Here is a 288,358-nt window from a genome sequence, read left to right on the forward strand (position 1 = left end):
TATAAAGAAATGGGTATGGGAAGTTTGGGGATATAGATATATGAGGTTGTCTGGATGACAGTCAGTGGTGACAGAGGAAGCTGAAGAGAGGGGGAATTGGACTGGAGCCAACCTTTGAAATCCCTTGCATGTCAAATTAAGGAGTTAATCCTTTGTCTGTAGGCTAAGGACTTTAAGCGGAGAAATGACAATTAGCTTTAGGAAGTTCCCAAGTTAGACTTCTTAAGAAGTAGTCTCTGAAACTCTAAGATTTGCATGCAGCAATTTATGTGGGGAGTACTTTGGGGCATAACACCTGTAAGGGAGTGAAGGAAAGCAAGAATGGGAAGAGGGGAAGTTGGGCTGTGATGCATTTGCTTCAGTCTGCAGCTGATCTTATGGGGAGCTCTGGAGCTGGAGTGGACATTCAGAGTTGTCCCACCTTGAGGCCAGGGGCCAGGCCTTTGTACTCACCATGAGAAGTCACTGGACGTGGGCTGTTCCTAGAGAGGAAGAGTCACCTTGGTCAAGGCAGATTCCTCCAGGTGAGGGCAATTCCAGGAAAGGGACACAGCTGTGAGCCATCAGCCAACACTTGCAGGAGCTAGAATGAGGGTCTCCATCCTGAAAAGAGATCTGAGCAGTGCACCACAGAACCCACCACAGGGGTTTCATATTTTTTATTTTGTTGATTTTTTTTTAGCCTAAACCTGACCATAGTAGGAATGATGGTCGTGAGTGAGAAAAGATTGGTGAGAAGGGGATCAGATGGGATTTTGTGAAAATGGGCAAAGTCAGAGACGGTAAAATAAAATAAAGGTATGAACTATACAAATATAAATATAAAGGCACAGACTTTTAAATAATTTGTCTTTACTTTTGATTGTGCAACTAAGTGATTTTGTAATTGTGGGGTATTTAAATCAAGAACTATGTGGAATTAATCCTAAACTTAATTACAAAATCTACATAGGCCATAGGAATAACTGCCTATATTCCTCAGAAGATGTCAGAATCTAGAGTCACTACAACTTGTTATCTTTAATGTCTATTTGTCTATTCAAAATCACTAGATATGCAAAGAAACAGGATTTCATTTTCAAGAAAAAGAGGCAATCAATAGAAACTGTCTCTGATTGGGCTCAGCTGTTGGAATTAGCAGACAAAGAATTCAAAGAAGCTGTGAGAAATATATTCAAAGAATTAAAGGAAAGTATGTTTTAAAAAACCGAAGGAAATATGGTATAAATGAATGAAAACACAGGCAATCTCAACAGAGAAATGGAAATTATTTTAACATAGCAGTTACATAGCCAAAAAATACAATTACTCAAGAAAATATTTCACTATATTTGCTCCACAGCAGGTTGAAGATGGCAAAAAAATCAATGAACTTCAAGATAGATAAAGAAATTACCCAATCTGAAGAAAAAAAAACAATACTGATGAAAAATGAGCAGAAACTCAGAAACCTATGGAAAATTACTATGAACTGGTCAAACATATATGTAATCAGTACTACAGAAGGAGAGGAAAGAAAGCAAGAGAAAGGAAATAGTTGAAGAAATAATGGCTGAAAATCCCCCAATTTGGTGGGAAACAGTAATTTACAGATCTAAGAAACCTAATCCACCCCAAGCAAGAAAAACCCAAAGAAAGCCACTCCTGTACTCACCAGAGTTGTGCTTAAAGCCAAAGATAAAGAGAAAATCTTGAAAACAGCAGAGGGAAAACAACACATTACATTTAGGGGAATGATGATGATATGATTAACAGCCATCTTCTCACCAGAATTCATGGAAGTCAGGAGACCTTGGAACAAAATTGTAAGAGTATCAAAGGAAAAAAACTGTCTACCAAGAATTCTAAGTTCAGCAATATATCCTTTGAAAATGAAATGCAAATAAAGGCATTATCAGACAACCAAAAAACTGAGAGAATTCTCATTATCATCATCAGCAGATGTATATTAAAACAAATGCTAAAGGAAGTTTCTTAGCATGGAACCTTATACTGATGATAGCTCAGAACTATAGGAAGGAAGGAAGACACAAGAAATGGTAGTTATACGTGTACATATATACACACACACTTACATACATATACATTCTCTTAATTTTATCTAAATACTTGTGACTAACTAGAGAAAAATTATAACACAGTATTGAACTGGATTGAACTATAATGTATATCAGTAATTGCATTAAGTGGAAGTAGACTAAATATCTCATAATTAGTTATTGTGACACTGGATAAAAAAAATCAAGAACCAAGTATATGCTGTCTACCAAGACACTTTAAATATAAAGACAAACATAATCTGAAAGTAAAGGCTAGAAAAAATTTACCATGCAAAGAGTAATCTAAAGAAAATGTTAGTGATGATATAAATGTCAGAAATATCAGACTTCAAAACAAACAGTATTTCTAAAGACACAAAAAGACACTTCATAATGATAAAAACTTCAACACATCAGGAAAGAAAACAATTTATAATTATATATGTACCTTATAGCAGAGTATCAGATACATGAAGTATAATCTGACAGAACTAAAGGAGAAACTGACAAATCCACAGTCATAGTGGGATGATCACAACCAAGTCATATGTATCACATGATTGGTTTTATACATTTTTAAAATTCAATTTTATTGAGATATATTCACATACCATACTATCATCTACAGTGTACAATCAATTGTTCACAGCACCATTATATAGTTGTGCATTCATCACCATGATCAATTTTTTAACATTTTCATTACCACACACACAAAAGAATAAGAATAAAAGTTAAAGTGAAAAAGAACACCCAAAAAATCCCATCTCCCCATTGTTCCCTATCATTCATTTACTTTTTGTCCTCATTTTTCTATTCATCTGTCCATACACTGCATAAAGGGAGTGGGAGCCACAAGGTTTTCACAAGCACACACAGTCAGGCAGTGTAAGCTACATAGTTATACAGTCATCTTCAAGAATTAAGCCTACTAGGTTGCAGTTCAACAGTTTCAGGTATTTCCTTCTAGTTATTCCAATACACTAAAAACTAAAAAGGGATATTGTTGGGGACAATCAAGGTAGCATGTATAAAATCCACCCTCAGCGATGCCGGAGATATGCAACATGGCCTCCAGGGCTGATGCAAGAACAGCCTAAGCTATAATTAGCCTTCTTCTAGGAAGTAACAGTAGTTCCCGCCTAAGCAGTAGCTAGTTCGCGCCTAAACGGTAGCCGCCTATTGGCCATCCACCCCAGCAACAGCAACCGCCAATCCCCTGCATCTGCCTTCCACCCTAGCAACAGCAGCAGCCAATCCTAGATCGCCACCCGTTTTTACTAGCCACTCCCTCTACCTTAGAGCATATATACCCTGCCTCTTCAATAAAGTTTTGCAGCTTGATCAGAAACCTGTCTTGCTGTCATTCTTCGTGTCTCTTGTCCCATACCATTCCTCCCTCACAGGACTCAGAGCCTCCGTTGAACGTCCCGCGGGCCGGGGCAGGATATCTATATAATGCATAAGAATAACCTCCAGAATGATGTCTTGACTCTACTTGAGATCTCAGCCACTGAAACTTTATCTTGTTTCATTTCGCTTCCCCTTTTGGTCAAAGAAGGCTTTCTCAATCACACAATGCCAGGGCCAAGCTCATTCCTGCAAGTCATGTCCCTCATTGCAAGGAAGATCCACGCCCCTGGGAGTCACGTCCCACATAGGGGGGAGGGCAGTGAGTTTACCTGCAGAGTTGGCTTAGAGAGAGATGCCATATCTGAGCAACAAAAGAGGTTCTCTGGGGGGTGACTCTTAGGCACAATGTTAAGTAGGCTTAGCCCCTCCCTTGCAGTAATGAACTTCATAAGAGCAAGCCCCAAGATTGAGGACTCTGCCTTCTAAATTGGTAGCTCCCAATGCTTGTGAGAATATCATTAATTCCCCAGGTGGGGAAATTTAATATTTCCACAATTTCCCCAGTCCCTCAAGAGGGTTTTGCAAATGTATTCTTATTCTCTGTCAAAATTACTCTGGGATGTGTTGGGGCTTCACACTAACCTGCACAAACTAAATAGACCTCACTCCCTTCTCATTATGTTATTTGAATAAATTGACCATAAAAGTCAAATTATATAATGTGTGATGAAAAAAAATATAGATTTTGCACCTAATAAACATCTCTCCCTTTGGTCCCATACAGAAGTGAAGCTTCAAAATCACCATCAAAATCATCCTTTACTCTTTAGTCTGATTTACCTTAGTCTTAATCAAATTCATTTCATTCTTATCTCTAATTGAAGTCTCATCTCTTTTTTCAGACTCTTTAACATTTGCTGTGTGGGGTAATGCTGACATTCATAGCTGCCAGACTCTGGCTCTGAGTCTCAGGTGTCACACAGATACCCAAAGTTCCAGGGACTGACCAGGTCATACACAAATAATTCAGCATCTCAGAATTTAAAAATAACCATTACAACTCAGGAATAGATGTAACTGCTGTAAGAGCTTACAGTCTAGGATCCTTTACAATAAGTCTTACCCTGATAACCTATGCTCTCAGACTCAATTCTCAGAGTGTGCTCATTATAGTTAGCCCATATTAGTGAGGCATTATACTGTTTTTCTTTTCATTTCTGGTTTATTTCACTCAACATAGTGTCCTCAATGTCAATTAACCTCACAACTTCATTTCTTCTTACAGCAGCTCAATATTCCATTCACAGTTTGCCATTCCGTTCATCAGTTGATGTACCCTTAGATCACCACCATCCACTGAAAATCATGAATACTGACACCAGAAACCCCACTGTGCAAATGTCCCTTCGTGTCCTTCTTTTCTGTTCTTCCAAGTATATACCCAATAAACAAGTTGTAGGACCATATGACAACCCCATTCTTAGCTTTGTGTGGAAGCACCACACTGCTCTCCAGATAAGCAGCACCATTCTACTTCGCCACCAATGGTGATTAGGTACATCCCTTTCTCCACATGTTGTCCAGCACTTGTTTTCCTCTGTTTATTTTTTAGACAGTTTTATTCACACACCATACATTCCATCCTAAGTAAACAAACAATGGTTCCCTACATAATCACATAGTTGTGCATTCACCACCATTATCTATATAAAGACATTTTCATTTCTTCCACATTGAAAGAAGAAGAGGACGAGGCAAAAAAAAAAAAAAGTCAAAAGAAAAAAGAAAAAGAAAGAAAAAAGTGACAACTAAAAAGCAACAAAAGAAAAAATAAAATACAATAAAAAAGTCAGAGAACAACACAAATGCCAAGAATCCCATACTCCTCCCTTATATCCCCCTCTCATAAACATTTAGCTTTGGTATATTGCCTTCGTTACAGTTAGTGGAAGCATATTACAATGTTACTGTTAACTATAAACTCTAGTTTGCATTGATTGTATATTTTCCCCAATACCACCCCATTTTTAAACACCTTGCAAAGCTGACATTCATTCGTTCTCCCTCATGTAAAAACATATTTGTACATTTAATCACAATCATTGACCACTCTAGATTTCACTAAGGTATACAGTCCCAGTCTCTATCTTCTATCTTTCCTTCTGGTGTCCTACATGCTCCTAACCTTCCTCTTTCAGCCATACTCACAGTTGTCTTTGTTCAGTGTACTTACTGTATTGTACTACCATCACCGAATATTGTGCTCCAAACCTCTCTCTCCTGTGTTTTCCTATCTGTCTGTGGTGCTCCCTTTAGTATTTCCTGTAGAGCGGGTATATTGTTCACAAATTCTCTCAGTATCTGTTTGAGAATATTTGAAACTCTCCTTCATTTTTTTTAATTTTTATTTTATTTTATTTTTTTTAATTTTGAAATAAATTCAAAGTTATAGGAACAGTTACAAAAACAATACTAACCCCATACAAAGAATTCCATCATACCCTGACCCCCCTCCCCCGATAGCTCAATCCACCAACTTTAGCATGCTGTCACATTGCTATTTCTTTCCCTCCCTATCATCCATCATCTATTGCTCTGTCTCCTGAACATATGAGAGCTAGCTGCACACATCCTTGAACATACACTATAATTTACGTATACACTTCCCATGAACAAGAACATTCTTTTATGCAATCCCAGTAAGTGCAGCTAAGAAGTACAACAGGTTCAACGATACAAAGCTTACATTCTATATTTCCTTTTCCTTATGTCTCAACTGTGTCCCTTTCAGCCACCTGTCCTCTATCCTCTAATTCCATCCAAGTTCATCCTTGGCATTCAATCATCTATTTAGACTGTCTTATTTTGTTGTTGTGGGAACATATATACAGCCTAAATCTTCCCATTCCACCCCCTCCCTAGCCTTCCATTAATGGGATTAATTACCTTTAGAATGTTGTAATGCTCTTTCCCACCATCCATTACTAGAAATTTCCCTTCACCTCAAACAGCAACTCCACCCTCATTTCTTAACTCCCCATTGCACCTTCCCCCATTTCTCTTAACCTGAACTCTACAATTCATCTCTATGGTTACATTCTCTGATAGTTTCTTTGTGTTTGCTGTGGGAGTTAAAATTAACCTCTTAAATCCATAACAATCTTGTTTTTCTTTGATAACCACCTTCACTTCAATAGGACACATAAACTATGTTCCTATACTCCTCCATTCCCCTACCTTTATATAGTTGTCTAAAATTACATATTTTACATTGAGTTCAAAACCACTGATTTGTCATTAGGGTTTGTGTAATTTATATCATGTAGGAAGTAAATAGTGGCGTTACAGTTCAAAAATTATTGACTTCTATTTGTATTCCACTGTGGCCAGAGAACGTGCCGAGTATATTCAATTTTTTTTTTTTTTTTAATTTCTTGAGGCTTGTTTTATGTCCCAGCTTATGGTCCCTTCTGGAGAAAGATCCGTGATCACTAGAGAAAAATGAGTGTCCTGGTGCTTTGGGATGTAAGGTACTATATATTTGTTAAAATTCTCTATATCTCTTTCTTCTTTCTGTTGTTTCTCTGTTGGTAGGGTTCCCTTTAGAATCTGAAGTAGGGCAGGTCTTTTGCTGGCAAAGTCTTTCAGCATTTGTTTGTCTGTGAAAAATTTAAGCTCTCCCTCAAATTTGAAGGAGAGTTTTGCTGGATAAAGTATTCTTGGTTGGAAATTTTTCTCTCTCAGTATTTTAAATATGTCATGCCACTGCCTCCTTGCCTCCATAGTGGCCACTGAGTAGTCACAACTTAGTCTTATGTTGTTTCCTTTGTACGTGGTGAATTGCTTTTCTCTTGCTGCTTTCAGAACTTGCTCCTTCTCTTCAGTATTTGAGAGTCTGATCAGAATATGTCTCGGAGTGGGTTTATTTGGATTTATTCTATTTGGAGTTCGCTGGGCATTTATGCTTTGTGTATTTATATTGTGTAGAAGGTTGGGGAAGTTTTCCCCAACAATTTCTTTGAATACTCTTTCTAGACCTTTACCCTTCTCTTCCCCTTCTGGAACACCAATGAGTCTTAAGTTTGGACGTTTTATTTTATCTATCGTTTCCCTGAGATCCATTTTGATTTTTTAAATTTTTTTCTCCATTCTTTCTTTTGTTCTTTCATTTTCTGTTCTGTGGACTTCTAGGACACTGAGATGTTGTTCAGCTTCCTCTAGTCTCGTATTGTGATTATCCAGAGTCTTTTTAATTTGGCCAACAGTTTCTTTTATTTCCATAAGATTTTCTATTTTTTTATTTAGCCTTGCAATGTCTTCTTCATGCTCTTCTAGGGTCTTCTTTATGTAGCTTATATCTGGGCCATGGTCTTCCTGATTTCCTTTAAATCCTTTGCCATGCTTTTCTTCCTCGATTGTGTTCCTTTGATTAATTCTGCGAGGAATTTCGTTTCTTCTGATAACTTGATTTGTGTGTTTGGGGTTGGATTCTCCATATTGTCTGGTTTTACCATATGCATTGAGATTTTCTGTTGTTTTTGGCCTCTTGGCATTTGCTCTGCTTGACAGGGTTCTTTTAATTTGTCAAAAAAAAAAAAGAAAAACCTATCTAATTTTTCAGAAACACTGTTTGGTGACATACACTTTCTCTAACTAACCAGCAGATGGCGTCTGTGAGTCACCTATACCTCTCAAGTCAGTTCTCCACCTTGTCCCCACGTTATATGGCGAAATGATTCTTGTGGGGTCCAGCCGGAGAACTCAGCCTGGGAGTGTTGCTGGAGCTGTCCGCCCTGAATGTGGGGCGCTTGTACGGGTGGTCAGGGAGGAAGGACAGCCTCAATATTCAAATCCCCCCGGTTCCCGGAGATTCAAGGCTGCCACAAGAGTCCAAGCCTTCATTTCATTTCAGCCCCAGCCCCTCTCTCTCGATGACCCACAAACCACTGGACTTGGCGTAGTGTCTCTGGGATCTCCGAGCAGGTCCCCCCGCCCAGCCGGGATCCTCCAGGACCTCTGGTGAGGTAATGCTGTGCTACGTCATCAGTGCGTGCCGTCCCTCAAGGGAAGCCCTGGGCCGCTGGGCCGAGCCGGCTCGCTTTCAGCCTTATGCAAAAATGGCCGAATGGGGCATCTCCACACCCCCCACCTCGCACAGTTCCTCCTTCCCAGCTCCGGGACAGCTGGTGGGGCTCTGGGCTGTGGGCACAGCCCCAGGCAGGAGTTTATCCAGCCCTCCCAGGAGCGAGCTGCTAGCTGCGGGCATTCTTTCAGCTTCTGGCTCTCCGCTCCATTTCCCCGGCCCCAGGGATATCTGCAGCAGGCTATCTTCCAGGCCAGACACCGAGAGGCCGGCCCAGCCCCCTCTTGCTGTGTTTTACTGCGTGTTTCCCACAATCGCACCTGCAGCCGATCGCACCTGCTGCCACTCCTGGCTTTTCCCCTTTTTTCTCTCCTTTTTTTTTTTTAATTAAAAGAGCCCGTTGGTCTCCAGACGCCAAACCCTGGTTTCCCTGGATCGCCGTGCGGCTGCAGGACTTCCAGCCAGCTTACTCACTCATTTCAGAATGCAGACTCTCAGTTTCACCAAGTATACAGCCCCTGGGAACTAGCAGATCTCGTCCAGCTGGCACATCGCTGTAACCAGTATTCTGGGTCACTCTCTGGTCCTTATCTAGTGTTTTCCACGGAGGTGTTCCTTAGCCCTGTCTCACCTAGCCGCCATCTTCTAGGTTCTCCTCTCCCTCATTTTTGAAGGACAGTTTTGCTGTATATAGAATTCTTGGTTGGCAGTTTTTCACTTTCAGTATCATAAATATATCATACCACTGCCTTCTTGCCTATGTGGTTTCTAGTGAGAAATCCACACACAGTCTTATTGAGCTTCCCTTGTATGTGATGGATCACTTTTCTCTTGCTGTTTTCAGAATTCTGTCTTTGACATTTGATAATATGATTATTAAGTATCTTGGCATAGGTCTATTTGGATCTATTCCATTTAGGGTGCACTGTGATTCTTGCATCTTCAATTTTATGTCTTTCACAAGAGATGGGAAATTTTCAGCGATTATTTCCTCCATTATTGTTTCTGCCCCTTTTCCCTTCTCTTCTTCTGGAACACCCAAGACATGTACATTCATGTGCTTCATGTTGTCATTTAATTCCCTAAGACTTGCGCATATCTCTCCATTCATTTCCTCACCTGTTCTTTTGCATGTAGGGTTTCAGATGTCCTGTCCTCCTGTTCATGAATCTTTTCTTCTGCCTCTTCAAATCTGCTACTGTATATCTCCACAGTCTTTTTCATCTCTTGTATTGTGAATTTCATTCCCATAAGTTCTGCCAATTGTTTTTATTCACACTTTTGAGTTCTTCCTTATGTTTGCTGGATGTGTTCTTTATACCCTTCATCTCTTTTGCTGTTTCTTCCCTTAACTCATTGATTTGATTTTTGGATTGATTTAGGAGATTTGTTTGATTAATAATTAGTTGTTTCAATTCCTGTGTCTCAGCTGAAGTTTGTTCCTTTGGGCCATTTTTTTTTCCTAAGATGACTCAAAATTTTTTGTTGTCTAGGCATCTAGTTTCCTTGATTATCTCAGATTTTCCCAGACCTGACGGGCCCAGGTCTCAGGAGGAAGGTGTAATCTCAATCACATTTCCCTGAGGATGAAACCCAGCAGCTTGTCCAACTTTCCTGTGAGGCCTCTCGAGTATGTGCTTTTCCTATCCTGCCCAGCAGGTGGTGCTTGTCAGCCCACAGCTGTATAAAGAAGAGTTTTAATTCTCAGTGGACCCTGTCCTGGACAGGGGCTGAGGGTGTCAGAAGCCAAGCTTAAGTTTTTTCTGTTTTATTTTTTCCCTCCAGGCCCTTGGGTCTGAATTCTCCGAGAGGTGGTAGCCTCTTGAGCTGGGCCTTGCCCGCCTTTTCGTAGGGAAGATACAACCTTTAGGGAGTTATCGCCTCCATTTAAATTCCTCCTTTGTCTCTCTGACTTTGTTAACTACACCCTTGCCTGTGTCAGTGCTGACAATTGAAAATGTCTGAGGCTTCCTCTAAGGAGCTACCTGGAATGAGAAAAAAAAAGGGGTGGAAAGAGCAAAAGCCCCTTTTCAGAGCCAGTCCTTAACCCTCCATATTCACCATTTGACCGGTGTTGGTACCTGGATCACTGCACCCGTTTACTTGGGACACAGCCATTTTCCAGTGTTCTGAGCTCAGCTGTCTCCAAAAGCTTTTGTTTAATTTAGTTATGTACTTTTCTTCCTTCATCCCTACCTCCTCTCTGCTGGGAGGAACCTCAGATTCCTTCTTGCTCCAGGTTTATCTGTGCTTGTAGCTTGTATTCAGTAGTCCAAATTTGTTGATTAAATCCGCAATTGGAGTTTTGTTGAGCTACGTTTCCTTGCTCCCAGCATGGACTGCTTCTTTCTCCCGCAGCAAAGTTTTGCAAATCAGCCTGCTGTGCCCATGGGGGAGGGGCACTGGCTCTGCAGTTTGGGGAGATTTACTTACAATTTTTATGCTGTAATCTCAGCTGTTCCACCCATTCCAGGCTGGTGTACGATGTGAGAACAGTCACAGATGTCCCCCAGCAGTTGTTCCAGGTCATTTACTAGTTATTCCTGGCTATTTACTAGTTGCTCTAGAGGACGAACTAAATTCCACACCTCTATAGGGTGCCATCTTTGGTTTAACATAAGTTTTGCCTAAACATTTGAAACAACACTGGTTTAACACATGAAAATCAATTAATGAAATATACCATATTAATAGAATAAAGGAAAAAAAACACAAATGCATCTCAATAGACCCAGAAAAAAAGCATTTGACAATGTCCAATACCTATTCATGATAAACTTTCAACCAATTTGGAATGGAAGGGAACTTCCTCAAATGACATAGGGCATCTAAGAAAAACCTACAGTGAACATCATATTTAATGGTGAATAATTGAACAGTTTCTCCTAATTCAGGGAAAATCCAAATATATCTTTTCACACTACTTCTATTTGACATTATCCTGGAGATTATAGCCAGTTCAATGGCAAGAAAAAGCCATTAAAGACATACAGATTGGAAAGGAAGAAGCAAATTGTTTTTATTTCAGATGACATGAGCCTCGAAATCTTCATGAGTCTATAAAAAGTTCCTTGAACTAATAAATAAGTTTAGAAAGGTTTCAAGAAATAAGATCAATAGGTAAGATTTAATTGTTTTTCTATATACTAGGAACAAGAAATATAAAAAATGAAATTAAGAAATAAATTCCATTCACAATAGCATCCAAAAGAACAAAATTTGTAGGAAAAAATTTAGCAAAAAAGTGTAAGATGTGTATTGAAAATTATACAACATTTTCAGAGAATAAAAGAAGATCTAAAGAAATAGAGATATAGTTCATGTTCATGTTCATGAATTGTAAAACTCAAAATTATTAAGATGGTAATTCTTCCCAAATTGACCTTTGAATTCAATACAATCTCTATCAAAATCCCAACAAGCTTTACAAGAAATTGAAAAGATGATTCTAAATTTATATGGAAATGCAAAGAACCTGTAATATCCAAAACATTTTGAAAAAAAGAACAAAGAAGGAAGACATACATTACTTGTTTTAATTTCATAGATGCTAAAATAAATACCATGCATTGAGTTGGCTTAACAGCAGGGATTTCTTGGCTCATGGTTCCATGGCTCATGGTTTCAGAGGCTAGAAGCCTTGCTCTCTTCCAGGGTTGATGTCTTTTGGCTGGCTGGCAATATTTGGGATTCCTCAGTTTTTCTGTCACATGGCAATGCACATGGAGGTGTCATCTCCTTTTCTTTTCTATTGACTTCCTAGCTTTTGGCTGCTCCCTGTAGCTTTTCTTTCTCTCTGTCCGAATTCCATTCTGCTTGTAAAGGACTCCAGCAATCCAGATTAAAGCCCAGCCTGATTCAATTAGGCCACACCTTAACTGAAGTAACTTAATTCGTCTTCAAGAGATCCAATTTCAATGGGTCCACACCCACCCATGACTGGGGATTGGGACCCGAACATACCTTTTGTGGGACATGATTCAAATCTCAACACTACCTAATTACAAACCTTACTATAAAGCTACAGTAAGCAAGATGGTGCTATATTGGCTTAAGGATAGACAGGTAAATGAATGGAACAGAATTTCAAAATGCAGAAATAAATACTTCCATTTATTTCTCCTGTGAATTTTTATAAAGGTGCCAAGGCAATTCATAGGGAAAAGATAGTTTTTTAAGTAAATAGTGCTGGAATAACTGGATGCCAATATGTTTTTAAAAAATTGAAATTATACCCTTTCCTCACATCTTTGCAAAAATGAACTTAAAATTAATCATAGAATTAAATATAAGACCTAAAACTACAAAACTTCTAGAAGAAAACATAGGAAAATTTTTCCTGACCTGGTGCTAAGCAAATGTGATGGTTAGGTTTATGTGTCAACTTGGCCAGATGATGGTACCCAGGTGTCTGGTCAAGCAAGCACTGGCCTAACTGTTATTGCAAGGACATTTGTGGCTGGTTAATAAACCAGAAGACTGGTTTATTAAATCATCAGTCAATTGGCTGTAGCTGCGACTGCTTACATCAATGAAGGGTGTGTCTTCCACAATGGGAGAATGCAATCAGCTAGATTTAATCTAATCAGTTGAAGACTTTTAAGCGAGACAGATAGAGGACCTTCACTTCTTCTTCGGCTGACCAATAAAGCGTTTCCTGAGGAGTTCATCAAAGTTGCCAGTTCATTGCCTGAGGAGTTCATCGAACATCTTCATTGGAGTTGCCAGTCTGCTGCCTGCCCTATGGAATTTGGACTCACGTATACCCACAGTTGTGTGAGACACTTTTATAAATCTTATATTTATAGATATCCTTTGTTGATTCTGTTTCCCTAGAGAACCCTAATATGTCTTTTTTTTAGTTATGACACCACAAGAATAATCTACAAAAGAAAAAAAGTGACAAATCAGACTACCAAAATTAAAATATCTGCTCTTCAGAAGATAGCATTAAAAACAAAACAAGTCACAGAATGGAGTCCAGAAATAGACAAACCCATAGGTTTCAATTATAGATATGAACAACACTAGGGATGAATCTCAAAGGTATTTTGCTAAATACAAGAGGCCAGACACAAAAGACTATATGATTCTATTTCTATGAATCTATTTCTATGAAGGCAAAAGAATCTGTGGTACCAAACGCCCGGGTAGGGGCAAGAGGGGACTTTCTGAGTGATGGATATATTTTACAATCAATGTCATAAGTGTGTGGTGGGTATATGGCTTATGTGTTTGTTAAAACTCATTGAATTGTACCTTCATAATTTTTTTATTTTATCATATGTAAATTGTACCTTAAAAATTATAAAAATAAATGAGCATCCCTTAGATGGCCTTTGGGCCTTGCCTTAAGTTCTTTCATCTCAGAAAATAATCTTATCTATAACCTGCAGTTTGCATTCATTGAATGAGTACTGCCAGTGCACCAGACTCAAAGTTCTTTTTTTTTTTTTTTTTTTTTTTTAGTAAATGGATCAGTTTTATTTAACTAGAGGGAGATCTAGGAATTAGAAAAATGAGTTTGAGGTGCTTTAGCTACTAGTGAATTGATCACAAAGCCCTTACTAAGAAATCTGGTCTACTTGGTGTGATAAGGATAAGATTCTAAATTCAAAAGAAAAAAAAAAAAAAAAAAAGGAAGAGAGTCCGAGCCTTTAAAAATTAAATATGACGAAAAGTTCAAACAATTTAGAATAAAATGGACCTCTCTTTACCTGGATTTCTTTGGGTAAGTGAAAATTTAAGTGCCCATTTAATTGGATAGATTTGGCAGGAATGAGAAATTTAAAGTGTAAAAACTATTTTTGCTTCTACAAATAAGAAAATGCTGATAGCAAGGAAAATGTCTAGCTAGGCAAATGTCTGATGTTTTACTCAAACTCTAAGTCTGGTAGCAACCCCCTACCCTATTCCTCCTTACCTCTCTCCCCCAGCACCACAAATAGTCAGGAGCCAAACCATCTCTTTGGCTAAAAGTTTCACCATCTATGCCTGGGGTCATTAGGTATCATCCTAAATTTGCACTAACCTTACCATTCCTCTCTGCCTTCCATTTGTCCTAAAGGCTAGCTCTGTGGTTAAATTCAGATAATAGATGTAGCATGAGATCTTATACATGAAATAAAGCGTTATGCAAATATGGGATATTTTCACTGCTTTTGTCACATCTATAATGTTCGGTAACACCTGAGTCACAAGCACAATCACATTTTTAAAATTTTTCTTAATTAAATACAGTCTGACTTAGCTCCCAATCACTAGGGAGACAGACAATGCAATCGTAGTGGGCTGTTTTTTTTTCCTGGTCCCGGTTCCCTCCCTTGGGGAGGTGTGCAGACCCAGAACAACGGGGAAGAGTCCCTGGTCTGTGGTCGCTGTGGTCATTCACAGATAGAAGGCTCCATGCCTTCTGGGTTAAGTTTGGGCTCGCGGATTCTGCCTAGAGTCCTTGGCGGGGCTTACTGAGACCCCTCCCCGTGCACACAGGTGGATGCCCCCATCGCAGGGCCGGCCACCCCTTAGGGCTTCAGGTGTGGTGAGTCTGTGGACGCCCCTCCCCACCCCCACCTCACCCCCAACCCCAGTCGGGACCTCTTTCACCTTTGTGCTGATTCTCAAGGTATGGGTCTGGAATCAGCAGCATCAGCAGCACCCGAGAATTTGGATTGCTTTTTAAAATCTGTCAGGAACTCCAACGTGCAGGCCCAGTTGAGGATCACTGCTCTAGCTGCGAAAGCAATGACGACATAGAGGTGTTAAAACTAAGCATAAACTAACTGATCTTAAGGATATATGTACTATAGAGACATTTTTTGTGCATTTAGGCCTTTGAAACCATGTAAAAGGAAGTTTTAAGTGACTTTAGAAATGATCATCCAGTCTCTGATTTGGCAGAGAAAAGCTCCTCGAGACGGTGGGACTTACCGAGTCCAAGCTGCAGAATCTGCGGGCGGCCACCTGGGACCGAGAGTTGACTCTGGAAACGTGGCTGCGTAAGGCGGCGCTGCAGGAGTGGAGGCGCCCGGGTTCCTGGCAACGCCGGGCACCAACTGGCCCTCCAGACATCTTACATATGAAATAAATCGACGCCCATCCTGTGTGAGCTGTTACCTTAAGGTTTCAAGGCCACCAGAGGTCAAACGTTATCCTGACGAGTATCAATAGTAGTACCCGTTTGACTAGACAAAAGAGAGTGACTGTCTCACCAAAATTACAGGTCAATGTATCCACATTCTACGTAGCCTCATAGCTTATCTTTTAAATGTAACTTGAAAGTGACTGCCATTACCATTTGTGATATGGAGTAAAACTTGAATATGAGAGTTAAACATGCACCTCTCCTCTTCCCTGGGCTACATGTTCCATGATAAGAGAAGGGAAAGACCCCAGAAAAGGAACTCTGGTGATTCTCTGCTGAGTAAGAGTGTTCCGTCAGAGCAATCAATATAACATTTAACTATGCCAGACCATACTTAGAACAGTCTTCTATTTTGCACTTCAATTTTTTAAAAGTATTTTTCTCTTTCATTTAAATGCCAAAGAGCCACAGCTTAATGCACAAAAAAGTTTCTTTTCCAGAAGACAGGCATAAAAATTGGGAAAAATCTATTTGGAGGTGAAAACATAGCTATTGAAATTCATGAATTCACATGGACCATTCACAAATTTCTGGGCAAAACTGTTATTCTTTGGATGTAATGATCCTTTCTAAGCTAGAGGCTTAACGGTGAAGCCCTTTATTTCAAGAGCCATCATAAATTCAGGTGCTTTCAGGGGCCAGGCAGGAAGGTTAAATACCCCCCAAGTGATGGTTATGGGAAAACGGGGAACATGTACCCTCCGAAGCTGCAACATCTCAAGAATCTGTGCCTTGGGGAAGTGGGGGCCCATGTCATCAGAGCTTCTGATTTTTCAAAAGAAGCCCCAAAAAGCATTCTTCTAAAATGCATTTCCTAATATTCAATTCAAAATCTTAAAAAACCACATGGTTCACAAACCAAACACCTGTCTGTGAGCTGAATCCAGCCCGCTGGGTGTGATCTTCAATTTAAAGTCTAAATGCAATTGGATTCTAGTTTGCAAAATCAGATTTTAAAAATTTACTTTAATTTGGCCTTTGAAAGCAGGAACTATGATAAATGACAATTTGTTAAGTAGGGAAGAAACATGTTGAATTAATGGGAGAAGGATCACAGACTTTCAGAGCCACACAGAACTTAAGAGAGAACACAAAGAGGGGCTGTGACTTAGTTTCCCCGGGCCACCAGCACTTGGGGACAAGGGTATTGGTGACAACTGTGATAACTGTTGGCTCCTAGAGTCCACCGCCAGGGTCAGGTGGCAACATTCCGTCTTCTACTGAATTTGAGAAGACTGTCAGATGCCTTCTACATGCCAGGAACTGTTAGGTGTTAAGGACACAAAGGTGAGTAAGTCACAGTCTCTGTCTTCAAAGAATTCATAGCATAAAGGAGAGAAGGAATAAGTATAAAATAATATACCATGTGTTCTTAAATCTAAGATGCCATCAACTGTAGGACACAATGATTCTCTGTATCTCTACAGAAAAAAGAATGCTTCAATTAGACTACAACAGGCCTTCAATTTTAAGATGCATTCTAATTTCAGAGATACTGAAATGTTAAAAAATAATCTGTGCTCTATAGGAGGAGTTTGTGTTCAGCAGAGAGAAGAGATGGCCTCACCATCTGGGGGAAGTAGGGAGATACAGTGATGTGTAAAATGACAAAATTCAGAGTTAGATTAATTTAAACTATGTCTAAACTTTTTTCCTCATCTGTAAAATAAGGAAATCCCATAAGGTTATTGTGAATAGTAAAGAAAAGATTTCACATAGAGTGTGCAGCAGTGCCTTGGACTGACTTAGTGCTTGATAAAGGCTGGCTGGTATTAGCAGAGGTAATTAATGGTAGAACTTGACCTTGAAGAATGAGTAGGTCTTCTCCCAGTAGTAAAGGGAGGAAGAACAAGACTCCAGGGAGGAAGAACAGAACACACGAAGGCCTGGGCCTGTTTCTGGAACATTCTGCCTGTTGTGTTGCAGCAGGTGAGGGTTTTTCCTTGAGGAATTGTAAATCTTTTTGAAACCCTCCACTTCCTCCCGTACCTTCCTCTCCTGCCCCCCAGCCCCCATCCCAACAAAGCCAAAAAGGCAGCCTGGTGATTTCATTTTTACACTTAAGAGCATGCACTGGCTCCACATTCAATCCTGAACTGGACTCCTTAGAGCAAGGCCACACGTTACTTGTCTTCCCTATTTCCCTCCTCACTGTCTCCCTTTGTTGTTGGGGGCAGCCTTTGTTCAGCATCCTTTGTTTAAGAGAATTAATGACTATCCCCCAGTGTCTGTCAGTTCTTTCAGGGGACTTCATGCAAATAAGGCTCCAGGTGGCCTGCCTTGACTTCCCAGAGATCCCAGAGGGGGTACCTCCCTATTAGGACGTTCATTACAAATAGTATTTAGTGAGTCGAAGGCCCTTTGAGGTTTGCAGATGCTATTGGACTTGCACAAAGTACCCAGTAAATGGCAGAGTTTAGCCATGTTCAGTTTTTTTTTGCTGTGATATGCCATGTGTTGTTGTCATTCAAAATGTTTTCTCCACCGAAAAAGATTTTCTTCCCAGTATTATTTGTATTGATGCAGAGGCCCCTCTTTAGAAGCCAACTAGCATCCTGCGTAAGAAACCTACCCAGTCTTTGAATTTGAGTTTATTCAGGCACCCACACTTATTGAGTACCTGCCTAGAGCAGGGTACTTTAACTGACATGGAAAGGATCTGAGGTTGAACATAACCGGCTTTGTCCCTGCTTTCAGAGAGCTTGCAGTCTAGCAGGGGAGGCAATGAAAATGATTTTCAAAATTAGCTAAGTACGGTGACAGGGAATTGCAGGATGCTGTGAATGCAAAAATCAAGGCCCGCTTAGGGAAGCAGGAAGCTCCTGCTAAGTAGGATGGGGAGAAGTTTGCTAAGTAAAGGGATGTGGAAAGAGAAGTGAATAAATGAGATGAGAAGAACTGTGGAAACTGTGAAACAGTAGATGTGTAAAATCGTGTGGTTATTAAAAATACATCCCTCTAGAACTTGCCAATCTCTGTCTCAGGTCTTCTCCCAAGCTCTCTATCACAGCACCTGTGTCAGAACAAATGCCTGTTCCTCTATCTGTGTAACACTGGTTATACGCGTGCTCCTTACATTAAGAGATTGGTATGCTTTTGGATTTGTGCTGGAGACCAGAGACTTTCTGGATGTGAGGGTGACCCAGTTATTGTGGCAATTACCTGGGAAGACATCTCTCAGGCCAGACACTGGATCTGAGAGGGGGTGCACAGGGTTGCAGGGTGAGATTTTGTCTCTCTTGGTCTTGGTCTTGAAGGGATGAAAGATGCATAGGAGTCAGGCAAGGGGCAGTTATAATGGTGTTTTCCAAAATTTTTTGATTGAAATCCACAGTAAGAAATACATTTAACAATGCAACCCAAAATACATATATATTACTGAAACACCAGTTTCCCCAAATTTGAGTTTTGGGAAAAATTACCCTTAATGCATGTGATACAATCTCATATTTTCGATACTGATTAGTGCTTTTTCAGGGTAGCAATCCATTAATGGGTCACAAAATCAACTTAGAGGGTCACAAGGAGCACTTTAAAAAATGAAATAGAAGCACCCATGCAGACACAGCCTGGGAAAGCATAAAGATTCCCATAAATTTTGTAGAGTCTTTTAGAGCTGAAATGCACGTATTTTGGACTTCCTGAGTCCCCTAGTTTCTTGAATTATTTGTACTTTGCTATATGAAACTCATAGAGATCAGTGGTATGGCTGTGGGTTCTGGAGTATGGGTTCAAATCTTGGCTCTGTTAACTCAGCAGCTGTGTGACATCGGGGAACTGATCTTGTCTCTGTGATTTAAGGTTGCCGTGTGTAAAATGGGGAGAGTAAGTGTTCCTGTCTCAGCCAGTTCAAGGATAAATGAAATAAAGCAGCTCCTGACACATAGTAAACACAAAATAAGCATTAGCCATTATATTTCTTTCTTTCTTTCTTTCACTATATATTTTTAATAGCTTTTCTCAGGGGTGCTAAGTAGGACTGAGGGAGGAGATACGGGGATTGAGGTAGCGGGCTCTGGAGGCCAGGATACCACATGGAAGCAGATGTCAAAGGGAAAGAACCCCAAGAGGACATTGAAACCCCGAGAGCCAGAATAAATGTCCTGAGTCCTTCCAGTGTTAAATTTTGAGGGTTTGGGTTTTATTTTCTTAAAGAAAGCAGTTTCTCTTACAGTTACTCTCTCTAATATGAATACAATTTTGTCACTTGCTTCTAACCATCCATCTAGATCGAATTCCAGTTTTTTTTACAGGAACTTGGCTAAATGTAGGAAAATGTGTTTTTTCCTACAAATTTCTACTTGACATTTCCTGAGCCCCCTTTCCTCCCACCTTTGGATATCCTCTCTGCTTGTCAGTCTTTGTTCACCATATTACTTCTTACTGCATCTAGCAATATAGATTTCTTTTTTAATATTTGGAATATCAAGAGGAAAAAACTGAACAATAGATGAGACAAAAAAATGTATTCTGTAAAACCATCTTTGAGAAGTAAAATTATTCTCTATCAAATACATTTAATACATTTGGGGTATACTCCTTAGCCAATTTCCAATCCAAAAAAATGACAGATGACACTTAACCATGGGACCCTCTATAATTTGACTTTAAAAAACCTCCCCATTTTGGGGCACTATATGCATAAAACATTTTATAAACATGTGAAAAATGAAACTAATGATTTAAAGGTTTCTTAAAACTGTTGTTTTGCAAGGAAAAATACAAATATGGCTAATTTAAAATACATTGAACTTTTCTTAAAAAGTGCTAAATTTGTTATACTTCCACTCCACAGAACCAGAACCTTACTACTATTAAAATTATCATGCAGACTTTACAAATTTGTCTTACATCATTTGATTAGATAATTAAAACTTACATGCTATTAAAATAAAATGTACAAATGTTATCCAAATCAGCAACTCTCCAAGACTTAAGTAGATGTTGCCTAAGTAATATTTACCTGTTCATTTTTAGCCAGCTCAGATTCCAAGAGTAAAAGTCTATCTGACATTTTCCATCATCACTCTTTTCTACGAAAATACTACGATATTTGCAATGACAGTATAAACGAACCATTGTTTCAAGTTTTCATTTACACCGGAACTGTATGGCAAAACCCATAACCTGGCCATTTGTGCTGGTTCCAAGTGTTAAAAATGATCCTTGCTATTTTCAATACTGTCTCCTATTTTTTTTCAAGGCCTGTTTTTCTCATTCTTTAATTTCTTTTTCCAAGAAAGATTTGTTTAAGTCACACTTTTTACTACGTCATTTATATATATTTTTCTGCTTATACGAATGATCTGTCTATATTTTCTTGTCAGTTCTTCCAGCTTTCGTTTTTTTCTTCCAACAAGCCATCTCTTGAACCAGAACTCGTCCTTTTTAAAGGCGTGAAGGCTCAGTCACGTGGCGGGGGAGGGCTGGAAGGTTCATACTAGCGAACAACTGTACATATTAATACAGATCACTGTTAAATTTAAGAGGTGAACTGTAGTCCGTAAGCTCAGCTTCACCGAGACGGAAAGGGAAATACAGCAGGGAAAGCGGCTTCACCCTCCAAGGAAAAGGCTGGAAGCGGTACAGGGACTGGGAGGGGCAGCAGGGTTCCCGCGGGAACCACGGGCCGGAGCCGGAAGGACGGACCCCGGGGGGCGGAGCCTGGTGGGGCGGACCGGAGCAAGGGGCGGGGCCCGGAACAGAGCAGGGCCTGGGCGGGGCCGGCCTGGGCGGGGTACGAGGTTTCCCGCGGGAACCTAGGGCCGGAGCCGGAAGGGCGGACCCTGGGGGGCGGGGCGCGGGAGGGCCTGGATCAGAGCACGGCTGGGGCCGGGTCTGGGCGACTAGAAGAACCGACGCTAACTGAGGCCTCGCAGGTAGCTGGCGGAGAGCAAATGGTTGTTTTCACACATGGAGAACTTTCAAAAAACACATGAAGGTACGAAGACAATGTGGAAAAACTACCTCAGAAACCTGGCTTTCTACCCCAGTCCCCGGGGCGACAGCGTGTTTGCTATACTCCCCGAGGGGGTAGTCGTCGTTCCTTGCCGCTGGCCCCACCCCACGCCTCGGTCACACGGTTCTACTTAGGCTCTGGCAAAGCGGTCCCCACCCTAGGCGTCCCAGCTTGCGAAGCACTGGAGGCGGAGACAGAGGCCGTCTGCGCCTGCGCCTCGGGACGCCACTGGGGTGGGGCCAGTCATGCAAGGGGGCGGGACTCTCGCCCGGCCTGCAGGGGCGGAGCGACCGTCCGAGTGCCCCGCGCCCTGACCTCCCGAGCGCGGGGTCCCGTGACGTCACCCCGCCGTGGCGCGCACGCAGTAGGAACGCTGTAAGTTTCCGCGTGTCCTTGCAGCTTCCCGGGTCTGCAGGGCTCGCTGGGCTGCGTGCGGTCCTGGTGCCGGCGGCGGCTGCGGGGGGCCGTTCAGTGGACGCCAGGTGCCCGCCTGGAGCAGGAGCGCGCCCTTGGGGTGGGAGGGAGCAGGGGTGCGGGGAGGCGATGCCGCGCCCCTTGGGGCTGGGGCTGCGCCTTCTCCCGGGAAGGTAACGGGTTCTAGGAGTGAGTGCAGGTGGGATAGGCTCTTTTTCTTTTTTCCTGAAAGAGGGACATTAGATTCTTCTCCTTCGCCCCCTCAGCCCTGGAGTATGACATGTTAAGTCTGGGATGGACGGTTCCTTCAGAGACTAGGAATTCTATATCTAGGGCTCCTTGGGGGCCCCGCAAGGGACTTGTCCTCGCTGAGGACGTGTTCACAATAACTACCTGCCGCCTCAGTTTCCTTTTTGTATAAAGTGCAGGTAAAGCTGTCTCTGGCCTCCCTAATTGTACTTCACACAGGCTCAGGAACATTATGAGATAACACAAGTTTATAAACTTGCTAGGAGAAAGTTTATAAAGACAGTCAGTTATTCTGGGGAATGTAGTAGCCACTGGTTATTTGCCAGGTCTTGTAGGTAGGGATCTTTCACGATATTGCCCCCTCCTGTCAAATCTGATCATGAACAACACTAGAGCCTGATGGACAATCTGAATTATTGCCACTGAACTCTGTGGAATGGGAATCAAGAAATAATTGGTATCAGTATCACAGGGTTCTTGGCAATTATGCCCCCTTGTCTGGGTTTTGCAGAGGAAGCTTTTAGCCTGCTGAAGCTAGAATATTATACCAAACACAGATGCACTGTGAGATTTAGGAAATTAGATTGTATTCACTTGGAATATCTAATCACATCTGAGGGATTGAGTTTTTTGGCAAACTCGGGTTGGTACATGATTCATGAGTTAGTAGTATACCATAATACTTCTCAAACTCTGGGACAAGTATCTGCCAGGAACTTTGAAGGGAAGAATATTGTGCATACTTCAGGGTGTATTTATACAGGAGATTGAGAGATCACTTTCGTGCAAAGCCAAACGCCATAACAGCCTTTCATCCTGGTGGAAGAAACCTTGGAATGAGAAAGCAGGGGTTATAATGTTAGTTCTGTTAGTTACTAGTTTTATGTCTAAAAACAGGTGCCCCAAATTTGGAACTTTTTTTTTCATATCTAAAATGGGAGATGATGGTCAGGTCTGCTGGTGATTTCGCAAGGGTAACTGAGACAATGAGTGTGAAGATGAAAGGCTAAATGTGGTATTGTTATTAGAAAATTGGCATCGATTTCCTGGCCTGGACAAGCATTGTAGAAATAGGGTGGCAAAGAAGACATGATCTCCAACCTAATGGAGCTCATATTCCAGGGGGAAATAAACAAGAAGGAAATAAGTATGTAATATGATTTCTGAAGTGGTGAATGCGGTGAAGTAAAGGAAGGGAAGAGAATGACAGTGGGGAATGAGACAGAGAGTGTCTGTCAGAGAAGGCCACACTCTGAGGAGGTGATAGCTGAATGAGTTGAAATGAGGGAAAAAGCCATGCAGGTATCTAGAGTGAGAACATTTCAGGTGGGAGAAATAATAGTAAGCAGTCAATGCTAATGTAGATCTTACTGTATGCGAGGCATTGTTGTAAACACTAAATTAAATTTTTAAAAAACCTTATGAGGTGAGTGCTGATCTCTCTTTTTTTATAGGTGAGGAAACTGATGTACAGAAAGGTTAAAAATCTGCTGAAGGTTACATGGCTGAAATGTGGTAGAGACAGTATTTGAATTTGGGCAATCTGACTTCACCAAATAACTTGACTGTACTGCGGTGCAGCAGGAGCAGCAAGGGACAGTGGCCTGCGGTAGCAAGCCTGAGGGTGTCCTGGCAAGGAAAGGTGGGAGATGATGCTGGAGGGCCAGGCAGGGCCTAGGCCACGAGGGACCCTTGTAGACTGTGGTGAGGTTCACATTTCGTTCTAAGTGATGGCAAATCACTGAAAGGTTTGAATTAAGGTGGTGGTATCTGAATGGAGGATTTACTGTAGGATCATGGAGGGGTGGTTGTGGAAATGGGGAGATAAGAGGCTGTTACTGTCCCTGGGTGAGAGAAGAGGGTGCTCTGGCCTAGGGAAGGTGGCTGTGGAGGTGATAAGTGGTTGAGGCCGTCGTAGAAGTTGAAGGTAGAGCCGACAGGCCTTGCTGATGTGAACTGTGAAGAGAAGGGAGAAACGATGACTCCTTAGGTTCCAACTGGAACACAGCTTGGTGGTGCTGTTTACTGAGAAGGAAGGACAGGGCTTGGGAGGAACACCACAAGTTCTGTTTCGGGCATGTTAAGTTTGGGATGCCTGGTAGACATAGTCATAATAGTACCAGTACTGAAAGAAGTGTGAACTGTATCCAGGCACGGTTCTTAGCACTTTTACAAACATTACTTCATTTAATCAGTTTAATTCAGATGTATGTGTGTATTAGTTTCCCAGGGCTACTGTAACGAAGTACTACAAAGTAGGTGGCTTAAAACAACAGAAAGTTACCTCTCATTGTTCTGGAGGGGGGAAGTGTGAATTGAAAGGTTCAGCAGGGTTGGTTCTTTATGAAAGTTCTGAGGGCAGATGTGATCCCTGCCTCTCTCCTAACTTCCAGTGTGGACCGGCAGTCCTTGGCATTCTTTGGTTTGTCGATACATCACTCTAGTCTCTGCCTCTGTGGTCATGTGGTCTCTTTGTGTGTGTCTGCCTGTGTCTACATTTCTCTCTTAGAAGGCCACTTTAGTTGGATTTAGGGCCCACCCTAATCCAGTACGACCTCATCTTAACTTGATTCCATCTGCAGAGACTCTATAAGAGCTCAGTCTGCAGTGTGCTAGGAACCATTACTGTTCCCATTTTACAGATGAGTAAATGGAGGCACAAGAGGTTAAAAATAACTTGCCCAAAGTCACCCAGCTTGTGAGTGATGGAGTTGGTGTTCAGCCTCCATGGAGCTAATCCCTGTAAGGGCCTCCAGGTGGACATGTTGAGTAGGCTGTTGGATGTATGAATATGGAACTCAGGGGGATGATCAGGGTTGGAAAGACACACTTAGTTTCTGAAGAGAAAGCCCGCTTTTGTTCCTCATGTGCCGTGGTTGGCAGTAGAAGGAAAGAACACAGGCTGTGGGGCTGTGCCAACTGGCCTTTGGTTACTTGACGCCAGTATCTTCCACCAGCCTAGACTATAGGTTCCACAAGGGCGTGGTCTGTGCCTGTCTCTTCCACTTTCTAGTCTCTGGTCCCTAACTCTGTGGTAGACATTAGGGTTGACTTAATATGCAGGACATTTGTTTTGGCTCTGAGAGTTTAGCAATGAATAAAACATTGCCACCCCCCACTCCCGCCTCCCCAGAAGAAGCGTAGGAGGAAAACCTGCAAGAATAAAACTGGAGTAGACTCAATGCAGAAATGCATGCTGATTAGTTCATTGGGATCTTTCCCCTCCCACCCTCATGGCTGGAGGGGTGGGGCACGAAGGGGTCAGAGGAACAACAGAATGATTAAGCCAGTGTAGGATGAATTTGAGGCGCCCCAAGGGTCCTTTTCAACAAAAGAATTACTCAAAATCTTGAGTATTTTACTGTATTTGCATGAGTTTTATTTGGCCATGATGTAATTTTTACAAAATGAAATAAATTCTGATACTGGAATATCGTTGTGGAGTGATGAGTTTTTCCAGTTCTGTTACCTCAGTGTTGATGGTCCTCACTATTGAAATAAGGGAGTTGGCTGGAAATGTTGCAGCTTGCATAATAGAGGGTAATGGAGGGGCTGTGGAAAATATTTGGGCAGGTTCCCACTTGGCTTAAATGTATCATGCCAAAGTTCTACACATGAGTTTCCATGCAGATCATCTCTTAAATACATATATATATATATTTGCCATAGAAAGGGGATCTGGTGTTATACGTCCAAAGTAGTATCACAGTTTGCATCTCTTATAGCTGAAACATTTTAGAAGGTAGCGACTAGAATAGTATATGCAAAATGTTGTCTTGTTTTTATAAATCTCTAATATGAGTATTTCAAATTTGAATCACTGGAAGATTGCATGTAATTGCACTATGATATTTTTTGTGGTTAATCACAGGGTGTTTTTTTCCCAATATATACAATTATATTTTCAGCTTTTTAAGCTTTCAGTGGAAGAGTTGAGTTGGATAACCAAGTCCATCATCACTGGAAACAGGAAACTTCCACAAATATAAATGTAGAGATGTCCATCTCATTTTGCAATTTACAAACATTTTAAATCTGTTATGGTAATTTCGCTATGTTTAATGGAGTTGAAACGATTAATGTTTCTTCATTCCACAATTGCAGTTAGCTTCTCTAAGAACATCAGACACCCCTATATGGCATAAAATAGAATTGCATATTAAATAGCCTGATGATTGCTTAGGTATTTTAAATTTTTGGTTCAGGCGCAGCAAGGGCAAGTTGATGATTATTTAACTGGGTTGGACAGTTTTTAACGGAGCAGCAGTGAGGTTAAATCCTCCTGTTGGAGACTAAAGAAGTCACTCTGTCTAACTTTGGCCATGTGATATACAATGTCCTAGGTAACTTATAAACTTAAAATTCCTTTTAATACTTTATTTGCACAAGGAAATTTTAAAAGTGTTTTTGTTAATGTTTTTATTAGAGAAGTTCTGGGTTCAAACACTATTTTTAAAAGTACTAATATAAATATATGGAAATTATTCTTATAGAAAACAATGTGCCTAGCCCAGTGGTAATACATATTGGGCATTTAAATATATTTCTTAAAATTCCAGTTCTTGAAAGTTACTCTTATTTTTGTGTATTTTTCAACTCATATATCTGATGTGTTTGCAGTAATAATTGATTGCTAGTTTGTGTGCTTATACTTAGCGTTGGGAATGTTGACATATTTTAAAATTTGATTTATTTCACATTTGATTGATTCGAAATTAAAATCTTGAGGCTTGATTTTTTTTTCACGTAAACACTAAAGACTGAAAATTAATAAGGGTGGTTGGAGACTGAGCAGTAGTGAGCCAGGTTAAACAAGTTGTCGCCCCAGAAGAATACACAAGAGGAAAATTCTTAGAGAAGATTAAGCAAAAACAGCATGTTGGTAGAAGGCATAATTTAGCCATAATTACTTACTACCCTAGCTATAATTCCCAGTGAGATTTTACCTTCCTATGGGCAGCAGTCTTTTGCTTGGTTCTTACATTGCAAAACACTTTTATAGTTTTAAACTGCACTGCCAGTCAACAGACAGGAGAGAAATAACGTGACATAAATATTGGAGTATTTAGCCCAGTGATTCTCAACTGTGACAGTTTTGTCTCTGCCCCTATTCCCCTGGAGACATTTGGCAATGTCGGGAGACTTTTGGTTGTCACAACTGGGGACGTGCTACTGGCATCTAGTGGGTAGAGGCCAGGAACACTGTTGACATCCCACAATGCACAAGACGGCCCCCACAGCAAAGAATTTCTGGTTTAAAATATCACTAGTTCTGAGGTTGAGAAACTCCATGATACTTGGGCTGAGACTTTAGAAATCAAGGTGGTAGTTGCAAGTGAGAAAACCTAGCTTGAACAGAAAATTGTGTTGAACTGCTTTTAGTTTGTTGGGGAACTGAGCTAATTTTAATTTGGTTCATTTATTGCATGGAAATTGTTCTCGTAGCTAATATCCTTGAATTTTTTTGTTGTTGTTGCCAGAATGTCTAATGATTTTATTTTTTTAAGCTATCAAAGTTTTTTCTAAGTAAAATTAATTTAATTTGGGCATTATATAGTCCTGGGTTGTAACAGAGTTGTTAGTATGATGCGTCTTCAGTTTTGTACTCTCATGTTTATATGGTGGTTTATATTTTTCAAAAATCCTTTTCATATTAATTTTCATGTGATTGTCACACATAGCCCACAAAATGTGTAGGGCATGCATTACATTCACTGCTTGACAGATAAGGAAACAGACTTGGGTCAAATGAGCTGCTCTATGTGTCAGAGTAAGTTAGTGACAAAAGCAAATCTGCTAAGACTTAAGGTCTTGATGCTTTGTGCAGTTTCAAAATATTTTTTATTTCATATTCATGAAGAGGATATTTCTGGAGCAAAAGTAGTTATTCATTGTGATAAAAGAAACAATATTATGAACAACAATAAATTATGCAGACAATATTTAAACAGTTTAATATGAAAATATAAGAAAGGAGATGTTCAAGAGAAACTGATTTTACTAAATTGGCCTAAGGAATTGAAAGAATATCTAGAATTTGACGAATTAAAGTAATTTGTTTTCTTCTTTGTTTTACTAGAAGTCACCATAGTTAGGATTTCTCACCTATTAGGATTTCTCTAAAATTTGTAGTTAGACACAAGTGGTAGAATAGTTGACATGAACATTTATTCCTAATCTATCTGAAATCCACATGAAAGAGAAGAAAGCGTAATACAACTCTCATTTAAACTGTTCCCTTTAAGATCTAGTGTACCTTTAAAGTTAACCATTTATTTGTATACCATTTAGTCTCCCTACAATCTTGTGAAGTAAAATTATTAATTTCTGTTTTACAGATGAGGAAAACTACTCAGAGATATTTAGTAACTTGCCCTAGGTTACCCAGCTTATAACGTGGATTTGACTGTTTGCATTCACCCACTCTGCCTCTCCAGGTAATCTTCGCCAATAAACAAAGTTGGCAATTTCTGGATAAATTCACCAAGTTTCTGTCTAACCCAACTAATGTTTAGTGTAATATATCAGTTGGCTGGATTTGAAGCACTGATCTTGAAGCACTGAAATTGTTGGTCTGGAATTATAGAGGAAGAGAAAGATACTTCTACTGGTGCAATTGTGCATTAGGTAAGAAGGATTATAATTCTATTTACAAGGGGGAAGATTCCCGATTTTCCACAAAATGGAATTATTGTAGCAAAAACATTTTTCTTACCACAGTGAAGAAAACTGCTAGTATCTGAAGTAAAATGATATTTGTTGTATTGAGGGAAAAGCCCACCCCTCAAATAAAGCTGAAACAAAGCTGAATTGAATACTTGGTAGACAGAAGAGCTGTGCCTGCAGAACACAGTCCCTCAGAGCAAGGCAAAGATAATCTTAAGAGGGGTTTTGAGAAGGCATGGAATTTAAGGACTGGCTGGTTTTCAAAAGACAGTTTAGGGATTGACTTTAAACTTGATGTTTAGGGACTGGCCGAGTCGAGGAGCTGGGCAGTTGCCAATTGGTGGCCTTTCTTGGCTGGGTACTTAAGTGGAAATGTTGAGGAGGGTTTAGGATTGATTGATTGGGGCAGATTGAAAACCAGTTCTGTGGTTACTTGTTCACAGTTTGGGACAAGAGCCAAAGAACAGTCTTCTCCTTTCCTGAAGTTGGAGAATAGGTACTTTTTTTATTCTCCACGTTTATGTCAAACATATTAATATTGGCAGTTGTGCTAATATAATAAACTTTTGATTTTGAAACTTAATAAATATGAGTACAGTGAATATCATTTGTTTTGTACCAACTGGTCTCGGGATTATATGGTATTTGGGACCCAGGCTGCATGGAGGATTATTTATATATATAGTTAAGAAGGTAATATTTATGGAAATTTGAAGCTCTAAACATTAAGGCGAAAGCTGTGTTATTTTTATGTCTATTTTTCTCTTTTGTGGGAGTGTGTTGTATTATATGCATGTCAAAATTAGTCTTGATGGATGCTGAATTATAGATTTGTTTGTTGTTTTTGCTGTTATTAGAGATCCATCTAGTAGCAATAACTTTTTGCAAGTTAAACTAACTGTTCCTGTCAGTATTTTAGAAGGTTTAATGGTTATATCACATCTTTTATATGACAGGGTAGGTTGAATTATTTTAGTATCTGTGAATCATTTTAAACCAATTATTATAGGGCCATTTATATAAAGTATTTCAGTAATTTAATATTTAGAATATTTTTATTCTTCAGAATGAAATAAAGAGCTACTATTTATGACTACTGGAACGGTGACAAAAAAGTAGATATTTTTCTAATTTGATCTCTAAAAGTTTAAAAACTTTTTTCCAATGGAAATGTTAAAAGTAAACTCAATGGGCATTATTTATCTTAGAAGTTAGAGAAGGCAAAATGAATTTTTGATGTAATTCCTTTTGTGTACTGAAATTTTATTTTTAAATAGTATCTACATGCTATATTTACTTGTGAAATAAGCTCATAACGTTAAAAAAAACAATGGATGCTTTTATATGCATACCCTATTTCCTTCCTTAACCTGCAGCTTTTGTGGCATGTCTTCTGCTCTCCAGATAGGTGTTATCTAGTGGTAAAGCTGTATGTATAATTTATATAGAACATTTTCATATGAAAGCTCTGAAAATGTAAAGCCTGATTCTTGTTTCTGTTTGTACTCCAAATTTCTCACCTGCTGTGATAGTTAAACTTAAGAGGTTAATCTTAACCCAGTATTAAAATTCGTCTTATGGTATTGTTTATGAAAAACTTACTGTTTAACTACTAAATGATACTCAATTGTTTGTATCCTCAACATCCTCAAATATTCAAATTTTCTAGGAAAAAGTTGTCTTTGATGCCTAAGTATGGTTACTGGGATTATTTCTGTGCTGTCTGGAAGTAAGAAATAATGCATTTAAATGTGTTTCTTTTCTGTGAATACGTAGTGATTAGTTGGACCTCTGTTGCCTGGTGATGTGATGAAAAAAGAATTCCAGGTTAGTTGAGCTTTTGTAGCAAAATGGAAAATACAAGGGTCATGTACTCTTCAAGAAGAAAAAGCCTTATTTTCTGTGCTAACATAACAGATATAAAATGCCATCTCATAGTTTTTAATTTGCATTTTTTTGATTCCTTGTGAGGCAGAGCTTCTTTTCATTCACCTGTCAGCAGTATCATCAGTCAGGGTTCTCCAGAGAAACAGAACTGACAAGATACATCTGCATATATAATAAGAGATTTATTTATAAGGAATTGGCTCACACAATTTTGGGGGCTGGCAAGTCTGGGAGATTTGTAGACAGGTTGGCAGACTGGAAATTCCTGTTAAGAGGGATGTTGTTCTCTGAGTCTGAAATCTGCAGAGGCCAGCAGGCTAGAAATTTCTAGGGGAGTTGATGTTGTAGTCTTGAGGCAGCATTTCTTTTCTTTTTGGAGCCCTCGGTTCTTTGCTATTAAAGCCTTCCACTGTTTGGATGAGGCCCATCCACATTATGAAGAATAGGTCTCCTTTACTTAAAAGTCAACTGATTGTCCATGCTAATCCCATCTGCAGAATGTCTCCATAGCAGTATGTAGACCAGCGCTTGAGCAAATAACTGGGAACCATAGCCTAGTCAAATTGACAAAATTAGCCATTGCATTAGTTTATGGATTTCACCTACAGTTGCCAGACATAGCAAATAACAATACAGCACACTCCATTAAATTTGAATTTCAGATAAACCATGTATAGTTTTTTAGTGTATATGTACCATGCAATATTTGGGGCATACTTTATTAAAAAATTGGTCATTGTTTATCTGAAAGTCAAATTTAAGCATCCTGTATTTTATTTGACAACCCTAATTTCCCCTTCTGTGAATTGTCTACATCTATCTCTTAATGAATTTTCAGTTGCGTTTTCTGTTTTTTTATTTTAAGTGTTCTGTTTTATACACCAGATATTAATCCCTTGTCTTTTTAAGATGTTGCAAAGCTGTTCTTCCACCCTGTTGCCTGTCTGTTAGCTTTGTCTGCAGTGTCCTCTGTTGACTTATTCCATTGACATTTCCCCATGTCGTTTATACTTTTGGAATCTTGTTTCAGATGTCTTTCCCCTCCACAGGGTCACAAATACATTATACTACTTTTTCTGTCATTAGCTTCATTTTCCCTTTTGTATTTAGATTGTTAATCCGTCTGGTGTTTATTTTATGGAATAAGGAGATGAGGTCAGGGGGATAAAGGAGGAGCAGATTGTGTGGGATCTTGTAGACCATTTCAGGATTTTGGCTTTTTTTAAATGCAGTTTTATTGAGATATATTCACATACCGTACAATCCATCCCAGGTATACAATCAGTGGCTTTTAATATAATCACAGAATTGTGAATTCATCATCACAATTAATTTTAGAACATTTTTCGTTACTCCAAAAAGGAAAACCTTATACCCCTTAGCATCACCTCTCAATCCCTCTATCCTTCCCCAGCCCTAAATAATCAGTAATCGAACTGTCTCTATAGAGTTATAAGAGTACTAAAATATTACTGTTAACTGTAGTCCACAGTTTGCGTTAGCTGTATTTATTTTTCTCATATACCATCCTATTATTAACACCTGGTACTAGTGATATACATTTGTTACAGTTCATGAAAGAACATTTTTATATTTGTACTGTTCACCACAGACATCATCCACAACAGGTTTCACTATATCATACCGTCTCACGTATAGCTTTCCTTCTAGTAACCTATACAACCTAAAACTACCCCTTTTTTCTACATTCACGTGCATAATTCAGCACTGTTAATTTTACTTGCAGTAATGTACTACCATCACCTCTATCCATTTCCAAACATTTACAATAAACCTAAGTAGAAATTCTGCACAAACTAAGCATCATCTTCCCATTCTCTACCCCTGTTATATCTCCTGGTAACCTATATTCTAGATTATAACTTTATGAGTTTGCTTATTATACTTGGTTTTTATTAGTGAGGTCATGGAATATTTGTCCTTTTGTGTCTGGCTTATTTCACTCAAAATAATGTTCTCTAGGTTCATCTGTGTAGTTGCGTACATCAGGACTTCATTCCTTCTTACTGCTGAATAATATTCCATCGTATGTATATACCACAATTTGCTTATTCATTCATCAGTTGATGAACACTTGTATTGCTTCCATCTTATGGCAGTTATGAATAATACTGTTATGAACATCAGTGTGAACTGCTTTCAGTTCTTGTAGGTATATCCCTAGTAGCAGGATTGCCAGATCACGTGGCCATCCTATACTTAGCTTTCTGAGGAACCGCAAAACTGTCTTCAGTAGCCTCTGCACCATTTTACATTCCCACCAGCAGTGAATGAATGAATGAGTGTTCCTCTTTCTCCACTCCTCTCCATCACTTGTAATTTTCTGTTTTTCTGTTGTTGTTGTTTGTTTTTTTTTTTTAGTAGTAACCATTCTAGCAGGTGTGTAATAGTATCTTGTTTTGATTTGCATTTCCCTAATAGCTAGTGATGTTGAGCATCTTTTTATGTGCTTTTCTGGCCATTTGTATTTCCTTTTTGGAAAAAGGTCTGTTCAAGTCTTTAACCAATTTTTAAATTGGGTTCTTTGTCTTTTTATTGTTGAGTTGTAGGATTTCTTTATATATCCTAGATATTAAGCCCTTATAGGATATGTAGTTTCCAAACATTTTTGTTTTTGTGTAGGCTGCCTTTTCACTTTCTTGACAAAGTCCTTTGAAGCACAGAAGCTTTGAATTTTTAGGAGGTCACATTTATCTATTTTTTCTATTGTTGCTTGTGCTTTGGGTGTAAGTTTAAGAAACCGTTGCCTACCAGAAGATCTTGAAGGTGCTTCCCTACATTTTCTTCTAGGAATTTTATGGTCCTGGTTTTTATATTTAGGTCTTTGATCCATTTTGAGTTAATTTTTGTGTAAGGTGTGAGGTAGGGGTACTCTTTCATCCTTTTGGATATGAATATTCAGGTCTCCTAGCACCATTTGTTGAAGAGGCTATTCCGTCCCAATTGGGTGGACTTGGCAGCCTTGTCAAATATCATTTGGCCATAGATATGAGAGTCTATTTATGAACTCTCCTTTTGATTCCGTTTGTCAGTATATGTGTTTTCATGCCAGTACCATGCTGTTTTGATCACTAGCTTGGTACTGTGCTTTAAGGTAAGGAAAGGTGAGTCCTCCAACCTTGATCTGTTTTTTCAAGATGTTTTTGGCTATTTGGGGCTCTTTACCAACTTCTGAATAAGTTTGATAATTGGCTTTTCTAATTTTGCAAAGTAAGCTGTTGGAATTTTGGTTGGGATTGCTACCCAAAAATCAATTTGGGTAGAACTGACATCTTAATATTTAGTCTTTCAATCCATGAACTGGGAATGTCCTATTTATTTAAGTCTCCTTTGATTTCTTTTAGCAATGCTTTATAGTTTTCTATATACAGGTCCTTTACATCCTTGGTTAAATATATTCCTAGATATTTGATTCTTATAGTTGCTACTGTAAATGGAATTTTTTTCTTGATTTCAAGATTATCCAGAAAGGATGCTGGATTTTGTCAAATACCTTTTCTGCATCAGTTGAGATAATCATGTGTGTTTTTTTCCCCTTCAATTTGTTAATGTGGTGTATTACATTAATTTATTTTCTTGTGTTGAACAACCCTTACATGTTTGGGATAAAGCCCACTTGATCACGGTGTATAATTCTTTTGATGTATTATTGGATTTGATATGCAAGTATTTGTCTCTCTCTGTCTGAGGCTGCTAGTCTTGAGGGTGGGGGATGGGTGCTGGCCACTGCCATGGTGCGATTCCCTTGGTTTCTCTGCTGCATCTTCTCAGTTTCTCTGTCCTGCTCTTTCCTGGATGTTGTATAGTGCTCTCCTGGTCTCTGGAGTCCCAGAACTGTTGTTTCAGCAACAGTTTGCCTGTCCATAGCTGCTTTTGGAAGAGGAGTGTGTCCTGCAACTCCCTACTCTGCCATCTTCCCTGGATGTTCTCGGGGACTTTGGCTTTTATGCTAAGTGAATGAGAAGCCAGTGGAAGATGTTGAACAGAGAGTGTCATAGATGGAAATATGCCTTGAAAGGAACTTTTTGATGACTGTTGAGAATACATTATATGAGGGTATGGCATATAATTGTTCTCTAGTATTGAGTTCTTCTTTCTGCCTTTTAGTATCAAGAGTCCCTCTGGTTTAGCTGGGTACATGGTGGCTACTCTAGTGATTACATTTTCCAACTTCCCTTGTAGATAGGTATGTCCATGTGATTAGGTTTGAGCCAATGAGATGTGAGCAAAAGTGACAGAAGCAGCCTCTGGGTTATTTTCTTCATCTCACTTCCTTCCACCACTCCCATTCTTCAAAGCAGCAACAGTTAGAAAGACAACAACTTCCTTGAACCCAGTGACAAAAAGCAGAGCCATCTTCATTAGTTTAAGTCTCTGGATGACCCGGGGAACAGAACCAACTACTGCTTGCCCTGGCTCCAGCCACCATTTTATCTCTGTCCTGTTTCAAGGAAAAGAAGTAAACTTCTTTTTTGTTTGAACCACTGTATTTGGCTTCACTTTATTACAACAGCTTAGCACGTATCCTATCTGTACTGGTTTGCTAATGCTGCCGGAATGCAAAACACCAGAAATGGGTTGGCTTTTATAAAAGGGGTTTATTTGGTTACACAGTTACAGTCTTAAGGCTGTAAATTGTCCAAGGTAACGCATCAACAATCGGGTACCTTCACTGGAGGATGGCCAATGGCGTCCGGAAAACCTCTGTTAGCTGGGAAGTCACATGGCTGGTGTCTCCTTCAAGTTCTGGTTTCCAAATGGCTTTCTCCCAGGACATTCCTCTCTAGGCTGCAGCTCCTCTTCAAAATGTCACTCTTGGTTGCTCTTGGAGCATCCTCTCTTAGCTTTTCTGGAGCAAGAGTCTGCTTTCAACAGCCGTCTTCAAACTGTCTCTCATCTGCAGTTCCTGTCTCAGCTTCCATGCGTCTTCAAAGTGTTCCTCTTGGCTGTGGCAAACTGCTCCTTCTGTCTGAGCTCTTATATATGCTCCAGTAATCAAGACCCGTGCTGAATGGGCGGGACCACACCTCCATGGAAATTGTCTCATTAGAGTTATCACCTAAAGTTGGGTGGGTCACATCTCCATGGAACACTCAAATTACAATTTAATCAACACTGATATGTCTGCCCACACAAGATTACATCAAAGAATATGGCCTTTTCTGGGGGACATAATACATTCAAACCAGCACACTATCTAATACCAAAATTGGTACCTGAAGTGGGATGCTGCCAGAAAAAAAGCCAAAATCTATGACATTGGCTGAGCAGTTGGTCGAAAGACAGTAGGAAATACGTTATAGGCTAGAAAACTGGTGAACTTTATTGTGCTATGTTGAAAAATGTGTTAAAACCTTTGGTGAAACTGTCACCTCTGATAACTTGCAAAACAGTCAATACATCTATCCAGTTTGTACTCTAGGAAAGTGCGTAGAATTAGGTTGCTAATTTGAGTTGTCTGCTTCTTGCATGTTTGGGAAGGACACAAAGGGCATCAAATAAGAATGCAACTGGCCAGTTTGCAGTTAGAGTTGTAAGGGAGCATAGTTTTGCTTAAAAAAGGTTCTCTCTGCCTGTGGCCTGTGATCTGAATTGACTGAGAAGATAGTAATATGGGGCATTGCAGAGTTGGAAAGATTTGTTTCTGTGTCTCAGTCACCAAGAGTAAAGATTGTCATTCTCAGGAATCTCTTATTAGATGTTCTTGGCCAGAGAGTGGCAGCCAATCTAGGCTGAGACCAAACTAAGGATTCGCCTTCCCACAGTCAGTTTAAGCTTCAGAAAGCTCCAATAAGAAACATGAACTCTTAGTCCTTACACAAACAAGGGTTTATTTCTTACTCATGACATGTTGATCATGGCTGTGTCCTTGTCCTCCAGTCACTCCAAGATTTAAGCCAAAGGACGAGCATGTTTTGGGGACATTGCCATTCTGTGGCAGAGGGGAGAGATCTTGTGGAACTGGGTTCATGGGGATGGCACATACGACTTTTGTTCGTATTTTGTTGGCCAAAGCAAGCAAATGGCCGAGTTTAAAATCAGCCAGCCAGTGTTAAGCAGTATATCATTAGTGGTAAGAATACGTATTTCCTGTTCTTTTCTTTTCGAATGGAGGATTTAATTGCATTCCTCTCATTTGTGTTCCACCATTGTATATTGGGTGTGGTGGTTGGTGGTTGTGAAGAGCAAAGGTCTGTTAACTTGAGGATCACTAATCTGGGAAGGAGCCACATCTCTGCCGTGAAAGAGGATTTTGCATCAGCCAGAGATCCTAGATTTTGAGCTGAATCGAGTAACTGGATGGGACTTTAGGTTGTCTCTGAAGGAAGGAAAGAGATGATTGTGTTCCATGAGTGGGAACAAGGATGCCCTCCCACCCTCTGATATTTAGCTAGGCACATAGACCCTACCTAGGAATCGTATCCACTAGGCTCTGTGTGGCCAGCTGAGACCACATGGCTAAGTTACCTGCCAGTGGGATGGGTGTGGAAGTGGGGTGTGCAATTTCTGAACCACATTTTAATTAAAAAACTGCGTGTCCATCATGGCGTTTTTCCCCATTCCCATGGATGTGGCCCCCTTTGATCATGCAGTCAAGGGCAGTGCCCCAGTGGATAAGAGAGAAGGAGCCTCAGTCCCTGGATGGTCTCCTAGAGCAGAGCTCCCAGCTTCCGCCTCTCTGCCTCTGGACTGTTAGCTGAGAGAGAAGGAGACTCCTGTTTTATTGGAGCCACTGTGCTCGATCTTGTTGTGGCAGTCTAGCCTGTGCCCTAATTAATAGAGTTGGCAATGACGTAAGCAGGAAACAAACATAGACCTTTAGATTTGGAGTCATTCTGAATAATTTTTTTCAGTTGAAGCTTTTCATTTATATGTTTTTTCTATAAAATTTATTTATCAAATTGTCTAGTTATACAAAAGTCTCGGAAATAGAGAAAGAACTCTTACTTGAACACCATCCTTTTTATAATTATATTACATTCCTTTTTATATTCTCATGTGCATGTGCTTTGCATATTTATGCTAAAACTTTGTATCCTGATATTTTCCCTTGATAGCCACTTTCTTTGTTGCTTTCAGGTTCTCCTAGTTACATGGTTATGGTTAGATAATATTCAATTGTACCATATTTTACTTAACATTCCATTATTGTTGGCATTTAGATTGCTTTCAAATTTTGTTTCTATAAATGATGCTGCACTTCTGTAAGAATTATTCTTCAAGGGAAATTATCTTAGATAGGGCTCTGGAGTCTGAAATGCCTTCATTATAATACTACTAACTAATGACAGAAACAGTATTATAATGACAGTAAGGACAACAGTGGCAAGCTGCAATGATAATTACAGCAGTGAAGACAACTATCATGAGAATGACAAGATCAGCAGTAAAAGTAAACAACAGTACTGGTTCATGTTGATTGCGTGCTTACTGTGCTCCCCGTGCTGTCTCCAGGGTTTTCGCTGTATTGTGTTATTTTAGTCCTTACAGCAGCCTTACAGGATAGTACTGGTATTGTTCCAGTTTACGCGAGGCCAGTGAGACACCAGCTGTCAGACGCCTTGTCTGTAGTCACGCGGCTGGTTAATGGCAGAATCTAGACTAACCAGGCTGTACTAGCTGCTGAGCCCATGCTTGTAACTGCTACACTCAGTTCACTCAGGAAGAAGCAAGGCAGACCGAAAAGGGGATGAAAAAAGTAGAACCCCAGGAAAGAAGGATGTTACTGAAGCCAAGAGAGGAGCACTGTAAGATTAAGGGTGTCAGTGTTAAATCAGTGGGGTCTAATAAATTTTGAATGAATTTTCAAGTAAGAGATCATCTGTATTTGAGGGAGAGCAATTTTGTGTTTTGTAGGCAAAATCCAAATTTTTTGAGGGGTAGGTAGTAAATGGGTGGGGAGAGGGGTTAGGGTTGGTAAAAGTAGTCGATTTTAACTCTCTTTTCAACTTTTCAAGAAACTTGACTATGTAGAGGAAGAAGCAAATAGGATAGCAGCTAGAGTGAGACAGAGTCTGGGGGAGTGTGTTAGTTTTGTTTGTTCTTTTTTTTTTTTTTTTTTTTTTTTTATGATGGGAGAGAGTTAAGCATTTTTGGGCAGTGGGGAAAAGTCAGAAAAGAAGAAGTTGAAGATGTGGAGGGGAAAGTGGATAAATGGCAGTCTTGGATCCCTGCAGACAGTGTGGCTGGAGTTCCTGACCCTGGTGGAGGTTGGCTTTGCACGGGAAGGGACACCCTTCCTCCCCCCACCGCCTGGAAGGAGGAAAAAACATGCCGGTTGTGGGTCAGTGGGGGCAGAGGAAACTGAGGGAGTCTGACCTGATAACCTGTCGTTTGTTCCTGTGGAGGTGATGTCATCTGCTGAGTAGAGGGGAAATTGGAAGCTTGACAGAAGTGGTGGAAGTTTGGTATTGATTCTGTGAGACAAGAGAGAGGGACCCAATTGGGAACCCCCCAAAAAGTATTGGTGGGCAGCAAGGAGCAGGGGCCTAGATGAGACTGCATCTGTGAAGCCCCTGATCCACACAGTCGTGTAGCTTTTTATAGTGGTGATCTCTAGTCTGAGTGTGGGAGTGAAGGAGACCCTTAGATTGGCATCGGGGCTGGGTGGAGCAGAAGGACTAGCCAGCAAGAAGGTTGAGAGCCCAAGCCAGGAAGTGGGCAAAGCTAGGGGATTGGACTGTAATGAGAAGTGAACCTTGGAGCACAGTTCATGGCTTAGGAGTAAAACAAGAGGGAATGGGGAAAAACTGGAAGCTGAAACAGGTTGAAGAGCAGGCATAGTTTGTTCATTCATTTTATGGATATTAACTGAGCATGTCTCTTCCAGACACTGCTGCCCTAGGTGTTCCAGCGACAGTAGTGGTCAAAGCAAAGTCCCTGCCCTGGAAGGGCTTCTGCTGGGAAGACTGATAACAAAGAGAGGTATATATATAATTTCAGATGGTGAGAAAATGCTAAGAAGAAAAACAAAGAAGGGTAAGGAGACAGAGAGTGATGCAGTTGCTGTGTTAGATAATGTGGTCACAAAAGAGGCTCTTGGAGGAGGTGACCTCTGAACAGAGACGAATGAAGTCAGGGACAGACCAGTGCAGATGTCTGGGGAAGAGCAGACCAAGTTAAGGAAGCAGCATGTGCGAAGGCCCTGGGGTGTCTTGCTTCAGGAAGAACCATAGCACTGGCATCATGTGCCTGAGCAGGAGAGAGAGGAAGGTGAGCTGGGTGAGGTCCCTGGGGGCAAGATGGCTTTGGGCCCTTGTAAGGGTTTAGGATTTTATGCAGGTGTCATGGGAAAGCCACTGGAAGGTTTAGATAGTAATCTTAACTTTTCTGAAGGATCCGCTCAGGCTGCTTGGTGGAGGATGGATTGGTAGTGGCAGTTAAGGAATCAGAGGGCTGGAAGGATAAGAGATTGTGGCGGGCAAGTGACCTATTGAAGTGTAAGTTGTCAGTGGTTGAGGGCCTGTGGGTGAGAGTCCCCTTGCTGCTCCTTGAAGCAGAGGCCCGTCTCCGCAGTAACAGGCATTCTCTTTAGTGGACAAAGGCCCGACCCCGACCCTTGGCTTACACCGCACCCTTTCCTGTTTTTGACGCTGCCCCTCACCAGCTTCATTATTCATTTTCCCCTTTTGTCCTCACCTTATCCTTCAGATCTGATGCACATTGTTGTCTTCCTGGCCATGACTTCCTCCAGATCTGGGTTGCAGGCCTTTTTTCCACAGTCTGACCCTTTCTTCAGGAGACTCACATGGAAGCCCAGTGGGAAGCAGGACGACGTGGCCACCTGACAGCTGCCAGGCGCCACACGAGGGCCTTTGGGACACGGAGGGGAACTGTGGCGTCTTCTGGGGTGTCTTCCTGAGCGTCCCTTGACGTCTCCTGTCTCGCCTGCTGTCCTTTAATGTAGTTCTTACTGCAGGCCCTGTGGGCTGGCTTTCCTTCTCAACAAATTATTTTGTTGTCTCTAATTAAGGATTCTACCTGTTCCTTAGATCAGCCTAAAATTGATGTATTATGGTTTAGATTCTAACATTTGTGTGAAATTTTTAAGGAAAAAGTGGAAGACCAAGAAATTTAAAGTTTGCTGTGGTCCTCTCAGGCCTGCACCTTAAGTCTTCTGGGGAGTCTTCTTCTCTGCCTTAGGAATACTTTGATAGACCACATCAGAATGACTATTTTAAGTTGTCGATTTTGTAATTATGTATTTTTGATGCTGTGCTTATTGGACCTGTGATAGCACTTTTATTTGTCACGAAATAGGAACTGGTCATGATAGAGCCCCTGTCCATCAGGCTTTTCTAGTGAAAGGTAAAAATGAGTATTTTCTTCTTTTAGTGAACTCTAATTTTGACAAATGCCATTCAAATAGCATTATGAAAAGTCTTTATAAAGGCCAGGTGATGGCTCTTGTTAGAGCAGTACTCAAACAAGCTCATACGCAGCAAAACATATTGGATTCTTTGAATTTTTTTTAGAATGGTTATCACTTGCATTTTTTTTTATTAAATTCAGTTTTATTGAAATACATTCACACACCATACAATCATCCATGATATACAATCCACTGTCCACAGTATGATAACATAGTTATGCATTCATCACCATAATCTATCTCTGAACATTTTCCTTACATCAGAAAGAACCAGAACAAGAATAAAAAATAAAAGTGAAAAAAACACCCAAATCATCCCCCCATCCCACCCCATTTGTCCTTTAGTTTTTATCCCCATTCCTCCACTCATCCATACACTAGATAAAGGGGGTGTGATCCACAAGGTCTTCACAATCACACTGTCACCCCTTGTTAATCTACATTATTATATAATTGTCTTCAGGAGTCCAGACTGCTGGGTTGGAGTTTGGTAGTTTCAGGGATTTACTTCTAGCTATTCCAATACATTAAAGCCTAAGAGGTGTTATCTATATAGTGCATAAGAATGTCCACCAGAGTGACCTCTCGACTCTATTTGGAATCTCTCAGCCACTGAAACTATTTCGTCTCATTTTGCATCCCCCTTTTGGTCAAGAAGATACTCTCAGTCCCACGATGCCGGGTCCACATTCATCCCCGGGAGTCATACTCTGCGTTGCCAGGGAGATTTACACCCCTGGGAATCGGGTCCCACATAGCGGGGAGGGCAGCGAGTTCACCTGTCGAGATGGCTCAGTTAGAGAGAGAGAGGGCCACATCTGAGCAACAAAGAGGTACTCAGGGGGAGACTCTTAGGCACCATTACATACAAGTTTAGACTCTCCTTTGTGGTAATGAGCTTCATAAGGGCAAGTCCCATGCTCGAGGGCTCAGCACATCAAACCGCCAGTCCCAATGTTTATATCACTTGCATTTTAATAGGCTACCACTTTTAAGGTTTCTGCTGAGTTGAGGATGGACTTAAAGCCCTAAGATAAAAAATCAATTTGTCAGGACTGTTTGCCATTAAGCATTGGGCTTTGGGCTAGGGGTATGGTGCAGTTCTGCCGAATGAGGACAGGGACTCTGTGCTGGTTTGGATGTATTATGTCCCCCAAGACTCCTTGTTCTTTGATGCAGTCTTTGTGGGGGCAGATGTATTGGCGTTGATTAGATTGGAATTCTTTGATTGAGTGTTTCCATGGAGATGTGACTCAGTCAACTGAGTGAAATGTTTGATTGGATAATTTCCATGGAGGTGTTACCCCGCGCATTCAGAGTAGGTGTTAATTGGATCTCTGGAGTCGTATAAAGGAGTTCATGGACAGAAGGACCTCAGAGCAACTGAGAGTGATATTCTGAAGAGGAGCTGCAGCTAAGAGAGGACAGAATGCTCCAATAGCAACAGTTTGGAGAACGCCATTTTGAAACTCCACCTGGGAGCAAGCAGACGCCAGCCACGTGCCTTCCCAGCTAACACAGGTTTTCTGGATGCCAATGGCCTTTCTCCAGTGAAGGTACCTGATTGATGGTGCCTTACCTTGGACACTTTATGGCCTTAAGACTGTAACTTTGTAACCAGTTACCTTTATAAAAGCCAATCCATTTCTGGTACTTTGCAAAAAGGCAGCATTAGCAATCCAGAACAGACTCCTCCACGGACGCCTCCTGAGCTATGAGCTGCACAGCACCTGTCCCTTAATAGTTAATCCCTATTTTTTCAGCACATGAATGAGCCATCTCTGATGTAACTGTGGAAATTGTACTGTCTGGTTATAGGTGTAGGACAGCTTCGGGGTCAAGCCAGGGGTCCTTCCAGGAGTGCAGTCACAATGTTGCCTTGGTTACTGGCCTCTTTGCATTCATAGGGACAGGAAGCCAGCGGTACATTTTTTTGGAGTCTGCCAGGTGTCAAGTCTGTTTATTCACCTGACAAGCCAATTTCTGTAAAAATGGGGAGAGCAGTACAGAATCTGTTTACCCAGTGCAAGGAGGTACACTAAGATTAAGTGAGGTATACAGAATGGGAGGGAATATTTGCAATCATACACCTGAAAAGAGTCTTGTATCCAGAGTATATCGAGAATTCTTACGAGTCAATAATAAAAAGATAACCCAGTTAAAAATGGGCAAAGGATGTGTATGGACATTTCTCCAAAGAAGTTTCACAGGTGGTTAATAAGCACATAAAAAAGATGCTCAACTTCATTAACCATTGGGGAAATGTGAGTAAAAACTATGATAAGATGCTACTTCACGCCCACTAGTATGGCTGTAATCAAAGATGGATAATAACAAATTTTGGTGAGGATGTGGAGAAATTGGAACCTTCATACACTTCTGGTGGGAATGCAAAATGAGCAGCCAGCCCCTTTGGAAAACAGTTTGGCAGTTCCTCTAAATGTTAAGACATTGAGTTATGATATGACCCAGCAATTCCACTCCTAGATATGTATATACCTAAGATAAATGAAAACATAAGTCTATGTAAAAACTTGTATTTGAATGTTCATCGCATCATTATTCATAGTAATCAAAAACTGAAAATAACCTAAATGTCTATCAATTGATGAATGAACAGACACAATGTGGTACATCCATGCAGTGGAATATTATTCAGCAATACAAAGGAATGATGTTCTGATACATGCTACAATGCGGAGGAATCTTGAAAATACAATGCTAAGTGAAAGAAGCCAGTCACAAAAGACCACATATTATATGATTCCATTTTTAGGAAAAGTCCAAAATAAGCATGTTTATAGAGACTGAAAGATGAGTGATTGCCTGAGGCTGGGAGGATTAGGGAGGGGGAACGGGGAGTGACTGTTAATGTGTTGGGGATTTCTTTTTGGGATGATGATGTGGTGATGGCTTCACAACTCTGTCAACATACAAAAAACATTGAACTGTGCATTTAAATGGGTCAGTTGTATAGTATGTGAATTATACCTCACAGCTGTTAAAAAAATAGAATAAGTGAGGTAATTGTGGGAATATACTTTGAGCTATTTGAGAGGATACTATTATTATTGAAATTTGACTGTAAGGCCTTTAAATAATAGCAGGATGACTTAGATACTTTTCTTTGCAGGCCTGTGATTTTTATGCCATTATCAACTTTATCAGCTTATATTTCAGCAATGTAATATTGAGACATAAAATGAAAACTGTTCACCTTACTACTTTTATTTCATAGGATTTTCTGAATCAGCAAGAAGTAAAATGTACTATTAAGGAATTAGGCTTTAAAGTCATAAAGTTTTAGAGTTGGAGGGACGCTTAGAAGCCATCTATTTAAGGCCCCTCCTTTTGTTTTGTGAGAGCTGAGTCCTAGGGAGGAGAACCACGCAGAGTAAGTTACAGAACTGAATTGAGTCTTCTCTCCTGACTACTGTTGGTTTGGGTGGCATGAATAGAAGTAGCACTAATAATACCAGTAGCTGATATTTCAGTGCTTTCTATGTTCTGACTTCTCTTTTAGGTACTTTATATATGTTATCTTGGCTAATCTACACAACAGTTTGTCAAGAAGGCTTATTATACCTGTGTATTTGTTTCCTATTGCTGCTGTAACAACTTACCAAAAACTTAGTGGTTTAAAATTTATTATCTTACAGTCCTAGAGATGAGAAGTCTAAAACAGATCTCAGAGCATTGAAATCAAGGTGTCGGTAGGGCTGCATTCCTTTCTGGAGGCTTTAGGGGACAGCTGCTTTCTTGTCTTTTCTAGCTGCTCGCAGCTGCCAGCATTCCTTGGCTCATGACCTCCTTCCGTTCTCAAAGCCAGCAGTAGCTGGTGGAGTCTTTCTTATGATGCTATTTCTCTGGTTCCAACTTTTCTTATCCTTTTAAAGACCCTGGGGTTGCATTCAGCCTACCTGGATATTCCGGAATAACCTCCTTATTTTAATGTCCATTCATTAGCAGCCTTAATTTCATCTGCAGACTTAATCCCCCCTTGCTATTTAACAGTTACATTTCCAGGGATTGGGTCATGGACATGGTGGTGGTGGTGGGGCATTATTTGTGCCTACCACAATCTGCTCATTAGATTAAAAAGATGTAGGTTCAGAGAGATTAAAGTGTTCAAAGCCACAACCTTAGTAAATGAAGGAGCTGAGACTTTAACCCAGGTCTGTTATTTATGATATCTTTCACTATGGCATGGCTTTTTCCAAAAATGCCATTTAGTCCTGGTCTGAAATAGTAAATGGAATGGTGAGTGGTGTTCAAATAGTAAATAGCTCTTTCTTATTAAAGTAAATATAACTTTTTAATTATTTATTTATGTAAGTTACATATTTAATAATATCAAGAAATAGGGTTTATTATTATGGAGCCATTAAAAACATGGTAGAGACGTATGTCTGTTGTTGTGAGAAAATGTTCATGACTCATAATACTTCCAGTTCATCACCCCTACTCCCCCATTTCTCTCTGTTCATAGTTAGCTTCTCATTTTCTCTTTCCTTATGCAGCCTAGATGCCAGATGCAAATTACTTTCCCACAGAGTTCCTCAGCTCCTTTGCACGTCTCCAGTCTCTCCTATCTGGCAAAGCCTCAGGACTAGATGAGCCCAATGACCTGCCTGTTGGTTTCATTTAATTCTACACTCCAGCAGCTTCAAAATTGCCCAACAATCTTCCATCGAGTCTCTGTTACCTCACTCTCACTTCCTGTAGCAGCTCTTCCTTACCTATTCCGTTCTTAAACTTCTTACCCCATCAGTGTTACTTGACATCTGAGCAGTTCTCCAGGCTGTTGACCAGTCAGTCGTTGCTTCCTTTTGGAAACATTCTTCCTTTGTCAGGACACCCTCCCCTGGGCTGCCTCTTCCCATTCTGGCTGACCCTTTTTTAGCCTTCCTTGTTGGATCTTCTGTTTTTACCTGACTTCTAACTTGCTACTGCAAAGGAGAGATTAAGCCTACTTACAATGGTGCCTAAGGTTTAGTCTTGAGCCCTCTTTTTTTTTTTTTCCCCTGACTTTACATTTTTGGTTTTAAATATAATCCATTTGGGTATGTCTTCTATTTATGTCTCTAGCCCAGGGTTTCTCAACCTTGGCACTATTGACCTTTTGGGCTGGATAATTCTTTGTCATAGGGAGTGGTCTTGTGCAACATAGGGTGTTTAGCAGCGTTTTGGCCTTTACCCACTAGATGCAGGTAGGACTCTCCTCCACCAGTTGTGACAACCAAAAATGTCTTTGCCAAATGTCCCCTATGGGGCAAAACGACCGCCAGCTGGGAACCACTTATCCAGCCTAATGCTCTCTTCTGAGGATGCATGGTTAAACCGTCTTGGCTATCTCCACTTGAAGGTCTCATAGGAAGCTGTTTTTTTTTTTTTTAAAAGCAGTTTTATTGAGATAAATTCACAGACCATACAGTCATTCAAAGTATACAATCAGTTGTTCACAGTTTCATCATATAGTTGTGCATTCATCACCACAATCAATTTTTTCAACATTTTCATTACTCTGAAAAATAAAATTAAAAGTAAGAATAAAAATAAAAGCAGAAAAGAACACCCTAAACATTTCATACTCCTTTCCCCCCTATTATTCATTTACTTTTCGTCCCATTTTCTACTTATCTATCCAGAAACTAGATAAAGGGAGCCACAAGGTTTTCAGTCCCTCAGTCACACCATATAAGCTATATAATTATACAGTTGTCTTCAGGAATCAAGGATACTGGATTGCAGTTCAACAGTTTCAGGTATTTCCTTCTAGCTATTCTGGTACACTAAAAACTAAAAAGGGATCTCTATATAATGCATAAGAATAACCTCCAGAATGATCTCTTGGCTCCATTTGAGATCTCTCATCCTCTGAAACTTTATTTTGTTTGATTTCTCTTCTCCTTTTTGGGTAGGAAGGTTTTCTCAATCCCACAATGCCGGGTCCAGGCTCATCCCTGGGAGTCATGTCCCATGTTGCCAGGGAGATTTACACCCCTGGGAGTTATGTCGCATGTAGGGGGGAAGGCAGTGAGTTTACCTGCTGAGTGGGCTTAGAGAGAGACACGTCACATCTGAGCAACAAAAGAAGTTCTCTGGGGGTGACTCTCAGGCTCCCTTATAAGTGGGCTTAACCTCTCCTTTGCAGTAATAAGCTTCATAAGGGCAAACCCCAAGGTTGAGGACTTGGCGTGCTGCAATGGTAATCCCCAGTACTTACAAGAATATCAGGAGTTCCCCAGGTGGGGAAGTTTAATGTTCCCACATTTTTCCCCAGGCCTTCAAGGGGGCTTTGCAAATACATTTTATTTTCTGCTCAGATTACTCTGGGATGTATCAGGGTTTCATGCTAACCTGTACAAACCAACCAGATCTCATCCCCTATTCAAGGTTCCATGTAATTACAGTCTTTGAATAAACTGACCATACAAGTTAAATTATATAGCGTGCTGCAGAAAGTATAGATTCTGCATCAGAGAAGCATCTCTTCCTTTGGTCTCACACAGAAGTTAAAACGTAGTCAATATCATCCTTTTCCCTTTAGTCTGGTTTACCTTAGTTCTAATCAAGTCCTTTTCAATGGTATCTCTATGTGAAATCTGATTCCTTTTTCCGCTTTTTGAACATTTGCTGTATAGGGTAATGCTACATTTATAGCTGCTGAACTCTGGCTCTGAGTCTCAGGTGTCATGTAGATACCCGAAGTTACAGGGACTGACCAGCTCAGCATCTCAGAATTTAGAGATAACTATTGCAACTCATGAATAGATGTGACTGCTCTAATAGCTTACAATCTAGGAACCTTTACCATAAACCTTCCCCTGATAACCTATGCTCTCAGATTCAATTCTCAGACTTTGCACATTATAGTCAGTCTGTATTAGTGAGGTGTTATAATGTTTGTCTTTTCGATTTTGGCTTATTTCACTCAAGTACCATTCACATAGGTGCAGATCTCACAACTTCGTTTCTTCTTGCTCCCGCTCAGTATTCTATTGGTATGTATATACCACAGTTCACCATTCTGTTTTTTCTCTCATTTTTGAAGGACAGTTTTGCCAGATATAGAATTCTTGGTTGGCAGTTTTTCTCTTTCAGTATCTTAGATACATCATACCTTTAATGGCCTTCTTGCCTCCATGGTTTCTATTGAGAATTCCCACATAGTCTTATCAAGCTTTCTCTGTATGTGATGGATCAGCTTTCTCTTGCTGCTTTCGGAATTCTTTCTTTGTCTCTGACATTTGATAATCTGATTTTTAAGTGTCTTGGAGTCAGTCTACTTGGATCTGTTCTCTGTTCCGGTTTGCTAATGCTGCCAGAATGTAAAACACTAGAAATGGATTGGCTTTTATAAAAGGGGTTTATTTGGTTACACAGTTACGGTCTTAAGGCCATAAAGTGTCCAAGGTAACTCATCAACAATCAGGTACCTTCACTAGGGGATGGCCAATGGCATCCAGAAAACCTCTGTTAGCTGGGAAGGCACCTGGCTGGTGTCTGCTCCGGAGTTCTGCTTTCAAAATGGCTTTCTCCCAGGATGTTCCTCTCTAGGCTTCAGCTCCTCAAAAATGTCACTCTTAGTTGCTCTTGGATCGTTTGTCCTCTCTTTTTGCTTCTATGGAGCAAAAGTCTGCTTTCAAAGGCCGTCTCCAAAATGTCTCTGTAGGCTGAAGCTGCTCTCTCAGTTCCTGTGCATTCTTCAAAGTGTCTCTCTTGGCTGTAGCAAGCTCGCTCCTTCTGTCTGAGCTTATATAGTGCTCCAGTAATTTAATTCAGACCTACGCTCAATGGGTGGGGCAACACCTCCATAGAAATTATCCAACCAAAGATCTTGTCCACAGTTGATTGAATCACATCTCCATGGAAACACCCAAAGGATTCCAAAATCTAATCAACACTAATAAGTCTGTCCACACAAGATTGCATCCAAGATAATGGCATTTTGGGGAACATAATACATTGAACTGGCACATACCCCTTTTCCCTTCTCTTCTTTTCTGGGACACCCATGACATGTATTCATGCACTTCATGTTGTTATTCAGTTCCCTGAGACCTTGCTCATATTTTTCCATTCTTTTCCCTATCTTTTCTTTAGTGTGTAGGATTTCAGATGCCTTGTCCTCTAGTTCCTGAATCCTTTGTTCTGCTTCTTCAAATTTGCTGTTGTATGTCTCTGTTGTGTTTTCCATCTCTTCTATTGTGCCTTTCATTCCCATAAGTTCAATTGTTTTTTCAAACTTTTTGAGTTCTTCCTTATGGTTGCCCAATGTCTTCTTTATATCCTTCATCTCTTTTGCCATTTCTTCCCTCAACTCGTTGATTTTGTTTTTGAATTGATTTAGCATATTTGTTTGAAGATCTTTAATTAGTTGTTTCAACTCCTGTATCTCATTTGAAATGTAAGTTTGTTCCTTTGACTGGGCCATATCTTCATTTTTCCTAGTGTGATTTAGAATTTTTTGTTGTCTTGCCATCTGGTTTCCTTGATTACTCCAATCAGATATTCCAAGACCACATGGGCCCACATCTCAGGAGGAGGCTGTATTCAGTATCAAGTTTCCCTGAGGCTGAGACCCAGAAGATTGTCAGACTATACTGTGAGGCCTCTAGACTCTGTGCTTTTCCTATCCTGTCCAGCCAGTAGCTCTTGTCAGCCCACAGCTCCCCACTGGCATAAAGAAGTGGGGTCCCTTTAATTCTCAGTGGACCCTGTCCTGGCCAGGGTCTCAGGGTGTCAGAAGCCAAGCTTAAGCTGTTTCTGATTTTTTCTCCCCCAGGCCTTGAGGTCTGAATTCTCTGAGTGAGGGCTGCAAGTTGAGCTTGGCCCCAACCCCCATTTTCTTGGGGAAGATAAACCCTTTAGGGAATTATCTTCTACACTTGAGTTTTTCCTTTGACACTTTGATTCTGTTAACTCCACCTTTGCCTGGGTTAGTGCTAACAATTAAAAATGCCTAAGGCTTTCTCTAATGAGCTACTTAGAATGAGAGGAAGAAAAAAGGAAAAAAGAAGCCTCCTTTTCAGAGACAGTCCCCAGCCCTCCAGTTCACCAGGCAAGAACCGGAGTTGGTACCCAGTTCTGTGTACCCCTTTTCTTGGGACACAGCCCTTTTCCAGTATTCTGAGCTCAGCAACTCCAAAACCCTCTGTTATTTGTGTATTATTTTTCTCTCAGCCCCACCTCCTCTTTGCCAGGAGAAATTTCCATGTTCCTTACCTGCTTGCTCTGGGTTTATCTGTGCTTGTAGCATATATTCATTAGTTCAGATTTGTTAATTAAAACTGTGATTGGAGCTTGGTTGAGCTACATTCTCTTGCTCCCTGCAGGGACTGCTGCTTTTTCCCACAGTGAAGTTTTCCAGCTCAGCCTGTGGTGCTGGTAGGGGAGGGGCACCAGTTCCACAAGTTGGGGAGCTTTACTTACAGTTCTATGCTGCGATCTCAGCCATTCCACCCATTCCAGACTGGTGTGTGCTGTGTGTTCAGTCGTGGATGTGCTCCCGTAAGTTGTTACAGATTATTTTTTTTTCTAGTTATTCCTGGTTATTTACTAGTTGCTCTAGGGGACTAACTAAGTTCCACACCTCCTTATGCTGCCATCTTGCCCTAATGATAGCTCAGTTTTAACATTATCAAAGTTAACTCTGGATCTTTCTCCCTGATATGATCTTCTCTCTACCTTTCCTCATTTCAGATCATTTAGGACCTTGCAGGCCATTGGGGATTCTTCACCTTCTAGGGAGCCATTGGACAGTTCTGGGCAAAGTAGTGACATGATTTGACTTTGGTCAGCTATTTGTTGAGAATAGTGTGTGTGTTGGAAGGCTGAAGCTTGAAGAGCAGTGAGGAGGCTACTGTGTTAATTCAGGTAAAAGGTGAGAGTAGCTTGGACCAGGTTGATACTAGAGGAATGGTGAGGAGGGTGTCTTGGGTTTATGGCTAAATACAAATATCCCTGAGAACAGGAATGCATTGCATCTTCATCAGGTCAATGACTTAGTCTGACTTGTTTTTCTGGTATTTTCTAAGAACTTGTAGGACACAGGATTTGACGGGTCAGAGAGAGAAGAGAGTAGCTAAATCCTAGGAACTTGACTTGTGGATGAAAAAGAAGTAGCATGCTTGGTTGGAATTTTATCTGAGGGATTTAGACCAGAATGGGGAGAAAATGAGGAGCCCTACAAGGGGAGTAAGTCAGTCCCCAAATACAGCCAGGTGTACCTCACAGTTCTACCTAGGACTGGCCCTCCTGTTGTACAACATGTATTTATGCCAGGGTGTAGAACAAATGGAGTCAGAAGACTTGGATTCTGGTTTCCTTCGCTGGAAGATATTTGAAGCAAGTTACTTGGGGCTCTAGGGTCCTTAGCTGAGGCTATTGGCATTTGGGATATGACAGTTTTTGTTGTGCAAAATCGGCCTGCACTGCCCTTGTGGGTCCGTGAGTCTGCCCTGCCACTGGGCTGCGTGGTTCTGGAGGTTAGGGGTAGTCAGGACTTGTTGAATCAAATTATTGGACTTTGGTGAATGAGTTAATGAACTACAATATGTCAGGATGATGGAATAACATGGTCCCTAAAAGCATATGATTTGAGTGTAATTTATGGCAAAATTTTGTAACTGAATACAAAATGGTATTTGACTGATCACAACTGCATTTGAAAGGTAATAAGCAAAACATGAAAATTTTTAGATGGCAGTATTGTGGGTAATAATTAAACTTTTTTTGTCTTTATTCCAGTCTCAGTGATAAAATGTGTAATTGTGAGAAACCTGCTGGCAGTCTTGACTTCTCCCTCCCAACCTCAAAGTCTAACTCCCCTGTGCTCCATCCAACTATTTGGTCTAACTCTTTGGAGACAGGGTTGGCCTCCTCAAAATGTGTAGCTTAAGAGATATTTTCAAACTTTGTTTTCTTTTCTAAATGATTCCATCTTATAGGTATATGGTACTTAGTATTTTGTTGTTTATAAATGCATTCTCATTGTCTGTGATAAGTTGTACAGCTTTTTATGATATTAGTATAAATGGTAATTGATTTCTTTAACATTTTTCAAGTACCTACCATCTGCCAGGGATTGAAAGCCAGACCACATTTAAGGAAGTTCTAGTCGGGCAGGGAACACAGTCAGCCGTGAACTCTTCACGCAGTGTGATGAGCACAGTCATCACAGGATGAACAAACTGCAGCGGGGGGCAGGGGGAGGGAGAAGCAGTTCCTTAGTAAAGAAAGCCAGTGAAATGAAGTGACTCTTCTCCATCAGATGACTCCCAAGCAGGACTTCAGAAGATGAGCAGGACTTTTGCCAGGAAGAGAAAGCACGGGGAAAAGTATGAGCAGAAGGGTGGAGGTTTGGAAGTATGGGATGTGTTCAGAGGCCTCTGAAAGATTTTAGGAGAGGGATATGACATGATCAATTTGTATTTTGGAAAGAAAACTGAGGTCATTGTGGGGAAGGTGGAGAAGGAATTAGATAGAAGGGTTTCTCGGATTTTAATGCACACATGAATCATCTGGGGATTTAGCAGGTGTGGGATGGGGCCTCAGATTCTGCATTTCTAACAAGCTCCTAGGTGATGTGATGCTGCTTGTCCGGGAACCCAATCTTTAAGTAGCCAGAGTGAAATGACGGGTGGAAGACTTCAGTGACTAGATGGAGAAAAAACAGGTTGGGGAGGGCCTGGGGTGTGGGGAGTGTCCTTGTGGGACTTTCAGGTGTAAAGATACAGAGAACTGGAAATTTGGGTCTTGAGCTTAAGAGAGAATTCAGGCCTAGACATACAAATTCACAAACAGTAGTGGGTTGTAGTAAAAGCCATGAGAATTAATGAGATTATCTGCCAGAAAGAGATAAAGGTAATGTTAGAATATTATTTATTTCTGTTAGCCAAAATTTTAATGTTCTGTTTAAGTGACTTTTTACACTGGCAACAGGGAAGAAATTGGTATACGTAGCTGCTTCCCTATGAACAATCTCTAGATATAAATTTCAGGACTGGGGAAATTGTCTTTGGAAAACCTCTTCCTCCTTGGTAATGACTGCCTCTTGTTCTAGAGATCAGTTTTAAAATGCACTGACATACCTTCCTTTGTGAAAATCCATTCATACAAATAAACATTTTAAGTATCTCTGATGTTAAAATAATAGCAAATACAAATGAATCTCGTTCGCTACTTGATGGAGCTGGTGGGGGAGATGGGCAACAGTTTTATAGCAGTGTGATAAATGCTGTGTTGGGGCCTGCCTTCCTGAGGAAGGAGCATGTTAGCTGAGACCAGGAGGCTGAGAGGTGGTGACTTAGGAGAAAAGGGAGGGAGGAGCATAACAGCAAAGGCTTGTGGGGTGCGGTAGAAGTATGATGTAAGGCAAGCTGGTTTGAAGCTGTTATGTACCCCAGAAAAGGCCACGTTCTTTTAATCCCTGCCTGTGGGTGTGGACCTCTTGTAGGTAGAATCTTTTGGTTAGGTTATTTTGATTGAGATGTGATCCACCTCATTCAGGGTGGGTCTTGATCCTTTTACTGGAGTCCTCTATGAAGAGAATAAGAGAGAGAAACACCTGGAGAGAACTCAGAAAGAAACACCCAGAGAGCTTGGAAAGAAAGTCCCTGGGAGAAACAAGCAAGGACCTCCAGAAACTGAAAGAGCCAGAACCTGAAAGTGATGAAACCTGGGAACAAAGGACCAGCAGATGCTGGCCCTATGCCTTCCCATGTTACAAAGGAGCCTCAGATGCCATCTTCCTTTCTTCAGAGAAAGTATCGTCCTGTTGATGTCTTAATTGGGACATTTTCATGGCCTTAGAACTACAAATTTGTTAACTAATAAATCCCCATTGTAAAAGCCAACTCATTTATGGTATATTGCATTCTGGAAGCTTTAGCAAACCGAAATAGATTTTGGTACCGAGAAGTGAGGTGCTGTGATTTGCAAATACCAAAAATGCTGGAACAGCTTTACAAATAGATAAGGGGAGAATTCTGGAAGAATTGTTAGGTGCTTGATAGAAAAGGCCTAGGTTGCTTTGAAGAGACTATTTGTAGAAATATGGACCCTAAAGGTACTTCTTTTCTGATGGTGCTGTAGATAGAAATGATATACATGTCGTTGCACACTGGAGGAAAGGTGATCCTTGTTTTAAAGTGGCAGAGAACTTGGCAAAACCGAGTCCTGATGTCAGATGGAAGGCAGATTTTGAAAGAGATGAGGGAATACTTAACTGAAGAGATTTCCAAATTAAATGTGGGAAGTGTGGCCTGGCTTCTCCTTGCAGCTGATACTAAAATGCAAGAGGAAAGCTATAAGCTGAGAACTGAGCTCCTGGGTACTAAGAAACCAGAAATTGATGGTTTGGAAAATTCTGAGTTTCCAGAAAGCGAGTTCCCAGAGAATAGAGCCCCATGTGAGGATTTAACCAGCCAGCTATCTCAGTGCAAGTTAGAATTGGAGATAGAGTTATCCAGAAAGGATTTGTGGAAAGTCTTGTTGTCTGATGATTGGGACCCCAGTGTGCTGCATGCAAAACCGATGAGTTTTTTGTGAGATCTGTTTGAAAGGAATCACTGCCAGCCGGGATAAAAGGGACAGATTGAAGGAAAAATGACTTTAAAGGCAGAACCATGGAAACTGAGATTTGAAGCAAAGAAACCCCGGGCCAGGAGAGTGGACCCACACATGCATATGGAAAGGGTGAGTTTGCCCTGGAGTTTGCCACGGGTGAGCCAGCCTTCCCATTGTTCAGGAAGAGTGTTACCACCCCAGGGCTCTCAGATGCTTGGGGAATTGAGGGGAGCTTGGCTGTCATTTTCAGGAAGAATGCTGCTGCCCAGGTTTCAGAGAGGGTGGAACACATTTCCTGGGGATTGGGGAGAGCCTGGCCACCATCCCACGGTTTTAAAGGGATAGGGCCTGTGCCCCTGAGATGGTAAAGAGTCAAGCTTCCCCCCAGTTGCTTGAGGAGGATGGGGTGAGAACATGACGGTATCTCTAATGCTTGGAGGTGTTGGACCCCTCACCACAGTGTATGGAGAGAAGAGGGCTGCTGCACAAGCCTTTGGAAACGGTGGGACCACCCGTTCTCTCAAGCCCTGAGAAGAATACATTCTATGGATGACTTTCAGACTGAAATCTAACGGAGTTTGCCCTGCAGGTTTTCGAAACTGTTTGGGAAATTTGACCGATTTTCCTTCCAGTTTCTCCCTATGGAAATAGGAGTGTTTATCCTATGACTTTGTATATTGGAAGCAGATAACTTGTTCTAAGTTGCACAGGTCCACAGCCAGAGGGAAATTTTGCCTTAGGATAGACCAAACTGGTAATTGATTTTGGTGAGACTTTGTACTTAATATTGTTACAGAAATGATTTAAACCTTTGTGATATTCTGATGGAATGAATATATTTTGCATGTGGAAAGAACATGTCTTTCTGGGGTCCAGAGGGTGGAGTGTGCTGGTTTGAAGCTGTCATGTACCCCAGAAAAGGCCATGTTCTTCTAATCCGTTCCTGTGGATGTGGACCTATTGTGGGTGAGACCTTTTGAATAGGTTGTTTCAATTGTGATGTGACCCTCCAAATTCGAGGTGGGTCTTAATCCTTTACTGGAGACCTATATGAAGAGAATAAGAGAGAGAAACACCCACAGAGCTTGGAGAGAAAAGCCCTGGGAGAAGCAAGCAAGGACTCAAAGAAACTGAAAGAGCCAGAGCCTGAAATCAGTGAAACCTGGGAGCAAAGGAACATTGTAAAGCCTGTTTATGGTGTATTGCATTCTGGCAGCTTTAGCAAACCGAATGTGAGGGATGAGAGAGGAGGTCGGAGAGGTGAACTCAGTCCAACACTGGCACCCTCCTCTGGGATTTGGTAGAAGGTCTCTTATGTATTTTCCAAAGGGAAAGGTCTTTTTCTGCATGGGTAAAGTTCACATGATAGTCTTCTGCATTACGGTTTTAAGAGAATCCTCTGAACCAGCCTAGGAATACCACAACTCACAGTAGCATTGTTTCTATACGAAAAATGTTTGAGGACTCAAAACTGATTTGCAAATTAACTTTCAGAAAGGTCTTTCATCATTTAGGACTGCCTGGACAGGCGCACAGTTCTAGTGCTTTTCCTTATTTGTGTTAAAACGGTGCTTTCGCTAGTGTTTGTCTGCGTGGCTCAGTGTTGACTTTCCACCCTGTGATGGGTATCAAATGCATCATCCCACATGTGCCTTTGAAATGCTTTCTTTTCCTCAAGAGATTTAGAGAATGTATGGAAATAAAAATAGAAATCTTTTTGTAAATTGTTTGGTTTTAAAAGTGTTCTTTCAAGTTAAGGATTCCCTCTCTAAACTGTATTGTGATATGTTATATGTCATGAACGCATGAAAAATGAAACTGACATGGACATTGTTGTAAACAAAAAGTTAGAGATTGGTATGATTTCACTATTGAAGTCAAATGGAATGCAGAAGGTAAACAGAGAAAGAATAAACTGCTTTAAAAAAGCTTTTAAAAATACTTCAGTAACCAGGAGCTTATAATCATCATCATCATCACCACCACCATCACCATCATCACCTTCACCATCATCATCATCATCTCATTAGAAATCACTGTTACCATTAGAAATACTACCTTTCTTAACATCTCAAAAGAACTGCTGAGGGCACTTCTTTTATTTTATCAATAGATCTATCTGAACATCATTTTAATAAATGAACCTTGAGGCTGCAAGTCCCTGAAATTCCCATGACTCCAACATGCAAAGTTACTTTCACCCACACTCATCTCAGTGAAAAATATCTTTTTTTTGTATTAGAATGCTTTCAGCTGGCAAGTAACAGAAGATCCAACTAAAAATGGCTTAAATAAGTAAGTTTTATTATCTCAAATAACTAGAAATCTGGAAGAAAGATGATTTCAGAGTTGGCTCATGCAGCAGCTGACTGCTGTCATTACGCTCTCTGGTTTGTTCTGGATTTCCATTTTATCATCCTGGATGTGTTTGCCTTTGTCCTAATGCTTGTCCTCTACTGGTTTCAGGATGGTAGCTTTGGCTCATAATAAAAGATCCAAAACTGAAGAAAAGAGGGTGTTTCATGTCCTTTTTATGTGTGTGTGCATATATATTTGTTAAACATTTTAAAAATTAAGCTGTTAAAAACTGTTGTAAAATATTCCAGATTATTATTTTAACTATTATAATGTGTACAATTCTACCTTAAGTATATTGATAATGTTGTGTAGCCTTCGCCACTATTTCCAGAACATTTTTGTCATCCCTAACAGAAAATGGTACTCATTAAGAAATAACCTCCATTCCCCCTCCCTCCCAGCCCCTAACCATTTCTCTGCTTTCTGTGTCTATAAATTTGCTTATTCTAACTGTTTCATTTAAGAGAAATTGTACAATATTTGTGCATGATTTATTCCATTGAATTTCAGGGTTCCTCCCTATTGTACCATGTTTCAGTTTCTTTTTAGGGTTGAATAATATTCCATTGTATATATGCCACATTTTATTTATCCTTTCATCTGTTGATTGACAAGTGAGTTGCTTCCGTCTTTTGGCTATTGTGAAAAATGTGCTATGATCCCTAGTGTGCAAATATCTGAGTCCCCGCTTTCAATTCTTTTGGGTATATATCTAGAAGTGGAATTGTTGGGTTGTATGGTAATTCTGTGTTTAACTTTCTGAGGAGCTGCCAAACTGTTTTCTACAGCAGCTGTACCATTTTACATTCCCATGTACCAGGAGGGTCCCTATTTCTCTGCATCCTCGCCAACACTTGTTATATTCCATTTGTTTTAAAATCACCATCCTATTGGGTGCAAAGTCATATCTTGTAATATTGATTTGCATTTCTCTAATGGCTAATGATGTTGAGCATCCTTTAATATGCTTATTGGCCATTTGTATATCTTTAGGGAACTGTCTATTCAAATCCTTTGCCTGTTTTCTTTTTTTTAATTCAGTTTTATTGAGATATAGTCACATATCATACAGTCACCCATGGTGTACAATCAACTGTTCACAGTACCATCATATAGCTGTGCATTCATCACCCCAATCCGTTCTTGAACATTTTCCTTATACCAGAAAGAATCAGAATCAGAATAAAAAATAAAAATAAAAAAGAACACCCAAATCACCCTCCCATCCCACCCTATTTTTCATTTAGGTTTTGTCCCCATTTTTCTACTCATCCATTCATACACTGAGTCAAGGGAGTTTTAGCCACAAGGTTTTCACAATCGTACTGTCACCCCTTGTAAGCTCCATTGTTTTTACATCATCTTCAAGAGTGAAGGCTACTGGGTTGGAATTTGGTAGTTTCAGGTATTTACTTCTAGCTATTCCAATGTGTTAAAACCTGAAAAGTGTTATCTGTAGAGTGCATAAGAATGTCCACCAGAGTGACTTCTCGACTCCATTTGAAATCTCTCAGCCACTGAAGCTTTATTTCGTTTCATTTCGCGTCCCTCCTTTGGTCAGGATGTTCTCAGTCCCACCATGCTGGGTCCATATTCATCCCCAGGAGTCACATCCTGCGTTGCCAGGGAGATTTACACATAGTGGGGAGCCTTTGCCCATTTTTAAATTTGGTTGTTTGTCTTTTTGCTATTGAGTTGTAGGGGTCCTTGGTGGCATCCTCTCCTTTGTCTTCCAAGTTATGTTGACTTCTGGCTTCATCTTCTCCATGTGGTTTTCCTTTTATAAAGCCTCCATTAAAAAGATTAAGGCCCAGCTTCAATCAGTGGGTCACCCTTAACTAAAAATAATATCTTCAAAAGGTCCTGTTTCTAATGAGTTTACACTCTTGGGAATGGATTAACATTAATAACATGTTTTTTTCTGTGATAATGTAATTCAGACTACCACAGTTGTTTATTCATTTTGGATTAAGTTTTGTATATAGTGAGAGGTAAGTGTCCACTTGCATTCTTTTTATTCTTTTGCATGTGGATTTCTAGTTGTCTCAGCACCATTTGTTGAAGAATATATTCTTTTCCTATTGAATGGACTTGATACCCTTGCCAAAAGTCATCTGGCTGTAGTTGTGTGGGTTTATTTCTGGACTCTCAATTCCGTTCCATTGGTCGGTCTATCCTTATGCCAGTACTACACTGTTGTAATTATTCTCACTTTGTAGTAAGTTTTAAAATCAGGAAGTATGAGTTCTTCAATTTTGTTCTTCTTTTACAACATTGTTTTGGCTATTCAGGGCCTCTTTCAATATCATATGAATTTGAGGGTTGGCTTTTCCATTTTTGCAGAAAAGGCTTCTAGGATTCTGATGGGGTAGCATTGAATTTGTAGATCACTTTAGGTAGTTTTGATATCTTGCAATATCAAATCTTCTAATCCATGAACGCAAGACATCTTTCCATTTACTTAGGTCTTCTTTAATTTCTTTTGGTAATGTTTGATAATTTTCAGTATACAAGTCTTTCACCTCCTTGGTTAAATTTATTCCTAAGTACTATATTCTTGTAGATGCTATTGAATTTCAGCCAGAAGGACTCCCTTTAAAATTTCTTGTAGGACAGGTCTTCTGGTAATGAACTCCTTCAGCTTTTGTTTATTTGCAAATGTCTTAATTTTTCCTTCATTCTTGAAGGATAGTTTTGCTAGGTATAGAATTCTTGGTTTACATTTTTTTTTCCTTTAAGGACTTTAAATATATCATCCCAGTACTTTTGGGCTTTCATGATTTCTGATGAAAAATTTGTTATTAATTTTAATTGAAGATTCCTTGTGCATGTTAAGTCATTTCTTTTTTGCTGCTTCCAACATTTGTTCTTTATTTTGGATTTTGACAGTTTTACTATAAATGTGTCTTGGTATTGGTCTTCTTGAGTTTATCTTGCTTGGAGTTTGTTGAGCTTCATTGATGAGCATATTAATGTCTTTCATCAGATTTGGGAAGTTCTTGACTATTATTACTTCAAATACTTTTTCTTTTTTTTTATTATTAAATGCAGTTTTATTGAGATATATTCACACACTATACAAACCAACTGAAATATACAATCACTGGCTCACAGTATCATTACATAGATTTGCATACAACCCCATGATCAGTTTTTAGAACATTTTCATTCCTCCAGAAAAGAAATACAAATAAAAAAGAAAACTTAAATCCTCCTGTACCCTTTTCCCCATATTAATAACCCATAGTATTGGTGTAGTACATTGTTACTATTGATGACAGAGTATTAAAATATTACTGTTAACTAAATGTATGACACTATTAAAAGAAGCTAATAATAGAGAGGTATATCGGAAATAATATACCTGTTGCAAACTATGGACTATAGTTACCAGCAAATAGAGGTTTTAACTTTTTATGTAGTTTACTCTGAATTTTTAATTTACTCCTTACTAGCTATATGTTGTTGGGTGGGCTATTTAACTTTTGTGTGTCCCACTTTTCTCATCTTTAACATGGCGATATAATAGTATCCATCTCATAGAGTTATTTTGAGGCCTATAAAGGAGTTAATGCTTGTAAATTGCTTAGAAGTGTCTGGCACCTAGAAATTACCCAGTAAATGTGAGTATTGGTAGGTATTTATTGACTTTTTCCTGAAGACTTTTGCCTTGTGTCCTTTTTAAAAAAAGTCATTTTGTACTCCTACATTAGTATTTATTTACAGGTATTTTCTACTAGTATTTACATGGACTTTGAATTTTTAGAAAGTAATGTGACTTGTTTATTGACAGTAGTAGCTCTGATTTCCAAGTGGTGACTTTAAAAACACTACCTAGGCTTTGTTTTAAAACATTTATTTTACTCCTTCATATAAATTGACCTTTACCCCCCATTTTTTAAACATAATGGAAACTTGCATATACATATATAATAGTGTAATAAACCCATCTATTAACATGTCCATTTTTTATGAGAAATTTTATTTTGAGATAAATTCAAACCTACAGGAACAGTTGGAAAAACAGTACAAAACCCATACATAGAACTCCAGCATACCCCAACCCCCCTCTCCTGATACCCGATCCACCACCTTTAACATCCTGTCACACCACCATTTCTTTCTTTCTTTCCCTCCCTCCCTCCCTCCCTATCATCCACCATCTATTGCTCTGTCTTCCGAACATGAGAGCAAGCTGCACACATCCTTGAAGAAACAATATAATTCACATATACATTTCCCATGAACAAGAACATTCTTTTATGCAATCCCATTAAATGCAGCTAAGAAGTTCAAGAAATTCAACCTTGATACAAAGCTTACATTCTATATTTCCTTTTTTTTTTTTTTCCTGATGTCCCATCTGTGTCCCTTTGAGCCTCCTCTCCTCCATCCTCAGATCCCATCCAGAATCATCTTTGGCATTTGTCATCTATTTAGTCTTTTTTTTTTTTTTTCCAATTGTGGAAACATTTATACAGCCTAAATCTTCCCATTCCACTCCATCCCTAGCATTCCATTAGTGAGATTAATCACATTTAGAATGTTGTAATGCTATCACCTTCCCACCATCCCTTTCTAGAAGTTTCCCTTCACCCTAAACAGAAACCCTACACTCATTTCGTAACTCCCCATTGCCCCTTACCCCAGTTCTCGTAATCCCTGCTCTACTTTTCATCTCTATGGTCATATTCTCTGATACTTTCTTTGTGTTTACTGTTGGGCTTAAATTTAACCTTTTAAATCTATAACAATCTTGTTTTTCTTTTATACCAACTTAACTCAATAGGACACGTAAACTATGTTCCTATACTCCTCCATTCCTCCACCTTTATGTAGTTCTTGTCAAAAATTACATGTTTTACCTTGAGTCCAAAACCACTGATTTATCATTACAGTTTATGTATTTTAGATCCTGTAGGAAGTAAATAGTGGAGTTACAAATCAAAAATACTGTAGTATTGGTATTTATATTTACCATGTGATCTTTAGTGGTACCCTTTATTTCTTCATGTGGTTTCAGTCAATTGTTTAGTGTCCCTTCCTTTCAGCCTGCTCAACTCCCTTTAGCATTTCTTATAGGACTGATCTACTGGTGGTGAAGTCCCTCAGCTTGTTTCTCTGTCGGTAGGGCTCCCTTTAGTATCCGAAGTAGGGTAGGTCTTTTATTAGCAAAATCTCTCAGCAGTTGTTTGTCTGTGAAAAATTTAAGCTCTCCCTCAAATCTGAAGGAGAGTTTTGCTGGATAAAGTATTCTTGGTTGGAAATTTTTCTCTCTCAGAGTTTTAAATATGTCATGCCACTGCCTTCTCGCCTCCATGGTGGCTGCTGAGTAGTCACTACTTAGTTTCCTTTGTATGAGGTGAATTGCTTTTCTCTTGCTGCTTTCAGAACTTGCTCCTTCTCTTCAGTATTTGAGAGTCTGATCAGAATATGTCTTGGAGTGGGTTTATTTGGATCTATTCTATTTGGATTTCACTGGGCATTTATGCTTTGTGTATTTACATTGTGTAGAAGGTTTGGGAAGTTTTCCCCAACAATTTCTTTGAATACTCTTTCTAGACCTTTACCCTTCTCTTCCCCTTCTGGGACACCAATGAGTCTTAAATTTGGACGTTTTATTTTATCTATCATATCCCTGAGATCCATTTTGATTTTTTCAATTTTTTTCCCCATTCTTTCTTTTGTTCTTTCATTTTCTGTTCTGTGCTTCTTGAGGAGGCTGAGTTGTTGTTCAACTTCCTCTAATCTTGTATTATGAGTATCCAGAGTCTTTTTAATTTGGCCTACAGTTTCTTTAATTTCCATAAGATCTTCTATTTTTTTATTTACTCTTGCATTGTTTTCTTTATGCTCTTCTAGGGTCTTCTTTTTGTCCTTTATATCCTGTGCCATGGTTTTCTTCATGTCCTTTATATCCTGAGCCATGCTCTTGTTGCCTGTCTGTAATTGTTTGATTAGTTGTGCGAAGTACTGTGTGTCTTCTGATCTTTTGATTTGAGTGTTTTGGTTTGGGTTCCCCATATCGTCTGGTTTTATCATATGCTTTAAGATTTTCTGTTGTTTTTTGACCTCTTGGCATTTGCATTACTTGATCCCTAATTTGACAGAATTGCAGCTTGGTGGTGTACACTTTCTCTAACTAACCAGCAGATGGCATCTGTGAGTCACCTATTCCCCTCAAGTCAGTTCTCCCCCACTTTGTCTTTGTGGTGTGTGGGGGTCTGATTCTTGTAGGGTCCAGTTGGTGCACCAAGTTTGGGTGTGTTGCTGGTGCTGTCCTCCCTGAATGTGGTGTGTGTGTCTGGGTGGTTAGGCAGGCAGAGCAGCTTTAATAATCAAACCTCCATGTGTTCCTGGAGATTTAAGGCTGTTGCCGGAGCGTAAGCCTTCGTTTCAGTCTTTCCACCGATTGTCTCTGCTGCTGACCCACAAGCCCTTGATATTTGCATAGGGTCCCTGGGATTTCCAAGCGGTTCCCCCTTCCCAGCTGTGCTCTTCCAGGACCTCTGCTGAGGGAGGGCCGCACCATGTCACTTAGGGAAGCCCTGGGTCACTGGGCCGTGCAGGGGCACTTCCAGCCCGCTTCTAAGATGGTTGAATGGGATGCATTAACTTCCTCATTTTTGCACAGCTCCGCCTTCCCAGCTCTGGGACAGTCAGCCGTGAGTGTATTAAAGGCCACTGTCCACAGCCGATATTTTGACTTGTGTGTAGTGCTGCGGTAAAGATTCCCCATCACACTGGGTTTCTTGGCATGACTCTGGGCTGTGTGTCTGGCCCTGAGCGGGAGCGTCCCCTGCCCGCTGGGGAGATGGCTGCAAGGAATGCGGTTTCTTTTCTCTTTTTGGCTCTCCTCTGCTCCTCTGGTCTCAAGACAATCAGCAGCGGGTGTGGGAAGGGGTATCCTCCATGCCAGACACCGAGGCGTTAGCCCAGCCCTCTCCCGCTGTGCTTTACTGCATGGCTCTCCCTGTCATATCTGCAGCTGCTCCCGGGCTTTTTTTTTTTTCTTTTAAAGAACTAGTCCGTCTCCAAATGCCAGCCCATCGTTTCCCCACACCACAGCGCGGCCATGGAGCTTTCAGCTGACTCACTCACTCGTTTCAGAATGTAGGCTCCTGGTTTCACCAAATGCACATTCCCTGTGGATTTGGCAGACCATGTCCGGCTCGTGCATCACTGGCAGTGGGGTTCTGGGTCACTTTCTGGTTTTTATCTAGTATTTTTCACGGAGGTGTTTTTTTGCCCTATCTCACCTAGCCGCCATCTTAGGTTCTCCTCCATTTTGTTTTGAAGTAAATGTCATCTATTTTAGCATCATACCTTTTTAGTATCTAAATGATAAGAAGCCCTTCCCCTTTAATGTTTAAGCATAACTATGCATATTACTGTTACCATGTCTAAACATTAACAATAATCCTTAATAGAATCATATTGACTACAGTATTCAGTTGTCCTCTGTTGTAATTGGTGTGTGTGTGTGTGTGTTTATTTGTGTGTATGCATTTATTTTTTTAATAATTCAATTTTATTGAGATATATTCATATACCATGCAGTCATACAAAGCATACATTCAGTTGTTCACAATACCACCATATAGTTATGCATCCATCACTAAAATGAATTTTTGAACATTTTCATTACCCCACCCATAAAAGTCATAAGAATAAAAATTAAAGTGAAAAAGAACAATTAAAGTGAAAAAGAACAATTAAAGTAAAAAAGAACACTGGGTGCTTTTTTTTCCCCCATTTTTCTACTCATCCATCCATATACTAGACAAAGGGGAGTGTGATCCACATGGCTTTCCCACTCACATTGTCATCCCTCATAAGCTACATTGTTATACAAACGTTTTCAAGATTCAAGGGTTCTGGGTCATAGTTTGATAGTTTCAGGTATTTACTGCTAGCTATTCCAATTCATTAGAACCTAAAAAGGGTTATCTATATTGTACATAAGAGTGCCCACCAGAGTGACCTCTCAGCTCCTTTTGGAATCTCTCAGCCACTGAAACTTATTTCATTTCCTTTCACATCCCCCTTTTGATCAAGAAGATGATCTCCATCCCACGATGCCAGGTCTAGATTCCTCCCTGGGAGTCATATTCCATGTTGCCATGGGTATTTACACCCCTAGGTGTCAGATTCCACGTAAGGGGGAGGGCAGTGAACTTCAAATACTTTTTCTGCCCCTTTGTCTCTTGTCCTTCTGTGATCCTTTATTATGTATGTTGATGCACTTGATGTTATCCCAATGTCCCTCAGCCTCTGTTCATTTTTCTTCATTCTTTTTTCTTTTTTCTCCTAACACTGGATGTATCAGTCGTCTTGTCTTCAAATTTCCTGATCCTTTTTTCTTCCTGCTCAAATATTCTGAGGTATTATGCTGATAGAAACTGGTCGGAAAACCACATGTGGAGAACTTGGAACGGGGGAAAATTTGGAGAGTAACGGAAATACCTTAGGCTTTGTATCTGGTTGGATATTCATGATTTTCATGGAATTAGTGATCTTAGAGCCTATGATAGAATGGAGGTAGAGGTTGGTGATCCATGGAAGAAAACACTTGAGTGATGTTCAATATAGGTTGTCATTTTCATTTCCTGGAGAGTTTGAATGAAATCTGGAAATTAAGAGCTCTTTAGCTTGTTAAGAAGTTTGTTCAATAAAACCAAAACAATTCCAAACTTTTCTAGAATAAACAGGGCCTAATATGTATGTATATGTTTATACATGTTTATACATATATTCTAAGCCCTGTTCATTGCTCTTTGAGATGTTTATGCCAACTTAAGAACAAATGGTGGTCACACAGAGCTGCCATCTCTGTGATATATAAATTTTATTTTTGATACTCTAAAGGTTAACTTATTCTTTTCATCAAGACTTCTTGCAAAATATATAGTTGTCAAAAAATTAATGTGCTCCAAGCATGCATTGTCCATATGATATACACTGAATTAAAAATTTAGTTTCTCGTCTTATTAGCCCCATTTCAAGTGCTCAATAACCATATTGGACAGCACACATATGATACATTGCCATTGTTCCTTAACCGTAAGTTAGTTATACTATTAGCATATAATCTCAAATGCCTATTTTTAAAAAATCCAAAAATAACCTTTAAGAAATGTTTTATTAAAAAATAAAACACACATACAAAAAACCACCCAAATCAGATGTATGGCTTAATGAATTATTACATTAATTCATGAATACCACATGAATGAATACAACATGCAGGTCAAGAAGTAGAACTTCCCTGTTATTGGTAATTTGAGTCTTTTTTGTATTTTTTCCCCCTTCGTCAATCTAGCCAAAAGCTTTGTCAATTTTGTTGATCTTCTCAAAGAACCATTTTTTTGTTTCATTTATTTCCCCCATTTCTCTATTGTTTTTATTCTCTTTTTCATTTATTTGTGCTCTTAATTTTATTATTTCCCTCCTTTTGCTTGCTTTGGTTTGGTTTGCTTTTCTTTTTTTAGGTTCTTAAGGTAGAAGTTTGGGTTACTGATTTGAACTCTTCTTTTTTAAATATGGGCATTTGCAGCTATACATTTTCCTCTAAGCATTGCTTTCTTAAGCTGCATCCATAAGTTTTGGTATGCTATGTTTTAGTTTTCATTCCTCTCAATGTTTTTCCATATTTTCTGTTTTATTTCTTCTTTGACCCAATGCTTATTTAGGAGTATGTTCTTTAATTTCCACATTTTTGGGAATTTTCCAAATTTCTTCTGTTACTGATTTCTAATTGCATTCCATTGTGGTTGGAGAACATAATTTGTGTGCTTTTTATCTCTTTAAATGATTGAATTGTTGAATGGCCTAGCTAGTGGCCTATCCCAGAGAATGTGTGTATTCTACAAATGTTGAGTATTCTATATAAGTATGTTAGGTCTACTGTTGCTCAAGTTCTCTATTCCCTTGTTGCTCTTCTGCCGTGTTGAAAAGGGGTATTGAAGTCTCCAACTATTGTTGAATTGTTTATTTCTCCACTCAGTTCTGCCATTTTTTACTTCATGTATTTTTGAACTCTGTTGTTAGGTGCGTATATGCTTATAATTATTATATCTTCCTGATGGATTGATTCTTTTATTATTAAATGTCCTTCTCTATCTCTAGTAACATTTTTTTTTCTTTTAAAGTATATTTTCTCTGATATTCATCTAGCCACTCCAGCCCCCTTAGGATTGCTGTTTGCCTGGTATATCTTTTTCCATTCTTTTACTTTCAACCCATTTGTATCTCTGAATCTAAATTGGGTCTCCTGTAGGCAGTATATATTTGGGTTTTAGTGGGTTTTTAAAAAATCCTGTCTGATAATCTCTGCCTTTTGACTGTATCATTTAATCAACTCACTTTTAATATTACTGAGATAACTGGATATACATCTGCTATTTTGCTCTTTGTTTTCTATATGTGTTGTGTGTTTATTTTATTCCTCTTCTCTTATTGCCTTCTTTTGAATCAAGTGGATATTTTTGGTGTGGCATTTTAATTCCTTGAATAATTTTTGTTATTTTTTTAATTATTTTCTTGATGGTTGCTTTAGAGCTTACAATATACATCCTAATTTATCAAAACCTATTTCTGATTTGGACTTAATCTCAATTTATCCCTTTATAGCTCCATTTCCTTCCTCATTTTTATGCTGTTTTTGTTATACATGTTATGTCTATAAGTGTTAGAAAACCAACTATACATAGTTTTTACTTTACGTAATCTTATGGCTTTTAAAGAAGCTGAGACAAGAAAGAGAGCAAGTACATATTTATAAAGTTAGTTATAATAACCTTTTCTATATCATTTTTGATTCTCTTAATTTCTTCCTGTGGATTTGAATTACCATTTAGTGTCATTTCCGTACTCAATACAGCTTTACTGTCACCTGCCTCCTCTCTGCTCTTCTTGTAAAATATATTAATATCTATATTTTATAAGCCCACAGTGCAATTATATATGTATTTATATATATAAACATATATAAGAAAAATGAAGAAATATGCAATTACAGTGTCTTTTATAATTATGTACGTAACTATCTTTTACTGGTGCCCTTTGTTTTTTTCATGTAGATTGGAATTACTATCTGGGATCACTTGCTTTCAGCCTTTCCATTTCTGAAATTTCCATTTAGTTCTTTTTTATTTTTTTATAATTTATGTCTTTTTATTGATATTCTCTATTTGCTAAGACATTCTGTTTTTGTTTAATTTATTACATATGGTTTCCTTTAATTCTTAGACCATACTCAAAACAGCTACTTTGAAGTCTGTATCTGTTAAGTCTGGTATCTAGGCTCCTTCAAAAGTAGTTCTGTTGCTTGCTTTTTTCTTTTCCTGTGTGTGGGTCAAAATTTACTGTTTCTTTGCATGTCTTGTAATTTTTTGTTGAAAACCATACATTTTAGGGAATTTATTATAGCAATTCCTAGTGTTGATGTTGTTTGCTTTGCCATTTATTTGTTATTTTTAGTGATTCAGTTGAACTGACTGTGTGAAGTCTATTTTCTCTCAATGTACAACCTCTGATGTCCCTGCTCAGATGTTTTTCTTGTTTTTATCTTTTAGCCTGGCTACCTAGAAGTCTCCCTGGCTCAGTATAAGTCACTTATTGGCCAAAGGTTGTGCTTATGCCTCCATAGCCAGTTAGATCTTTACCCTTTACTGTTGGATATGTGTGTGTCTTAGAGAATTCTATCATAGTACCAGGAGTTACATTTTTGACCAGTGTTCAGCCAGGGACTAATAACTTGGATTTTATTTTCTTTGATGACCCCTAAAAGGGTGCATTCTTGGGCATGCCCAGTCTTCCAAACTGCAAGGGATGTGTGTAATTTTATTTTTAAGCCTGGCTTCCTGGGAGCTGTCCTTGGATCCAAGTACCTTATTGTTCCACTAGTATTTGATCAGAGGTTGTGCTTCGTCCTGTAGTTCCAATGAGGTTTCCTTCCTCTGTTGGTTGATCTGTGTGTGGCTTGGGAGTGTCTTGTCCTACACTGATTTCTGCTGTGTGGGTGCAGGCTACTGCTTGCACACAACCCTCCTGACTCCATGACTGTGATGCCAGGAGGTCCCTTCTTGGCTGTTTCTTTCCCCAGGTCTCTCTGTTACATTGCTTGTCGCTGCTTGTATCATGGTGATGTAGGTGTTCTCTTAATTGCTCTCCACCAAGATCCTCATTGTTTTTGACCTTACACATACACTTCTTAAAGCCCTCTAATAAATACAGTCAGTTTCGTCAGACAGGGGAATTCTTTGTCCTTGAGGTCTGCTTCTCACCCCGGAACATCCTGGTGCCACTGTGCAAGACCCAAAGTCTGGGATTCATTCTCTCAGAGAGACACTCCTTCTTTACACGGAGTGTTGGGGATGGGGGTCTTAGCCCTTTGTTTTCTGACTTGCACCTCTGAGTGTGGAACCTCTGCCCTGACAGCAAGTTGGGGCAGGAGCAAATGGGGCCCAGAATTCTCAGCCTGCAGTATCTGGAGTAGAACTTCTGCCCTGCTAGTGGGGGCTGATAGAGGAATGGGGCCCCAGTCCTCTCGGCTTTATCTACCTTGAATAGACATTCTATCGTTCAGGTCTGAGGAAAATGAGAAGTGCCAGCAGCCTGCCCTCCCCGAATGAAACAGTGGCCCCAGACTGGGAACCAAGGGAAGAGAGAGCCTCTGTAGTCTTGACCACACCTGCCTGGAGTAGAGCTACTGGAGGAATTTCCATAAGACAGTGGAAGAGGGAGGGAGGGAGCAGGTCCTGGCTCAGATGCCAATGACTTGCTGTTCTTAAAGATTTAATAGATTTTCTTGAATGGACGTTTCTCCATTTGTTATGTGCTTTTGGGACAATTACTAGTGACTTAAATAATTGGCTTTTAGAATTTTTTCTAGTTAATTTGATTTTTTTTGTTGAGGAGAAAATTTGTCACACTCCTCGCTCCTCCATTCTTGTCTCCTGGTTTTGTCCAATAAAGAAAATTAATTTCTCTTAAATCTCTTCTAATCTATAGATTAATCTATAGATTCCTAATCTTTACATTCTTCTTCCATCCCATTAACTTCTGTATAATTTATCCATTGATGAACCTGGAGGTTTGACCTATAGAATTTCCCACATTCTGGGTTTTGCTGTTTGCATGCTCATGATACAGCTCAACATGTTCCTCTTATCTTCATATTTCTTGCATATTGACAGCTGGATGCAGAGACAGGCTCAGACTCAGATTTGATCCTTTTGGCAATACTATATGTAGAGTTTAGCAAAGCAAAATTTAGCTACTTCAGAATAACCTGGAGGGCTTTTTAAAACACAGGTTTCTGCTTCCAACACCCAGAGTTTCTTATTCAGTAAGTCTGGTTTAGGGCCTAAGACTTTTCATTTTTAACAAATACCCAAATTATTCTGATGCTGCAAGTCCGAAAACTGCATTCTCAGTCCTCGTTCTCTCTCTGTGCTCTTAGCAGACATTATGCTTAATGCCTATGTCTGTCCACTCTTTGGGATTCTGCAAAATATTAATAGTTTAGTTCTTTCATTCTTTTTTCATTTTATTAGTTAGAACTTTTTAATGGAGACACTTTCCCTTATCTGCTGTTTAGTTACCAAGTGTTACAGTTCATAAAGGAATGACACAATAAATTCTTTTTTTTTTTCCCTTTTATTTAGTGTTTTTTTCAAAAAAAATGAATTGGGTCTTTATCATCTCTTGAAGATGACCAATTTTAAAAAAAGATATTGTGAACTCTTGGATATGAACATATTTGGTGGGTTTTAATCCATTTCATTTATTGTCAAGCTCAAATTCTTTCATTTGTGACCAGTGAGAACCTCTTGAAGTAGGCTTGTGAGTCCTGGAATCAGCCATTTCTCTAGGAAGCCCTGGTGTCTAAGGGAGGTCCATTAAGGCTGGGTTGGTCATTGTTTCTAGGCTTTTTGGGTAGATAGAGCTAATATATATGATAAAATACAGTTACCTCACAAGTTCATGTTGATATTTCCAATTCAGACTCAAGACTACAGTGCATTTAATTCTTCCATCAGTCTATCTTTGCTCAATACTAAGGAGAATCCTGGTTCTCAAGGACTCAGTGATCATAGAATTAGAAAATTCTATAATTATTCATTTATCTCATTCCATATTATACATACAGCAGTCTCAGAATGTCAGTACTAATATTATCAACAACCTGATTACTGGAAACATTAAAAGAAATGCTTTTGCTTTATTCTCCCCATCTGTCGCAGCCCAAGAGGGCCATGCCAGTTCAAAGGCCAAAGTAGACAATGAGCTTCTTCTGATACATTAACTTTTATTCAGGGCTTACTTAAAGGGTGAGAAGTCATGGAGAGATCGTGACGGCTCTCTCAGGCTGGGCAGGCATCGCGTTCACAGGGAAGACGACAGAGCAATGCAAAAAGGACAGAAAGCCTTTTATAAGGGTTTAAGACAAAGGCCTTCCTAAGGGTGGGGGGAGCATAGATGCAGGAACAGGTTACTCTGACCTGGGGGGTGGTGCAGGAAGGACTAGAATAACACTTGAACAATTACATTTTGTTCTTTTTGTGATACTAAGAACCTCTCATTTCCTGCCTGCTTCCTATAAAGTTACATTTTAAGGTTAATTTACCCTTTTTTTCTTTACTGGCTTGGAAAGACAATAGGTTAAACATTTAGCTGTCTAGGTCATGCAGACTGCTGTGCACCAAAGATCTGCAGGCCTGTTTTGCTCAGGCCACGGGTTGCCACACCATCACAATAGCATTTGGAGGCAGTGATATTTCTGAGATTTTAGTTTGTTTAGCAACATTTTAGAGCATCTTTTCTTTCTCAGATTCACTGCCAAGAAAGGGGGCACCAGGTCTGGGCTGTTGGGCTATATGCTATAATTCTAGTACAGGAAGGTGGGGCCCTGGAATCTGGGGTTCTATTCCTATTTAGAAGGCATGTTTATAATTTTAATTGCTTGCTTCCCAAAATAAAACTCTACCACCTTCTACTCTTATCAGTGAGTGCCTTCCGCTGGGTGGTGCTCCTTTAGATTAGAGTCTTCCGACTGTCCTTTACTTTGTTTAACCATATTTATGGCCCAAATTGGGATTTTTTTTGAGAATGAGTACTTAAAAAATAATAAAATTTATATAATTTTAAACGTATTTGTTTGTTAACTAACAAATTGTTTTTATCATATTGGTGAACCAGTACCAATAGTCCTATTAAGAAACTATCCTAAAAATAAATTTATTTTAAAAAAACATTAACATATATCCTTATGTATTAAAGGAAAACAAAATGTACTCTGTATTTCCTCAACATTAGAAAGGACAGGAATGGAATTCTTGGTAAAACTTTACATACATGATTCTGTTTCTTAGTAATAATTTGTACCTAATAGTGAGTCCCTGTATTTCTCTGAAAAAAAAAAAAAAAAGGTATTTTAAAAAATGGTTGAATTATGGTATTATTTTTAATTGCTTGATAAAATTGTAGTCTTCAAAGTTGCATTTCAGTTACTGAATTTGAAATTGTTGATTCTTTCAACAGTTACTATTCTCGGTAAACCATAATTTTTTAATTGAGAATATTTATACTGGAGAAACTTGTAAGTTCAAAACAAATTCTAAGTTGAGGTTATTCTAAATTTTGACTTTTAAAATAGTTTCACGTGTAAATAGTCCAACTCATATATTTTCACAGGTACTGGCTTTTTAACTTGTTTCAGAGTTCCTTTATTCCATAAGTTTTCTAAGACAAATCTTGTCAAATAAATTGTGTCTATTTCAAAGTCTTTTGAACATTTTGCTAAATTTAGATGCTGGTAAATTGTTGGTGTTCTTAAGTTCATTTCATTCTGATACATAATATAAATTTATCTAAATAGAAAACTAGGAGCTCTGTCAAGAAGTCTTACTACGAATCAAAACATTCTGAGGTGTGGTATAGAGCTCTCATCTTTTAGTTCGTTCACCTTCCGCACTGCCTTTTAAAAGGAAATATTTCAGCCCCTTCTTGTTGGCAAGCTTTGTTATTACTAATTGTAATTTGTTAAAAAGTTTCACAGATTGAAGTTTTTGGTGCTCCATTTAGTAAATACTTAAATGAAAAATATCCAACTGACTTAGAACAAGATGCATCCAAGATTTAGAGAGTTTGATTACAAAAAAGTTCAGTGCTCTTGATAATTTTACAAAGTGATTCTTAAAAGGCTCAATGATATCTAAAATCCATTTAATGACAGGCAGCATAAAGTGAAAATGTACTGCCAAGCTGAAGTATTTTTTAAAATTCAACATCAGCTTTGTCACAAAAATATTTTAGTTCCATTTCTTTAACTTTATGTATGTGTGTATAAATCTTTGGAAGTTTTGATTGGTATATCACAGCTTTTGTGGATGCAGTGTTAAATTACGTTCACTTCTATTTTGATTGGTATTGTATGGGCAGAATTGTAGATTACATGTGAACAACGAAGTCCAAGTTGACTTCTCTGTAGTATTTTCTGATTTTATAAGAGCATTGTTTTTACTACAGTGTTGTGTTCTCTGTATTGTCACTGTTAAAACAAATAATTTTAGCATTGTTGTTGAAATTTTCGAGTAAATTTAAACAGTAATTGTATCAATGTCAGGTGTTTCACACTCTTCACACTCTACAGAATTAACTTTCAAAAGCTTTATTTTAATTCCCTGAATTGGATGAAAAAAATGAAACCATTATTGGAAACAGCTAGTTTTTCTATTGGAAGCACCTCCTGACACTGATAGAAAGCTAGCATTAACTGTGACTCTCTTTAGTGTACTTTACTTTTTCTCTGTGAACAGGAGCATTTGGTATCAAAACTGAGCAAGATAAATTTGAAAGAAAGCCGTTTGATCTAAATGCAAAGTCATACTTTGTCACGTAATAGGTAAAACATTTTCTCTTCTTGCTTTTAAATTGTTGTCTTAAGGCAAGTGGTAAGCAGGGGCAGGGGCGGAGTGTTTCTTCTATCTCCACCCAGAGACTGAGGAGTCAAGTTGGGTTCCTTTATCTGCAGGTGTCTTGGGTGCTGTATTTGAAAGTGAGGTGTCAGTTACAACACACCTAGAAAGGATTGAGAGAAGAGAGGGGGTTTACTGCTGGGTGTCTTCACAGTTACTCCCATGTGAGATTGACAGCTGGGCTCACTATACATGTATGAGATTGACAGCTGGGCTCGCTGCACATGTGTGAGATTGACAGCTGGGCTCACTGCACATGTACCTCAACACGCTACTCAACCAGATCATGGCAGAGCCAGGAAGTAAAAGAACAAATAAGTCCCAGCTTAATTTAATGCCACCAAAAAAGAAGTTACTAAAAAATAAGTCAAGGACGTTTGGTAAATTGAATGCGACGCTGAAACAACAGGTGTAAATGGGGACCATCTCAAGCAAACTGGCATACATGGCCAGTTCACCAGATGTGTGTCCTTCTAGAATCTCCTAACCCCAAACTCTAGATGATTATTTTCTTGTCAAAAGCCTGTGCCCCTCTATATGATTCACTTCTTTGTGACTATTTAGTAATTTCCGTAGCGCTTTGCATATGGAAAAGAATATGAAACATTCTTCTTAGTCAGTTCTATTCATTGTGGCATTTCTTTTTTTTTTTCTGGAACTTTTTCTGTTCTTAAGACTTTTGTTAAATTTTGCATGACTTGATTTTTTGGTACTAATGATATGTAATGAACTTATGGAATTAGTCTCCCTTAGCTTAATTCTTTTATATTAATAAAAAATCATACAGTAATTAAAAAATGGAAGTTTAAAATGAAAGGAAAGCAGTTTTTAATAAATATTTGATAATAATGGATTAGCTGAATATGATTGTAATATTACTTTATACTCTATTCCAGAATTAATTAAAAAGATTTACCATGTATCTTATGACTCTTTAAGGGCTGTGGAAGGCAGGCTAGTGACAAACATTTTCTTGAATAGATATTTCTGAAACATTAAGTAATTTAATCTCAGAGGATCCCGGCAACATAAACAATAGGGCCTCTCTGACTTCAGTGATTTACTTGTTTCTTCAACAAAACATGGTATAAATGTTATATTTAATGACTGTTCATATCACTTTGCTTAGTATCCAATAAGTCATATTTCCCACATTCCCTAGGAAACTTTAGATTTATTTTCTATAATAATAATAATGAGAACATTGTTAATAAGACACAGGAGTATGGCATATACCAAAAGTTAAAACATTAAAAAAATAAAAATGATTAAATGCAACATAATACCCTGGATTGGTTCCTGGAACTGAAACAGGACATTAGTGTAAAAACTGGTAAAATCCTAATAAAGTTTGTAGTTTTGTTAATGTTAATTAACCAATGTTAATTTCTTGGTTTTGACAGATGTACTTTGTTTAAGTAAGACATTCACATTCTGGGAAACTGGGTGAAGGGGGTAGAGGGGAACTCAGTAATATCTTTGCCACTTTTCTATAAATCTAAAATTATTCCAAAATTAAAAGTTCATTTAAAGGGAAAAAAATGTAGAGGTCGGCAGTTTTTCTGTGCAATAAATTTTAAAAAATCAAGATTATTACTTATCATAAAATAATATCCTGCTTCCCTAAATACTGATACTGGGAAATATGTGGTTATAGTAAGGTCTTATTTTCCATTCATTGGAAGTATGGGGTTTCATTTTTGGATCTGGTGTGGTCTGTGAACATCTCCTTGAACTTGGTTACAGGCTTTCTCTCTGATTCCTTTAAAATATCATGTGTTCTTTGGTAGTTTTGTACAGCAGTTTCGGTACAAAACAGTTCTATAAATGTTCCCAGTGCATTGTTTTTTCCTTTTATTTTCTATAGTACACTGTTTAGCATCAAAAAGCCCAGCGATGTGCCTCAGTGATTTAGAATTGAGACCCCCTTAGTGTAGCTCTGTTCAGTCACCCTAACTGGAGCTTCTAGGTTGATCTGTTGTTAAAAAGTATGAATAAAGATGAATCACAGTTCTTAAATAGCCTTTTCTGTATATGAGCTAAAATAGTACAGAATTGGTTGCCATCAGGTGATAGTATGATACTCTCAAGTTCCAAAGTGAACTCTATCAGCATAACTCCTCTAAATTTTTATAAATGGTTTAAAACAATACATGAAGGAAACTCTGTTGTTTGTTGAAACTATTTTATAACTTTTCACTAATGAAAGTAAAATGGCCAGGCTGGTTTTGTAAATGGTTCTTGCTTCTATTGCAGACTTTAATGATTTTAGTTAAACTTAAATTTCATAAAGAGGAAATAGAAATATATTATGCCTAAAGGATGTAGACATTTAAAACAACAGCCCCACATCTGAGTGACTCTTAAAGAATAATTACTAGGCATGGAGATTATTGTTTTTCTTGATGATCTTTATTCAGACTTGTTATCTATCTAATGCCAAAAAAATTTATGTCTCTGCTTCTTAGTTGTGTAATATAAGCATACCAACCTTGATAGGAAAGTTTTGAAAAAGGGATGAGAATTTTTTTTTTTTACAAACGAAGTTTAAATTCACTGATTATTTAATAGCTCACAAAAAGCAATAACTTCTAGGAAAGTATTAAAAATGTTATTTCTAGGAATATGCTCACCCTTCAGCTGGCTGTCATTTTTTGGTCATCTACAGTATGAATGATAATAGCTAATGTGTACTGAGCACTTCCTGTGTTAGCACAATTAATCTTCACCAACATCTAGGACATTGGTTGGAATGCCCTTGTGCAGATGAGGCTGGGCGAGTAACAGATGTCTGTAGGCTCGCCTGGAGGGTCAGGGAGAGAGGGAACCATTGGGTGCAGCACCTCCAGTATGGTTCACAGAGTTAGCAGATTCCAGGAAATGGTGAACACGTGCACACACGGCACACTTTTCTGGGTAAAGGATTGTCTGACCACACTGGCATGACTCAGAGCAGAATCCCCTGGGGCGAGCATCCTGGAGTAGAGGCTCCTGTTCTTTGTTCCAGCCTTGATCAGGCTCATTTTGGAGGTCTTTGAGGTTGAGTCAGACATGTCAGTTGTTCTCTGTCACCTTGATTAAGTGCTGAACACTCACCCATTGTGTACTTCATTGATCATATGCCAAGAACTTTTAGTAGTTCTGGGGAACATGCTCAGAGTTTTTAGTCCGGGTGAGAACTTGGATCCAGAAACTAGGACACATGCCAGAGACCAGGGATGGGGTAGTTGAGCAGCTGACGGGCGGAATGCAGCCCTCCAGACTCATTCAGTAGGTCAGGAGGCAGAAGTAAAAGCACGTGACTCTGCATGGTGGTTTTTGAAGAGGCGTACGGTGGCTGGCTGTAGACTTCTTAGTTTGTAGACTTAAAATAATTCCAGCGCTTTTCGAACAAGAGTCATAAAAATGTAAAATCTCCTTTGCTACCTCCTCCTCTTTATGGTCTCCACAAGTTGGCATTCTTCAGGGCTTAGTCCTCAGTACATTCATTTTCTATGTGGTCTCATGTGATTCCTTGCTATAAATGCCATCTGTCCTCCCAAATTTGTTTCTTCTCCTTGACCTCTCCCATGAGCTTCAGGCTCATATGTATGTCTGCTTATCCTGCATGTCCATTTGAAAGCCTAATAGGCAATTCAGAGTTAACAAACTTAACAGAATTCTTGAACTCACCTCTGAAAACCTGTTTCTGTCTCCTTCCTCATCTCAATAAATGGTCCACCCAGTTGAGGCCAAAAACTATTGAGTCATCTTTGACTTCTGTCTATACTTCATACCTCACATCCAACCAATCTATCAGTAAGGCTTATATGCCCTCCTTTCAAAAATATGTCCCAAGCACAGCCTCCTCCCATTACCCTAATACCTGCTACCATCATGAGTCACCTACATAATAGTAGTCTCCTAACTGGCCTTCCTTATCTCATTCTGCAGCTCTACTGCCAGTTTACTATTTAAGCCAAAGTGATTTTTCTGAGTGTTAAGTAGTTCCTGTCATCCGTGTCCAGAACCCATCAGTGGCTCCCCATCACTCCCAGGATGGAAACCCAGCCCCTGCATGTTCTACCTGATGACTTTATCTCCTACCACCTCCTGTCTTGCATACTCTGCTCTAGCCACATTTGCCTTCCTGCTGTTCCTTGAATACTTCAAATCCATTCTGGTCTTTGTTTCTCTGCCTGAAACACTCATAGGATCTTCGCAGGTCTTTCTCCTTCACCTGGTTCAGGTCTCTAATTTAATGTCAGCTCCTCTGGGAGGCCTTTCTTAACATACTATCTCAAAGCGCTCACCCCTTCATAACTCTCCATCCCCCTTACCCTGATTTATTTTTCTTCACAGGACTTGACCTGGAAGTATATATTTATTTTATATTTCTACTGTCTGTCTCTCTAGAATATAAACTCCTTCAGGGCAGAGGCTTTGTGCTATTCACTGCAATAACCTCAGCACAAAGAGCAGGGTCTGGCACATAGTAGATCCTCAATAAATAGCTGTTGGATGGATGAATGAGTGTATCTATGGTTTATCCCAAGATTCCATGCCCCTCAAGAACTCAAAAGAGTAACAGCCCTATGGAGAAGGGGAGTGGCATAGTCCTTGTACTAAGTAAGGATGTTCTAAGATGGCAAATCGACCTTTTAAAAGTTTGATATTGACATTTATAGTTCCATGGACTGTTGGATCAAGTTAAGATCTCTCACAGAGAGAGAGAGAGAGGGGATTTTCTCTCTCTGTCTCTGTCCTCTTTCTCTCTTTCTTTTTAACATAAGGAAACAGTCTCAGCTACATGCCCAGTCCCCTGGTCCTTTATACCCAGTAACCAACACAAGAGACTGCTTCAAGCAGGTCAGACTTAACAATGGGCAACATTTGTTACTTCGGCTGTTTGCTTCAGGCAGGCGTCCTGCCTATTCCCTTTTATTTGCATAGTGTCAGCTGACTGCTCTAACCTGTGGTTCTCTAAGTGCGGTCTTGGGACCAGCAGTGTCAGTATCACCTGGGAACTTGTTAGAAAAGCAGATTCTCAGGCCCATCCCAGACCTCCTGAATCAGGAATTCTGGTTGTGGAGCTCAGCAATCTGTTTTTTAATAAGGCTTCCAGGTGACTCTGAGATGCACACTAAAGTGTGACAACCACTGGCATAAACAAACAGTTCTAAAATCTTGGTGTCTCAGTGAAAAAAAAAATACATTTCTTGCGTACGCATGGGTTCCTGAGCCTGGATCTCTAGCTTGCTCCCCTCTAAACAGTGACTAGAGATCCAGGCTCCTTCCGTCTTGAAGATCCGGTATATTCTAGGGCCTTGTCCTTCTCTTCTTTTAGCCCAACAATTAGATAATCAGAGAAAGAAGACGATTGCATGAGAAGATGTTGTGAGTCAGGCCTGGTGGTAGCTAGATTGCTTCTGTTTGCATTCCAGTGACCAGGTGCACCCAGCTGCAAAGGAGGCTGGAAAATGTTATCTAAGTGTCTGCCAGAACAAAGGAAATGGGTTCGGTGTAATCCTTCCAATTTCTGCCACAATATGCCCCTCTTTCACCAAATATCTTGAACCCCTTTCCTACCACACCCTCTCTGAGTGAGGCACACGTAAGTCCCATCTACTCACAGCATCCAGCTCAAACTCCAGGAGCTATGATGGTAAGCAGACCTCACCATCAGGTCCAGGAAGGTCTCCTTGTGGTGTGGTGACCTGTGGACTTTGCCAGGTTATCTGCACACCCCCAATTTATAATACTGCACATGCCCAATTTATAATTGTAGAGCTAAGACAGAATAACCACTGTTTGAGACTGAACAAATGGGAGACACATACAGTTCCTGGTCTGTAGAATTTCTAAAATTCTGCTAGGCAGGCATTTTGAAGATCTTCCATGCAGGTGGGGAAAGTTCCTTGATTAAACTCTCATTTCGTTCTCTGGGAGAAATCCATTACTTCATTGTTCTCCATAACCCCTGGTGTTCTTTCCTTATCCGTGATGTACCATGGTGGTGTCTGAAGTGGGCCTTGGGGAGAGTGCAGGAATGAGTTAACCTAGCAGGCCTGACTGCTCTCCTTAGAAAGGACTGCTTACAAAGTTCACCCTTGGCAGGTGTCTGGGAACTTGAATTTGGGGAGGATTCCCACTATTCCCTGATAAGAGTGGCTCACTGTACCTAAACCTAAAAACACTATGGTGTATGCTGACCACCTGCTTTCCTTCTGGGAGTCTGGGATTGGGTACATGCCGGGCAGAGGCTGCCCAGTGATGGCCTCCATACAGACCCCTACCACTGAGTCTCACACGTGCTTAGCTGGTTGACAACATTTCACACGTGTTGTCACAAGTTGTTCTGGGGGAATTTATGTCCCCTGTGAGAATACTTCACTGGGAAAGGACTTTTGGATGCTTTTATCTGATCTCCAGAAGTTTGCCCCTGTGCCTTTTCTTTTTGCTGATTTTGCTTCAGATCCTTTCACTGTAGTAAATCATCACTGTTAGTATAACCATATGCTGAGACCTGTGGTCCTCCTAACAAAACATTACACCTGAACTTGGTCTTGGAACCCTCCTGACAGAGTATACCCTTCTTGAGGCCTAGATACAGCTTTCTTAGCTTATTTCTTGCCTGATAATGGGTTTGAAATGTCAAGAATAGTCAAAGGCTCTTAAAATGTGTGTTGATGAATTCTTTGGCAATATTATTCCTTTAAAAACTTGATGACCTTCTTATCTATTTGGGTTGAATCAGTTTCAAGTGCTAATAACCACAACCAAAGTTCTTTCCTAGACCTAATTCTCAGTTATTCCTTATGTCTGTGCTTCCTCACCCCATGTTTTTCTCCCTCAACTTAATTATGGCTGTGTTGAGGACATTTGAAATAATGGTTGGGAAGATCACAACCTTAATCTAATCTTTGTTGCAGGGCTGAGTGATTTAGTACAAGTGAGAAGTTTTAGTGGGCCTCTGTCTCTCAAAGCATATTCCCTCTTACCTCTTGCTATTAAGGCACTTAAAGCAGTTTTTTTTTTTTTCTATGATATTCCAAATTCTGGACTCTGCTTACTTACATTTCTGCAGCCAAACTGCTCATTCTTTCCTGCCCTTTGTTCTTTCCTGTAAGTCCTTCCTAAAGGCACCAGTGGTGGTCATGCATGCTGACATCTTGATGCCCACCACTTTCCCCAGAACTGCAGATTCAGTAGTTATGTGGTCTGAAGGCCACGGTTCTGCAAATGTTCTGCCCTGGCATCACATGCGTTGCTATATTCGCAGCCTTCAAAATCAATTTCTTTGTGTCTGCTACCTACCATTAAGCCAGTGCTATATATTTGGGGGTTTTGTTATAGCAAAGTCCCTCATCTGAAACAAGTATTCATAGGGTGTGCACACGGCCCCAAAATCTTAGTGTCTTAAAAAAATAGGTTTATTTCTCCCTCAAGAGACAGTCCAGCACAGATGTTCATGATCAGTGACTCTGCTGGGTGGATGGTTCTCCTGGGAAGCTCTCCTCCCAGCAGTGACTCAGGCACCCAGTCTCTTCCCATCTTGTGGCTCGGCCACTTTGTACAGCCTTGTCTCCTACATTCAGTTGTTGGATAGGTTGAGAGTAGAGGATTGCAGAAGAAGTGTTTGGGAACTTCTGCCTATATTCCATAGTCCAGATCTTAGTTCCAGTGTTGCATCTAACTACAAAGTAGGCTGGGAAATGTAGTCAAACTGTGAATCCAGGAAGAAGAGGAAACAGAGCTTAGTGATTATCTTCCATGTACTTCTGTCACTTCTTGTGCTCATCTCCTGTGCCCACTGATCTCTGGCTTCTTGGATCTGCATCTGGTTTCCCTCTCATATGACTTCCCATTCTCCCTTTAATACCCTTAATTTTGAAGGTGTTAAATCCCCTTTCCTCTCCTGCTCACAACCCTTACTTCAGCCAGTTAGCCTCCAGCCGGGTACTAGCAGAGATAGATTTAAAGAGAAGAAAAGTAGATATCCAAAACTCTTTTGCACACTTAATGGTAGAGGTCACACTAGAAATTTTGCACCTTTAACATTCAAAGTTTCTGTCATTTGAATTGCTTTCAAGTGTAAAAGAGACTAGAGACTCAGAGCTACAGAAAGCTACAGAGACAGAGCTACAACTGACAAGTAAAAGTTACTGGGAGATAGATTTCTGCTCAGTTTAGTGAGCACTCTAATTAGAGTAAACTGGTAGCAGTTAATATCTGCATGTAAACAGAATGGGCTGCTTCATAAGATATTAAGTTCTCAGTCACTGACAGTGTTCAAGTTGAGGCTGATAGATGAGGCTGATTAATCTCATTCAGGGATGTTGTAGAAGAAAAAGTGTGATAAGTAGAGAGAAAAGAATTGATTTCTGAGGTCTTTCCAACTTTGAGATTATTTCAGTATTTGGAATCTTTTTTTCTTTTTTTTTTTAGATCTTTTCAGAGTCCTCTGACTCTTCTTCCTATATTTGTATTGGAACTTTTTTCCAATCAAATATTAAGCCTTTTTCAGTTAAAAGTTCCAATATTTTAGGGAAAGAAGAGCTGCTGTCAATGTTGGTTTCCAGTCAGATTGGCCAAGTCCTCATCCAAGGAATTTACTCTGAGGCATTTTTTCCCTCTCATTTTTTATTTTTAAATTTATTTTGATTCATTTCTTTGTCTAAAATAAATAGCAACACATCCACACACAAACTTCTATTAGGTTTTAGTTACTCAGCAAATGTTCACTGAGCTTCAAAAGTAAAGAGCACAATATTTAGAAATAGTCTTTGGTTAGTGAAATGGAAGTGGAAAATTCACCTCATCCTTACCCTTATACCAGAAGCTGTTTGAGAAACAGTGACCATATTTTGAATGTTTCATTAAGGTGATGTGGCCATTCTCTTTTCTTCTCTTAAGAAAAGGGATATATATATATATAAAGAGAAGTGCTTTTAGTTAGATCTGAATAAGTAATGGATTACCATGCAAACCTATGCTTGTTATAAACACTGAACTGCGGAACTTGGAACTGGTGATTAGGAAAGGATCATTTTCAAGGTCTCTATGATATGCAGAACTTGTAATTGGTGATTAGGAGAGTGATTTTCAGGCTCTCTATTCTATAGAAGTGCTTCGTATTTGATCATATCTGGTAACTAGTACCTAAATAATAGGATGACACTTAAACATTTTTATGAGCCTCCAGCCTGATTTGGCTTTCTTCAGCAGTGGCCTGCCCCACTCGGCATGTGCCTGGCATCCTCCATGTAATCAGCATTCTAATGAGTACACTGTTCTGACTCTCTAAGGAAGACCTGAACCCCTTAACCTGTCCTTACCTTGACTCCCTACCTGTTCTTCTGTCTTTTCTAGGTTCCTGACTTTGCTGTCCCCTTTCCTATTGCCCTATCTCTGTCCTTTAGATTTAACTCCTCCTTCTTCCTGTTTATTGTCTTAACTTTTCCCAAACAAAACTCTGCCTCTCAGACCCAGCAGCTGCCCTTGAGATTGTCTCCTGTCTTGATAGTCCTGTCTCAACTTAAGCCAAGGATCCTCCTTTTTGGAGGAGAGATGGACTGTACTACTTCATTGGTTGTAAAGGTGAAATAAACATTGTGTGTGGGTGATGATTTTTTGATCTCTTGCTCCAGGGCAATTGAGATTCATTTTTTCACATGGTCTTAGCAAAAGACATATATATCCATACCTTATTTAAAGGCAATAATGAATTAACAAGTCAAAATGAGGAGGAAAAAGTAATTCTCAAATGTAGTCACACTTCTTTCCATCAAAGTCTGATACTTAGAACAGATTTGAGAGTGATGAATGAAGTAAAAGAGACTTTTAAGGCCTAAAGCTGATGTTTGAAAATTCAGGCCCTAAAATGGTATATTTAATTTAAACCTCTTTATTTTCTTGATTTTGCTCTTAATAATGATAGCAAGCACATAAATAGCAGTGTATTTGAATGCTTTATGTATTTTAGCTCAGTTAATCCTGAGTGCAGTTCTGTGTGGAATATAAAATTGTCCCCATCTAACATATGAGAAAACTAAGACTTGGACAGATTAAGTCTGAGGAAGGAAAACTTAGGAGGTAGCAGTAAGATTGGGACAAACTTAGCCTTAGAATAAATATTCTTCTGCACAAGCCCTAAAAAAAGCCTAAACCCAAGCCTCAAAAGTATCAGACTAATTCATAAGTAATGTAACTACCTTCCAGGAAAAGTCCAAAACTATTTAAAGGAATACAAAATGAGCACTCAGCACCATAAAATTCATAGTGAATGGCATCCAATCAAATATTACTACATCAATGAAGAATCAGGAGAAAAATCCTTTAACCAGCAGAAAAATCATTCAATATAAACAGAGCTTGAGATGATATAGATGATGGAATTAGCAGACAAGTACATTAAAACAACTCTTATAACTGTGCTCCATATGCTTAAGTACTGAATGGAAGACATGAACATAATTAGGAATGGCATAGAAGATACAAAAAAAGAAAAGAAATGGAACATTTAGAAATGAAAAATACAATAACTGAAATAAAACTTTTACTAAATGGGTGTGCTGGTTTGACTCAATTATGTCCCCCACAAAAGCCATGTTCTTTAATACAATCTTGTGGGGGCAGACTTATCAGTCCTTTGATTAGGATGGGACCTTTTGATTAGGTTGTTTCCATGGAGATGTGACCCACCCAACTGTAGGTGAGACCTTTTGATTATATCATTTACATGTAGGTGTGACCTCATCCTTCCAGTGATTAGGTCACTAGAGTCATTTTAAGAGAGCTCACAGAGAGAAGGAGCTCAGAGAAGATGAGAGAGACATTTTAGAGAGAAGCTAAGATATGTAATCCAGAGTTTGCCCCCGGGAGAAGCAAGGAGGACCCACAAGAGCCAACACAGAGACACTTAGAGAGAGAAAACACCCAGAGAAATTTTGGAGGCATACATTGAAAACAGACATTTGGAGTTACAAAGCTAAGAGATGAAGCCCAGAGTTTGCCCTGGAGAAGCTAAGAGAGGATGGCCAGACACTTAGAGGGAAACACCCTGGGAGAGCAAGCAAGGATACACAGGAGCTGAGAGAGAGAAGCACAGAGACATTTTGGAGAAAGCCATTTTGAAACCAGAACTTGGGAGCAAAGGACCAACAGACGCCAGCCACATGCCTTCCCAGCTGACAGAGGTGTTCCAGACACCATTGGCCTTTCTCTGGTGAAGGTATCCTCTTGTTGATGCCTTAGTTTGGACACTTTTATGTCCTTAGAACTGTAAATTTATAACCTAATAAATCCTTTTTATAAAAGCCAGTCCATTTCTGGTATTTTGCATAATGGCAGCTTTAGCAAACCGGAACAATGGGATTAACTGCAGATGAGATCTTGCAGAAGAAAAAAAAAAATCGGTGAACTTGAAACATAGCAACAGGATTTAACCAAAGTGAAGCAAAGAGGGAGACTAAAAAGAGTGAAAAAAGATGAACAGAGATTCAGTGATTAATAGGATAATAACCAAGGGTCTAACATAAGTGTAGTTAGAGTCTCAGATTTGGGGGAAGAGTGGAAAAGAAAAAAATATTTGAATAAATACTGGCTGAATTTTTTCCAAATTTAATGAAAACTATAATTCCACAGATCAAAGAAACTTAACAGACCCCAAGCAAGATAAGCACGCACACATACATACACCAAGGCGCATTAACAGGAAAATTGCTGAAAAAACAGTGATAAAGAGGAAGACTTAAAAGCAGACAGAGGGGAAAAGAACATTATTACAAATGAATGAAGTTAAAAATGATGGCAGGCTTCTCGTTGGAAGCTATGCAAACCAGAAATATTTTTTAAAGAATTTAATTAATTTTTAATTATTAAAAAATGTATATTGTGGGAACATATAGATATAACACAATATTTCCCATTTTAGCCACTTTCATCTATATAACTCGGTGATATTAATTACATTCACGATATTGTGCTACCATCTCACCATTGACCACCAAAACTTTTTCATCACCCTAAATAGAGATGCTGTACCCATTAAGCAATAACTCCTCATTTCCCCACTACCACCCCAGCCCCTGGAAACCTGTAGTCTATTCTCTGTCTCTAAGTATTTGTTTATTTTAGGTATTTCATAACAGTGAAATAATACAGTATTTGTCATTTTTGTGTCTTGCTTGTTTCACTCAACATGATGTCTTCAGGATCCATCCATGTTTTAGCATGTACCAGAACTTTATTCCTTTGTATTATTGAATAATATTCCATTGTGTGCATATACCATGTATTATTTATCCATTCATCTGTTGATGGACACTTTGGTTGCTTCCGTCTTTTGGCAATTGTGAATAATGCTGCCACAAACATTGGCATTTTTTAAAGAGCTGAAAAAATTTTCAATCTAGTATTCCATATCCAGTAAAAATATGTTTAAAAAATGAAGGAGAAATAAGAATTCTTTTAGATGAAGAAAACTGAGGGGACTCATCACCAGCAGAGCTATATTACAAAAAATGTTAAAAGTTCTTTAGGCAAAAGGAAAATGATACCCCGTGGAAATTTGGACCATACAGAGAAACAGAGAATGCTGGAAATGGTAAAAATTTGGATAAACATAAAGTTTTTTCTCATATTTTAGTTTCTTTCAAAGATAACATTTTTTTAATCATCATTTTATTGAGATATATTCACATACCATGCAGTCATACAAAACAAATTGTACTTTCGATTGTTTACAGTACCATTACATAGTTGTACATTCATCACCTAAATCAATCCCTGACACCTTCATTAGCACACACACAAAAATAACAAGAATAATAATTAGAGTGAAAAAGAGCAATTGAAGTAAAAAAGAACACTGGGTACCTTTGTCTGTTTGTTTGCTTCCCCTACTTTTCTACACATCCATCCATAAACTAGACAAAGTGGAGTTTGGTCCTTATGGCATTCCCAATCCCACTGTCACCCCTCATAAGCTACATTCTTATACAACTGTCTTCGAGATTCATGGGTTCTGGGTTGTAGTTTAATAGTTTCAGATATCCACCACCAGCTACCCCAATTCTTTAGAACCTAAAAAGGGTTGTCTAAAGTGTGCGTAAGAGTGCCCACCAGAGTGATCTCTCGGCTCGTTTTGGAGTCTCTCTGCCACTGAAGCTTATTTCATTTCCTTTCACATCCCCCTTTTGGTCAAGAAGATGTTCTCCATCCCACGATGCCGGGTCTACATTCCTCCCCGGGAGTCATATTCCACGTTGCCAGGGAGATTCACTTCCCTGGGTGTCTGATCCCACGTAGGGGGGAGGGCACTGATATCACCTTTCAAGTTGGCTTAGCCAGAGAGAGAGGGCCACATCTGGGCAACAAAGAGGCATTCAGGAGGAGATTCTTAGGCACAAATACAGGGAGGCCTAGCCTCTCCTTTGCAGCAACCGTCTTCCCAAGGGTAAAACTTATGGTAGAGGGCTCAACCCATCAAACCACCAGTCCCCTATGTCTGTGGTCATGTTAGCAACCATGGAGGTGGGGTAGGCGAATACCCCTGCATTCTCCACAGGCTCCTCAAGGGGGCACTACATCTTTTTTTTTTTTTTCCTTGTTTGTCTTTTTTCTTTTCTTTTTTTTTTTTTTAACTTTCCCTTCTTTTTTAAATCAACTGTATGAAAAAAAAAGTTAAAAAGAAAACAAACATACAATAAAAGAACATTTCAAAGAGACCATAACAAGGGAGTAAGAAAAAGACAACTAACCTAAGATAACTGCTTAACTTCCAACATGTTCCTACTTTACCCCAAGAAAGTTACATAATATAGCAACATTTCAGTGAACTTGTTCCTACTACATCCATCAGAAATTAACAGACCATAGTCATTTCTGGGCATCCCCAGAACGTTAAATAGCTTATCTGTTCTTCTTGGATTATTGTTCCCCCTTCCTTAATTGCTCTCTACTGCTAGTTCCCCTACATTCTACATTATAAACCATTTGTTTTACATTTTTCAAAGTTCACATTAGTGGTAGCATATAATATTTCTCTTTTTGTGCCTGGCTTATTTCGCTCAGCATTATGTCTTCAAGGTTCATCCATGTTGTCATATGTTTCACCAGATCGTTCCTTCTTACTGCCGCGTAGTATTCCATCGTGTGTATATACCACATTTTATTTATCCACTCATCTGTTGAAGGACATTTGGGTTGTTTCCATCTCTTGGCAATTGTGAATAATGCTGCTATGAACATTGGCGTGCAGATATCTGTTCGTGTCACTGCTTTCCGATCTTCCGGGTATATACCGAGAAGTGCAATCGCTGGATCGAATGGTAGCTCTATATCTAGTTTTCTAAGGAACTGCCAGACTGACTTCAAGAGTGGCTGAACCATTATACAGTCCCACCAACAATGAATAAGAGTTCCAATTTCTCCACATCCCCTCCAGCATTTGTAGTTTCCTGTTTGTTTAATGGCAGCCATTCTAACCGGTGTTAGATGGTATCTCATTGTGGTCTTAATTTGCATCTCTCTAATAGCTAGTGAAGCTGAACATTTTTTCATGTGTTTCTTGGCCATTTGTATTTCCTCTTCAGAGAACTGTCTTTTCATATCTTTTGCCCATTTTATAATTGGGCTGTCTGTACTATTGTCATTGAGTTGTAGGATTTCTTTGTATATGCAAGATATCAGTCTTTTGTCAGATACATGGTTTCCAAAAATTTTCTCCCATTGAGTTGGCTGCCTCTTTACCTTTTTGAGAAATTCCTTTGAGGTGCAGAAACTTCTAAGCTTGAGGAGTTCCCATTTATCTATTTTCTCTTTTGTTGCTTGTGCTTTGGGTGTAAAGTCTAGGAAGTGGCCTCCTAATACAAGGTCTTGAAGATGTTTTCCTACATTATCTTCTAGGAGTTTTATGGTACTTTCTTTTATATTGAGATCTTTGGTCCATTTTGAGTTAATTTTTGTGTAGGGGGTGAGGTAGGGGTCCTCTTTCATTCTTTTGGATATGGATATCCAACTCTCCCAGCCCCATTTGTTGAAAAGACCATTATGGCTCAGTTCGGTGACTTTGGGGGCCTTATCAAAGATCAGTCGGCCATAGATCTGAGGGTCTATCTCTGAATTCTCAATTCGATTCCATTGATCTATATGTCTATCTTTGTGCCAGTACCATGCTGTTTTGGCAACTGTGGCTTTATAATAAGCTTCAAAGTCAGGGAGTGTAAGTCCTCCCACTTCGTTTTTCTTTTTTAGAGTGTCTTTAGCAATTCGAGGCATCTTCCCTGTCCAAATAAATTTGATAACTAGCTTTTCCAAGTCTGCAAAGTAGGTTGTTGGAATTTTGATTGGGATTGCATTGAATCTGTAGATGAGTTTGGGTAGAATTGACATCTTAATGACATTTAGCCTTCCTATCCATAAACATGGAATATTTTTCCATCTTTTAAGGTCCCCTTCTATTTCTTTTAGTAGAGTTATGTAGTTTTCTTTGTATAGGTCTTTTACATCTTTGGTTAAGTTTATTCCTAGGTACTTGATTTTTTTAGTTGCTATTGAAAATGGTATCTTTTTCTTGAGTGTCTCTTCAGTTTGTTCATTTCTAGCATATAGAAACATTACTGACTTATGTGCATTAATCTTGTATCCCGCTACTTTGCTAAATTTGTTTATTAGCTCTAGTAGGTGTATCGTTGATTTCTCAGGGTTTTCTAGATATAAGATCATATCATCTGCAAACAATGACAGTTTTACTTCTTCTTTTCCAATTTGGATGCCTTTTATTTCTTTGTCTTGCCGGATTGCCCTGGCTAGCACTTCCAGCACAATGTTGAATAACAGTGGTGACAGCGGGCATCCTTGTCTTGTTCCTGATCTTAGAGGGAAGGCTTTCAGTCTCTCACCATTGAGTACTATGCTGGCTGTGGGTTTTTCATATATGCTCTTTATCATGTTGAGGAAGTTTCCTTCAATTCCTACCTTTTGAAGTGTTTTTATCAAAAAGGGATGTTGGATTTTGTCAAATGCTTTTTCAGCATCTATTGAGATGATCAATTGATTTTTCCCTTTCGAGTTTTTAATGTGTTGTAATACATTGATTGTTTTTCTTATGTTGAACCATCCTTGCATGCCTGGAATGAACCCCACTTGGTCATGGTGTATGATTTTTTTAATGTGTCTTTGGATTCGATTTGCAAGTATTTTGTTGAGGATTTTTGCATCTATATTCATTAGGGAGATTGGCCGGTAGTTTTCCTTTTTTGTAGCATCTTTGCCTGGTTTTGGTATTAGATTGATGTTAGCTTCATAAAATGAGTTAGGTAGTGTTCCATTTTTTTCAATGTTTTGAAAGAGTTTGAGTAAGATTGGTGTCAGTTCTTTCTGGAAAGTTTGGTAGAATTCCCCTGTGAAGCCATCTGGCCCTGGGCATTTATTTGTGGGAAGATTTTTGATGACTGATTGGATCTCTTTGCTTGTGATGGGTTGGTTGAGGTCTTCTATTTCTTCTCTGGTCAGTCTAGGTTGTTCATATGTTTCCAGGAACTTGTCCATTTCTTCTACATTATCCAGTTTGTTGCCATACAGTTGTTCATAATATCCTCTTATAATTTTTTTAATTTCTTCAGGATCTGCAGTTATGTCACCTTTTTCATTCATTATTTTGTTTATATGGGTTTTCTCTCTTTTTGATTTTGTCAGTCTAGCTAGGGGCTTGTCAATCTTGTTGATCTTCTCAAAGAACCAACTTTTGGTGATATTTATCCTTTCTATTGTTTTTTTGTTTTCTATGTCATTTATTTCTGCTTTAATCCTTGTTATTTCTTTTCTTGTACTTGGTTTAGGATTGATTTGCTGTTCATTTTCTAGCTTCTTCAGTTGATCCATTAGTTCTTTGATTTTGGCTCTTTCTTCCTTTTTAATATATGCGTTTAGTGCTATAAATTTCCCCCTTAGCACTGCTTTTGCTGCATCCCATAGGTTTTGGTATGTTGTGTTCTCATTTTCATTCGTCTCTATATATTTAGCAATTTCTCTTGCTATTTCTTCTTTAACCCACTGATTGTTTAGGAGTGTGTTGTTTAACCTCCAGGTATTTGTGAATTTTCTAAGTCTCTGATGGTTATTGACTTCTAATTGTATTCCATTGTGGTCAGAGAATGTGCTTTGAATAATTTCAATCTTTTTAAATTTATTGAGGCTTGTTTTATGTCCCAGCATATGATCTATTCTGGAGAAAGTTCCGTGAGCACTAGAAAAGTATGTGTATCCTGGTGATTTGGGATGTAATGTCCTGTAGATGTCTGTTAAATCTAATTCATTTATCAGATTGTTTAGGTTTTCAATTTCCTTATTGGTCTTCTGTCTGGTTGATCTATCTATAGGAGAGAGTGATGTGTTGAAGTCTCCCACAATTATTGTGGAAACATCAATTGCTTCCTTTAGTTTTGCCAATGTTTCTCTCATGTATTTTGTGGCACCTTGATTGGGTGCATAGACATTTATGATTGTTATTTCTTCTTGCTGAATTGCCCCTTTTATTAGTATGTAGTGGCCTTCTTTGTCTCTCAAAACATCCCTGCATTTGAAGTCTATTTTATCTGAGATTAATATTGCTACACCTGCTTTCTTTTGGCTGTAGCTTGCATGAAATATTTTTTTCCATCCTTTCACTTTCAGTTTCTTTGTGTCCCTGTGTCTAAGATGAGTCTCTTGTATGCAGCATATTGATGGTTCATTTTTTTTTATCCATTCTGCGAATCTATATCTTTTAATTGGGGAGTTTAATCCATTTACATTCAACGTTAAAACCGTGAAGGCATTTCTTGAATCGGCCATCTTATCCTTTGGATTATGTTTGCCATATTTTTCCCTCTCTCTATTAATATCCTTTATTGTACCCATACCGAATCTCTTTAGTACTGAACCTTTCTCCAAGTCTCTCTGTCCTGTCTTTGTTTCTCTGTCTGTAGGGCTCCCTTTAGTATCTCCAGTAGGGCAGGTCTCTTGTTAGCAAATTCTCTCAGCATTTCTTTGTCTGTGAAAAATTTAAGCTCTCCCTCAAATTTGAAGGAGAGCTTTGCTGGATAAAGTATTCTTGGCTGGAAATTCCTCTCACTCAGAATTTTAAATATATCGTGCCACTGCCTTCTTGCCTCCATGGTGGCTGCTGAGTAGTCACTACTTAGTCTTATGCTGTTTCCTTTGTATGTGGTGAATTGCTTTTCTCTTGCTGCTTTCAGAACTTGCTCCTTCTCTTCTATGTTTGACAGTGTGATCAGTATATGTCTCGGAGTGGGTTTTTTTGGATTTATTCTATTTGGAGTTCGCTGAGCATTTATGATTTGTGTATTTATGTTGTTTAGAAGATTTGGGAAGTTTTCCCCAACAATTTCTTTGAATACCCTTCCTAGACCTTTACCCTTTTCTTCCCCTTCTGGGACACCAATGAGTCTTATATTCGGACATTTCATATTATCTATCATATCCCTGAGGTCCATTTCGTGTTTTTCAATTTTTTTCCCCATTCTTTCTTTTATGCTTTCATTTTCCATTCTGTCATCTTCCAGGTCACTGATTCGTTGTTCAACTTCCTCTAGTCTTGTACTATGAGTGTCCAGAATCTTTTTAATTTGGTCAACAGTTTCTTTAATTTCCATAAGATCATCCATTTTTTTATTTAGTCTTGCCATGTCTTCTTTATGCTCTTCTAGGGTCTTCTTGATTTCCTTCATATCCCGTACTATGGTCTCATTGTTCATCTTTAGTTCTTTGAGTAGCTGCTCTAGGTGCTGTGTCTCTTCTGGTCTTTTGATTTGGGTGCTTGGGCTTGGGTTATCCATATCGTCTGGTTTTTTCATATGCTTTATAATTTTCTGTTGTTTTTGGCCTCGTGGCATTTGCTGAACTTGATAGGGTTCTTTTAGGGTTTGTAGACCAGTTGAAGTCCTTATCTCTAATTTATCAGATCTACAGCTTCGTGGAGTACACTTTCTGTAACTAACCAGCAGGTGGCGTCCACGAGCCACCTGTTCTCCACAAGCCAGATCTCCCCTGCTTAGCCTTTTTGGTGAGTGGGGGAGTGAGTCTTGCGGGGCCCAATTGGTGTACCAAGCTTGCGTGTGTAGTTGGTGTTGCCTGCCCTGTATGTGGGGCGTGTTTCTGGGCAGTCGGGGAGGGGGGGTGGCCCTAACAATCAAATCTCCCTGATGATCCTAGAGTTTTAAAGCTGCTGCAATAGTCTAATCCTTCAGTTCAGTCCTGCCACAGTTTGTCTCTGCCACTGACCCACAAGTCTTTGGTATTGGCGTATGGCTCCTGAGACTTGCAAGTGGGCCCCTCTTCCAGGCTGTGCACCCCGGGTCCTCTGTTTAGGGATGACTGTGCTATGTCACAGGTGAGTGCCGTCCCCCCAGGGCAGTTCTGGGCTGCTGGGCTGTGTTGGGAGGCTCCCAGTCTGCTCAAATGATGGCTGAATGAGGCTCTGTTAATTCACACTGCTCCCCCTTCCCAGCTCTGGGACATTCAGCTGAGGTTGCAGGGAAGGCTAATGTCCACGCCCAGTTTTGTGGTGTGTGCCTGTTATTTGAAGCACTTCCGTCACACTGGGTTGTCTGGGGCAGCTCTGGGCTATGGGGCTGGCGATGGGCAGGAGTGTTTCCTGTCCACCAGGATGGTGGCTGTGAGCGGACACCCCCCTTTTCTTGGGAAGTTGTGTTGTTTAGTGAATTTTCTCAGCCACTGGATTATTGCCTTTTGTCTCAGAGCTCTCTTAGTTCTGCTCTTGACTTGACGTACCCAAATTGCAATTCTTTGAAGCTTTCTGTATTGAGCTTCTTAGAGTAATTGTTTTAGAAAAAGCAAAAAGGATTTAAAAAAAAAAAAAAAAAAAACGGCCCTCCTCAGAGATCTAATGGGTTATTGAAATGCTAATAGACAAAGCAACCAGGGCCATTAAGGAAAGGTGCACAGGGCAGAGAGATCAGCTTTGCTTCGGGATTTGCATATGCGCCTCAAGGCCTGATCTCCGCCCTTCCCCTTTCTGTGTTCACCAGAACTCCAAAAATCCTCTGCTTTTATTTTGGAGTTTTTCGTGTTGTTTTTTTTCTATGCCTGTCTCCTCTCTGCTGGGCTGGCTGCTCTCAGAGTCTCTGGTGTCTGGTCTCAGTCTATCTATGGTTGGAGTTTGAATCAGTAGAATGAGTTTCCGATAAGAGCAGCCACTGCAATTCTCCCTTCTCCTTCCCGGAGCTGACAGCCCCTCCTCCCCCGGGACTGAGCCTGGCAGGGAGGGGCGCGGGTCCCCTGGCCGCAAAAACTTACAGATTTCGCTGATCTCAGCAGTTCCACGTTTTCATGAGTGTTGTATGAAGTATGCCCAAAGACAGATTGCTCTGTGGTGTCCAGTCCACGCAGTTCCTGGCTTTTTACCTACTTTCCTGGAGGAGTAACTAAAACATACAGCTCACCAGTCTGCCATCTTGCCCCGCCTCTCAAAGATAACATTTTAAAGGAAAAATAGTAACAGTATCTAGTGGGTTTTATAAGATATGAAAAGCTAGAATGTATGACAACAGTAGCTCAAAGGATGGGGTCAAAGTAAAGGAAGACTGTTACTGCATGGGTCTTATACATGAAGTGGTACATTACCTGAAGGTAGATTGTGATAAGTTAAAGATATATATTTTAGTCCTGAGAGCATCTGTTTGAAAGTTTAAAAAACAAAAAGTTACAGCTAATATGCCAATAGTGCATATAAGATGGAATCCTAAGAAATACTTAGTTAATCCAAAAGAAAGCAGGAAAAAATTAAAAAAAAAAAAAAAGGAATACAAAACAGATGGGACAAATAGAACATAAGCATTAAGATGGTAGAATTATGCCTAACCATATTGACAGTTGCATTAAATGTAAACGATTTGCTCCTATTAAAAGGGAAAGATCATTAGATTGGATAGAAAAGCAAGATCCACCTCTGTATTGTCCTCAGGAAGCCCTCTTTAAATGTAAAAATATAGGTAGGTTAAAAGTATAGAAAAATATGTATCTTGCAAGCACTAAGCATAAGAAAGCTGTTAATGGCTTTGTGGATATCAGAAAAAGTAGGCCTCAGAACAAGTAATAATATCAGGATTAAAGAGGGAAATTTTATAACGATAAATTGGTCAGTTCATCAAGAAGAAATAATCTTAAGTGATGCCAGAACTGACAGAACTGAAAGAAGAAATTGGCAAATCTCCAATGATAGTTGGAGGTTTCACAGCCCTCTAAGTAATAAGTAGAATAAGTAAAAGGAATAGCAGGAAGGATTTAGAAGTGTTTAACAACACTGTCAACCACTTGCACTTAATTACCTTTTATAGAACACTGTACCCAACAGCAGAATACACTTCTTTCACAGGCACATGGAACAGTCACCAAGATAGACCATAAGCTAGACATAAAACAAGTCTCAATAAATTTAAAAGGGTAGAAATTATAATTATTTCTGGTAAAGGGTTTTACCTCAGTGTTGATAGTGGCGGACCCATCAGGGTGGTGGTTGCTGAAGGTTGAGGTGGCTGTTGCACTGATGGACTCTTCCCTCCACGAAAGATTTCTCTCCAGCATGCTTTGCTGCTTGACAGTATTTTACCCACAGTGGAACTTCTTTCAAAATTGGAGTCAGTTCTTTCAAACCCTGCTGCTGCTTTAGCAACTAAGTTTTATGTAATATTCTAAATCCTGTGTAGTCATTTCAACAATGTTCATAGCATCTTCACCAGGAGTAATTTCCATCTCAAGAAACCACTTTCTTTGCTTGTTCATAAGAAGCAATTCCTCATCTGTTAAGGTTTTATCATGAGATTGCAGCAATTCAGTCACATCTTCAGGCTCCACTTCTAATTCTAGTTCTCTTGTTATTTCTACCATCTCTGCAATTACTTCCTCCACTGGAGTCTTGAACCCCTCAAAGTCATCCATGAGGGTTGGAATCAACTTCTTCAAAACTCCTATTAATGTGCATTTTTTTAAAATGAAAGTTTATTGAGATATATTCACACACCATACAAATATCCAAAGTATACAGTCAGTGGCTCACAATGTCTTCATATAGTTGTGTGTTAATCACCACAATCAATTTTAGAACATTTTCATCACTCTCTTTTCTAGTTTGCTAGTGCTGCCATTATGCAAAATACCAGAAATGGATTGGCTTTTATAAAGGGGGTTTATTTGGTTACAAAGTTATAGTCCTGAGGCCATGAAAGTGTCCAAACAAAGGCCTCAACAATAGGGTACTTTCACTGAAGAACACTGATGGCATCCGCAAAACCTGTCAGCTGGGAAGGCACAGACACATGGCTGGCATCTGCTCTGGGGTTCTGCTTTCAAAATGGCTTTCTCCCAGGATGTTTCTCTCTAGGCGTCTGGGGGTGTTCTCTTAGTTCCTCCAGGCAAACTACAGACTAGCAAAAGTCTACTTTCAATGACCATTTCCAAAATGTCTCTCTTGGCTGAAGCAGTTAGCACCTTCTGTCTGAGCTCTTACAGGGCTCCAATAAAGTAATCAAGACCCACGCTGAATGGGTGGGGCCACACCTCCATGGAAATAATCTAATCAGAAGTATTACCCACAGTTGGGTTGGTCACATCTCCATGGAAACAACCTGATTGAAAGATTCCAACCTAGTCAACACTAATACGTCTTCCCCCATAAGACTGCATTAAAGAACATGGTGTTTTGGGGGGCATAATACATCCAAACCAGCACACTCTCCAAAAATATAATAAAAATTAAAAAATAAAAATAAAAACACCCAAGACAGTCCATATCCCTTATGCACCCCTTATTATTTGTATATATTTTTTGTCTTTATTTTATTACTCATCTGCCCATAGAGTGGATCCTGGGAGTGTCAGTCACAAGGTTTTCACAATTATACAATCATCATTGGGAACCAAGGCTACTGCATTACAATTCAACAGTTTCATGTATTTCCCTCTAGCTATTCTAATACACTAGAAACTAAAAATGAATACCTATATAATGCATAAGAATAACCTCCAAAATGACCCCTCAGCTCCATTTGAAATCTCTTAGCCACTGAAACTTTATTGTTACATTTCTTTTCCCCCTTTTGGTCAGGAGGGCATTCTCAGTCCCATGATGCCAAGGCCAGGCTCATGTCCCACATTGCCGGGGAGTCATGTCCCACGTAGGGGAGAGGGTAGTGAGTTAATTTGCAGAGTTGGCTTAGAGACACAGGCCACATCTGAGCAACAAAAGAGGTTTTCTGGGGGTGACTCTTAGGCATAGTTGTAAGTAGGCTTCATTTCACCATTGGAGAGAGAAATTTCATAAGGGCAAGCCTCTAGATTCAGGTCTTGGCTTATTAAATTGGGAGCCCCTATTGCTTAAGAGAATAGCAGGAATTCCCCACATGGGGAAGTTTAATGGTTCCACGTTTTTTCCCCCATCCTTCAAGGGGACTTTGCAAAGACTTTTTTATTTTCTGCCCAATAGATTCTGGGATGTATTGGGGTATTACATTAGGCTGTACAGAATAACAAGAACTCATTCCCTATTCTAGCCTCCATGAAATTATGATGTTTAAACAAACTGACCAGACAGGTTAAATTAGATAGTGTGCTACAGAAAATATAAATTTTTTTGCCAAATCTCTTTTCCTTTGGTCTCACACAGAAGTTGAAAATATAGTCAATATCCTCCTTTACTCTGTATTCTAATTTACCTTAATCCTAACCAAGTCTGTTTCATTAATATCTCTAATTTTAGTCTGATCTCTTTTTCAGCCTCTTTAACAGTTGCTATATGGAGTAATACTGACTTACAGAGCTGCTGAACACTAACTCTGAATCTCAGGTATCACACAGATACTGACATTTCCAAGGAAATACCAGATTATACACAAAGAGCACAGCATATCAGAATTTAGAAGTAACAGTTAAGACTCTGAAATAGATGTGACTGCTGTAGGAGCTTACAATCTAGGAACTTTTATAATAAGACTTATTGAACATTCTGTATTCCTTAATCATTGATTGCCCAGTCTCTGCCCACATTCTATCCTCAGGTAACCTGTGCTCTCAAATTCAATTCTCAGCCTTTGCTCATTATAGTTAGTTTATATTAGTGAGGGCTTACAATATTGGTCCCTTTGTTTTTTGGCTTATTTCACTCAACATAATGTCCTCAGGATTCAGTCACCTAGTTGCATGCCTCACAACTTCAGTCCTTGCATCCGCTCAATATTCTGTTGTATGTGTATACCACATTTTGCCCCTCCATTCACCAATTGATATAGCCGTCATATGTGTTCAAATGTCTATTTGTATCCCTGCTTTCAGTTCTTCCAAGTAAATACCACATAATGGGGTTGCAGGGCCATATGGCAGCTCTCCACCCAGCCTCCTGTGGAACTGTCACACTGCCCTACAGTGGGGCTGAACCTTTCTACTTCCCTACCAGCAGTGAATAGCTCTATCTCTCTCTCCACATCTTCTCCAACACTCGTTATCTTTCTGTTTATTTTTTAAACAGCTTTGTTCACACACCATACAGTCCATCCTAGGTGAACCATCAGTGGCTCCCAGTATAATGACATAGTTTAACATTCACCATCCCAGACTATATGAGAACATTTCCATTTCTTCCACAAGAAAAGAAGAGGAAAACGATAAAAAAAAATAAAGGATAATAAAAAATAAAAGGAGAGGCAACAACATTAACAACAAGAATCCCATCCCCCTTCCTTATATCCCCTTCTTACTAACATTTAGCTTTGGTATATTGCCTTTGTTACACTTGATGGAAGACTAGTACTCTGTTACTGTTAACTAAAGACCCTAGTTTGCATGGATTGTGTTTTTTCCATATACCATCTGTCTTAGTTTGCTAATGCTGCAGAATGCAAAACACCAGAGATGGACAGGCCTTTATAAAACAGGGGTTTACTTCACTACGCAGTTACAGTCTTAAGGCCACAAAGCATCCAAGGTAACACCTCAGCAATCGGGTACCTTCACCGGAGGACGGCCAGTGGTGTCCGGAAAACCTCTGTTAGCTAGGAAGGCAGCTGGCGTCTGCTCCAAAGCTCCGGCCTCAAAACGGCTTTCTCCCAGGACGTTCCTTTCTAGCAAGCTTGCTTCTCTTCAAAACATCACTCCCAGCTGCACTCTCTTTCCTCTTTGAGTCAGCTCATTTATATAGCTCCACCGATCAAGGCCCACCCCGAATGGGTGGGGCCAAGCCTCCATGGAAACATCTCATCAAAATTATCTCCCACAGCTGGGTGGGGCACACTCCAAGCAAATCTAATCAGCACCAAAACTTCTGCCCCACACAAGACCACAAAGATAAAGGCATTTGGGGGACACAATACACTCAAACCGGCACACCATCCCATCTCAACACGGAGATGCCACGACCCTTCAAATTTTAAAAATATGCAATATCTTTGAAGCACTGCATGTAAAGTGAGGTATGCCTGTATCTAGTAAATAAATTATATTCCTAGTTAACTACTCCCCAAAAAAGAAAACTTCAGTCCATCCATGTTTTGATTGGTGAATTCTATCAAACATTTAAGGAAGAAATAATTCAGAAAATAGAGGAAAAGAGAACACTCCTTAACCCATCTTAGGAGACCAGCACTACTCTAAAACCAATACTCTAAAACTGGATAAAGACATTACAAGAAAACTATGAACAAATATCCCTCATGAACTTAGATGAAAAAATTAACAGAATATTAGCATATAAAATGCAGCAGTATGTTAAAAGTGGGTTTATTCCTGGAATCCAAAATTTAAAAACCCATGACTGTAACTTTAACAGAGTAAAGGAAAAGTCACATCACCCTGTGAGAGGGTGCAGAAAAAGAATGAAATTCAGTAGAGCCATTATGAAATTAGAAGTATAAGGATACTTTCTCAACCTGATGAAGTCTCTGCAAAACCTCCATCTAAAGTCTCATGTAACGGCAAAGGATAAAATGCCCCTAAGATGAGGAACGAAGCCTGTTCTCCCTCCGTCTCTCCAACATTGGAGTGGAGGCCCCAGCCAGTGGAGGAAGGCAATAAAAAGAAACAAAAAACATACAGATTGGCAAGGTAGAAGTAAAAGATTATTTGTAGATAATAAGATGATGTGCAAAGCAAATGATAAGGAATCTCAAAAAAAAAAAAAAAGCCACTAGTATTTAAAATTGCATGTAGCAGTATTGCAGGATGCAAGACATATACAAAATCAATGAACAATTGGAAATTGAAATTTAAAATAAGAATACCATTTACAATTGCAAAAAATATATGAAATACTTAAAGATAAATTGATCAAACCATGTGCAAGATCTGTGCAATAAAAAACTAGCAAACATTACTAAGAGACATTAAAGAAAGACTAAATAAATAGACAGATATACTAAGTTCATGGATTGGAACATTTGCTATTTGTTTAGATGTTGCGTCTCTCCCAAGTGATCTTTAAATTTAATGTAGTCTCTGTGAAAATCCAGCAGGTGTGTGTGTGTGTGTGTGTGTGTGTGTGTGCACGCACGTATGTATAGAAATTGACTGGCTGAATCTAAAACTTATATATGGAAATAAAAAGGTTCTAGAAGACTCAAAGCAGTTTTGATACAGTAACGTTGGATCATTTTCACTACCTGATGTCAAGACTTTCTCTAAAGCTATAGTGATCAAGGCAGTATTTGTTGGCTTAAGGATAGATACATAGATCAGTAGAATAGAAGAGACATTTCAGAAGTAGACACACACATTTTGGTCAATTTTTGACAAAGTTTCCAAGGTAATTGAATGGTGGAAGGAGAGTCTTTATAACAGATGGTGTTGGAACAACTGGGTATCCATAGGCAAGAATAATAACCTCAACTCTTACCACTCTCTGTATACAAAATAACTTTGAAAGAAATACAGATCTAAATATAAAAGACTGAAACTATAAACCCTTAAGAAGAAATCACAGGAGAAAATGTTCACAGTTTCGGGCAGGCCAGGGTTTCTTAGGACGCAAAGAGCATGAGCCATAAAAGAAAAAAATTGATAAATGGGACTCCATTAAATTTTTAAATTTCTGCTTTTCAAAAGAAGTTGTTAGGAAAATGAAAAGACTGTCTTTTAAAAACAACATATTCACAACTTTCCTATAATTGTCTTCTGTCTGATCTGTCTTTAAAGATATAAATCAATTATTTCTTCCATGAATTTTTCTTCATATTTCTATCACCTTTTGTTTTGTGTATGTATTAATATTTTAAGTGTCAATATCTTCATAGAGGATATCTTTTATCAGAATAGAATGACTTTTTTCTTCCTAGTTTATACTTTGTGCTTTGCATTTTGTTTGAGCTAAAATTAATATTGCTATCTCAGTTTACATTTCCTTATAATTCTTTGTACTTCCTGCAATCTTTGTCATTTTCTTTTAGGTACATTTCCTAAAAGTGGAGCAAAGTTGGATTTTATTTTTTATCCTAATGAGAACCTTTGTCTTTAACAGTTAATTTAATTCATTTATATTTACTGTCAAAATTGATCAACCTCATTGATTTTGTTTTAAGCTTTCTGTTTTAATCTGTTTTAAATTCTGTTTGCATTTTATTCAGCTTTGGTTTTTTTCTATTTGGTATAAAGTTTTGTCTGTTTTAATTTTTGTTTTGACTTTTTAAATTTGTGCTTTATCTAAGAGACATGTATCTTGCTTTGATGTCTGCTAGGGGTTATTTGAAAGTTTTCTTAAACTTTAGATCTGTATAATACCCATAAGTAGTAGTCAAGAAGGAGATGATATCTTTTTTATTTCAGTAGGAAATGACAGATTTAATAGGGTTTTATTTATCATCTCAGTTTTTACTAATATAATCTGAGATTTTCATGGCTGGTTATTATTAAATTGTAATTTTAAATTTATAAAATATTTATTTTGTTATGTGGGCATAATTATGAAAAATCCTAAGATTGTCTCAACTTTAAATGTATTGCCTCTGTTTTCTAGGTATATATTAGAATAAACATTAAGAAAGTCATGAAAAATATTCTTTGTGTTTTACTACATTGCTCTTTACTCTTTATTTATTTATTTATTTATTTATTCCCATTTATGTCTTAGGAACACATTCTTTTCATTTTCCTTGCTGCCTACCATCAGGCCATTCCCCTGCTCATTAGACCGAGGAACAAAGATGTAGTAGAAAAAGTCGTATTTGAAATTAATATATTAAATTCTGTATTTGGTTATGCTGTAGCAAAGTGTAAAATCCAGAATATGTTTGGGATTATTGGATGAATGGATCTTGTGGTGGTGGGTGGAGAAGGGTTACTAGTTATTTACTAGTAAGCTTTTTTTCTAAAATGTGCTGTCACTTACTTTATCAGGTCACACAAGACTTGGCATTTAGATTCTCATTATTAATGTTTGTTTGAAGATAGCAGCTGTCCTTGCTGCTTAGAGTTCTGAGAGTCTGTTATCTGTACCTTGAAGCTGACAGTTCCATTCCCTCTATAATAAGGGTGGTTGCATGGGGCTCTCCCAGTTTTTTCCAGAACATGCTTGAAGACCGTTTAGGGAATCAGGGTCTTAGAGAATGCTCAGACTTGTCTTGGAAAGATGGAAGAAGCCCGTAGCAGTTGCTAGGGGTAATATTTTTAAGAAAACAAACAGTGCTGTCGCCAGGTTAGTTTCAGAGATGGAAGTCTTGTCCTCATATTTTTTTAGCAGATAATTATGTAGCTGGATTACCAAAATGTAGGGAGGTGAGGTCAAGCTGAGAACGGCCTCTTCAGGATTGCCGGGTCAGTATGAAGTTCTTGGCAGGAGACTGGATCTAGCGTGGTATTTTGGAAAGGCCACGGACTGCAGTGTAGAAAGGCCTTTATTCCAGCTTTGGTTCTGCTGTTTATCTTTGCGACCATAGCAAATCACTCAACGTTTCTGGACCTCGCACTAGATCTATTATTAAATGAGAAAGATGGCTCTCTCAAAGATCCTTTCTAACTTTCAAATTCCATGACTGACCAAGGCACCAGGGATAGCAAAGAGCTTTCATTTGACAGCATTTTTATTTTTAATTTCATCAAGCAAAGAAGCTGGCTTAATTTCATCTTGTAAAGTCAAGAGAAATAAATCATTTATCTTCCTACTCTGAGTAAGTAGGATTAGAAGGCAGGATCACATGGGGTTTGTGTATTTATGCCCTGATCTAATATTAGGTCAGTGACAGATGTTGAGGTTGATTGTCCCAATTATGACACCTGGAAGTAATCTGGGAATATAATGATGCAGTAGAATGTTAAATCACCATTTTTTTCCTGAGGAAACCAAGAAACTTTTTAATCTAGATTCTCTGAAGTTTTCCACCTTTCTTGTTGGGACTTGTGCGAGATTTGAGATCAAAGATGCTGGCAAGTGGCAGGCCATGTGATAATAGTTTGACTTCAGGCTCAGGTCACACTGAAGGCCTTTCATTGATGAGCTCCCAAGTGGTGAAAAGGCTGAAGTTATGGTTCACGAGATCAGTGGTGGGGTGCTGGCGAGCTGGCTCTTTGTCCTAGCTGAGCTGACCACAGTCGCAAAAAGGATGGGCAAAAAGAGCTCTCAAATGATGGACATGTCACAATTGTGAGGGAGCCGGGAAACAATGCTGACTGAATAAAATCTATACAGCAGCCACCATGACTCATGTTGAAGAAAGTCTTTGCCCTGGCCAGCTTTTGGAGGAAGGGCGCTGATAAAGGGTCTCTTCTTCCTAGCAGCTTAGGAAAGAGCGGGAATCGGGCATTGGTTGCATCTCTTCTCTGTGGTCCTCACTTTTGAGGACTAAAATAGCATTGAGAGGTGTTATTTCCTTACAACAAGAGCTTCTGGGGGATGGGGGGTGGAAATAATTGTTTCATTTCAGAAGTGCATTTTATTTTAGTAGATGATGCCATGTCATGAATTAATTCAAATATAGTTCAAAATGAATTTGATCTTTGGATTTAAAAAATGTGTATGATTGACTTATTAAGCTCCTACTGTATGGTAGGCACAGCTAGGCATGCAGAGATCTGTCTTCAGGAACTTAACTTGAATGAGGCAGAAAAGGTAAATGGCTGATATTCATGAACTTATATTTCTTTCAGTTTTTCTAGAGCCTCTCTATGCCAGGCACTGTGCTCGATGTCAGGACCACAAGGGAAGATGGCGTCCTTGTTCTCAAGGTGCTCTTAGTCCACAGGGAGATGGATAAACAGGTAAGTGGAGCACTGGGTATGTGGGGGAATGTGGGAAGGAATATACGATTAGAATGCATGGGCGAGAACGATGCTGGTGATTCTGAATGTGTCCCAAGAAGGTCACTAAGCAGCCTCGGAGGTGACTGTTCCTTCACTGGTTGCGATATGCTGTTCTTAAAGTTCTCTTCCAGAAGCTGCACCCTTCTGACATAAAGGATCTTAACCAATGGTGTTACAGTCTTTTCTCAGTGCCAGGCACCGTTCTGGTGCTTTGTGTGTAACAAGTTATGTGATCCTTGCAGCAGTCCTGTAAGTTTGATATTGATATTAAGCCCAGTTTTACAAATGAGGAAACTGAGGCACAGAGTGGTCAAGTAACTGAGCCAGTGACAATTAGTATGTGGTGGGTCTGGACTTGGCGCCGAAGTCCATGTTCTTAACCATTTGCTAGTTTAAGACTTAGAGAGCTAAGGGAGTCCATTTTTCTACATTTTTCTTGTTAGCTGGGCATCTGGGACAAAGAAAAAAAAAAACTTGTTGATTTATTTGCTTTCTATTTTCTAAAAATACAGTTGCTGCTGCTGCTTTTTCTTCTTATTATTATTATTATGGATTTTCCCTGTATTCAATCTAGAATTTTAAATTTTAAATTTTGTTTGAAATTATAAGAAGATACCTTTTGACCAAATACTCTATTACTTTACTTTACAGGGAAGGGCTTCCTTGATTTTTTTTTGAGGTGTGTTAGGGCCCCATGAGCCTATTTCTTTTCTTTCTCTCTTTCTTTTTTTTTCCTTTTTTTTGTATTGTGGTAACATACATTTATAACATAAAATTTGCCATTTTAACCAGTTTCTTCCTTGAATTTTAAATATATCTTAAAGATATGATATAGCTTCCCACAGTTCAAGTAAAAGGCTGCTTTCCCTCTCACAAAACAAGAGGCCTTTAATTTATAAAGTGGATTTGTAAATTGAAGGGGCCCAGGTTGGATTAGACCTGGGAGCCTGTGGCTGCCCTTCCTGGTGGAGCCACAGGAGACCCTCTATTTGCTGCTCTGGGGAGTTAATGAGGGCTTTTGTGACCTGGTTTGCCCATCCTTTATTGGCTCAAGTCTAGATGACTGGAAGGAAAAAAAGAATGGTATGAAAAAGTCAGGGTCAGGATTGTGAACTGGAAGGGAAGTTAGAATTTTAAAAACCAGAACCAATATGGTACAGTCAAGAATTAGAAGTTAGGAAGAACTCAGGAGGAGAGGTTTTCAATTACAGTAACCCTCAAGACACTTGAAATTGTTATGGTGAGTTTAAATAGATGACCCTTTGGCCTTAAAAAAAAAAAAAGAATCAAGGGCTTGACTTTCTGGGGTTTATTAAAATTTAAAGGAAAAATGTAATCTTTTTATGTAAAACATTTTTGGTTTATGACTTTCTGGACTTTGAAAGCCTCCTTATGCCATGATTACGTATATTTAGTGGTTTTAAAACTTAACTAAATTATGGGGAGGGAGGCTTTTCTTTGGCACAAGCAAGTATTTTTAGTATAGTAATTAGGAATATCATTAGGAAGATTATTAAAAGCAGTTGGTAACGTAAGTTGAATGATAATTACTAAGTAAAGAAGAATAAGTTTTAGGAATTTGGAAAATTTAACAGCATAATAAAATAAAACTGTTTCATGTAATAGTATTAATCAACTTTGAAATTGAAGAAACTTACTAAGAGTGACTGTATTTTCTTTTTTGCTTTTTAAAATATTAAATAATAAACTAAATTTAAATTAATTACATAAGGAATACATGAGTCCATTCTAATTTTTTTAAAACAGCATTACTTTCCTTCTGACCACCATCCTCCTGTCTTCCCAGAGGTCATCATTTTGCCATTTATTCTCCTAAATCTTCTGAATATTTACGTGCAATATTTGTATGCAGAGAACACTTATGTTTTGTGTAGACATTTAAAAAAATCACAGAATATATTGTCTGCTTGTTCATTTTAAATATGAAACCATTGTATGTTTTGTATTTAATACTTCAATAATGTTACTAACAGCAGCTGACATTTATTGGCTAGTTACTCTGTGCTAGGCAAAATACTTAGCATTTTTCATATAATTTAGACTCATCTTCATAATAACCGTCAGAGGTGAATAAAAGACTTGATTTTATGTGCATAAAATGCCACCTCCCATTTACATTAGCTTACTATTGCTAGTAGTTTATCACTTTTTAATAAGACTTCAAAAATTAAACTCTTAAGATGTTATTTTTAAAAATTGTTAAGAACATAACTTTTAGTTTTGTTATTCTTGTGCAGTCAGCTTTTCTCTACCAAGACCCTGGAGTCAGAGTCTGATGGATAGACCAGAAGGCTGGGGATATGACAGTGACTCTTATTCAACTTTTAGGAATGAAGAGGTAGTATGTGTCATATTTGATTCACTCTGCCTGATGAACAGACACCCAGACATTTGTTCAGTAGTTAAAGATTTTAAAAACCTATGTCTGCAATGATGTCCTTGTTTTTTGGGATAGTTGTAGGATACAAGACCTAGACTGAAGGCAGTTAGTTTTTGAAAGATGCCTTTCATTGTGCCCTTGGTCTTACTGATTTGAGGAAATAAAGGCTGCTCTTGCAGTGAGAACTGGAAGAATTTTTATGGGAATTGGTAAAAAGGGAGTGAAGTTGGATGGGTTGAGAGAAAAAAGGGCTGGGCTTATTATGTAAACCCTGATTTGGGAGTTTGTGTAAGGATATTTTCAACATTTCATGACAAAGTAAAGACCTACTGGTAAATGGAATAGAGGTTAGAAGGGTTTAAGTCTCACCTCTACAGCTTAGCTAGCTGAGAGACCTTGAAACAGCTGCTTTACCCTGTTTTAACCAGTTTCTGTATTTCAGACAATCATAATGATAACATCTGCTTTATACAGTTGTGGAGCTGGCAGTTCATGAAATATTTTGTACATTGCTAAGTGCTGTACAGATGTACAAACATTACATAATATTCTCGCTGTTTTCCTTATCATAACTGTTATCAAAGCCTTTGCAGTTTGCCTCATTTACTAATGCCTCTTAGTAAATGAAGACCTAACCTGCTTACTTGTATCCTTTATTACTTCAAAGAGGTTACTACATTAGGCTTCTGTTATTTTCAGAATAAAAAAGAGGCCCTGAGGCTAAGTCATTGAACAAATATTGAATACCTAATATGTATCAGTTAGCATTTCTTCCAGCTAATATAAGGACTGAAAAGACCAATAGTATCTCAATGAGGGGAGAAGATAAATGCTGAAAGTCTTCAAGTATTATTTAATTGTAATGAATGCATTAATGTTTACAGGCATTTTTTACTTTTTTTGTCTAAATATTGACTAATATGTCCACTTTAAAAGTTATGTTAAGTTCTCTTGTAGTGGGACATTGAAAAAAACAGTCAGAAATTATCTTGCTTTGGTTTCTTTTTAGTTACAATAATTTGTTTTGAAATCTCAAATAACATTCAGTGAGGGCTTGAGGTTTTTCTGTTTATCAGAAGGGGACATGGTTTAAAAATGGTTCAGAAGCATTGATAGTAAACTGTCATTTCCCAGATGAGGGGCTGAGCTCCACTAAACTTCCATTTGGTGTTCTTTGGGGTCCCACACTCTAAGGGGGAGCTGGTCCTTGCTTAGAAGCTCCATTGAAAATAAGATTTACTATTTAGTCTCTTTATCGTCTTTCTTCTTCCAGTTCTATTTATGTTTTTCCTAATATTTAGAATCTATGGAAAAAGCAAGCACCTTTAAACTTGTTGTAGACTCACAGGAATACACATCTGTGCACTGTTGCTAGAGAAGTTAGACATCAGTTGTTTAACTTTAAGGCAATTAAGAAGACTACAGTTTTAAAAGATGTCATTTGCCATTTGAGAAGTGTGCCGTTTATTGTACAAAAATGCTACTAATATAACTAATATAAGCCATTCCTTAAAGAAGTCTGTGTGTTTTAAAAGAGGTAATTTGCTGGGAAAAAAAAAATCCTTTGGTTTTATTGTTCCTTTTTCTAGATAGTCTTTTGGCTTTTATTGGTGGTTTGCTTTGTCAGCTATGTATTCACTTCCACTTATTTCTTGACATACTCTTTGTGGCAAACCACCTCTAACCTGAAAGATATACCAGTGGAAAAAGTTAACTCTTGTTTCAAAGTGACCTGTGAAATTTTATTCCATATTTTAAACTTAGCCCATCGGAAATAACACTTTTTTCTTCATTTTGTTTTGCAACCCTACCTATCCCCTCACCATCCGAGGACTGTGTTGTTGATTTTTAAATTTTGCTTTTGTTTTTCATTATTCTCTCTCAAACTCACCTGTTCATAGAAACTGAGCATTTTCCCTTTTCCCAGAGTCAAATGTACCAAGAGTAGATTGTTTTCTTGAGATCCAACCAGAGATCTCTAAAAAAGGCTAACATCTGCATAGTCACATCTGGTTTTCCAAGTTTTATCTTGCCTAGATGATAGCTAAACTACTTTTGAAAAATAAAAAAATCAGTTGAATTCTCTAAGCTTCTGGCTTAGAATATTGAAGAAACTTTTACATAGAGTAGATAAATGATGGCGTAAGAATTTCCAATTTGGTTGCATGTTATTTATTGTGGAAAGAATGTTTTCCCTGCAGACTGACTAGGAACACGATGTTTAAACATAAGCCAGGGTGGAGACCTGTTTGTTTGGTCAGCTTAGGATGAGCCACGTTTCCCTCCTTACGATGAGTCCTCCAATTATTCCATCCCCCCAACCCTGCCCGATTCTTCACATTGCTTTGGAATTCTTAGTTAGGGCTCCAGTGGGTAAGGCATATTATCCTCATAGTGTATACGTGGCAACTAGAAAAACCAAAGGCCGTTTTCTGGAGCAACGTGATTTTATCAGTTCGTTATGAATTTATGCTATGTGTGTGTGTCCAATGTCTTGTTCCCTTTTTCCCTGGTCCCTCTCTGCTGTTGGCTGACGTGTTCATGTAATTGGGCGGCAGCGGGATTCCATTTATCACAGGCGGTGCTGGGGGACGATATGAAAGGGTTACTGTTCACATTTCCTGTGTAATTCTCTCTGATCTTACTGAGCTGTAATTCCTCTCTTGATGTTAAACATTCCCAGGCCCCTGTAACCTTCTAGCCTGCCTGCAGCAGCCAAGTTTGTCCCAGGTGATCCTGTAGGCGAACCTCCTGTTTTTAAGAATAGAAATCGCTCCTTCTTCTACAAGATAGGCTAAACGCTCTTTCCTTTACCATGCAGTCCCAGGAGAAATCCCTTTGATTTAAAGTAGCAACAACAGAGCAGTAATACATTAGTTATAAAATTCCGATTGAGCAGCCAAGTTTGTCAGTTGAATTAATTGTGTAGATTTTAGAATCTACTGATTCCTGTAGTGAATTTCTTGAGAGAATGAAACTTCATGGATCTATGAAAGATTATGTTCTTCCTTCTAAAAATACACTTGAAAAATAGGTTATGATTGGAAAAGGGCAAATTGACCATCTCACTTTTAGCCTTCTTAGCTGGTTGAACATTTTAAGCTGCGCAGATGTGAAGCTGTTTAACTAAAGCTGTATAATTTCTGCTTCTCTTAAGTCAACTCATAAGATTGGGGGGGGGGGCACTTGTTACTTCTACTTTTTCTCTGCTTTAAATAAAGTATATAGCAGCTCATTATTATTCCACAATTTTAAGATCTGTAAGTTTTTGTGAGTGGCAAAAGGTTTTCAAGTTTTGCCTTTTTCCCTTAAGTTTTAGAAAAAAATGTTATGCTCCTATGAAGCGTGAGCATGTCAGCACCTGTTTCTGCTTTGACAGAGACCAGGAGCCCGTCTGCCAGCACTCCCTAATGGCCAGTAACGAGCATTCTTTTAGACACAACTCTGGGGATGAATTTACTCGTCTTGCTGATTGCACATCTCTGTGTCCTGAATCAACAACTTGGAAAACCTGAAGGACTGGGCACATAATCTAAACAATGTCTTTTTGAGGGAGTTTTGGGCTAATTTATTTGCTGATATTTAGACCCAAGTAAACTGTTTATACTGCCTAAAGGAATAGTGCTGCTGAAGGTGGGTAAATGAACTTTCAGATTGGTTCTGTTGGAATCTGCTTTAGCAAGCTCATATGTACGGTTGCAATTTCTCATTCACCTTTTGTTCCCCAACGCCTAATCTAAAACCTGTCACATAGTAGGCTTTCAGGAATGGTTTGTTCAATGAATGCCTGAGACTGTTGAGTTACTTTTGTAGGTTCCTGATTGTTCTATAAGTGCATGTCTAATATGTAACTCTTCCCTAATGATAGAACCTGTTCAAAGTCCCTTTGTCATAAAGCTGTTAATGACAAAGTAGCCTCACCATAGTCTGTGCCTGAATCTTTAGGTGATCTGCAGCTGGCTTGCCTTGCCATGACACTGCTCTGTCTTTGAAAAAAAATGACATTCAGTCATCAGATCCTTAAATTAGAGGCAATCTATTAACATTTTGTAAAACCAGTAAGCAAATCCATTATTCTCAAAATGGAAAAACACATATTTTCTATTCCTAGGACCACAATAAAGCACTAAATAGTACTGTCAGTCAGTCAACAAATCCTTAGAGATGCAAATTCAGCAGCCTTGTGCGTGGCCTTGAAAGCTCTCCCAAGATATGTACAGCCCTCTTCCTGTCATCCAGAGGCTCCAAGACTTCCCAGCGAACAGGATGCACACAGTAGCCAAGTTAAACAGGAACTTAAGGTACTTTAAATACGATTACGTACAAAGCAAGAGGCCTGAACAAGAATCAGTAGCTTAGTGGAGGGAGAAATCATTTTGACATGAATTGGAGAGTGGAGAGAGATTGAACGGAGGACGGCTTTAGTTGGGGATTGCACAAGAAGTGGGAGCTTGTGTATGACGGAGCATGGGGCCTATCTGACATTTATCAATTTTCTCGATAGTGATCACACTTCTGTTCCCAGCAGCCATGAAGAAACAACAGAAAAAGGCTCAAGTAATATGGTGGAGACTTTCTTCCATTGGTGACTTATTTATTCCTGACATGGAATTTCAGAAAATTCCACCTGGGACATATACCAGCTCTTTTAGCTACTATGAGGACCTCTCCAGTAGGAAATTCTCCCGAGTTTCTCACCCAAATTAATATTTCAGCAGGAAGACAGGAATAAAATATATTGAAGAGGTTATCACTCACAAGCACAGTGTGGTCATAAAGCCTCATCCAATCTCAGAGGCAGGTTTTATCAACACTCACTGCTGAGTTACATCCACATTCACTATTTTTTTGGCACATATAGTTACTATATATAAATATCATAATTTCACAGCAATTTTTATTAATCTCTCCAAGATTCTTTTACGGTAAAGTAAGTACTATATTGCTATCCCAAAATATTTTAATCCAATTTTTTGGTTTTGTAAAGCAAATAAAGAAATGGGTAGAATTTATTTTGAGACCCTTTGATCATATTATTTTAATTTTTATGTATACCCAAAGGAAAAATAATAAAGCACAGAGATGAAACCAGATTTCCAAACATAATAAAGATAGAATCTTAAGACAGTGTGTTAACTTTATTTATTTGGTCTTTTGGCCAGTGGCAAATTTATGTGGCCCTCTGTGTGCTTCTGAATCTCCACATTTGTTCAAGTGTCGGAATTGCTGCCAGTGTAATAATGAAGGGGGAAGTATAACCAATGCTTGTTTCCCACACTATATTCTTATGAAGATTTAGAGTCCAGATATTACTGGGCGATCCATAATTAAAGTGTTTGGTAGTCAGTTAATTTTAGGAAAGATGGGAAAATCACAGTGCATATTAGTATTTTATTTAACATAGTATTTCCCACATTTATTTGACCTTGGAAATGTCCGCTTCTGTGTTTCTTCCTTCTTCTGTTCCTTCCTTCCTGACTTTCTTTTTGAAAACAAAAACAAAAACAAAAAGCACTGATTAAAACTGTAGAACAAGTTTCAGAAATTGTCACTGTGAAGTTCTTATACATACATGCACAGTTATTTAGGTCTACTGTTTATGGCCATTTTTCTTTTAATCTCTTTTCTAGAGCATAGCGTGGGATACAGAAGGAAAAGGAGTAATTTTTAGGTCTTGCTAGCTATTCTGATATCAAGCTTAATGGGAAAAGAGGCTGAAGCTCCTATCTAGCCTAAGGTTTGAGATCTAGCTGAGCATTTCAAGAGCGCATTGTGTCTGCATCTTTGTCTCCCCGAACAAGCAAGAGTTGACAGAGTGTGACGGGTCACCTCTGAGGAAGAAGTATTGGTTGGAAGTGAAGGGGGGACTTTTCACTTTTCACTATAAATACCTCTGTTTTGTTTGAATTTTTCCATTAGTGTAAATCTCTTTTGTAATCGTAACAACAAAGAGCAAATTAAGAGACATAAACTAGTTGAGAGAACCTCTACTTTACAAAAGGATTGCCTCCTGCAAGCTTTGGTAAACACTAGCCTCTCTGGTGTTTTTAAACTCACCGAGAAAATACCAAAATTTGTAAACCATTTTTTTTTTTTTAAGGAATGTGCTTATCATATGAAGCAAGGTTAATCTGATTAGTTAGAAATAATGTCCCTTGCCCTTGCTACCGCTGTATCTGTTACATATTTCTACTGTTGCTCTTAACACACCCTGCCATCATCCACTATATGAGAATGTCTTATTTGTCTCTGTACCTTCAGCACCTAATTTTGCACATAGCAGCATTATTCATAGTAGACAAAAACTAGAAACCAAGCGTCCCTCATCTGGTGAATGGATAAACGAGATGTGGTCTGTCCGTACACTGGAATACCATTCAGGAATACAAAAGGAACAAAATACATGCTGCAACATAGATGGACCTCAAAATATTATGATAGGTGAAAGAAGCCAGATGCAGAAGCCTGCTTGTATGAAATGTCCAAGAAATGCAAATTTATAGAGCTAAAAAACAGATGGGTATGGGGCTGCCAGTGGACATGGGGATTGATGCCATGTGGGCTCGCCTATGAGGGGATGACGAAAATGTTCTAAGACTGAATGATGGTGGTGGTTACACACCTCTATAAATTGACTAAAAAGCATTCAGTTGTTTACTTACTACGGGTAAATTTTATGGTATGCAAACTGTACCTCAATAAAACTAAAAAAAAAAAAAATGGGTGAGAAAATTGAACAAATGGAGTAAGGGTAAGACCAATGCATTTCATAATAGCTTGTATATTTGCTTGCAGTGGATCACAAATTTTGCTTTAAGCTCTCTAAGGAAACCTCTCTCAGGACAAGATATGTGTTCACAAGGTCAAAACTTTTCAGATTTTATTGGAGAATTTATCAGAGAAGTCTAACTTTTCTAATTATTATTATTTTTTTTCCTAAAGACGCTCTTCCCTTTTGGAGCTGTTCCTAGAGCCCTGGGTCTTCAGCACAGTCTGGTGTCTTCATATCAAAAGCACTTCAGTCAACACTGCCTTGCTGGGAACTAGAGAGGAGAGCTGTAAAAGACAAAGCCAGGGATGCTACTTTTTGCTGGTTTAACTCAGCCCAGAGATCAACCGTTAGAATGAGGAATGGCTGGACTGTAACCATCAGGCAGTCCTTAAGTTTTCCAGTAAAAACTGAGTAGCAGTAAATTTAAAGTTTTACTCCATGGGTAATCTGCACCTGAAGTGCAGATATTCTCAGTTACAGGTTAGATATGGAGCCATTTGCTTTAGTTGGCAGTCAGGCTAAGGACATCTTCTTAGGAAAATTGTGGAGTCTGAGAGGGAAATGTGTTTGAATAGAGTGTCCCATCTTTGCAGGGAGGCAGCCTGAAGAAAAATAAGCTGAAAGGGTTTAGAATCGCCCTGAGGAATGATTTTGGCTGTTCGCCAATTCACAGCCACTGGTTTACTCAGGCTCTAAAGACAGAGGAACATGGCTGTATGGATTAGCTTGGAGTGGTGTGCTTTTCACTGCTTTAAAATTTTCACACATGCTACATGCTTATCATAAACCATTTCTAAACTCAACTCATATGTTGAGTGTAAAACATGTAAAGTAAAAAGTCAGTCACCATAGCCTTTTCTAGACCCTTCTTAGCTATATTCCTATTAATGTGTATTTGTTTCCAGTTTTTAAGCTGTTATAATGCTGCAGTAAATATCCTGACACCAGCACTCCTCCATTTAAAAGAGGATATGAGTGCATGTGAGTGCAGGCAACACTATTATGGGGATAATGTCTCTGTCTCAGCATCTCTCATTCTCCTTCTCCTCCTCTCTTTCTCCCTGTTCCTCCCTCCCATCCTCCCTCTCCATATATGCACATACACATGCCTGCATACATATACATAAACATATACAAACATTTATATACACATATATATTGCTCATCCGTTTGTACCTGTTCAGTGTGTACTTCATAATTTATCTCAATAAACCAATATTTATATTATGTTTAGAAATCGTTGCTTTAGACTACTTCAATTGGTCTTAATTTTATCTTTGTAATTCTGGTCTTGCTTCAGTCATGAGAAAGTATCTAAATAACCACTTATTAAATGAACTAAAGGATAGCCTGAACATGAATCACTTGGCTTCATTATGTATGAACGATGGTTTATTTGGTAAGAAGAAAATGGTTAGCTTTAATTGCAATAATGTAGTTGAAGTTTATTTTGTTCAGGAAATAATTTGTTCAGTAATATCTCAGAGAAAGTTGACATTTTTTTTTTTTTTATCTCTAAAGAATAATCTTACCCTATAGTGTACTTTGCAAATTACATCTGCAAAAATGTCTGGGTTTAGGCTTCTGCTTCCAGTTAGGTAGTAAAAAGTGTTGGCAGCACAATGCAGCTGCTGCAGCAACTAAAAACACAACTAAGTTGCGAAAATCGTGATTCCCTTTATCTATTACTATGTGGTGAATTGTCCCCAAACTTGATGTCTTAAAACAACAGCCATTTTGCTGTATACTTCATGATTCTCTAGGTTGGGAATCCAGGCAGGTCTCTGCTGGGCAGTTCTCTTCCACGTTGCACTGACTGAGATCATTGGCTGGTGTTCAGCTGGTGTCTCACTCCTCTGGAGGAGTGAGACCCCTGCACATTTATCTGGTGCTTTGGTAGAGATGGCTGGAAGACTGCATTTATGTGGCCTACCTAGCTTGATAGTCTCAGGGTAGTTGTACTTCTTGCATAGTGCCTTGGGGCTCCAGAGTTGCCAAGAGCTAGTATGTGGAAGCTACTAGTGCCTTAGGGCCTAAACCTGAAAGCTGACACCACATCACTCCTACTATGTTCTGTTGGTCAGAGCAGTCACAGAGCCCTCCCAGTTTCAAGAAAAGGAGATAGATGTGGCCTCTCAGTGGAAAGAGTGTCAAAGAGTTTGGGGTCATCTTTAATCCATCCTCTTTTCACAAATTATTTACATTCCTCCTATGTTCAAAATACATCCACTCCCAAGAAGCCCCAAATTCTCATCCTATCATGGCTTTAGCCTCAGGCTAAAAGCCCAGGATTTTGTCATTTAAATCAGGTCCAAATGTGGAGGAAGCTCCATGGGTGTGGTTCCTTTCTAGAGACAAGTCATCTGCCCCCGACATACCCAACCTGTAATGGAGAAGCCAGTATACAGTAACTGTACTCAAAAATGGAGACGTAGGAAGCATGTAGGTTTCACTGGTCCATAGTAATTTTGCAATCCTAATGTTGTCAGTTCCTTGATTAGGGCTAGTCCAGCTTCCTGGAAATTATTTTCCAAGGCTCTTAGCTTCATCATCTGGATTCTGAATCATCCTTATATTTTTATGCAGTTGGTTCTTGTTTACAAGACTTTGGAGAATCCAAAAGCCACTTTTTGTTTCCTACTCTCTCTGCCTCTTTCAGTCCAACCTGATATAATTCCTTTCAAAACTTTGTGGGCTTCCTGCATATCAAATTATAATCCATTCCATAAACAAAGTCCAAACCCACATTTATTTCTGACATAGGCCCTTTTGTATTTCTGACTGAGAGGCATGGTATTGGGGTGAAATTGGAGTTAAGATTCTCAGAAGCCTTTCTGTCTATCTGAAAGAGTCCAAAAAACACACCTTAATATTGTTATTAACTCAACTACACATGACTTTGGATCAGCACGTGGTTTTTTGCCACACTTTCAGAGACTTTCACCCTGAAACCATACTTTACGGTCAAGCTCTGGATTTCAAATTTTTCCTGAGACTGTTTCTTATTTTGAGAGTCTTTTGTTTTCTGTAGAGAATGGAGTTTAGAAAGATTTTTATTTTCAAATAAAGCACCCCCTCGCTCCTTTATATTTCCTCTAAATTCTGCTAAAACATGCAGCAGTTCTTTTGTTATCTCCTCTTTCTGTATACATACCTTATCATATATGGTTAAAAGGAATCAATACTTTCACCTTTCTGCCTGAAAGTAGCTTTAGTCAAATCTACCACTTCCTTGGATATATTTTTTCCTTGCTCATGCTACTGCATATACCAGTGTTACAAACCGTCCACCACTGAGTAAGAGAGGTTGCCATTTCTCCATCCTCCAGTGGCATTTACATTACGGACCTTCAATCCTACACTAGCAGTCTTTTCAAGGCCCTTCCAGCTTTTTCCCACTGCCCAGTCCCAAAGCCAAAACCACATTTTACAATTTTTATTACAGAATCCCACTTCCATGTGTCAAATTCTGTTACATTTATCTAACACTGTGTAACAAATTACCTAAAAGCTTTTCACTAAAAACAGCAACCACTTTATTACATCTCACAGTTCTGTGGGTTATGTAAGGGGCAGAGTTCAGCTGGTGGTTATCCCTTATCATGTAGCATCAGCTGTAGTCACTTGGTGACATTCAGCTGTATAGGATGGTTTGGAGGGTCCAAGACAGCTTCACTCATATTTTTGGCACCTTGACAGAGGTCACTGGAAAACTGGGTTTAGCTGGGATTGTCAACCAGAGTTCTACTTATAGCTTCTCTAGCATGGCAGTCTTATGGTAGTCAGACCATGATGACAGTGGCAGAAAAGACAGGAAAGAGAGAGGAAAATTAAAGTACTCTGTTGTAAAAATCTTCCATTATATGTGAAGGGGTGCAATATTATTTGAAGGTGGATTGTGTGAAACTAAAGGTGCATATTGTAAACACCAGAGCAACCACTGAAAATACAAAACAATCTGGTTTATCTATTAAGCCAATATTGGAGACAATTTAGTAAGGAAATACTAAAAAAATTTTAATCCCAAATAAGACAAGTGTGATGTATTGAAGCTATATGTACCTCAGAAAAACATATTCTTAAAGCTAATCCATTCCTGTGGATGTGAACCCATTTTAAGTAGGACCTATTGATTAGGCTACTTCAGTTAAGGTGTGGCCCACTTCAATCGGGATGAGTCATAATCCTATTACCGGAGTCCTATAAGCCGAATGAAATTTAGACAGAGAAAAAGCCGCAGAGGGACAGCCAGAATCTGAACATCAGTGAACTGGAAGAGAAGGGAGAGACCAGGAGACACCGCCATGTGCCTTGCCGTGTGACGAGCTAAGGACCAAGGATCACCTGCGGCTGCTATCTCCAGAATGCCAGTCTTTGAGAAGAAAGCATTGCCTCAGTGATGCCTTGATTTGGACTTTCTCTTAGCCTCAACCATAGCAAATAAATTCCCATTGTTTAACTTGAACTGTTTCGTGGTATTTGCTTCACCATCCCAGGAAACTAAAACAGCAGGGAAAATGGAAAAAGGGAACAAAACAGATTGGTACAAATAGAAAATAATAAAATTGTTGATTTAAACCAAATTGTATAAATAATTGCATTACCTGTAAATGGTCTAAATACTCTCAAAGCAGATCTTGGTGGTCTAAAAGCAGGGACAATAGGTTGGATAAAAAAGAAAACCTAATTACGTGCTGTCTGTACCGTGTAGAAGGAAATCCACTTCTAATATAAAAGCAGAGTTTAAAAGTAACAGGATTGAAAAAGATATACCTTGCACACACTGATCATTTAAAAAGGCTGAGTAGCTATCCTGATATCAGACAAAATAGGCTTCAGAACAAGGAATATTACCAGGGAAGTTGAGCCATATTTCATAATGATAAAGTATTCAATTCATCAAGAAGATAAATACTCCTAAATATCTATGAGCCCAATAACACAGTTTCAAAAGACCTGAAGCCAAAACTGACAAGAGAGAAAGGAAAAACATACACGTCTACACTTATAGTTAGATATCTCAACTCTTACCTGCAATTGATGGACCAAGTAAAAAATTATATGACATGAAAAGTTGGGAAAAATACATCCAAAGACAACAGGCAATAGAAGCAAATCTACCGATGATACAAATTTAGGAGTTAACAAACAAGGATTTTTTATAATTGTTACGAATATGTTAAAGAAAATAAATTAACAAAGTTGATAAAAAGATACAGATTTCATCAGAAAATTGCAACCTATAAAAACTAATCAGATGGATATTCTGTATCTGAAAAATATACTATCTGAAATTAATCTATGGGTTTAATAGCAAACTGGATACAGCAAGATAATGAAAAAGGATTAGTGAACTCAATGACAGTTTGTTAGAAATTGTGCAAACAGAAACAGAAAAAAATAATAGAACAGAATAGCATAAGAGACACATGAGCCTGAACCACTTCATCTAATATACATGTAATTGAGTTCCAGGAAAAGAGGGAGAATGAGGTAAAAGCAATATTTGGAATGATAATGACCAAAGATTTTCCAGAACTGTTGAAAGGTATCAGCCAACAGAGTCAAGAATTATAAGAAACTAAGTGAACAAGAAACTAAGACATAACACTGTCAAACTTGTGAAAAACAAATATAAAGAGAAAATCTTAAACCAACCAAAGAAAATAAGCCAGGCTACCTTCAAAGGAGTAACAATAAGATTGATTGCTGACTATTCAGTAGAAATGATGGCAATCAGAGCACAGTGGAATGACATCCTTAAAGTGTTGTAAGGAAAAATACTGCCAGACTAAATTTCTAAACCCAGGGGCATAAAAAATGTTTTAACAAAGACGAAGTGAAAGATTTTTTATAGAAATAAAAGGTGTAAGATGAAGGAGACCTTCATAAACACTAAATGAAGTTATTCAGGCTGAAGAAAAATGATCCCAGGTAGAACTGTAGAACCTCAGCAAAGAATGAAGAGCATATTGAATAAATATAAAAGATTACTGACTATTTAAATCATAAGCATATTAGTTAGGGTTCTTTAGGGAAACAGAATCAACAGCAGATATCTATAAATATAAGATTTTATAAAAGTATCTCATGCAACTGTGGGTATGCACAAGTGCAAATCCCGTAGGGCAGGCAGCAAACTAGCAACTCCAGTGAAGATGTTCGATGAACTCCTCAGGCAGCAAACTGGCAACTCTGATGGAAGTGTTTGATGAACTCTTCAGGAAACACTTCACTGGTTAGCCAAAGAAGTGAAGGTCCTCCAACTTTCTTGCTTAAAAATCTTCAACTTATCGGATTAAATCTATGTGATTGGACTCCCTCATTACGGAACACACATCCTTTGTTGATGTAATCAGTCTCTGTTGCAGCCAATTGGCTGATGATTTAATAAACCAGCCTTCTGGTTTATTAACCAGCCACAAATGTCTTTGCAGTAATGGTTAGGCCAGTGCTTGCTTGACCAGACACCTGGACACCATCACCTGGCCAAATTGACACATGAACCTAACCATCACAATCAGTAATAACAGTGTCTTGTGGGCTTAAAACATATGTAGAAATAAAATTTGTGAAAACAATAAAAACAAAGGTAGGTGGGTATAAATGGAGTTATACTGGGTATGATATTTTTGTATTGTTCAGGAAGTGGCAAAAAAATCAAAATCAAGGAAGTATAGGTTAATCCCTAAAAGAAGCTAATGGAGGAGATAAAATTGAATAATAAAATAATAAAAAATTGATTAAAAAAACAAAGGGGATAAATGAAAAAAGAATACATGCGATGAATAGAAAACTAATAACAAAAAGATATTCTCAAATATCAATAATTACTTCTAAATGGACTAAATGCTCCAATTAAAAGCCAAAAAATGTCAGACTGGATTAAAACTAAGACCCACAAGACACATTTTACATAAAAGCATATATAAAGGAAAGGAAAATGTATCCTGTACAACTACTAACCAAAGAAATATGATATAGTTATTTAATATCAAAGTAAACTTTAAAGCCAGAAAATAACATGAGAGATAAGTAGAACATTGCTATTGCTAGTTCAGTAGGAAGAAAGAAAAGTCCTAAATTTATATGTTCCTTGTAATATAACTTAGAAAATATATAAAGCTAAAATTGACAGAACAAAATGGGTAAATAGACTAATCCAGAATTATAAGTGGAAATTTTTACAGCCTTTTGTCAACCACTGATAGAATAATCAGATTTAAAGAAATCAGTAAAGTTATAGAATATTCAAACAATACTATTAACCAACTTGACCTAATTGCTATTTTCAGAACACTGTTTCCAACAACTATAGAAAGTCTGTTCTTTTGAGATGAAAATGAACTTTTACCAAATTAGTACATCTGTTGGGCCAAAAAGCAAGTCAATACATTTTAGAGGTTGAAATCATACAGTATATGCTCTAACTGGAATCAAACTGAAATAAACAACAGAAGAATAACTAGAAGACCTTCAATTTGCCTGGAAAATAAAGAACATACTTCAAAACAGTACATGGATCAAAGAATGACTCACAACAAAAATTAGAAAACATTTTCAACTGAGTGAGATTAGAAATGTAGCATATCAAAACTTGTGAGATATAGTTAAGGTAGAGCTTAGGAGAAATGTATAGTTTTTAAATGCATGTATTTAAAAGATAAGGTTGAAAATCAGTGAGCTTGCCTTCCATCTCAATATGCTAGAAAAAGAAGAGCAAATTAAATTCAAGTAAACTGGAAAAAAGGTAATAATAAAAAGCAGATATGTGGTAGAGGAAATCAAGAAAGCCAAGAGTTGTTTCTCTGAAAGGATTAATAAAATTGACAAGCCTGTAGAAAGAAATAAATGAGGGAAAATACAAATTACCAATATAGGACATAAAAGGAAATATTACTAGAGATCCAGGAAATATTTAAAAGATATTATGAACAAGAAAATATATGACAGCTTACGTGAAATGGACAGATTTCTTGAAAAACATTAAAATGACATAAAAAGAAATAAAAAATCTGAGTAGTCTTATATTTATTAGAGGCATAATTGGAAATTTCCCCACATCTAATAGTATTCTTCAACTGAATTAGGTATCAGTCTTAGGTCCTTGAATGTTTCTAAGAAATTCAGAACTTCACTGTGGCTGACAAGTTCTACATTCAACCCATTTCCCATGAAGTTTCCTTCAGATTTCTTTCCATTTATTTACTTTACATCCCAGTTGTTGGAGTTTGAGGGGGGCAATTAATTATACTACATTACCCTTCTTCCAGCTTCTGAAGTCTTTGAGAAATAGACATAATTCAGACTGGAATAAAAAGGACAGCTTCATCAATGGGGAAACTAGGTTAAAGAGTGTAGCTTAGATATGCATTGTCTTCCTACCACTTCAAATTGGACTGACTGAACTTGCTCCATTGAGTTCATTATGTGGATGAGAGAAGAATGCAAGTGGGTTTAGGCAAGTACTTTCTAAGAGCGAGTCAGAGACTGGTTGAGCAGTCTTCTATCCTGTCCCACAACAGATGAGTTGGGGGTGGGGGGTGGGGGGAACTGCCACCCCACACCCCTACTTGTATTATGCTTTCTTTATCCAGGTATTCACATCTACCCAATTCTGATGGAATCCACAGGTCATCTACCTCTTTTGTTCCTTGTGTCATCTGGACCTTCTGCTCTATTGTGAACAAGGTCTTATAACTCTGATTTTTTTTTTTCTGGAATTCTTCTTTCCTCTCCTCTGCAGAAATTAAACCTGGCTTTCTTAGATAGTGCCATTTCCCCCCCACAACCATCTCAAGAAAAGGCATTGATTTTTTTCAACTCTAGATTCTAAATGAGGGTTGAGATGGCTCTTTGTTCTCCACTGCCAGTTCAGGGATCAGTGTGCCACTTTTTTTCATCAGTTCCTTCTCTTGTAAATCGTAAACTACGATCACCAGTTTCTCCTGGCTATTATTGGTTGAATTCCAGGACATTGCTATAAATTTCTCAGTGATGTCAGCATCAGGCTTGAAATATCATCTCCACTCCACACCATGTGATTGTAATCATTTTTTTCTAAATCCATATTTTTGAGTTTCAGATATTTAGAATTAATTGTTTTTAACTTCCTTAGTTCTATCAAACAGAATAATTGCAAGATCTCAAGTACTGAAAGCCCCTTCTCTTTTTCTTTCTCCTATTCTCCGGCATTTTCTTTTTCCCCTGACTCAAACTTTTTAATTCAGAAATTTCTCCATTCATATATTGTCTCTCCACCTCACTTTCTCTCTCTCTTCTTGTCTTCTTGTTTGTCTCTCTCTCTAAGTCCCTTCCTATCTCAATAGATGGTCTTGCCATTGGCTCTTACCTCCTTCAACATCTCTTACATATAGATGTTATCTATGCCCACTGTCCACTGTTTCCTCCATTTGTGATCATAGGGAAAGAGCTGTCTCTCCTCTGCCAGAGTTCATGTTCCCATCTTTCCTGGACTTTGCTCCATTGTTTTTCATTCTCCCTCTCCAATTCTGCCATTTTTCCTAGCATTAAACATGAAAACAATAACTTAAAAACACTTTGTTAAGGATTCAGCTTCACTTTCAGAGCATGTCAGACTACTTAGAAGAGTAAAGTTTGCTAGTTAATTCCACCTTTTCTCTTCTTTAAAAAAAAGTTCCTCAATTACTGAAAGTTTTTGTTTTCTTTTATTGCCCTGCTGAAATTTCTATGAAGTCACCGACGACTGGTATCTTCTTCTTGGTCTCATTCTGACCTGAAAAGGCAGGACAGAGCACTTTTTCCTTTTGCTTTTCTTCCTTGACTTCACTGATGGAGACCAATCTTTTGTGGCAAGCCCCCTCCTCTAGTAAATAAACCGCTTAGTGTATAAGCAAACTGTGTTCTTATTGACTTAACTGCAACAAGGGAGACCACACAGTTGAATCTGAAGAGGTGCCCTGTTAAAGGAAATTAGTGTAGGGTTTTTCTTGATGATAGCCTGGGCTCTGAAGTTCTAGAACAGACCATCAGAAGTGAAGTGAGTCTTTGGATCGGTCAGTTTCTTAAAGTAATGGTCACTGCAAACAAATAACGTGGTTCTGATGGAAAAGAAAAGTTCTGTGAGACCCAGGACATTCTGTGTTTGTGACTGTTTAACTGAAAGGGATGATTATTCCCATTCTCAGTGTTGCATAACTGATGACATGGTTATTCTGGTTCATGCTTTCAAGGATATCTTCAGTGAATTTTTAACTTTTTGTTTCCATCGCAATTGCCCTGGCTTCTCATCTAGACTATTTCACTAACAAAACCATTCTCTGCCTTTTGAACGTTCTCACAACTCATACTCAGAAACCAGAACAATCTTTAAAATACAAAACTGAATATGTCTGCTGAGGACCATTGATGGTTCCCTTTATGTATAAAATAAAGCCCCATATCCTAAATCTAATATTAAAAGCCATTTTACAATTTGAACACAACCCAAAAGTCGTCTTTATCTGACAGTCTGTCTTCCTATCTCTTCCCTTCCTTCCCCCCAAACTTATTATACAAGTGTATTGACTGTTTTGAGCGTACACGGTACATTTTATCCTCTGTGCCTAAAGTAAAATAATTTTTGTTTCTTACTGTTATGTTTCCAAACCCTACCTTTATCTGATTGTTAAAAGTCCTAATTCTCTTTTCAGACTCTATTCAAATTTCTCTTCCCACATTTTCCCTCTAGTAATTAACCCTCCCCCCAAATCCCATAGTACCTTTTATACTTATAGTACCTATTGTATCTGTCTTGATATGGTGTAGAGTTATTTGTGTTTGTGCATTTCTTGAGGACAGAAACTGTCCCTTGTTCAACTTCCTATCTCTGATCCTCATGGCATAGTACTGAATAAATTGTAGGGCTCAAATGTTGGCTAAATTTTAAATGATTTGGTTCAAATCTGGCTTAAATATGTAAAAATATATTTTCCAGAATTTTTAGGCAATTGACATAAAAATATATGAAGGGAAAGTATTATATCCTTTGTTTTACAAATCTTTGAGCATAGCTTGAGATTTTTATTTTAGGTTCTTAAATTATACATTGTGTAAGTAATGTCAATTTTATAGGGCTTTGCATTGTTCTTTGATAGTCTTTAAGGTGTTACTATCAAATTGGCCTCAATTACCTACCTCTCAATTCTTTGAATTTTATTACTTTCATTACATTTATCTTGAGATAAAGATGAATGCTGTGTCTCATTCAATATTGAAGCTTTAAAATTTAGAGGTCATTGCAAATAAGTCTGCTCACATCCATCTTAACACCTACTTAAGATAGATTTAAAATATAAAGAATTAAGTCACTACCTTAGAAGTTTTGTCAACTCTAAAATTTCTTAGACTATGTTATAGTCACCTTGTATATTGAATCACTGGTCTTGGAAAACAGTGGAAATATGATTTCTTATTAAATTTCCTATGGTTTATAAAACAGTGAAATGTTAAACTCAGTATATTATTTTAAAAATTGAGACAAACACCTAAAAAATCACCTTATTATCTGTATCAGGCTCTAGTCATCAAGCCCTGTCTGCATGTCCAACTCAGTGCTTTCTAAAGTAGTTTTTCCATTGTAGCTAATAGTTGTTTCTCAGTTCATCTTCAAGATACTTTTCTAAATGAGTTATGTGTTCTTGATCATTAAAGGGAGATATTTAGTAATTAACTGGCACATAAACTTAAAATGCTTATTAACCGTTCATTCAAAAGCCTAGCTTCAAAAGGTCATTTTAACCAACCTCACTACTGTACTCTTCTAATGGTCTTTGTGCTTTCATTCTCTTTCTCCATCCTGTATTCTGCTGCTAGATAAAGAACCGCTTCAGTAATTTAAAAGCCCTTTCATGGCTCCCTGCTCTCTGTTGGACGGCATCCCTGTTCCTTTGCCTGACATTCGAAGCCCCCACCAAGCTCCTGAAAATACTACCCCACCCACCCACCGTAGCTCCTGTTCCTGAACTCTTGATGTTCTTCCAGCCTCTGGGTGTTGTGCTGTTCCTGCTGCCTGTGGTGTCGCTTGCTCCCCGCTCAGCCCTGCCTGCCTGTGAAATCCCACTCAAGCCTTCAAGGCACAGCCTCGAAGTCAGCTGCTCCAGGAAGCTTTCCTGCTGGCTCTCTCCACCGACTTCATCTAATATTTTTCTTTTGTCACTGTTATAGCACATTTTACCAAGCAGCTTCATTGTTTGTGTTTATGTCTGTCTTATCTCCCATCCTGAATTGTAAGGACCAGACGTCAGAGATTTGTCGGACTTATTTTTCTGCCTCCCATCACATTCAGCATGGTCTTTAGTAGAGCTTAGTGAAGATTTATTTGATAAGTTAAGAGTGGCCTGGCCTTTTCTCCATCCCTCCCTCTGTCTCCCGTCGTTGTAGATCCATGCAGTCCGTATTTGTGCTAAATCTGTCCTATCATGCACTCCAGGCAGGCGTCTGCTTTATCCTAGGGAAATGCTGGCCATAGTGTAATCAACAACACAGGCAGTTCCCAGCCTGAGAAATAAACTGTATTCCAAGAGTTCATGTCTAATTCTGCGGTTTGGAAGGAAGAAAGCATTTTCCCCCAAAACAATGTTATAAATAGTGGTTGTGTTCTCAGCCAGCCCTCCAAGACCATTTAACCCATAACGTTCCTGTGCCCCTTAACTGCGGGCAGCCACCATTGCCGGCCGTGGCTTTGTGGAGAAGTTCTGGCTCTGGGTAAGAGAAGCTCCTTTCCCAGGCCCTAGAAGCTGGAACTTTCTGGTAGCTCAGGCAGTCAGAGGGCCTGAGCCGGGGCTCTGCAGAGTGGATAGTCACGCCAGAAGCATTTCAGTTGAGACATTTGCACGAGAAAAATTCACCCTAGGTTATTGATTTCTCATGTCTTCTGCTTTGAAGATGAGGGGACACTTGCTTCTGTGCCCCCCTCCCCCAGTGGATTAGGATGGTGAGCAGGCTTTCCGCTCTCCTCAGAAGTCAGATACTGAGCAATCAGGGACCGTTTTACTACCTTCCCCTTTCTGCTGTTATATGAACTTACAGGAATTGAATGTATGAACGTGGAACATACTCCTATCTATTGGGAAAAAATCGTACTTATATAGGTATCACCCCATTATTTGACATCACATCCATTTTCATTGGCAAGTGGTCATTTCTACGCGTGCGTAATGTGTGCATAAACAGCCCAGGCTGGTGACGGTGTAGGTTGTCAGGCTGTAAGAAAAACACCTCAGAAAATTCAGAGAATTTCATTTGTTCAGTCTTCATAAGTATTGAGTGTTTGTGTTAGCTTAGTACTGTTGTAAGTATGGGAATAGGACGTGGGAATCACAGATGTTAGGGAATGTTTGCCTTTCCTCCAGGAGCCTGAAATTCCGGAAGCAGACTATGAAAGAATCAGTCACAGTGAAAACTGTATTATTAATTGCCAGAATACATCATGAAGCTAATAAATGCACTCAGGATTTTCAAAATGGCAATAGCATTGTGATTCACTGTGGCTGGAAAGATAGGGTAGGATTTCAGTTACTTTCAGAAGATTGGTGAAGATTTAAAGAAAGAGCTAGGCGAGGAAACAGTATTCTGGGTTGGATGAATGGCACGAATACAGGACTGGAGACACAAAAAGCAAACAAACAAAAAAGCATTACTGGCTGGAGCAGAAGCCTTAGTTCACGTTGGGTGAAATAATAGGTGGGAAAATTAGAGCAATGCTTCAACCCTGGCGGTACATGAAAGTCATCCACAGATATTTTTTAAAATGTAAGTCCCTGGATCTTACCCCAGAACTAATAAACAGAATTTCTGGGCCATGGGGCCTGTTTATTTTTCAAAAGCTCCCCTAGTGGTTCTGATATTCAGCCAAGGCTGAGAACCGCTGAATTAAATGGATGAGCCAAATCTAGGAGAGTCTCAAACGCTAGTAGTAGGGCTCTGTCCTCACATGGTGGGAAACCATCAGGTTTCTGAGACTGGGAACACGATAGAATTGGTGTTTGCCAACATAGGCAATTTGTCAACTGCCTGTACATGGAAGAGAAGTAAGAAACAGCTTGAATTAGAGTGGGGGTAGTCAGAAAAAGAGAGGACTCACATTTGTTAAGTGTGCTTAGATGTGTGGGAGATGGTGATGTCAGCCTTGACCTCAGCATGATTTGTTTTATAAACTGATTATACAGCTTCACCCTCATTAATTTGATCTCTTTTCTCTTACAACCTGGCGACTTAAACAGTCATTTCATCCAGTTTGCATTTAATGGAAGGAGACCATTGTCTGCTCATGTACACGTCTAACTCATAACAGTAAGCGAAGTTATGTTTATGAGGAATCTGACCTTTAGCATAATCATTATAAAGCATTTAATAGCCACCCACATATGCAGCCTACAGCCCCAGCTCTGCAGAATTGGACCAAGCACTCACGTCACACCTTTAAGATAGTTATTGGCACAATATTCCCTAGTATTAAATTGAAATTTTAAGAAATGTTCTAAATCATGCTGTGCATTTTAATACTTTTAGTATCGGATTTGGTAATGGCTTAATTTTCTGGTGGCAGGGCTGTGCCTGCCTCCTGACTACAGCCGCTCTGCTTACTCTCAGCGTCTGCTTCCCCCACTGCCTGAGACCCATTCCCTGCAGCCTGTCCACCCCTGTATATTCTGGCCTGTCCCCCACTGGTGTCTGTGCCTGAGCACCCTCCCCCATCCTTAGCCAGAGGGATATCTGAGCCAGCAGCCGGAGTCCCCAGGAGGCAGTTGGCCTTCTCTTGTGGCACTGAAGAGCTGGGTGATCGTGGTGGCACTCTTACAATCTTGGTGCATATGGAATCTGACAGCTGCCAGGATCACCCATACTCAGCAGCCCTAAACCAGGTCATAGGTTGGAAACATGTTCATAACTCTTTGATGTGTTTTGAGTCTTTTTAGGTTTGGAGACGATGAGCCATTATTCATTACACAATGGGACATAATTTCAAAGCATGAAGTTGATATGAATCCCACCCCCATTTAAAAAACATTATTTTTTTTTTAAGAACTCTTCCCAGTTGTTCTATAATAGAGCATACGTGACAGTTTCTACCATGGTCTTCTTTGCTCATGACTATGAATTTGTTGCATTATCTGTATATCCACATCTCTTGAGTTACTACTTTTCTAATCCCCTCTTAGGTTTTCATTAATCATCCAAATATTCAAATATTTGGTCTGCACGTAGATTTGGGGGATCCTAGAGGGGAGTAGAAGTGAGTCTCCCACTGTGCCAGGTTCTTTACATCGATTCTCTCGTTTTAGTTCCATTCTGCAAATGAAGAAATTGGGATTTAGACAGGTTAAAAAATGTGTTTGAGGTCAAAAAGCAAATAAGGGATAGAGCTTGGTTTTTTGATCCCTGGTCTGACTGTCTAAACAACCAGGTCTTATAGGTCTGCATGACTTTTCCTTGTTGGGGAACAGCCCCGAACCCCGAATCAAGTATGTTGAGTACAAGCTTCACCTCTGTCACTAACACCTGAACAAGCTCTATCGTGCTTCTGAGCTTCGGTTCGTCATCTGTCATAAGGGAATAAAACCTGCTCTACTTACTATGTAGGGCTGATATGAGAATAATAAGCTAGTGAATTTCAGTATGATTTTACAGGTATAAAAGGCAATGTAAGTTTTGAGATATTTTAAATTCAAGTGAAAAAAAATTAAATGAGATGACTTGGACAGATTTTGTGGCATTTTATTACTTGGTATTACTCTACTAACTTTTAAAAAATAGTGATCAGTTTTGCAAGTTCCAAACACTGGGGCGAGCCAAATTGCATCACTGTGAATTTAATCTCTCCATGTAGCAGTATGTCATACATCTCCTTTAGCTTCCCAGACGCCATCCTTCGTTTTCTCTGCTATCATAGATAGGTCTGAATTCTGGTCGATACTGAAGTAATGTTTGTAGCCATGAGAACTCAAAAGATTCTAAGGCTACTAATAGCAATAGGACTTAACAGACTAGAGTTGGTGTTAACACTCTTAGAACATTTCTGTCTATGTTTTTTGAAGTTTTAGAGAAAGCCTGAGCAAGAAAGTCACATTTTGTAAAACTGTCTTCACAAAACTGATTTAAAAAAATGTTTACAGTTTCTGGGTGTATTAGTCAGTGTTCTCTAGGGAAACAGAACCAACAGGAATATTATCTTTAAATATTATGAGATTTTTATAAGGATTATCTCAAGTGACGGTGGAAATGGAGAAGCCCAAATTCCACAGGACAGGCCGTAAGCTGGGAACTCAGATGAGGATCCTCAATGAATTCCCCAGGAGAAGCTGGCTGGCTGAAGTAGAGATGGAAATTCTCTCTTCTGACTGCTGAAGTCATCAGTTCTCCTTTTAAAACCTTCAGCTGACTGGATGAGACTTCTCTCATTGTTGAAGACAGTCTCCTCAGTTGCTTGAAAATATAATCAGCCATAGATGCAATCAACTTACTGGTGATTTAAGTTCATGAACTGTCCTCACAGTAACAATTAGGCCATAGTTGGACACCATAACCTGGCCAAGTTGACATGTGAATTTAACCATCACATTCTACCCCTTGTGAATTTGGCAGCAATACACATCTCCTTAAACCACACTCAATCTCTAAATAAAAACAATAACAGTCATATTTTCACCTAACAGTACTCAGCTGTCCTGCATATAAGCAGAAACACCCTAAATCTCTGCAAAATAGGGTACAAGTCCTTGGGTAATATTCACTTTTAAACATATCATATAACTTAAATAACACAACATGAAGCTAATACAACTTATGTTATAGTAAAAGGGGATAAGATAGGGAAGAAAACAAAGATATTTGCTTAATGTACATATACAAATGTACCGGTTTGTATATATTATGTTTCCTAGAAAAAAGTCATGTTCTTTGATGCAGTCTTGTGGGGGCAGACATATTAGTGTTGATTAAGTTGGAACGTTTGGATTAGGTTGTTTCCATGGAGATGTGCCCCACCCAACTGTGGGTGATAACTCTGATTGGATGATTTCCATGGAGGTGTGGCCCCACCCATTCAGCATGGGCCTTGATTAGTTTGCTGGAGCACTATATAAGCTCAGACAGGAGCGAGCTTGCTACAGCCAAGAAGGACACTTTGAAGAATGCACAGGAGCTGAGAGAGGAGCTTTAGCTTACAGAGACATTTTGGAGACGGCCTTTGAAAGCAGACTTTTGCTCTGGAGAAGCTAAGAGAGGACAAATGCCCCAAGAGCAACTAAGAGTGACATTTTTGAGGAGCTGAAGCCTAGGGAGGAATGTCCTGGGAGAAAGCCATTTTGAAACCAGACCTCCGGAGGAGAGGCCAGCCACATGCCTTCCCAGCTAACAGAGGTTTTTCTGGATGCCACTGGCTAGCATTCGGTGAAGGTACTCTGTTGTTGGACACTTTATGGCCTTAAGACTGTAACTGTAACCAAATATAACCCCTTTTATAAAAGCCAATCCATTTCTGGTGTTTTGCATTTTGGCAGCATTAGCAGACTGGAACAACAGACATACTCTTACCAAACAAGGAAGAAATATTCATAACCATTACAGTCTTCATTTCTGTAACTGGTCATATGGTCATAGTTCATATTTATAACTGTCTTCTTCCACTACCCATTCCATGTTCCCTTTACGTTCAGCAAGCACTTCAGCTTGCCATGGTTCTTTGCCTGATGGGGCGACTCAAACCTTCATTCCTGGGGTTTCTGGGTCATTGGTAGTCCTCCCTGGATTGGGCTGATGCAGTTTTCCATTGACTGTAACCACAGGGCATGGTAGAACTAAGAGATGCCCTAGGGAATATCCTGTATTCCAGGCAAATTTTTTTTATCTCCACTGTGTAGCTTCAGTCCTGTTTCCCTCTGATAGTCAAGATCAATCACCCCAGCAAGTACAGCAATTCTCTTCTTTACCTGTTGATTCAGAAGCACAAAGAGCCCAAAGTGATCAGGTGGCAGTCTTAACTTCCAGTTCAATGGAATCATTGTTGTCTCCTGGTGGAAGCACTCTTCCTTTTTGGAACTAAGACCTATAGACCAGCAGAGCTTAGCTGCAGGGACAGGAAGCAAAAATTTTCCTAGTGGATCACTAGGAGTAATAGTGAGTGACGCCACTCCTATTTCCACCCCTTGATTCCTGGAGTCATGAATCCTGGCTGTGGGAGAAACAGCACCATAGAGTGGACACTGATTCACAGCATACACAGCCTCCTGGAGAACACTGCCCCAGCCCTGCAAGGTAGTGCCACCTAGTTGGTATCATAATTGAGTCTTCAAAAGGCCATTCCACCGTTCTGTCAATCCAGCTGCTTCAGGGTGATGGTGAACGTGGTAAGACCAGTGAATTCCATGAGCACATGTCCATTCCCTCACTTCATTTGCTGTGGAGTGGGTTCCTTGATCAGAAGCAATGCTGTGTGGAATACTATGAGGGGGATAAGACATATAAGTCCATGGATGGTAGTTTTGTCAGAGGCATTGCTTGCAGGGAGACAAACCCATATCTGGAGTAAGTGCCTATTCCAGTTAGAACAAAATGCAGCCCCTTCCATGATGGAAGTGTTCCAATGACTGCTTAGCCATGGATACAGTCAACTTACTGATGATTTAAGTCCATGAACTCAAATAAACTTATCTGGTCTCTCGTTCACCTCTACTTGTTTCTTTATTCCTTATTCTTCTGACAGGCATATGGTCAGTAAGGTGACCACCAGCCACTCGAGATGGTCTTCCTCCCAACTTAACAATCCCAACAGAGAATTCGTGGGGCCAAATGTCTGGCTCTCAGAGAAGATATGGATTGGCTCTATTTGAGATCATGTGTCACTCCCTGAACACTCACTGTGGCCCAGGAGTGGGGTGCCCCAAGCTATCTGGGCATGTTTTCCCAGTGATGCAGTGGAGGGGCATGACCCAGGGACTGAAGGTCCCACTGAGGTCTCATGGAGTAGGGGGTTGGGGGAAGGCTTTCTCCAAAGGAATGAGATGGGTAATGGGAATGTGTGCTGAGCAGAGCAAAAGTAGTGATTTCAAATCAGTAAAAAGGGCATGGGAAATAATTCCAGGACTGCAACTTCTGGTCTTAAAGAACTTTCTGTCAAGTAAACAACTTTTTGCCTTCTCCTATAAAAAAACAAACAAACAACAAAGGATGTTCAAAACAAAGGAAATAAGAAACAAAATTCCAACTCTTTCTTTGGTAAAAAAGTAGGTGACATCAGTAACCCTAATCCATAAAATTTGGAGACTAAAATGTATAATACCCATGACTTAGCAGAGTATAGAAAAGTGAAATCTGTACAACTGCAGAGGAGAATAAGCAGGACAAGGAAGCAGTTTGCCTTGGGCTAACTTAGAAGGTTCTGCAACTAGAGGTTGGGCTGAAGGAGGCGAGGCTCGGGGCTCAAAACAGACAATCAGCTGAAACTCCGGAAAAGGACCAGTTAGACACCCAGGTTCCCACCCGGCCCCAGATAACTACCTTCCCCAAACCCCAGGAGATGGGAGGCTTATCCTCCAGAGAGGTTGAATCTACAGAGAGTCTAAACTCAGGGACACAGGAACAGTGGAGGGTGGGTGTTAAGCAAAAGTCTCCCTGTTCTTAGAACACCAGTAGCCACACTCATATGTCCCAAGCTGGGTATTGGAGGATTCTCCTCTAGAGAAACTGAACAGCGCCAGCGAAAGGCCCTGTCGTAGTTTTGCCACAGAAAGAGCCAGCTTGCTGCCCAGTTGTCCTTCAGTGAAGCTCACCACTCAACAGGCCTCAGTCTCTCAGGCAGAGCTTCCAACTTGTTCTGTTAGTAAAACTGGAAGAGTCTGCAAGGGATCACCAGATACTTGGGAATGCTCCAGCATGAAAGCAGAGAAAAAGCAGAGAAAAAGCAGACAGAAACAAAGAACTCTGGAGAAATAAGAACTATAGAGACAGCAGTGGGAAACTTTAAAAACAAACTATAATTCTGACTTTGAAAATATGATGTTTTACATCTATGGTATCTTATAAAGGAAAATTAAGGAACAAGAAATACTTCATGAAAATTTAAAATATAATGGCTGAAATAAATTCATTAGAGGGGTTGAAAGATAAATTTGAGGAAGTCTCCCCAAAAATGTATTTTTAAAAAATACAAAAAGAAAATAGAAAAAATAGAGCACAATCTTGGAAGTTCCAACAGCTGACTGATAACAAGAGAAAACAGAAAATGGGAGAAAATATTAAAGAAATAATACAAGACATTTTCCTTCCTAGAACAAAAGGAAGACGTGAACCTTAAAATTTCCGGAGAGGGAAAAAATTGTCAGATACAAAGTGTTTGGGCTAATAACACAGACTGGTGATTTCCCAACATCAGTGCTGATATGGAAACATATTGAATTATCAAATGTTTTCTTAAGAGATAATTTTTATCATTATAAAAGCATTTATTTACCAGAGAGTTACTGTCAAATATCTTTAGAGTCAGTGCCCTAGCACATTTAAAATATTCCACTTGTAAATTTTCTGTTATTTAAACTTATTTAAACTTTTCTATAATCTGAGCTATGCCTGCAAGTTTGTGTTTCAAGGATTTGAATAATTTTCATGGTGCTTATTCCAGTTCTTCAGTTTTTTGTTTTGTTTTTTTTTTTTTAATTCAGTTTTATTGGGATATAGTCACGTACCATACAGTCATCCATGGTATACAATCAGCTGTTCACAGTATCATCATATAGTTGTGCATTCATCACCCCAATCTATTTTTGAACATTTTGTTTCCTCGGTTTTTGATTCACTCAACAGATAATTAGAATGATCTTTGTCAAAGTACGAGGCAATTGATTTTTCTTCTTTTATGTGTGGTACGCAACATCTAGTCTGCAGTTTTTTGGTCAGTGAACAATCAATAAATGTGACTAATTTAGAACTTCACTGTTGATAGCAGGATATGTGGTAGCAGGATTTGCAAAGTATTCTCCATTTTTTCTTTGTCCAGCAGATACTGTTCATAGTGACAAAGTTTGAGACCTGTTCTCTTAAAATTTTTGACCTTATCATTATATCATTATATGTATATAAAACTAGATAATTATTATTCTTTTTTTTTTTGCAGTAATGAAAATGTTCACAAATTGTCTGTGGTAATGAATGCACAACTATATAATGGTACTGTGAACAGCTGTACTCTTTGGATAATTGTATAGTGTGTGAATATTTCTCAAGAAAATTAAATTTAAAAAGCTAGATAATTGTGAATAACAGAGTATCAATATCGAATATTAATTTTTATCTTAGCTTTGATATCAGTGAAGAAGACAGAGTCTTGCATATTGTTTTCTTCTAAAAATTGGAAGAGGCATCAAAAGTTGAAATTTAAGAGTCATATTTTAAAATTTATAATTATTTGAAAAAGTATTTTTGATTCAATTAATATTATTATTAAATATATATAAACAATAAAACGTAACTGGTATTTTTAGATTAAAAGACTTTGTCAAATTATATTTTTTAAACATTCTAACATTTTAGTCTGTAATTATTACTAAGTATTTTCATTTTTAGATGGGTGGAATTCTGCCCTCCCCCCTTTTTGGATTACTTTCTAAAGCCTAATGAAATGGAAGGCAAGTATCTCTCTCCCACTTAAAGTTATATTCTGTTCCTTAATGTACCATAATGATACCAAAACTATATAGAAAAATCAAAAATGAAAAAGTGCCAGAATTTTTCTTGCCAATATAACTTTTTAGAATTGTGCTGAGTTGCTTTTGATGTCAAAACCAGACCAGCTGGTCTATTTTGGATTCCCCAGGTACTGACATTTTCTAAAAGACTTTGACAGGTCAAATTTTAAATTAGGATTATAGACCGGGAACGCATCCCTTTATTCATTTTGCAAATGAAGGAACTGCAGTCCTTAGAGACCATGATTCCTGCGGATTCCCACAGTTCATGGCAAACGTCAGGGGAGAATGAGGGCCTCCTGGCAGTCAGATCAGTGATCTTTGCAAAACTCTTCTGGATTTATCCTCGCCACAGTTACACTATGTGGAACGTCCATAATTTATTGCATTAGGCCCAATTAGCAAATTACTAGTTTGTGTTTAATGTCCTAAAGCTGAGGGAACATCAAGGATCAGAAATACTGGCAGTGACAAAAAGCATGGGACGACAAGAAGCATTGGAAGATCCCTTCCCTGGGGTGGGGGACATCCGCTGGTTATGCTCTGATCCTGTTCTCTAGAAGGAACTCCTTTACTCACTGTTTTCTAGCACCTAGCACTGACTTCAAAAGGTTCTTCTTGCCTATTTTCCGCCGTGGTCACGCTTATGTGGGCATTAAGGATTATGCCTTCCTTGGAGGTTATAAAGCCTTTGTTTACTTTCTGCCTGTGCAATTTTGGGGCATTGAGCATTGTTTTAAGGCTCAGTCAAAGGCTTATAGGCCTTGCGTGTGGGCATTTCAGCCATGCTGTTCCCTCAAAGGCTTAGCTGACTTCCGGTCTGTCTTCTTGCAGGTAGTTCCAAGTGCTAATAACAGGGTAACTACATGTCCCAGTCTTGCAGGGACAGGCCTAGTCTGTACCCCTTGTCCTGGCCTGATAGGTTTTAATGCCCTCTTCCACTCAAAACTATCCCAATTTGGACAGTTACTTGCATGGCTCTCCTAGCCAGTAAGCACACCAGCAGGTTTCAAGCCCAGCTTACTTCTTCGCCTCCTCACCCCCATGCCCCTCTCTCTCAGTTACTACGGGCTCATTTATGATCATCTGAATCAGGTTTCATGGGAAGTTCACATACTTAAACTGATCTGCAGCAAGCCTGGGAAAGCGTAATGGGCCTTTTCTGCTCAAAGCCTTTTTTAGCCTTATCTCTTACTGTGTGAAGTCCAGAAGCGGTTGGCTATTCTAACCCTGGAAGGCCCCAAATTTCTGGATTTTCCGTTCTCTTTCATTTCCACTCTCCAACATGTCAGTTCTTACCTGTGCTGCTTTCTTGTAAATCCTCAATAAATTCGGCAAATAATAAACTTTTATTCTAATATTCTGTTTTCCAACTTGTTTCCCTATAGCTGTGGACTTGGTAGACACTTTTTCTGCCTTCCAGGTTATCTCAGATATTTTTTAAAATTCAGGTATAATTTGTAAACATTAAATAAACAGCTCCCAAGTATTCAATTCAGTGAGTTTTGACAATTGTGTACACCTGTGTAATCACCGCCCAAGATTAGATCTTGAAAATTTCCCAGATGGATGTCCCTTTCCAGTTAATTCACCACTTAACTCCCTCAGGCAACCACTTCTTGACTTCTGTTGCCATCAGTTTAGGCAAGCAGTATTTTTATTAAATGTTTTGTGACTGCATGATCTAACTCTATAGCTTCCCAACTTTTATTCCTGCTCCCTGGCTCCTAGGTCATTGCCTTATATTTTAGATTTCTTGTTATCTCAGAACCCCACTTAAAGATGTTAGGGAAAGCTAACTGCTATAATAAACAGAACCCAATATGTATATTAGCTTAAAGCCAATGAACATATATTTATTGATAATGAAGCAGTGCTTGGAGGATGTTCTTGCCCAATATGTGGCCTTCCACAACCTGGGCCTTCGAGTCCTCCAGCACCTGGGAAAGAGCATGAGGAGCCTCACATGCTTCTGAAAAGCCCAACCTGGGAACTGACATTCAAGCTCTTCCAGGACATTCTGTTGGGGAGAATTACTCACCTGACCACCTCTAGATGTACAAGATGATGGGAGAGGAAGTTGGAAATGTAGACTCTGGCAGGGCAGCCAGCGACCAGTGACAGCTCCACACCTTGGAAAGGGGAAAGCAGATTTGGGCAGGTTTGTCACAGGTTTCATTTTGTTTTAGTAACTTAATACCTCATTGCCTTTCTTTTTGTCCTCATGCTGTTTCCTTTTCTTTGTGTTGCATATTCTTTTGTGCTTTTTGGAGAAACATTTTAGTATCTGAAACTTTTCAGAAAATGATACTGCTATCTCTGTGGTAGAATTGTTCAAAGCAATAGCAACTTAGTTTGCCTGGATTATTTTGATGAAATTAAAATCAGTTCTAGGCATCATCAGGTATAATTTAACTCGTTAAAAGACACGGATGCCTGACATGAATATTTCTATTCATTTTTGTATCAGAGATCCTAGCCAACAGAGCAAGACAGGAGGAAAAAACAAAATGTGGGGGGAGGAAAGGAAAAAATGTCATTATTGGCATATATGATTGTCCATGTAGAAAGTTCCCAAAGCTCTACAGCTAAATTCTTAGAATTAGAGAATATAGCAGGACTGTTGGATACAAATCAGTATAAGAAAGCCAAATGCATTTCTGTAAAGGAGCAGCAGCAACAACCACAAAAACAGAAAATGTGATTCTTTTAAATGTTTTATTTTGAAACAGTTAGCATCTTACATGACTATGGTACATTTATCAAAGTTAAGAAATTAGCATTGGCACAGTAATGTTAACTGAACTACAAACTTTATTTGTATTTCCCCAGTTTCTCTGTTCATATCTTTTTTCTGTTCCAGGATCCAGTCCATGGTGCCTCATTGCATTCAGTTGTCTTCTCTCTCCAATTTGTGAAATTCTGACAGTTTGTTGGTCTTTCCTTAACTTTTCCTTGACACTTTTGAAGAGTTGTGGTCAGGAATTTTGTAGGCTGTTCCTTGATTTGGGTTTGTCTGATGTTTTCTAATGATTTTGTCATGTCATATCAAGGGACACATGATCTCACTGGTGAAGTTAACCTTGGATCAGTTGGTTAAGGAGGTATATGAAAGCTGTGTCTACTATATGGTTACTATATAAAATGTAATTTTTAAAAGATACAATTTACAGTCATCAAATGATATAAATAGCATTTGAATAACCCTAATAATGTCCAAGATCTTTACGGACAAAGTTATGAACTCTTATTTAGAGACATTGAATATGATCTGATTAAATAGAGAGACGCTCTATATTTGAGGATTGGAAGACTACATATTGCAAAGATGTTAATTCTCTCTTAATTTATTATTTTATTGTCATTAAATACTTTAGTGAGACTTGTTGTGATTATTCTGAACTTATATAGAAGAACAGTGGTCCAAAAATTGCAAATATACACAAATTATAATTAAATTTCATTATAGAATTATACATTATAAAATTAAAAGAAGAGAGTAGCTTTATGATTAATAAATCCACCTACAGTGCAATTGAAAGTTTAGTTTATCAGTCAACTAAGTTAGTTTCCATAAAGAAAGTGGAAAGACTTCTAGTACGAACTTAATGGTGTGAATCCCTGTTTACTCTTATTTTCTGGGAAATCATGCAAAAGCAAAAGGAGAATATTAAAAAATAAAAACCCACAAACTCCATATTTCACTGAAACCATGGTCAGTAGTAATCTACAGCTTTCAAAATATGTCTAATGCCTGTCAAATTAGGTGATACTGAGTGGAAGCTGTGAAGAAGGAAGGAGAAAGAAGTAAGGAGAGAGATGTCAGTGACAAGAGGACCAGAGGCAGCAGGATAGCAGAACCAGGAAACATCTACTTCCTCACTCTTAGGGGTACATTCTCAGGTGCAAAAGCTTTCTCTTGAATGAGTGAAAGGGGAAAATAGCGTGGACTAGGTGCAGGGTAGACGCTCCTCTGACCTGGTTTAATTCAGAGAAGCAGAGGAGATGGGGCTACAGAATCCAGCCATGTTCACAGGAAGCAGTCTTAGTTATCTATTGTTTGTAACAAACCACTACAAAACTTAATGGCTTTAAACAATAATCATTTTATTTGCTCATGATCCTTAGGATCCACAATATGGACTAGACTCAGGTGATTCTTCTGCTGCTCTCACTTGAGGTCACTCATGAAGGAAACTCAGCTCAGGCTGAATGGTCCAAATTGGCGTCTGGTGGTTGGTGCTTGGTGTCAGCTGGACGACCTCGGTCTCCATAAGGTCTCTAATCCTGGAGGGGGCTACCCCAGGCTTCCTCACATAGCAGTTTCACGATTCCAAGAGGATGAGAGTAGAAGTTGTGAGGCCTTTTGAAGCCCAGGCTCAGAATCCACACATCTCTCTGCCACATTCTATTGGTCAAAGCTAGTCACAACTCAAGCCTGGATTTACAGGAGTGGAGAAATAGGCTCCAGCTCTTGATAGAAGGACCATCAAAGTCACGTTGCAAAGGGACATGCATACAGGGACCAGAGGAATATGTGGCCATTGTTTTGCAGTGTATTACTGTGCTGGTTTGAATGTATTATATCCCCCAGAAAAAGCCATATTCTTTGATGCAGTCTCGTGGGGCAGACGTTTTGGTGCTGATTGGATTTGCATGGAAGTGCGCCCCACCCAACTGTAGGTGATAACTCTGATGAGATATTTCCCTGGAGGCATGGCCCCACCCATTCAGGGTGGGTCTTGATCAGTGGAGCCATATAAATGAGCTGACTGGTAGAGGGAACTCAGTGCAGCTGTGAGCAACATTTTGAAGAGGAGCTACAGCCAAGAGGGACGCATTGAAGAATGCACAGGAACTGAGAGTGGAGCTGCAGATGATGGAACAGTTTGAAGATAGCCATCAAAAGCAGACTTTTCCTCCCGAGAAGCTGAGAGAGGAAAAACGCCCCAAGAGCAACTAAATAACATTTTTGAGGAACTGCGGCCTAGAGAGGAATGTCCTGGGAGAAATCCATTTTGAAACCAGAGCTCTGGAGCAGATGCCAGCCACATGCCTTCCCAGCTAACAGAGGTTTTCTGGACACCATTGGCCATCCTCCAGTGAAGGTACCTGATTGCTGATGTGTTACCTTGGACACTTTATGGCCTTAAGACTGTAACTGTGTAACCAAATAAACCCCCTTTATAAAAGCCAATCCATTTATGGTGTTTTGCATTCCAGCAGCATTAGCAGACTAGAACAACTACACCTCTGAAGAAGGAGAGAGAAGAGAGCTTTGCATTGAAAAATTAGGAAAAATTAGCTTGAAATATTACCTTGGCCCCTCTTCTTCCATAGGAACCCCATGCACACAGCTAGTTCAGAACAACTTAACTGCTTCAGTGATGAGTAATAAACAAGGAAATAACATAACATTGTTCCCAATACGATATAAGAAAAAGATGAGAAACAGTACAGCAAAGTTATAAGTTGATGCACCACACTCAATGGAAAAATATTGCTGAAGAACAGATGAATATTACAACCAAATATTTTGCCACTAATTTTTTTTTTAATTAGCTTAATAAAAATACTGTCTCTATGAAACTTTAGCAGAAAAGTAGGAACTCAAGGAAGTGGTAGTGAGATGACAATAGGTGAAGCAGAATTGTTACCCAGTTTTTAGAAACATTAACTTTCTCATTTTAGGGAAGTTTATCAAAAGGCCTAACCAAGATTTACCAAATGACCTTACACTTATTTCTCTTTCACAGAGAGGCATGCTATTTAACTCAATATATTTAGAAAGGGTTGTTAGAACTATTATTAATTTTATTATATCTTTTCCAATATAATATTTTTGGAGAAGTTTGTTCTTAACATATCTCTTAAATATATTTTTACCAAAACTTTGCAGCTATAAATGTAGTTTACTCAATTTGGGAAAAATAGTTGCCATTTAATCTACAAAGGTGGTCTTCGTTTGCACATTTATCATCCAAATCATACTTCATCTTCTCTGTTAAAATCCAACTTAATTTTTGAGCTCAAATAAATATGTTACTATCTATCTCCATGACAACCATCACATGTTGAATTCTAATTCTAAGATAGAAAAATAGATAAGGCATAGATCCTTTCCATGTGTGTTGCTTGGATACAATAAAGTGCCTTTTGTGTTTCTTTGCTTTCCACTCATTAGAGTCTCCCACAGGGGTGATACTTCACACTAATTAGGGTATGGAAGAGGGGAAGTCCTTAAGTAAAAATTTCTTTCATCTTGCTTCATTCTACAATATGTCTGAATTTAGAATTTACTAACATGTGCCCAAATACCCCCACTTCTTAACAAAATATGTATAAGACAGGGAAAGACCAAAATCTCACTATAATGCTTTGATTAAGGGAGGATTCACAGCCACTGGTGTTTTAAATTGTTCCTTTGTGTGGCATCTTCGAGGGAAATGCACTAGGTAGGACTGGTGAGAGTTACACATTTCTTTGTAAAATGGGAAAAGGGTGATTATGAAAGGAGGGAAGGGGAAAGGGAAAAGAAGCCAGCTTGATACCTTAGCTGCAGGTACCTTCCCAGAAAGATCAGTATATGGAAGCTGAGGATCTGGAAATTGATTGCCTTAAAACCATCTGTGTCCACATTTCTTCACATAGCCCTGAATGTACCATTTGAAGAACACTAATACATGAGACAGTAAAAGTAGATCCATCATATGCATAATTGTAGACCCAACAAGAATCCAAAATAATGAAATAAGACCAATATTTAGAAATTAAATTCTTCTGAAATAAAAGAGAACTTGAATCTAAATATTAAAAGGCCACACTGTGTGCCAAGTCTGAGTAAAGTGCTGGATATCAGAGATAAAGCAGGATTCCTTTGTTGAGATAGGCAAATAGGTTGAGTTATTTATAAGGGAGGAAATTATGTTGGCCTCAGATTTTACTTAATACATGAAAATGGAGCATATTCACAAGATTTACAAGAAAAGAATAGGTAACTTATGGGTTTTTATATCCAGCCAAACTGTCCTTCAAGTGTAAATCAACAGGCAAGTGGTTTTGAACTTAAAAGAATTCAACAGTTTTTTCCTTTGAGCTTTTCCTGTGGTAGCATTAGAGGACAGACTTCTTTTATTTTACTTTTGGAGCTGTCAAAAGTGTATCTGGCATGACTTTGGTTTTCCTTGTTTCAGTGTGAAAATCTTCTATGATCTCTAGTGGACCTAGAAAGATGGGCCCTGGGTTCTGGTGATACCACCTACAAAAGAACTGGCCTCTCTCTCAGATCTTTGAGGTTCTCTAAAAAGTAGAAAAGAATCATGACTTCAGTAATCTCATTAATGGAAAGGATCTGAAACAAGAAGCTTGAGAGGATCAACCACATAAATACACCTTTTTTTTTTTTTGCATACTGAGTCATCTTTTTCAACACATCAGTGAAGCAGTAAGTTTTCGTGATAGCAATCTCCAAAAGGTAGTTTTTGATGAAGCAGACAGAATATTAGGCATGGACTTTACTTATGCCGTGAATGCTATATTGAAAATCTTTCCAAGAAATACCAACTTTGCTCTTTTTTAGGTAATAGAAATTAAATCTGTAAAGGACCTTGCATGCTTGAGTTTGAAAAACCCTGAATATCTTTGGGTCTGTGAGAAAGTTAAACTTGGCACTCCTGGCACTTTGGAACAAAACTACAGAGTTAGTGAGCTGCAGCAAAAAAAAATAATAATAAGTGCCCTAAGTTCCTTTTTGAGAAGCCATCTGAAGAAGATTGTGTTGTGTTCCAGTTGTAAAGAGTTTCAGTATCAAAACTGAGCGTTCCACTGGCCACACCCTGGAATTTCTGTCCTGACATCTTATCATTGACAGCAGCAGACAAAAAAAAAAAAAAAAGGAAGTCTTTATGAGTTGGCCTGCAAGAGAGCTGCAGAGCTCTTTGCTACAGACATTTCAGCCCGAGAGCCAGATTTCTAAGCTATGAATTGGATTCTTTAGTTTAATTGCTCAGATTATGCTAGCACATATATTCATAGAGCAGGTAGAATTGCTAAGTACAAAGAGAATGGAGAAGATTTATTTTGCTTTCTTCAGAGGAGAAAAGGATGGTACAGCAACTTCTCCAGAAGAAAGTGCCTGTAAAGGAAATCAAAATGAATCCTGAAAACCTTATGGACATTAGCTGGAGTCATTTTTAGTCCAAGATCAACATTTAAATGAAAGGACTCAAGGGTGCTTTGTTTCCTACATATGCTAGTATAGTTGATTAGGGGTCAAGAAGTATTTGATTTGAACAAGTTACCTCTAAGATTTCTCCAGAAAACATAGAAACAACTGACTAAAGAATTGTCAATGAGCCTAGTACTCCCTCCTCCCCCAGTGATGAAGTGGAAGAAGTTAGAGTATATTACAATGAGAAAATGCCCATCCTTCAGTAAGTGGGAGAAGGGATAGGACCTTAGTAATGACCAGTGGTCTTAGTAATGAAGAGGGAGAAAAGGAGAAGAGAGGCAGTTGAAGGGGGTGGGGAGAAGGAAGAGTAGGGTTGAAAGCAAAGGGATCTCAAACTTAGGCTTCACTGAATACTGTGGTGCAGAAAATCACGGAAGTTCCTATGTAGTTCATGATAAGAATAAGGTGGCTCTGATGCTGATTTCTTTAAGGTGAAGTGGTGCGATATGTTTGGGTTGGACCTTAAAGAGAATGTGTTACAAAATAAAGAATTGTCTAAATCCGGTGGTAAGAAAAAAGTGGGTATTACAGAAACAAACAAATAAACAAAAGCTTAAGTGAATAAGAAAGTAACGTTTCCTGAGAAACAGAAGTTGCCTCAGCAGTGGTCACCAATGCAAAACTCTACTGTGAAAGATTCTAAGGAAAACAATCCTAATGGTGCCAACTTTGATACAGCCAAGGAAAAGCTTCAGAAGAAGGACCAATTTGACAAACAAGAGGATAGGAAGAAATGAAGGCAAAGCATATGGAGAAAAGACCGAAAGAAAGAGAAGCCAAAGAGAAGCCAGCAACAGTCAAGCAAAGTCTGGAGAAGAAGAAGCCTTTCTGGAGTGGAATGGCAAATGATGAAGAATTTGATCCCATCACACTCCCAGATCCTGTTAAAAATAACATTAGCTCTGAGGAGTCAGATAGTGAAGACCTGGAAAATAAAATTTGTTATGCCAAGTGATGCTATCAAGTTGTTCCATTTTGTTAGAAATTCCTGTCTTGCTTATGTACATTAGTTCTATTAGACAAAATTGCTCACCATTTTGATCTATTTTTAATATCCCCCAAGAAGGATATAATCCCCAAGACCAACCCTGATAAATGAGTATTTTTAATACGGAATTATCAATGATAAACCCACTGCCTTGTTTTTTTAAACAAAAAAACTTCGGAATAAATTTGATGAAAGAATTGCAAAACTTCTACATTGAAAACATGAAAAGTTAAAAATTAAAGAACACCTAAATAAATGAAGAAAGATGACATGTTCATGGGTTAGAAGACTTAATTGGATGACAGTTCTCCGCAAATTGATCTGTAGATTCAGCATAATCACTGTCATAATCCCAGTAGAATTTTTTTGTAAAATTGAAAAGCTGATTTTAAAAGTTAAATGGAAATGTAAAGGACTGAGAATATCTGAAGCAGTCTTCAAAAAGAAAAACATAGCTGGAAATCTTAAACTTTCTCACTTCAAAACTTACTATAAAATTCTAATAACCAAGACAGTGTAGTGCTGGCATTGGGATCAACAAATAGATCAATGCAACTGAATAGCGCTAGCAGCTGGATAGATCCACACCTGTGTGGTCATTTGATTTCCAACAAAGCAACCCAGTAGGGAAAGGAAAGTTTTTCAATAAAATGATACTGGCACAGTTAGTATCCATAAGGAAAGAAAGAAATCCCAGCTCCTACCTTGCACAATGCCCCAAAATAAATTTGAGGTGGATTGGATTACTAAATGTAAAAGCTAGAACAATAAAACTTTTGGAAGAAAACATGGGAGAATATCTTCTTAACTTGAGAGTAGGCAACGATTTCTTAGGAAACAGGAAGCAATTACCCTAAGAGAACAAATTTATAAATTAGACTTCATCAAAATAAAAAATGTGTGCATATATCAAAAGACACCATTAAGAGAATGAAAAACAAGCCACAGACTGAGAGAAAATATTTGCAAATCACATATCTGTCAAAGGACTACACAGATAGAATTTATACTACTCTATAATAAAAAGACAATAAGAAACAAAAAGAGGGGCAAATGATTTGAAAAGACGCATAGCACAGACACTCCACAACAGAAGATATTTGAATGGCCAATAAATACGTGCTCAACACTAGTCATCTGGGAAATGCAAATGACCATAACCAGAATGGCTAGAATTAAACAGATTAACACCAAATGTTAGAGAGAATGACGAGTACCTGGAACTCATATATGGTGCAGGAGTGTAAAATGGTACAACCACTTTGGAAAAAAGGCCTGGAAGTTTCCGGGAAAGTTCAGCACTCACTCACTCAATAACCCAGCAATTCTACTCCCAGGTATTTCCCAGGAGAGATGACAGCATTATGTCCACAAAAGAGACATGTACAAGAACTACACAGTATATGTACATAATAGCTTTATTTGTAATAGCTCCAAAGTGGAACAGCCCAGTTGTCCATCAGTAGGAAAATGGATAAACAGGCTATGATATATTTATAAAATGGAAAACTGCTGAGCAATAAAAGGGAACATGGATTAATCTCACTATCCAACTGCAAGAAGTCTTACACAAAAGAATACATGCAGTGTTATTCCATTTTTATAGAATTCTAAAACAAGAAAATTTGTCCAGGAGGGAAAAGAATCAGATGAGTGGTTGTTTCTGGGGGTGGGGCAGGAATTGTCTTGGGCAATGCCATGAGGGAACTTTCTTGGGGGTGATACTAATGGTTTGGGTTTCATGGGTTTACGTGAATTTGTAAAAATGCTCATGGAATGGTCCACTTAAGATTTGTGCATGTCATTGTATGTAAATTTTAATTCGAAAGAAAGGAATGATACTATAAAAATATCACAAGGAGATACTATTTTATGTCCACCAGACTGGCAGAAGTGTTGGCAAAGAAGTGGAGCATCCTGAACTCTCTTGCCCTGCTGCTGGTGGTGTAAAATAGGAAGCAAATTGGCAGTACAAGCATGTAAAACAATCTGTCATTATCTAGTAAGCTGTGCATCTACCAACCAGCAATTCCTCTTTGAGGCATAGAAACTCTTAGAAGTGAATACTGAGAAAAATGCAAGGGAATGCTCCAGAAAACTGGAAGCCACTCAGATATCCATTAACAAGAGAAAGGATAAATTGTGCTGTATTCAAGCAATGGATTCTAATCCTACACATAACATTATGGATGAATCTCATGAACATCATATTGAGTGTTAAAACCAAGTGACATTAAGGATACTTCTAATATGATTCCAGCCAATATGATTCTATCCAAAAATCTGGCAAAATTAAACAATGTATTTATTAGGAATCATATGGTAACACTGTAAAGGAAAGCAAGCAAACAATTCAGGGTATTGAATGAAAAGGCATGGAAAGGAAGATGGGAATTGGAAGGGCCACAAAGAGGACTTCAGAGTTACTAGTAATGGTCCATTCCTTAAGCGGCTTGCAGGAAAACAGGTGCTCATTTTAATAATATTTTTTTATAACTTACACATATGTTAAAGGTATGGTTTGGTGTATATTCAGTATTCAGTAATTTAAAATTAAATCTTTAAGGCTACTTCATTAGCAACAATATGATATGCAAGATGTAGGAAGTAGGCTTTCTGGCATCATTAATTCACTCATTCATTCAAAAGTTCATGAGCCTGTCCACAGCCACATGTGATGTCAGCATGGATTAAACCCTTATCTGGAAACTATAGTTTAGAAAAACTACTGAAATCTAAAATGATTATGATCTTTAAATAGATGCAATATAAATCTTCTGAGGTAGTTCTAAGAATTTGTGCCAATTTTGCTTTGAGAGGGAAAGGAAAATTATGGATTTTCACTTACGTAAAAGGTAAATGAAACCATCATGAAAGGCAGAAGTAATATTTTTCGCCCCTTGAATCTCCTTCCCCAGAATTCTTTTAAAATATCATGGACCAGACAACTGGAATGGTCCTGGCCTTGACCTCTTTTCCCTAATGCTGGCCCAGCTGACAACTGAAGGCACACTTTCATGAATTGAAATGTCGCTTCACCTGATGAGTGACCAGTCACTGAATTTGCCTTACAACCAGGTCATGGAGAACATCTCCCACAATTTATTTTCTTGGAACTTAACTATGACTAACATTCTCAGGATGCTATGGCTGCCAACAAGATCTTACTTTTCTTCTGTTGGGTCATAAACATTTTCAAGGTATTTATAAATTTTTCATCTCAACATTTCCTGCAAAATCTGTGAAAATTTTTCATTTAATCAGCTTAGCAGAAAATAAAGCTTAAACTCTGTAGCTCTAATGCAGTCCTAAATTTGTAGTTTAAGATTAAAAGGACTTACCCCGCCCCTGTACTTTTTATAAGTATTCAAACATTCCTTTGAATGCCAAATAATAAATTCATAGTGCTAGATACCTGGCAAGATGATTGTCTGGTTGCTTAGATGAAGTAGTTGAATATACACAATTGCACTTCCAAAGCCTTATTGCTTCATTTATCACAGGAAGTGCCAAGAGTTCTGCAATACTTTGTAAGAAAAACTCCTCTACTTGCATGAATTCTCATAGGAACGGCCAATAATATTAAGCCAATTTAATCCTAAAGATTGAAGTTAGAGTTCTAAATGACATTTAATAGTATGATTTATATTCTAGCTTAAACTTTATACTGCACAAAACAGATCCTCTCTTTTCGTATTGCTTTTTATTTTTTAAAGATCCTGAATGATGATAAAAATCAAAGCTTAAGAACTGTCAGATGATTTATGATATTTCATTTATTTTTCGAAGGATTGGGGTGTCACCCGTAAGCCTATTAGACTTCTAGGTTTAAAGTTCCTAGATTTTAAAAAAGACCAGCTGCAAAAACAAGTGTGTGAGCTTTGTAATTTAATTCTACGTGATTTTTTTTTAACACTTCAAATTATTGACGGAGGCGTATTTTTTTTAGGTCATAAGTATTTGTATCATTGTGATCTCAAACTCTTAAGTACATCTCAGGATCTGTGTTTTTAAATGTTAATACTTTTTTATGGTGTTCATTACAACCTCAATACATTACCCTCTTTGTCTACCTAAATCTCCCTTTCTTCATGGTCTGATGCCAGTGAAGGTGGGATGTGGAAAAACTGGAAGATTACTTTTTGAAAATTGGAATTCTGTAGTTGGGGATGGGTAATCTAACAACCATCTTTGAGAATGTAATGAAGGCACTTTAAAATTGTCTTCTTTTTATTAAACTTTTTAATTTGAGATAATTGTAGATTTACATTCAGTTGTAAGAAGTAATATGCATCCTGTTGTCCCCTCTACCTGGTTACTGCCAATGGTAACATCCTGCAAAACTCTGGTCCAATAGCACAACCAGGATATTGGCGTTGACATAATCCACCTCTCCTAATTAGGTGCCCCCAGCTTTAGTTGTGCTCGTGTGTGTGTGCATCTGTACTCCCATGCAGTTATATCATGTGTGACTTCTTATATCCACAACAGTGAAGATATGGAATGGTTCTGCCCCAAGAATCCCTCACGTTGCTGTTTGATGACCACATCCACCTCCCTCCCGCCTCTCCCCACTCTACCCCATCCCTAACCCCTGGCAAACACCAGTCTGATCTCTCTTTCTATCATTTTATCATTTCAGTAATGGAAGTTTATAGTATGTGACCTTTCAGGATTGGCTTTTTTCATTTGGTATAATTCCCTTGAGATTCATCCAAGTTGTTGCATGTATTAATAGTTCATTCCTTTTTATTACTGAGTAGAATTCCATCAAGCTCTATTTTGATTTTTAGTTATCACACATACACACACGTGTGTGTATACACAATGTTCAGATGATGTGAAAAAACAGTTCAAAAGTATTTAAGACATTGCTGAAATGAACCTATTAATTAAAAACACTTTTTAATGTCCTTTTATCCATTGAGATTGAATTAGTCTGTGTCTTCATATACTAAGACCAGATGAATTGCCACCTGTATCCTGAAAATATATTTCCTCTAGGAAAAAAGGTCACTTGTTCTCTAACAATAACTCATTCTAATAAAAACTGGCAAGATTAGAGAAGATACCAGTAACAGACAAATGCAAGACAGATCCTGTTCTGATTCCAGCAGATTTGCTAGTTCTTTGTTTTTTGTTTTTTCCCCTTCATACAGCCTATGATTACCCAATAAACTCTTCCTACAGCCAGTTGTTGCTCAAGTAACTCTTCTTTTCCCCTGTGCCTGTATTTGTTTTTTCAACTATATGAGAATTTAAGAATGGTAGTGTCTTCCATAAATTCTAGCTGGCTGAAATACGTCTCCCCTGCTCCCTTTCTAAATGCATTTTCCCTTTCTCTGCCCTAAAAGAGAGACACCAAGCAATGAGAATCAGTAGTAGCCAGGCCAGGCCAGGCTTCCCTCAGGAAGGTCCGTTTCAGCAGAAATGTGAAGGATAAATCAAAGTTAACTAGGACAAGGACGGAGGAAAGGGCATTCAAAACAGAAGGAAGAGCACATGCGAAGCCCCTGTGGTGGGACGGAGCAAAGTGAGGATGAGGAGGTAGAACAAATCCAGCACAGAGTGGCTGGACAGAGGGTGTGGTGTGAAGTAAGACTGGAGGTGAGTAGGGTTTTTCCTAAGGCCATTGGGAAGTCAGTAAGGGATTTTTAAACATGAAGTTGACTTGAGCAGATTTGTGGTCTGAAAAGATAATTTTGGCTATGGTGTGATACATGCTTTGGAGGTTAAAAAAGGAAGTGGCTTGACTGATGAGGAAGTCGTTTTAGTGGTCTACATGGGAAAGGATGACTTGGGATCACCTTCAGGAGCTTCAGCATTTAATGACCCTTTTAATTTCCCAGCTGCTAAAACAAATCCCATACAATGGGTTGACTTAAACAATAGGAATTTATTGGCTCACGGTTTTGAGGCTAGGAGAAGTCCAAAATCAAGGCATCAGTCAGCAAGGTGATGCTTTCTCCCAGAAGACTGGTGTCTGAGGGCTGGCTGCCGGCCATCCTTGGTCCTTGGTCCTTGGCTTTTCCATCACATGACAGTGCACATGGTGATGGGCTCCACCTTCTCTGAGTTCTGTTGATTTCCAGCTTCTGCCTGTTCCCCGTGGCTGCTCTTTCTGTCTGACTTTCATTCTTCTTAAAAAAGACTCCAGTAATCTACATTAAAGCCCAACCTGACTTAGTTGAGCCACACCTTAACTGAAGTAACATCTTGAGGGGATCTTATTTGCAATGGTTCCACACTCACCAGAATGTAGAACTGTGAATGAGGCCTCCCAAATCTGAGCTCATCGCTCAGCGCGGCTTAATGCACAGACACACCTAACCAGCTGTGGAAGAAAAGGAGATTTATTTATGCTGGCAGGAGGGCAGGGGAAACTTAACAAATCTGCCTCCCCATCGTGATTTTTCAATTGGCTTTTATACACGTTAGAGACAAAGAAAGATAGTCATCTTGGGTAACAAGTAACAGGGGTCTGGAGAACTTCATTAGTTCCTTATCTCAGTTATTTACTACTTCCTTTAGGATTTACATCCTCTGTGATACCTGGGGCATGGTGCCTCCAAGTCTGGTGTGATAGATGAAAGCCTATTCATATCTGGATGCAGACTTTATATATTGCTCCTCTGCGAGACTACAGCTCAAATTCACAGCTTGTTTAGTTTTAAGGTTACATTTAAAATGTTAACACTACAGAACAAGTCCAAGAACATGTCCTAACTGGGATCCATCAATGACCAAGGATGGCCAGAAAGGCAGAAGGGGAAACCAAGGACTTCTGGTTCACGAAAGCTAAGAGAAAAGAGGATTCTAAGAAGGGGGAAATGGGGAACAGTTGTTATGCTGCTGAGATGTCAGGTGAGGGTGACTGGAGGAGTGTGGGGCTCAGGGAGTGTGAATGGGCGATGAGGAAATGGAGTAAGAGCCTTTAGGTACGTTTATTTGGAGACAGAGAGATGGGGCTTTGGACTGTAGCTGGAGGGAGATGTGGAGCCAGATGGTTTTGTTTTTGTTATTGTTGTTTTAATAGATGAAACTTGGGTTTGTTTACAAGCCATTGCAAAAGATCTGGTTTGAAAGAAGAGATTGAATATACAGGCAAGAGGAAGAATGTTTTCAGATTGTTAGGAAAACATGAAAGAATGGGGACCTAAGGCAGAGGCAGCGGGCCAAGGCTTGGCAAGGCGAGGGCATCTCCGTAATGTCAGGGCAGAAGTAGAAGAGGCTGGAGCATGTGTGATAGATGTGTGCTCCATGCTGGAAGGTGAGTGACTTTCCATCTTGATGGCTGCAGTTTCCTCTGGAAAACAGAGGTGCGATGGTTTGCTGGGAGTGAGTGGAAAGGAGCCTGGTAGCGGAGGCTGGAGGAGTTGGGGCGGGGGGGGAGGGGGAGTGGGAGGGAGGTAAATTTTCACATTAGTCATCGAGGAGGCTGGCTCTTGTATTTCCAAAAATACTTGGACGGTGGGTTTCTTAGCTGACCACAAACGCCCTTTTCTGAGCACCTGCAGGGTTTGGGATGAGGATGTAGGGTACAGAGAAAGATTTGGACTGCCCTAAATGCAGTTCTGTCATGTCCATCGCTCCTGGGAAGGAAGTTAGCCTTAAAGCAAAGAGAGGGACCAGGACAGCAACTAGGGGAAATTTTCAAGAGGATCTGACAGGCTTTTTAAAGCAAACATTTGTGGTGATCTAAATTCTTAAATTCAAATAGCCTTCTGGGCTTCACCTGTTCCTTATAGTGTACTTCTCCTGGGAGGCGTTTTTCTCACCAGCAGGACTCCTCAGCTAGCTCTCGGGGACAGGCCCTACGCAGGCTGCTGAGTGTGTACCTGCAGAGATTCACCAAACACTCCTGGGGGGAATGGAGAGAAAAACGCTAGATTCTGAATCTCTGTTTGTACTGTAGTATACATTTTATTTGGCCAGGGTTTTCTTTTTTTACTAAAACTTTATATATTATTTGCAAACCTTTAACAAATAGATAGATGTTCTTATTTGAAATACTGGTGGCCAGCTCCTTCTTTTCAACCTGCCAAGAATGTTACTTTTCCTTACTCAATTTTAATTTTTATTTATTTAATGTAGCTGAGAAGCATAAATCATAATTGATGTATTAACTTTGTCTTCTTTTTCATATTTGTTAAATTATGAAGATTTCTGTTTTCTTGAACTACATTACTCTTAAGATTTTGATACTTTTTCTAGTGATTCTCTGATGTTTTCTATTCCAGAATTCATGAAATGTTAGTCTTGGTGTTTGACAGAAAAGCTTCAGTTTTTTGTGTTTTTTTAATTAAAAAAATAATTTTTATTAGAGAAGTTGTGGATTTACAGAAGAATCTTGCATAAAATACAGGATTCCCATACTCCCATACACTTTCCCACCCACCAACACATGAATTGGTGAGAAAATATTGTTACAATTGATGATAGCACTTTTTTTGTAATTCTTTTTTTAAGGTTTGTTACATTTGTTACAATTAATGACAGATTATTAGGATACAACTGTTAACTATTGTCCATAGTTTACATAGGGGTATTTTTTCCCCATATTCCTAACCTGTTATTTATATTTCTCATCTACCTATACACTGGATAAAGGGAGTTCAGTCACAAGGTTTTTACAATCACATGGTCACAAGATGAAAGCTATATAGTTATACAATCATTATCAAAGATCAAGGCAATTGGATTACAGTTCAATAATTTCAGGTATTTCCTTCTGGCTATTCTAATACACTAGAAACTAAAAAGAAATATCTATATGCTGAGTCTGTAGTAATAATCATTTTTTAAGCCCTAACTTCTCCGTTACAACAACTCCTCATTTGATCATTCTCTCAATCATCGAGGTTATCTGGGCAGTGACCATGCTAACATTTTCGTGTTGAAAAGGGGTGTCGACCTTATGGAGTGGAGAAATGAAATTGGTTGATGTTCTCAGAGAGACTGGTATCTTTGGGTTTCAGGGCTTATCTGGCATAGGAGCTGTGATGGTTAGGTTCATGTGTCAACTTGGCCAGGTGATGGTGCACAGGTGTCCAGCCAGGCAAGCACTGGCCTAACCATTACTGCAAGGACATTTGTGGCTGGTTAATAAACCAGAAGGCTGGTTTATGAAATCATCTGTCAATGGACTGCATCTCTGGCTGATTACATCAACAAAGGGCATGTCTTCCATAATGACAGAATTCAGTCAGCTGTACTTAATCCTATCAGTTGAAGACTTTTAAAGCAGAAGAGAAAGAAATTTCACTTCTTCAGCCAGTCAGCCCCTTCTGGGGAGTTCATTGAACACCTTCATCGGAGTTGCCAGCTCGCTGCCTGCCCTACAGAATTTGGACTCCTGTATCCTACCCTACGGAATTTGGACTTGGGCACCCCACAGTTGTGTGAGACACATTTATATAAATCTCATATTTGCAGACATCTCCTGTTGGTTCTGTTTCCCTAGAGAACCCTAACTAATACAGGAGCCATCTGGAGGCTTTAAGTTTCTGAAAAAATAAACTTAATAGGTAGAACTTTTTATGGAGTCTTAGATAGAGCCCACAGTATTCTCTAGGGTTTTCAAGAATTCTGTTGGTTGGGGCTTGGCATACTGTGGCAATTTGCAATATCTGGCTGAAGCTGATGTAAGGGTAACCTCCAGAATGACCTCTCAACTCTATTTGAAATCTCAGCCAGTGCAACTCTGTTTCATTTCTCTTCCCCCTTTTGGTCAAGAAGGCATTGTCATTCCCACAGTGCCAGGGCCAGGCTTATCCCTGGGAGTCATGTCCCACATACAGGGGAGGGTAATGAGTTTATTTGTAGATTTTGGCTTAGAGAGAGAACTCACATCTAAGCAACAAAAGAGGATCTCTGGGGGTGACTCTTAGGCACAATTATAAGTAGGCTAGCTTCACCAAGCCTATTTCAAAAGTTATAGAAATAAGTTGCATAAGGGCAAGCCTCAAGATGGAGAGCTTGGCATATTAAATTGGGGGTCCCTAATGCTTGAGAGAATATCAGGAATTCCCCAGTTGGGGAAACTTAATAGTTCCACATTTTTTCTCCAGTCTCTCAAGGAACTTTGCAAATACTTTTTTATTTTCTGCCCCAAATACTCTGTAATGTATCAGAGTATTACAATAACTGTACAGAATAACAAGATCTCATTCCCTATTCTAGGTTCCATGTAATTAAGTTGTTTAAATAAACTGACCAGACAGGTTAATAGCTTCAGTTTTAACTCTACTAATTTAAAGTTGTCTTAGGAACAAGAGAATGTTTCCACAAAAATCCTGAAAAAAAAATATGCTTATACTGGAAAAATTACATTTTATTTTCATCATTTAAATTACCGTCAAGAATACTTTCAGTAAAAGGATAATGTGTCTTTGTAGATATAAGTATTTTTTTGCCAGTGTATAAATAACGATTCCATTTAACCCAGTGATTTTCAAAAGGGAGTGGTGTATCAGTATTAGTTGATCAAGTCCCTCTCTGGTCCTTTGCAAGATTATGATGTCTCCATTCTCCATACTTCCAAACCCCTGCTGAAAATCTTTCCCATGGTGAGTCACTGAGGAGATTGGTTTTCTTCTGATCTAACAGATTTGCAAGTGCCCAGAGCTGCCTCCTGCAGTGTCTTTTCCTGTTTCCCCATGTATGGTTGCAGGAGGCCCATTCCTAGGCCTGGCTAGGAGTGAAGGAGAAGATATTCTGTCATTAGGGGATTCTTCAAGGCATACAGTGGAGAACCAGAGGGATCTGGGCATTTGCTGAAGCATTGTCCTCTTGTCCCTTCCTAAGCACCCGTCAGCTCTTGTCTCCAATTAACCCTAACATTCTCTGTCTTTCTCCCTAGAAATCCTTGCTGACTGGGTTTCATGACCACTTTAAATACGATCTTGCCTCCTTCTGTGCCTATAGCCCTAGTTGAATCTCTTTCCCCATTTCACATGCAATCACTGTACTTTAGATTCCAGGAAGGCTGTAAGTTGCATGTCCCAGGCATGGGTAGAATGCAGAAAGCACAAGGATCTTGCTTCTCAAGGCATGCTCAGTGTGCCTCAGTCTTTGGGAACTAATGTAAAAGAAGATCTAGCTAGGCAAACTTAGAATAAGAATAAATGGGCCTGCCATAACCTTTATTTTGGCCCAAAGATCCTCTCTGCTCACCTTAATTGTGGGAGTGTTTGTTGATGTGGTCATCAAATCTGGAAGAAACCTAGTGTGCCAGCCTGGCAAGCACGTTTGCAGATGCAGGCCGTGCTCCGCAATGGTCACCGTGGCTGCATGAGCCACAGCTGCTTCAGAAACCCCTTTGCCAAACTAATGTCTTCTCAGTTAAGGTGTACATAGTGTCATGGATTTTGACTGGAAAGCACCCTGCTCTCATTAACACTGTCTCTTACAAGTTTGAAAAATTATTCACTGTGCAATGTTGAAAAGTAAAAAGCTCTTATTACTTTCAACCAGAGGACTGAGTAAGGGAACCTGATCAGGGGAAAGAGGAAGACAAGTGAGAAGGTATGAGGACCAGGAAAAAAAAAGGCAAAGTGAAAAGTTACTTCCCAAAATTTTTCATTTCAGGTATTTATAGGCCTTGGGTTCTATTTATTGGAAATTTTAAATCAACACAGAATCAGGAGCTCTGCATTTTATTCAGTTAGAGACTTTTGATGTTTTTCTGGAGTCCTGGAATTTTCCTGTTACCCAGGTAAAAATGGCAAGGAGTTAGCAGCAGTTCATGGAGATTATATGTAAAGTTACTTAGTGTTGGTTACATAATAACTGGAACTAAAAGTTAAGCATTTCCTTGGTTTTGTAACTTCATATAATTCAGTGGTACATATACTTTGAGAAACCTTAGTTATTCACTACAGTGGTAAGCTTTTGTAGGACACAGTAGGTTAAGGTGAAAATCTGTATGGATTTTGCTGATGATCCCAAATACTGTGTCATTTTCTCAATAAATGTAGATATGGCTTTAATGATACATGAATAATATTGTTTTGTTTTTCTCTTAAAAGTTGGAAAATCCAATTTTCTTTTCTAGGTATGGTGAAGAAGGTCAGAAAATTTTATCTTCTAGAGAGTTTGTGGTAAATAACCACAGTCTTCTTGTGAGACCAATAAAAGACATGTTATTAGACGACTTTTGCACATTGATGTAGTTGTCATAATTTACAGGTATGCCTCATAAGACCTACTTAAGAAAATTTACTGCACTTGATGCTATTTCCCAGAGTCTATTTGGTTAATGAAGTTTCTTGATCTGAAAATTTATTTCTGCTATATCAAGTGATACAATCTTTCTTTTAGAAAGTACTTGGGCACACTGTTAGCTATTTGAAATAGCATTATTTATTTTTACTGTGTACTTGTATTGACTTTTTTTATTTGCAGAGTGCTTTGCAATCATATATTCACAAGTCCACAAAATTAATCAGGAAAGGTAGGATAGCTACATTCATTTACTATTTTGCTCTCCTTTGAGTGCTTTCAGAATAGATGTATTTAAGAACAAATCTAAAGTGAGATTCTGAATATGCATACCTCTTACCATTAGGATGATAGAAAGTGGAATGGTAAGAACTTAAAAAGGTGAACACTCTCTCTAATTACATCAGAACAACTTGGGTTCCAATCCCAGAACTGTAACTGTGCACCAAATAGATATCTGTAAAACACTCTACACAACAAGAGCAGAATATACATTCTTTTCCAGTGCATATGAACACTCACCAGGAAAAAGTATATATTAGGCCACAAAAAAAGTCTCAATAAAATTTAAAAAGATTTCAGTCATGCATTGAAATCATGTATGTTCTCTGATCACAATAGACTGCAATTAGAATTCAGTAACAGAGGTAAATTTGGGAAATTAACAATTATGTGGAAATAAAACAGCACCCTCCTAAGTAACCAATGGGTTGAAGAAAAATTCACATGGGAAATTAGAAAATTCCTTGACATGAATGAAAACAAAAAACCACAACATACCAGAACTTACACAGCTAAAGAAAGCATTGTTTAGAGGGAAATTTTTAGCTGGAAACACCGATATTAAAAAAAGAAGAAAAATCTGAAATCAATAACCTGACCTTCCATCTAGAAAAAAAAGAAGAGCAAAGTAAACCACAGCAAGCAGATGGAAGGAAATAATAAAGATTAGAATGCAAATAAATGAAATCAAGAATACAAAACAGTAGAGAAGCATCAACAAAAACATAAGTTGGTTCTTTGATAGGTCAACAAAATTGGCAAACCTTTAGCTAGAAAAAAAATTTGTGAGAAAACTCAAGTTATCAAATCAGCAATGAAAGAGGGGATAGCACTACCAAACTTACAGAAATAAGAAAGAACTATAAGGGAATAAGAAGAAGAATTGTATACCAAAAAATTAGATAACTTAGTTGAAATGGAAAAGCTCTTAACAAGGCATAAGCTACCAAAACTGACTCAAGAAGAAGTAGATAATCTGAACAGACCTATAACAAGTAAACAGATTGAATTAGTAATCAGAAAACTTCCTACAAAGAAAAATCCAGGCCCACATGACCTCATTGGTGTATTCTACCAAATGTTTAAACAAGAATTAACACCAATTCTTCAGAAACTCTTCCAAAAAAATAGGACAGAGCACTGTCCAACTCATTCTCTGAATCCGTTATTGCCTTGTGCAATAGGTTGAGTTATGTACTCCAATGAAAGGCATGTTCTTAATCTGCATTCTTTGGGTGTGAACTCATGTGTAAATAGAACTTTTGATGTTACTTTCAGTTAAGGAGTGGCCAGCCCAATCAGGGGAGGCCTTATAAAAAGAAGAAACCAGAAGCCAGAATCAGAGGAAGCCAAAGAAAGAACCCAGAGGTCAGCAGTTGCCTAGAAGAGCAAGAAGGAGAGAGATTGTCATGTGACAGGAGGTAGAGATGCAAGCCAAGGAACCCCACAGATGACAGCAATCCAGTACAAGAGTTCTACCAAGTCCAGGAGAAAGCAAGTTTTTCTGGTATCTTGATTTTGGGCGGCTTCTAGCCTCAAAACTGGGAGTCAATAAATTCCCTTTGTTTAAGTCAGTCCGTTGTGTGGTATTTGTCATAGCTGTCGGGCAAACTAAGATACTCTGATACCACAACCAAAGACATCCAAAAAAGAGAAAACTACAGACCAGTGTCCCTTATGAATACAGGCACAAAAATCCTGAACAAAATAGTATCAGACTGAATATAGCAATATATAAAAATAATTATATACGATGGCCAAGTGAGCTGTATCCCAGGAATACAAGGTTGGTTCAACATTGGAAAATCAATCAATATAATAAACTGTCTTGAGAAAATAAAGACCACAAACCACATGATTATCTTAATAGATGCAGGAAAAGCATTTGACAAAATCCAACACATTTTCATGATAAAAACACTCAACAAACTAGGAATGGAAGGGAGCTTCCTCAACCTGATAAGGGGCATCTATGAAAACTCCACATCTAGCAACCTAATTAATGGTGAAAGACTAATGGCTTTTCTCAGAAGGTCTGGAACAAGATGAGGATGTGTTCTCTTGCCACTTCTATTCAACATTGTATTGAAAATTCTACCCAGAGCAATTAGGCAAGGAAAAATGTATTAAAAGGCATCCAGCTTGGAAAGAAAAAGTACAGCATATTTTTGCAGGTGGCATGATCCTGTGTGCTGAAAATCCTAAGGAATCCACTCAAAACTATTAGAGCTAATAAACAAGTTCAACAAGTTCGCAGGATACAAGCTCTGATTATAAATATCTATTGTATTTTTATACACTAGCAATAAACAAAAAATGAAATTAAGGTATTTCTATATATAATAGCATCAAAAAATAAAATAGGTATAAGTTAGCAAAAGAAAAGTTGTACACAAAAATTTGAAAGCATTGTGTATAGAAATTGTTTATGACTTAAATAAATGTACAGACATCCCATGTTTTTGGATTGGATGACCTAATATTAAGATGGCAATATTCTCCAAATTGATCTACAGATTCAGTGAAATTCCTATGAAATCTGAGCTGCCTTCTTTTTTCAGGAAACTGACATGCGTATCCAAAAATTCAAATGCAGATACAAGTGACCCATAATAGTCAAAAGAGTCTTGGAAAAGAACAAATTTAGAGGATTTATACCTCCCAATTTCAAAACTTACTACAAAGCTCCAGGAATCAAGACAATGTGGTACCAGCATAAGGACAGACATATAGATCAATGCAATAGAGTTGAAGGTCTGGAAATAAAACCATACATTGATGGCCAATTGATTTTTAATAATGATGCTAAGACAATTCAGTAGGAAAAGAATAGTGTTTCAACCAGTGTTTCTTGGACAACTGGACATCCACAAGCAAAAGAAGGAAATTATACCCCTACCTCACACCATATACAAAAATTAACTTAAAATTGACCAAACATCTAAAGGTAAGAGTTAACAATTATATGAAATCTTAGAGAAAAACATAGGACTTAATCTCTATGAACCTGAGTTAGGTAATGGTTTCTTATATAAGACACAAAAGTGCAAGCAATAAAAGCAAAAAATAGATAAATTGACTTCATGAAAATTAAAAACTTTTCTGACTTTCAAAAGCCCCACAAAGAAAGTGAAAAGACAACCCATAGAATTGGAGAAAATATTTGCATATCATATATGTGATGAAAGGCTTGTGTCCAGGATATAAATAAAAAATTCTTACAACTCAACAATAGAAAGATAACCCAATTTTAAAAAGGGCAGAGGAATTGAATAAACATTTCTCCAAAGAAGAGATGCAAATGGACTATGTTGGGGATTGAAACATGTCCCCCACAAAAGGTGTGCTCGGGTGCCAACCACTTGTTCTCTGGGTGTGAACCCATTTGTAAATAGGACCTTTGAGGAAGTTATTAGTTAAGGTGGGCCCAAAGGGAATGAGGGTAGGTCTTAATCCAATATGGCTGAAGTCCTTAAAAGCAAAGAAAATTAGATAGGGAAGGAGAAGCCACGGGTAGCAGCCAAGAGCTGGAAGTCAGTGGAACCCAGAACAGAAAGGAGACAATTCTACTGTTTGCATTGTCATGTGACAGAAAAGCCAAAGAACCCCAAAGATTGCTGGCCAGTGAGAAGATCCTGACCCCAGGAGAAAGCCAGCCTTCTAGCCTCTGAAACCGTGCATGAGCCAATACATTCCTGTTGTTAAGCCAGCCCATTTGTATGGTATTTGTTTTAGCAGCCAAGAAACTAAAACAGCCAACAAACACGTGGAAAAATGTTTCAACATCACTAGGGATATGCAAATCAAAACAATGTGATACTGCTTGCAGTGGTTTGTAGCTAAGAACCCAGAAAAATATGTTCCTAAACTTAATCCCTTACTGTGGGTGTGAACCCTTGTAAATAGGACTTTTTGACAAGGTTACTTCAGATAAGGTGTGGCCCAGGATGGGTCTTAATCCTATTATCAAAGTCCTTATAGCAAAGGTCATGGAGAGTGAAAAAAGCCACCGAGGGAGCAGCCAGAAGCTGAAAGTCTGCAGAACCCAGAAGAGAAGGGAGAGGCCAGGAGAGGCCGCCATGTCCATTGCCATGTGACATAGGAGCCCGGCACCGAGGATCACCGGCAGCCAGCCCCAGAACCCCAGTCTTCTGGAAGAAGTATCACCTTGATGATGCCTTGCTTTGATTTCCTCCTAGCATCAAAACCATGAGCCAATATATTCCTGTTGCTTAAGCCAATCCAGGGCTTTATTTGCTTTAGCAACGAGGAAACTAAAACACCACCTCGCACTTCCTAGGATGGCTGTAATCAAAAAGATGGACAAAAACAAATGTTGGCAAGTACAGGTAGAAATTGATACCCATCCTAAGGCTCCTGTAAGAATTCAATTTAGTAGCACCATTTAAAATGCTTAGAACACTCTGAAACATAGTAAGCTCAAAATAAATGTTACTTGCTGTTGCTGCTATTTTTTTATCAGCAAAGTAGCACTCTAATTCCCATCCAAAAACTAAGAGGTTAATTCACCTGTTATTGTGGTTGGTTTTGTTTGTTGTTTGGGTTTTTTGGGTTTGGTTTTTTGTTAGCCTTAGTCGTGGCTAAGGCTACATGACTAAGAAGTGGTATAACTATTAAAACCAGATTTACTAGAGTTGTTTAGGGCAGGTTTAAGGCAGGTTAGCAAACTCCAGCTCTCAGGCAAATTGGACCTGTTTCTGTATGGCCTGCAAGCTAAGAATGAGTTTTATGTCTTTAAAAGACTTCTCAAAAAATCAAAAGAAGACTAATATTTTGTGACACCTAAACATAATATGATATTCAAATTTCAGAGTCCATCAGTAAAGTTTTTTTGGAACACAGCCACATTTAACTCATTTATGTACAGTCTGCAGCTGCTTTCGTGCTAGAGTTGAGTAGTTACACAGAGACCAATGGCCAGCAAAGCTGAAAATCTTGACACTCTGTCCCTTTACTTTGCCATCCCCTGGGTTAGAGGCTTGTTAGTTACATTGACTGATGAGTGAATGAACTCGTGCCTTCTACTCTACCCTGCTTTGGCAAAGATGTAATCTTGCATAAGAAAGCACATGCCTTGAATTAATTATCCTTGTGACAGAAAACTTCTGTTCTGATTTAGAAAAAGTATTGCTTTCCACCTTGGTAAAAATTCTGTTGAAACTGGCATACAACTTCATAAGTAGACTTAATTCAACTCCGGTGGATTGCCTAAGTGTAGACAGGCCCCAAAACATACATATTCACTAAAAAATATTAAGATATGGATTCCCCTCAAGAACTGTCAAAATGGAAGTCCCAAGTATGTTTCTGAGTGTGTGTGTGAATATGTGTGCTAGTTTAAGGATATTTGCTATCCCATAATTCTTTTTAAAATATTCCTGAAATACAATGAATTCTGAAACAATTCCAGATTTTCTGGAAACAAAAATTCTGTTCATAAGATGAAATTTGTAATAGCATATCTTAAAGGTATATTATTATTATCTCATTTCAGAAGCTATTTGTGGTTTTTTTTTTTTTAAAGGCTTTGGCTTTGTGATTCAGAGCCTTATAATTATAAGGTCGCCGAATGCTGTAGGCGTTTGGCAATTGTGCTGAAAGAACATATGCTTTAATTTGTCACAACAGACTATATAGGCAAATAACACTCACCTTTTCTCCCGTACTTGTGCTATTTTAAACTATGATGTGGATTTCTTTTGTTTGATTGGTTACATAATCTTTTTTAAGGACTTATTTTGGCCTTAAATATCTGTAAATCTTAGAACTTCCTTTGTTTAGCTTTATATGTTGCAAAGACTATTCATCAAATATTTTTGAAAGACTTCTCCTCTCCAAGGCCCTGGGGCTAATGGGAACAGGACAGCCTTGGACCCTGCCCTTGTGGAGTTTTAACTCGATTTGGGAGTATAGGCATTAAATTAATGTAAGTAAATTGGTGTTGAGAAGGAATAATTAAGTGATGCAATGGGGACGTATAATAGCAGAGCCTAAACTAATCTGGGGAAGTGAGAGAATATTTATCTTTTGGGGACTCTTTTACAAGTTTTATGCTAAAGGGCTGATACTAAGCTGAAATTATTTTGAATTTAGAAAAAATAACAAAAAAGAATTTTAAGGAATTACTTATAATGTCCTTTTTATAAATCAAGGCTCACTCTACTAATCTGCTATTTATTGATGGCTGTTAGATGTTTGATGGATGGGCCTTATGCATTTTATTTTGATAGAATCCTATTTATTGAGTGTAGTGGTTGTTGTAAAATTGGAATGAGGAAAATACAAAAAATAAAAAGGACTACCATTTAATTGGGTTAATTACTACTTGAGAAGAAGTACCACCAACCCAGTAACCACTGTTGACCATTTGATGCTTCTGTATGGGACTACACATTTCCTTTTAAAGATAAATGGGATCAGAGGATATCCTCGCTCCCACTCTTCCACAGCTGGCTTCGCTTAAGATTATTTCATGGACATCTTTCCATGCCATTGTTTATTGGGAACCACCTGTCTCTGTAGATCTTCATTCTTTTTGTTGCTCCTATTGTCAGTACTGTCATTTTAAGTAGTACATGCAGAGTGTAAAATACTCAGAAGGTTTACAAAAGGGTAGACAATAGAAAGTAAGTTTCCCTCCAAAATATGCTTCTCAGTTCTTCCCTTTCCAGAAGCAACTACCTTCAGCAGATTCTTGTCTCTTGAAATTGTTCTTTTATTTCGTATGTCTTACTTGGTTGTACTAAGTTAACCCACCGCCCAGTCACATACAGGGAAACAGAACGCTTAATGAATTTTCAGTGGCAACCAATTGATTTTGTAGTATCAGAGCATAAGATGCTATACCAGAATGAGAAGAGATTTCCTGGTAGTCATCTGCAGTTTTGGGCTCCATGCTGTGAGTAGGTGAACAGTCTCTGCCAGCACTTTAGATCCTTAAAGTGTAACTGAATGTCCCAGGAGAAGCCCCACAAGGCCCTCTCGCTCATGTCCACCTGTCTGCCCTGTGAGTACACACTACGTCTTCGGCAGCCCAGTCATAAACGGGCTTGCTGTTTTAATCTCAGAGCTAATGTGGGGATTTACAACTAATCTCTGTTGGATGCGTGCACTTACTTTACTCTGGAACCACTTGGGTTAACTTGCTTCCTTCGACTCAACTTTGATACTGCCGGGGGAGGGGGGGCAGGGGGGAGGTCTTACGCCATCCTGGAGTGAGAAAATGTTATTTATTTAAATACTTGCCACGTCATACTCGTGGTTTTGTCTGCTGCTGCTGTTAAGGTAGGCTCATGAGCAAGGGCTGCCTGGAAGCCCCTGCCCTTCTGATAAACTCCCCAGAGCACAGGGGTAAGTGTTTAAGGGAAATAGAAAGAAATGAACTGGATCCAGTCTTGGGAGTGGCTGTGTTGAGGAGCCCTTGGCTGACACTTCCTGTTTATGGGCAGCATTTACTCTTGTACAAGAGTAAACATTCCTTAAAAATAGGTACAGAAGTTAAAGGTGGAAACGTCAGAAAAATGGCCTATGCTGTATAAGAAGACACTCCATTAACAGAGAGCTAGCAAAACATTGTACAGGTTCTAATGCATCAGTCTCCATGACAGAGATCTGTCTAGTATATATGGTATGTTTTATATAAGTAATCTTTAATTTTATTATTTCTCTTCACATTTGAACATACATATGGCTGACTTAAGTCCAGCATGCTTCCAATCAGGGCTCAACATTTGCCACTTAAAACCTCCAGAAGCATTGCCTAAATAGATGTCTCTACAAAATATATGTTGTTTCCAACACTGTGCTACTTATCATTGGTGCAGTCATGTTTACTTTTTATCTCTGCTAATTTTTCTGAAATAATAAGAGCACAATCTAATAAAATATGAAAATAATTGTAAACCCACTGTTGCACCTCCTGAAAGTGAGCTTGTGACTGGCGGCAGCAGAATGCACTGGCCTGAAATGCTGCTTCATCAGCTAGGGTGCAGTGGTACACGTTTAGAGTAAAAAGGCAGTGTAAGGTGCAAATCTGTAACGTACAAAGAAATGGGTCATCGGAACATGGTCAAATACATGAGAAGGAAGCATCAGGAAAGCACTCCGAGTCATAGCCTTGTGCTTGGAACCCCTGTGTATCCAAAATAAACTATTATCAAAATTCTTACAAAAGAAAAATGGTCTTTAATGCCTTCCGCATCCTTTTTAGTCATCTCTTTTATGTGGTAATGCCTTAAGTCAGTTAACACCTCTCATCAAAGAGGGACAATTAGAAAATTTTCTAATACTAACTTACAAAGTTAGAGAAATAAAAGATGCCCTTAAAGTGTTTTAACTTTATTGCACCTTAAATTTTGGTATACTAGGGCAGTTGATCAACAACAGGATCATTTACGTCAGTCAATAGTTACTGACTATTAAAGACTATCAACAATGCACAAAACACTTCTATTCCAGCTGCTGTAAAGTGCATGAAGAGCTAAGTCTTAAATATCTTCTGACATATTTAAGGGAACTGGAATTTAAGTGATGTTTTTCTTATACCATTTCTCCTTTTTTAAAAGTCAAAAATTGTCATTGTTCCTATTTTCCTCCCACTTCCTTTTTCTTTCTTTTCTGACTGCTACTTATTCTATCTTTCCCCAGCTCATTAGTCCTATACAGATATTGATAGTCCTTCTTCTTGCCTCATTTTCCTTTCCCACCCCCTAATGTCATCATTCACTGTCCACAGCCCTCATCTGTTCGCCTGCCTTTGTAGGGATTTATAAGGAACCCATCAGAGGCTGTATGGGTCTCATTACTATTTCAGGACACACACAGCAGATACTTCCCAGGTGCCAGGTGTGGGAAGGGGGTTCCTCTCCCCAGCCTGGTGCTCAGACCAGGGGTTAGTAAGGAGGTGGCAACTAACAGGAAATATTTAAGCTGAGGTGTTGCCTCTGGACCATCTTGTCTTCCAAACACCTAACACAGTTTGAGACTTGAAAATCTCAGCAGAAAAAAACTACTGAAATATTTCTCCTTTTTTTTCTTTTCGATTTAAAAAAATAGTAGTAATTATGAGCAAAATAGGAAAAGTAGTTAACAAATAATAAGTGACAGCCATCCATAAGCAGGCTGTTAACCATAGCAAATAGGATTCTTGGCTTCAGTATTTTACCAGTGCCAAGATTTTACTTCTTAAATAAAGCTTTGTAGCAAATGCAGCATCCTCTGCAAGAAAATTCCCAATAATGTTTATTATTGCATCAAATTCCCAGTTAAGCCTTAGGTGAGTGAAAATCCAGGTTTTCAAGTGTCTATTTTGTTGTACTAGTCCTCTGATGAGTTATTTTGTTCTATAAGAATGTGAAGTAATTTTATTTGGGAAGTTTTGTTCATTAGCAGAAGATACCAAAATAAATTTAGCTAAGGTCATAGTGTTTAATTTAATAGTTATACGATAATAAGCACCATAATTAGTTTCAGGTTTGCCTTCTTTCCCAGAGGACAAGATTTTTTTAGTTTTTGATGCCTACTAAAAGTGTGAAAATGACAGCAAAATTAATGTCATGACCTTTATAGCCTGTTTATGGTTTTTCCACATAGTACCCTAAAGGATTTAGGGAATAGTGTCCATCTAAAACAAACTACTTAGTAAGGACAAGTAAAAATTGGGTTAATTGGGTTCACCTGATCCTCAGCTGGTAGTGCCTGAATCTAGACACCCATTTCACATTAGACAAAGGAGAGCCATGTTGCCCCTATAAAATTCTCTTTTAAACTACACCTGTACATTCTGTAGTCTTCAGAAAAAAAATTTTTTTTGAAATACATAGGATTTTTTCTTCCATTATTCTACCTGGTTCGTCTTTTTCAATTAGGAAGTCAGTTTGTCTTTTTACTTTCCTAGCAAGAATGTGCTGACACCCGCTAGCGGGGCGTGCTCCCTGGCACTGACACCCACTTCCTTTCCGGAAGGCCAGGCAGCAGCTACTGCATCGTCCGCACTCATAACTGACTTCTTCCCATTTCCAGTTTGCCACTGGGGCTTCCCGAGAATAGTCGCCCTTCCAAGTCCTGGCAATGGGAAACTTGGTCTTCAGTTTAATGCAGTATTTGTATATTTCATCTAAACTTGAGAAAAATATCTAGGCAAGTTAGAATCTTTAAAGCTTTTGGATAGTTGTCTGAAAAATTCCTCTGGCAATTTTTGCACAGTTTCGAGGTACTTTCTCACATTGTCAGAAGGAGTACACATTGTTACAACTTCTTTGGCAGACAGTTCAGGAGTAGCCATAAAAATTTTAAATTGACCCAGATATTTCTTACCGTGACTTTATGCTACAGATAGATGTGTACGTGTTAGCAAAGATGTATTGATAAGGAGGTACACTGCGGCTTTGTAAGAGCAAGAGGCTGAGAATAATCTAATTGTCAATCGACAGGCAACTAGTTAATAAAAGTGTGGCTCCATTTAATGTATTGGAATAGCTAGAAGTAAATACCTGAAACTACCAAACTCCAACCCAGCAGTCTGGACTCCTGAAGACAATTATATAATAATGTAGTTTACAAGGGGTGACAGTGTGATTGTGAAGACCTTGTGGATCACACCCCCTTTAGTGTACGGATGAGTAGAAAAATGGGGATAAAAACTAAAGGACAAATGGGGTGGGATGGGGGGATGATTTGAGTGTTCTTTTTTCACTTTTATTTTTTATTCTTGTTCTGGTTCTTTCTGATGTAAGGAAAATGTTCAGAGATAGATCGTGGTGATGAACGCATAACTATGTTATCATACTGTGGACAGTGGATTGTATACCATGGATGATTGTATGGTGTGTGAATGTATTTCAATAAAACTGAATTTAATAAAAAAAAAAAGTGTGGCTCCAGATCGTGAAATACTTTGCAGCCTTTAAAAAGAATACAGAGGACCAATAATAATATATACATAAAATATATGTTAAATATAGAGAGAGAAAGAGAAGCATGTATGATCTGCTTCAGTTTAGCAAGTGGGGGAAAGAAAGGATAAAGCATATTTCTATATATATGTCAGCTTATATATGCACAGACTATTTCTGAAAGGATACCTAAAAGCTGCCAAGACTTGTTGCACCAGGGGAGGGGCATGGGTGGATTTGGGAGTAGCGACATATGCACTGTGGTTACATGTATATACTGAAAAAAAAAAAAAAGCATAGGAAAAAATTAGGAGGCAGTATACCAAGATACTAGTAGTATTTATGTTAGTATTATATTATGTTTATGTTAGGACTGTGAGTGATGTTTTTTTTTGTTCCAAATTTAGTAATAAGGTAATATTTTCTTAGCAACAAATATATAATAAAATTATCCGAGTTTCTGTAGTTCTAAAATGCCACAGTATACACATATGTTTTAAATCATAGGTATTAGTTACCTAAGTATTGCCACAGTTGTGTAAGTGCTCATGTTTCAAAAAATGTTTTTACAACTTTATTGCAATGCACAGGAATAGAATTTTTTTTGATAATGGAAGACAAATTCCAGAATGTCTCCATCCACCTGACAGCTTTTTGACCCTCCTTCCTTTTTCATTGTTGTTCATATTTATTTAGCTTTTTCATGTTGGAGAAAATCATTTTATGATAAACTAAGTGGTAGACAAAAGCCATTTGTGACAGAGAATGAAAAATATTTAGATGATGCTGAAAAGGTAAATCTGTGACTAGAGTGCCTCAAGGAAAATATGAAAGTTTGAATCCTTTCAAAGGAAGAAGAAAAATCACCAGGATGATTTCTGTTAAGCAGCAGATCACACACCCAGGGAACATGAGAAAATATAAAGCATGCATGAAGTTAGCAGGAAATAGAGCAGAGAAGGTTTTGTTTTGTTTTGTTTTAATTGACTAGTCTTTGCAAAGCTAATTGTTGGGATTTTAATTTAATGCAGACACTGTGGAGAAGGACAGAGCTGGAGTGGGAATCGGAGCTGAAAAAGAGGGGCGTTCCTGGCAGTGTGAGGCCACTAGAATGGAAGAGAGGCAGGAGGTAGAAAAAGAGTTTTTTCAAAGTAAACCAGTCAGTCCGTGGTGATGAAACCAAGACTCGTGTACTGCTTGGAAGCTGGTAAGATTTAAGAGAGTAAAGGAATCTGCAATGGTATTAAAATTATAGCAGATTTCTGTAAAGCTGACTAAAAGTGATTTGTCACTGCTTGTTGACAAGGGAAGAAGAGCCAATAGGGGTGGAAATGTGATCATTTCCCAATTAATGAGTTAAATCCAAACTGATTTAAGCACCAGACCAATTGGAGGGAACAAAAAATAATGAACAGTTTCATGATATGTTATCCATATCACGGGAGTATAAATTACAGCCTCTTTATTGTCGTGTTTACTTTGCTGCCGCATGTCATTTCATTTATTACCAAATGATGCGACTCTTTTGGGATGCTTTCATCTCAGTCATGGGGCTAGCCCCACTTCACCAACTGACTTTTTCATTCCCATAGCATGGGGGAGTCAGGCTGGAAACTCCAAGGATGCTCTGATGCAGAAAGAACCAAATATTTCTCTTATTTATTGTCAGACACATTTGAACAAACAAGAAATGGAAGTATGTCTATTTGTTAAACTTGCATCTTTTTAGATTTAACTGAAATGCACTGAGGCCTTTAAGAGGGAAGCAGCATTGGCAAAATACTCATTGATAAAGAATGTTGGAAATCAGTGTTTCATGAGTCCTAACAATAGCTTTTTGTTATCTGTATATGATAGAACTCAAAACAAATATTGATGTATCTGAAAAATCCCCTAGCCTCAAACTAGAGAAATTCAAGAGCCTAGAGCTTTTTTTTTACATTTATGTAACTAATTTTTAAATCATTTCAGGACTGCTTCAGCCCATCTGAAACACAACCAGGCAAGCTGTACAGATAAAAGGAAATTTATTCCTGAGTAAATTAACTTAGTCAATTATCTGTCACTTTTAGTTATGGAAAAGTACAGTCATGGCGAAATTAATGAGACATTGCTTCAGAATTTTCAAATCACTGTTCATTCAAAAAGTGACTCAATTTTAGAAGCGTATCTATTGAAAATTAAAAGATTTGGTATGAAAAGCACTTGTAACTGTGCAACTATTGTTAAATAATGTCTAGCACTCTTCTTGGATTAGTGACATCATTTATTTACTTAATAAACATATATTGATTATATACCACACCACTAGGTTCCAGAAATACATCGATAAAAATGGCATCATCCCAACCATCAAGAAACTCATGGTCTTAAAGGGCAAATGGACAAATTTTAAGAGAAGTTACCTGCTAAGACAGAGCCAGTTATTGTGGACTGGAAGACAATGGACAGATCAATAAAAATGTCTTGAATTGATGAAGTGAACACCGCAGAAGAGTTGAGTGGGAATCGCATAGCAAGACAAGGTGGCAAAGGACATTTCATGGCGAAACGTGGCTTGTTTGGCTGACTTCCGAAAGGCAGCTCTTAATAACTTGGTAGGAGGCATGAGATGGGGAGACCAGCCCGGGGCCAGAGAAGTTGGCTTCATCTTGCAGCCAACAGGGAGCTAGTGAAGGGCTTGAAGTGTTGGCAAAACATGATTAGATTTGCATTTGAGAAAGACCATTCATGGACTACTGGGAAGATGATGATTAAACTCATATCTTAACTTTTGCCCCCTCCTAATACCCACTAAAACTAGAGTAAAAGGATACTAGAGTAAAAGACAAATTGAAATTATACCACAGGACCCTTCCCCGCAAAAGGCTCAGGAACTGTCAGCTCCAGATTCCACCAGAAGTTGAGGATTGGAGGGAAGAACATAAGCAGGTGGTTTGGTTGAAAAGGTTTAGGAAACAGATCCCCTCACAACTTCTCACAACAGAGCATCCGAGCATCCACCCTCCCCTACCCCAGCAGGAGGCTGGAGTTTTGTTCCCTGTAGAGAGTAAAACAAAGGGTGGCTGAACTGCCAGACAGTGGCTCAGCTGAGGGCTGCATAGTGAATAGGGGGGTTGTGAGGATTGAATTAGGTACCCCATAAAAACATGTTCTTAATCTTAATCCATTCCTATGGGTGTGAACCTGCTATAAATAGGATCTTTTGAAGATGTTATTTTTAGTTAAGGTGTGGCCCACTGAATGAGGTTGGGCTAAATATGGATGACTGGGGTCCTTTATAAGCAGAATGAAATGCAGACAGAGAGAAAGCTCTGAGAAGTCAGAAGTCAGCAGAACCAGGAGGAGAGAGGATATCACCATGTGCATTGCCATGTGACAGAAAAGCCAAGGACCAAGGGTCACCAGCAGCAATCCCCAGAATGCCACGGTCTCCTGGGATGCAGCACTGCCTTGCTGACACCTCAAATTTGGACTTCTCCCAGCCTCAAACCAGTTTTTGTTGTTTAAGCCAACTATTGTATAGTATTTGTTTTAGCAGCCAGGAAACTAAAACACTGCGTAAGTGAGCAGTTATCTACTGAATTTAAGCCGCCTCCCCGGCTCTTTGTCCTCATGTGGCTTTCAGAAAGTCAGCCATGCACCCTTCAAATGGGAGACCAGAAATCTTTTCCATGGAGAATCTGACCAGCTAAAGAGGAAAGACCTGAGTATATGATCCCAGAGGACCCCTGATGGAATAGACCATCCACACTATTGTAAAGTGAAGCCTTTCAGTTGACAGACACAGTCCAACACTCGGCATCCATTGGCTTCTGGGTGCCCTGCTCTTAATGTGAGCGGACTTTCAAAGAGCATCAGACATCAGAGGAAACCCTCTAACATAAAACATCAAGATGAAAATAAACAAATTAAGATCAAAGCTACTTAACTTAGAGGAAAGAAAGAATATATAAGGAAAAGAAAAAATGTTTTAGCTATAATGATATCATCAGAAAAAGAATATAACCATCCCATGAAACAAGAATGGGATTCTACATTAAGGAATGGTCCAAGAAAAAACAGACAGACAAACAAACAAATAAATAAATAAATAGCTCTTGTAAGTAAAAAATATAACAGAAATGAAAAACACTCATTTGAAACATTAGAATACAAAATTAAAGAATTCTCCTAGAAAGGGCAAAATATATGAGGGGAAAAAATAAGCAAATTTTAACAATCCAAGAGGAGTAAACATCTGGATAATAGGAGTATAAAAAAAAGAAGAGAACAGAGAAAAGTCAGAAGAGTAAATATCAGAAAAATGATTAAAGAAAAATATCCCAGGAACAGAAATACCAGAGTTTCCAGATTGAAAGGACCTTCCAAATACTTGGCAGATGAGTGAAAATAGCTCAAAATATTTCATTGCAAAGTTTCTAAACATTGTTTCTATAGAGAAAAACGCAAAAACAGATTCCATACAAAGGACTACACGTCACAGTGGCTTTGGATTTCTTTAACAGCAACATTGGAAACCAGAAGGCAATGGAATTATGCCTTCAAATTTCAAACTAGTATTTTATATGCAGACAAATTATTAATCAAAATTTTGTTTGATTTTTGTTGATTGAAAGAGAGAAGCAGAGCTAAGCCTTCATCTTCCATGGTGGACCATCCATTGATAATGTCTAAAACTGAAAAAAATCAGGCCCGTTATTGCTTATTAATAAGCATGTTATTGACAGATACGGAGATATAAATACAGAAAGAATCAACTCCAAGAATTGAAAATGGTTGTCTCTAGGAAGAGGACATGACTATGACTGTTTTTTATAACAAGCTATATAGAACTATTTGGCTATACTGTGTGTATTATAACCTTGATTTAAATTTTAAAAAAATTGAAAGAAAAAAGGAATGATTATTCTATCTGCATTGTCGTCTAGATTGGAAAGATGGAAGATTGGAGGCAGGAAGACAGTTTAGGAGGCTATTGTAATACTGGCAAGAAGCAGTAAAGATGGGGGTGGATCCGAGGCGATGTTTTTGAAAGAGACTTCCGAGGAGGGGCACACACATTTGGAGGTGGAAACTATGTTTAGTTTTGAGGTTGCCAAGTGGAGATCTGTAGTAAGCAGAGGCATTTTGCCCCGGAGCCTGGGAACTAGAAAGAGAAATTTGGGAGTTAGAGCCTGTTCCAGTTTGCTAATGCTGCTGTTAGGCAAAACACCAGAAATGGATTGGCTTCTATAAAGGGGGTTTATTTGGTTACAAAGTTACAGTCTTAAGGCCATAAAGTGTCCATCAACAATTGGGTATCTTCACTGAAGGGTGGGCATTGGCGTCTGGAAAACCTTTGTTAGCTGGGAAGGCACGTGGCTGGCATCTGCTTGCCCCTAGGTTGCATTTCAAAATGTCATTCTCCAAAATGTTACTCTTGGGCATTTTGTCCTCTCTTAGCTGCAGCTCCTCTTCAAAATGTCACTCTCAGTTGCTCTTGGGGCGTTTGTCCTCTCTTAGCTTCTCTGGAGCAAAAGTCTACTTTCAATGGCTGTCTTCAAACTGTCTCTCATCTGCAGCTCCTCTCTCAGCTCCTGTGTGTTCTTCACAGTGTCCCTCCTGGCTGTAGCAAGCTCGCTCCTTCTGTCTGAGCTTATATAGTGCTCTAGTAAAGTAATCAAGGCCCATGCTGAATGGGTGGGGCCACCCCTCCATGGAAATTACCTGATCAGAGTTATCACCTACAGTTGGGTGAGTTGCATCTCCATGGAAACACTTGAAGAATTGCAATCTAATCAACACTAATACGCCTACCCACACAAGATTGCATCCAAAATAATGGCATTTTGGGGGACATAATACATTCAAACTGGCACAGAGCCACAGGAGTTGGAGTTAAATTTATAGAAAACCTGTGAAGGGAAAAGAAAAGAGGATGTAGAACATATTTTCATGAATAGATTTTTACTGAGATAGGAAAGTGCCTTCCTAGTTACTATTCATATACGCAGTTCAGTCATACGTGCAGCACACAGGAGGGAAGACGTGTATCTGCACACATGTGCATTGTATGAGAGTAGGTGATTAGCTCTTTCAATTGGAAATAAGATTTGTACTTTTAAGCACATTCTAGGGGCTTCTTTTGGAAATGCCAAAGATAGTAATAAGCTTTTCTTTTGGAAAATTAACATGTAATACCTGGTTTTTAAATTTTTTTACAGAATATTTTCAACACACAGTATCTAGGTTCATCCTTTCAACAGCCAAATGAGTTGCCTACTATCTCTCCCCTTTCAAAGTTGGAGAAACTGAGACAATCGGGTGACTTGTCCATGGTCACTCAGTAGAAACTTTCTGTTAGAATCGCACATCTCCCCATCACAGTTCGTGTGTCCTTCCACAGCTCTCCTTCACAGCATCCTTGAGGCTGAGCTAGAGCATGGTCCTGAGAAGTAAGGGCCAGTCTAGTCTTTGATGGGTTTTGGCTTGAAGAACAGTGATGAGCATCTGGCAACAGATCTAAAGAATTAGGGAAAATAGAACTACTTTCAATGTTTCCAACATTTCCCCAACTCCAAGCAGAGCAGGAGTTTCTTTGCAGGGGCGGGGTGGGGGGGGATATCTAAAACAAACTAGTGTCCCCCAGGGTGACTCTGCAAAGCATTTTACTCTGTCACTGGCTGACATTCAGAAATAACTAAATTTAAAGAGGGACTTTTTATTGAACTCATCAGCAGTATGCTGCCATTTAGGGAAGGAAGAGGTTGTCAAATGTAAATGTAGCTTCAACGATATTAAGCATTAAGAATTTTCTAAGTAGATCGAGATTTATTCTGTAGATTAACTTTTAACTTTTCTGATCCTTTAGCACCAATTTGATGATTTTATTATTTGTTTATTAAATAGGACAGATTGTAATAGGAATAAGCATTTATTACAGTTGTACAAATGATGAATACTAGCATCACGTAGGATTTAGGTACTGTAATCTTATCATTTTAATCAGGGCAACATGAATTCCATAATTTCTTAGAAGAGGTAGTTTTTAAATCAATGAAATATAGTACAACCACTTTGGTAAACAGTTAGGCAGTTGCTTAAAAACCTAAAAATACACCAAACATACCACCCGGCAGTTCCACTTCTGGATTTTTACCCCAGAGATGTGAAAATATTTACTAACACAAATGTTTGTAACAGCTTTATTCATGAAAGCCAAAAACTGGCAACAGTGCAAAAGCCCACGGTGAGTGAATGGATGAACACATTCTGTTGGAGTCCTGCAGTGGAATACCATTCAGCAATAGAAAGGAATGATCTACTGATACACACAATAAAAGAATGTGCACTGTGTGACTTACATGCAATGTATGAAATTCTGCAACAGCCAAAACTGCTAATAGTCACTGGCCTCGTCAGAGGTGAGTGGTAAGGACTGACTACCAAAGGGCCCAAGGAAACTTTCTGAGGTGTTGTGTTCATGTCCTGTATCTTCAGCAGGGTGGTTGTTACACGGGCATATATATTTGTCAAAACTCATCTAACCATACACTTAAAATTGGCAACATTTTGTTGCATATAAATTATACCTCGATAAAGTTGATGTAAAAATAGAACCAGAAATTAATGAAATTACTTAAAACAAGCTAGGAAAATTTATCCTTAAGTGTGTTAAATTTCCCAACAGTACATAGGTATATAAAAGGCAAAGAGCAGCATTGACTACTTCAGAAATAGAAGTTCATCCAAGCGGTTTCTTTTTTCCCTTATCTGCCTCATGATCATTTTCATTTCCTTCGCATAGCAGGAAAAAGGTACAGATTGGTAGTTATGCTTTTTTCAGTTATATGACATCTGAGGTTACCCCACCTTTCTCAGTGTTTTCTGGCTGAATTCCTCGGGTATGTTGTGCATATTCTTAGGGCTGAATAAAAGCTTCCATCAGCTTCTACTTCCAACTTTTTCAGCAACAGAGATCAGGATTTGATATAGCATCCATAGTTGAAGATGAGTAATAATTACAAAGTTCTTCCCTCAAATCCAGTTGAAATTTGCCTCCTTGTGACTTTGTCCCCTTCCCTGGTCCTCGTGCTGCCACTGGAGTTAACAGATCCCTCTAATCCTCCCTCCAAATTACATCTCTTCCACTGTTCAAGGACGGCTGCCATCTCGCCCTGAAGTCTTCTGTTCCCCAGCTCTTCTAAACTGCTTGTCCCTATGACTTTGTTCTTTCCTTTTTTGGTTTCACTGATTTTCCTTTAATTCTAGTATCCACACAAAGTTGTCGTGTATGGATTTAGGCTGGCTGAAACTTGGCTCTACTTGGGGCCCACTTGCTTTTGCATGCACCTGGCAGGGTGAGGAGGGCCAGCATGTTTGCAGGATAGCAAGAGTCTGTATGAGGACTTAGGATTCAGACACACCTGGGGAATGGGTTCTGGCTCATCTGAGTGACCTTGAGTAATACTTCCCTGAGCCTCAGTTTCTTGACTTGAAAGATGGTAACGATGCACATTTTCATGTGAGGATAAGAGAATGTGTGCAGACAACCTTGTTGATTTAGCATGCTGAATAGCCTTAGTAGCAATATAGCTTGCCCAACTGGGGGTTCACGTGACTCTTGTTCTGGCTTCAAACTATCACCAGGTGATGCTTTAAAATCAAGGGCCACAAGATCACAGTAGAATCAAAAATAGAGGAAGGTCTGTTCGAAGAGCAGCTGCCAGTCAGTGGTAGTGAGTAGAATTATCTTAGTGTACAAAGAGCCTGTGGTCAGTTAACAATAGTAAGACACCAGAAGCGTCTATTACCTTTTTGTGTGTGTATTTTCCTTTCTATATGCTCATATTTCAAATTCTCCAAGCCAAATTTATTATTCCATGGCATATAATCTGGATGACAGTGTGTCAGTCTGGTGATACATATCTTCATTATCTAGGAAAGAGGTCCTTGGAAGTAAGAATCTAGATTGACATCCACATTGCAGTTCTGTGGTTGGTGCCCAGGATTACAGTCACACACACACAGAGCATGCACTTACACGCATGCCCACTCCCTAGGTTAATGGTAATCAGCATGTTGACCATGGAGCAAATGATTTTCTTTTATTCACTGAGGCTCTTTATCTAAATTCATTTCTAGGAACCTTGGCAAGACAGTATGACAAAGGCAGGACAATGTCTGGCTCAACCAAGAGCACCATCAAGCTGTCACCTAATTTTCATTTTTAATCAACTCTGTTTAAATATGGCATATTACCTAAAATTAAAAGCAAGCATGTAAGAGTGATTTATAAAGCATATTGCTATATGATCTTGCTATAATTGGTGGCATTAGCTGTTTGCGTTCTTTATTTTTTCTTCCTTTTCAATTTTTCTACTTAATATAATTTTAAACAATTCAAGTAAGGAAAGTACAGTTATAAATATGTGAGATTCTTATTTACTGTTAGGGACTCTGACTGCCAGTCCACCCCAGGCGTCCTGGAGGAAGATGCACACTGACTCTGCTTGAGTGGTGTTTGAAAAATGCTCATATCTTATAAGTGACTATTTAATGTATCTTTTATTCTGGCATATTTATATAATGAACTATTACCCAGCCCGATTAGAAAATGCAATATTCTGATTATTCAAATGTTTTCTTTAATAAAGTGTTAAGTGTATTTATTATACAATGTAATCATTTTTTCATAATTATAGCAGAGTTAAATATAATAGTACAGTGCTTTGTGGCAGCAGAGTCAGGCTCCATTTGTATAATTTTCTACCTTAAATACTAAGAGATTGGAGGGATGGTTAAAATGATCTTAATGACACTCCTCTTCTAATATATTATAGCATGTCAAAACAGTTGAAATCAAAACTCATATTACTTTTTCTGATTGCAAATGTAGTATTTGTTCATCCAGGAAGCTGAATGGTATATCCATTAGCATAAAAAAGAAAGTAAATAGCAATTTAATCTCCCACTCAGAGATAACCACTTTTACTATTTCCTAGTTTTACACATACATATATACAAAAATATTGCACTATATTGCTCTATAACCTACCCTTTTTAATCCAAAAATGTGTCACTAACATTTTCCAAGTTATTAAGTATTTTAAGAAACATTTTTAATGGCTTCATTGTAAGAACATACCCTAATATACTTAGGTTTAAATTTCTTGTATACAGTACTAAGTAGCACTGTGAAGAATTTTATAAAGGTTATTGGGTTGATGACAATGAAAAAGGAGATGTATGGCTTTGCATATTACCCATATGATTTCCTGGGGAAAATTCTAAGAAGTGGAAATTCTGAATCAAAAGAAATGCAGAACTTTAAGGCTATTTGCCTGTAGCAGAATTATCCCCCAGAGAGTTTGCACCAACTATGGACCATGCCCCTTTCCTCAGATTCTTTCCAACAGTTTGCATGTTTTGTTTTGTTTTGTTGCCAATTTGTAGGCAAAGTAATCCTATTTTTTAATTTTGCATTTCTTTTATTATTAGTGAGACTGAATATTATTTCTAATGAGTACTAGTTTATTGACTTTTTTTTATAAAGTTGTAGAGTTTTTATGGTAGAATATTGTCTCATTTTTATCAATTTGTTTTATACAAGACGGTAAGATCCATGAGCCCCAAGACCCTGTCTGTCATATCCTTTGTTGTATCCAGGGTGCATAACAGCACCTCAGTCACAAGCATCTGTGAAGTGAATAAATGGATGTCTATATGTCTGTGTTTTAAATTTTTCCCCAATATTTGCCTCTTGATTTTTAACAGCTATATTAAGGTATAAGTGACATGCCATAAATTAAACATATTTAAAGAGCAATGTGATACCTTCTGATAAACATACACACCCTTGAAACTGTCACCACAATAGAGATAATGAATATATCTTTCACTCCCAGTGGGTAAGGTATTTGTTCCTTGTGCGTCTTTGTAGTCTCTTGCTTTCACCCCTCCCATCTCTCTGTACCCAGGCAACCAGTGATCTCCTTTTTGTCACTATAGATTAGTTTACATTTTCTAAAATTTTATAAAAGTGGGATCATACAGTGAATACTCTTTATTATCTGGCTTCTTACATACAGCATAATGTTTTCCAGATTCATCCAAGAAGTAGTGTGGATCGGTAGTTTGTCCCTTTAAGTTGCTGAGTGTTGATACCCGGCAGTTTGTTTTTCCGTTCACCTGATGACTGTCACTTGGGTTGCTTCTGGTTTAGGGCTATTAGAAATAAAGCTGCTATGACCACTCCAGCTTTCTTTTGAATAGTGCTAATACGATTTATCTTTTTGCACCCTTTTATTTTTAACCTGTTTGTAACTTTACACTTAAAGTGCCTTTCTTGTAGACAGGATGGAGTTGGTTGAGACTTGCATTTTTATCCAATCTGACAATCTTTAGCTTTTAATTGGGGGTATTTAGAACATTTGCATTTAATAAGATTATTGATATGATTAGGTTTAAAGATGACAGCATCCTATTTGTTTTCTGTTTGTCCCTTCCGTTCTTTGCTCTCTTTTCCTGTTTTCTCTTGAAAAATTGAATATTTTTATGACTCTATTTTATTTCCTTTGCTGACTCAGTAGCTAAAACTATTTGTTTTTTATTTTATGTTTGCTTTAGGGTGAATAGTATACATCTTTAATACATCATAATCTCTCCATAAGTGGTGTTGTACCCCTTCACGAGAGTGTTAGAATCTTACAACTAGTATACTTCCATTTCTCCTCCCAATCTTTGTCCTGTGTTACCAGACATTTTACTTTTGCATGTGTTTAAATACTACATTTATTTTTGTAATATACTACAAAATACTACAAAGTATACATATTACTTTTATTTTTGTTTAAACAGTTATTTTTAAAGAGTTTTAAATTTAAAAAAAAACAACCTTCTATCCTGTGTAGTCCTCATTTCTAGTATTCACCCTCTTTTTGTGTAGACCCATATTCCATCTTATATCAGTTTCCTTCTGCCCAAAAGATATCCTGTAACATTTCTTACAATGTAGATGACCTGGTGATGAATTCCTTCAGCTTTTCCATGTATAAAACATCTTTATTTCACCTTTATTTAAAAGGTATTTTCTCTGAACTTAGAATTCTATACTGATAGGATTTGGGGTTTTTTTTTTTTTTTCTGTCAGTATTTTAATGATGTTGCTCCACTGTCTTCTTGCTTGCATTGTTTTCAACAGGAAATTTGCAGTCTTCCCTATCATTGTCCTTCTCTGGGTAAAATGTCTCTTTTCTCTGGCTGCCTTTAAGGTTTTCCTTTTTCACTGGTTTTGAGCAGTTTGGTCCTGATATGCTTCATGTAGTTTTCTTCACTTTTCTTGTGCCTCCATTTTTTGGAGTTTTTTGAATCTATGTATTTATAGTTTTACTCAAATTTGGAAATTTTCTGCTATAATTTCTTAAAAGAGTTTTTCTGTCTCTCCATCTTTCTTCTCTCTAATTACTGGTACGTTAGGCTGCTTGACATTTCCCCATATCTCACTGATGTTCTGTTCATTTTTTAAAAAAATTCTCTTCTCTCTCTGAGTTTCATTTTAGATCATTTCTGATGCTGTATCTTTAAGTAATATTTACTTCAGACACATCTGAAATGCCGTTAATCCCATCCTGTGTATTTTGCATCATCTATATTATAGTGTTCATCCCTGGCAGTTTTATTTAGGTCTTCTTCATATCTTCCATGTCTGTACTTCTTGAACATAAGAAATACAGTTATATATCTAATGTCCTTGTCTGTGTCACATCTGAGTCAATTTTGATCAATTATTTTCCTCATTATGGGTTGCATTTTCCTGTTTCTTTTCATGTCTGACAGTGTTTTAATTGGATGCCAGGCCTTATGAATTTTACCTTGTTGGGTGATGGATGTTTTTTAGTTTCTTTAAATATCCTTGAGCTTTGTTCTGAGACAAAGTTAAGATACTTGGGAACAGGTAAATCTTTTGAGGTCTTGATTTAAGATACATGACGTAAAATCAGAGCAGTGCGCCATCTGCATTATCCCCTATGGAGGCAAGAGCCTTCTGTTTGCTCTGCCCAATGCCCTGGGACTTGTGTTTTTTCAGTCTTACTGGTGGGAATGAGCACTACACCTACCCACGTGTTCTGGTTTGCTAATGCTGCCGTTATGCAAAGTACCAGAAATGGATTGGCTTTTATAAAGGGGGTTATTTGGTTATAAATTTACAGTCTGAAGTCCATAAAAATGTCCAAATTAAGGCATCAACATGCGTATACCTTCACCGAAGGATAGCCAATGGCATCCAGAAAACCTCTGTTAGCTGGGAAGGCATGTGGCTGGCATCTGCTGATACCAGGTTGTGTTCCAGCTCCACTCTCAGCTCCTGTGTGTTCTTCAAAATGTTGCTCTTGGGGCATTTTGTCCTCTCTTAGCTTCTCCAGAGCAAACTCTGGGCTAGTATCTCCAAAGCATCAGCAAAAGTCTACTTTAAACAGCCATCTCCAAAATGTCTCTCTAAGCTGCAGCTGCTCTGAGTTCCTTCTGTTTGTGAGCTTTTGTAGGGCTCCAGTGATTAAATCAAGACCCACCCTAAATCGGTGGGGTCCATAGCTCCATGGAAATAATTTAATCAAGTGGTTCACCCACAGTTGATTGAGTCACATCTCCATGGAAACAATCAAAGGATTCCAACCTAATCAACACTAATACATCTGCCCCCACAAGATTGCATTAAAGAATATGGCTTTTGGTGGGACATAATATATCCAAACTAGCATTCTACATATGAATGTCAAGCACTGGCCCTCTAATTCTTTTTCCTTTGGTGTGGCTCTTTCCCTGGCCTTAGGTGGTTCCCTGACTTGTATGTGCTTATCCGTACTCCGATGACTACTCAAAGGGGACCCTCTAGAGCTTCCATTGTTCTTTTTCTGTGCAGCTCCCTCTCCTCCGGGTTTCTCTTTCACCAACTCTAGCCACCCGGTTCTCTCTGGACTCTGACTGCTGTCTCCTCAAACTGGAGAGTCAACCAGTCCCCCCAAGGCCCCCTACTTTCTGCACCGCAGTCATGTTCCTCACCTCATGCATTTCCTATCTCTCAGGGATCACTGCCTTTCCTGGCCTGATGTCCAGAGTCTTGAAAATGTTCTTTCCTATATTTTGTCTATTCTTTTTGGTTGTTTCAGACTGGAAGGTGAGTCTGATCTCTGTTACTCCTCCTGGCTGGAGGTGAAAGGCATGCCTTTTAATTTTGCTTAATTTTTTGTTTAAAAATATTTAAATTTTTAAACAGAAAAACTCATCAATCCTTACCTTTACGATTTTTGTTTTTGGTATCATATTTAGAAAGACTTCTATATTTAATTTTTCAAGGACTTTTACTGTCTTAGTTTTAGGTTCAAATATCTTATTACTGTGGAACCTCACATTATATACAGTTTGGAAAATAGCTAAAAGGTGGGGGGAACCCCTGTGATTTCACCCCCAATGCCAATATACATATGAACATTTCTTACCATGCTTTTTTTCTATACCTGTATAATATATATATATACACACACACACATATATATAAATATGTATATATTTGTCATCCTAGAGTATATATCATTTAGTGTATTGTGACATAATCTTCATAATCACAATATTTGATGGCTGAATTATATTTCATAAAATGAATATATTGCAATTATATCACCTTTACCTAGACTCAAGAACTATAGTTATTTCTCCCTAAACAGAGTATATGAAACACTAACAATCAGCAGGGCCTTTAACTTAGCCACCTTGCCCATTTCCCTCACTCTGTGAGGGCACAGATGCTGGTCAGGCCTCAGGAGTCACTGCAACCCTCTCCAGACCTGTTCCGCTGCCTTCAATTAAATCCTTCTGTAGAAACATGAGAAGAAAAGAAAAACATGTGTTTCTGAATGGCTCAGTCCATTTCTAATTACTCATGTAGTTAAAAGTAGAAAGACTTAAAAATTAGAACCACAAACAACTTACAATTTATAGTTGTCATGCTTATTTATTTGATATGTCAATGATTTTCTAATTATTATTTGCACTTGGTTGTTTTTAGGAAAGTTACTGTTCAAGTCAAATACATTGTAATGCAGAATCCTTTATCAGTCCCTCCAAAAGATCAAGGTAAGATAAGCCAGGCTGGGGCACAGTGATAATATGTATGTAATAAATAGCTGTCATCAATAACATTGAATGTTGCTGCTCACTAGCCACAGGGTGACTTATTTCCTGTAATTAAGAACAAAAATTTTAATTGTATATGAAAGCCTATTTCCTTTGATAACCTCTCAGTGTCACTCAGGTATGTCTGGGTTCCTGGGTGATAAGGATGTGTCTCCCTTAGCGGCCTGAGCACCCTAGAGCGCCAGACTCCTTGTCCAATGCTGCACCCTCAGAGCCCAGCCTGTCATCTGGCAGCTACCTGACGGCTAAATAGATGCCAATTGGAATTACAGAGGATTGGCTTCCCTGAGGCAGAATGAGATGTTTTAGTGAGTTAAAGAATATATATATGGTTGTAAATATGCATATGTAAATTGCATATATATACCCATACATATATGGAGCAGGGGGGACATTAGCTTATATATTTCTTGGACCTGTTTCTTCGAAGCCTATTTGAAAAATAACAGTCAAGAGAAACTATTTCCCACCCAGATGCATTGTAATAAAGAAAACTGTGATATGTTAACAGGAGGTTCCTGGAGCTTTCAGAAAAGCAGCTTACAAGTGGAGATAGAGTCCTCTCTGAATAAAGAAGAATTAAATTCTCAATGTAAGGGATGCACTCTAACATTTAGAAGGAATCTAGGTCTTTCCCCCTGCCCCTACTTACTTTTTTCCACAAGGATAAGAAACTTTGATAAGGTATGTCTTCAGTGGCACAAAATCAGGTTGTTACTGTTAGTTAAAGGAGGGAGTTTGCTATAAAGGACCCTTCAGTGGAGCAAGCAGTCTCTTTGATCTACCAGTGAGGGAGGTAGCCTGCTTAACTGTTAAGAGTGTGGAACCTGGTGAATCTCATTTCTACTCCTATGTAACTTAGGAGCTTCACTCAACCTCTCAAAGCCTCAGCTTCCTCCACTATAAAATGAAGACAGTAAGTCCTACCCTGTAGGAAGTTATGGAAACAAAAGATCATTATGTAAAACACCCAGCATATTGCTATGGCATAATAGGCCCTTACGATTGCTCTTACTGGGTTGTTATTAATATCTGGACTCTCCATCTTCAGAATCTGGTATAGCGAGAGGGGCATGACTGCCTTCCACTCAGATGCCACCAGGAGGCCAAGCATGGTCCAAGGGGATCTTGGGGAAGTGAGCAAGGGCAGATCCCTTGGCGTGGTTCTCATCTCAACATTGAGCCAAAGGGACAGTGGAATCCTTGAGACACACGAGGTCCATCCCTGCCCACTTGGACAAGAGAGGAGATGGGGGTGGGAGGGAGGGGGCTAACCCTAAGTGGAAATAAAGAGCATGTGTTTGTTCGTGAGCATTCTCCAGTGTATATCCTTTGGGAGATCAGTGATAGTGCAGGAGCAGTACAAGGATTTGGAAATTCATTGTGTTGGGTGGCATTGCTGTCTTCATCGAGCAAGCAATGAGAGGCACGACTGCTTGGAAGAGAAATGGGCGAAGAACCAGGAAGGCCCAGCCTCTTTCTCAGAGCTGCCCACGACCAGCTGCGGGACCTCAGACAAGTTGTTCACCAGTGAGCCTCGGTTTCCCTGTTAGTAAAGCAGTGATTACTCGAGGATCCTTTTCAGTTCTGGAAGGTAGTGAGGCTGTGGGAGTAACTAAGCCAGGAGCTGCTTGGCCTCCAGCTGATGCAGGGAAATAAAGCTTGTCACTATCACACAGTTGGTTAAAACATGTCCCATTGCCCATTGCTGAGTAAAGAGTCTTTATGTAAGTCCAGTGAGCTCTGTCTTACTAGGATCACTCAAAATTCTTAGTCATGTCATCTTCAGCATTCAGTTTTGCCATTTCCAGGCAAGTTGGCTGCAAGCAGAAAGTTCTTCTTTTTACAGATCTTTTCACGCTTTTCTCAACTGTCATAATATTTGCATTGTTTAAACATAGTTTTCAAATTGTGAGTACTAGTTTTGTTTAATGAGAATATTAAGGAGAGTGGGGATTGCTTTGAGGCAAAGACAAAGCAGGTCCTAATGGTTACATTTCCCCATTGCAGTTAGCTAAACAGGCCCCCGTACAACTGTTCCTTATCTTCAAACCCCGTGCATTCTGTAACCGGGAAGCCACAGCCATTACTGTCCATCATGTGAATTCATATTTGGGTCTTTAAAAAAAAAATCCTGGATTTTCTGATTCAATAAAATGCTTTTAAAATCAATAATGATGGTGCATCCTAAAAATATATATGTATATATTGTGCATCTTACATAAAAATAAAAGCTGACAGACATAAATTTTTTGGTATTGGTGAATATAGCATTTTAGAACTCAAAGTAAGGAATGTTCAGGGTAGCTAGTTAATATTCATATCCCTTTAAAAGTACAGAAACATGTTATTACTTATTTTGGACTCTCAATACCAGTTAGGTCTTTTAGAACAGTCTTACAAATTCTCTGTATTTAGCAGAGTTTAAAGCACCCTGGCATGTAGTGGTTCTCAAAAATATATTCAATTATGTTGAAAATGCTTTAAACTCACTGTTTTAAAAAACAAATCATTATATTTAGATGCTGTAAAAACTTTTTTTTTTCCTGAAAGAGAAGGGAGGACATGTAAAGTGCTCAGAAGTCTATATGTGGAAACATTTTAATCATTTTTTTTAATGAAACACCAAACTGCAGTGCTAAGGTTTATGAAAAAGCAAATGTTCATTTCACAAATATTGATCAGTCTCATTGGAGAGGCATTGAGCAAGGGGCATCTCAGTAAAGCAAAAATCAAAACAAAACCCTAAGCTTAAAAGCTGGAGGGCCAAGCCCTGGTCATTTTTCTGCCTTCTCTTTATGCTCTGTGATCTTGGCCTTCTCTGTGAGCCTCAGTCCCTTTATCTTTACAATGGGGATAATAATTCTTGCCCTATTAACAGTCAAGTGCGATAAAGCACATGAATGCACTTATCTTGGATAACACTTAACTCAGATATAATGTGTTTGTGCCAAGTTGATATTATAAATTTCAAGTTAATAAAGTAATAAATGTATTATTTGAAAGTGACCTTAAGTTTTTAGCTCAGGAAATCTACAGAGACAACCACTCTGGTAAGTTCTTTGACTTTCCAGCCCTAACATTTAATACACAATAGTAAGGAGAGCCACTGTAATTTGCTTAGTGATTAACATTGCTTTATGACCTCAATATTAGGGAGGAAAAAAGTCATTCCTTATGTATCACCAAATGTATTGTGTTTCCAAACATATGAAATTCATACGTGGAAGCATTTTGATCTCAGCTAGCAGTGTAATTGCCATTCTTGGAGATTTGGTACCATTTTATGCTACAGACAAAGTGAAAATTGACATTTTCAAGCTGGTTTTGGTTAACTCCTTAATGTTTGAAATTGGAACTTTCCGATGCAATAACTTCTGCAAAACACCACTGTGGGTTATTAGTATGTTATGCTGTTGATAGAATTACAAATGGAAAACAGACACATACCTATAAAAATGTAGAACAAACTGGAAATGACTTGGGTGGCCTACAGTTTGTCAGAGAGACCTGATACTGGAAGTTATTTTCTTATTTTGGAGCAAAATACTAGCGTTTAATATATTCTTATTGGTAAATTCAGATTATGAGTATTTTTGTGATTTGAAATAGCTATATTTCCACGACTTAAAAAGCAGGCTGCTTATCAGATGATTTGCTTGGGTATGTATCAATGTCAATGTGGCCATTTGGCAGCAGAGTCTTTCAGAAACTCCAATTAACCATGTAAACATATTTCATAGCATCACATCTCACTTTGTCAGAGCCCCTACTGCCTTTATATTATTAACATAAATGCAGGTGCAAATACCATTTATGCCCTTTGATAGAGAGCGGTTGGAGACATTTCACTGTGGGACACACTACTTTCAGATTGTGTACATCTGTTCAAATAATGTATCCAACCCCAGTGACACGAACATGAGGATTGGAACATCTGCCCCTGAGACCATTTGCCATCTAGCAGATGCTTACATCTTTATTTATGCAGATGGTTCTGTGATGAGTTGAGCAGGGATAAAAGCAAAGAAGTTTGACAGGGAGATTTATGCAAGCCAAAAATATAGAATAGGCATTTGTTGTTTGTAAAAGCCTGATCCAATAGGAATAAAAATTCATAAATCTAGTAATGTTTTTAATAGAGTAAACGTATTGTTCTTGTCTGTCAATGAATTAGCCCCAGAATCCTAAAAACATTTAGAGAAATTCCAGCCTCCAATTTACAGTGGAAAGAGCAAATTTTGATTATTTTGGCTGTGATAAAAGAATTTAAAGTGATGTTGAATGCATTTTGTTCAACACAAAAAATTTCTGAAGGAAACAGTGCTCTATCTTTTGAAAAGATAATATACTATGAAGAGACTTGTGATGATATTTCTCATAATTGGGGAAATGTACAAATATCATTAGTTTGAATACAATTTATGAGCTATGAATATGAATTCATATGAATATGAATTCAGATTAAGTAAAATAAACTCCTTAAGCAGTCCATATTTATTTATAAAATTTTTTATCATGCATTTTATTATTTAACCTGTATTCTAACATTGCCAACTAGTGATATTTTAACTATAATTAATATTTTTATCAGGCTAAGTAGTCTTTTAATACTTTATTTTCAAACTCTCTCCTATTGATCTGCCGTGTTATATTCTCAAGGAAACAAAAGTGAAGGAAACAGAAACTTATCAACTTATCATTTGCAGATTTGATTTTCTATTCTCATTCACAGCAACAACAAAAACATAGACTCTCAAAAGAAGATAGGACATTAGATTTCCACTAGTTCCATCGTTCTCAAACTTTGTAGTTTCAGACCCTTTTCCACTCGTAAAAGTTACTGAAGACTCTAAAGAGCATTTGTTTGTATAGGTTGTATCTAATTGATATTTACCATATTAGAGACTTTTAAACTGAAAAAAATTAAATATTCATGAATTCACTTTAAAATAACAATATTAAGCTTATTACATGTTTCCATAAATAATTTTTAATGAAAATCAGCTATATTTTCCAAAGGAAAAAAAGAAAAAAAAATTAATGAGAACGGCATTGCTTTATATTATTTGAAAATCTCTTTAAAGTTTGGCTTCATTAAAGACAGCTAGAGCCTCATATCTGGTACTGCATTAAATCTATTATGATAGTTTGTTCATGTTGAAGTATTTGAAGAAAATCTAGCTTTACACAGATATGTAGTTGGAAAGAGAGGGAAGTGGTATTTTAACAGCCTCGTAAGTTAATTATGGATATTCTTTGATTCTCTCCACAATCATCAAGTGGTAACTTCTTAAAGTTCAGTTGCAATGTAGAATCTGAAACCATGCCAGTGTACTTTTTATGCTGTATTACATTTTTGCTTATCTTACACTTGAATGAATCTTTTACCCATGCATGTAACATCAGACATTGATCATTGTCTTAGTTTCCCAGCTGCTGTAACAGATATCCACAATGGGTTGGTTTAAACAATGGGAATTTATTGGCTCAGGTTTGCAGGAGAAGTACAAAAATCTCGATATTGGCAAGGCTTGCTTTCTCCCGAAAAACTGTTGGGTCCTGGTGCTGGCTGTGGGTGATCTCTGGGTTCCTTGGCTTTATTACGTCTCCACTAATCTGAATTAAGACCCACCCTGGTTCAGTTGGACACACCTTAACTAAAAATAACATCTTCAGAACGTCCTGTTTACAATGGTTTCACACCCTGAATGACATGGATTAAGATTTGGAGCATGGCTAAATTGGGGCCCATTACTCAGCCTACCATAGTCATAGGAAATATTAGTTCACTGAGTTATGCACATCTCCTAAATACTTCATTATATAATAGTTTTACAATCCTATTCATTAATATGACCACAACTCTCATCAGAAATGCCATTAAATATTGGGAAGCTTCAGGATCCTGGCAGTAGATTCAAGTTTTCCAAAATTCTGATTTCCACTTGAAAACATGATTTTTATCATTGACAACAAATACTGTCAGCTGTCTTTCTTATAGTAACCAGCTTCCTTTATTCATTTTTGGGAAACTGTCTGCCAGATACCCGAGTCCGAATATGTCCTTGTAACATGATTCAACACATGTCTCTCAGATGTTCTTTCAAACAAAAATGGTGTCCATGAAAAAGCAGCTGGTCCAACCAGCAACCCCAACGATCACACCCGTGCTTTCCCTCATTGCTCAGACTTCAGTGTGCAGCAGAGCTCTCTGTGAGTGCGTCCCATTTCATTACACAGAATACTACAAAGGCAGGTACTCAAGGACCAAGATTTAATAAAACTAAAATTCTGTACTGCCGCATTGTTGTCTTACTGTGAGAATGTGATGGGCACAGTTTGCTGCCACTGCCCTGATTCAGGCTGCAGGCTCCTCAGTGCAGCATGTCTGAATGTCAACACACAGCAAAAAGGGCAAAGGGCATCTTATATTATTATGAAAATAGGAGGATGTCAGGGAGCCCCACCCCAGGACCCTGCAGAAAAGCTGATCCATTCTAACCCTCTCTTCCTGAAGGGAGGACACTGAGGCCAGTGCGGCATGTTATCTTGCTCAGGCTCATTCCTGCAGTCAATGGAAGAACCAAAACCAGACCGCTGTCCTCTGTTTTCCCAGCAACACTGTTTGTGTTGTTTTTCCTGAGGAACACGCCACCCCAACCCCTCAAAAATTCTTTCTCTAGATCCAAACTATGTGCTACAAAACAGGTTTCATCAAGTTCACAAAAGGGGCAGGACTTCCCACTTGAGAAATTTAGAAATTCTTGTAGCATTTTCACTTTGTTTCATCCAGTCCTAATGCTGTTCAGTGACCTGTTTTAGAAGCAGGTGGTATGGGATTAGAAAATATCAGGAAATTTATATTTTTCAAATTATAAAAGGTCTTAATATTACTTTTTTCCTTCATTTTTCTCATTATTAAAAAAACTAAGTCTGTGCCTAAAAGTGGCTTTGAATCTAGTGTGTGGTTGTTGCTTTTAAAAAGTTAACATTCTGTAATGTAAGCCCCGTTTGCTGTGGGGAAGCTCCGCAGAAGCGGCAGCCTGTGGAGGAAGCCCGGCTTTTAAGCAGCGCGCTGCTAGGGCTGCAGAGGGTCCGTCTCATTAACCACCTCTCCAGCCACCCCACTGGGGATGCCTGTTGGAGCAGAAAGCGCTTTCTCTCTCTCTCCTGACTGTTACACTCCCCAACTGGAAAAGGTCAGCTCAGAGCATCTTTATTTTCCCAACATAGCGATGGATTTTGTGGCACTCACCGGCATCGGAGGAGACTGGCATATACTTTTAAACGGATAAATTGCAAGACGCCTTAGGAAGTGTGGTGTGTTGCAGTGAAGGGAGAGCAGCTCTAGTGCCAGACAGACCTGGGTCCACATCCGGCTCTCGCAGCTTTGTGACGTTGCGGGAAATACTCTGGAGAAGCTAATGTAGAGAGCCGGTGGAGGAGCAGGTAAGGTGACAGTTTGGGAGCCCAGCCTGACCCCTGGTTAGGGATGTTTTTCTACTTCTTAATGGAATCTAAGGTTCGAGGGCATTGAGGGAAGAATAGAAGTTGACAAGTAGAGACGGAATATATGTGCCACCTCTGAGAAGCTTTCTCATAAAGAAAAGAAAGGCCATGGCATGGTTGCTTGAAGAGGAGATAGAACCCAGGAACTCTTTGTTATTGTTACATTTTGTGTTCAGCAAAAGAAAAGCAGAAAACCCGACAGTGCGGTTGGGAGATAATAGTTCACTCATTTAGTAAATAATACCTGTGCCTGCTATACCAGGTGCTGATCTAGGGACCAAGTCCTAGCAATGAACAAAACAAAGTTCTTGCCTTCTTGCAGCTTGCATTCTAGTGGGAGGAAGCAGATAATAAGCCAATTCATATATAATAGCATTATAAATCTGAACACCATGAGGCAGAGAAAGAAAAGGGTGAGTGACCGCATGGGGTGGAACAGCTGCTTTTCAATAGGACAGGGCGGGGGGCGGGTTGCTCCCCAAGAAGGACTCGGGAAGCTCACTGGTGGAATGGTCTCCGAGCCAGCGCCAGGGGCCTGGTGAGAAGTGCAGGGTCCAGGACGGGGTCGGGAACAGTTCACTTCCTTATTCTAGGGCGCCCATCTCTTCATATTTTAACATTTGAGGAATTGAGGTAGACGTGGAATAGTTAAAGTGATAGTGCTTCCCCTGGAGGGAAGGTTTTTAGAAGTTTATGTTGTGTCTTCTGGTCAAAGACAGAAGAGTTTAGAGGTAGAAAGAAGGACAGTAGGTGAGCTCCCACTCCATGACCTCTCGTTTCTCCATAAGGCCATTGCCAAAAATCAGTGGCCAGAGAAAGGCAGGGGGCGAGTGCTTTGGAAGAGCTTGTGGGGCCCTGGCCAAGCCCTGGTGAGGACCCTGAGGGATGTGTTGGGCCAAGTAGACAGGCTGTGGAATATGGAATCCTTAACCCTTGGAGCCTTGCCCAGTGCTCACCGTGGGCAGGGAGAGCACAGCCGGGGCCAATCAGGGTAGGCACGAGTGAACCACAGGCTGGGATGCCCATGAAGCTATCAGCCCCGGAGTCCACTCCGGAACAAGGTGTATGTCCACAGGTGCACGGACACCCCCACACACAGAGCCTCAAGGCCAGGAGAGGGCAAGTGGACTGCACTCACGCTGTCTCTTAAGAGGAAATGGAGCATGTGCTCTTAAACACTCCTAACTGTGGTAGCAGTAGCTGTCCCCGTCCACCAGGCCTTGGCAGTTGTCACCTGAAGGACTGTCAGGATGTGAATGGAGGAACAGCAAGGCAGAATTCAAAGGAAAAGGTCCCAACAGCTTTCTAAGGTTGGGGACTTTGCTCTTCGTACTCGCTTAGGTCTGAATCTGATTCATTGGCCGTGCACACATCAGCATCTGGATGTGTTCGTTAACTCCGGTACGGATAATGTAGTCAGGCCCACCAATGGCACAGCACAAATCCACATCCTCAGTACCAGCCAGCGCCAGGTACTTCATTTCCTGCTTCTTTAAATTTTCTTCAGAGTGTCAGTCTGAGATGTCTCTCTGTGTTAAGGGACAAGTGTGCCTTGATGAAAGAAATCAGGAATAGTCAAGAGCCGCCAAGCAGAAGAGCTAGAGAGTGGTTAGCCTCCTAACAAGGGAATACTTTACTTGGAAAAGCTCCGCAGCTGTCCAACCTTGTGCGTTTGTACTTACAAATCATGAACCATTTGACATAAAAGCTGAGGTACAGAAGAACTTGCAGCAAAAATGTTATAAATCACTGTGGGTTCAAGATAAATCAGAAGTGAAGGTAAAGCATCTGTAAAACTATAGCAGCTGAACAATGTTCCATTTCTTAAAATGTAATTTGCACACTCCTATTTAAAGTAACCCTCCTTTTGAAATTACAATGTAAAAATAAGCCTGTTCTTGTAATTCTGGTCCCTCATCTTTAATTATTCTCTTGTTGAGACGTTCTGGTCTTCGCCACGTTAGTTTCATGCTCCTGGGTTTTGGGCCAAATTCAAGAACCTTTTACCTTCTGCATGTTTCCGGGTTTAAATGTTCCAGTCGACTGCACAGTCTGCTGTTGAAACTTTATCTCTCTGTTTATCCCTACCAAGGAAGAGGTCTTCTTCCCCGACTGTCATCTTGTTAGTCATCCCAGATCTTTAACTGTTCCAGCTGCTGTTTAAATGTAGGGTTAATTCTTGGGGTCTTAATTTGCCGGTGTAAGATAGACTTTTCTATTTCCCTTCTTGTATTTCTTGCTGGGAGTTGTTGACTCACTGAAGCTCTTTTGCAGGAGGGGTTTCCGTGCTCACCGGTCCTATTGAGAAACAACTGGCTCAGCACATGTCGGAAGCTTCTGGAAAGGCGGTGTCCCCAGGTATTCCTTATGGGTGATAGTATGTAAAATGCAGTCGTTTGCTGCCTTTACTGTGCTGAAGTTCAGTTACTAAGGTCTTCTGAATTTCAGCTGTGACTCACCTTAATATTAACAATTCTAGTGATAAGAACAGCAAAAAGAAGGAAGGCAGGAAGGGGTTAATAAAGCATTTCAGAAGTTTATTTCCGTTTGTTTTGCTTTGTGTTCTCCTTAGGTCATTTGCTCTCAGTTAAATTTTTGTGCTATTCACTCAGATGTGAGTAAAGATATTGACTTGGCGTTTTTGTGATAATGAAGTGAATAAAATCTTGTGCATACTACAAATTATTTCTGCGAAAAAGGTAGAGAACTTAACATTTGTCTTTCTAACTGTATCACAAGTAAAAATATTTCATATGATTTTCAACCATTTTCTATTGGAAGCACTTAAAATCAAAATCAGTTCTCCCAGAAAAAAGGCTTAATTAAAATGAAAAGGAAAATAATTTAAATTAAGGATTTATTAAAATGTATTTTAAATGATGAAGCTTTTTTAACATTTTCTTTTCATTCAAGTAAGCCATTATTTGTATGGCCCCAAAAGAATAATTAGTTACTTGAAAGTAACAAACCACAATGTGTTAAGTTGTTTTTTTCTTTTATTGCTAATAATATTTTAGGTAATACGTTCTTAAATTCTTCATAAAGGACACCTGTTTCCTCTTGCTTCATAATGTATTTACGTATCTAATTTATTAGATTTCTATGGGCTGTAGTTCCTCCTTTGATGGCCAATTTTTCTTTCTGTACTCAATCTTTCTTAAACTTATTTCTTAATTCTTTCTTTGGCAAAATACTAAAATCTGTAAGAAAAGTCCTTTGGAAATTCTGGGATCCTGGCCCTCCCTGGGGGAGCCCATGGGTTTTCCCTCCTGGATTGAGAAGTCAGATGGCCACTACTCCCCCATTCTCCTTAGATGTGGCCAGCATACCCCTCTTGGTCTAGCCATACTCCAGACCCCATCCTTCACCAGGCCACGAGACCTGGGCTCCCCTGTCCATCCGTTCCCTGCATCCCCCCCCCCCCACGCGCGTGCACACGTACACATGCACATACAGCAGCCTCCAGAAACCTCTAAGAGGGTGGCGGCTCCCTCCTAGTCTGCTAGGTTTGAGATCACTACTCTGTATGAACAGAAGCAGCGAGGGGTGTCCCCACATAACAGGTTTTTTAAGTTCACATGTGTTAACTGCTATTCACATTGAATTGTTTGTCCATTTAGCACTTTGTCATCTGGGAGACAAAAGTTGGGAGGCTAGATCCCTCGTCGGGGAAGGTGGAGCCCCCTGAGTAGGAGTCAGGAGGGAGGGGTACAAGGGAAATAAACACTTGACAGATTCTCATTACTCACAAGGAACCTGCCATTTCTTCTCCCTTTCTTTCATTTACCTCCCAAAAAAGAAACACCAATTTAAAGATTTAAAACTATTTCCATATGATTAGTATTCAAAATCTGTGCTCCCTACCCCGCAAAGTAAATGCCAGGACCCTGATGCTTCTCGGCAAGAGAAAGTGGAGAGCGATATCTGCTAAGCCTCTGATATGTGGCACTGCCCTGGCACCTTCATCGGTGTTTTTCTCATTTAATCCTGACAGTGATCTTTGCACTAGAGACTAGGACATTTTAAAGACAAGAACATTTAAGGACAAGGTTGTCACTTGCTCAAGCCATGATTATGGGACTGAGCCAGGAGTTGAAACCAAGTTTGTCTGGACCCCCAAACACATGCTCTTTCTCCTAGAGATGGTGAGGGTCGCCATATCCCTCCAGAAGAGAGACCACCAGCCCACAGTGGAGACAGAGCCCTCTGGGTCAGCGTTCCAGAACCGTTAATTACCTGCTTTGAAATCTCTGTCTATACAATGGAGATACACTAATTCATAATTCAGCTTAACGTGGAAATTAAATGAGGTTCTGCATGGAAAAGATTTTGCATGGTCCATCATTGAGCTAATGTTTAAGAAATAGTATTAATAACTGCTAGGAACTAAGAAGCTCAGGTACTCAGAAAATGGGAATTCCCTTTCGCAGATAAGGCATGCAGTCAAACTCACTCTTTGGCAGGACAACTCCTGAAGACCTATGCTCAGTGGAAGGTGCCAAGATGTCGCCAGTGTTGTCAAGGGAGGGGGGTGTAGGGCAGGTATGCCAAGGAGGGTAGACACAACAAGACTCAGGATACAAGATACCCAGTTGGGGATATGCTTATTTCCTTTGTAGAGCCTCAAATTTCCTGAAATTTGCATCACAGATATAATGGCTCTAGAAGGTCTTAGGTGCTACAGATATGTGGGCTAGAAAAGATATTTGGCATTCTGGGTCCTTAGAAACACAAGAAAGCTTGTGCCTCTTGCCAGCACATTTTACAGTACACGCCCTACAGCCCACGCTCCATAAACTCTTGTTGACTCTGACTGTTGCTCCAGACCCCAGACAGTGCCTTGGGGAGAAGGTAGGCAAGGGGAAATGGGTTTATACGTTTTTTCAGCAGAATTAAGTTGAGCTCCCTGTGTTAAGAGGCATTTCTTTTATCCCAGCCTTCTCCAGGGTTTTACCATATTTGTTTTAGCCAGCAAGTATCCTGGGAAACAGTTTGAATCCCAACTGGAATTTATTATTTGAAAGCCAAGCGGGAGGGAAAACAGGGATGCCAACAAATACAATTGAAAATAGGAGGTTTTGGTTTAATGAAATTAAAGCCTAAACAACACCTGAAAGTTTCGGCTCTTTAGTTCTGAGCCTGGATCCACAAAGCCTGTTTCAAGAGCAGAGACACTCCTGTCTCCCCATGCCTGCTCCCAAGTCTGGCCCCAAACAGATGGAACGATGGAACTATGCCCAAACCAAGGAAAGGGACAAGCAGGAACCGGTTTGTGCAGAAGCAACAAAGCAGGCCTTAGTTCTGCCAGTGGAAATCAGGAAGTGAGGCGTTTGTGGCTGTCTAGAGGACTGCCCCATGTACAGGTCACATAGTATTGTCTGTTGCCAGCTGTGTCGGGAAACAGCATGGTGAAGGTGGCTTAGACGTTGACACCTAGTGCTCCTGATCTTCCCTTCGTCCCTCCCACCTCCATCTCGCAAACCACATCCACCAGGTGACATCCTTCGTGGTGATGGGGAAAGAGGGAAGAAACATGTCACTCCTTCTCCAAACAAAAAACCCACAACCTTATTGAATTTGTTAGAATCCTATGGATATTAAGTAGCAAATGCAACTATAAAAATCTGCCCAAACCTTCCTACGACTTTATTACTTTTCCACGAGTTCTCTCTAGTAAGCAGGCTTTCAGAAAGTGTCCATTAATGTTAACAAAGGTTTGAGGATATGACAAGCCATTTCGATTTCAAATTTTCTTCTTTTTTTTTCCTCTCCTTAAAATTCAGAGGTGTTGTTATGTTTAGGGGTTAATTATGGCAGCTTTATATATAAATTTCTCTCCCTTTGAGGGGAAAATGAAGGAGAGAGGAGCTATTGCTTCAAATTGCAATGGGAAAGATCTGAGTTTTGTGAGCTTTAGCCAGTTACGTTACTTCCTCGAGTCTTATTTTTCCTAATCTGTAAAAAGGGAACAAATAATACTAAATTGCAGAGTTTGGGTGAGGGGTCAATTAAAGAACCAGCACAGATGCTAGACCATAGTAAGGACTCAACACCTCTTAGTTTCCCTTTAATCCACAATTAGATCAATTTTTCAACAACTGCAAATGTCACTTTTCAAAATAGTTATTTTTATATGCTTAGCATGTTAAAACAGCCCACTTTTTAAAATCCTTTACTGTTTTAAGAATTCTCATTGAATAATTATACAAAAATAGAGTGAGCCTTTCTATGTTTTCAGTTAATAAAAGTCCATTTTTAATCCCTGAGAGTCTTGCGAATCTCTTTAAATGTGGTATGGGTAATTTTGTAGGATTCCCAGAAATTATGAATGTCAATGGAAATTTCTGCTTCTCATTACTTAGTACCCAGTTCTATGAAATCTGTAAGTTTGCGGGTGACAGGTGAGGGTTTTTCCAATCCCACCATCTGTGAAACTCTTTCAAAGTGGAGTAAACCAGTATTGTAGCTCCGTTGCTAAAAAGACTTCCTATAATCATGCCATCTTAATGTTTTAGAGTTTTTTTTTTTAAACACAATGGCATTTTCAGCTTCTCTAAAGACACCTAATATTCAAACTACTTAGGAAAAAAAACTGTAGTTATTCTAGCATAACTGTAGCATAACTGACCCTTACTGCAGATTGCCTTGTTTTATCCTAAAAAAAAAAGCCAAACGCTTGGAGGAACCATCTCAGTGTGCCGTTGTCTTAGGAGGTAATGAGCTCTAATACATCTTAGCGATAATGCTAGGCGGAGATTATGTGCTCCATAGCAGATTGCTAGATTACTTCCCTGATCATTAGCAGTTCTTGTCATTAAGGAGCTCCATGTGTATATCTAAACACAGTCATTTATGCATAGACACATTTACCCATTAAAAATATCCCCAAAGATACTTCTTTTGTTCCTTTCATTCATTCAACAAATATTTCCTGACCACCTCCTACGTGCCAAGCACAGAGGGGACTGTGGGAATTAAGCACCTATCCCAATCCTGACCTTTTCACTCCCCTGGCTCCCCCTGTTTCCCTCTCCCCCAGAGGCCACTGGGTCCTTCTGTTTCTTTTCAGAGATACTCTATGCATATACTAGAATTTGTTGGTGCATGTATCTCCCCATTTTTGTCATCCAACTGACAGCATACTATAAACCTCCTTTCTTGGAGGGTATTCCGTATCCATCTAAGTCATCCTTCTCTTTTATTGCTGCGTAGTATTCCGTTGTATGGTTGGATGATTATTTTGTTGGTACCCTGTCAATGGACAGTTTAGTAATGCCCTTTTTCTCCTGCCTTGCATTTCTTCCAGAGCATCCGTTTCATGGCCTATCATTTCATCTCAAATGATTCTGGGAAACGGGACTTACCACACCCTTCTTGGAGATGCTCATCCTTTTAGGTCCTTCCTGATCCACCCAGACAGGCATGAATATGTTAAATACCCCCAATGAGACCTTACCTTTATACCCCACCGATTCTTTGGGGTTAGCTTCTGATTAATGATCATGGGCCAACTGATCAGCTTTTCTAATTCTAGTCTCCTCTTCTTTAAATTGCCAAGAACTTGAGAACCGCCTGAGTCTGGCAGGCACCTGCTCTGGTACCTGGTCTCTTAGATCCTGGCCTCTCAGGTGCCCAGGCTGCCCACGCTGAGCAGTGTCCTCTCCTGTGGGGCACAACCAGGTGCTCTACAGGTTTCTCTTCGCCCCTTGACCACAGTAGGCTTCCTCTCTCCTGAAGGTCATCGCTCTCCCTGGGTGGTTTTCGTCTCCACTACAATGCAGAGACTTTCAAAGATCAGTTGAAGCGCACAAACTCTAAATGTATCCTAGTTAGCTCACTCCCTCTGCGTATGGCTCTGTAAAGTATACTTAGTTATGTTTCTGGAAACTTTAACTGTCAGAAGGTTGCTTTCTTACTTGGTCGTGAAAATGAGGAAGCCCCTTCCCTCCTTAAGTCTTCAGAGGCTTTGAAAGTGACCTTGACTGCCGGTTGTTGCTTCAGCTGCACCTCCTGGTCTTTGTTATTCCTGCTCTTCTTCATGTTGAAGTTACCATTCTCTGCCTCTGAGTTTCTGTTTCTCCATCGCCCGTTGTTCCCCATCTGTTCCCTTTAACCCTCGGCTGCCCTCTGTGCATGCCTTTTTCTTTAAAGCCGTCTCTTCTTCAGAACCTGCTTGGTTTTCTGACTATGTTTGTTTGTACCCCAGCTGCATAACTTACTGTTTTCTTTTGTTATTCTGTTATTCCCACGGCCAGTTAGTTGTTTAGGCGATCAGTCTCACTTGTCCCTGTCAGCCCCTCTTCCCTGTTTAAAAGGGTTTACCAGGGCGCTAACCTCTCCATGCCTTTACTCTCGCAGTGAATGAAATTAAATTGAAAAAATAATGTTCCAGAGGTATGCTCTCTCTTTCCTGATTTTCAAAGTTTGGAAATATGAAAATTCTCTTTTAATTCATGTTCTTTGCTTTCATTTTTTCTAGAAAGTGTCCTAGTCTCCATTTGAATAGTCTTTATTCCTCTCACTGATCTCTCTCTCACTCCGTACGTATTCAGTGAGTATTTATGGCATCGCTACTATGTGCTGGGACAGTGTCAGGCCCAAAAGACCCAGCAGTGGACAAAACTCCTGTCCTCAAGGAGTCCCCATTCCAGTGGGCAAGGCAGACCGTGAAGCTGGTATGTTAGATGCATCAGCGTTCTGGAGAAAATTAAAACCAGCAAAGGGGTGGGGAGCTAGAATGGGGGTACAGTTTTAAGTAAGGTGGTCAAGAAAGAGCTAACCGAGAAGAGGACATTTGAGGAAAACCCTGAAGCAAACAGTGGAGCGAGTCGTGGGGGGTTATCCAAGGGAGGAGTGTTCTGGCCAGTCAGGCCAGCAAGTGCAAAGGCTCCAGGACGTGTGTCTGGCCTGTTTAAGGGGCAGCAAAGAGGCCCCTCTGGCCGCAGGGGAGTGCGCAGAGGGCAGAGGGCAGAGAAGGGCCCAGGGGCCAGTGGTGCAAGGCCTTCTAGGCCAGGCAGGGAGCCGTCAGATGGTTTTGGGCAGACTAGTGAGGTGATACGTCTCAGGCTGGGATGCATTATTGTCACATATTTTCAAGGGGATTATTACCGCTGCAGCTAAGGACAAATAACCTTTCTGCCAGCTCTTACTGCTGCAGATATTTCCTGCTCATCAATTAGGAGTATGAACTAGATGTAAATGACCCAGTGTATTCTCTTCCCACCCCCAATCACAGTATTGTTAGTGTAATCATTTCATAAGCCTTGTCTCTAGGTAACCATAAGCTATCAGTCATTGTAGGCTTTAGGCAGTCCTTTTTTTTAGGCTTTAGGCTTATTCTCAATGCTGAATTAATTTATTTGCAACTTATTTCAGTACTTCTTCCAAGAAGATGGGAAGATGAGGCTTAAAATGAAAGATGTGATTTAACAGCCTGTGTTTAGAACCAAAAAGATGAAAACTGTGTGGGAGGAAGAAGCAGATGTAGCAGATCTTTAGGAGACAGTTGTAAAGTGATTGATCCATTTGCCCGGTAGCATCATGGAAGCTAAGCTGCAAAAGAAAGCCGCTCGTTGCAGGAGTAGCCTCTGTTCTCTTCCACGACACTTGTCTTTTTCCTCCTTACACTAATGCAAAATACCATATAAAATATGTTTTATGACATCTTTTTTCTTCGCTGAACATTGACTGTTTTCTAAAATAAATTGTCATACTTTTCAACCTCATTCCCACAGTGCTATTTTTTGGTTTGTTTAGAGATAGGTGTCATTTTTTGCTGAAAGAATGAACTTCCTGCTAAAATTCTGTTGGTTCACTAGTTACAGGCATTAAAATCATGGTTGACTATAAATTTTTTTTAAATCTTATCTTTTCCACTAGATTGCCAGCTATCAAGACAGAAATTATATCCCCTAAACAAATAGTTCTTCCCTGAAATCTGAAAACTAAAAATATGATAGGGTACCAAAACTCACTCAGGGGCAAATCCTGACTGAACTGAAGCAAGACTATTTAAAAATCTTCATTTGTCCCGCTTGCTGTGAATATTTGTATATGTTACCATAGAAGTGGTAATAGGTTTAACTGTGGATGCTTCCAGGCTCTGCTGGGTGTTAGGTCATATTTGTTACACATCATATTATCTTCCTAAAGTATGCAAGTGTAAATTCTAAAACACATCTGGCCCTGAAGGTTTCAGGAAAGGGATTGTGGGTCTGCGATAGACAATACCTAGAATGTCGTAGGTGCCTTGTAAACGTAAGTTTAAATGAAGGTGGATTAGTAATAGATACTCCAGCCAGCCCTCATGACCTAGAGGTCATGGGGAAATAGAAGAGATGATTCCATCCTTAGAGGCAGTGCATCAAAATGTTTCCTTAATTTTTCTCCTAGAGGAGTAGTAATTGGCTTCAGTCAGGCTAATAAATCCAATGAGTGTGAAGGGTTAGTCTGTCCTTCAGAATTGACCCGATTAGTGGCCTCAAAGGTGTTTTGTGCATGATTCACGCATCTTTTATGCTATCTCTGTATCTTTACTTATTGCTTGGGGTTTTTTTTGTTTGTTTTTCTTCAACATTTTTCCAGAGGTGTCACATCAGCTTTTTTAATACTGGTGATTTAATTGCAAAAGCGTGCATAAACAGCTTGGAAGGTGTGAGAAGTTCACAGGTCACCTGGGGAAACAGCCACAAAGCTAGCATTCAGCCTGGAGCTCGTCCACTGTGCAGACCAAATCGCACTGCCAGTGGGTCACATAGCGGGTCCTGAATCAGAGCGAGACATGAGCTGGGTTCCAGAAATGTTTGTTTATATGCCAAAGATGGCATGGGAAAGATCAAGGGGCATGGACTAGGGGCCTCGCCCTCACAAAGCTTAAGCTTGATAGGGGATGCAAGATGTGGACATAAAATAAATAGAATACACGGTAGGCCTGCCGGAGGGCAGAGAGGACGCCGGAAGGGCGGTGGGTTTGCCCTGGGCCTGGAAGGGTGGGTCGGAACTGGGTAAATGGAGAGGATGGACTGATGGGCTACAAGGAGGAGGAAGACAGAGTCTCACCTCCTGAGAAACTCTGCGGGTAATAGCTGAGACACACAGATGGGGAAGGGGTTAGGGGTACACTAAGTGGCCTCATAGGTTCTGTGGAAGCACAGAGGAGAGTAATAATTGCATCCTCTGGGGAAGAGGGAGGCTGGGCCTTCACCCTGGGTCTCGGAGGATGCGGGAGTTTGTGGAGACGGGGAGGGCGGCAGAGGGATGCGTTCTAGGCAGAATCCACATGAAGGTGCATATGTGAACTCCCAGCAGCCCGCAGTCTCACGCCCATGTCCGTCTGTGTTGTGCTTTCATTGCAGGTGAGTTGCCCGTCCCTTCCGGAATGGTACAGAGCGGGAAAGGCTTGCAGAATAAAAGTCAGTTCAGGACCATCGCCCCAAAAATTGTGCCAAAAATCCTGGCCTCAGGGGTGCTGCCTTGCCTCTCTCCGTCACCCTCTGAGCTCATAAGCCCAGGACCCGCCAAGCCGCTCGTGATGCCCTCCCAGAATTATGCCCTGATGCAACTTGCGGGCCACAAGGGGACGTTTTCTCTGGTCGCTCTACCACATGTCAGCTCCGCTCAACCAGTGCAGAAACCCAGGGTGCCTCTGCCCAAAAACCTGAAACTGCCAATTCCGCGGTACCAACCCCCAAGAAAGAACAATGTCGCAAGAAAGAAGCCCACACTAAGCTCCATGGCAAGTGGCTGCAGCAAACCTGCCCAAACCCCAGCATGTCCTCAGCCGTCCTTGGCCCCACCTGCCCGCTCTGAACTGCCCCACAAAGCCAGCTCCTCCGAGCACCCACTGTCCCGAGACCAGGCCCCAGCCAGCACCGGCACGGCTGCGCTCCCTGAAGGAGGCAGCCACGGAGACCCAGGGCCTCCACCGAGGCACAGCCCTGGCGCCCCAAGCTTGTCCACACCACAGGAGCCCTCCGCTGAGCAGGGTGGTGGGAGGATCTCAGGGACAGCAGACCTTACAGGTAAGAAAACAGCCACCAAGCCTTCTGAGGTGGCTGCAGAGAAACCTGAGAGACGAGGGGATCTTGCAAAAGGCACGGCGACCAGTGTCTCATCAGCAGTCATTGGCAGCACCGTGCAGTTGATCTCCTCAGTCCCCATCGTGCCCTACTCCAGAGTGAAGAAAAGAGAGTTTTGCAAAATTGAGCCAGGTGCTCACACTGAAGATCTGTCTTTACCTGTGCCAGGGGCAGGCAGTGAGATGACACCCCCACTCACAGACGGCCTTGGGGCGGCCACCAAAGTGGTAGCGAAGCCAAGTCCCGGTGAAAGTGCCTTTTGTAGAGCCGCCAAACTGGATCACAGCCACAGAACAAAACTGAGTGGGGGCGTGGCAAAGAGAAGGGGAAGGAAACGCAAGTCACCTGAGGAAATGTTGGTGTCTCAGGGGAGAAGGAGGAAATGCATCCTCGATAAATGCAGAGATGGGAAAGACAGAGGCAAAAATGATCCCCAAGAACTTGGGGACCGAGAACCTGGGGCCGCGAAAAAGTACCGTAGCATTATGCCTAAACCAGCCGTCACAGTTCCCGCCTTGGCTCCTCCAGCTTCTCCCGCGGCAATGCCACAGTCCCAAACTCCTGGCAGCCTAGGACAGGACATTCTGCTAAATAACTCGCTTCCTTGTCAATGCCTCGGCTGTAAACAGAATGTCAGTCCTTCCACCAAGCCTAGTGTGGTCTTCAGAAATGGCTATTCTGGCATCAAGAAGCCGTGGCACCGCTGCCATGTCTGCAACCACCACTTCCAGTTCAAGCAGCACCTCCGGGACCACATGAACACACACACCGACAGGCGGCCCTACAGCTGCTGGGTCTGCCACAAGGCCTACGTCCGCGCCGGCAGCCTGAGCGCCCACCTGAAGCTCCAGCACAGCGAGAACCGCCCGAGGAGGCTCATGTGCTGTGAGTTTTGTGCAAAAGTGTTTGGTCACATGAGGGTCTATCTTGGCCATCTGAAAGAAGTGCACGGGGTGGTGGTCAGCACCGAGCCGTCCCCCAGCGAGCCGCAGCCCGGGGCCACGCACCTCGAAGGGAACAGAGACGCGAAACACAGAGACCCGGGCGTGCAGGGGACGGAGGGAGCCGTGGCGAGGTGAGTGCTCCCGCGGACGGAGGCCTGGCCGGGCAGCCTGCTCTGAGTCCGGGCAGAGACGAACCCTGGTCTTCTCTGCCAGCCAGAGTTCAGACAGCCATCCCTCAGATGAAGACGCAGTAAGCCAGCTGCCTGTTCCCAGCACTCCATCAACAGTCACTTGGTGTCTCTGGTTTCTGACCAGTTGGGGGTTTTTAATTGCCTAATCCCTGGAAGCCAGGGCAGAAATGCCAGTTTGGGATATGCTGGGGACAGTAGGTGCTAGAAGGTTATTTTTGCATCTGAAATATGAGATAGTAAATTATTGGATTCACTGCCTGGTGGTCTTTACAAGTAATTTCCCCCCAAGTCAGAATTGATATCCAAAGAGCTTTGCTGCCCAGGACAGGACGCTGAAAGGGGCCGCTGTTTGGACCACCCCTGTGGTAATCACATCCAGCCCTCCCTGTCAACCCTGTTTTCCCCACCCAGCCACATTAACTTTGTCCTGTGACATTGCCTTTTACAGGTGTCACTTCCCAGCATTCTAAACAAACTAGCTAACTGTGTCATCTGGAGGGCAGGTGCTAGAGCTGGCGGTATAATCCCTGGACCTGCCCTCGGGAACCACCCTCCACTTTTCCTGGGTGACCCGGGGGGAGGGGGCATTCTCCAGAATTCATTCTCAGCAGCATCAGGAGAATGACCTTGCTCCAAAAGCTGAGGTTCTCTGCCCCTCTTCATTCTTAATTCTCACACTTGTTCTAGCTACAAATTGTGTTTTCCACTCAATTTCAGCTTACTTTGACATCTTCATGAAAACCAATGGGCGTTGGTCCCATTTTTTTCTGTCCCCTTTCAGGTGTCTGTGTTTTGCACTAACATATATAGTAACCTCCCTAAAGAAACCTCACTTCTTCATGGCTTCCCATTTGTTAGATTTTGATTTGTAGGTGAGAGGTCCAAACTGCATGTGGTGCTCAAGGTTAGGGAGGGTGTGGGGCAGACACCCTCAACAACATGACCAGCTCTCCCTTCCCAGCTTCCGCCCTGTTACCTGGCTCTCCCGTGCCCCCTACACCTGTTCCTGTCGGTAACCAGGGAAAAGTGAGCTCACCTGGGTTGACACATAAAGGGATCCACTCTTTTACTGACCAGGCCCGGGTAGCTGGCCCCTCGCAGACGGGTCAGTGGCTTTCGCTGCGGCCCTTGCTTAAGGCCTCCCCGTGCTCCCCACTTCCTCCTTCCTTCCCTCGGCTCACCCGTGGGTGTGTCTCAGATCCCTGAACAGTGGGAGCTGTGGTTGTGTTTTCCCATCAGATCTGATAGACTCTCTCCCCCCTTTTCAGGGAAAACAAGTCAAGCCTGGAAGAAGAGCTCTTTCTGAATCAAGCCAACGAAGTCAAATTGCAAATCAAATGTGGCCGTTGTCATATCACTGCTCTGTCATTTGCGGAAATAAAGTTTCATTTACTTTATGCTCATGGAGAGGAAATTCAGGGCCGACTGCAGGAAGGGGTTTTGTCGGGAAGCAAACAAGCACAGGAAGAACTGATCAGACATGCTGCTTCTTACTGGAAAGAGCGCCCTGAGAGAAGAAAGCCCGGCAAGCACCATCCCTCCGAGGACCGGGCGGGAGCACTTCCTCAGGTGGAGAGACCACTGCACCTTCCTCATCAGAGCAGCACGGAGACCACAAGAAAAAAGGAAGGAGCCCCCCCAGGGAGGAGCAAGCTGGGAGACCCCCAGGACCCTGGCAGTCCTCCCCGCTCCGTCCTCCTCTGGTCGCGCTCGGGCTTCAACTGCCTGCTGTGCTCCCAGACGCTCGGGAGGAAGGAGGAGCTTCTCCTCCACTGGGAGCATCGACATAACTGTGAGGATCCGACCCAGCTCTGGGCCATTCTGAATGCCTTCTCCAGCCGGGGAGTACTCGAACTTGCCAGTGAGACTGAAAAATGAAACCCCAAGGGGAGGGAACCAGGGTTTGACCATCAGCTTTCTCTAAAAGCTTTGTGTTTTATCTGTGGTGCTTAGAGAATCAAACAAGTTAGGGCTAACTTTAAAGTGATTTTTGCACATAGTTTTATTTTCTTATGAAATTAAATAGAAGGCCTTTCAATGCGTAGTTTTCTAACCATATGCAGTCTTATTTTAAAATTATGTACTAACGCTTAGTCTTGGACTTTATTTTGGAGCAAATGAAAAGAACAAAATTTGGAGATTGAAATGTAGAGGATTAGAGACTGGTCTTCAAATACAGTTTTCAGTGAAAATGTGTGTGTTTTTTGTGCATGTCTTTTGTTCAGATCTTTTCTGCATATGCAGATTGACAAATGTGATACAGTTCTAGGTGGCAGAACCTTTCATTCTCAAAGGTAGTATCGAGTTGGATTGGTAAACCTTGATACTTATTAAATTCTATGGTTTTTTTGCATATACTATAGAATAGTATATTTAATAAGGTTGTCATTTACAGTATTTTAAAATCTTAAGAAAATCTAGATTTTTCTTTTTAGTTCTGTTTTCTTAAATGCACATTGTCTTGAAAATCAATGGTTGGTAAGTCTTATAGCTGTAGTGTTCCGTATCAGAGTAATCAAAAAAATTGTAGTGCCTGAGCTGATTGGGAAAAAAAAAACTACTTTCTTGGTAAAAAGTTATTTTCAAGTAGTTTTGGGGACCAGGAAATTTACAGCCTGGAATGTTCAGTCCAAATGTCTCAACTGCTTCCCTCGCTATCTGGTAACTTGGAAAAGTTGCCGTGAGCTGAACAATTTTAGCTCCAACTGTGCTGTCAAGCCCAGGCTCTCTGGAAGTCAAGAGTAAGTAATTGCCTCTTAAATTCCTAGGAAATTACCTCAAATCAGAAAAGTTGCCACTTGTAGTTTCTGACCATCCTGGCTGCAAAATCATTTTCTTACAAGGAGGAGATTTGAGCATTCATCCCCCAAAAATCTTGGATTTGGATGAAAGCACTGTATGTGCAGCCAGCTGTGTTCTCCCGAAGCGTGGCCTGTGCAGCTTCTTCACGTTTTCCTGTGCTCGCCGCAGTTACCTGAACAGAGGAAGAACTAAATTCTAATTGATAAGCTCCTGGGTCCCAAGGCATCCTTTTTCCTGTCTAGTTTTAGCACTCAAATAGTCCAAAAAGGGAAAACTCAATCCTTCACTTTTTACAGTGTTGTCAATTTGAGAATAAGAAGGTAGGGGTGGAAATCAACTGAAAGATTTTGCCCGGGTTTATCAGTTGCATTCTACCCAGTTTCAAAGAGAATTTCCAGCCTCCACTGTCTGATGTTTTAAGAACTCCTGGGTTAATAATGAAACAGTTTACCATTTGGTACAGTACTTAGTTGTTTTCAGAAGATTGATCTTGAAGATATTAAGAAACAATATCTACCAAGAAAATTACTCAAATTCAAATCGCTTGAACTCAGTTGATGAAATAACCCAGAGCCTGCACGGTGCCCGGGTGGTAAGTAGCCTTTCCAAAATACTGGCCAGGGGCCAGCGGGAGGAGCGGAGGGTCTGCAGCTTGGGAGGAGGCACTGGTGTGGGGGAGAATGCATGTACCCATCCCGTGAGGAGAGCCTGGAGTTTGCATGGAGGGCTTGGGCAGCCTCTGGAAAATTGGGAGTTAGGAATGGGGACGAGAACAAGGCAGGGAGAAGGGATGAGGCTGGTGACTACTCTGGCTGGGTCCCCTGCTAGAATGCAGCTTCTAGAGCATTCTAGTGTCTTAACTACATTTAAGCCACTCGTGGGGTGGGCTAGAGGGGAGCATGCACATCTTTTCAGCAGGCTCCGAGAGAGAAGGAAGACTGCGGTGCGAGGGCCCTTCCCTGGAAGCCTGTGTGGGTGTGCTCACTCAGAATGGAAGGTTCCTTCGGGTTCGCAGCTCCCTAGAGAAGGAGGTCTCAGTACTCCTTTGGTGAGAATGGTGGGAAGGCAGGCTTCTTTCAGGGAGACAGGGAGAAGGGAGGAAGTCGTTTAACTTTATAAAGTGACTTTAGGAACAGCTCAGAGCCTTCCTGGGGTCTGGCGCGAGATGTCATGGCCACCAACTTTTACACCTGGCCCAGAGGCTGTGAGGTCCGGGAGGGGACCCTTTCTCAGCCCCCCTTCCTGACCTGGAAAATGAGGGGGTGATCCTCCCTCACGCCTTGCTGGGAGGTGTCGCTGAAGCACAAACAAAATGCACCTAACACCTTGTTCCGGTTTGCTAATGCTGCTCTTACGTGAAACACCAGAAATGCACTGGCTTTTTAAAGAGGGTTTATTTGGTTAAAAAGTGACAGTCTGAAGGCCATAAAGTGTCCAAGGCAAGTCATCAACAATCGGGTACGTTCACTGGAGAAAGGCCATTGGCATCCAGAAAACCTCTGTTAGCTGGGAAGGCACGTGGCTGGCGTCTACTTGCTCCCAGGTTGCATTTCACAGTGGTGTTCTCCAAAATGTTGCTCTTGGGGCATTTTGTCCTCTCTTAGCTGCAGCCCCTCTTCAGAATGTCACTCTCAGTTGCTCTCTCTCTGGGCCTGTGTGGCTCTTTTTAAAGTACTCCAGTGACCCAATAAAGACTCACCCTGAATGGATGGGGCAACACCACCATAGAAATAATCCAATGAAAAGTCTCACCCACAGCTGATTGAGTCACATCTCCGTAGAAACACTGAACCAATAGGTTCCAACCTAATCAACACTAATACATCTGCCCTCACAAGATTGCATCAAAGAACGTGATTTTTTCTGGAGAACGTGATTTTTTCTGGGGGACATAATATATACAAACCAGTACACACCTCATCTGAACATCTGGGGCACACAGTAACTGATGGGTGTGACTTACCATGCTCCAGGTCAGAGCTGGAAAAAGAGGTACCTAAAACCACTGAAAGATATTTGCAAAACAGCTCAAGTGGGCCTCGAGTCCAGAATTCAAGGATGGGGACTCCACTGAGAACAACAAATCTCTGTCTTTGTATACAAAGTGCATTTTGCTTTTTAAATAAAAATGGAATTTTGTATTGCACAGATGTTGAGTAAGGGTCTAATCAATACAGAAAGCAAAAGTCACAAAGTTATTTCTGCCCAGGTCCCCCCTTGGGGGCTTGTATTCCTCAGGTCTGCAGCCCTTCCTGTGTGCCCCCCGTGCCCTGCTTGAGCTGTTCCCCAAGCACCCACCTCTCCGTCCTGACGCTGACTGGGCACTGCCTGGGTCCCTAACCAGACCATAAGCATCTCGAGGACAGGGAGCCTGATATGTCATTGTGCACATTAAAACTACCTGTTGAAAACACGAAGACATTAGCTAAATACAAACAAAACCTCAACTTCCCTTTTAATGAATAAATCCAGCTTCAGGAGCAACCAAACAGGTGGTTAGGAAGACATCGAGGCAAATTTTTCTCCTGAAGTTCTGCACCCTTTTGCTTTTTTTTTTTTTTTTTTTTTTTTGCTCCTTGGAAAATTGTCTCAATGCCAGCAAAAACCAGACTTTTTTTCTTTTCGTTGGGTCCTAAATTATTTCTGAAAGTTACAGCAGTTTAGATTTGTACTGTTTTATTAGCTGTCATTTTTATTCACGTCCCTTTTGTTTCTCTCGTTTTGCTCTGGGCCTCTTCCTGATTCAGCCTTACTCCATTCAGCTGGACCTCATATGGAAAGTTGTTTCTTCATCGACACACCATAAATAATCAAACCTGGGCATGTTCCATGGCCTCCTCTGGCTGCAAACTCTGCCCTTCTCCAGCTGCTCGGCTCCAGTTTTCTGCAGCCTTTGTGACATGATGGCTGGCGATAAAGCTCAACTTCATTTATTTATTAGAATTCTCAGAACTGGACTGTTTTGCTCCATTCAAGCTGCTGACATGCTTTGTTAGGTACGTATTTTATGTAGTCTCCCCTTTTGACTGAGCTCCTGAGGAAAAAATACCCTGGTAAAGATGAAATGGGATTTAGCAGAACATGTTTTTAGCTTCAACTTTATACTGACTTCCCTGATTTCAGGCAATCGGCAGCTTATCTGGGCTTCTGGTACAATGTAATATATATTTTAACTACATCCACCGCTTCAGGATTGTCACTTTTGGAGGCGAAATGTTTATTGTATCTCATGTCTGGTCATGGTAACGGTTATCCCCATAATAAAACTGTAACTGCAGCTTTTCAGGCATATTTTAAATTTGAGTTTAGGATGCAGAATTGGCCTAGGAGTACATCACATTTTCCATAGTTCCAAAGTGTGAAAATATTTCAGAGTGTTGCCTAATCCTAGAAAAAACTGCTGTCCATTGAAGGAAACCAAATGTGACAACCGAAAGAGCAGTAAAGATTACTTTTGTTCTAATTTCATTTCAATGCAAGACTCCATAGTTATTTTTGTTTTTATAAAAAAATTTGCTGCCATCCTCAAAACTGCTCCCCATCTAATTAATGGCCACAATACTTGCTGCTTTTAGTATGCTCCAAAATCAAAATTGCAGTTTTTATAATGTAATAATGCATGTTGTATATAATAATATAATAGGTCATAGTTTTGATAAATAAGCACTAAGCACAACTTGGAGAAATGAAAGATTTTTACCTTCTGTCGTTTGAGTCAAAATTAAATACAAGTTTACTCCCCACCTAGGAGCTGGAAGGAGACCACCAGGTATTCTGCTAGTGTTGGCAGCAGGACTTGGTCTGGGCCACCAGGCATCTATTACTACAAACATTTGGCCATGGAAGAGATCCAGATGGCTCAGACCCATGAGCGCTGCATAACCATCCCAAAGCTCTGGCTAGATCAGAGGATAATGAAAGGGTGTGTTCTTAGGGAACTAAAACACTACCTTCTCCCAGTTTAATCCAAATTAAAGCACAGTTAAATTTACCATAAGACAGTCATTAAACCAAGCCTTTTTGATGATGGTTACACCCAAGGGAACTGATTCTAAAGTATCCAAGAAGGCTGTCTTTCTAATGCTGTTTATTCTTCCCTGAAGTAAGGATTGGGGAGGGGGAGGTGGGAGGGCAGGAGTTGGGTATCAAGATATGGTCTCAGGGGCCTTATTATAATGGGAAACCCAGTGGCACATTGGAGGGCCATTGGGGATGGGATCCTGGCTCCAGTGACCCAGGCAGCAAAATGCCATCAACATTTTCATAGAACCTCAGTGGAGAGATATTTGGCAATGTCTATGAAAATCTAAAAATGCACAGACATTTCAACCCAGGAACTCCACTTCCTATAGATACTGTTGCATAAGTGCATAGACGGGCATATGAGGATGTTCACTGCAGTGTTGTTTATAGAAAGCAAAAGACTGGATACAACCTAAAAGCCCATCAGAGCTGGTTAAAAAAAAAAAGTACAGTCTGCTACATAATGAAATACCAGGGTATAAAAAGTTGAAGTACTTCATGTACTAAAATATGATGTGTTGTGTGAAGGAAGAATAGTACAGAACAATGTATAACATACTTCCATGTGCTTAATAAAGGAAGAAAGTGTGGGGAGGCGGGGAGAAGGGACTTATGTGTGATTGTATCTGCCTAGGAAATTCCTGGTTAGTGACTTCAGGAAAGGGCTACTGAGAGATGGAAGGGAGGGCCACTTACTTTTGCACTATTGGCATGTTCTTTTTGCTGCATTCTCTTTTTTCAACTGGAAAAAAAATGGCTTTCCCAGATTACGCTGTAGCTGTGCTATTGTGATTAGGGCAGCCCTCAGCACACTACCCCACAGACCTGACCCACAGGGAGAAAAAAATTGTATTTTCACTCCAGTACACACACACACAGGTATCCACAACTGAGACAAAAATTTCATGAAATAACCCCTGTGCTAGTTTGGATACATTATGTCCCGCCAAAAGCCATGTTCTTTGATGCAATCTTGTGGGGGCAGATGTATTAGTGTTGATTAGAGTGGAATCCTTTGAGTGTTTCCATGGAGATGTGACTCAATCCTGTGACTGAGGTGTTTGGGTATTTCCATGGAGGGATTACCTGCCCATTCAGGGTGGGTGTTAATTGGATCACTGGAGTGGTATAAAGGAGTTCACAGACAGAAGGAGCTCAGAGCAACTGTGAGTGACATTTTGAAGAGCTGCTGCAGCTAAAAGAGGACAAAATGCCCCAAGAGCAACATTTTGGAGAACGCCATTCTGAAACGCCACTTGGGAGCAAGCGGATGCCAGCCATGTGCCTTTTGAGCTAACAGAGGTTTTCCAGACACCACTGTCCATCCTTCAGTGAAGGTACCCAATTGTGGATGCCTTACCTGGGACACTTTATGGCCTTCAGACTATAATTTTGTAACCCAATAAACCCCCTTTATAAAAGCCAATGCATTTCTGGTATTTTGCTTAATGGCAGCATTAGCAAACCGGAACGCCACCATTACTATGTGCTTTCCATTCTAACACTGTCTCTTCTAATTCATTTTTCAAGGCCAGCTGTGACCCACTAAGTTGATTTCATCATCTGCTAACAGGCAACCACAGTGTGAACTATTCTGCCATGGACGCCAGTCTATCTGACCCCTCCTTACTCCATCAAAGCCGTTGTGGGCTGGCACCCAGTCCCTGGGGACCCTGCTGTCTGGGCTTGATGAATGACCCACCTGCCCCACGAATCTGCATTTTATAGGCCTTTCGAAGGGGGATAACTGGAGCTGGGGGTCTCAGGCAGCCCAACCCAGGGCAGGCCTTTCGGTGCCTCTCCGAGGACACCCCGAGCAGCTTTACAGTCCCCTTTGGGACATGGCAGAGCCCTCACTTAGGAGGCAGTAGACACTGCTGCACAGCTGGGGGCTCACTCCAGAAGCCACTGGGTTTTGAAAACCTTTTTAAAGTTTTGCTTATACTTTTTCAAAGTACAGCTTATCAGAAGCAGCTCCCAGGTAAACCCATCCAAGCCCTTTGGGTTTAAGTTGGATTTGAAATTGCCCCGCTTTTCTTATCCTAATTCAAATGAAATGGTGTGGCAGAGATGAAGTCCACTGAGGCAGATGCAATGGTCTTCACCCTCCCACCCTCTGCCTTCTCCCCCGCTTTGCTGAGAAGCCTGCTCTGCTGGCTCACTTCCCTTACTCTCCTGCTGAGTGCCCTGCGATAGGCCAGGCCTGCAGCCTAACTTGGCAGAACATGGTCAAAGGAGGGGCCTCTGGGACTTCGAAGTGATCTCCATCCCTCTGTCTCTCTCCGGGGAGTGATTTTGGAATTAGACCCCAGCCTTTCATTGAGGTGAACAAATGCTGCGGCCTCCTGCTTGCTGGATAACCATCACTGCTGTGAAGATTCTGCTTTTCGCTTACCTGTCACTTGCCCCAAGCCATTCGAAGGTAGCACCCAGTTAGTTTGCAGGCTCCTGTGCCTGTTCTCTCTTTCACTTTTAGTGTGTTGGTTTGGAGAAAATAGGTCTGGTTTTCCTTTATATGGAGCTTAATTCTGTGCCAGATTACCAAAAAAGTATTTTTGGAACTACTCGCAGGTCCTCCAGCAAGATTCCCAAATCCACCCATGCTCCTGAGCCCATGCTCCCATGGTGAGCTGCACACCCCACAACCAAGCCCACTTTTGGAGTCACAGACCCAAAGAGACAGCCTGGCACTGAGCAACACGCAGCCCGGAAGATCTTCCCAGACTTCCACTTCGATGGCTTTATTTGGGAGCTGCTTCTGCTAAGCTGTACTTTTCCATTTTCACGCTGATGGGAGAAGAGAATTTGGCTCTTGCAATGATAAAAGGCACTGGGGAAGAAGGAAATTGGCAGGCATCAGCTAACGGGATGTTTTCGTTTTACTTTGATTTTTATCAGTGCCCTGAAATACTACCTCAAACTTGTTCATCGTCTTATATGAAAAATAATAATTAACAATAATTGTTAGAACTGTTGTTATGACTCTGAGGGCTTTTATTGTTGAAGAGGGCAAGCTTATGTGATTTTCACAAAGGCCTCAAATGCTTTTCTAAACTTTGGGATTAATTGATGATTTCAGTCCGGTTACAGTTGGGAACATTTCCACATCACAAAGGCCATTGCTGTAATGGACACTAATTGTCCTCCTTGTTGGCAGTCCCAGAAGAGGAAACCCAGAGCCTGAATATGAACAACTCGCTAAAGGGCCGAGACGGTGGGGAGGAAATCTCGCTGCTGCCACCCGACGTTTGCTGTCTTCCGGGGACAAGGAGAGGGTTTGGAGGACAGGGCTGCCAGTGCCCACCTTCCCACAGGTGATTCATTCAGAAACAGCAAAAGGCCTTCTGGAATCACAAGGAACTTAAAATATGTTCAGCAAGACCTTGAGCATGCTTTGACGTTAATATTCTTTGAACTTAGCAAAGAAACCACTGAATTTCAGTTGGTGGCAGAGCTGACTGGGGAACAGATGAAAGAGCTGATTCTCCCGATAGAAGGGGGTTTGACCGAATTTCAGGAAAACAGGCTAACCGCTCTCTCCACAGGGAGGTGGCTGGAGATGTTATTTTCAAGTACCGCATTAGACTTATGTAAAGGGAGTAGGGTCTACATTGTCATGATGTTTAAATTAAACCTTCACAGTCCTCAGCGCTGTGATCTGAATCGCATCCAATCATTGGCTAATACCTGCCAATTCCCTACGAAGCGCAATCTGATCGTGTTGCCAAGAGAGAGCCAGCAGCAGGCTTTTAAATCACCCCAGCGTTTTCTGTCAGAGTTGTCAACATCTTTGAGGACGTGTTTTAAATGGACAGTTCTTCTAGAAGACAATTAAAATATGGCACAGAAAAGATCAACAACCACTGCAAAGCCTGTTGAATCTGATGCATGCAATCTTTATTCCCTCCCCATACTTCAGAGGCCATCTTAGTTCTTCCCTTTTAAACCAATATTTATGGCCTAAGCATGGATTTCCAGGCCACACCTCCTGAACACAGTCATCTCTGGCTCTGAGAGGCCACCTTGCAGCCGACTCTCCCACCCCAGCCCTCCCTGCTTTGTCCTCTGGGGACACCAGCTGACCCTAACTCTGCTCCACTGGCCACCCCTCTCCCATCTTCCCCGCAGTTCAGTTGACAACTCAGATGTGGGCACCAACAAGGGAGTCATTCCCAGAGAGGCCTGAGCCCTCTCCCTAAATGGGCACCATTCTTGTGTGAGCCCCCAAACTGGGAGTAGGTAGCCCTCAATTTCTTACCAGGACCTTGAATTCTTTACCTTCTTGTTCCACCCCCCACTCCCAGGAGCCAGGTGGAGGGGCAGCATGACACCACGCAGTGCCATCTGAGTCCTCCCCTCTGCATCCGCCTCCAAGCTCTGTGGCCAGGCCTCAACCACTTTTGGGTGAGATTTCCAGATCCGGGCCTGGGTCCCGGAGCTGCCACCCCGACCCGTGTCTGTGTCCCTCCCAGGCGGGCTCTCCTTCCCGAGGCAGTCTTGGAGTGGCTGCCCTGCCTCCCCATCCAGGCCAGCAGGACGCAGCCACCCTCACCCCACTGTCCCCTCCCCGGCCACAGCAAGGAAGCACAGTCCTGCCCGTGGTGGGTTATGATGCCACAAATCAGCATCGCATGGAGCTGCGTCTTCTGAGGGTCGAGGTCTGCCCTCCACAAGGAGGGAAAATGCATCAATTCTCAAAATCCCCTATAGCCCACTGTTCCAGTTTGCTAATGCTGCCATTTTGCAAAACACCAGAAATGGATTGGCTTTTATAAAGGGGGTTTATTTGGTTATAAAGTTACAGTCTTAAGGCCATAAAGTGTCCAAGGTAACACATCAGTAATTGGGTACCTTCACTGGAGGATGGCCAATGGCGTCCGGAAAACCTCTGTTAGCTGGGAAGGCACACGGCTGGCATCTGCTTGTTCCCAGGTTGCGTTTCAGCTCCTCTCTCAGCTCCTGTGCATTCTTCAAAGTGTCCCTGTTGGCTGCAGCAGTGAGCGTCCTTCTATCTGAGCTCTTATATAGTGCTCTAGTAAACTAATCAAGGCCCATGCTGAATGGGTGGGGCCACACCTCCATGGAAATTATCTAATCAGAGCTATCACCTACAATTGGGTGAGTCACATCTCCATGGAAACAGCCTAATCCAAAGGTTCCAACCTAATCAACACTAATAACGTCTGCCCCCACAAGATGGCATAAAGAACATGGTGTTTTGGGGACATAATATATGCAAACTGGCATACCTGTGAAGTGCAATCGATTTGGGTTTGTGACTGCAGCGCTATGACATGTACGGTGTATGGTAACCTGTGGCCTATAAGAACATAAGCAACTATAATTTTAATTAAGGGAGAGAGATCTAAAGAATGAAATTTAAGAAGGAAGACATTAAACTTGAACATTTCTGAAACACAGGCCCAGGGAACTCCCGCCGACAGAAAGGGCACCACCATCTTCCCCGACTCTTGCTCGGTGTGGGGCCTTCCCTCAAATGGGGTGGGAGAGAGGCCTCGCCCGCATCCCGCAGGAGTTAGACGGCACCAGCGCTCTCTGCCTTGCTCACTCTCGCAATTCAAGCACGCGTAGCTCAAGTCTCATGAATTACACTTTCTGGAATGCTTCTGCTGGAACCTTCTGGCTCTCGTGGTGGAGGGTCTCACTGAAGGTGCTGGTTTCCCAAGTCAATTCTACCCCTCAAACTCGGGGGCGACTTGTGCTCCTTCTTCCATGGAATGTGATTAGCAACTACCTAAAGCGAAGACTGGGGCTCCCCGCCCGGGCCCAACCCCGTTCCTGCTCAGCTGAGTTGCTTGCTCTTTCCGCCAAACCAGTGGAAGCCATCCAAGGCCTCAGCCACGCGTGCACGCGTTTCCAGGGCTGTGGAAGCACGGGTCACGGAAAGCAATGGAAAAATTCCCCCTCGAACATCCAGGCACAGGCCCACTCTTCCATAAGACAAATGGATGTTCCCTTCTACAAAGTAGAAAATACCACCAACTCAAAATCTTCACCCAGGACGAGTTTCTCCCAGGGACTACCTATTCCCAGGTGGCTGGGCACTACACAGGGCCCACTGACAATTGCTGATTATGATTTATTAGTGGAGGGAAATTTGGAATTGAGCTTTACTGTTGGGACTTACTTGCATTAGAGAACAATGCAGCTAGTAGTCCGTCTTTCAACACTGTGTATGTTTTCTCCACTTTTATCTCTTTCTGATGGATTAAGCGCTTATGTAAGTTGAGGGATTGAAAACATTACTCGCTGAAATCTCTTCGTGGATCTGCTTGCCAGATATGGCTGGATGGAAAAACACAGGGGCCAATTTGATATTGTTTTCTCTACCATGAACCGTGCGGCTTTCCTACTTCTGCAAGGGGTGGGTAATATGAGTTCTCTGCCCTCCGGTTCCCAGAGCCCTTCCGAACAAGGGCTGCTAATTGAATTCAGTTGTTTGCAATTTTAAATGTTCCGTGTTTTCTATGGAGCAAGAATATATTAAACTCGGGTCGTCTGTCATCCAAGAAGAATTGAAGCCTGCGTTTTTATTACTGACTGACTTATGTTCCCCTTTATCCCAGATTTTTTTTTTTCCAAAAATGTTTACAATGTAATTAAAAACAATCAAGTCAAATTATCTCTTTGAATGGTCCCTTTGGGGGCAGATGAAGGAGAAACGGTGCCTCTGATTGCTTCCTTTTTGCTTAGCATTTCTGCCTTCTCCCACAGAAATACCTCATGCCTCCCCTCACCGGCGGCATTGCGAAATGCCATTGGTGATACAGCCATTACAAAATATTGTAATTAAATGTTCGAATGCTCTTGTACGGTCTCCTGTTACAAATGATCCTGGAGCTTGATTAATGTCAGCTGTTTAGAAAGGCCCTGGCTTTGGTGATATTGTTTCCTGCACACCTCCAGGGAAAACTCTGATCTGAATCCTGAAGTCAGAGCCAATTAAACTCTTCCATTTTTCCTCACTGCAGCGTGTAGCTGAGCCACATTTTTCAGGCCTGCTTCGAGCAGGCTTGTCAAGTCTATGGGGCTCGGTGCCTCCTGGGCGCTGCATACCAGCTGCGAGCTGTGAAAAATCATTCCCTTCGAACAGTTGCATAACAGGGCAGGAAACCCAGAAACCCACAAAGGCGGCGGCCACGGTGGGAGGTTTGGGGGCATAAAGCTTATTCGGCGTTGGGGGGCAGTCTCTTAAGAGTCAGAAAAGGAGAAATGGTTCAAATGGAATTTGTCTTTTGGCCACTTAAATGCAGAAGTAAATCCTTGGATAAGCCGTCGAATAAGAAACCAGCAAGCAGTGGCCTTCCATCGCCTTATTCTTTAAAGTGAGTTTTTTAATGATTCCCCAGATGATGCAGATGATGCATAGAAACGACTCTAAATTCCCGAGTTTCTCCTCTAGAGAGCTGGACGTTGTGTAACTTTGCTTCATCTGACTTCCCTCCCTTTCTTTGGTATTAAGCAAACAAACAAACAGCAAAAACCGAAAGGGTGGTTAGGATCTGGCAAATGAGTCATGAAAAGAAAGCTGCCTGCTCCTCCTGGGGGGGATTGCTGCCAGTCAATTTGCTTTGGAGAATTAAATCAGCTCTGCCCTGCTGAGCCATAAATGCAAAACCCAAATTTGCTACACGGAATGGATTTCTTTTCTAAAGAGTTTGTTTTTGCATTTTCTTCCCTAATCTAAAGTGGGAGGTCTTTGACATGTCGTATAGAGGCCCACGTTTTTTGTTCCTCTTAGTTTATAAAGCAACTGGACATCAGGATTGCAGTGTCAGAGGGGAGGAAAAATGGGCAACACTATTGGAATGAGGCCCCCGGGAGCTGCCACGGCCCTCACGGTGCCTGACACCCCAGGCTTCCATCCTGCTCAGCTGCTTACCAGCATCAACTCTGCATAATCTGCCCCTTCTCTTTTCTCCTTTTGCTCCTCACATCTGTATATGTCAAACATATTCATAAATATTTAAGATGAGCCCAAATCCTTGTAGACATTTCCCCAAAGTTCAGCAAATAGGGGTTTTTTGTTTTTTTTTTTAAAGTGATTTAAGCAATTATTAGCTAATTCTTTCTCATTAACACTGTATGGTTGTTCATCAGCAGAGCAAGGCAGCACACCCTTCATATTCTCCACGAGTAGGTTCCATGATCCCTTGATGATCCATTTGATCCCATGATCCTTCTTGAGGTGATCACCCTCTGGATGTTCCCCAGTGCCATGCTGGACCTGCAGGGGGGCGCCCGCCTGCTTGCTGTGCTGAGCTGGGATGGCCCACCCAGGCCCAGAGCACCCCCAATTCCTGGCCCAAGCTGGGGATGGAAGGGACCTGTCCACAGGCCCACCATGCCCTGAAATGTTCCAGAGTGCCCACTGGTCCTGCCACATGGGCCCCTCGTGATATCTGAGCAGGGAATACAAGACCGCATAGTAGCTTAGGGCAGGAGGGGACATTTTGAGCAATTCTCCAGCTTGGACACGTGATGGGGATGGAAAAGGGACGTTAGGGGACAACCACCAGGACCAACTGAGCCACCCCAGGCTCACAGGAGGTCTGTGATCCTGCCCTGACTTTGTGCTCAGGACTGCAGTTGTCCGAACAGCGGAAGTGGCTCAGGCCTCCCTCAGCCACGGCCGGGACACCTCACCCAACCAGACCTGGAGCTCCTTGCAAACCGGCTCAGGGCGGCTCCCAATTCCCGCCCCAGAGTTGCCCAGCAGCTCCCCCGGTGCTGGCTACAGAGGGCATCACCCCACAGTGTCACCCATGGCCAGGCCGAGGCCTGTTTCCCTCTCTACTTCTGGCTCCCTTCTTGGGAATCCACTGGCCTTTCTGAGGCTTGTAGGGCCCTCAGAGAGCACAGGCTAAGCTGACTCAAGGGCTTGCGAAGTAGGAGCACAAAGTCATGCATGGCAGGGTGATGACTGTCCATCACCCCCAGGACTCAGCTGCACACGGACCCCTCACGATCTGGACGAAGTCGTGTGCTTTGATCTGGAGCGAGCTTCAGAAGAAGATGCCAGGAAACATCTCTCCATTAGTTCATCTGATGTTTCTTTGGGGCAGCCTGCAGCACCGGGCTGGGGATGAGGCCAGGGGCGTGACAGATGGAACTTCCGGGGCTTCAAGGGGCTCCGGAATGGGGGTAGGGTGGGGGGGCTCCGAACCACGAAGGAAACACTGGACGGAGTGGGGGAGAGCCCTGGGGCGACGGTAGAAAGGGGCTGTCCTGTCGGGCAGTCAAGGAAGGTGTCTCCAAAGAGAGGGAATTGGAGTTGAGACCCGAAAGGGGAGGAGCCACCTTGGGAAGCGCTGGGGGCGATGTCCCCAAGCAGGGCCAGCAGGGAGGGGGTCAGGGAATGTGAAAACGGGGAAGAGTCAGGGTGGCCTGAAAGGAAAAGCGCGATGTGGAGGAAGCTGGCCAGGGAAGGCGAGGGCAGGAGCGGTCCCTGGGGGGCACAGGGCCGACCGAGGGGCTGGTCGAGGGCGAGGCCCCAAGCTGCAGACACATCCACCTGAGCCCCAGCTCCGCGGAGCGGGGAGAAGAGTGAGGAAAGCTTGAACTGACCCAACTGCTCCTTCTCGGTGCTGCAGGTGACAATCCCACTAGAGCCTCCTAAGCGCAGGATCTGTGGCTGGCGAGGGCTGGGTAAGGGGACTCGGAGCCGTCCCCTCTGCCTGCCCGCCGCCACCACAGCCATCACCCAGCAATGTGCAGCGTCCTCTTGAAAACCCCTGAGTGGTCAGAAATGCACCTTGCTTGGAGAAGGGGAGCTAAAACCGGATTTATCTTCCACCCAGCGACCTTATCTGGCTGGAGGGCCCCGCGTTTCAGCTGCATGTGGCTGCAAAGGCTAATTACGTCGGGTGTTACCTGAGATTACAGGGTTGGGTTCCAACTAATGACAGCAGGAGAACCAAGCCCCGTTAATATTTAATCAGTCTCTTGGCTGAACAATTGGATAAATGAGGTGTGTAATTACACAATTATAAAAGACATTTCAGATAGGAGGGCCGTTGTTGCTAACACCGAAGGTGAAAGCTGGTGGGAAAGGACCACTGGGTCAGTTCAGAAATGTTGCCAACAAAGACCCTCTGAGGGGGGTCTCCCTTGCTAAATTGTAAGCACAGATCTCCAACGCTTTGCCAATGTGGGTGTTCTGTCTTCCTTCCTGGACTTTCAATATCAACCCTCAGGCCAGGCGTGTTGTCGATGCCACAGATAACCTCCCCTGGAGTATTTCAGTGGGCCCCGAGAGATGGCTCCGGAGTTTTCTTAATTGCGTTCAGAGGGTAGGTTTAGTAGCTTGGTGTGCCAGTGGAGTTTGGCTTGTTTATCTCATTATTTGGGGGGGTTGCTCAATATTTGGGAGGTCCACAGCAGTGCTGCCGCCTTGGGCTGCTGCCTCGCCCTCAGCTCGTGCTTCTGGTTCTGTCTCTGGTGGCCGTCCTGTCTTCTGTCCAGCACTCCAGCTCCTCGGTGGACAACGCAGTTTTCTGGCCGAGAGCCAAGCACTCCTCCACGGCCAACACCCGGAAAACACAGCCAAGAGCCCAGTAGAGGTCCCCAGCAAATTCTGGAACCCAAGCTAGAGATGTTATCGACCAGCACAATGGCAATTCAGTGATCTGAATCTGAACGATGTGTGTGAAATTTATTACAGGCACACACATGTCCCCTGGGTGCCATTCATCAAAGCTGCAAAGGCCTTCCCCTCTGCACCTTTTGTTAATCATTTTAAGACTCTCCTGCCTTTGCATGTGTTTGGCACCCAGAAATGCATTATTAGCAGCTAATGACACCTGGTCCCACTCCCCTGCCCAGCAGCCTGGCCACCGTCCCCTCTTCCAGGGCTGGGGTCCCCAAGGCTCAATGGCCCTTCCTTTCTTTCCAGGCCCAGGGAAGGACTATGTAAGGGGCCTCTGTTGGGCCACACTGGTTTAGAACGTTCCTCAGAATTCAAGTCCAGGCCCCTCCTGACCCCTGGGCCTTCTCCAAAGGCAACGACGATGACTGCAGAGAAGTGTAATAAAGGGAGAGGTATCGGGGACCAGAACTCGTGGCTTATTGTGAGCTTCAAACATCACCCCCTCTTTGAAGCTCTCCCCGACTTCTCAAGGCAGAGAGTACATCCCCCTGACCCCTCTGCTGTGGGACCCCACCACCTTCATGAGGCTGATGGCACCCTGGGAAAAATACAGTCTTGGGAGCCGGGCAGATCTGGGCTTGAACTCCGGCTCTGCCACTCACCATCAGGGCCAAGAGGGAGACGGCTGCCCCTGAAGGTTGCATTTCCTCGGCTGTGGATGGGGCACCGCTGCCTCGGTGGGGCATGTGGGGAGGCGCAGAGGAGAAGGCCAGCCCTGCGCACCTTCCCAAGTTGACGTTTCCTTCCCCTCACCCCAGTGCTCTCCATTCTGTCTGGGCCTGGAAGCAAGGAACGGGGGCTGGTGCATCTTTGGGTTTCAGTTCTTAACAGAAGTCAAGGCCCACAGTAAGTTCTTAATGAACACCAGAAATAATTCTAGGCTTCTAATGGTTTTTACAGTAGTTCCTACAGCTTTGGAAAAAAAAAAAGTGTGTGTATATATATATATATATATATATATGAAAGCTTCACATTTTAATAGCTCTTCTTGAACACTGAGATAAAGACCTGACTTTAACCTTGATCTCTTACACCTAACCTTTCTCCAAGAACATGAAGTGACCTGAATGAATGATGGACTACATCCCTTCTCAAGGTGTGCATCGAGGCTTCACAAGCAATGCCCCCGGCAGGTACGTGGTGAAGCCAGTGTCCCTGACGTCCCATAATTATATCCCATCATCATTGCCCTTGGACCAGGGTCAAAGCAGACCCCGCTCATAAGCAAGTCCTTCCAGAGTGCAGCACATCATCCTTCCAGTGTGGTGTAGAATCATCTCAAGTGGGTCCCGTCCATACCAGGCCAGCCCTGGGCTGCACGTGTTGAAATACGTACACTAAGCAGAAACACTCTGGGGTCTGGAATCAGAACGTTTCTTAGCCCATTTGCACTTAAATTGTTGGGGATGCCAGGGGAGGGTTATTTAAGTCATAATAATCACTATTAACCATTTGGGAATAACGAGCTGATGAAACCTAACAACGACTTCTGTTACCAATTATGAGGCTGAGGGGTTGGTTGTTTCTTAAACACAAAAGGGAAACCCCCACAGTCTCCCCCCGGCTTGATTCGAGGTTTGGCCAAGGAAGAGGCATAGCAGCAAGTGTGTGCCAACATCTCCTTCGCGTGCCCAGCCTCCCATCCTTCACCCATCTCCACCTCCCCCAATGTCCTGTCTCCCTGGTCCTTCCTCAAGGCGGGTGTTGACACGCAGTTCTCAGCTAAGAAAATGATGTTGGTACATGGCCAATGAGCTTGGAAGCGAGTTCAATCTTTCCCCCTCAGAATCCCCAACAAAAAACTGGGTTTCTTTAGCCATTCGGGGCTGGTAGTTCAGGGCTTCTTCATAAGCATCGAGGGCCTTGTTCACTTTGGCTGGTGGCCAGTGGTTGTCACCACCTGGTCAAGGGCTCATGAGAGAAGGATGGCCTCCTCGGCGTGGTCAGTGGAGCTCGGCGATAACTACGGCAAACTTATGTAGTGCCCGGCACGCCAGAGTGCCCGGCTCCAGCTCAGGCCTAAGCTTATCAGCTAGATCCCTTTCCTCTCTGGTTGAAATATTTATTAGGTGTTTGCATCATCCCCTGCTCCCTTTCATGGAGCCAGAAGCTCTCTCACCATGGAGCCTCGGGGTGCGGGGTTCCAGCCGATTTTGAGTGCCGCCCCCAGCACAGAGCTGACACCCCAGCACCTGCGGGTGGCTGGGAGATGCCACTTCTGAGAAAGCAGAGCCTCACAGCCCAGTGGGGCCCAGGACTGCTGCGGGCCATGCCCTGAGCCCGCCACGTCACACACTGCATGTCAGCTGAGCCTTGCTGGCAAGGTGGGTGGCTCTGAAGCCCCCAGAGCTGAGCGAGACCCCAGGACAACACAGCTGGTAAGCCCCGAGCCTTATCCAGAGCAGCTCCTCGCTTGCTTTCTTCTTGCTACCCCAACTCCGCTGATGCTGTGATGCAGCTGCGCTCTGAAGTTGGTCTTCTGCTTCTCCAGAAAGCTCCCATAGCCCCAACCTCCCCTGGGAATCACAGCTGGGTCTTAAGGTTTGGCTTCATGTTGGTGCAGAGTCAGGACTGGACAGGGGAACAGGCAGAGCTCCAGAGTCTGCCTGGGGGGGCTCTGTTGCCTTCCCATCTCCCTTCTCTCTGCTTTTTAACACATGTGCACACACACGCACGCATGCACATGCATGCATGTACATGGCACTTCTCTCTTACCCTTGGGATGTGCTAAGGTGATGCCTCAGCCCCATAATCCTCTACAACAATTTAAAATGGCATAATGATGCTGCCAGCCCATTTAGAGTGAGAGCGGAAGGCAGAAATAACGTGTACAATTGCTGGTGTGACTCACACTAGTTCCCACAGCCAGGCCTGGCAACCAGGTCTCCTAAGTCCCAACACTCCCTTCTGCCCCACACCACCCCCTCAGACACAGAGACATCGATGTGCATTGCACGCTCATCGTACCTTCCTATCCGAAAGTGGCCAGGGCTGCACTGTGTACGAGGGCAGGTGGCTGGGATAGCAGGCAGGACCCACTTCTGCCCAAAGATCCTCCCAGGGAACTTTAACGAGCACCGATGCCAGGGCCCACCCCCAGAGCTTTGGGTTCCATTGGTCTGGGGACCTGGGGAGCTGCAGTTTTAAAGCATCCCAGATAATTCCAAAGTGCAGCTCAGCATGATGACCCCTGCCTTTGACAGAGCCCCCGGACTGAAGAAATGATACCTTGAGTTCAAGGAGATCTTGGTTTTCTCCATTTGCTCCTCTATTCTCTCAATCAATCATAGGTTCGTTCAGGCTTTCAACTAGCATTTCTGGAACCTTCCATGAACCAGACAAGGAACTCATAGCCTGGAAGGAAGGGAGACAGGGAAACGGGGGGTTCTCTGACATTTGAATAATGTCCTATGGGAGGGCAACAGAAAGAAGAGCTAACTCTACTGGGCAATGTGGAGAGACACAGAGGAGGGAACACTGAGTGAAGAGCTGGAAACATGCTGGGAAGGAGCAGCATGGGTGAAGGCCGAAGTGGGGCAGGTAGGATGGGTGTCATTGAAATGGGTGCATGTGAGATGGTTGCAGGTGGGATGGGTTCATGTGAGATGGGTGCAGGTGGGATGGGTGCGGGTGGGATGGGTGCGGGTGAGATGGGTGCAGGTGGGATGGGTTCGGGTGGGATGGGTGCGGGTGGAATGGGTGCGGGTGAGATGGGTGCGGGTAGAAGATGGATGCAGGTGAGATGGGTGCTGGTGGGATGGGTTCATGTGAGATGGGTGCAGGTGGGATGGGTTCATGTGGGATGGGTGCGGGTGGGATGGGTGCGGGTGGGATGGATGCAGGTGAGATGGGTGCTGGTGGGATGGGTTCATGTGAGATGGGTGCGGGTGGGATGGGTGCGGGTGAGATGGGTGCGGGTGGGATGGGTGCGGGTGAGATGGGTGCGGGTGGGATGGGTGCGGGTGGGATGGGTGCAGGTGAAATGGGTGCTGAGCTCTACCTTATCCAAGGGGTAATGGGGAGCAGGAGGGAGTTTTAAAAAGTAAAATGAGGGGATCAGTTTTGTAGGTTTTGTTAGATCCTTGACAATACTGAGGATGGATTCACAGGAGTAGGGAGAGCTTTGGGAGTCTGTTGCATTAGCCCAGGTCAGAAATGATGGACCTAGAGCATGATTCTGGGACCCAGCCAAAGAGACATTCCTTCCTCAGTTGACCACCTTCATGTCTGGGCACTCACCTGGTCCTGGGGAGGGACGGTGGATACACTACCAGGGGCTCACACCCCTGAGTAGCCCTGCCCCGTGGAACTCTCTGGAAGATGGAAGCATTCTGTAGCTATGCTATCCAACAGCAAAAATTTTCTGTATCCAGGTTGTCCAGTAAAGTAGCCACCAGCCACAGGTAGCTATTTAGCACTTGAAATGGGACTTGTGCAACTGAGGAAATGACTTTGTAGTTTTAAAAAATCTTAAATAATTTCCATTTAGGTGATCACACTATCTGTGGCCAGCGGCTACCGTTTTATTCAGCACAGAGCTGGAGCATTGAAGGTGGATTCAGTAGGGCCTAGTGACAGGTTGGATTTGCAGGATGAGGGAGAGGAAGGAATGGAGGCTGTGCAGGACTGAGTTAGGTTCCCCAATTTAGACTTGTTCCCAATCGTAATCCTATGCCTGTGGGTGTGAACCCATTGTAAGGGGCATCTCTTCAAGTTTTAGTTAAGGTGTGGCCCTATTGAATGAGTTCGGGCCTTAATCCAGATCACTGGAGGCCTTTATAAGCAGAAGAAATTCAGACACACAGAGAGAAAAAGCCTCGAGGAGGAGCCGGGAGCCGGAAGTCAACAGAACCCGGAAGAGAAAGGAGAGGACACTGCCATGAGCTGCGAGGCAGGGACGTGAGCCCAGACCCCCAAGCCAGCACCAGCCTATTACAGACTTCAGGGAGAAAGCGTCAGCTTGCTGATGCGTGATTTTGAGTTTCTCCTAGCTTTGTAACCATGAGCCAGTCAATCCCCGTTGTTTAAGCCAACCCATTGGGTGGCAAACTAAGACAGAAGCCAACCCCGAAACGTCCAGCCTTGGGGAGCCATGTGGATGGTGACACATTAACAGGGAGAAGCCATCCTAGAGGCCTGGGGTTGGATGGGATTGACTTTGACCTGATGCGGCCATGGTGCCTGTGGGTCATCCGGGAGCAGAGATCTTCCTTTTCCTTTGTTCTCTTTCTTTCCCCCATGAACCAGCCCCTCACCCCTCAGCCAACTTCAGGGCCACCTTGAAGGAGTCAAGAAAGTGTGTGTGGATGTCCAGTGAGAAAGGCCTGAGTCCCTGGCTTGGGTGGGAGGGAGAGATGAACAAGCCACTGCCTCCAATTAGCCCCAGTACCGTCCGAGTCTGCTTCCTTCTCGGCCCACTGAGGCCGGACCCCGCTCCCGGAAGCCCTGCTCACTGCCCACCTCGGGCCTGGCCATTGAGCGGTGAGCACCGCCGGGCCACGGGGAGGTGAGATCCCGCAGAGTGGCGGACACCAGTGCTGTGGGAGCACACAACCCCAGCCCGGCCCCCGCAGAGGTGACCAGAACTCTGCTGACCATGGCGCATAAAATATGTCTTCAATTAAAAATGAAAATTGTTCCAAGGATGCAGCTTGATCAATTTCAGCAGGTAGGGCACTGGATCATTTAGGTGTGGCCTGGTTTTGCAGAATCTCCATGGATGTTTACTTTCATATTCCACTGAAATGTGCACCCAGGGTTATTTATGCTCCTTCAGAGGAGCTGCTTTTCCTGAGGAAACCTGCGTGGCTACAGGGAAGGGACAAAGGAAAGGGCTCGCCAAGGGGAAAGACCTGAAACAACCAGTGTCCCCTTGAAATCTGCCCCAAAGAAGAGAGTCTCTATCCGTGGACTGAAGACAGCAGGAAGCAGCTCCTTCCCTGTTGCTGTCTGGGAGGAGGTGGAGTCCATGGAGCTGAGCCTCATTTCTCGTCTTCTCTCCAGCAGTCCCATCTCCATGGCTCCTCCCTCTTTCCTCACCCCTTCTCTGAGCCTCCTTCCCCCCTTCTCAGGTCCCTGTCCCCGACTCTTCTCTCCCTCCATCTTCTACAAGGAAGTTTTGACGCCACTATCAGACACATCATTCCTGCAAGACTCAGCATCTTCATCTCAAAATGAAATCCTTGGACTAGATCATCTCTAAATCCTTCCCCATTTCACCCAACCCCTTTCGCTGCAGCCACCACCCCTTCTCCAGCCCCTAGCCCTAAAAATACATTACAGCCAATCTTGCCTAGGAATTCTAGAAAAACAGCACAAGTCTAGGTCCACAAAGGAACACAGAAAGTTTTCTTTAGCTTTTTAATAGAAACATTTCATGGCTGTAGTCATACAATTTATTTGCTTATGGTTTTTCTCCCCACGTTAGAACGTAAGCACCCAGAAAGAGGGATCTGTGTCTAGGGCCTGGAGAGTGTCTGCCTAACACCATGCTCTTACATACCTACATACCTGCAGATGAAAGCTGAGTCCTCATCGTGACTCAGGTCAAGTTCATCAACCAGACCTTATCTCAGGCCATGCATTTGAGATGTGCTCACCGGGAAAAATGCTGACTGGTGTTCCTGCTTCCCGAACCTGCCTGAACGTGGGAGAATCCCCCAGAAGCTCTCCCTTGCATCTCCTGTAACCAACAAAAGGACTGTACTTGTTAAACTTCAGTTATTCATCCTCGGCAGACCCTCACTCTTCTCTGGGACTAGGGTGAGTAAAATGCACTTGCCAGGAAGGGAAACGGGTGTGCAGAGCATCTGCAGACCTTCCGGCAGGAGTTAAGAATAGGCCACACCAGCGAAGTTAGTCTTGGGCCTTTGGCTTGGAAAGCATCATCAAGTTCTCAGTAGACAAAATCCCCCAACAAGGGGCATGGGCTAATGTGGGGACTGCTTTTGAAACTCTCTGGGACGGTTAATGAGAAACACAGCTATAATGAGTAATTGTTATTCTTGATCCATCACATCTGCTCTTGGATTGAACAGTTCTTCTTGGCATGTTAGAGTTTGTTGCTAAAAGGTACCACAAACATATTAAGAGAAGCGAGTCTCTGAATACACGTTTACCCCAAATGCAATCAAATGCAATCAGCTTCCTACGCTGCAGTTTGCAGGCATAGCCACAGAAGAGCGGAAGGGGAGACGTGAACAAAGTTGGTTGGAACACACCGTTACTAAAACCATCTCATTTCGGTAAAAACAGGCATGAGAGCAAAGGCAAGTTTTAAAATCGATTCGGCCAGCGTGACTCACTGGTCATCCGTGTCTGTGCCCGTTTCCAATTTGTTTTTATAGATGGATGGATGGGAACTCACAAGATTCATCTAATCAAAATGAAGAATGAGCCCATGTGACATCTCCTATGATCACAAAGTTGAAAGGGGGTGGGCTCTTCACCAAAACTTAGACAAATATTTGAATGTGTTTCTTTGAAAGGGAGATAATATCCAGTTGGTCTGTTTCATAATGAATTTGCGTAAAGGGAATGGGGGAGGAAATGGAATTTAAAAATAAAACCGTCTACTTCAGAGACATGGATTATACAAGCATAGGTTTTTCTTTCAGGGCTTTCTGAAGTTGGAAAATATGAATTACATGAACTCATTAAAACTTTTTTATTGCAAATTCAAAGTGTAAAATTAGAAGCCATGTTAATGACCCAGCTATGCAACAAGTGGCCAACAGATGTTGGAGCCTTCTGGTTAGGAGATTACATGTTCCGAGCTGACGATTTACTGGATGTGTCCCTGGCAGAGATGGGGTGTAGCAAACATATTATCAGACACAGAAAATAACACAGCCCTGGAAAGAGGGGACGTTGCAAACTGGACAGTCTGCCGTGCTTTCAGAGCTGGCTTTGTCCTGCTGAACTGCTGTTTGAGAGAGCTGGTTTTTTTTTTCTTTAAGAATGAAGAGTTAATCTTATCCAAGTTCACAGAGCCAGAAACCTGTCATATTAAATCCCAGCGAAGACTGGCAGTCTTTCCAACCTCCTTACTTGCTGTGTAGCTGAGTTTCCTATTGATCCCCAAGCTCACTAGTTGTCAGGCAAAATGGAGGTGTTCACCCCAGCTTTGGGGGTCCCTGCAATTCCAAGCTGGGACAGCTTTCCTCATGGGTTGGTCTGCCTTTGGGGGAAAAATCTGGAAGACGGAGAGGAAGGCAGGGAGGGACTTCAAGGGGCACTTGGGCAGAGCCCATGTGCCCTGGTTTACAGAAAATCAGGGGTGACAGTTTGGGTCCCCAGCAAAGAAAGGCCCCAAGTGGCCCTGGTGGAAAAGTGTCCCAGGCTTCTGGCCTCAGGGTTTGGTTCCTTCCCCTTCAAAGCTACAAAGCAGCAGGGAAGAGAGGGATGCCAGCCAGCCACGGAGGACAAGGTGTTTCCTGGAGGGGAGAGAAGGAGAGACCCAGGACCGAGAAATCTGGCCACTCCAGGCCTTGTCATCACGTTCCCTGCCACAGGCAGAAGGAAGGGCCTGCAGTGACTGGGCTGGGGCTGAGACCCCAAGTGCATTTCTCTTTTCCAAATGGGTTGCAGAGAAGAGCATCCAGCAATTTAATGCTTTCTTTTGGGGACGGGCAGGGTGCCACTGCTTTTCTGGGTACCCAGAGTAGGGGGAAAAGGAATACCCTGGAATACTCTGCAATACCCTGGAATACTCTGGAATACCCTGGTGGCAGACACAGCTGCCTTCCCGGGAGGCCGGCCACAAGGCAGCATCTGGGGAGGTCCACGGCTTGCAGTCACTCACCCTGCAGAGACTTTACTCAGCTAAAAAAGTGCAAATACAGGAAGGTACCCATAGGCTGTTGGCAAACGCCTGGCTCAGCCTGACGAGCATCTAATGCGCAGCCTTGGTGCTCTGGGTTCTGAGTGAGGCACCGGGCTGGGAGGATGGGCCAGACCCAGCCCCTGCCCTCAAGTTGCTCCCCGTCTGGGGGGTTGCCTTGGGGAGATGAGAACATCTCGTCTGCACTCTGCTCTGGGCTTGCCCAGCGCTGCTTCCCAGCTGCCCACCTGAACTTAGCTCCCAACCTTCCACCCCCAGTCTGCGACCAGCAAACTACCAGCTGCTCCAGGACTTGACCCCTGCAGGGGGATGAGCTCCTGCCCCTCTGGGGGGCTCCTGACTCAGGGATTTCTAAGGTCCCCGGCAGAAGAGGCGGAAGTTCCCATGTCACAGCTCAGCTCGCCTGCGTTGACCATCCTTTCTCCCACCCTTTGGGGCTGAGTTCTGGGAGGCCGTGACTACGAAGGGCTGTTGCTGCCTGGAGACCTGAGGCACACCTGGGGGCCGAAACACGCAGGTCTTCAGTGTAAGAATTGCTGACAGTCCCCGCAGTCCCTGACATTTGGGGAGCCCTTTTCAATTTATAAAGAGTGATCCAATGTTCTCTCACCCAACCCCCATCCTGCCCTGGGGGGACAGGCGGGGCTTTCATTTAACAAACCTTTATCTGCACCTGCCAGGTGCCAGGCGACAAGTGCTGCGAGATAGTCATGATTGGGAGGAACAAACATCCCTGCTCCCAAGCTTTAATGTCCCAGAGAAGTGAGACAAGCAGCGAGCAAAAATAAGAAAACTGCATGCCTTATTAAAAGGGCAAAGTGCATCAGGAAATGGGGGCAGGAAATGACATGGGACTCGGGGGGAGAGGTCTCAGCCAGCCACGCTGAGAAGGTGGCATTAGAACAAAAATTGGGAGGCAAGGGGGCAGGCCATTGCAGTGCCTCCGGGCTGAGGTTCCAGTGGAGGGAACCGTGGGCCCGGGCTGGCCGAGTGGAGTGAGCCAGGGAGGGAGGTGGGCACGAGGTCCAAGGAGAGGCAGCAGCAGGGTCACGGGGACTTTCCAAGAACTTCCCTCTGCAGGCTCCCGCCGGCTGCCGAGTGGACTCCCCGGGCACCGGTGAGGAGGCTAAGGTGGTCACCGAGGTACAGGGTCGGGGGCCCAGGACTGGGTGCTAGCTGGGGAGAAGGAGCCAGATTCTGCAGATGTCTTGAATGGACAACCTAGAGAATTTACCGATGGACTGGCCGTGAGGCATGAATGAACGAAAGCAATGGAGGATGGCGTCAAGCCTGCTGGCCTGAGTGGCGGCACTGCCGGAGCTGGTGTGAACTGCGCAGGGAGCAGGGCCGTCAGAGAAGGCGGGTGGGGGCAACTGGAGCTGGGTACGTGACTTTTGAGAAACCAATGAAACCTCTTAGTGAAGATGGCCAGATGCACAGATGTTCTGTATATAACAGGTCAGGAGTTGAGAGGAGAGCACGGGCTAGAGAGAGAAATGTGCTCACCAGCATAAGATGGTAGGAAGCCCAGTAGCAAAAGGAAAGCACAGGACAGTGAGCACAGCTAAAGGTGGGGTTGGAGGGCTGGGCCCCGAGGGCAGGTGGGGCTAGAGCCCCCTGCACACCCCTGGGTTTGGAGAAGTCTCGTGCTCAAGGCTGCACTGGCTGCTCCCTGCTCCAGCCATTTAGCAGGAGACAGGCCCTCGCCATCTCAGTCTGCAGGGCTTTCTCTAGGGCAGCAGGCCCCACAGTGGCCTATTAGCCAAGTGCTCCCCAGGACCCCAGTGGGCAGGAAGCTGCACGCTGAGCCATGTGAACATGAAATGCTGCTAAGCAGACATGGGCGCTTTCAGTGTGTATCTAGATTCCAATAAAAATGAAAGATCAGTGACAGCCCCACATTCGCAGGCCACGCAGAGCCATCCCTATATACCCAGGACTGAGATGCTACAAGGCAAAGCAGCTTTCCACCAAAGGAGCCTCTCGTGGTTTCCGGGGTGCTCCTATGGAAAGGCTCTGACCTGGCTCTCTATTTCCTGAGATAAACATCAAGGAAGGTGTGGTGGATGGAAAGGTGTATCCCAGTTGGGACGTGTTCTTGATCTTGGTCTGCATTCTGCTGGGTGTGGAGCAGTCATCACTAGGATCCCTTGAAGATGTTAAGTCAGTTAGGGTGTGACCCAACTGGACCAGGTTGGACTTCAATCCTGATGACTGGAGTCCTTTATAAGCAGAATGATATTCAGCTAGAGAGAGAGAGAGAGAGAGAGAGAGAGAGAGAAAGAGAGCCACAAGCCACAGGAAGAAGCAGGAGAAAGGAGAAGTTGCTGCCGTGTGCACTGCCATGTGACAAAAGCCAGGGACCAAGGATCACCGGCAGTCAGCCCCAGAACACCCCAGGCTTGAGGGAGAAAGCATCACCTTGCTGACACCTCAAATTTGAACTTCTCCCAGCCTCAAAATTATGGGTCAATAAATTCCCATTGTTTAAGCCAACCCATCGTATGGGATTTGTTTTAGCAGCTGGAAAACTGAGCCAGAAGGTTCCTCAATTCCTCTCTTCCCATGGCCCCTTCTCTCCATCACCCCATTGAATAGCTTGGGGTCTATGGAAACATTTCTAGGTCACGTTTCTCAGGCTTGCATCAGATTTAAGATCTAATCACCTCTAGATTCCTCTAGAACTCTAGAGTCCCATATAGATCTAGAGGAAGCTTTTGGATCATCTCAGTCCATGTGGAAAGTATTGACTATAGAAATCCGCATAGCTGTTTATTTTTGTTTTATGCCTGTGACTAGAACAGATGTGGGTCCTGAACCTTATCTCTGGGGATTCGGGCAGTTTAGGGTTTGAAATCCCAGCTCTGCAATTTACTGCCTGCGTGACCTTGGGTGGGTGGCAGATTCTCTCTGTGCCATGGTCCCCTCATCTGCCTCGCAGGGTAAAGTGTCAGAAAACGTCACGTAGTTGGGACCCATAAGAAGCCCATGCTAAATTCCAGCAACTTTTATCATCTCCTGTGGGAGAGTGGTGGGTTCTTGCCTAAACCAAGTTGGAGCCCCATTCAGAAAATAGAATGGTCTACATTTTTTAAGTCAGGCTGCTTAGATATGCGCGTAGTTTCATGTCCCATTAAACTGCAGTATTAAGAGGCCAGAGAACTATTTTGAGTCTCTTACATTTTATTTTAAATGCAGCTTCTCAAGGTGTACTTGGGAGCATGTGAATTAAGATAATCTCATCAAGCGAATTAAATCCAGTTCTTGAGCTCCACAGTGACAGAAGACAGATCCTAAAGCAGCTGGATGGGCAGAAAACCGCAGGCGTTCTGGCATTTTCTTTTCATCCCAGATTTTTTTTTTTTTTTTTTTTTTTTTTTTTTTTTTTTTGCATGTCCTCAGGCATGTGTTACTTCCAGAGACCCTCAGGCTGAGCTGGGGAAATGCAGCTCTTGAAGGAAAAGCTGGGTTCCGAAGACTCAGGTGAGGAGGCGGGCCACGGAGCCCTTTCCAGGGAAGACACATTTTATTGACTCTCGCTGCTGTTTTGAAGACCAGCTGAGCTTTTGTGCTGCTCAGCCTGCCCCTGGATGCTGACTGGAGGGAACCCAGAGCAGCTAAACTCCCCCTTGGTGGGTCAGGGGTGGGTGCTGAGCTGAGCCTGGGACCCCACGGTGCATGCACCTCCCCAGGCAGCCAGTACCATCATGCAGTCAGGAGAGATGCCTTCCAGAGGAATTCTGAGTTTCCCCAAGTCTATCTCCTAGCCCTGTGCTTTAAGCACTTCACTCATCCATTTACCTACTCACAATTTTTGCCATATAGGCCCCCGCCTGTACACAATTCATGAGCCCTCATAGCTGGAGCACTTGAGGCCACCTACTTCAGCCTCCACGTAAGCAAGAACATCAGGGCAAGCACAGGCTTGAGGTGCTAGCTCCCCCTTTTCCTCCTAAGTGGTCAAACAAATACATAACTTTGAAAATACCAAACATGGATCTGTGGAACACCAGATTCCCCTTGCTTTCTCCAAATGTACCCAGGTTCCCCTTGAGGAGGTGCCATGCTGGAGCTTTGACTTCTGGACCTGCAAGGGCCTGAGAACCATCAAACCACCTTGTTTTGGAAATAAGTAAACTGAGGCACAGGGGAGGCTGAAGGGGGTGGATGCAACACCAGACCCTGCCAGCCCACCCTTTCCGGAACCCCCTTTCCCTCTTTCTCCAGGATCCCAGCCCCCATTAAAGCAGAGGGCTCTCTCTGCTGTCCGGTCACCTGGGGGCTCTCCGCATTTCCTCCAGCATGGGCACCTCCTCCTCGCGGCCCTCCACACCTCCTTCCCTTAATCCCACCACATCTGGCCCAACCCACCTTTATAGATGGCCCTCTGCATGCTAGGACTGGGCCCTGGAGACACGGAGGAGAATGAAACCCGGTGCCAGCTTTGGACGAGCACCTGCTTGTTGGGTAGCTCTCTAGCCTCAGCCTCTGCCGCCAAACTCCTGGTGCTGACCCAAAGCCCTAGCCGGGACCCTCTGGAATTGTAATTCCAGAAGTGGAAGTTCTTGGCGTCTCATTTTGAAAACCAGGCCACAGTTGCTGAGATCCTCCCAGCCTTAGCTATTGGGTTAGGTGCTGGAGAGCTGAGGCTGGATCAGTTGTTCCCCAAAGTTGGCTCCAGTAGACTTGCTGGTGCCCCTCCAGATATTGCTATGAAAGGTGGGCCCTGGGGTCAGAGTTTGGGGTACACTACAGGCCACCAACAGTATTAGCTGATAAAAGACTCCACAAAATCCTACAGTAGGGTAATTTGTTTAATACAGCATTTCCCCAACTTACCGGATCACAGAGCCCTTGCCTCGCAGAACGTGGTTGGAAAACACTCAGCTAGGTTCTCTAAGCTCCTACCAGCTCCATGGTCTGGTGGTGAACTCTCAATGTTTGGAACATAGAGACTGATTTTTCACCAAGGGTAACAATTCCTGATGATTGCAATGTGGGAAGCCTCCCTTTTGTCTCCCTCCCTCCTAAAAGAAACTTTAACACAGTCGGAGGAAAAGTTTCTGGCCTCAAATGGAGGTAAACAGCAGGAGCTGATGAGTTCCAAAAGCAAGTATTCTTTTGTTCCTGCAGGCATCTATGAGAGAAACAGAGAGAGAGAGAGAGAGAGAGAGAGAGAGAGCGGGAGGGAGGGAGAAAGAGAGACTATGTAAATATAATTATTTCTAAGTAGAGTGCCTTCAACATTTTCCATTAAATAGCAGGAGGTCACCGTGAGGCCAGATCTCCAGATCTCCAAATCGGGCTGCTGATTCCACTGAGTCAGCAAAATCTATATATAAAAAATTTATCTCTGGGGACAGATGCCACACGGTTGAATATCTCCAAATGTAACTCTAATTGTATTTAAGGCTGTGGTTTTTGAACTTTTTTGCAAAGCAGGAAAACCCTTTTTTCAAGGGAAATCTTACTCAAAATCTCTTGACTTTTGAGCACCATCCCAAGGCAGCCCTGCAGCATATCCAGAACCGCTCCCTCCCCAACCCCCCACCCCCACCTCAGGCTCCCAGGAATGCTGGTCTGGACAATCGGGGTGATGGGGTGGGGGCCTTGCTGTTGAAAGTGCAGCCCCTGAGCCAGCAGCTTCCGTGTCCCCTGGGGGCTTGTTAGAAATGCAGAATCCCAGGCCCCACCTGACTCTGGATTTTCACTAGACCCCCTCCCCTTCCCCCACAGGGGATTTGTGTGCACATTAACGTTTAAGAAGCAGGCCCAGGGGATTTTCTCTGGACTATTCCTTCTCTATTGGTTCATTCAAAATACCTGGATAAAGCTTCCCTCTTGACAATCAGTCCAGTGATTTTTAGGCTCCAAACTCAGCCACAGCTCTAAGGAGGGCAACCCAGGATTGTCCCCACCTGCTTAGTGCTTCTCATCTATAAAACTTAACCCCTGTCAATCCTCTCCCAGAACTCAGGGCTGCTGCTTGGAAAGCAGCAAGAGAGCAAAGAAGTTAAAAACAGAGCCTGCAGAGCCAGAGGCCCTGGGTTGGGGCCCAACAGTCTCTGGGTAAACTGAGGCAGGTTACCGAAGCTCTCCGTGCCCATTAATTACATGTAAGCAGATGGACGTGCTTAGAATCCTTTATTTCTCAGTCGGGAGGAGCAAGCCCCACCCAGGTGGGCCTCCCTTTGAGGGACAAAGGAAAACCTGGGTGCCAGGAGTCTCCGTAGGGTTCTCTCAAACAGCCCCACCACTTCAAGTATGATTGAAAGAGCAAATGCAATTTAAACTTTTTAATTTATGTGTAAGTTTCTTCCAACTGTAAGTCAGAAAACTGTATGTTTCTGCTCAGGCTTCTCCACTGACAAATGCTGCCGTCTCCGACACGTCCCTGGTGGCTTTTATGTCATTTTCCGCATCCAGGAGCCCTGCCCTGGGGAGTCGCAGGGGTCCCAGGGGATCGGGGAGGGAACAGTGCGAAAGCTCTGCAAGTGGATGGAGCCTCCGTGCAGCCCTGTCCTCCCTGCCTGTCTCCTCAGGGCAGAACCGGAGAAGGAGAACACCCGGGGTCCTGCTCACCCCGAGCCCATAACCAGGATTGGGCTCTGAAGGGCTGGGTGTCGGCTCAGCCTAGATGCAGGCCGGAGGGGGCTCTGCCGTGACCGTGTCTCTTCACCCTGTTGAGGAACAGCAGGTGGGTCCCTGCACCCCCAGCCCACCTCCCTTACCTAAGATGGAAGCAACCGCCTACAAAGCCCCAGCTGAGGAAGTGGACAGGCCCCGGAGGGATCCCAGGAGCTGCAGGTTGCTGGCACCCCGGAGCTCTGGGCCCTGCCAGATGCGTGGGTGCAGGCTGGCCTGTGTGCCAGCTCGGGCCTGCCCGGCCCCCCACCCAGGGGTCAGCCGGCAGCAGGGTGGGGCCGGCAGCCAGGGGGCCCGATGCCTGGCTTTCCCAGGCCTCTGCAGCGTCTCTCGTTTCTTGGCACCAGGAACTGCTTGATCTCAGTCCAGCGCTTTGCTCTTATAAACAACAAGGGGGAAAAAAAGAAAAGTGGTGAAAAGCAGACGCAGGGAATTAGGTCACCCTACAAAGTCTAAAGCCACAGCAAAGTTCTCCTGGCGCCTGGTGAATTCGGCGGCCTCTGACCTCAGCCAGTCCTTGGACGTGGAGGCCGAGGGTCAGGGCTGAATGGGGAAGAGGGAGGAAGGGCACGGCCGGCCCTGGGGAGGAGCCCTGGGGAGGGAAGGGGGCTCTGCTGGCCACCTGGTCTCCCATGCACGCCAGCGGCTGGCTGGTTGCAAGGGCAAGTGCGTTTGATGTTCTTGACCTGGGAGGTTTTTGAACCTGATCTGGTCACTGACACAGGCCGAACCTCTTGATGTAATTCAGCTTCAAGTTTTCCTCCTTGCAGAACACGATGCTGAGATATTTCCAGGAGGATGTGCCCCTCCTGCATCCTTGTTTGCTGCATCGTTTGACTTCCGCTCCTTGATTTTGATGCCAAGTTGGTGCTCACCAGGGATGGAGCCATCGCCTGGAGTCACCCTGCCAAGCCCCCTAATCATGAAAGCTGGTCTCCCACTGTACCATAAGCCTTCCAGCCACTTAGAAGACTCTTCTGACTCCACAGGCATCTTTCCATAGACAGTCACCAACCACTGAGAACAGTTAACACCTTGGGCCGTGGTGTATTTTATGGAATACATTTTAATTGAATTAATAAGAGTTGGGATCTGAATTCACTTCCATACTGATTTAGAAGGCTGTGATGGTTGGGTTTATGTGTCAACTTGGCCAGGTGTTGGTATCCAGCTGTCTGGTCAAGCAAGCACTGGCCTAACTGTTGCTGTGAGGATGTTTGTGGCTGGTTAATAAACCAGAAAGCTGGTTTGTTAAATCATCAGTGAATCGGCTGCAGCTGTGACTGATGGCGTCAATGAAGGGCATGTCTTCCACAATGAGAGAATACAGTTAGCTGGATTTAATCCAATCAGTTGAAGACTTTAAAGCGAGACAGATAGAGGACCTTCACTTCTTCTTCAGCTGACCAGCGAAGCGTTTCCTGAGGAGTTCGTCAAAGTTGCCAGTTCATCTCCTGAGGAGTTCATCGAGCATCTTCATTGGAGTTGCCACTTTGCTGCCTGCCCTACGGAATTTGGACTTGTGCATACCCACAGTTATGTGGGATACTTTTATAAATCTTATATTTATAGATGCCTCTCATTGATTCTGTTTCCCTAGAGAACCCTAACTAATACAAGTTCGTTGCTTCTGCCCAAGACCCTGCAGCTGGATGTGTCCAGGGCATCAGAGCCCCTGTCTCCCAGCACCCAGGGCAGCCGAAGAAAGGAACTCCCTGACGACGGCTGCTCCCCAGCATCTGGCTGCTGAGCGCCCACAAAGCAAGGGGTTTGGATTTAACCAAAGGGGAAACAGACTTGTGATGCAGTGGAATGAGCTTTGGTCTTGAGATTCCCTTTGAGGCAAGTCATTTAACCTCTCCATTTCCCCATCTGAAAAATGGGTCTAATGCTATCTACTTACTAATGTGGTGATGAAGATAAAATAAGAGGAGGGTTGGAAACATGTTTTAGAATCCATAAAGCAGCACGTAACACAGCCCTCAAGGCTCCCACTGACTGTGCACGCTGAGATGGTTATTAGCCCCATTTTACAGGTGAGAAAAGCATGGAAGTTTATCACTTGCCTAGGGCTGGCCTGTCGGGGAGGTGAGCTTTGAAAGCAGGCTACCTGCCTCTCCTCCTCGCCCCGGGGACACTGCTCCTCCCTGTGCTGTCCCATGGCTGCAGAAGGGGTGCCATCTGCCCTGCGGACAGCAGCCCCTGCCCTCACAGCAGACGTGCCCACCTCGGCCCACCACCCTCTGTGGCGAGTACACAGAGCAGCCGGCCCCCTGGGAGTTGGGAGGGACACTGTGTCACCACCATGCCAACCCCAAGCCAGGGCAATAACAACCCAGAGCTGCAGGAGCCCTTCTCTCTTCCACAATCGCTGTCACCTGCTTGGTGGGACTTCAGAATGGGGCTGGACGTGCCAAGCGATCTGGACAACACATCTCACCCAGTCCGGGGTTCTCTGGTACCTGGGTGGCCCAAGGAGGAGATTGCCAAACCTCCTTCTGCGCCCTGCCTGGGGGATGGCAGACCTCTTGTCCCAGTGACTTCCTTCCTCATTCCCGAAGCACCCACTGCAATCTGCTTCCACCCCCCACCCCCGAAGGCCGTGGCACGAAGAGGATCTCACCCGCACCTTCCACCAAGGACAGCGGGAGGATGCCTCCCGCCAGCCTCCTTCCCCCGAGCCGGGCAGTGCAGGGGCAGGCTGGACGAGTTCTCCAGGCTCGGCGGGGCTGGCGTGGGGGCTTCCTCCCACGCCCTTCGTCCAGGACCTTCCTTGTCATCCATTCCCAGCATGTCTCATGTCCGCCAGACCCTGTGAAAGCCTTGCTCTCTCCCAGCCTCAAGGGCCTCATCTCCGAAACGAGGAAGCTCACAGATGGCTGGGAGGGCAGGTGCCTGGCAGTGCCCGCCTCGAATACAGCTTACCAATGGGGAGAGATTATTGTCACTGGGTTCATTTTCCCAGGATGGAGATGGATTTTTCTGTAACTGATCACCATAGATTCTTCATCTGCATTTTCAGCCCCGAAATTCCTGGAAAGTCAGGGAATGCTGAAAATCTTATCTGGGCATCTCCCAGCCATTCCTCTCCCAGAGCCGGGAAGCAGTGGAGAAGAGAACAGGGCCACCGGGGGACCCCTGGGCTCCACGGCTTGTGGGGACAAGGGGCAGCTGAGGCCACGTGTGAGGCCTGGCTTTGGAGGTGCCGAGTACCCTATGTGGGCAGTGGGGATTGTGTGTGTGTGTGTGTGTGTGTGTGTGTGTGTGTGTGAGAGAGAGAGAGAGATAGAGAGAGAGAGAGAGATAGAGAGAGAGACATTTGCCCACAGTAACTGAAAGAGCTGGAAATCAAACCCAGTCTGACTCCAAAGCCTCTGCTTTTTTCTTATCCTTCCAGCTCCACCAACCCAGGCAATTTGACCATTTCATGAGTTGTATCAGGATAAAGTCAAATTTGAGGGTTGTGGGGGTGGGGGGAGAGGAGACAATCTGTGTCCCTCCAGTCTGCTCAGCCAACAAGAAAGCAGAAGCTGCTTTCTTCTTCTCTCCCCTCACCGCAGCTTTGTTGCGGTAAAATTAACACTCAGCCCACTGCACAGAGAGTGCTCTGTTTGACAAGCTTTGACCCATGTAGCACCCAAGATTCATCTCCCGGGCATATCAAGGTGGTGGAGTCCTGGAGGGATGACGATATTCCAGGGTTCTGGGGCAAGGAAAGCTCAGGAATGCCCCTGCATAACCCTGTATTCATTTTTCTAAGTTTTCTGGGAGAAACTGCCCATATATCAACTTCTAAAAGGAAGGGGTAAGAAGAGAAGGTGGCAAGAGAAGGCTACTACCCAATGTGGATTTGATTAAACTAGAACTTAGATTCGTCACATTGTCCTCCTAGAGTATTTAATTTAAGGCAAATCCCATGGGTCACCTGTTGTTTTAACCATTTTTCTCCTTTTGTGGGATTATTAGCAACAGGGAACATTGATCAAAAACCAATGAGTGGATTCTTCTGGGGGATATGAGGGAGAAAATGAAGGAAAAACATCTTGTCTTCAAACATCCTAAGTTTTTCAATAACACACAAGAAACATCCACCTAGGGAGCACCCCACCCAGAAAGCACCCAGGAGCAGCCCTGCAGTTGAACCTGCTTTCCAGGTGGTGCACCTGGGCGGACAATGGGCTGCCCCTTCTCCTGCCCCATTCACCAGGGTTGGCTCTCTGCTGGCAAAACACCTACCCTAATAAAATTCCCAAATTTGTGCTTTCCCCAGGGACCCCTTCTGGAGACAGCACATCAACCCAAAGGTCAGGCTTGCTGCCTGCTCCAGCAGAGGAGGGCGGCTGGAGGAGAGCTGGGCCTCCCCCACTGCAATCTTCTCTGGCCCCTTGGGCCCACCTGCCCAGGGTTCTCGTGCTCTGAGCAGGCAGCAAGAACCCCTGCCCTGCACACCCAGAGCGGCAGGCGGTACCTCTGTCCCATCCCAGCCTCCAGTGGCATAGCCATTCCTGCCACTGAGAACTTCCCCAGGGTGAGGCAGTTGCCATGGCCACGGAGAAGGGCCACTGTGCAAACACTGGCTTCCGGTTCCTCCCCAGAGTCTGTATTAGGACAGGGGCGACAGGAGCAGTGCCGCTTACGAAAGTGAGCCAGAGCCAGGTGCAGCCAGGAAACTGGCGGGAGCCAGGAAGGAAAGCCCAAATCCTGCCACCTGGGGAAGACAGAACCAGAATGCACGAAAGATCACTGCTGAGGAAGAGGTTGATTGGCAAACCACAGACAAGTACGCACAGCGCTTTACAGTGACAACCCACTTCTACAGAGAATCCTCCCGTGGCCCTAGGGTGAGCCTGATCCTGATTGGAGGGTGATGAGGTACGAGGTGACTCGTCCAAGCCGAGAAATTCGGGACTTAAACTCAAGACATCAGAACCCAGGCTCTCTCATTAACGCGGGTATGGATGAACTCAGTACAAATTTGACTTTTTAAACACTTATTTACATTTTAACACCATATATATATATATATCAAATGATGCTGAGCAATTGGGTTGACTCTCCCTTTTCTTTTCCAGCAGATTCTTTGGCCAGGCTGTCCTGGCCCAGGGGTCTCCATCTTCCCACAGAAAAGCAAGGGAGCAAATGACAGTACAGGAGTCACAGATCTCCTTCTGTTTGAAATTGAATCTTAAAAAAAAACAAAAACAAAAACAAAACATGGCACCTTATCCCAGCAGGTTTGGGTGGGCTCCATGCTGTATGCAGGGTGTAGGAGGCTGGGTGAGGATTGTCAACACAGGTTTCATGAAACCTAAGAGCCAAGCTGCAGCACTTTGTAAAACATTCATCTCTGATCCGCTCCCCACCCCCCAGCCACCCCCAGCCACCCCACATTCCACAAACCCACAGCCCAACCCACATCCACGACCCTCAGAATTGATTGTGTTAACCTGGGATATGGAGATGGGAAGGAAAGTAAAACATTTAGCTGGCCTGATTTATAGTCCTAAGACTTTAATAAAGCAGCTCTTTCTTTGCCACAAAACATAGTAATGGTTCCCTGGATCTGCTTCAATGTATCATGTCACCCTTTCTTTTGGAGATGTTTCAAAGCTGCAGGAACAGCTCCAGTGTGCTTTTACAAGTCTGTTGCTTAGAAGTGCAACTGTGTGTTGGCTCAGCTGATGCTCAAATCTTTGGAGGAGTTTAAGGGGAAAAAAAGATTAAAGTGACTATAAAACCACAAACTATGTATAAAATGTATCATGGACTTTAATTTGAGGGTTGTTCTTTTTTTTTCCTTCTTTTCTTTTTCTGCCTTGTACTGCTTGAGGCACTGGTTTCCAGAAGAGTCTGTTGTTTGCATTTAAAAACTGCTGTGGGGAACGACTCCATTTTCAAAGGCTCTGTGGGTCACAAAACAGTTGGTCTGAGTCCTGGCTGTGTCCCAGAAGGTTCATTCTCGAGGTGATTCAGGCTAGAGGGCTGGGCTGTATGTTCCAAAGGCCCCTTCCATGGAGGTTGCCAGGGTGGGGACAGGGACAGCCCACAGCCTGAAAACCATACAGCTCCGGATAACTTACAGGTCCCTAATCTGCCTCCAATTTAAAGTTTAAAACAAAACAAAACAAAACAAAAAAACAGAGTCCCAGAAGCTTATCTGCCCCATCCCCTCCCCCTAGCACCCTTTTTTCACCCTCCCAAGTTACCTTTCCAACACAGTCTTTGGGCAGGAACCTCATAAACTGCTCTTAACACCTTCATCTCCCAATTACTTAGAAAATAGCTGTGATCGTGGAGCAGAGACAGCGGGCAGGGGGCGTCCGCCTTCTCTTTGATGTGCCCACAGCTCACATTCAGCTCCCCCACCCCCTTGCTCCCTTTCCTGGTGGCGAGGATCCCCGGCTTGTTCCATCACAGTTGATCCTTCTCGGAGTAGGTCTTGCATCACACAGGGAGGGTAAACTTTATCAAGCCAGACACCATCCGGTAAATCCCTTTTCTTTGCCCCAGTAGTAACAGAACCTAATCCGGAATCTGGATTGAATTAAAAGCGCCTGACCCAGCGTTCCTGCCTGGGACATCTGGACATCAAGGAGAAATGTAACAAGAGCAGCCAGCTGCTGGGAGAAAGGTGCTGGTCACAAACTGGCGGTTTCAGCTTAATTAGAAAATCACCGGCCGCTGGGCGATGCGTATCCTCTACCGCCTCCTCGCCCCTCCCCAGGTGCTGCCTCCCCGTCAGGCCACACACTCAGGTAAGGGGATCTTCAGCGCCCACCCCCCCCTCCACCCCCCAGCCCACGTGCGGCCTGGAGGGATAAGCCCCTGGAGACCCTTGGATTCCAGTCCAAGTTCTGATCTCAACTTGGCTTAGAATTCAAAGCATGTTCCACCCTGAACACGAAGATCACAGAAACCTCCATCCAGAGAGGGTCCCAGAGTTCACTCAGTCAGGAAACCTCCCCTAGACTCTGAGCTGAGAGCCAGGAGACCTGAGTTCCAAAACCCACCTCTCAGACCCGGGGTGATTGCTGAATACTTCTGAACCTCACCATCCCGTCTGTGACGCTGCTGACCGTGCAGATGTTTTCCAGCCCTGAAACACACTGATTCTCAAAGTCTGTAGTCAATGATGGCCTGTTTCATTTCCTTGGTTAGCAATTTCCAAAGCGATACTTTTCACTGAATATCCTTTTGTAAAAACACTTTATCTGAGTTTTTCAAAACTTGTCATTTTCTGCCTTTGATCATAGTGTTTTCGCAGAGGTGATATTAAACAGTTTTAATGACCAATCTGTCAGTGACCCAACCAATCAAATGGCCCCCTGAGCCGGTATATATCGGCGTGTACTGGTGTGTAAAGTTGATTACCAGCACTCATCTTTCTGTATGTGCCTTAGCTACCTTTTTTAGATTTAATATTCTTCTCTCAAAAAAGTTATTTCTTTCTGATTTTAAAGTATTTACTTAATACAGAAAATTTTAAATAATAAAAAAATTGCCAAAAATACCAGAGCTTAGCAATGCATTTTGGTATCAAAGCAGTTTTTTTTCATGTGTTCTGCCTTTTTCCTCTTTTATCCTAGATATTTTTCTGTCATTAAATATTTTATGAAAGCGTTTTTATTTTTGCAAGACATTCTAAATAAATAAATGTGTCATTGCTTTAAATAAATGTGCCATTTCCATTTATTAATGTTATAAATCAGGCAGTCCTTAACAGCGTTGTATTGAGCCTTTCATATGTCTGTGTTTCTTTACTTGAGCTCCTTAGTGTAGAATTACTGGACAAAAGATTATATGCACTTTTTTCGTTGTGGAATTTTTTAAAATTTATTTCTTGTTAGAGAAGTTATAGGTTTACAGAAAAATCATGCAGAAAATACAGAGTTCCCATATGCCTCCCTTCACACATAGATTTCCCTATTATTAATTATTAACACACTTTGTATTAGGGCAGTAACCTGGTTACAAATGATGAAACAATGTCATTATAATTATACTATTAACTATAGTCCATAGTTTATATTAGGATTCACTGTGTTGTAAAGTGCTATGGTTTTTTAAAAAATATTTATTCTGGTTACATAGTTCAACCTAAAATTTTCCCCTTTTAACCACATTCAAATATTTAATTAATGGTGCTAATTACATTCACAATGTTGTGTTACCATCACCATCATCCATTACCAAAATTTTTCCATCATGCCAAATAGAAACTGTACCAATTAAGCATTAACTTCCCAATCCCTACTCCCACTATGGCCCCTGGTAAATTGTATTCTAGTTTCTGACTCTGTGAAGGTACTTATTCTAATTATTTTGTATCAGTGAGAATATGTAATATTTGTCTTTCTATATCTGGCTTATTTCACTTAACATAATGTCTTCAGGGTTCATCCACGTTAAGGCATGTATCAGAACTTCATTCCTTTTTTCTTTCAGATTTTATTAAGATATATTCATTTATCATAAATTCCATCAAAATTATACAATCACTATCTTACATTATTATCACTTATTTGTGCAATCATCACACTCACTTTTAGACTATTTTCATTACTCCAAAAACAAAATTATCAGATAGACACACACACAAAAACCCTTTCAATCAAAAATCACCTACAATACAGCACTATTCCTTATTTTCAGACTGAGCTTCCCTCACCCCATATCTGTTTCCAAACATTTCAAGGTCAATCTCATTATACATTCTGAACTTATTATGTTACCATTCCTCCTTCTCTGACTTGTATTTCTAGGTATCCTATATTCTGCAATTTAAGATTCTGAGTTTACCTATTCTAGTTAGTGCATATTAGTAAAATCTGTCTTTTTGTTTCTGATGTATTTCACTCAGTATTATGTCCTCAAGATTCATCCATGGTGTTGCACGCTTTAAGACCTCATTTCTTCTTACTACTGCATAATATTCCATTGTGTATATATATATACCACCTTTTGTTTATCCATTCTTCTGTTGATGGGCATTTGGATTGTTTCCATCTTTTGGCAATTGTGAACAATGCTGCTATGAACACTGACGTGCAAATGTCTGTTTGTGTCCCTGCTTTCAGATCTTCTGGGTATATATCAAGTAGTGGACTTGCTGGGTCATATGGCAACTCAATATTTAGTTTTCTGAGGAACTACCAAACTGTCTGCCACAGCGGCTATACCATTTTATACTCCCACTAGCAGTGAATAAGTGTGCCTACTTCTGAACATCCTCTCCAACACTTGTCACTTCCTGTTTAATAGTGGCCATTCTTATAATTGTGAGATGATATCTTGTTGTTTTGATTTGTATTTCCCTAACAGCTAATGAATAACTTTTCATGTGCTTTTTAGCCATTTGTGTTTCCTTTAGGAAGATATGTTTATTCATATCTTTTGCCCACTTCATAATTGGGTTATTTGTCCTTATATTGTTGAGTTGTAGGATTTCTTTATATATACTGGATATCAAACCATTATCAGATACATGGTTACCAAATATTCTCTCCCATTGAGTTGGTCACCTTTTCACCCTTTTGATGAAGTCTTTTGAAGCACAGAAGCATTCAGCCTTGAGGATTTCCCATTTATCTATTTTTTCTTTTGTTGCTTGTGCTTTGGGTATAAGGCCTAAGAAGCTATTTCCTATCACTAAGTCTTGAAGATGTTTCCCCACTTTGTCTTCTAGGAGTTTTATGGTACTGGCTCTTTTATTTAGGTCTTTGATCCACTTTGAGTTAATTTTTGATAGGGTGTGAGTAGGGTTCCTCTTTCATTCTTTTGGTTGTGGCTATCCAGTTCTCCCAGCCCCATTTGTTGAAGATACTGTTCCATTCAGTTCAGTGGATTTGGGGAACTTGTCAAAAATCACATGACCATAGATCTGAGGATCTAATTTTTGAACTTCTAATTCAATTCCAATGATCAATGTGCCCATCTTAGTGCTAGTACCATGCTGTTTTGACCACTGTGGCTTTATAATAAGATTTAAACTAGGAACTGTAAGATCTCCCACTTCACTCTTCTTTTTCAGGATGTTCTTGGCTATTTGCAACCCGTTTCCCTTTCAAATAAACTTGATAGCCAACTTTTCCAGTTCTGCAAAGTAGGTTGTTGGAATTTTGATTGGTACTACATTGAATCTGTAGATCAATTTGGGTAGAATTGACATCTTAACGACATTTAGCCTTTCTATCCATGAACGTGGGAAGTCTTTCCACCCACTTAGGTCTTCTTTGATTTCTTTAAGCAATGCTTTGTAGTTTTATGAGTAGAGGTCCTTTACATCCTTGGTTTGGTTTATTCCTATGTACTTGATTCTTTGAGTTGCTGTTGTGAATGGAATTTTTTCCTTAATCATCTACCTGGTTAGCTTATTCCTAGTGTATAGAAACACCACTGATTTTTGTATATTGATCTTGTATCCTGTCATTTTGCTGAATTTTTTCATAAGTTCAAGTAGCTTTGTTGTGGATTTCTTGAGATTCTCCAAATATAGGATCATATCATCTAAAATCATGAGTTTTAATTCTTCCTTTCCAAGGTGGATGCCTTTTATTTCTTTTTCTTGCCTAATTGCTCTCACTAGATCCTCAAGCACAATGTTGAATAACAGTGGTGACAGTGGGCATCCTTGTCTTGTTCCCGATCTCAGAGAAAAGGATTTCAGTCTCTCACCATTGAGTACAATGTTGGCTGTGGGTTTTTCATATATGCCCACTGTACCAGTTTGGATATATTATGTCCCCCAAAATGCCTTGTTCTTTAATGCAATCTTGTGGGGGCAGACATATTAGTGTTGATTAAGTTGGAATCCTTTGGTTGAGTATCTCTATGGAGATGTGACTCAATCAACTGTGGGCAAACTGTTTGATTAAATTATTTCCATGGAGACGTGGACTCCACCCATTCAGGGTGGGTCTTGATTTAATCACTGGAGTCCTATAAAAGAGCTCACAAACAGAAGGTGCTAAGAGCAGCTGAGAAGGACATTTTGGAGAGCTGCAGCTTAGAGAGACATTTTGGAGGCAGCTGTTGAAAGCAGACCTTCAGTAGCACTTTGGAGATACTAGCCTAGAGTTTGCCTGGGAGAAACTAAGAGAACACTTCCAGATGCCTAGAGAGGAACATTCTGGGAGAAAGCCATTTTGAAACCAGAACCCTGGAGCTGATGCCAGCCACATGCCTGTGCCTTCCCAGACAACAGAGGTGTTCCAGATGCCACTGGCCATTCCTCTGTGAAGGTACCCTATTGTTGATGCCTTAGCTTGGACACTTTTATGGCCTTAAGACTGTAACTTTGTAACCAAATAAACGCCCTTTAGAGAAGCCAATCCATTTCTGGTATTTTGCATAACAGCAGCATTAGCAAAATGGAACACCCATTATCATATATTGAGGAAGTTTCCTTCGATTCCTACCTTTGAAGTGTTTTTATCAAGAAAGTATGCTGAATCTTGTCGAATGCCTTTTCAGCATCGATCGAGATGATCATGTGATTTTTTTTCCTTTTGATTCATTAATGTGGTGTATTACATTAATTGATTTTGTTGTGTTGAACCACCGTTGCATGCCTGGAATTAACCCCACTTGGTCACGGTGTATAATTCTTTGGATTTGATTTGCAAGTATTTTGTTGAGACTTTTTGGATCTATATTCATTAGGGATATTGGCCTGTAGTTTCCCTTTCTTGTAATATCTTTATTAGGTTTTGATATTAGCTTCATAGAATGTTAGTGTTCCCTCTCCTTTGATTTTTTGGAAAAGTTTGAGCAGAATTGGTATTAATTTTTCTTGGAATGTTTGATAAAATTCCCCTGTGAAGCCATCTGCCTCTGGGCTTTTCTTTGTGGGAAGGTTTTTGATGAGATTGAACCTCTTTACTTGTGACTGTTTCTTCTCGAGTCAGTATAGGATGTTTATGTGTTTCTAAGAAATTGTCCATTTCCTTTAAGTTGTCTACTTTGTTGGCATACAGTTGTATGTAGTAGCCTCTTATGAAATGTTCTCACATAGATATGACTAAAAAACAGAAAAAGGAAAACTAAAATACAATAAAATACAATAAAAAGGTCAGACAACACCACCAATGCAAAGAATCCCATACCCCTCCCTTATATCCCCCTCTTATAGACATTTAGCTTTGGTATATTGCTTTTGTTACAATTAATGGACACATATTACATGCTACTGTTAACTACAGACTCTATTTTGCATTGATCATATTTTTCCCCAATACTATCCCATTTTCAACATCTTGAAGTTGACATTCATTTGTTCTCCCTCATGTAAAAAATATTTGTACATTTTATCATAATCATTAGCCACTCTAGGTTTCACTAAGTTGTACCATCCCAGTCTTTATCTTCTATCTTTCCTTCTGGTGTCCTATACGCCCCCAACCTTCCTCTTTCAACTGTACTTACAATATTGTGCTACCATCACCCAGTATTGTGCTACCCATTTCTGAATCTATACAATCAATCCCGCTGAACATTCTGTACTCCTTCAGCATCAAATGCCTGATCTTTACCCTCTTTCTATCTTCTGGTATCTTCATTTCTACACTCTTCCCCAAACCTCTCTCTCCTGTCTTTTCCTATCTGCCTGTAGCACAACTTTTAGTATTTCTTGTAGAGGAGGTCTCCTGTTCATGAACTCTCTCAGGGTCTGTTTATCTGTAAATATTTTAAACTCCCACATTCTTGAAGGACAGTTTTGATGGATTTAGGATTCTTGGTTGGCAGTTTTTCTCTATCATACCACTGCCTTCTTGCCTCCATGGTTTCTACTGAGAAATCTGCAAATAGTTTCATTGAGCTTCCATTGTGTGTGATGGATCACTTTTCTCTTGCTGCTTTCAGAATTCTCTCTTTGTCTGCAACATCTGACAATCTGCTTAGCAAATGTGTTGGAGTAGGTCTATTGGGATCAATTCTGTTTGGGGATCACTGCGTGTCTTGGACCTGTAATTTTATGACTTTCATAAGAGTTGGAAATTTTCTTTGATTATCTCCTCTATTATTCTTTCTGCCCCTTTTCCCTTCTCTTCTCCTTCTGGGACACCTATAACACGTATATCCATGTGCTTCATTTGTCATTCAGTTCCCTGCTTTGCCTCCAAGCACAGGCTGAATCTACCCAGGTGAGCTGAAACTGCGGGATTCCTATGCCCTCAGCTTGCTGGCCAAAATCTGGCTTGATGTGGAGCTCCTCCTGTGACAATGTACTCCCTCAGCTGACCCAGTACTCCGGGCATCCCAAAGGCAGGCAACAGCTGCCGGCTTCTGCTTCTCTCAAGGGTGAGAGACCCAGGGCTGGAAACACAGTCTCTATCCATGTTTTCTCAGTCTCTTTGTCCTTCACTGACCTAGGCCTTGAAATGTCCTCCCTGGTCCCCCTGGTCTTGAAGCAGTGGGGGTATGTCTCACTGCTGTGAGAGATTTTAAATCTGTGTCCCTGGTGGGAGGGGTCCATCTGCTGGTCTGTGCCTTTCTCACACAGAGACAAGTGAGGGGGAAGGGGGTGGACCGGCTGGTCTGGGACAGAAGATTCCTACCTGATATTTCTTCTTTTCTTCAATTCGGCATCTGCAGGGTCCTTCTCCAGTCTAGATATTCCTCCAGAGTTTCAAACAATTCAGAAGTGTCCTTTTTTTCATTGAATCTCTGGAGAAGAGTTTTCAGTAGCTGTTTACATCCCCATGTTGATGATGTCACCCCTTTCCCTCATTTTTTAAAGGTAGTGTTGCCAGATATAAAATTTTTGGTTGTCAGTTGTTTTCTTTCAGCACTTTAAATATTTGTCCCACTGCCTCCTTGTCCCCAAAGTTTCTGATGAGAAATCAGAACTTAGTCTTTTGGGGACTCCCTTGTACATAACATGCTGTTTTGCTCTTGCAGCTTTCTCTTTCCTTATCCTTGGGATTTGACGGTTTGACTTCTATGTGTCTGGGTTTGCTTCTCTTTGAGATTACCTTGTCTGGGGTTCAATGGGTTTTTTTAATATGCAAATTCATGTCTTCTGTTAAATTTGGGAAGTTTTCTGTCATTATTTATTTGGATATTCTTTCTGCCCCTTTCTTTCTTCTCCTTCTGGGATTCCCATAATGCATATGTTAGTATACTTTATGGTGTCCCACAGGTCTCTTAGACTCCATTCATTTTTTTTTCCATTCATTTTTCTATCTGCTTCTCAACCTGAACCATTTCAATTCTCTTGTCTTCAGGTTTGCTGGTTCTTTTATCTGCCAGCTCCAATCTAAAGTTGAAACCCTTTAGAGAATCTCTCATTTCCATTTTCATGATCTTCAACTCCATTATTTCTATTTGGTTCCTTTTAAAAATTTCTGTCTTTATTGAAGTTCACATATTGTCCCTTCATCACTTTCCTGATATCATTTAGTTCTTTCTCTGTGTCTTCCTTTATCTCCTCAAGCATACTGAGGATCATTTTTTAAAAAGTCTTTATCTACTATGTCCAAAGCCTGGTACTCTTCATCGAAGGTTTCTGAATTTTTATCTTGTTCCTCTGGAAGGGCTGTCATTTCCTGCTTCTTCATTTGTCTTAAAATCTTTTGTGACCTACTTTTCATTTTAATATTTTAACATGTTAACTCTGGGATTTAGCCCCTGAGCTCCCTGTTCACTGAGTTTGTATCCAGGTAGTGATTTCTTTGAGTGCCAGGAGCTAACAAAAGCGAACAAACCAAGGAAAACTATACCTTTCACAGTCCTTGCAAATTGGTTCTGTGCTAGCTAGTCTTCTTCAGAGCTTAATTCTCCTATGAAGAAGATCAACCTGAAGCAAAAGTGAATGCAGGGTCTTCTCTGGACTTTTCTGAGCCCAGGTCTTGTGCTGGGCTTGTGCTCACTTGGCCTTAGGAATTCCCCTCCAGATGTCACCTCTACTTCCTATGGAATAGACTGCCCTGCCCCATGGATGCTGTATTATATTAACGGCAATAATCCTTTGCCTCAGGCCGCTTGGACCTAGTTGTTTCTTACATTGCTTTAGCTGTCTGCACCTTTGCAGAGGTGCTGTAAGAAGGCAGAGTTGTCTGTTGAAAATGCCTAAAACCTTTGTTCTTGAGACAGGCAAGTTGAATTGTCTGTATGGGGAAAACTGAAGCAGGCCTTGTTGCAAGTTACACTGTTCATCCTTTCAAGTTCTTTCCACATTCATGAAAAAGGGAATTATTCAAACTGAAATCATTGTTATCTAACATAAAACAAGAACAATACTAAAAGATAGGTGAGCAAGGTTTTACCCGGATGTCTAGTGAAATGGGTCAACATATTGCAGAGTTAAAAGGAGTCAAGTCCATACCACTCAGAAAAGCACCATTTTCAGGCTTAATCAAAATTGCAATAATGACTTTTTAATGTTTAGGCTCTAAAGAAAATCCTCTTTTTTTTGACATGATGTGATTGAAATAAGAGTCATAAATTATGAATTTTGAACAAGGACCCTTCTGTCCTACCCTCTGATGAACACTCTAGAGTATCCTTAGATCCAGAAAAAATGTGTTTTTATGGACTTTGGATTTTCCTTAGTCACTCTTCCCCCAAAGCTGCAGGGACGTGTGCCCGAAAATAGCTCCTTGTGCCTCGGTCTCCTCCTCCCTCCTCCCTTCAAAGGGGTTTATAAAAAGAGTCCCAATAAGATGTAAGTGACTCTCAAAGCCAACATTACGCTGGAGAAGTGGCATACATTTGTCAAGAGAAAGGCCTACCCCCACCCCAATGCCCGTTTCTCCAACATCCTCTCTTCACCAGGAGCCTGCACCTCTCCACCCATCACGTAGTGACCCCTAAAAAGAACCTACCTCCTCCTCCTCTCCTTTGCCCCCTGAGTATGGCCAGGCAGGGAACTAGATCTGGGGTCAGAGGGCTCAGAGTTGCATCCCCCAGTTTCCAGTGGTGTGAACCTGAGCCAATGGTCTCATCTCTCTGGGCCTCGGAAACTTAAGCTACAAATTGGGGATAACAGCACCCACCCCACTAGATCGAGGACCAAATCCCAGGATGTGTGTGGTGCCAATTGCAGAAGGGGAATGGAAGCTGTGGGTGCCCCCTCTGCCCTTTATAACTAAGAGCCCCTGCCAGCTGAATTTCTAGGAGACATGTAAGTTTACATCTCTCACATTATTGACTACAGCCCCTGTGGGCAGAAACCCCTCCTGTTCTGGTTTGCTGGTCCCCGCCCCAACTGGGCCCCCAGTGCTGGCCTGACACAAGGAGGATGTATAGGGAACTTTTGAGGACTGGGTGACAGATTATTCTCTTCCTGACTGTCCCAGGAAGGGAGATCACTGCTTAATGTTACCAAAATGTGGAGCGTATTCAGACGTAATGACCCAAACCACCGCCTGAATCAATTATTTCAACAGGATTCCAGGGTAGAAGCCATCTCGCCTCTCTTCCTTTTATAGCTTGGAGGAAAAAAATTTCTCTAATTCATCTATGTGCTGTTTCATGCTGCTTGGAAGGGAATGAAAATGATGAATGCGCTGCAGCTCTCGTGGAATAAATAGCTCTTGTAAAGCCAAACTAAGTCGGGTGATTTGCAATATGGATTTCCCCCCTCCGAGCTATTAGAATACGTTCAGTCAGCACAATCGGCCCGTCTCCAGTGATACATTAAATGAACAGCGCTCACCTCCAGCCCCACTCCAGGTTGCGGATGGGGCCTTGCGTTTGTCTGGGCAGGTGGGAGTGGGGAAGCCGGGGATGTGGAGAGCAGTTTGGTGGTGGATTTGTCAGAGAGACATGCTCACTGGTTTAACAAAGTGGGGCTGGGAGCATAGAGGGGGCAAGTGGGTTGGGTGGTGGCCTGGGTGTCTGTCTGGCATGCAGCTCGGCCGTCTGTGCTGCTCCTGGGGGCCTCCCACAATACTTTGCCCGTGGAAGGTGTGGTTCATCCAACCTCCCTCTGCCGGCCCGCCTGGACGAGGGGAGACCACTGTGGCTGTGTGAGGACCCTAGGGCACCTAGTGAGGCCCCTGCTAAGATGCTTGCCCACACTGGTGGGGCCTCTACCAGCATTGGGGGGTGGGGCAGGCAAGGGTGGGCAAGGAGGCAGGGACAGGCTGCAAATTCCTCAAGAAAACCTGATCTTTAATAGTCATGCTTGGCTCTGAAGTCAGCCCCTATAAAACTAATTATGGACTCTTTAAGCTATAAAAAGCCCAAATACCATAAGGGGGAGAGCGAAGTCATGGTTCTGGAAGTTTCTCACTGGCTGATTTACTCGTCAACTTGGCATCTCCCATCTCTCTGAGTGGGGCAAGTTTGGGCTCCGGTCACAGTGGGTTGATTTGCTTAGCTCAATTCACCTTCCGTATTGACAGTGTTCTGTAGTAACTGTTTTGCTTCAATCAGCCAGAGTGCCGCATGCTCCGTTTGCTTTCACTGAAGTGAGCAAATGATACATCCACAGGCACCGCACATCACATTGGAAAAGCCAGCTGTGACTTGGAGGGTCCAGATGTGAGACATCCAGTTTAATAAGTGATCTGGAGGTTCACCTTGCACCTCCCCTGGCCCACGGGGTGCTGTAAGCCTGTCCTCAAGATCTAAGGAGAAGGGGCACCCGATAAGCAAGACTATTTTGGTGCCTTTGGATGAGGTGCCAGAGGCCCTCCTACATCGCATGGTACACTCTCACAGAAGACTTGGTCCCATGCAGCCATTAAATGGTCCCTCTGATCTTAAGGTCTGTTAGACAAGCCAGGTGTGCTGGGTCCTATGAGGAACTGGGCTTGCTCTGAGGATAAGAGACCAAGTTTGTCATCTGACAGTGGCTCACCAGAAGCAAAAAGGGATGTCGGATGCTCATCCCACCCCGTGTTTTCAAATTAACATTCATGTATTAAATGCCCAATATATAGGCAACACCAGACTTGGTGTTGAGGAAGGTAAGGTTCCCTTCATTCTAAAAGTCTATCTTTGAGATGGTTACAGGACAGTTGGGTGGTGGAAGGTAAGGGATGGATGGGGAACTCTGGTGGGGGTGGTGGGGGGGATGGTGGGTTCTGGGAATGAAATAAAGAAACAAAGATATGTGAGGATGCTGCTAAGCATGGCCTTGCTCCAGAGCCCTAGAGGTCTTTCCTACTGGATCTTTCCTACTGGATCTTGCCAGAAGCTCCAGATAGCATCCTTACCTACCACAGATGCCTCTAACATAATCATCTCTACTCTATCAAAAGCCACAATTAGCAGGGAAGCTTGTGATGAAGCTGAGACCTGCAGCCAAGCCTTTTCTGGGTTCTGGGCCCCACTTGACAGACTTCCAAGATATACAATAAATGGGTTGTAACAGGATTCCACATGGAGGTATATGTATCCTCCAAATCCAGAGAGTCCACCATGCAGTTCCCCAAGACCAGTGCTTCTTTCTTAGCAGGAAAGGACACTGTTCTGGTTTGCTAATGCTGCCCTTTTGCAAAACACCGGAAATGGATTGGCTTTTGTAAAGGGGGTTTATTTAGTTACACAGTTACAATCTTAAGGCCATAAAGTGTCCAAGGTAAGGCATCAACAATCAGCGTACCTTCACTGGAGGATGGCCAATGGCATCTGGAAAACCTCTGTCAGCTGGGAAGGCACGTGGCTGGTGTCTGCTCCAAGTTCTGGTTTCCAAATGGCTTTCTCCCAGGATGTTCCTCTCTAGGCTGCAGCTCCTCTTCAGCTGCACTGAGTTCCTTCTGTTTGTCAGTTTTTTATATGGCTCCAGTAATTTAATTCAGACCCACCCTGAATGGGTGGGGTAACACCGCCATGGAAATTATCCAATCAGAGACCTTGCTCACAGTTGATTCAGTCACATCTCCATGGAAACCCTCAAAGAATTACAATCTAATCAACACTAATACATCTGCTCCCACAAGATTGCATCAAAGACAATGTTTTGGGGGCCATAATACATCCAAACTGGCACATTCTACCCCCTGGACCCCAAAATGACATGATTTTTCCATATACAAAATACATATTACAAAAACTGTATATTCCATATACAAAATTACAATATTACAAAAACTTAAATCATTTCAGTAACAATAGGTAAGTACAAGGCCTCATCAAAATCAGTTACAGGCATGGTCTGTCCTAAGGCAAAATTCCCCTCTGGCTCTGGACATGTGAAATTTAAAACAAGTTATCTCCTTCCGATATACAAAGGAGGGACAGTCATAAAATAAACATTCCCATTGCCATAAGGAAAAACTGAAAGGAAAACAGGGTTTCAGGGACCAAAACAGTTCCTAAAACCTGCAGGGCAAACTCCATTAAATTTCAAAGTCTGAGAGTCATTTAAAGAACAACGTTTTATCCTTGGCGCTTGAGAGATCGGGAGTCTAACCCTTCCTAAGGGCCTTTATGCAGCCCTTTTCTCTCCAAACGCTGGGGTGAGAGCTCCAACATATCCACACACTGGGGAGACCATCTTCTTAGCCCCACTCCCCTCAAACATCAGGGTGCCACCTGGACTCTGCCTCTCCAGGGCAAAGGCTCTACCCTCTGAACACTGGGGTGGTGGCCAGGCTCTCCCCAATCCCCAGGGAATGTTCCTCACCCTCTCTGAGGCCTGAGCATCGAGGCAGAAGGCCCGTGCTCTGCCTCCAGGGCAAACTCACCCTTGCCACATGCATGGGCTGCTCTGCTCTCCCAACCCAAGACCTCTAGACTCCAGACCTCAATCTCCATGGCTCTGTCTTTGAAGAAATATTTCCTTCATTTTGTTCTTTTTCTGTCCCTGCCAGTCCAGACCAGCATTGGTTCCATCTATAAAGATCTCACAAAAGTTCTCTAGGCTTGGCATGCAGTTTACAGGGGTCAAAACCATCAGACAATAGGACTTCCCACAAATCCCTTCTGGATAACTCCATCTCCAATCCTGGCTTTACTGATGGTAGCTGGGTTCCATGTTTGGTTAAATCCTCACGTTGGGCTGTAGCTTCTGGGGTCTCACTTTTTGGAAGCCCAGAATTTTCCAAACTATCAGTTTCTGGTTTCCTTCTACCCAAGAGTTCATTTCTCAGCTTATCTCTGTCCTGTCATATTTTACTATAAGCTGCAAGGAGAAGCCATGCTATATCTTCAACTTTAAGTTTTGAAATCTGATCAGCCCAGTATCCCAGCTTGTCACTCTCAAATTCTTCCTTCCATCTGACACCAGGGCTCAATTTTGCCAAATTTTCTGCCACTTTAAAACAAGGATCGCCTTCCTTCCAGTTTGCAAGGACACTTTCAACATTTCTGTTTAAGGCCTTATCAGAAGTATCTTTACAGTCCCTATTTCTACCAACAGTCTCTTCAAAGCAGTTTAGGCCTTTTCTATCAAGCTCCTCATGATTCTTCCAGAATTTTCCCCTTATCCATTTAAAAAGCCCTTCCAACATGTTTGGTATTTGCAACCTCAGCAGCACCCCACTCCTGGTACCAAAATCTGTTCTGGTTTGCTAATGCTGCCCTTCTGCAAAACACCAGAAATGGATTGGCTTTTATAAAGGGGGTTATTTAGTTATACAGTTACAGTTCTTAAGGCCATAAAATGTCAAAGGTAAGGCACCAACAATCAGGGTACCTTCACTGGAGAATGGCCAATGGCATCTGGAAAAACTCTGTTAGCTGGGAAGGCACATAGCTGGCGTCTGCTCCAAGTTCTGGTTTCCAAATGGCTTTCTCCCAGGACAGTCTTCTCTAGGCTGCAGCTCCTCTTCAGTTGCTCTGAGTTCCTTCTGTTTGTTGGTTTTTTATGTGACTCCAGTGATTTAATTCAGACCCACCCTGAATGGGTGGGGTAACACCTCCATGGAAATTATCCAATCAGAGATCTTGCTCAAGTTGATTGAGTCACATCTCCATGGAAACACTCAAAGAATTACAATCTAATCAACACTAATACATCTGCCCCCACAAGATTGCATCAAAGATAATGGCATTTTGGGGGCCATAATATATCCAAACTGGCACAGACACCATGTTAACTTTCAAGGGGTGCTCTGGCCTGCTCCAGGCCAACAGACAACAACATGTCAGGACTCTGACTATTTTTTGATCTGGCCCTTTCTGGAGCACTTGTCACTTCTGGCTCACCAGGGCCAGGTAGCATGATGTCATAGGTACAGGGATAAGCATGAGTCTGTGGAGCACCAAGAAACCCACAGTCTCTTAGACCTCTGTTGGGTCCAAACACCAGAGAGTCAACATAGCTCTGATTTTAATCTTCCTTACTGTTGATGATTGAAAACAACGCAATTCACCAGATCAAAGAGCTAGCTACCAAGTGGCCCCGGCTGTGTTGATGTGGTCTGGTAAATAAATACAGAGCCTTACTAGACTGCCTATTACTCCATATTTGCAATATTGATTGTCAACATTGCCACACTGCAATGATCCATCTGGTTTCAACAAGAGCCAAGAAGGTGAACTGAATATGGAAATAATGGGGATCAATAGGCATGTATCTTTTGATGTTAAGGTCTCTATTAGAGAAGCCAGGCATGCTGGGTCCTACAAGGACTTGGGCTTGCTCAAGTGGTGGCACTAACCTCTAAAATTCCTCCTGAGACATGGAACTGCTGCTGGTTTATGCTGTGTCAGAGGCTTCCTCGTAGCCCTTGCTACCAATGTGAGGTTCTGCCAGCTGCTAAGTGCAGCTATCCCAATCGAACACATGGGGCTGGGAAAGCAGTCACAGCCTGGGTCTCTGGCTGCACTGGACAAGGTCTGAGGCCATGACTCCATCTACTACCTGACCTCCCTCAGTTCCCTCTCTAGCTTCCCTGGTATCAGTGTCAGCCCAAAGACCAGAGTCGATCAAAATCTGCCTAAAGCTGGAGGCTGGAGTATGCATTGGGGGAATGAAAGGATTCGGTGATGCCCAAAGGATTTCCAACACAACTGCCCATGCAAATGGAGGAAGAGTTCATCAAAACCAACGCAATTTGTTTGATTCAGGAACATCTTTAGCATTTCTTTTCTGTGATCTTTCTATGATGTTTGCCTTTACAATTCTGCTTAGCCCAGGTTAACATTAAAATGAGATTGCCTTCCCTAAGCACACCCAGATGGCGACCTGTGGGAGGTGGAAGGAAACCCAACCTATTTGAAATGCCTTCTACAGAATATCCACATGATTCCTTCATTCCACAAAGAAAGCGCTAGGATTACAGTGATGAACACAACAGGAAAACAAGCTCTTCCTTCAGGTAGCTTACAATATGAGGATGGAGGAGAGGCCGGTAGATGACAGAAGTAAACTGAGTAGGACATTGAGAGGCAACAAACGCTATGGAGAGCCAGGAGGCAGGAAGAGGGTGGGGCTGCAGCAGGTGGGGTACCCTTTGACATAGGAGGCACGCCAGGGGGAAGGGAAATAGGGAAGGCGCCAGAGAAGGTGACACTGGAGCAAAGATTGGAAGGGGGGAGGGCAGTGAATGGTAGACGCTGAAGGGAGAGCACTGCAGGCAGATGCCGGGGCCGGGAATGGGGGAGTGGGGCTGCAGTGAGGGGCGCCAGGGGCCCAGAGGCGGCCTGCCCACCGCCTCATCTTCCTGGGAGCCAGGCAGGGCCGCTGTGGGGTTTGGAGCCGAGGACTGCGTGGTCGGATTTAGAGCTTACATGGATGCTCAGATTATCTGTAAGCGCGCGCGCTCTCACATGGCTGTGAACACACGCAGGTGCTACCGCTGTTCAGCAGAATATTCTGTAGGCTTCCATCCGGGGAGGGGCGCAGTGAAGGGCATATCTGGATACTTTGGCCGTGGGGAGGCTCTGTCCTAGCGGAGACAGGGCTGGCAGAGAGCCCCAGGCCCAGAGAAACCTCCAAGCAGCAGAGTCAGCGCCGAAGCGCGCCCCGGGCAGGCGGCCCCGCTCCACCCCGCGCCCCGGTGCGCTGCGCACGCTGCGTCGGGCTCGGCCTCTAGGCGCCGCAGCGCCCGGCCATCGCAGCGTGGAGGTGAAACGGCACGGCTCCCCATGGCAGTAGTCTGTTTTCTTAACCTTTGGCTCCGTTTTTTTCCTGGTGCTTTTATACATCTGGTTCTGGTAAAAGAAAAAGAAAAAGATCCCCTCCGATGACAGCTGCGCTCCTTGTCCAGGGCTGCGTGTTCCTCGCCCGCCCCTCGCTCCCGGCCCAGCCCAGGGGAAGCCGGCCTCCCAGTGCCCCTTCCTAGAAAGTTCCAGAAGTCACCTTCACGAAGGGACGCCCCGGGGGCCATGCCGGTGTCCAGGCCTCCCTCCCGGCCTCCCCAGAACCCTGGGGAGGTCTCTGCGCTCAAACTCGCTTTGACTGACTTTTCTCTCTCAACCGCGCTGCTGGGGTTCAAGCATGGTGCTGCCTCCACATGGCGGGCAGGGGCTCCCCGCCAAGGCTCCCCGGGACTGTGGAAAAGGGATTCAAGCGAACGAGGGCCGCTTCGAGGCTCCTTGGGCGCGCTGCCCAACAGGGAGGCGGGTGGGAGCAGGGAAATAGAAGAAATGGCACAAAGGCCCCCGGTGGCTCCATGAGGGCCTTAAAATCAGGCCCTTTAGCTGTGAGTGGGCGCACCTTCCCCTCCAGACCCAGAAAGAGGGGCGAGGCTGAGGGCTCCCTCCCGGCCTCGCGGGCCTTCTCCCATTTGCCCTCCCAGGCTCCTCCACGCAAAACGTCGATTTTCTTGCCCCCAGGGTGCAGACGCGGAAGCTCTGCCTCAGAGACCTGAAGAAATTCGTCCAAGTTTCCACTGCTCCATATGACTGCAGAGCTCCTCCTCCTGACACGACTTCACGGACATAGACAAGCAGTGTACCCCGATATGCAAACACATGCGTGCGCGCGCGCGCGCACACACACACACACACACACACACACACACGCCTCACACACACATCTGCACCCACTCACAGTTCACACGCTACACACACACACAGTTACACATTGCACACACACATCCACACCACACTGCAGACTCCACACACAGACCACACCACACACGCACACACACAGATCACACACCATGCACTCCACACAAGAAACCACACTGCATGGTTCACTAGACAAACTCCACACACTTCACCACAAATGCACAAATACACATTCTGAAAACATGAAAGAAAAGGAAAAAGAAAGATAAAAACACTCAGATTTACCAGTGTTCAAGGAAATGCAAATGAGAAATACAAAACTGGCCACATTAGAAAAATAACACTCCGTATGAGAGCAGGGTGGGTGTGGGGTCAGAATGCTGGGTGGGAAGCCAGCTCTGCCACCTCCCTGCCACCACCCACCTAATGTTGCACATTAGTTCCCCTCTCCGTGTGTCCCAGGGCGCATCTGTAATACAAGGATGTGTGTGCCTGCTTCAGTTTGGTGGCTGTGAGGATTTAATGACCAGGAGAATGTGAAGTGGTTAGAACAGCATGCTTGCCATAGTTACTATTACTCATCGTTGCTGTTGTTGGAGGATGCCGTAGAATGGATTGCTCATACCCTACTGTTGGGAAGGCCTCTCCAGAAAGCTGTTTGGTAATATATATAAAAAGCTTTATAGATTTCCATACTGTGTGACCCTAAATTCCTTCACCTGAGGAAATAAAACAGAGAAGACACTCCCAGATTTATGTTGAAGGATGTTCATTGCTGCATTTTTACCAGCAAGCATGGGAGAAAAACTGGAAACAAACTAAAATCCCTTCACTAGGAGCTCGGTTACACTGCCATGTGTCTGGCTGCTTGTTTTAGTGGTATCTAGAATATATGCTTATTAAAAATTCCTTCACTCTAGTTTTCTGTTAATCTGATTTTCGCAGTCTACTCTTTGTACTTAATTCCCAGAAAGACATTAACCAGATCTTCTCAGTCCTGCTTACAGGAACAAGATAACTGAAGAGCATCAAGAACTCCCCGTAACCCAGAGAAGCAGGGACTTCCTCCTCAAAAGACAAAAGTTTGAAAAGAGTCATGAAGACCTTGCACATAAGAGCTTGCACACCAATATCTAAACCTAATCATGAGAAATGTGCCCATGCCCTCCTCACAAAGATCCAACGTCATCGCTCACCAGACAAGAATGCATCATGCAGCCATTACTCAGTTTTTGACCCCTACTGCCTTTCCTTTATTTGTAAAAACCCTAACTCACATCTGACTTTGAACTGCTTTGGAGAAGAGTCTCTCCAGTTCTTTGCTGTGCATTTGCAATAAATCACCTTCCCACGGAGAGACGTCGGGCGGGCCCTTCTAATGGAGAGGGCCACACTTGCAGTATCTTTAGTTTCCTTGGGCACCCATCACAAAGTACCACAGGCTGAGAGGCTTGAGATGGCAGACATTGGTCATCTCAGTTCTGGAGGTGAGAAGTCCCAAGTCGAGGGTCAGCAGGGCCAGTCTCTCTCTGAAACCTGTAGAGGGGACTCCTTGCCTGCCTCTCCTTGTGTCTGCTGTTTGTCAGCACATCTTGGCGTTCCTTGGCTTGCAGCTGCAGCACTTGAGTCGGCCCTGCCTCTGTCATCACGTGGCCTTTTCACCTGTGCCTGTGAGTCTCCTCTCTTCTTACACGGACACCAGTGATATTGTTAGGTGCCTCTCTACTCCCATGACCTCATCTTAACTGATGCCATCTGCAAAGACCCTCTCCCCCAAGAAGATCGCATTCTGAGGTATGGGGGGTTATGACTTCAACACAGCTTTTTGGGGGATGCAGTTTGACCCCAAGCAAGACCCTTTGAAATCATCCTTTGCTTCTTGCCTATATCCAGTTACACGCCAAGTCCTGCTGATTCCTCTCCTCTGTCCCGAAGCTGACCACGTCCCCTCTTCTTCGCTCAGGGCTCTGTTTGAGTGTCACTTCCTCAGAGAAGCTTCACCACCCCCTTCCCACCACCAGCCAGGTGGGCCCCACTGGTGCCTTGCAATATTGCACAGTGCCCGTCACCATGTGGGGGCTGGCTCCCCACCTCCCCTCTCCCACCAGATCATGAGTCCCATGAAGGCGAGACGCTGGCTGTCCCCAAAGCCTAAAACAGCACCTGGCACACACGATTTGCTTCCTGGCTGAATGAATAAGCAAATAAGGAAGGAAAGTGATTCAGCGTTAAAACCCCATTTTCAAAGAATCCATATGGCAAAATGCTCACGATACAAGATTAAATAAGGAAAAAAGTCTCCAAAGCTGTCTATGCAGGATGACTTTAATAGTTACACTTAAATATATGTATTAAAAACTTGGAAGAAAGGCACTCACTTGTTAGCAGTGGTGATACCTGGCCTTTTTATTTTTCTTTATATAGGTATGTATTTTCCAGGTATTTTAAGTAAACATCTATTTCCTTTATAATGTTGAAGACACTGAGTAAGATAGGTGCACCAGCACATCTAGGGTGTTGAGAATGAACCATAAATTTGGTTCCAGGTCTGCATGGTTAGGGCAGTCTGTGAAATACCCACAATGGAATTTGCCCAAAATGTGTGTCTATGACAGAAGCATTTCCAGATGGGCTGCACGATGGCCAGCGAGTCTTCTAGCGATGGCCTTCCTTCCTTTCTCCTGGGGACCCGTTAGGCTGAGTGTGGCCAAGATGACGGGGAGTGCTTTCAGAAAGACAACAACAATTTCCTTTTTTCTCCCAACAGAAAGATCCAGGGTAAACAAGTCCCCCCACAATGTCCCCACCCCGTGTCAATGTACTCACACATTCAGGGAAAAATCTCAGAGGGCTGTCAGAGGAAGCCTGACTTCCTTTCACAGCACTGTCTGCTGTTTGCAGTCACTCTTTAAAGGTGCCAGCGTGACAGCTCCAAAGTAGGGCCACCAGGCCGGTCCCACCTGGGGTCTGTGTGGGCCCAGGGACCCACCTCAAAAGTAGGTGGCCCCGTGGAGGGACCTAGTGGGAGCTGCGCCTGCAGCAACTTGGGGGCAGAGGTTTCCAGTCCTGACCTAGACCCTGGATTTCTTCTACTGCCTTGAGTTCTCCATGCCTCCACTTCCCATCTGTAAAATCAGAATGTGTATGCCCCTCTTAGAGGAAATCTTAGAGCACTAAATGTAGTGAAAGCGACAGCCACACCAACTGGGGGTTATGTCCTTCTGGCCTCCTGCCCATGGCCTCTCAAGCAGATAGCCATCTCCAGATGAGGAACCAAGTGGAAAGAACTTGGGATGTTCAACCTGGAGAGCGGAAGATAGAGGAGTTTGGTGGAACATAAAAATTGTCACGCATGAAGGGAGATGGGCAGATTTATTTCAGATGGCTTCGCAAGACTGAATTAGGGCCAGAGGAAAAAGTTCGACAAAGCCAGATTTCTGCTCCCTCTTAAAAAGAAACAGTGTGATCCAAAAGGCTGTCTGTACAGCAGCCTCGAGTCACCCTCACTGGGGGTCTTTAAGTGGGAGATGATGGATCATGGGGCAGCTGAAGTATAGGGGATTCCTGCATCGAGTTGAAGACTAGACAGACGAGGTCTAACATTCCTTCCAACTCCAAGCACCTGTTTCTGCCACTTGGACTTTTTGCTTGGGGAATTGCCTGAAAAGAACTGGAGTCTGTAATTCTTTCCAACACCATTTTATCCAGGCCCAGCCAGAGCTGCAGCTGCTGGAGGACTCCATCCCTGTCGCCCTCCAGGACAGCACATTTGTCACTTAAGTCTCACAATAGGAATCCCACCTTCCTGGAATAAAGGTCAGAATTCCAATTCCCAGTCTCTCTTGCAGGAAGGATGGAGTCTTCTGGTGTAACTGCTCCCTTGCAGGACTTGAATTTGGAAAGACTAACCTAAAGGGGAAGAAGAGGGGAAGTGGGCTCTGCCTGGTGCCTGAGCACTCTCTGGTATGGGTGGGGGCAGCCGCAGCTGTTTCCCAGACGTGGCAAGGTCTTGCCCCAGACCCAGAAGTTTCCTTAGTGCTAGCAGCAGTGCATGTGCAATCAAGCAAATGCATTTAGTGCTTAGATGTGGCAGAGGCAACAGCTGCTTCACCATCAAGTTCTAGGGCAGGGTTTTGGGGGTGCTCCTGGAATTTTAGCCTCAACTCACTTCCACCAGATTTTCCAAAATCACCTCATTTCACTAAGAGAATGGATAGATGCTAGCCAAGCCCATTGTCTCTTCATTCTGGGGTACCCACATAGTTAGATGGCCTTTCCCAACTCCCTTGCTCTTCAGTGAGGCGTATGACTGAGTTCTGACTAATGGGATGTGGGTGAAGTGACGTGTCACTTCCCTGCCAGTTTCCTAAAGCCTCCCTACTATCCTCTAGGCTCTTATCTCCCAGCAGGAGGCAAAGGCTCCAGTGGAAGGAAATGAGATCCCTGGGAGATGCTGGAGTCACTAAATAGAAGGGGCCTGGGTCCTTGAATCACCCAGCTGGACAGTGATGGGAACAAGAAATAACACTTCTATTGTATGGAGACACACTGTGATGTGGGCGTTGTTTGTTATAGTGGTTTAGCCTATCCTGACTAATACACTTAATAAATACATTTTCTGCTTGACTGGCCAGAGTAGATTCAATTTTTTTTCCAACTCTGAGTGCTTCTCTACCCAACTTGATCTGCTGTCAAAAGGTCTGCTTTGTTGATCTGGGAGTCACGGCTGCAGATAAGCTATGGTTCCCTAGAATCAGAGGCTCTGGCAGTGACTCAGACTCGCACTGCTCCTTTCCATGCAGGGCAGAGGCCAGCCAGCCAGCACTCCAGCCAGACAATGCTACCCACCTGCCTTTCCTCTCTTGTCATGGTGGGGCCCTGGGGACAAACCTGCGTCTGTGTCTTCGTTCCTGACTCCCTGCTAGAAGCTGAGGGAAGCCAGGCGTGTTCCACCCGGGCCCCTGAACTCTGCAGAGGAAATCCTGCTCATCGTCTTTGTTATGAATGAACCCAGCTCTGGGTCAGGCGCCCTGAAAGCCAACTCTGAAAGATGCCTCAGTGAAACCAGGCTGTGTGCTGGTGCAGTAGGGACCCTCTGCCCTGTCTGACCTGCTCGCCCCTTAGGTCCCCCTCTCACCCACAGGGGTTGGCCTCTGGCAGCCACATTGCACCATGTGTCTCCGCCCTTGGGTCACAGTTGATTGACCAGGGTTGGGCACAGAGACCCAAACTGGGCCCAATGGATAACTTGTGCCTGAAATCAGGAAACGCAGTTTCTGGCTGGGCATCTTCACTGAATAGACCACAGACAAGCTGAGAAATGGAGGGACCTCTACTTCCCACTTGTGGACTCAGAAACAGGAGTAGTTGAAGCCAGCCTGCTAACAAAAACAAAGCAGCAGGAATAGAGAAGAAAAGGTGAGAACACACAGCAGGAACTTTCTGAAGCAGGGTACGTGAGAAGACCCACTACCCAGAAAATAAATGTCCTCTCGTTTGCTTAAGGTAGCTCCAGTTTGTAAAATTTAAAGCACAGGACATTAAGGGATACAGGGAGAGCAAGAAACGTCCTGGGCTTGCCACGGACTGGGAAACCAGAAAGACGCCAGTGGGGCTGGGATAAGTATGACGGCTGGATGGCTCTCTGGGTGTTTATCTCTAAGTGGAGTTTATGAGAGCTGGAAAGGACGCTGCGCCTCTTCGGTGGGCAAACCCACTGAGCCCGGAGGGGCGGAGTGACTTCCCCACGAGCGCACAGCCTCAAAGCCGGTTTGGAATGAGCACCCCTTTCCCTCCTGCGACCCAAGGCGCAGGGGCCCGGAGGGGGCTGGCGGGCTGGGAAAGCACATGTTGCTGCGCTGGCGACAAACGAGGCGGCTAATTCCCCCGGCCCCGCTCGCCCGCGCGCCCCGGGACGCCGCGCTCCCCGCTCACATGAGCGCGCTCGGTGGCCCGGCCCGGGAGCAGCTGGCGAGGCCCGGCCTCCCTGGGGAGACCCCCCCCCCCAAGCCCTGCGGCGCGGGGTGATGGGGGGGGCAGCACTCTGCAGCTCCGGGGAGGGCCCGGCGCGGCCGGGGCATTCAGTTAATTAGCCTTCATGAATATGGATGCCACCCGCGGTTGCCTTCGGTGGGGAGGTCATAACCTCAGCGAGGCCTGCATAAAGAAAAGACTACTTTTCTCGGCTCGGTTCCTAATTGAAAGCCTGAGTTGTCAGACGCATCGCTGTGGGTGTGACCGCGCCCCCGCCTTCTCCCCCATTTCTCTGGGCGGAAGAAATTTGCCAGCGCCGCGCTCCCAGGCCCCGGCGCGCCCACGAGCAGCGCGGCCGCTTTCCTGAACGGCGCGTCTCGCTCGGGGGCCAGCTCTCCGTCAGACTGAAAGGCCGCGGTAATGATATCTGAGCTGGGAATTTATTCTGAAGCTTGCCTTTTCCATGATGGTTTTCATTTCCTGTAATTTGGAGCTGGAAGCATTTATGGAATATCACATGGTTTTCGTTTACGCAGGAAATCAGCTGCAGTTGGGAGAAGATACTGACGGACTTTTTGTTTGTTTGTTTTTTAAATCCCCCCTCCCCACCCAAAGGAGGAAAAAAGAAAAAAAAGACTCGCTTGCAGCATTTCGTTTTGAAATAGTTTTCCTTTCGTGATCCAGAGTCAATGTTCTACCAAATGACCTGTGATTATACAGAAAGCGGCGTTTATTTCTGACACGTGGTAATCAGATGTGAAGAAAAACCCGGCACCAAGAGATGCATTGGGTTTTTTTTTTTTTTTTCCTCAGCGCAAAGCAGTGAGCCGGGGTGGGGTGGGGTGGGGTTGGGCGGGGCGCGGGGAGCCAGGGGCGCTCGCAGCTGCGCCGGCAGCCTCGGCTCCTGGGAGGGGAACGATTTCCAAAGGCAGATTCTGCTTGCAGACTTTTGGGTCCCGGAGGAAACAGCGCTGAGTTTAGCCTGCTGTATGGCCACCCTGCCCCAAACCCACAAACAGCAGAGGCGTTTTGAAACCCCCTCCCAAAGCCACAGGGTAAGTCTCTTAAACCCAGCCCGAACTCACCACTCCAGAAATCACCGGACAATTGCAGGGCTTAATAACAGAGACTGAGAATGATGTGGAAGAATTTGGATTTTGTTTTTTTAAGCTGGGCTCCCAGGTTGCCACTGAGTACAAACTCCTGACCATAAGCCTCCCACAGGGCTGCTGCTCTCTGGTCACTCACTGTCTCTCCTTCCCCTGGGGGGTTCCAGCTCCTTCTCCCCTCACCCCACCACCCCTGCCTAGTTCTGAGGGCAACTAGGCTGCCCTGGGCCAATAGCACCACCTTGTGGTCAGCATCCAGGCCAAGCCCTTCTTCATTTCCCTTTCCCAGGATCCGGAACAATCCATGTGGTCCAAAGGAGTCTGTCTTTAAAGCCTGGGGGTGCTCAGGATGAATTCAGGGTTGCCAAGGAACTCCCTCCAGGGGTCAAAAGGTCCCATCACCTTTCTTCTGGGCCCTAGCATGAGCCCAATACACATTCCACAATTATAGATCCATTCCTTTGACTTAAGTCTTAGCACCCCCAAGCCCCTAGTTATATGAAAAATGCCCATGGAGAGACGAGATTTAGGCAACTATTTTCAGGGTGAACCAAGGAGAAGTGGGGGGCCTAAGGAGGGGAGTGAGCAGCGAGGCAGGAGCTCAGCCTGAGACCCAGGAAGGGCAGGAGTCAGACTGTCCTTAAAGGAGTCACGAGGCAGTAGCTCTTGGAGGCAGGGTGGGGACAGTCCTGCATACAATCCAGCAGAGGCAGAGAGGGCCCCTCAGAGAATGTCCTTGTTGGGTGCCCAGCAACCAGGTGGACCTATCTGAGCAGCTGAGACCCCCTGAGCTGAGACTCTCACGTGGCACGCCTTCTTGTCCATCTTCTTCCGTTCCTCTCCCCCAGCCTATAAAACCAACAGTCATCTGAGTGAACATGAGCCACACATTTTTATGGGCTGTCTACTGGCGGCTGCTGGACAGGTGGAGGGGGGAGAAGGCTTATTTTCTCAGCCCCTTCAATCGGCAAATATTAAACTGTGAAACGCGACCGGTTTCTGAAACCAAATATCCCAGAGGACACCTGACAGCCAGCTGGCCATGAGAGCTCTGAGTGGGCAATCATTTGTGCTGTGAACACTCCACCAGGGGTTTTCTCAGCTTGGAGGGGTCAGCAGGCCAACATCACCCCCAGCCCTTTCCGGAGGGCAGCCCCTGTGCCAGCAGGCCGCGGTTGGGGCACGCCGATTCCGCCCCGCTGGTTGAAAGAGCTCTGCTCCTTTCTGCAGGCGCCTCTGGGCTCTGGCCAAGGCCCTGAGTTCCTCCTGGGAAACTGCATTTACTCGTGTTGCTTATTACCTGATTGATGAACTATTCGAGTCCACCTGGGGCTCCTTTGAGGTCCTGCTGCTCGGCAATTGTGACAATCACCGGCCACTGAGGAGGTTGTGGATTGTAAGATGTGGTCCTTTCCAGATGCATATTCTCGCTCTCTCCTGCGCTCCTTCTCTCATCCTGCATTCCACTTTTGTCTCTTTCCTCTCTTTGGGAAAAAATGTAGTTTATTGGTCCAGGGTTAGGGAGGGGCGATCACAAACTTCATTAATGTAAGATCCCCCACCCCCCATTTTTAATCCTAAATTGGTTCCCAGGAATCACTATGGCACTGAAGGGGCAGCGCTAGCTGGGCCCAGGGCTCTTCTGTCGCCTCTCTCAACTCGCAGGGCTCTGGGAAGCCCCAGTTCCCGGCCAAGCCCCGCGGTCCTGCGGGCCGCTGGGCAAGCAGCGGGGAGCACCTGCCCCGTGGCCCCTGCCGCCTCCTCACCCCCACTCGGCCGCCGGGTCCCTCCGCCGTGGCCGCCGCCTCCCGCCGAGGAAGCCCTGCCCGAACCCGCCTCGGGCAGACGTCTTAACCTGAATTCGATTTTAAACAAATCGACAATTTAATATGTATTTATTCCTGTCGCATTTACCAAAAAAAAAAAAAGTCTGCTGGTAATATGCCAGAATGAGCTATATAATGATGTTTAGCAGCAACTGTGTCATTTGGTGTTGTTGACAGTAAAATAAATTAACATAATAAACATAATTTGCTAAAAAAGGCTAAGGCGAAGCAGATGGTTAGCACATTTCGGCAGGACCTGTTGGTCCAAGCTGGCAGGGGTGAAGCGGCTGCGCCTCTGCCCCATCTGCTCGCGGGTTCCCCCCGCGAGGCCGGAGTCGGGGAGGCTGGGCCCGCTGCGCGCGGAGCAACCGGCCAAGGGCCCTCTCCAGGGGCGCGGGGAGCGACCCTGGGACTGGGGCGCCCGGGCCGGCGGCGGGGTGGGTCTGGGGAGCGGGGCGCGCCCCTCTCCCCCGCGGCCTCCCCGCTGCGCCCCGAGCCGGCGTCTCGAAGCGCCCGGGCCATTAGCATGCACCGCCCGTCGCCCGCCCAACGCCCACCCTTTGTGCGCCTGGAAACAAGGGAGCTTTCTTCCAGGGGAGCATGGCGCGGAAACGCTCCCGCTCGCTGCAGACGAGCTTCCCAGGGCTTCGGGGCCAGGGGGCCTCTGCTTTGCGCTCGGAGGTGGGTGCACGATGGCGTCAGATACAGAACTTTTTTTTTTTTTTTTGCAGGAAGAGGCGGCCCTGGCTCCCCCGTGCCTGGGACACCGAGGAGGGCTCCTGGTTTTCTTTCCTCTCCGGATCGCCAGGGATGGGGCCCGCAGGTCAGCGCCACCCCAGGTCCTGGTGGCGAGGCCCGCTTCCTCCTCCAGCTGCTTTTTATGGCTGAAGATGTTCCCAGTGAGCTCGACTCCGTTAGACCAAGGGCCGGTTAGTGGTCCCCCGGGAAGGTGGCCCTTTCCTGGCGGCTGCGGTGAGGGCAGGAGGCCCCCGTGGTGGCCCTGCAGGCTGCTCCCAAGGCTGAGCAGAAGCAGGGGCTCCTCAGGAGGCAGGAGGGGCCCAGCACCGGGGAGGGGGCTGTGAGGATGGACTGCCAGGCCCAGGGTGGGGGACATGCTCACCAGCCATCAGGAGAGCCTAAGAAGCCCCTGGGAGTGCCTGGACAGACGGACACTCTGTGTGCAGCGCCCGGCAGTGGATCCTGGGGTTCAGAGACGAGGAAGAGGTGATTCCTGGCAGAAAACAGTCCAGGGTAGGAGGACCAACTGTACATAAAATAACCAGGAAAACAAATGCCATGTTGGAGGGCAGCTTGAACTCAGCTCTTACACAGCCTGTCTGGTAACTGGCACAGTTAATCCACCTGCGTCCGGTTCCTCATTTTCCAAATGGAGTTGGTGTGAAGACTGGATGTAATGGCAGTGGCGGCCTGGTTAGCGCCACACCTGGCATGTCCCCTGTGCCTTACATGGCAGCCGCGGGTCACCCTGACTGCAGCCTCCAAGGGGGTTCAGTGGGGTGGGGGAGGGCAGCATGTCCCCCGGGTCCCCCCTCAGGCAGAGCCTGGCTGATGCTTGTTATTCGGTCCCCAGCTCTTCCACACTTTCATAAGTAGCCCCACCATCTACCTTGATGTTCAGCCCCAAGTTGAAGTTATTTTTATTCCTTCTTTTACCACCCTCATGTCCAATCCATCAGCAAAGTCCTCCCCAAATTTTTGCCCCAGTCCATCCCCTGGATTTCATCCCCTTTACTGCCACTATGGCTCAAACCACAGTCCTCTCTGTGGCAATCGGGATGCCTCCGAACTAACCTCCTGGACACCCCCCAACCCCCACAGCCTGCCCCCCACCCAGCAGCCCCAGTGCTCTTCCTAAAATCAGAACATCCCACTCTTCTGCTCAAAGCCTCTCTGTCAGTTCAGGTTCTCTGGGAGGCAGAAGCCAAGATGGAGTTAGAAGTGCATGAGGTTTCCCAGGGCCCGTGGAAGTCCAGGGGGAGAGGGAGCGGGGGCAGGCAGGGCGAGGGGAAGGCAGGAGGATGGCGGGGGAGGTCACCCCCTCATGCGGCCTTTGAAAGCCTGGGCCAGCTGGCAGCAGCGAGGGAGCAAAGCCTCCTGCGGAGAGGTTCCGTGCTGGCGTTCCCGGCTCCAGGACCCCTGTTCCCATCAGGCCACCACGGAGGCGTGGGCCCCAGGTCACTGCAGCGGAGACGGCACTCCCCGAGGCGGGCTCTCTCCCGCAGGCCCCTGGGCCACTGCTCAGCCGTGGTTTCTCACGGTGCTTGGGATCGGAGAGCCTGGCTTAGCAGGCCTCTGGTGCAGCTCTTGCTTCCTGGATGTGCTCACCTTCTCCCCAGCCGCTGTATTCCAACCCCCGAGGTCCCCAGGTCTGCCTAGCACGCTGACCTTGACATGGCTTCTTTTAGGATTCCGGACCCTCCTCTCCACAGTACTTGCTGCTCATGTCTGTGTGTATTCAGTGTCACCTTCGGGCACAGGCCCTTCTCTGACTTGTTTGCCCACTGTGTCCCTAAAACAGAACTTGGTGCACCCGTCAGCACACAATGAATACTCCCTGCAGGTGTGAAGGCAAGTCCCTTTTCAGAGCAGGCTGAGTGTGCTCTGGCCTCGTCTCTGCACCCCTGGGGGCCCCAGGCAGGCCCTCTAATCTAACAGGGAAAGTGCTTTGAAGAACCAAGGGTGCCAGACATGGAAAGTATTTATTCCTTATCTGAACCTTTTAGGGCTTTTAGCCCAATGACTGTGCTGCACCGATATGCTCTTGTAAGAAGTTCCTGTAAGAACTTCTTCTCCAACATCCCTTCTTTCCGAGTAGCTTTTCAAAATCTTTCCAGATAAAAGGTCTGTTTTATAGCCTAGGAGACTGGCTCCACTGTTGGCAATTTAGTTGACAGCAGACTTGGTTCTAGAACATTCTAGTACTTTGTTTTGTGGCATTTGGCAAGTTGCTGTGCCTCCTGAGCCTGTTTCTCCATCAGTAAAATAAAGGAATGAGATAAAACAATCTCTCTTATTCTGTGGGAAAACAGGAAGACGTCTTGAAAGGTTTATGGGGTGCAGCCTGTGGGGAGCAGGATCTCATGAGTTCTCCCCTCATTTCCCCCTAGAAGTGTCCCCATCTGCCTCTATGTAGGGTCTTCCAGGGGCAGTGGTGGTGATGGATGAGAGGTATATGGTGGAGGAGAACAAGTCCCCTTCAGCGCCCAGCTGTAGCTGCCACAGATAGCCATTTTTCTATTCCTTTCTAGCATAATTCTTAAATTTTTTTGTGGGGACAGTGGGAGGGTATATTTGTATACAGTTCTTTCTGACACTTACAAGCTTCAAAACAAGTGTTTCCAATTGAGGCTTACATACTCAAAACACACAAAAACTTTCCCCAGGACCACAATGAACAACAGCCTTAAAAACCCTGAAATTTCCGATGACACCCAATCCTCTTGCCAAGCAGGACTCAGCCCTCCCAAACTGTGCCTGTCGCACTCCCAAATCATCCCTGTTACAAAAACGAGGGCCATGGCAGCTGCAGCACAAATGTTCTATGTAGTGGCTGGAGCACCTTTAATATAAACACTAAGCACAATCTTTGCAACATAAAATGCCTGAATTGAGCTAAAAATGGTGGCAAGAATTTCTGTTTGGGGTGAGGGAAAAGTTTTGGTAAGGGTTGGTGGGGATGGTAGTACAACATTGTGGACACAACTAACAGCACTGAAGTATATGTTTTAATGTGGTTAAAAGGGGAAAATTTTAGGTTGTATCTGTAACTAGAATACAACTTAAAAAAAAACAAAACCCATAGGACTGAACAACACAGTGAACCCTGATGTCAAACTGTGGGCTTTAGTATAATTATAATAATTTCCTTCCACCAGTTGTAACAAAGTTACCATGCTAATGCAAGGTTTTACTTATAGGGCGGTATATGGGAACTCTGCATTTTCTGCCTGATTTTTCTTTAAATTTACAACTTCTCTAATAAAAAATTGTATTTTAAAAAATGGAGATAAGAGCCATGAAGAAGCATTTATAGGGAAATGGAACCAGACTCGGGCCTGAGAAGTCACGCTGCCTTCCCGTCTGGAATGCCCGCAGAGCACACTGCGATTTAGGGCTGGGCGCCTTAGGTCCGTTTGCTTCTAGACATGGCTGCCCTGAGCTCTGAACACCTCAATCTGTGGTTCCCAACCGTGGGTCCTCCCTTGGGCCCTTATCTCCGTCAGATGTCTCTGAAGACTTCAGGTTTTGATGCCCACATCACGTCATTTCTTCTTTATGTGGTTAGGCTTCGTGCTTCTAAGTGTAAATCATTGTGGGGTGATTATGCACATCATCAATTAAAGGGAAATTCTTGCAATCAATATCTGGCACTAAAAAACCAAGGTCAACAAAAAGCAGTCCATTAGCCCTGAACTAAAAGGTTCTCTGACACTTTAAAATGGGGAGGACACGGGAGGAGGACCTGAGACACGGGGACAGGACATTTGTCCCTAGGATGTTGTGGTCCAGGGAACTCCATTGGCTCGCAGAGGGCTAAAATTCCAGAAGGTTTTGTTTGGGTCTGTCCAGCCCGCTGCAGGGTGGGGGGAGGGGGTCCCTGCGAGTCAGAAGCCTGCAGTGCTGTCCTGAAGGCTGGGCAGGTCTGGGGCAGATACCCCAAGGACGGTCTACACCAGCGGCTGTCTGAGTCAGGCACAGCCTCCTGGGACTACCTGCTGAAGGTTTCCTTGAGCCTCTTCCTGGTCAGACCGTTAAGGCAGTAGCCATCCTCTGACCGTCCACTGCGATTTGCCTCCCCTTGGCCTCTGATTCTACTCGGAGAACTGCCCCAGGCCTGGCAACCTGTCCTGGGCCCGCCGGGTCTCTGCCTCTGGGTGGGAGCCCTGTTTCAAAGCCCTTCTTTCAGAAGATTTTCCAGCTGGGCCCAAAAGGGGAAGAAGCAAATGGCTCCCTTGCTCGAAGGGTGGGGAGGCCCCCAGTTCAGCCCCAACCTAGTAGGGTAACTAGCACCCCATGCATCTTGTCTACATCAAGCCCCACAAACCCCAAGACAGCCTCAGCTCTCTTTCACCTTGACCTTGTGCTCAGTGCTCGTTTACTTGGCAATTCTTTACCTGACTTCCAAGAGTCCTACAGCTAACGTCATCTGTGCCGGTTTGAATGTATTGTGTCCCCCAAATGCCATTATCTTTGTGGTCTTGTGGGACAGACGTTTTGGTGCTGGTTAGATTTGCTTGGAATGTGCCCCACCCAGCTGTGGATGGTGACTTCAGTGGGATACTCCTATAGAGGTGTGACCCCACCCATTCAGGGTGGGCCTTGATCAGTGGAGCCATATAAAACATGCTGACTCAAAGAGACTGAAGGGAGTGCAGCTGTGAGTGACGTTTTGAAGAAGAGCAAGCTTGCTAGAGAGGAATGTCCTGGGAGAAAGCCATTTTGAAACCAGAACTTTGGAGCAGACGTCAGCCACGTGCCTTCCCAGCTAACAGAGGTTTTCCGGACGCCATTGGCCATCCTCCAGTGAAGGTACCCGATTACTGATGTGTTACTTTGGATACTTTATGGCCTTAAGACTGTAACTGTATAGCCAAATAAACCCCCTTTTTATAAAAGCCAATCCATCTCTGATGTTTTGCATTCTGCAGCATTAGCAAACTAAGACAGATTTTGGTACCGAGAGTGGGGTGCTTTTGCTGCTGTGTTTGCAAATACCAAACATGTTGGAACGGCTTTTCAAATGGATAATGGGGAGTTTCTGGAAGAGTTGTGAGGAGCTTGATAGAAAAGGCCAAAACTGCTTTAAAGAGACTGTTTGTGGAAATATGGGCTCTAAAGATACTTCTGACGAGGTCTTGAACAGAGATGATCAATGTGTTGTTGTGAACTGGAAGAAAGGCGATCCTTGTTTTAAAGTGGCAGAGAATTTGGCAAAATTGAGTCCTGGTGTCATATGGAAGGAAGAATCTGGAAACAACAACCTGGAATACTTAGCTGAGGAGATCTCCAGACTACATGTGGAGGATGTATCCTGGCTTCTCCTTGCAGTTTATAGTAAAATGCGAGCGGAGTGCAGCTGTGAGTGACGTTTTGAAGAAGAGCAAGCTTGCTAGAGAGGAATGTCCTGGGAGAAAGCCATTTTGAAACCAGAACTTTGGAGCAGACGCCAGCCACGTGCCTTCCCAGCTAACAGAGGTTTTCCGGACGCCATTTGCCATCCTCCAGTGAAGGTACCTGATTACTGATGTGTTACTTTGGATACTTTATGGCCTTAAGACTGTAACTGTATAGCCAAATAAACCCCCTTTTTATAAAAGCCAATCCATCTCTGATGTTTTGCATTCTGCAGCATTAGCAAACTAAGACATCATCCTTCTTAGGACTCTGAAGCTAAACATTTGCTGAAACGTCGAAAAACTTCTAGGAAAAGGGAAGGATTTCGGTATTTGCTGAGTAGTGAAAGCGAGATTCTGCAAAGTTCCCTATGAATTTCCATTCTTCCTATTTCACAGGATCGTTGTTTCCCCGAAAGGCCCACAGTAACTGCGGAAGTCAGTGCCTGGTCCAGAGCAAAACCTTGAAATCCTTGCCACTGCCTCTGCCCTCGCGAGCCTGCTTGAAAAGGTGACGACAAAGCCCCAGCTAGTGGGAGGAGGGGCCTACAAAGCACCTGGTGAGAAACAAGATCGAATGTGGACACCTGAGTGGGGGCAGCCTCCTCTCCTTCCACCTTCTCATTGATGGTGGCCCCAGAGGACGACGGGCAGGGGCTGGGCTAGGGGCCCGGAAGGAACATCACTGTGTTTAACGAAAAGTGTCTTGGGAAACAGGTCTGCACACATTTATCATCAATAGACCAACATTTGCTGAGCATCTTCCTGGCCCTGGACTATATACAGGGGCTGCAAGAAATGTGAAGCAGGGAGTTGTTCTGCCTTTGGCAGATGCGGGAGGAAAGCCACTTCTGTTAGAAGAACCATGCCCATCAGCAAATGCCCGGTGCAGGGAGGTGAGCTTTAGAAAGAGCGTCTTGGGCAGGTGAGTCTCGGCAGGGATGGCAGAAGACGTGCCAGGCAGGCGAGCCCCCCACAACGGTTCCTTCTCGGGATGACTCAGGTAACTAGGAGGGCAGGGGGGCTGGGCTGAGTTCCTTGTAGCTCTGAAGTTTGACCAGATTCTGTGTGAGCTTATCTGTTTTTCTAGCACTGACTTAAATATTTGCAGGCCAGGTAGTGTCCCCAGGGTGTCTGCCTCCCGAGCCGTAAGAAGACAGGAGTGGGACCCCAGAGCCCAGGTCCCTGTCTGGCCAGGTGTGTCAAGCTGCGGAGGTGAGTCTCCGTGTTCCCTTCCTGAGCTGCTGCTGTGGGGGGTGTGGAAGGGCTGGCCGGGCACGCCTCTGCCACAGTTGGGGCATGGGGGTGGTGGTACGTGTGTGCCAGATCTTCAGGCTTATTGGGTTAAATGAGGCTAAATTATTAATGAATCCTGGGGCTTGGCCTGAGGGGAACCTGGGTTTGGTGCCAGGAATGGACTGGCTCATTCCAGAATCTTCCTCTCCTGACTGCTTTTGCAAGACCACCAGGCCTCGGAGCAGCCCTCTGGGGGCTTGCCAGGGCCCAGGAGCTTCTTGGTGTCTTGTTGAGCTCCCCCCACCCCCAGCCAGGTCGCCACAGACTTTGACTTCTATGTCCAGTTTCCTTTGCTTATTGGGACTGCAGCCCTGTTGGATCAAGACCCAGCCTCGTCCATTTCGGCCACACCTTGACTTATTATGACATCTTCAAAGGCCCTGTTTACAAATGGATTCATACTCACAGGACCACAGGACGGGGGCTGGGCTTGAACGTGTTTTTATGGGGGATGCGATTCAATCCCCGACAGCATCTTCTGCTGCTTTTCTGATTCCCAGGCCATCTGATGTCCCGGTCGAGTCCATCCTAGTTCTCCACAGGCCAGGATTGCAGTGGGGGTCTTGCAGGGAGTTGTGTGGAAGGCATCCTGCGTTTTCCCCTCAGTTTCAAGCAAAGCTGAGAACTTTTCATTTCTACGCTTACGTGCTTCTTAATCTTTGTTCCCAATTACCAGGCAAAATGCTGATAGGGGAAACAAAATTCCAAGTAACGAGGACATTGGCCCTATTTATCCAGTGTTAGGCTGTGGATAAAGTGGCAACCAGATTTCCTGACGCCAGTAGACTGGGATCTAGGCTCCTTTCCTCTGGAAGTTTAGGTGGACGGTGAATCTTCTGAGGGTAGGATTATGTCAATGAGTTTCTACTGAACGGAAGAATGGCACAGTGGGATGGAGGGGCTGAGAGTGCCAGGGAGGTGTGCAATGGTCCAGAAAGCACTGGCCGGGTGTGCTATGGTTTGCTTCCTGCTTTTTACATTCTGGCCAGCGGTTGGCCTCCTGGGGGCAAAGCTGGCGAGGACCAGCTGGTCACTGGAGATGCACAATATTGTAACGAGGCCCCTGCCCTCAGGCAGCTCCTAGGCTAGTGGGAGAATTAAGAAGTGGGGCATATGGGGGAAAACCCTCCATTGACAGTGGGATGTGACATTGTGTAAGTGATTCAGACACTGATTCCTGTAAAAGCCCAAGAGAGAGAAAGTCCTTTCTTTGTGATTTGGAAATTCTTCCTGGAGGAAATGAGGTTTGAGCTTTGTCCTAAAACCCTGGTAGAGTTTGGAAGAAAGTGTGGAAATGGAGGAAGCCATAGCATCAGTGCCCATGGGCAGGAAAGCACCCTGGGTGCCTTCACCTGCGGGAAGAACGGGACAGTGGGAAGTTAGGCTGCAGAGGGAGGTCAGAGCCAAGCTGTGGAGGGCCTTGAGTTCTAGATTTTTATCTAACAGAAAAATGTATTTTTGAACAAAATGATGAGATGAAAGTGTGAGTCCAGGGCTCTTACAACCAGAAGGGACTGTAGGGGATCACCTGTCCCCCATTTGTGGTACTTTAGAGAATTCTGGTTTTGGGGTGTAGGATGGATTCTTATGGCACAGAACAGTCTCCTCAGAGGAGACATTGTACCTCCAAAATCTACGGTTAGGTATTATTAGGCTGCAAGTAACAGAAGAACCCCAAATAACAATGACTTAAGAGAGTTTATATTCTCTCACATTCTGAAAATTCAGAGGTAGGTAGTTCGGAGATTATATGGCATTCCATGGTGTGAAGGACCCAGGTTCCTTCTAGCCTGTTGATCTATACTGTGTGCCTTTAATTCCCCACATCTCCTCATGGTCTGTTTTAGTGTCCTGGGCTGCTGAAGCAAATACCATGAGATGGTTTGGCTTAAAAATGGGAATTTACTTGTTCAGGGGTTTGAGGCTAGGAGAAAGTGAAAATCAAGGCATCATTAAGGCAATGCTTTCTCCCCAAAGACTGTGGTATTCTGGGGCTGGCTGCCGGCCATCTTTGGTCCTTAGTTTGTCACATGGCAAGGCACATGGTGGGGTCTCCTCATCTCTCCCTTACCTGCTGGGTTCTGTTGATTTTAGCTTCTGGCTGCTCCCTCTATGGATTTTTCTCTCTGAGTCTGACTTTCATTCTCTTATAAAAGACTTCAATAATAAGATTACTGTCACACCGTACTGAAGTAGCCTCATCAAAAGGTTCTCCTTACAATGGGTTCACACCAACAGAGATGGATTAAGTTTAAGAACAAGTTCTTCTGGGGAACATACAACTCCAGACTACCACATAGTCCAAGATAGCTGCTGAAACTCCAGCCTTTATATGTCATTCCAGTTAACATGAAGGAGGAAGAGATGAAGAAGGAGTATGGCAGACTAAAGATGTCCAAAATTCCTCAACACTTCTCCCATTGAGAAATCTATGTCCCTTCTCCTTGAATCTGGTGGGCTCCATGACTACTTTGATCACTAGAGTACAGCAGAAGTGATGCGATGCCAGTTTCTGGATTCAAGTTCTTCATCCTCTCTTGAAACATTCTCTCTGGAAGCCATGAGCTGCCATGTAACCCAGCTGACGATCCCATATAGGCACTCTGGTTGGCAGTCTCAGTTAACCCCAACCTTCTGGCCAAACCCTCCACAGTGCCAGATAAGTGAATGAAGTCATCTTCAACCCTGAAGACCAACCCATCCACCAGCTGAATATTATAAACTGACATCAGTGGGGGGTAGGGGTGGGGGACCCAATTGAGCTCTATCTAAATTTCTGATCCAAAAATGACTGTTGTTTTAAACAGTTTAGTTATGGGTAATTTGTTATGCATCAGTAGATATCCAGGATGTAACTCAGTGCTTGGAGTGGAGTGCTGCCATAACAAAAATCTAACATGTGGCCTTGACTCTGGGACAAAGCATTGGGCAAAAGCTGGAAGGACTCCAAGAAGGTTGTTAATAAAATCTGGAAGGGTCTTGGAGACTTGATGAGAGCTTGGGGGATAGTGAGGAAAATATTACTGGAGGCCGGACAGAAAGTTTGGCAATATTGTCACCTGGGTTACACGGAAAATAAAAAGGGACCTATTGAGCTCATGGTTCTGGCTGAGGAGATTTCTAGGCAGAATGTAGAAAGTCCCAAGTAGCTTCTTCTAGCTGCCTCTGGTAAAATATGAGAAGAGAGAGAAGAACTAAAGAAAGAACTGCTAAGTTGCAGAGCAGAGTTCAGAGAAAATAGAAAGATGCCATTTTGGGTTTAAAGATTTCTCATCCCCATTCTCTCCCAGCAAAAGTGTCTCAAAGTGAGAAGAGACTTAAGGACAAAGATCAAATCTAGGGCACTCTCTCTAAACCATGGCGTCAGGTAAAGACCTTGAAGGTATGATGATTTGTGAAGACTTTTTGTTAAGAAGTTAGAAAGATTTAAGGGCATTCCCAGCTGGGTTTCTAAGAGTCTCAAGGGTGTGACTTATAGATTTTCTCAAACAACAGGACTTAAGAATTTTTGGGGTACTACTTCACAACACCTTTGCCAGTTGCCAAAGGTAGAGAAAGATCTGTCTTGTAAAGAAATGTGGCTTTTGTCTAATGGAGGTGATCAAAATATACATAACCCACATTGTTTGAAAAGGAATTGTATCAGCTTGGACAGAAAGGGACAAATATAGTATGAAATGAAAATAAGCCTTTGGACCACCAATCTTCTATGTACAGGAGGAAGTCTGAGAAGGCTACCAGGTTGCAAACATGGGCCATTTCTTATGGAAAAGGAAGGGGATTTAGAAGGTTGAGTCAAGCTACAACCTGAGAGCAGAACTTTGTTCTAATCAAGGAACTGGAGACACGCCTGGTTGGATTTCCAAATTGCTATGGACCAATAACTGCTGTGGGTCTCCTGGCACTTCCCCTTTAGAACTGTTTTCCTATCCCTGTACCACTGCTTGTGGAATGTGTGTGTTGGGGGGAGGCACACAATTATTTGTTGAGTTCCCAGGTCTTCAGACAAGAGACACCAGACTTGAGGAGCTCCTCCTGAAGAAGCACATCCACATGGACCTGGATGTGATTTAGGAAATGGGATCCTGGACCTTGAGCCTGAGCCTGATGTTATAATGAGATGGGACTTTGGGGATCATTTGTATTTTGTATGTAGAAAGAAAGTAAATAATTTGTGCCAGAGGGTGGTCTGTGGTGGGTTAAATATAGCTACAAATTCTTTGATACTTATCCTGCCCACCATGTTATGGGAATTGGATGTTAAACTGGCTGCTAGGAGGTGTTTTTCATTGGAGGCTACTTATAGTCCAGTTTAAACGCAAATGAAAGTATTCTAGGTTAATCCTTGGGGTCTACAAATAATCTGTCAGCACTTCCACTGTAGGAAACCCAAGTTAGACTCTAAAGGATAATCAATCAACACCATTACATGGAGAGAAAGAGAGCAAGTGAGACGGAGAGGACAACCAAGCAAAACGAGGGACCAGAACCCAGTCTGTGTGTCCTCTGCAGCCAGTCTCTCCTTTGGGGATGTGTTTGGGGTGCTTGGTTGGAGGAGGGTGATGCAATTTAATGGACTGTGCAGTGACCTCTGGTGGACGCCCTATGGAGGTGCAGTGGCTGTGACTTGCCACGGGCAGCAGGGGGCTGGTGAAGGTTGTAGTGTGATAAGGTTCTAGTGACGGGCTGTTAGCAATGACTTAAGAAAAGTGGAGTTTCCTTCTAGTAGTGGGCTTATCCCTGATCACGGAAGGTCACACGTAAGCATGATGCAAGGCTCCTCTCCAAAGGAGGTGCAACGAGAAGGTGAGACCAGGGAGGGGACAGCCCATGCCACACACATGGGAACAGCTTTCAATTCTTCTTGTAGTACTATGACTACATCCAATTTTATCCACTCAACTGTTCGTCCAAAGGCATGTTCACCTCTGTATCCCTAGGAAGAGCTTAGAAATTATCATTAAGCTACGATTCTGAGATCAGGTCCCAAGTAAATTCCATGGTGGATAGGATGCATGTAAGCAGAAGAGAGCCCCTACCTATTGTTTTAATCCCCTTCCAAAAAATCCCATCCTGCTCTGCATCTGGCAACCTTACATTTAATTTTTAACCTCTTCCTTTAAGTCACAGAACTAAATCTATTATATCACACATAATTATAATTGCCTCAAGTTAAACAATAAAAAATTTGTACAGCCTTTCTGCAGGTTAGTTATTATAAAGAAAATAAAGTGAAGCATGCCAAAGTGAAGGGGACAAAAGCTGGGGCTGTCAGATGTCCCGTCGTTAGCTGTAGCTGGGCTTCCCTGGCATAGAAACATGATTCCAAGAGCCGAGGCAACAGAGAGGCAGAGAGGGAGAACAAGGAGACGGGAGAAGCGACTCCGAGGATTGGGCAGTGGGTGTGTAAGAACTGGTCCGGGAATATGGTCCTTATTTCTGCTTCATAATTTTTTTCTAAATGAGCAAATTCCCTGCTATAGAAATGGCGAGCATTTTCCAAATGACATTCCAGGTAGAGCCTGTCAACTTGCATTTCTAAGGAAGCATTTAAAGCCAAACTTTGTGAGCCTTCTGCCTGACATTTTACTGAAGCCGCAGGTGGAGGCTGGCATTGGTGAGTGGACAGGGCAGGAGCTGGCCCAGCCACAAGGCCACACGGCTCATCGTTTCCCCTAAAACCGCCGTCTTGGGTAATGAGGGAGGCTGGGGAAAGATGGGCCATCAATTCGAAAATGTATATCTTGACTCAAAATTAGATGTGAACTCCCATGCTAAGAGGGAACAAGTAATCCCAGACTGCTGCTGCTGAGGTCCCTCAGGGGACAACGGGGGCCCAGACCACATCTGGGGTGGGGACAGCTGTAGGGTGTGCTGTGCCAAGAGTGTGAGTGGTCTCCCTTGCTTTGATCTCACCTGTTGGAGTCCATACCCCTCTTTCTGGGCTGTGGGGTCACACAGTAAAGCAGCTGCCTGTCGCCCAGGACTGGACAAGAGCTGACCCCACTCGCCAACCTGGGGTCTCTGCCCAGGCTTTAGCCCTTACACCGTGGGTCGTTCTGCCCCTTGCACCCCACCACAGGCCTGGAAAAGGGGCTAAGGTGCAGATCTCATTCCAGGAAGAAATGTGGCCTCTGCCCTGATTGAAGGGGCAGGAGCACAAAAATAATCTTGGGGCTTTCCTGGGCCAACGAAAAGGCTGAAGTTGGGTTCTCCCTTGTCCCATTTCAAAGAAGGCTGAAACCCCATTATTTTGCCGAAGTGGAAACAGAGACTTCTATTCATCTCTGCCCACTACTTTCTCCGCCCCACCTGTTCCCAGGTCTGAAAGTAAATTACTCTTGTCCTGCTAGTCACTTCCAGAGACAGGAACACTTACAGGCCTGTAAGTCCAAGTGCGAGCAGGAGGCCTTCCCTCACGAGGCTGGTGACCTTGGGGCAGCTGTCGGTTGTAGGTAGGCTGGGGCTCCAGTCTCGTGTCTTCTGTGGGTCCCTGATTCTGGGTTCAATCAGCTGATTTGAATGAGAGCTCCAAGAGCAGGGATCAGGTCTGCTCTGCTGGGGGAGGAGGCTCTCCTTGGGACCCCACCAGCCACTGCACTGGGTTCAGGGATAGGGGGGTTGGGGGGAGAGCATTACATCGTGACCCAAATTAGGTTTTTAAACTAGTATTTGATTTATTAATGTTAGAAAAGTGAAAGACCTGATCTCCTAAAGCTTTTAAGTTCGGCTTACAATAAATCTAGCATGTTGCAGCATTCATTTTTAACTTCAAATGTTTGATCCCATTTCCTGAGCTGTTATTCATTCCAGCTGGTCCGTTAAAAAGCTTGGAAGGCCTCGTGGCTCCCCCATAATATTGTCAGGCTTCTCTGCAGTTCAGTTCAGGCAATTTCCATCCAAACTCCCCTCTCATCTTAGGAAAAAATGTATGTATTGGGAAATACTCAGTGTTCAAATGTGAAGTTCACGCAAATGTAAATATTGAGACTTTGTGCTCAGTGTGCTCCGCTTTGCAGCGTGTGCTTTGACTACTGAGCAGATGGGTGTTTGAAAGTCCAGGACAAGCACCCTATTTTACCATAAAGACCAGAAAATTTCCAGGAGACCTCCCCCACCTTCCCTTCTCCTTCTGACTCCTTCCCAATCTCCAAGGCAGATTCCAAGAGCAGCAGGGAGGACCTCCTGGCCTTCCAGCCCCTGATCTGCCCACCCTAGAGAGGCCTCGAGGGCCCGGCTCAGCGCTGGGCTGCTGCAGCCTCACCCCAGTCTGGAGTAAAGTAGCTGCTTTCACTGGGGCCTGCTCGTCACCCCCAGCCACACCCTCTGTTACGGTTGAATCCTGTCGCCCAAATGGACATGTCCGAGTCTCCATCCCCAGTCCTGTGAATGTGACCTTATTTGGAAAAGGGTCTTTGAAGATGTGATTGGTTAAAATAAGGCCAAAAGGCTCTTTGTTGCTCAGATGTGGCCCTCTCTCTCTGGCTAAGCCAACTAGGCAGGTGAAATCACTGCCCTCCCCCCTACGTGGGATCAGACACCCAGGGGAGTGAATCTCCCTGGCAACGTGGAATATGACTCCCGGGGAGGAATGTAGACCTGGCGTCGTGGGACAGAGAACATCTTCTTGACCAAAAGGGGGATGTGAAAGGAAATGAAATAAGCTTCAGTGGCAGAGAGATTCCAAAAGGAGCCGAGAGGTCACTCTGGTGGGCACTTTTACGCACACTTTAGACAACCCTTTTTAGGTTCTAAAGAATTGGGGTAGCTGGTGGTGGATACCTGAAACTATCAAACTACAACCCAGAACCCATGAATCTCGAAGACAATTGTATAAAAATGTAGCTTATGAGGGGTGACAATGGGATTGGGAAAGCCATAAGGACCACACTCCACTTTGTCTGGTTTATGGATGGATGAGTAGAAAAATAGGGGAAGGAAACAAACAGACAAAGGTACCCAGTGTTCTTTTTTACTTCAATTGCTCTTTTTCACTTTAATTATTATTCTTGTTATTTTTGTGTGTGTGCTAATGAAGGTGTCAGGGATTGATTTAGGTGATAAATGTACAACTATGTAATGGTGCTGTGAACAATCGAATGTACGATTTGTTTTGTATGACTGCGTGGTATGTGAATATATCTCAATAAAATGAAGATAAAAAAAAAATAAGGCCAAAAGGGATTTGAGCGGGCCCTTACTCTGATGTGACTGGTGTCCTTAGAGGCAGGGGAGGAAGGACACACAGACACAGCTGTGACGATGGAGGCACAGATTGGGGGCTGCAGCTGCAGGCTACGGAGTGCCGGGGCCGGTCGGAGGGCTCTAGAGCTGGAAGGGGCTGGGAAGGTGCTTTACAGGGAGCTTCTCACCTCCCGAACTGAGAGACAATAAACGCCCGTGGTCCTAAGCCCCCCCAATCTGTGGGACTTCATTAAGGCGCCCCAGGACACGAAGACACCCTCCCCCTTGTCTCCAGCCCCAGCACGGATCTGTCTTCAGTACTGAGTATTCTCTGCACACAGCCCATCTTTTCAGATTTCTCCAAAGGCACGTTGTGTATTTTGTAAAACTATTTTTTCATTGAAGGCTACTTCCGCGGAAAGTGATTTTTCAGGTATGACTTCGAGGAGAAATGCATTGCTGGAAATTTAGGGAGCTTTGCATGGAAAGCACATGCACACACACACGCCACGAACTTTTACAATAATACATGGTTAATGAAGTCTTTGGAGAGTTTTTAATGAGTCCCCTTCCCACGTTGTCCCTGGACTATAAGCAAGGATTGTAAAAAGCGATTGGGGGATCGCATTACAGGTCAAAGCACCCAGCGCGCCCCCCACCTTTTACAGCCCTGAACCTGACGAATAACACGGACTTGGCGTTAAGCAGCCTCAGCTCGGCTCGTTGAAAACCAGTAGTCGTGTAGCACTCTGACTAGTTAATTTGAAAGCTGCCCTTTGGGATCTATATATTTTAATTTCAAGACTTTAATTCATGAGAAAGTTTATTCGCTGAGGACCAAGCCTGGGAATTCAGCAGAGCCGAGGAAAATGTCTAGCAGGCCAATCACCCCGACGTGGTATCTTTCACAGCTCTGGTGCTGGGTATGTCACGGCTAGAAGGAAGTTCACGGCCATTTCACTGTTTGGTTTGGTTTGCGTGTGTGTCGAGGAGTGGGGACTTCTGCTTTCACTCGGGTTGATTTATTTTTCTTTTCCTTGGTAATTGTGAAAAAACAAAATAATACCTCCCATGAGCCTTTTAGAACTGCTGGAAAAGTGCCCTTGCTGAAGACTGCTGAATCTGAGCAGAGTTTGGAGCACAGCTGGGAGCCGCTTTTTTCCACAGTCCTTCCTTTCCCAGGGTGTGTGGGGGTGCAGGGCAGTGCCCCCCAAGATTCCCCTCCCGGGGCAGTCAGCAAAATAAAACCAGACCAGGTTGGGCTTGTGTTGGTGGGAGGCAGGAAGCCCTTGCTGATGGCAGGAAAGGGAAGAGAATTACATCTTCACCTCTAATTACAGAGGAGGACAGTTCACTAAAAAAATGTTTAAAATGTCTTAAGAGTCACATATAACCAAAAGCCACTGCTTTCAGCTTAAAAGTCCAAGCACTTAGGAAGCAGTTCCCAACTGTAACCTCAGTTCAGAGGGATTTAAAGTGCAGGTAAGTATTTAAATCTCTCTCTCCATATACACACACATACCTATATAAATGGTTAAAAATACGTGTATATGTATATACGTGCATATACACACAAGCACACACATATATGCACGTTTAGATATACATATGCACATGCACATAGATACTTATGCACACACATACATACATATAGCCATCCACATAATCATACACATACGCATTTTCATATAAGCTGCTTCACCATTTCTGGGAGCATCTGCGAGGGCATCTGTCTTCCCAGGGCAGCTGTGCTGTATGCAGGCCCCTGGGACCCCATTCCTGATGTGTCCTCGGGCGCTGGGTGGGGGCTCACCCTCCCTTGGAGAGGGGCCTCTGCACAACAAAGCAGACTTTTACTGGGGTTTCTCAGGTTAGCAAAGGTGCCTGGACCGTTTCTCCCCACGGCGGTGACGAGGCTGCCCCAAGTCATCGCCTGCTCATAGGCCATGGACACTGGGTTGTAACAATTGCCGGGGGCCCTGACACCCTCTTGGGCCCCGACACCCTCCTGGGCCCTGACACCCTCTTGGGCTCTGACACCCTCTTGGGCCCTGACTCTCTCCAGGGCCCTGAAATCCTCCTGAGGCCCTGACACCCGCCTGGGGCCCTGACACCCTCCTGGGGCCCTGACACCCGCATGCAGGCGGGAGGGATGTGCAGACTGAGCTTGTCCCTCCAGCTCTCCATGTTGGCTTTGTGCCGCGGGAAAGATAAGAAGCCCTGAGAGGTGAGGAGACAGAGGACGACTGTGGCCTGAAGCCCATCAGACCCCTGGGCTCTCGGTGACCCCCAGGTGCAGGAACTTCCATCTCCTCAGGGTTCTCTGCATCAACCCAGGTGGGCAGCCAGCAGCCGGCCCTGAGTGAGAGGCTGTAGGGAAGAAATGTGAGGGCCTGCCAGGAGGGGCCTGGGGGTCAGCCACGGCTGCAGCTCTGTCGGGGACCGCTCGGCCGGCGGGAGGGCGGAATGGCCCTTGGTTTCTATTTCAGTGTCTCCGTGCCTTTGCCTCACCCCAGCGCCCTTACCGCCCGTGGACCTTGTCTTTACCACCCACCAACGCAGCTGTAGGGGCCCTTGCATCGTTTGGGGAACGTGCTTCTGGAAAGCATTTCAGGTGACTTTAAGATAGGTAAAACACATCTACATGGGAAAAATTATTCACTAACAGATGAATTCCAGTGCTTTGCAGATATAAGAGCCTGAGCTGACACTTTCGCGATCCTTCTATTTTTAAGGATATGCATAAAGAAACAGCCCGAGTACAATACTCCGAGTCTAAAAAGGAGACTTGACTATGTGATGACTCAGATCCACAAAGTTTCACACGAAAGCCTCATTCGCTGGAGTACATGGCATTGGAAGAAGATAGCCACGGTCACCTGTGTTTGCGTCCACCCAAGGGAGCCAGCAGGTGTGAGGCCCAATTTCTGGCTTGGCTTGAGCCTACCCGGGGGATATAAACTCGCCTGCAGATGCTCCAGTGAACGAGACGAGATTTTCATTGCTCTCTCCTGTAAAGGGCCTGGCTGCTACATGTCCTTAAATCTTTTAAAATGTTTGTGGCATTTCATGGACTGTCCAACGTCTGTACTAGATTGGGCTCTGGATGACAGGCATGGACACTGACTCTGGTTAGTTACACAGAAAAGGAATTTAATGGAAAGATAGGAGGCGGCTCACAGAATCTGTGGGAAGCCACAAGATGCAGAACAAGGGGGTCGGCAGG

At 42.0% G+C, this 288,358-nt stretch overlaps 1 protein-coding gene and 1 pseudogene across 10 annotated transcripts; both read left to right on the plus strand.

The window, feature by feature from the left end:
• The first annotated feature begins 21,182 nt into the window (after positions 1-21,182).
• Positions 21,183-206,049, plus strand: ZNF438 (zinc finger protein 438). 10 transcript variants are annotated; one of them, XM_037837949.1, is made up of 8 exons: positions 21,418-21,557; positions 28,577-28,675; positions 28,754-28,865; positions 104,220-104,330; positions 182,928-182,995; positions 192,842-192,925; positions 201,922-203,719; positions 205,048-206,049. In XM_037837949.1, the coding sequence occupies exons 5-8, from the start codon at positions 182,959-182,961 to the stop codon at positions 205,655-205,657; spliced, it is 2,529 nt and encodes an 842-aa protein (XP_037693877.1). In that variant the 5' UTR covers positions 21,418-21,557; positions 28,577-28,675; positions 28,754-28,865; positions 104,220-104,330; positions 182,928-182,958; the 3' UTR covers positions 205,658-206,049. The 10 variants fall into 10 exon arrangements, with proteins under 10 accessions (XP_037693876.1, XP_037693877.1, XP_037693872.1 ...); XM_037837948.1 differs by lacking the exon at positions 21,418-21,557 and adding an exon at positions 21,183-21,199 and having other exon boundaries at positions 28,577-28,865; XM_037837944.1 differs by having other exon boundaries at positions 28,577-28,865.
• LOC119535189 lies at positions 104,238-144,604 on the plus strand (annotated as a pseudogene).
• Positions 206,050-288,358: the final 82,309 nt, after the last annotated feature.

This window comes from Choloepus didactylus, chromosome 5 (genome assembly GCF_015220235.1).
Source record: "Choloepus didactylus isolate mChoDid1 chromosome 5, mChoDid1.pri, whole genome shotgun sequence".
NCBI classification, from domain to species: domain Eukaryota; kingdom Metazoa; phylum Chordata; class Mammalia; order Pilosa; family Megalonychidae; genus Choloepus; species Choloepus didactylus.

Bases quoted from the DNA above. Each gene is read 5' to 3' on its own strand.
- ZNF438 (XM_037837948.1), top strand. From the start codon at position 182,959: ATGCAGAATCCTTTATCAGTCCCTCCAAAAGATCAAG. The intron at 192,926-201,921 runs GTATTCCTTATG...CTTTCATTGCAG, and splicing joins TGGAAAGGCGGTGTCCCCAG to GTGAGTTGCCCGTCCCTTCC. The intron at 203,720-205,047 runs GTGAGTGCTCCC...CCCCCTTTTCAG, and splicing joins ACGGAGGGAGCCGTGGCGAG to GGAAAACAAGTCAAGCCTGG.